Genomic DNA, 288358 nt, shown 5'->3' on the forward strand with positions numbered 1-288358 from the left:
AGGCTACTAAAACCCCTCTAGCTTGACAGAGCATGTGAAGGAAAAAAAGATGGAAAGACTGTAAAAACATGCTTCTTCATCAAAGGCTTGTTAACTGAGATATGCCTATAATGTATGAAGCTACAGTTAGGTAAAGCAATCTGATTGCAGGGCTGTTCTCTGCCATGTGGATTTGGAGAACATGTAACTGGTTGTTACTTGGAAATAATTCATTTCCCATGGTACGTGTATTTTTACTGACATTTTCAGCATGGGTACTACTTGACTCTGCTTTGGATACATGTGAATATTTAAATAAAATATTTGAAGCATGAAAGATATCTCACTGGTGCGCAAGATGGTGCTCTGTGCTTGCTTCAAAAAGGAAGTATAAGATTTTTTCCCTATAATGTTCATTGGTTGGTCTTATTAAGTTGAAGACTGACAGAAAAGTGACATACATAATAACAACATTAATACTCCTACCGCACATAATACAAGAGAAGCCTATGTTATTCTGTGAGAAAGAACAATGGCACAGTGCTTTCGCTAGAATGAACTGCTTAGCCTTGACTGGCATTTGATTATACAATTATATTGGCTGCTAGTTTGCTTTGCACAACAATATCGGAGCAACCATAGTTTCAGTTAGCCATGCCATAACAGTGGAATTATTTTAAGCAGTGTTTCATCTAACCTCAACAACCTTTGAAAACAGAAGAGCAACAATGTGTGATCATGTTTCTATTATTAGTCTTGGGCCCTAGCCTGATGTGTAATAAGACATCAAAATATACTGGAGATAAAGTATTGAGTTAAAAAGAATGAACTAGATTATAGATGACATAATACATGCTTTCACTTATTTTTAAGCAATGGTGCAGAAAGGAATTGGAAGTTTATTGTGTGCATGCATGCATATTCAGGCAGTGTCCAGAATTTATTTTGAGACTATTTTTAAATTGGATTGTATAATTTTACTGCTTTCATAGTGCTACTATTTAATGGTGTATTCAAATTCTTAACAGTTGCTTTTATTGTATTTTAACGTGTTTTTAAAATTTTGCAGAGCCCTGCAGTTAAACAATGGTATGACAATGAAGGTTGAAATGGTGTTCTTAAGAGCAATAGTAACAAACTGTTACCCTGTTTCCCTGAAAATAAGACATCCCCAGAAAATAAGACCTAGTAGAGGTTTTACTGAATTGCTAAATATAAGGCCTCCCCCGAAAGTAAGACCTAGAAAAGTTTTTGTTTGGAAGCATGCAGGATCGGTAAATGTACATACCATAGATTGTTGTACATGGAAATAAAGGTAGTAACAAGAAATAATAATAATAATAATAATAATAATAATAATAATATAACTTTATTCTTGTATCCCACCTCCATCTCCCAGAAGGGACTCAGGGCAGCTTACACAGGGACAAGCCCAACAGCAACATAAATTTACATACGAACAGAAATTTAAAACAGTAATTTAAAAACAGTATAGCAATAAAATATAATATAGAAATTCTTGAAAGGATTCACAGTTTGGTTATGCTGGTTTGTGATGACAACTACTGTACAGGAGATAATAAATTTTCATTTTTAAAAAATTCAACCATAAATGTGAATTCTTCTTTGTGGAAAAATACAACATCCCCTGAAAATAAGACCTAGTGCCTCTTTGGGAGCAGAAATTAATGTAAGACACTGTCTTATTTTCGGGGAAACAGGGTATATAGGTCGGTGTTTCTCAAGTATCTGATTTGTGGAACCATCATTTTTTGTCTAATATGAAAACCAGCACCATATTGGTGCCTATTAATGACAAGTGTTTTTTCTTTCCTGGAAACGCAGGGCGAACAGAAGATGCTTCATAGATTGGCACAGGTCCATGTACCAACAATTTAAGTAACACTGGCATAGGTGACTTACGAAGTCCCACAAGATCTTTGTTTTTGGTACACAGCAACACAAGTGAATCAAATAGTACATGTTTAATCAGAAATTCTCCTAAGGTCAGTTAGTCCTTAGGCCGAAGAAGGTCAGAATATGGTGCAGAAATTAATGGTGATGAAATGGTATACTAAACCAATCCCTGTCATTCAAAGAACTGTAGCCAGTACAACACTATTTTTAATGTGATGTGTGGTTTTGGAATTTCAGTGCTTTATGCAGCAACTGAACAACTAGCTTTGCTCGTTATAAAAATTCTATTATAATGTTATTCTTGGGAAATTGGCGGAAAATCAAAATGGTGTGGCCCATATCCACCCTCGAACACAGTTAGTAGCTCTGCTTTTCCTTTCCCCTCATTGGATAAGACCCCAAGGGTCCAGCAATAGAGAAGTTTGCCCATCAGAGGGCATCTTGTCCAAGGGACTCCAAAAAACTGAGGTTAGTCCTCCATTTCAAGGCTGACTAGGCTTTTAATGAAGATAAATGACTGCATGTCTCTCCTTAGAACAGTCAGATGTATACATTGGAAAGTTTTATTACAATTATTATTTTGTATGTCCTCTTGACATTTTGACTCTTTTGAAGCTTCCATTCAGCTGAGGTCATAAAACCATTCTATTAAGATAGAAAAGGTCACACAATGTACTTGCCAGCGTTCCATTACCCATCTAATCTCTTGCATTCTTCCATTGTTGCAGTGGCAATCTATCTCGTGGATCTGAATCGGAAAACAAAAACCCGTGACACACTTTCAAGGTTATACAAGCCAGAAAATACATAATGTAATTTGTATTCTTGTTATGATGCATCCTAGTAACAGAGGTTGACATAATAGCAGGGTGGGTGGGGGAGAAAAACATGTTCCCACTTTTCACATTATGATTTCTGGTCTTAGACTTCAGCTCTGAAAAATATACCCAGAAACTTGCTAACTGTTAACACTTCTGACTTTGAATTGATTTCCCCTCCTTTTAATTCAATAGCCTCTTCGATGACTGGAACAATACAATGCATTATGTCACCTTCTCTTTTATAGATGGAGTTGCAAACAGTTTTGTCCTCTGTTCTTTTGTCCATCCCAAGATGACATTTACTACATCTCTATTTCATTTGAATACCTGTCTCTTCGTTCAGCACATCCACATACAATTACTTTCTCTTTGAAACAAAGCCACTTAGAAACATGCTACTGCAGTGGCATCAACCCAGAGATACAGAGCCGAATTGAAATTCTGTTAGCATAGGAACTTCTACAGAGGTTGCTATAGTGCCGCTGTTTTCCGTGTGGTAGTCAAAAGTCTGTAAAAAAAATCTACCTGCAATTATCTTTGATCAGGAGGCTTTTTCCTTGACTAGTGTTAAGCATTTCTGCAAGTGTGGGAGTGATACTTTAAAACAGATCTTCTCTTAAGTGCTGGGAGAAGATCTTCAGTTAATTTACACAGGTGAAGTCCAGTTAAACATTGTGGACTATAAATGTGTGCTTTAGTGTTAGGAATTACAAATTGCCATTGCTATCAAAGGTGATGATGGCATTCCCTTTTAGCCTATATTTCCCCCAATAATTGAGGTAGCTTTTACAGTTTGGGAAGATCAAAACTATTTGGCATCACTGTCAAGCTAAGCATTAAGAAAAATGCTTATTTGCTAGAGTAAAATCCCTTTACCTGTCTACACTCATTGGTTGCCTGTCTGCAGGTTTCCTGCTTGCTTTTCCACACCCACTCACTTCCCACATCACTCTACCATGGAGCCATTTTCAGTCTGTGTCTTCCATGTTTCATTATGAGACGTAATTTTGTAAATAATGCTACTTTTCTGCATTTTATAAAGAATACAAAGCTGTTGGTTTCTCTTACCCAGAGCTTGTCTTCTGTGTTGTGTGGGATTAGAGATTGTCCTGCTTTTGCCAGTTTGATTGCTCTGCTTGAGAGATCTAATACTAGTTCTCATATTTTACAATAGTATTTTCTGTGATCAATTTATTTTTCCTTCATATTGGATATCTTCAGAGACATGGTATTCAGAAATGCAGCCTGGTTGCAAATTTGTCTGCATTTACTTTCCAATGCTGTATCACAAAACACAGCTTACTAAATATAATATGAGAGGTGAGAATAATCACGTGCTATGCCAAGTAGACATCTTTCACTACTTGGGGGAGCATGTGTGCCAAAGAATGTTAAACATATTGCTAAATCTGACTTTCTCTCTGTGCTTTTCTTTTTTTGTGAAGTAGCATCTGAGTTAGGCTGAGTTTAACAACATAACTACAACTCCTTGGGAAAAAGTGGTATATAAAAGAAGAAGAAGATGATGAGTAACAGTAGTACTAGTTGTTCTTGTTGTTGTCTTGAAATTCACTTGAAGGTGGAAATAGAATGCTGTGGGTGGTGTCAGGAGTTGCCAGAAAATAATCTAGGATGACTGGAAAGTTGTTTGTATAATTTCAAATAAATGAGAACTACAGCAATAAATATCAATACATCCCAATAACTTACCCCATGCAGAAAAGCCCAGTATAATGCAAGAAAGATGAATGCCAATGATACTATGCTTTTGGAGAAAAAATCAGTTGACTTCTGTCTATGTTCCCTTGTCTTGGGTGGCAAATTTCACCCACCTATCTTTGAATAAGGTCACTGAATGTGGCAGGAGTAGACATCCATAGCACTGAGTTATTCCTGGGGATATTCCCAGTTCTAATGGAGCTATCAGCCTATAGCAACAGGAATCATAATGTGTAAGAGATCTCGTAGACCATCCAGTCCAACCCCCTGCCAAGAAGCAGGAAAATCACATTCAAAACAGCCCCAACAGATGGCCATCCAGTTCATGCTTAAAAGCTTTCAAAGAAGGAGCCTCCACCATACTCCAGGGCAGAGAGTTCCACTGCCGAAAAGCTCTCACAGTTAGGAAGTTCTTCCTAATGTTCAGGTGGAATCTGTAGCTTGAAGCCATTTTAGTCGCCCTCCTCTGAACACATTCCAGCTTGTCAACATCTCCCTTCAACTGCGGTGCTCAGAATTGGACACAGTATTCCAGGTGTGGTCTGACCAAGGCAGAATAGAGGGGAAGCATTACTTCCCTGGATCTAGACACTATACTCCTATTTATGCAGGCCAAAATCCCAATGGCTTTTTTTGCCACCATATCACATTGTTGGCTCATGTTTAACTTGTCTGCGAGGACTCCAATATCTTTTTCACATGTACTGCTGTTGAGCCAGGCGCCCCCCATTCTGTATCTTTGCATTTCAATTTTTCTGCCTAAGTGGAGTATCTTGTATTTGTTCCTGTTGAACTTCATTAGTTTCGGCCCATCTGTCTAATCTGTTAAGATTGTTTTGGATTCTGCTCCTATCTTCTGGAGTATTAACTATCCTTCCCAATTTGGTGTCATCTACAAACTTGATGATTATGCCTTCTAACCCTTCGTCTAAGTCATTAATAAAGATGTTGAACAAAACCAGGATCAGGATGGACCCCTTTGGCACTCCACTCGTGACTTCTTTCCAGAATGAAGAAGATCCATTGGTGAGCACCCTTTGGGTTTGTTCACTTAACCAATTACAGATCCACCTAACCGTAGTTTTGCCTAGCCCACATCTGACTAGCTTGTTTGCCAGAAGGTCATGGGGGATCTTGTCGAAGGCCTTACTGAAATCCAGATATGCTACATCCATGGCATTCCCCGCATCTACCTAACTTGTAACTCTATGGAAAAAAGAGATCTGATTAGTCTGGCATGATTTGTTTTTGATAAATCCGTGTTGACTATTAGCAATGACCGCATTTGTTTCTAAGTGTTTTCAGACCACTTCCTTAATGATCTTTTCCAGAATCTTGTCTAGTATCGACGTGAGGCTGACCAGACGGTAATTGTTTGGGTCATCCGTTTTTCTCTTCTTGAAGATAGGGACCACATTCGCCCTACTCCAATCTGCTGGGACTGATGCAGCCATTCTGCTGTGAATCCAGTCATGCGACTCCCTGCAGGAGCTGAGCAGAGGACATATTATTTTGGTCATATAGACAAAGCCCTAGCCTGACACTCAAACCACTTTATTGTGCAAGCTCCTTATGAATCTGCTTATCAATTTTTTCAAAAACTAAATGGATTTTAATTATACCAATATGCAGGAATAATAAAAAAAATCTGAATGATTGCATCATGTGAGCAATATGTACAAGGTCTGCATTTCAGGCATTTATTATTTGTGACAGAAAAAAGTTTGTTTGCCTCAATAAAACTGCTTTTGCATTTGTGTAGAAGGTCTTTTTCTGGTCCATGTTGTTGTGATTTGAAACATTGCTGCCTAAGCATTTTCCACATAAAGGAAGATCTTCCCATTTTGATCTCTTCCCCACTGGCTTCTCCCTTGTGTACAGGAAATTGATTCTCTCATTCCGAGGATAATTGACAGTGATTATTCTTAATCTAACATCTGCCACAATCCAATTTTAGCTTCCTTTAATACTATGTCTGGCTTCCTTTGTCACAGTTGCTTTCCTGAGAGGTAATCCACATCCTTGTTCAAAAGACCACAGTCACTATACACAAAAGTCAATAACTTCATGTGCTGCTTTCAAGCCGAGCAATTGCCATTTGAATGGTGGGCTGGCAAGTGGGACTCTGATGTTGCTACCTTGCATTGCTATGGCATGGGAATGAACAAGGACACTAATCTGGCTGCCTGAAGCGAAGGGCAGGATATTATTCCTCCCCATTCCACATGGGGAGTGGCAGTAGCATAAATTGGGCTAGTGCAGTGAACTTATGGCTGTGAGATAAGAGGAACTATGCTGGGTGCTCAAAGTAAGGTGATAAGGAAATTTGCTTAATTTCTTCAAGAAATTAGAATCATAGAATCGTAAAGTTGGAAGAGACCTTATGGGCCATCCAGTCCAACCCTCTGGAAGAAGCAGGAAAATCTCATTCAAAGCACCCCCGACAGATGGCCATCCAGCCTCTGCTTAAAAGCCTCCAAAGAAGGAGCCTCCACCACACTCCGGGGGAGAGAGTTCCACTGCCGAACAGCTCTCACAGGAAGTTCTTCTTAATGTTGAGGTGGAATCTCCTTTCTTGTAGTTCGAAGCCATTGTTCCGCATCCTAGTCTGCAGGGCAGCAACAAACAAGCTTTCTCCCTCCTCCCTATGACTTCCCATCACATATTTGTACATGGCTATCATGTCTTCACTCAGCCTTCTCTTCTGCAGGCTAAACATGCCCAGCTCTTTAAGCCGCTCCTCATAGGGCTTGTTTTCCAGACTCTTGATCATTTTAGTAGTTGCCCTCCTCTGGACACATTCTAGCTTGTTAACAGCTCCCTTCAACTGTGGTGCCCAGAATTGGACACAGTATTCCAGGTGTGGTCTGACCAAGGTAGAATAGAGGGGTATCATGACTTTCCTGGATCTAGACACTATACTCTTATTGATGCAGGCCAAAATCCCATTGGCTTTTTTTTGCCACCGCATCACATTGTAGGCTCATGTTTAACTTGTTGTCCACGAGGACTCCAAAATCTTTTTCATACGTACTGCTGTCAAGCCAGGCATATAGGAAGTATAAAATCTAATTTAAAAGCCCTTGAAACTGGTTCCTACGTATGTTAACCTGCTCAGGCTGCCATTATGAGGTGTCTTTGTGTTGCCTATCTTCAGCTTTTGGCGAAGCAAGTTTAAAGTAATAGCTAAACATAGCCATCCTCACATAGCATGCAGAAGACAAGAGAAGAAAACAGCAGGGTGGATCTACCTGCTTATCCCTTCCCTGTCACTGATGCACTGTCAGTGCTTTATTTTTCAACATACCATCCAGACCTTTTATACAATTCTACAAGATTCATATTATCTTGCAGAACTTGAAAGTGCTGTCTGAAAATGTGACTAGGTGAAGGCAATACTTCATCTCAACAGTAGCTTTCTCTTGCAGTGTCTTTGTTGCACCCCAAGGGAGCATGAGCACTCGAAAACCAGACAAGAGCCAATATAACACACCATATCTTTATTAAAGCAATTGTATATCCAAAGGAAATTAGGTATAGAGTCTGAGTAAGGAATAGTTCTTTTTAGAAAGTCAATGGTAGTTCCAAATGGGTAAAGGAAAAGGTCCAATATCATAATCCACAATGAGAACTCGATAGCTCTCCAAAGAAATCAAAGTGTCCATGAGTTGAAACAGAGAAACAAGACTGGAAAAACTTCATAGAAATCAAGGCAGCAAGGTTATCAAAGCTGAGGCAAATTTGAATCAAGAACAAGGAAACAACTGGAGTAAAGTCGAGGTCTACTCGAGAGTCGCGGCACGGCACGGCCCGACTGGAACTGGAAAACTTGGCTTGGAAATAAACAGGAGCTGGAGACGGAAAAACCCTCTCTCCAAGAGAGCAACGTTGACACCGCAAGAAAATCTACTGAGTGAAACACTTTTAACAGATTCTGGACTGTTCAGAATTTAGGGAGTACAAACTCCCAAAACTTTCTCATGGGAACACTAACCATTATCCCATCTATTTGCCAGTCTCTGGCTCCAACAGACCCCTTGTTTTGCACTTCTCTCTCTGGTTACAAAATCTCTACGATTAAAAACCTCATTCCCAGGCGTCTCAGCAACATCTGGCTCTATCTGCGAGGGAGGAATAGAAGAATCTTCCCCCATTAGTAAGTCTCCAGAGCCAATATCTTCGGGCACCTGCAGCTGCAAAGGCCCCTCCGTGGAGGGTGAAATGTCAGTATAATCCTCAGCATTATCTGTGTCAAAGTGCAAGTCCTGAAACACTGCAGGCACTGGTGCCATGGCTGTCTGGGATCTAACAGTCTCCCATGAGTGAATTGATCTTCTTTGTGAGAGTTGTACATAGCTGTGATTGTTTTCCAGCACCTCATGGCCATTGGTTCAGATATTCATAAATGAATATCATAAATATAATTTTAAAATATTTGCTTTGGGCTGAGGAGGTGACTTATTTATTTATTTATGGCATTTCTACCCCGCCTTTCTCTACCCTTCTACCCTTCCTCTCTAGTTTGATCCAAGGAATGTCCTCAAACCATTTTCAGCTCAGCCTCTCGGTTCAGACAGTTCTCACAACCAGCTTAATCTCAACAGCTCAGAACCAAGTCAGCAACTGGTCAATGTATATGTTCATCTCTCAGTTCTGTGTTTAGAGAAATAAGCTCAATTATGCATGAAACCTTTTCAGATGAGAATCTTGTTCAGTTTTTAATTCCATGAATTTATAGCTTGCATAAAGACTATGTTTTTTTGTTCAATTTTGCACAAAAATGATTTGTCTCCCAATTTTTCAGTCAAGAGGTTGCATCATCTAAATGTGGAAAGTCTGCTTTACAAATACGTGTTTACCCTGCATCTTTACTGAGGAAGGTGCATTAAGTAAACCCTTGGGGCTGCCTTCCACCTGGAAATTGATGTCCTCACTGCAAAAGAACATGCAGTTTAAGAATAGGTCTCTACAGTCACCTATGGACCCACCACCAAGACCCTACACTTGGAAAGCAATCATACTCGGCCACAAGTCTATGATGATGAAAATCCCAGATTCCACTCAGAACTATTTGATTCCATTTATCATCTGTGTAGACATGGGGGCAAACTTCATGGATCAAGTACTAGTTAAATGTGGTATTCAAGAATTTGGTGATAGGATATGGTATCATTGAAAACCTGTCCCCAAGATCAGACAAATCTGTCTTGGTTTGTCTTATGAATACAGGTATGCCTGTTTCAAGCATTTCTATTTTTTGCTCTCTGTACTTCTGAAATTCCAACACTTTCATACATTAGCTGCCTAATAAGTAGATGCTAGAAAACATCTAGAATTTATGATCTGAATTCTATTGGTTAGGGCAACTGAAATGGACCCACTGAATCAAATGGTAAATAGTAACACATAGGTAAACCTTTTTGATTTTATGGATTTACTATAGTTGGGACTATCAATAATATTCAGACAAACATGTTGTTTTATGTCATTTGCTTTATGAGCAACCAGACTTGCTAGATGGAAAATTTCTTTTGGGATTAGTTTTCTTCAAAGCTCATGTACATTTAGAAAATTGGACAAATTTTAATCCCTGTGTAATTATAATCTGTAACACATAGAGAGATTCTTCTCAACCCATTATTTCAGATAAACACACCAGCCATAGTTTGTAGTTTGTGTCCAAGTATCTTAGCTCCTCCAAACAATTTTAGATAATGAAGTCTGAAATAGCCTCTTTTTCTCTCTCAATACATAGCCTCTACTTGGTGTATGTGTGGGTGTATATAGCGGAGGTGCCTTGGGCTTGCTAATGAAACTAAGGACATGATGAATAATATTTGACTGCTGCAATGTGATGTTTCGAAGAGTGGTATTCATTTGTCTCTGTAGTTATCTGAGAGCAAGCAGTCAGGGTGTGTTAGCAATCCAGTGCCTATCTTTTGGTTTATTTACTCCATACACCTTCATCATAATCTATTGCTCTATTTCAAAAGAAGATGTGGAATTGAAATTTTCAGTAGCTAGTGATCATCTTTATTTCACTTAGAATGAAATTTTAAATTAACATCACTGTGTTTCCAGAGTGGATCTTATTGGGTATGATCCACGTAAGAATGAGGTAACATTGCTAAAGTCATTTCCTGGCTAACTAGTAAAGCTTTCAAATGAAACTCTATTTACAACAGCAGTAGCTATCTGAAAAGGGAATTTTTCATTGCATTATATTTTTATAGGCAAGGAGGGGAAGGAAACAAATAATTATATCTTAGGACTGGCTCTTTCCTTTCCCTAGCAATAAACATATGCAAAACAAAGAAAACAGGGGGCAAAGAGCAGAACATAGAATGAAGTAAGCTTTGGTCTAATAAAGGACAAATGACATTAACCAGAGATACTTATTTGGTAGAAAGGTAAAAAGCAAATATACAAGTCGGTTGCATTAATTAAAATGGTCGGATTTCCTATCGTCAAAAGATGTATTGAAAATGGCCAGATATGTAATCAGGAAACAAAAGTCAAGATGGTGCTGTTTGACAATTATGAGGAGTATTGTTTACATTTGGTTTTGTAAGTATCTCCCATTGTTTCTGCCCAAAGCTCAACTGGGTGGGGGAGGCAGAGGCACTGAGATATTCATTGGCACATTGTGCAATTGTTCATCTACCCTCCTGCTTTTTTTAATGGCTGCTTCAAATTATGGGTTTAGTGTCATGGAAACGGCTTCTTTATTTGGAGAGCGACTGCAGCACTATCAGAAGCAAACAGAGCGTGGAAGGAAGGGAATGGGGTGGGGGAAAGTGTGCCGCCTGTCTGGTCTGTCTGTCCAACGTTACCTAACCTTCTTTCGGATACTTTCCTAAAAGGTCAGGACTTCTGCAAATACCTGTTGCATGACTTTGCACCTGTTGCTGTCACGTGTCATGCACACAAACCTCAGGGCCTAATATTTTACAGTTAAATTGCAGTAAGCCTACATTTTAATTATGGAGGTTTATCTATTGGCAAATATGCTCTGCAAAGGTTCATGAAGTATATGTTTATACACAAGTTTTGCTTTCCCATTTAATAGAGAAGAATTTCAATTAGCACATGAAATGTTTGTTTCAACTGTGTTGGCCATATGTTAGTAAAAAGTACTGCAACAACAACATGAAGCTCACAGGTGTAACATACAGTAGACTTGGACCTTCAAATTTGTGGATTTCACTTTAGTGGATCTAATTATTCATGGATTTGATTAATATGCTATCTCTAGGAATCTCTAGGTCCAATGTAATTCTATAGACAACATTTAACAGCTGTTGACCATAGGGTTGTGCTGGAGGACACAAACATTTCTTTTTAAGAATTTGTAGGTCCTCCAACGTTATTTTATTGTTAACATTACTTTATCACTGAATTTTAAAAAAGAATGCCGAGATTAAAACTACAATTTCTTGTTTATTCATTCTAGTGGTATTGTTTTTCTAGGTGCAGTACAAATATCTTGATAATTGTGAACTAGTTATTAATAGAGAACCACAATGAAAATCATTATGTGCTATAAATAATAGAATTAAAATTGAATAAAAACGCTCCCCAGCTCATTGTTCAGATTGATATTTCCCATCAATGTCTGTAGGCTGCTGCACTTGGGGTCTTGCCTAACACTATTACTGCCGAAGTAGAACTGAACGCCACTGAATATGAAAAAGGTGGTGATTATTTTAAATGTAAGTCTTTTGCCTTTGGCTGTAACAAGATATTCAAATAGCAAATTACACAATTTCATAAGGTTAATTTCATCTGTACCTTTTAAAATAGAAGTTCAATTACTTTTATGTGACATCTTCTTACACAATATTTTATTTCTTCCTAGTTTTGCAGGTAGCCCATTTAATGTGATAGGGCTGCTTTAATAGAACAAGTGACTTTTTCAGGTAAAGGCCTGGCAACTTTTAGCAACCTTTAGCAAGAACTGTTTACAGTAGTACCTGAGAGAAACTGAATTGATTTCTGAAGGGCCTTATTCTTGCTGCAGCAGTCTGTGCAAAGAAATGAGCCCTAAGAACATATGCTGGCATATTTACTGTATGTGTATATCTGATGAGGAACAATTTAAGCACAATTGTTTTCTACAAGAGGATGTGGCTACCTGCATACAAAAGGATTCCTACAGTGCAGGAGGAAGCTTGGAGCCATCTAAATACTCTAAAGGCACCAATTCTGCTGACTTTGGAAGCTAAGCAGGGTCAAATCTGGTTAGTATTTGAATGGGAGAGCATCAATGAATGCTGGATGCTGGAGACTATGTTTTAGAGCAGTGGTTCTCAACCTGTGGGCTGCAGCCCAGCAATGGGGTGCGAGAACGAAAATCCGGTCTGCAAACCTGCTTCCTCTTTAGTTAATTTAATTTTATTTATTTTATTTCCATGCTGACCATTGCATTGGATAGACTACATCAGCTCTACATTATTAAATATGGTTTTCTGTGGCTGAGCAGATGGCAACTGCTCTTCTGTGTGTGAGCAGATGGCGACTTATGTGGGTGACTAGCTCTGAAACTAGAGCTAATGTGGTCTATCCAATACAGATTCAGCCCCTCAGATAACCAAACCAAATCTAAAGTTGTTCAAAAACTAATTCGTAACCCTTTTGGTACTAATGTTGGAGAGTGGTCCCTGGTCAAGTGGTCTCTGGTCAAGTGGGGCCTGGTCAAAAAAAGGTTGGGAACCACTGTTTTAGAGGAAGAAACTGGCGAAAGCAGCTTTGAGTATTCAGTCTCTAAGAAAAGCCCATGAAATTAGTTAAAGTTGTCATAGATCAACGGTTGACCTGAAAGCACATACATACACACATAGAGTGGGACACTTGTGTTGCATCAGATAATAATAATAACATCAACAACAAAAACAACATCCCCCTCTCCTTATAGACCGATTTAGAGAACAACACCAAATTAAACAATTTGCACAGTTAAAAGAGCATACAAAACCAATACATATTAAAATCAATAAATGCAAACTTTGAAATTTACAATTTAAAAGTTAATCGTAAGTAATACTGATGCTGTTTGACTGCAGCTCCCATCGTTACCTCTTACTTTTCAGGATGACTCAGGCTGCTGAAAGTAGTAGATCAACAATATTTTGGAATGCTTGTTACTCAAACATCAAATAGATCTCAGTAGTGTTGGGGATCTGCTATCTTCTCAGTTAATCCAGTTTAGTCACACATCAAGAAAAGTTGAGTGATGCTCTGGATTTTGCCAGAGCTTTGGATTGAGTCTGGACATCTTTCCACAGAGGTCACCACTGCCATTCACTTTTTCCAGAGCTCATTAACACATGGAAAAGGGGATGGATCATGCTTTTATCACAGCCACTCCTAGGGGGCTGCAGAGCTCCATGTTGCATCTGACATCAGAAGCACCCAATAGGATCAGGAAGAAGGTGTGTGTGTGTGTGTGGGGGGGGGGGGGGGCTACTGTCTTCTTCATTTTCCCCTTTCATGTGTGTGTCTTTGCTGATGTCAGCAGAGGAAACCTGCAATGGCCATAAGTTCACACAGATTTCTACAGCCATCTGGGAGCAGAAATGGTGACACAGTAAGGAAAAGTCTTGTGGGGCCAACATGGTCTTGGTTCGGCTGGACCATCTGGACTCCAATGAGCCACCACCATGGGTTTGGGGCAGTTAATATGGCCACCTCCATTAGTGCTTTGAACAGGCTCCAGAATAATTGACCAATGTTGACAATAGCTTTTTGTTGTCCCAGGCTATTTTCTGGCAATTCCAAGAATGTTTTATTCTCATCATTAAGTGGATTTAAAAAGATTATGAGACATATCTGAACAGTATGTTCCCCTTTTTCTTTTCCTTCGTTTTTAGAGTTATAAGTGATATAGTTCTTCTATTTTTTAATTCAGAGGGAAAAGAAAATTTCCCTCTCAAACCATTGAAACAACTCAGCAAACCAAGCAACAGTTTTTTAAAAAACACTTTTTAGCTCTAGTGCAGATCCAAGAAATTACCACAAATAATTCCCTGAAAATGGAATTAGCAAATTTGTTGTTGTTTTGTGTGTTTAAAAACCCAACTCCAACTTATAACAACCTTTTTATTTGGCAAGTTTGTGTAGTGACACTTTGCCATTTCTCTAAAGAAGCATAGATTCTTATATTAAAGTCCTTTGGGCTTTTCCAAATTTTCCTGGCTGTTTTTGCCTCTGTAATAAACAGATATGGTGATAACTTGCCAAATTGTCAGAACCCTGGCTGCTGGGCACCAAAAACCATACACGGAGGCCAATCTCTATCTAATATCTTTATTAAGAAAATATATAAAAGCAATAAAAACAAGTGATGAATATAGTTCAGAAGCAGACCTTTCAAATGAGGTCAAATATAGTCCAAAAATGTATTGTCCAATAAATGATATTAGAGTTCAAAGTTTTAATCCACTTGACCGAAACACACACTTTTGCCAAGCAATAGTGTGGGGAAATGACAGAGTCTTAGAGTCCAATGAAGCTTGACAACAAGGCTGGAAATAAACTTGATTCTTGACTAGGTCCGTGACTGGGGACAAGGCAAAACATGAAGCGTGGAGCAGGGTCCGTGGTTAAACAGCAAGGCAAGGCAAGGGCTTGAAGCTTGATCCGGGAAGCAAGGAACTGGGGTTACGAAGTCCACACACGATCTCTCTCCTGAAGCTGATTAATTGACTCCGCAAGGAATCTCTCGCGCCAAACACCTATATTGGGTCTCGTTTTCCCGCCAACAAATCTCTTTCCCTAGAGAACAAGAAGCGAAACCCAACTCTGTCCAGATGCAAGACTCCTTAGAATTTCCCAAGGGAAGCAGGCCTAATCAGTCTGTTGTTTGGCTGAAATCCGTAAACTCCTCCGTTGGGCCTCCCTAAATCCCCTATCTCTAGAATAAGATTCTTTCCTGGGAAACGGAGGGGAGTCCTGCCCAAGGCCTGTTTTGCTGAATTCTTGAGGGCAAACGTCAACATCCGGCAGGTGAAGAGACTCCGGCTCTTGTTGCACCGGCGAAAACCCCATGTTTTCATCTTCATCTGCCACAATAGTACTAGGAACAGGACTACAGGGCCCATGAGGCATCACACAAATAGAAGAACATACACTTCATTAGGCCAACCTCGAAGATCCCTTAGGGTGAGTCTATGCTGGGATCAGTCTGGAGCAGAAATGGTTCAGACTGCCCACAGAGGTAGCCACAACCTGCTACATTGGTGGGCTGAAGTCTACGTGGTCCACTTGGGCCAAGACTGCATTGGCTCACTGGAACATTACCTTGCCCTCTGTATCACTGTCACCACTCCTACCGTGTTTCCCCGAAAATAAGACAGTGTCTTATATTAATTTTTGCTCCCAAAGATGCGCTAGGTCTTATTTTCAGGGGATGTCTTATTTTTCCATGAAGAAGAATTCACATTTATTGTTGAACAAAAAATGAACATTTATTATATACTGTACAGTAGTTGTCATCACAAACCAGGATAACCAAACAAACTGTGAATCTTATCAAGAATGTATTGCTACTACCATTATTTCCATGTACAACAATCTATGGTATGTATATTTACCAATCCTGCAAGCTCTGGTGTTCTGTTTGGCGGGCATGCTTCCAAACAAAACCTTTGCTAGGTCTTACTTTCGGGGGAGGCCTTATATTTAACAATTCAGCAAAACCCTCTGCTAGGTCTTATTTTCTGGGGATGTCTTATTTTTGGGGAAACAGGGTAGATGGCTGAAGAGCTCCATGTGATCTGTAATTTCCACACCTTCTTCCTGATCAGGTGGGCGTCTCTTTTGATGTCAGCACAGAACTCCTGTGCCAGTTCACAGGAAATTTGCTGATGATTGAGAGTTGTGACAATGGCAACATTAGTCTGGTCTATCTCTTTTTCCTTGCACTGAGAAACTGAGGGAGAAGGGGGTGGCATTGGTGCCTCATGTGGACAGTGGGCTGGACCAAATCAGACCTGATCCTGCCCTCCACACTTCCCCAAAGCCATGGGGGTGCTCTGGAATTTCAGGCAAGTTCTAGAACATGTCCTGACTTTTCTTACCACGGGGCTACCCTGCAATACATACTGGAAGTGAAGAAAAGTCTTGGGAAAAGTCAGCAGCCAACTCAGAATGAGTCTGGGTTATAACGTCTATGTGTGAGCCCTTAGTTAGGCTTTTGTTTATGCAAACATGCTGAATGTCTCCTGAAACAATTAGATTGTGAGATGTAGTGACTGACTGGATACATGAATTTTTGGTTTTCAAGACTATTTAATATTAGTGGTTGCACCTTTCCCCAGGTAGTTCTGTTGATAGCTTCCATGAGCTCAGCAGTTTTCTATCAGTTACAATCACATAGGGGACCAATGGGATTCCAGCCCACATGTGTTTTATAGTCCTCTTTGTGTCCATCATTGTGCATGACAGTCAACTATTAACAGTGAAGACAGGTAGCTTGTTGGTGTCTTACTTATGTGTAAGTTCAACTTCGGAAGTGGTTGAACTATTTTGTCTGATGGACCCTTCATATTTTGTTCAAGCTGGCAGAATTTCACATGCAGCACCATTGTGCATGGATACATGTTTTACATGGCGCACATCATAAAGCACATATGCTGATGGGCTTGCACATTTTGTTGCTTAGTGTCACAGTTCTCTAATGAGGCAGTATGGCACATGTACCATGTAAGAGTTACACTCTTGTGCAGAATTTTGGCAGGGTTTCTATTCATCAGTATTGCTTTTTCTCTCTTTCTCATCTTGAAATCCAAGGAAGGGTTAAGGAACATTTTCACATATTACACAGCATTTGAAATTCAATCACTGTGATGGAAGGCTTTCATTGTCCTCTTGTAAAAGCACAATAAATGTGATAGCTGTGAGTTTTTCAGCCTAGAAAAGAGGAAAATGTCTTTTATTACAACTTCCAGACCAAAAACCATGAAGGTATGAATTGAAGGCTAGAAGCAGTTGTATTCTACAATAACTCTGGCCAAGTGGGATGCCTGGGAAGATGCTTTAATTATACATATCTGTTTTTTGAATGGATGCCTCATAAAGGTTGCACCTTATGTCAGGGTGAACACAAGTACACATTGCATAATTCTCTCACTACCATTTTATTCTGAAAATTTCTTGATTAAAATTCAAATTAATGCTTTTAATGGTGCATCTACACTGTAGAATTAATGCAGTTTGACACCCCTTTAACTGTCATGTCTCAATGCTATGGAATCATGGGTGCTGTAATTTTACAAGGTAGTTCGCTTTTTCTGCTACAGAGTTCTAGTATCTTACCAGACTACAACTCCCAGGATTCCATATTTTGAGCCATGGCAGTTAAAGTGGTGTTATTTGTACAGTGCAGATGCACCCTAAGATTGCACTCCTATGTCTGCTTTCTTGGGAGGAAGCTCCACTGAATACAGAGGAACCTAAATCTGAGTAATTCTGTATATGACTGAACTGTACTATTTATTAATAGTATTGCACTCTGTTTCTCTAGATTCTATCTATCATTTATCTATCTATTTACCTCTCTATTTTCTGTTGAGTCAGAAAAATAGCATTAGATGGACACATTTCAATTCATTTCTAATTTATGGGCTAGGATTTTCTTGGGAAGACATATTCAGAGGAAGATTGCCATTGCCTTCTTCTAAGGCTGGAGAGTGTAACTTGCTGAAGGTCACTCAGGGGTTTCCATGGTTTTGCATCTTGGCTGAAATATAAAAGTGGGATAAAAAATAAATATATAATTCAAACCTTCATCTCCCATACCCCTAGTCCAATATTCAAAGCCACAATACCACATTGGCTGGATATACTTTATAGTCTAAAAAGGTTACTTATTTGGACTATGACTCCTAGAATCTCCCAGTCAGCCTGTTCAATGTTGCTTCTATGGTCCAAAAAAGGAATTTGTCGCAAAAATCCAATATAATCCTGGGATGGAATGACATCTTTTTGTCATGTTCTAGTTTCTTTAAGCTCCCATCAGAGATTTCATTTTTGAAAAGAAAACACTTCAATTCCAGGTTTCCCCTCTGGTCCACGATATACCCTGCTAAGTAGAAAAGATGAAGACTTTGGAATCAAAGAGAAATAATGCTTGAAGTGCGGAGATGGACTAATTGTAGGTACTCCTGTTATTTTATTTTATTTTAAATGAGTGCACAAATTTTGACATTCAAGAACCACCTTTGAATTTGTAGTCTTCTCCAAGAGGTTTGTGTTCATGAAAAATAAATCAATTTTGCAAATTTATAGTAATTTCTACTCTCCCATTTATTCTTGGATTTTGTTCCCTCTTTAATCAATCATGGTTGAAAAAAAATATAGAACAGAAAATTGATACATCTAGGTTTGGGAGCCCTGTGTGTACTTGAAATGCTGTGGCTGTATCCTGAAAAAAATTGCTGTCTTCTTGCCCCACTAGTCTTCCTAGTATAAAATGAAACAAGCCACAGATGGACAAATTGCTTCGCAGTGTGCTTTCTCCATATGAATGTTGTCCAGAAATGACCCCAAATTCTTCCTTATCTATTTTGTTTCTATACCTGTATGTAATAGATATTTTGTGTCTTCATAAGACTTTATTTTTTAATTTTTAAAATTAAAAAAAACCCTTTTTAAAATATATATATATTTTTTAATTTTTAAAATTGGAGCCTCCGGTGGCCTAGGGGATAAAAGCCTTGTGACTTGAAGGTTGGGTTGTTGACCTGAAAGCTGCCAGGTTCAAATCCCACCCGGGGACAGCGTGGATGAGCTCCCTCTATCAGCTCCAGCTCCATGCGGGGACATGAGAGAAGCCTCCCACAAGGATGGTAAAAACATCAAAACATCTGGGCGTCCCGTGGGCAACGTTTTTGCAGACGGCCAATTCTCTCACTCCAGAAGCAACTCCGGTTGCTCCTGAAACAAAAACAAAAACAAAAAAAAATTAAAATTAAACACACAAAAAGAGAAACAATATAATACATGAAACACACATTTGAAATAATAAAAACAAGCACACTGCATATTAAAGCTAGCAAAACCACTAATATATACTAAATAAACTTTAAAAGGTAATCTAAAGCCTACAAACTACAGCCAAAAAAATAATGGAAAAAAAAGAAAAGGAAAAAAGAAAAGGCATGATTCCCAACCACCATGCTGGTGGTAATACTGCATTTCTTCAGTTCTAAGACACATCCCCCCCCCCCAATGTAAAAATCTCTAAAAATGGAATGCATCTTAGAATCACAGGTGTATCTTATTGATCTAGTCACTATATTCTTTTTGACGCGCCCCAAAATCTCATTTGTTTTTTGATGCAGCAGCTAAAAAGCCAATGGGATTTTGGGCAGCATCAAAAGGAGTAAAGTGTCTGGAAACTAGGAGCAATGGGTTCAAATTACAGGAAAGGAGATTCCACCTGAATATTAGGAAGAACTTTCTGACCATATGAGCTATTCATAAGGGGAACTCGCTGCCTCTGAGTATGGTGGAAGCTCCTTCCTTGGAAACTTTTAAACAGAGGCTGTATGGCCATCTGTCAGGGATACTTTGTGCTTTTCCTGTATGGCAGGGGGTTGGACTAGATGGCCCATGTGGTCTCTTCCAACTCTGTGATTCGATGAGTCTAGGTATTTTTGTTGGTGGTGCAGGTACTGAAATTAGGGTGCTCTTTACAATCAATGTCATCTTGCAGTTGAAGAAATACAGTACCTGGTCCCTTGTCCAATTTCCTCTGATAAAACATGATTATATATATCTCTCATATCTAGCTAATTCCTACCTAGGTAATGGTTTTTATAAGATTTTTAAACCAAACTACAATTAGAGACTTTAACTCAGTTTAGGCTGCTTCTACACAGCCATTTAATTTGAGTAAGCAGGTGTATTCTTCAATAGTCCCCATTCAGCCATTCATTTCTCAATTGTTGTGTATTCTCTGCCACGAAATGCATGGCTTGGATATACAGCACACCGTGAAATATTTCAAGGTTGTAAGTCAAGTATATTTTGAGGACACCATCCAGTGTCCAGGACTATGGATTGGATCTGCATTAGATCGATATCTCTCTCTCTCTCTCTCTCTCTCTCTCTCCTCTCTCCTCTCTCTCTCTCTCTCTGTGGGGACTAATTCTAGCCTTACCCTGAAGTATGTGTATAACATGAGATAGGTTGCAGTCAGGAAATAATGATGTGAAAGACAGCCACTGCTTCTCATGAAGGACCTTGCCAAATTGTGAGATAAGGAAAGTGGGTATTAGTAGGGTAAGATCCTTTCTAGTTCCGTTGGTGAAACAACCCAGCACCAGTAGCTCTTTCTTTGCAGGCTGAGAATTGTGTCTCCTTTGCATTCATTTGGCATTGTGACTTGCGCAACGGAGGCTTTTACGTCCACCATCTTTGCTTTCCAGTCAGGCTTGCTTCAACTTCTGTGTTTTCAATTGTCTAAACATTAAGTGTTTCTTAATGGAATGGCTTTATTATGTCTGTTTTTCTGAGAAAATATAATGAAAAACAAAAGCCGAAGTATTTTTTTAAATTTTGACCATGCTTAGGGATTTTTTTCTGGGCTTCTTTGCTTTGGCTGATTATCAAACCACATAATTTTTATGCTTCTCCAGTCTCAAAACAATCTCTGTTCCAACCAGAATTCATGATGCTGGATGGGATATATATGCAAATATCTTTAAATGTAACTGATAGTTTAATTGCACGGTGAAATAAAACTCATGATTAATCAACTAACATTTTTTAAATCAGGTTGCAAGCAGTCCTGGTTATTTTTAGAATTTGGAAAACTTCATTAATTCAAATAATTCAAAAAAATTAATTAGCTAATCTAGAATTATATTTGACTGGAACATGTACTTTTGAAAAAATATTCATTAGATATAACATCATGTCTGAGATGGGTTTGTGGCTAAACTCTAAGCTATAAACCTTGCATTTTGGCTTTGACTTTGTAGTTTTCATATCTATGCTCATCTGGGTATGGAATCAGATATAAGCAAGCAATGTTGGTACTGATATGAGGGTTATCTTCAACTGAAAATATACAGTAAGACTATGAAACAGCTTCACATTCAGTCTTCACTGGCAAAGGAACCCATGTGTTTATCATAAAAGAAAACAGCTCTCATACGTGAATCTGAAATATTATTACACAATAACAACAACAAGGAGAGCACATCGATGAAACAGAGAGAAAGGTTCCAACTGAAAACTTAAGATTTAAAGAATTTAAAGGCAAAGAGCTTGGAGAAATCTGAAAACCCTTAGAATAAAATAGGGAAGCAAAAACCAATAATTTAGAATTGAAAACAAAAATCTAGGGGGTTTGTAAGGATGATGAGAAATAAATTGCAATCTTTCTGTTTGTGTGAACCTTTGTTGTTGTAATATTGTTTGTCATTCAATACAGTTTTTGATTTGTTTTGATGTATTTGTGTATAAATTTTTAAGAATATATATATAGACAGCCACAGTGCTGATATTTCTGGTCAGCTATAATCGAGTGGTTCTGTCCCACCAGAGTCACTTGAAATGCACTTTCTCATATTTTATCTGTGTCTAAGAAGGCGTTTTGTTATCTGGCACAGAGATTGACGATGGTACGTTAGGATGCAGCTTTGCTGTCATTACTCATACTTTTTATCACCTCCCGATTAGACTCTTGCAATATGTTCTGCATGGAACTATACCTTAAATCAACCCAGAAATAATATGGAAATGGCCAGCTGTCTATTAAAGAGTGTGACTCACTGAGGTGCCTATGAAATGCCAATGAAACCAATCTGATAGCAATGAAAGATTAGCAACGCTGTAAGATTTCTCATAAAAATCCAATTTCAGCAAAATATTTCTAATGTAAACAACGGCAGCAAGAAAAGGAAATTGGAAGAGAGAAAAATTAACTTTGGTCTGATGTTTAACATCCAGCTTATCTGTTATATCCTTGGTATATCAAATTTTCATTGATCTATAGAATCCTGGCCTCAAGGTCTAGAAGATAGCATGAATGAGGCTTGAGACTAACTTTTATTACTTCATCACTATGCAGAATCAATAGATATCAAACTGAAACACCAAAAATCTAGCTGGCACATTTTCTTCAAATCTTATAAATATGATTATGATTAGTAACTTTGGTACATGTAGCAAAAACTTTCTGCCAGGAGAAAAAACCATGGCCATTTATCATGCATGCTTTGTGTGCCTGCTTGTGCATTTCCTCACTAGATTATGACAAAAGCACATGTCAGGAACGAATGGGGGAAACCTACTGGATTCTGCTGTATCAGCCACCAGGACTTTCTTTCTTGCCCACTCTCTTTGCAGGCATCTGCTCTGGAATATATTCCAGTCCTCCAATGTAGCATTTTAGGTCTCAAGAAAGGATCTGGGATTGTCCTTAAGACTGAGCTGCTACAAAATCATTTTTTTCTGGATGAAAAACAAAAATATATGGGCATGTAAACAGATTGATTAATGCAGGATGTTTCATTTATTGAAAGAATTCAGGGTTAGACTTAGCACCAGACAGACATGCTTCCACAAATAGTGAAGAATCTGTGTAATTGTAGAGAATTGTCCTTGATTCCATATTAAGCATACTTTGTTTTGTGACTGGTCATTGAAAGGCATATAAAGTTTGATCCCTTTATCCATGGGACCAGTATCCATGGTTTATTTAATCCCTGACCAACAAAATATGCTCCCTCTAGGCATTTTCTAGGCCCTTCTGGATGACTGTATGGGATTCTTGAGACACTCCTTCATTTCAGTAGGGTTTGCTATTACATAGCTGAATCCCCCCATTTTTTTCTTGGTATCTTGGTTTTTATGCATGCTTCTGGGGATTATTTGGGGCACTGATTCAGAAAATTGCATTGGATAGACTGCACCAGCTCTAATTTTTTAGGTATGGTGATCATAGCTTTTTTTAATGGGTGAGCAGATGAGTGTTGTATATGGTATGTGTTCTGTATCTCACAAATTGGAGCTGATAGGGAAAAACTTGAGTCATTTTTGGAATCGGCAGGTCAAGTATGCCCAGAAATTGGTCTAACATCTGAAGCACCAAAATCTGTATTTATCAGTACTTTACTATATCCATGCAAAATCTGGGAATATAACCCTTGAAGATACTGGGGTTGTACTGTATAGGCATAATTTGCAAGTGTTTTTGCTGAGGCATGTGTCTGTGTTATATTGTGAGAAATTGTGAGGAAAACAGGTTAATACTTGGGAATGCATGTTCCCCTTAATATTTAATTTGCTATTTAGTGATTTGCTCTTAAACTTCCTAAATGTGGTGTTTTCTAATATCATAAATGAAGAATGACTTCCAGTTTCTTTCAGATGGAAAATTTAATTATGGGCAAAGTAAGAATTGTGATTGCCTTCAGCAAAAAGTTTAATTTTTTATTCATTAAATTGTATTATGTGTCTCTGTGTAATTTCTGACCTTTCAGAATGACATCCAGTCTTCCTGGGTGAATAAGTGCTCTTTTCACTGTACCTAGTCAAGTAAATTTATTACCATTTTTCAAAAAGAAACAATTTCCACAAATAAATGCAAGGGCTTCTTCATTCTGAAAGAATGAACAATACAATTGCTGTGCTCCCAAACCAATTAAGGCGCTCAGTTAAATCATACAAAATGCTTTCCCATAGCATAACAATTCCAGTATCGATCTAGAATCCATGAATAAATATCTGAAAAGACAAACTCTTTTCTGGAGCAGTGTATTGTCAATGGTATCAAGTCCGCTTTGACTTGTGGCAACCCTATGAATGAAAGCCCTCCCAAACACTCTATTATTGACAGCTTTGCTGAGGTCTTGTAAACATACAGTGGTTTCCTTGGCTGAGTTGATCTATAATGGCATCTTCCTTCTTTCCTACTGACTTGCATGTATCATGGTTATCTTATGATATGTTCACAGTATGAAAGCCTCAGTTCTGCCATTTTAGCTTCCAGTAGGAGTTCAATCATAGTTTCTCTCTGGGTCCATTTTTCTTTTGCTTTTTTTCCAGAAGACCTTGGGATCTGTAGAACACTCCTCCAGCCATCAAATGTGTTGATTTTCTTCCTCCCATCTTTCTTTGCTGCCATTAGAATGACTGAGGGTGCATACAGATAGAAGGCTCTTAATACTAATAATCCAAAGGCACTGGAGAGCTATTCCTCTTCTGCTCTGTACCTATCCTGGTAAGAAATAAAATTGAAGAAATGGAGGAATGATAAACCCCAGATGGATTACAAATGTGAGAAGAAAACACCTAGATCCCCCTATAAATTTTCATGATTTAGCCAGGATAGAGTCATCAAACAATGCTTTGCCCAAAAGTCCCCTATTTGTTTGAGGACCACATTTCTAACCACTGCATAATATCCAGCTCCTAGCTTAGGCTTCTTGATTTATATGCATCCAAAGTCCATAAATGGGAAATGAAAGACATCATGACTAAGCAAATACAAAACTTACAGTATGTTTCTTTAGGTGGAGAAACATCCCAAATTAGTCATTGTGCTGGTACGGCTGTACCAGAAGCTCCAACTTTATTTTCTTTCTGCTAATGTTTGCAGTCATAGGGCAGGCCACCTGGCCATCATCATTAAGTTTGGTTCCGCCCCTTGTTCAGGGCTCTGGGAGGGAAGGAGCCATTTTTAAGTCAGTCTCACTTAAGGAAGCTAAGCTATAGGACATAGACCAGCTTGTCCTGTAGAAAAGATTCATATCTCAAGAACATCTGGGGATATAGAACATCCAAGAAAACAGAAACAGAAATTCCAGGGGAAAAGTCCCAAAAGCTCTGGCTGAGAGCTCACAGCCTCTCAGCCTCACAGCTCCTGAGGGAAACAGCCCTAAAGTTTCCAAAGAAACCTCGGAGAGAGAACAGCATCACAGATCCACAGAACCCCAGCTGAAACATCTTCAAGCCTTGGTTGGTAGGTCTACTCGATGCCCAGATGCATTTGGAATCGGTAGTAGGTCCCACATCAGCTAGGCCCATATGATAGACAGCCTGGGAGAGGTTATAAGGGGTTTTTCTTCTTACAGAGAAAGTACAGTTATCCAAAGCCGATTGCCCGTCCCCTGGGGACAAGATTGAAAAGCCAACAGTTTATTAAGGAAACCTTGAAGTGTTATTTGACTCCTTGAGGATTTATTATTTGTTCAACAATAAAGACTTTGTTATTTCATTAAAGACTCAAAAGACCATCTCTTTCAGGAAAATCCTCAAGAACCTCTCTTTGAGGCGCCCTGGCTTCCCGCTGGGCATAAAGTATAAGTCCTATACAAAAGACAATAGTTACAGGCCCAGCGCGTGACAGAACTGTCATTAGTCTTATTCAGGAAATGTGTGCACCTGTCATTGTTTCTATGTGTCTGCATTTTACTTAGGGACTAAGAAATTAGCCAACAATATCACTCTTTTAACTTGATGTATGAATAAATGGTTCAAATAGCCAAGGGCTTAGTTCACATGTTATGTATGGAGTAACTCAGAAACATTACATTTTATTGATAGGGAAGTATATGCCTCTGTCTCAAAAATATATTAGTTTTCTTTATTTTTTTTTTATTAATTCAGTGTAGTGGTTTGCATGTTGAACTGGCATTGGACAAGTCACACTCACTCCTTAGCTACCTCATTACACAAGGTTTTTTTTGGCCCTTTATGATGCTGGGGCTCTGCTTTGGGGACAGACCCAGTCGAACCCTATCATGTGTCACAGGTCATGGTCCCACCCCATTGATGGCTGAAGTGGTGAAGAAGTATTGCAAGAAGCTTTCTTGGCAACGCTGGTAAGGGAATTGACTTTTGGGTAGCTCCAATGGAGGTACCACGCATGCCTTCTGTTTTGCTGATGATTGCTTGTGAAATGGAACAAAATGGCAGGGGGGGGGGGAATCAGTATGATGAGGTCCCAGGACAGGAACACCATACATCAGAGGCAACTTGAAGGTTCATAACTGCAATAGTAACAAACACTTTTAGAACTGAGTTTATTAATCCCAGCTCTCCTGTATGAAAGGATGACAAAGTGAAATATAAGAAACAAGACTACTCTCTCTGTAATGGAATGCTTTTCCTGCATGGCAGGGGGTTGGACTAGATGGCCCATGTTGTCTCTTCCAACTCTATTATTCTATGATTCTATAATACTTGTGTAGAAAATGGAATTTCATCGGGTAACACCTGCTGAAATTCCTATTTCTACACAATCATTAAAAGCAGATCTGTGCCTTATTTTACTTGGTGACTCTGCCTGTAAGCACTCAAACATCCTACCTCATCAGATGGGCTGATTTGCCTGTCATACACTGCTTTCCCTTAATTTTTCATATCACAACTTTTAGCATAGGAAAATCAGCTATTCTGTGTAAATAGCTATTTCCAAAAGGACTTAAATCAAACTAGTTTTTATTGTCCTCTTGGGAGAAATATGCTGTGCATTTTAAAAAGCTCATAGAAATGCTTCATATTTTATTCAGGGTTAGTACTTTTTATCTGAAGATTTGGAAGCACTTCTCAAACATTAATTATAATTCCTATTTACAATTCCCTGTGAATGAGGTCTTTTTTTATACTGAAGAAACAAACAAATTACCAAAACAAAGAAAAGAACAGAGACAAAAGCAATGTGATTGAATTAGCTCGTTGAGAAGTTGTTAGCAATGAAAGGTATCAAATGGATTTTTGCCAATTTTTGGTCACCTCAACCCACCTCTCTCCATAGGTCGCAACTTTTAGTCCTCATAGACTTGAAAAAAAATGGGAATGAACTTGGAAAACAGATATACCTCTTCCAAGTGGAGAATCCTCCTGCATTGAGCTGCCTTATCTGTGTCTCTGGCATTTGTGCTAATATATCTCAACAGAGTTTCTTCTTACTGCAGTGACATACTTCTCTCTTGTCTACTGGTATTTTCTAATACATCTCCATAGATATTCACCTTTCTGGGCCTTCTGCTATTCTTGTCTTAACTAGGAAGAGTTTCCAACCTACTCCTCATTTCATAATTGCAAGCAAGACCTTGTTCAAAATTAGGTTATGGGCCCTGCAGCATTTTTTTTGAAAAGGTTGCTGGCAGTGTTATTCTCTTGTTAAATGCCAGGATGACATAGTTTCCTGTTATACACGTAGTATGATTATTGCTTCCTTTGGAATTTATAGAAGTTTAGAGTTTTTAACTGAAGAATCAAGTTGTAATTTATTCGTTTTGGCAATAATTAACACAAAGCTAAATGGTATCCTGACAGAAAAACAATGAAGGATAATGTTACTCTTTTAGCTGCTTTGAGTCTCCTTGTGGAAAGAAAAAGGGTATTAATAAACACAATAATAAACATAATAATAACTTTATAGTATAACTGAAATTGCTTTAGTAACTTTTATCCTAAAGTGAGTGTGTGACTTCATTATTTCAAGTGTCTTTGTACCAGAAAATCAGTGCTTTTTAAAAAAGGGATTCAGCCATTCATTTATTTTTGAATGTTAACAATGAATTTAGAAATTACAGCTATAGCTACAAAATTGCAAAGCTAATATTTTGGGCATTGAAATTATAACTGTAATAATTTTTTTTGAAAAGTTACTTCTTGGTTGTAGTTAAATCCCCAACTCTTGACTTTTTTACTGGGAACAAAATCCATTCCTGTCTCTTTAGTCCAGAGGGGTTATCTCTCCCTGCACAAAAGGATAACCATTTTCACTTAATTCAGCCAGTAGTTAAAAAGGGGACTGGAGATTTCTATTTTTCTTTTCTTCCAAGAAAAATTGCTGGTTTTCTTTCTAACTCCAAATACAGGCATTGCTTCCATCATATCAGATGATGGGATTTGTTTGAAAGCACATGCACTCAGGGATGGTAAGTTATGTGGGAAACCCGTTATTTGATTATCTAACTTTTTTCTTTTAAGATTACTCATGGAGGCTTTGTGATTCAGCCTTCCTCCTCCTTTCAGTGGCTGGTGACTCTGGTGTCAGTGGGATGGTGAGTCTACTCTAAGCTTTAGAAGCTTCCTAAAACATTGAGCTGCTTTTGGTGAATGGGTTCAGCACGCTTTCATTCAGAGCTGGGTTTTGAGACTTCTAGTGTAAGGTGCAGCCAGACAGATTTTAAAAAACAAAAAAGTCCCAGATTTTGTTCCTGACTTTCCAATTTTATTTTGAATCTCCATGCCTTTTGTTTTTTCCCAAAATATTTTCTGCTACCTCCTGATCCGATTGGAGACTGTTCATGTTGGCTCCCCATGGCACTTTGTTTTAATTCAGTATTGAAAAAGGAAAGAATGGGAACAAAATCTTGGAGTCACCGATAATGAAAAACAAATCCTAGTAAAAAGAAAATAGTGTATTTCTAGCTATAGAAGTGAATAAATGTATACAATTAATTCCATTTCCTCCCTCTTTGATTTAACTAATGATGAGAACATTTGTAACCAAATTCAGAAGATTGCCAAATTTAGACTTAAATTAATTTTGCTGCTTTGGAACATGTTTTGCATCAAATGAATATTGATTCCAGCAAGAATTAATAAAATTAATCTGTAATATGTTTTCTGGAATCACAAAAAGCAACTAATTTAAAATAATAAATATAATTGGAGAGAACTGATCTGCTTGTAGATACTTTACAAAGAAAAAGGGGATAAACTCATCAGATGAATTATTCAGAATGCATTATTTGTTCAGCTTGGGTGAAATTTATTATACATGCAGATTTATTTTAGGGAAGATATAGGAAAACTACAGCAACTGTTCTTCCAGACAGTAAACAAAGTTCCTTTTTATTAGTCTTCCTTTTTTTGGGGGGGGGGGGTAAATTTTCAGTTACAATGTCTAAATATTTTGATATTCAAACAAAATTTAAGCACCTGATACTTATTTAAATCTGTTAGTTTTAGTGGGTATTATATTTGTTTTGGGTTATGGCTGCTATTTATTTTCTAAATACTGTAGTAAAAAAATACTATTCTAAATAGGCTTCTCCAAAGAGAAGCCAGAAAGTTGTAGGTCTTGCCTGAACCAGCACAACGTCTACCCTGGATGCAACAACATACCTTCATGTAATAACATTACAAATAGAATCTTAATGTCAAGTACCAGAGATATTTTAATAAGATAAATAGTTATAAGAAGGCACTGATGGAGCTGGAACATAAAAGCATAACTTTCAATAAAGTTGTTTTAAAACAAAAAAAAAGAAGAAGGCACTGAAGACAAGAAATGTATCCAAGACAATAGGAAGAAAGAGGTTAGGACAGTGGTTTTCAACTTTCCTAATGCTGTGAGCCCTTAATAGAGTTCCTCATGTTGCGGTGGCCCTCAGCCATAAAATTATTTTCATTGCTACTTCATAACTGTAATTTTGCTACTGTTATGAATCATAATGTAAATACCTGATAAGCCCAAATCTGAATATGGGTGAGGTTGGGAGGGGGTTTGATTGTATCATTTAGGAGTTTTAGTTGCTGGGATTTATAGTTCACCTACAATCAAAGCGCATTCTGAACTCCACCAACAATGGAATTGAATCAAACTTGGCACACAGAACTCCCATGACCAACAAAAAAATACTGGAAGGGATTGGTGGGAATTGACCTTGAGTTTTGGAGTTGTAGTTCACCTACATCCAGAGAGCACTGTGGACTCAAACAATGATGGATCTGGACCAAACTTGGCACAAATACTCAATATGCCCAAATGTGAGCACTGGTGGAGTTGGGAAAATAGACCTTGACATTTGGGAGTTGAAGTTGCTGGGAAGTTGAAGTTGACCTACAATCAAAGAGCTCCTTGAAGGATAGAATTGGGCCAAACTTCCCACACTTAATCCCATGACCAACAGAAAAAACTGGAGGGATTTGGGAGGAACTGACAGTGATTTAGGGGATATGTAGTCTACCTATCTCCGGAGAGCACTGTGAACCCAAACAACTGTGGATATGGACCAAATTTGACACAAATACCTAATACGCCAAAATTTGAATACTGGTGGGTTTTGGGGGAGGGGGAGGAGTTGATGGTCTTTGGCGACCCTTCTGATACCCCCCTCACGACCCCTCCCCAGGGGTCCCAACCCTCAGGTTGAGAAATGCTGGATTAGGAACATCCACTTACAGGGTCATAAGCTACATCACAAAACTCATAAAAATGACTTTGGCAAGCTCCAGTGACAATATGTGAGCAAAAGCATCAAGAACTGTAATGGAGTGACCTTATATAGTGCAACACAAATTACTAGTCTGGAAGGATAAAACTGAAATTAGGAAGAAAGTGTAATAGCATTAAAAGCCATGCCTTAGCTATATTTGGGTGGGCAGTAGGGCTAAGAAGAAACAGAGGAAAGGAAATGGGATGACTAAAGTCTAGGATGGATAAGAGTGTTGACAGAGAAGATAGGTAGGATGGGATGAGAGTGATAAGAGCTGGATCGTCTCAGAGAATAATGGCATTGTGGCAGTCTGGGGAAGAGAAACCACAGGAGACCAGCCACAGACATGAGGTAGAAAATTAACACATATTGAAGAGGAGGAAAGCCTGTCCTCTGGCATGCAACAAAGGTTTAAAGGAAATTCAGCAAAGTTAAGAAAACTCCAAGAAAAGCTTGGAGATGATGGCTAGTCTTGAAGCATAGGTTCATTCTCTTCAGGATGCCTGAGAATGGAGGAGGAACAGGTTACATTTTGCAACAGTGTGTGCATTACGACTTTTTGACAGGCGTGTCCTCTCATTTTGTAATCCTGGCTGCTTCTCTCTCATATCCAGAGTTTGTGCACTGGGATTGGTTCACCCATTGCTGCATCACTACTCTGAGGAGATTCTAATGACAGCAGCTCCTCTCGTCCTAAACTAGCCTCCTCCCCTCAGATGTGTAGGAAGATGCTGTCCTTCGCCAGCACTCAAGTAAAATTTTGCTCCAATAGTGGCTGTGTGCCATAATTTCTTTCAGGTAGAAAACCTGGCCCAGCCCTCATTTAACTAAATGCAATCCTTTTTTGTAATTTAGAGGAGGAAAGGAGGGAAAAGTACATTAAAAAGGTCATATAGATGAGGGCAATGATTCCAACTGGGCATTAATCAATAGGGCTACCACCCACTTTGAACCTATCCTTTCAACCAATACATGACTTACTCTTTTGTGGGCCTGACATGGAATCAAGCACACAAAAGGGGTCAGACATAGATGTGAAAGATCCTAGGCTCAAACCCCTACATTTGCAGGTACAGATGAGAGATAAAACCATCAGAAAAATACATTATGCAGCCATCGTTGTTGATCTAAAACTCCCAGCATTCCCCACCACTGTTGTGTTTGGTGGGACTGATAGGATTTGGGAGTTTAACATAATCTGGAAAGCTGTATGTGTCCTGATGTATAGCTGCTGCTGTATAGCTGAGCCCCCGGTGGGTTAAACCCTTGTCCTAAGACCTCAACCGAGGAGAAGGTGGAAGATAACATGGCACATGTTACAACGGCTGTGAAGGAGGATGAAAGATGCAACAGACTGAGAAGCCACTGTCCTTGTGTTAATCATGCCACTGGCTGGGACCTCACTCTGTGAAGACTGTGTGTTGATTGGCCATGCACCAACCTCCACACATTAAAAAAAAAAAATCACGCATAGGCATCTTCCAAGAAAAATAAAAACAAACCAACAAAATCCTCAATCCTCCAAATAAACCTTGCCAAAAATCAACAGGCAACCATCATAAGTGCATATGCACCAACACTATATGCTGATGAAGACATCAAGATTTTTTTTTTACTGTCAGCTGGACACCATCCTATCAGAGACACCTAAGGAGGACAAAATCATCCTCCTGGGGGATTTTAATGCAAGAGTCAGACAAGACTTCAACCTGTGGCCAGGGATATAGGAAAAGATGGGGTTGGAAACAGCAACTTGAATGGTATCCTGCTTCTCATCAAATGTGCAGAACACAATCTCGTCATCACCAACACAATTTTCTGCCAGAAAAACAAGCTCAAGACATCATGGAAGCACCCCCGGTCAAAGCATTGGCACCTCTTGGACTATGTAATTACACGTGCCAGAGACCGTCGCGATGTGCTTCTCACAAGAGCCACGACAGGTGCTGATGACTGCTGGACAGACCACAGGTTAATCTGATCCATGATGGCTATCAAGATCGCCCTCAAACGCAGACGCCAAGGAAGAAAAATAAGGTGCAAAATGAACACCCTAGGAGTGAACACCTTCAGGAGCCCTCCAAACGAGTCCTTCTCCAAACAACAGTCAAGGATCATCTACCCATAGAACACTCCAAAAATGATGAGGAACATTGGAACAAACTGAAGACCTCCATCATCACAGCCTATGAAGAAACCGTCGGATATCAAACTAAGAAACATCAAGACTGGTTTGATGAAAATGGCAAAGAAATCCAACAGTTAATTGATAAGAAAAGGAAAGCCTTCCCAACATGGCAGAGAGACACCAATTGTGCTGCTAAGAAAAAGATCTATGCCAGTGCAAAAGCTGAAGTCCAAAGAAGGACCAGAGAACTCAAGAACATCTGGTGGATTAAAAAGGCTAAAGACCAACACTTTTCAGATACCCATGATGCTCAGGGATTTTTCAAAGCCACAAAGATTATCTACAGACCAAAAAAACCCGTGGCATATACCCTCTACGCTCATCAGATGAAACCAAACTTCTGAAGGACAAAAGATCAATTGCACTACACTGGAAAGAGCACTACCAGATCCTCCTGAATCTGCTTCAATGTGGCCGAAGAGGACTTCTCACAAATCCCGCAACAACAAACCAGAGATGAGCTTGCAGCACTGCCTAGTTTGGAAGAAGTCAGCAATGCCATCAGCCAACAAAAAAATAATAAAGCCAGCGGACCTGATGGGATTCCTGCTGAAATCTTCAAAGAGGGTGAACCTGAGCTGATACAACAACACCAGCTCATTGAAAAAGCGTGGGTGACTGAGAAAATCCCAGCAGACTTCAAGGATGCCATCATCATTACCCTTTTCAAGAAAGGGATAGAACAGATTGTGGAAACTATTGCGGTATCTCCCCTCTAACCTCTGCTGGGAAAATCTTTGCAAGAATCCTTGCAAACTGCCTTCTTCCAGTCTCAGAAGACACCCTCCCAGAATCCCAGAATGGCTTCCGTCCCTCCAGAGGAACAGTGGACATGATCTTCACTGCACGACAGCTCCAAGAAAAATGCAGGGAACAAAATCAACCTCTGTACATGGCATTCTTTACCTTGCAAAGGCATTTGACACAGTGAATCGCAATGCTCTCTGGACCATCCTCCAAAAAATCAGGCGCCCTGACAAATTTGTGAACATCCTGCGGCTCCTCCGTGATGATATGATGGCAACAGTCTTGGACAGCAACGGCTCCCAAAGTGACCCATTTAAGGTGGAATCAGGTGTCAAGCAGGGATGTGTTATTGCCCCAACCTTATTTTCCATCTTCATCGCTATGATAACTTCATCTTGTTGATGGGAAGCTTCCCACTGGAGTGGAAATCATCTATTGGACAGATGGCAAGCTTTTCAACCTCAGCAGACTGAAAGCCAAAAACCAAGGTCACATCTGTTATAGAACTCCAATATGCTGATGACAACGTAGTCTGTGCGCATTCAGAAGAAGTCCTACAAGCCACTCTAAACACCTTTGAAGAAGCATACGAGAAGCTTGGCCTCTCACTGAACATTGAGAAAACCAAATTGCTCTTCCAACAGGCACCAGCTAATCCCTCTGCAAAGCCAGAAATATTTATTTATTATTTATTACAGCATTTGTATCCCGCCCTTCTCACTCAATAGGGGACTCAGAGTGGCTTACAATAAAAGCACACATATAAAAATAATACAGTACATTTCAAATCTATTAAAATTACGTTAGGCATTCATAAAAATACACATATAAATATACAATTGGTGCATTTTGAGCCTAAAAACTGGGTCTGTCATTGAGTTCTAAACCACATAGTAGTAGCTGATGCTGCTATTCGAAGGCCTGGTCCCACAACCAGGTCTTAACTCTTCTACGGAAAGATAAGAAGGAGGAATACAGCTTAATGATGTAACATTAGAAAATGTCGACCATTTCCGCTACCTTGGCAGCCACCTCTCCACAAAATTCAACATTGACACTGAAATACAACACCGGCTGAGCTCTGCAAGTGCAGCATTTTTCCGAATGAAGCAGAGAGTGTTTGATGATCGGGACATCTGTAGAGATACCAAGGTGCTTGTTTATAAAGCCATTGTCCTCCCAACCCTGCTCTACGCCTGTGAAACGTGGACTGTCTACAGATGTCACACTCAACTCCTGGAGCGTTTCCATCAGCTTTGCTTCTGAAAAATTCTGCAAATCTCTTGGGAAGACAGGCTGGAAGAAGCAAAGACCACCAGCACTGAAGAGATGCTCCTACGCCATCAACTCTGCTGGACTGGCCAAGTTGTCCGAATGCCCGATCACCATCTCCCAAAGCAGTTACTATACTCCCAACTCAAGAACGAGAAATGGAATGTTGGTGGACAGGAAAAGAGATTTAAAGATGGGCTTAAAGCCAACCTTAAAAATTGTGCATAGACACTGAGAACTGGGAAGCCCTGGCCCTTGAGCTCACCAACTGGAGGTCAGCTGTGACCAGCAGTGCAGCAGAATTTGAAGAGGCATGAATGGAAGGCTTAAGGGAGAAACGTGCCAAGAGGAAGACACATCAAGCCAACCCTGACCGGGACCGCCTTCCACCCAGAAACCGATGTCTTCACTGTGGGGAGAATATGCGGATCAAGAATAGGTCTCTTCAGCCATCTACGGACCCAACCCCAAGATCCCACAATTGGAGGGCCATCATCCTTGATCTATGAGGAATCGCCTAAATAAGTAAGTAAGTAAGTAAGGGTTAAACCCTTGTGCCAGCAGGACTGTTGAACTGAAGGTTGGGTTCCTGACCTGAAGGTTGCTGGTTTGAATCCGGGGAGAGCAGGGATGAGCTCCATCTGTCAGCTCCAGATCCCCATGCAGGGACATGAGAGAAGCCTCCCACAAGGATGGTAAACATCAAACACCCAGCCATCCCCTGGGCAACGTCCTTGCAGACAGCCAATTCTCTCACACCAGAAGCGACTTGCAGTTTCTAAAGTCACTCCTGAAACAAAAAAAATCAGTTTAGATTGGGGTGGGCAAAGTGAAGCCCTCCAGATGTTGGTGAACTGCATCTCCCAGCTTTCCTTGGAGGCGAAGTCTGATGGGAAGTGCAGAGCGGCAACTTTTGTAGTTGCCCTTCGCCCACACTTGCGTGAGATTCTACTAAGCTAAATGAACAACAGCATCATGTGTTCGCATATATCTTTGTGTAACATTTTTCTACTAGGTTCTTATCAAGTGAAAGAGAGCAAATATAAGATTGCATTTTTAACAGGGGCAAGAGAGAGAACATTTATTCACACACTATCTGTCAGGCAGGTCCAAGGGGAAAAAATAGACGGTGGTCATCATTCCCCCAGAAGAAGAGTTCTCAAATATTTGATGATTTGCAAGAGTAACAAAATGGGTGCGTATTGAACACCCAGTGAGCGACAATACATAACCATCACTTCCAGCTATACAGCTATAGTTTGGCAGTTATGCAACTGAGAATAAATTGATCAAAACAGACTCCAATACTCCACACTTACAGTACTCTGAGGAGGACCAACATCACAAAGGATGCAGATATTAGCTCGATTCCTTGGTGACCACCTTCCTTCAATCTAATGCAGTCCTGACGTTTCTGATCTCTTCCCCCTCCTTTTCTTGGTTCTGCTAATAAGATGACAGCAGTTGATATGTTAGCAACGGGCTGCTGCTCAGTTTATATTTATATCTTCTAAATCCCTCTTATAATGCCAGAGGATTTAGCTGTTCAGTAATATCTAGTGACACCAAGGGTCTCCGTTTCAGAGATATTGGTGTTCTCTTACAATGTTGTCTTTTTCAGAGCATTAGATTAACAACTGAGATCATGATAATATATATATCATGGAAACTGTGGTTATGTCAGAAACTGGGTGGATGCTGAAGTCTCCTGGTGATTTTTCAGATTTATGTGTATGTCATAGTGGCGTACATGACACATTATATAAAATGAAGTCATTGTATCTATGAGATATGAACAACATTGTGTCTGAACAGAAGACGTAAGCCAGGCAAGTGAAGACACTGCCAACCTTTCTTTTCAAACGTGCTTGAAAGAAATAGTTTTTTCTTCCAGGTGTCTACTGGATGTGGCACTGTCTGATCTGCACTCTTTTGGAAGGTACAATAAGAGTACTTGCATAAGCAAGCTCCTTCTTCCTGAGAACTTTGTGATAAACCAGAACATGGATAACACTTTATTTTTGACAGCGTAGAAGGCATATGTAGGTTTAGTAGCCGAGAAATGCATTAACCTCATGCAGATTTCGTCCTACATATCAGCAAGGACTGGAAGAGACCCTGCTGCCACAGCAGCTGTTTCTTGGGTCCATCCGCACAAATCCTAAAATTCTCCCTCAAACCATTTTGTGCCTGCAGAGATGGCTTTCATAAATCTACAAGAAAGAAAGAAGTATGCTCTGTTAACTTTTAAGAGCTACAAAAGCAGCCAGGTTTCCTCTACTATCTAATTTTACCAGGAAACAGGATCAGAATCACTCTTCTTTCAAGTATTTTCTGTTTTCCCCACTTCAGCTGCATCTTTGCTATCTGATTTAATAAGCCAGTTCCTACCTTTGTCCATGAATAGCCTCCTTGAAAATCTTGTGCGCACACCAAATAAATGCTGAGCAGTTCGGCTGGAAGGAAATGTGTGAGGGTATATTAAATATATCAGTTCTGAGACAAGTTCCAACACTCATGAAGCATTCATAGAATGATCCATCCAGAATTATTTTCCTGTAATGCTTGGTGCTACATCTCGTGTCCTTTTACACTATTCAGTTACAGTGCTAACTTCCCACTTTAGCTGAAATGGTTTCATCCTACAAAATCCTGGGATTTGTAGTTTAAGGAAGGAGTGTTCAGAATTCTCTGCCAGAGAGCTCTAGTGAAGGTTCTCAATCTGTGGGTCCGCAGGTGTTTTGGCCTACAACTCTCAGAAATCCCAGCCAGGTTACCAGCTATTAGGATTTCTGGGAGCTGAAGGCCAAAACATCTAGGGACTCACAGGTTGAGAACCATTGCTCTTGTGCCTCTCCAACACCATATACCTAGGATTCTATAGGATGTTGCCATGGCAATTAAAATGGAACCACAATGCTATAATTTTGTAGTGTGAAAGGAATCCTTGTATTAGGGCATTATTTCATGTATCCTCCTGCCCTTGGATCCTTATTCTCTATAACAGGGACACACGAGCCTCAGAGGGCCATTTCTCACTCCCTAGCTTCCCCTCTCCCAATCACACAGGATTTCTGTTTACAATAAATGTGTATATTGCTGTTCTTGGATGCTAAAGAAAGGAGGAAAATAATTGGGAAGAAGAAATCACAAGGGAGGGAGAAAGGGAAAGCAAGAGAAGGGATATAAATGAGGTGGGTGAGAAATGGGATTTTCAAATATTCGTGCAGCTCTTTTATGCTCTCCAAAGGTGTGGTTTATCCACGTCCTTATGCATTTTCCAATGGGTCCATTCATTAAATTGTAAACCAAACAATGACTATTTCTAAAGTTAATCCTTACAAAAGATCTAACCCAGGCATTACTGGTGCTAAGAAACCCTGTACGTGAATTGAAAAGATGTGTATCGAGACAATCTCCAATGAACATTGGTTTCGATGTGCATCATTTCCACTTCACTTTGTTCCCAATGTGAAATGGTCCCAAATGCAATGGTCCTATTATTCAATGGACACCATGTCATCACTGCTATAAACATTAACAGCAGCCCTCTACTGAACATAGATGTTATGAAACTACACAATTTTAATTCCCACACACATAAGTCGAATTACAAAGATGTACCATAACTTCCACACACAATTCCAGCCAATGACAGATAAATTAGAAAAAGCAAAATTCTTCTCCCTCTTGTTGTTTCCCTCCTCACTGAGTTGATGTGAGTGAAAACTACTTTTGCCCCTTGTACTCGGTTTGCAGCAATTGAAGTAAGCTGTAGCCAAAAGCAAAAAGAGGGAGGAGGAAAGTGAAACGGACATCTTAAAAGCAGCTGAATAATGAAAAAATAGATAATTTGTTAGGACCATCCCAAACTGAGACAATTGGAGGGTATATGAATATTTTCATTAGAACACAAACATGTAAAAGTGCTTAACTTTTCCCCAATTAAGATTTCCATGGCTTTGGAGTCCAAAAATGTTTTCTGGAGTTATAGACGGAACCAAAGATCCATACTAGAGTCAGGTATTTGTGTCAGTAGAAGACTTGAATGTTTAGCAAAACAAAAATAAACATTTTAAAAATCCTCAATTTGCTTTTCAAAGGCAATCAATTATATTGGCTCTATGTCTGTTCACACCCATTTACATGTGTTTTAACTGGTTGCCCAATTTGTATTGGGAACCCAAGAGAAGCCATTGGTATGTTTTACTTTTTGAAGCTTAACTGTGACACAATAGTGGCATCCTACTTCATAAAGGGCATTGGACTACATATGAATCTTGGATAAAGGTATGTAATGTATAAATATATCAGAAAACTTTTTTAAATGTGTGCTTTATTTTTTAAACTTGTATAAATAAATACAAAATGACAAAGAGATTTATGTTTACTAAACATTGCATTTGATTGTATGACATTACACAGTGTCTGTCACAACAGGTTGACTTAAAATTGTGTCCTTTCAGCTGTTGGTGCATAATTACATAACTCTGTAGGATACAATAAGTCCTGAAGCTGCATCCAGCCACCCTTTTTCAGTGAAACCCCTGAGTGCTTACAATTGCAAAAGAGTGTTAGGGGAGCCATTAAACCATAGTGACTGAATCCTGGGGATTTTGAAAGGGAGAAGAAAAAATCAGAAGAAACATACTCGTTGAAGACATAAAATAAACTGCAGCCTTTTGAAACTTATCCCCTCCCCCCAAGGGATACTACTATCTTTCCTCAGTGGCTGAAGAATCCCCAAAACTTCCTAGCAAAATAATAATAATAATAATATTAATAATAATAATAAATTTCATTGTATTACTTTGTCACCTGAGATTTTCCTCCTTCATGCTTACTGAAAGCTTGACAATATTAATATTCATGGAGTTAATTTGGATGCACAAGAACTTTCAAGGGAGATTAAAATTTCATCCCTGGGTCTACTCAACATGAATGACAGGACTAGTTTGACAATTCATGAAGGAAGGTGCACGGTGATGACTAGGTTCAGTTTTGACTATGTAGAGCAAGTCTAACATTGTACCTTCATGCTCCTAACATCTGGTTCTGCAGTCCAGGCTGAGCAGGCCCAGATCTTTATGTGCATTGCATACAAGTGCCAAGCAATCTTATGTTTTTCACAAAGCATGAGGAGGAGGGTTATGATCGGCCACTGTACAGGGTTTACACATCTCCAATGTTCTTACTAATGGAAGGTCAACTGCCAAGGTTCCAGAAATCTCTGGTTTTTACTCTTCAGCATAAACAGTATGCACCAAATCTAGCCAATTTAGATAGGTTTTTCTATTTATACTTTTCCAGTAAGTGCTTTTTGTTTGCACCTAGCTCACTTGCTGGATTCCACCTCTTGTTTTAGAAGAAAAGCCACAACATTTAGAAAACTTTCTGCAACATGACCAGTACTGTAAAAGGCTAGGATTAATCAGACTAAGCACTTGAGGACTGCTGTTGGTAAATGAAGCTCATTCTGATTAATTCAGCGAATATTTTTTGAGCAATGATGGCAGAAAGCGTCAGACAATCAACACTTGCTATGTGAATGTTGTCATGTTGCATGGGGAGGGGAATATGTATTTCTGAATGTTGCTGGACTGCAACTCCTATGATGCCTCACTACAGACTGTTTTTTGCCTGTTGTGGATGGCAGTCCAAGAAAAGTTGTTGATAACACATTTCCTGCTCCTGCTTTATATGGGTTAAATGCAAAGATGTCTTATTTCTTAACATTGTATTGGAGAACTATATCCCATTTTTCATGTTCTTTTCACGACATAGTTTTATCCTGTAGCTGTTCACATTGGGGGAACAGGGCTGTTGAAAGGATTCTAAATTAAATCATTTTGGACACACCAGCACAGCAATGTGATGCACAATGACCAAAGTATGAATTCATGGATCAAAGGGAACCAAGAAGCATTGTTAGATAATGGGCTGGCAACACCAAGATTTCTCCATGCTCTACACCACTAAAATATTCGTTAGTCAATAACTGACTCACAATAAATTTACAATTCTATTCACAATTGATGACACAGTAGGCTACTCATGAAATGTCATCTGAAAGGACTCCAAAGTTAGAGGTCAGGAGTAGAAGTGGTGGTTTCTTTGAAATGCACCTTGCAACAGTTTGCACAGCTTAAGAAGTGCTTGTCACAGAAATTTTAGAGAATTACTTTTGACTTCACCTTATAGAAAAGCTAGTAGAAGAGTAAAGACCATCCTTTAAAATCACTGGTCTGGCTTGTTGAAAAGAAAAGAAATAAAATTAAGCTCAGAGCCAATCTATGGTTCCAGGGATCAAAATCAGTTTATCTTGACATATGAAGGTGTAGGTGAACTAAATGGGCATCTAATCTAAGGGAGAGCCTGTTTCATGATCAACCCATCCTATTATTAGGATTTACAGGAGAGGCCTCTTTGGTTGTGTTACTTCAAGATACAGTTCTCTCTCATCTGATACAAAAGGAACCCCCCTTTTGTTACTCCCAAAACAGTTCCATCACATTTACTGGTACGATTGCCTGTTTTTAGCAAAAGTTTCAAAATGTATTTTTATAATTTGACTTTTAAGGATATCTTAAATATTTGTGTTGTTTTCTGTTTTTAATCATGTATATTATTTTATAGTTTATGTTTCTGTTGTATACATTGAGTATCACTTATCTGGAAATCTGAAATACTCTGAAATTGTCCTTGGGTGGCTGAGAAAGTGACACCTTTGCATTCACAATATACATAAACTTCATTTCATGCACTAAATTATTGAAAAACCCTGTGTATCAAATTACCTCCAGGTTAGTGCATATGGTATATGTGAAACATAAACGAATTTCCTGTTTAGACTTGGATGCCATCTCCAAAATACTTTCATTATGTATATATTCAAAAATCTAGGGTTAAAACCCAGAAATATGAAACATGTCTGGTTCCTAGCATTTTGGTTGAGAAACTCAACCTGTAGTGTTCCAAATATTTTCAAAGAAAGGTGATATATGAATTCAAATAAATACATTTATAAAAATAAAATATTTGGCATAGGCACTATCAGATTTACACCCATGCTAGTTGTCTTATAGACCGAGTGGGGTGGCATGCTCATGCTTCAACTATGCAGATTATTTTTCTTTTTTAGAACTGGGATAAGGCCTTGCAATCAAGCTTTTAGGATAGTTTAAAATAAGAATAGAAGAAAGCATAAGCATTCTTGCGGTGACTTAACACACTTAAAGCAAAGGAAAAGGTCTCTTCCAAAGTAGAGGGCATGGCATTCAACCAAACTTTAGCCTTAATGTCTAGGGGTGATGGTCACAAGGCAAGTTCCTACAATTTTTTTGGTGGACTATCACCCATAGAGGTGCAATGTTTGAGGCACCAGACTAATTTCCCCAGTGGAAATTTCCTGCATATGTTTGACTAGAATATTATATTTGGCAAAGTATTGAGCAAGCCAATGTTTAAAAATAGCCAGGCTCCATTTCCTTCTGAAGGACAAGGGAAAGCAATAAACTAGATTCATTGTCTGAATGAATGTTACATCGAGTTCTTCACTGTCACTGTTTACACTATAGCACTGTTCTTGAGGGTCTAATTCTTTCTCTTGAGGTGCTTCTGCTTGCCAATTTCCAAAAGCAAATGGAGGTTGCTCCTATATCTTACCCTCAAGATGTTCCTTCAAGTCAAACTGATGCCACAGAGGAATAATCATAAACTTGTGTGGCTCAGTATTCAGATCTGAACTCTGATATTAGATTATTGAATCTGTAAAATTTACTTAGGTATTGACGTACTGATTCAGTGGGACTAACAATTGGATTTAGCTTCAGATGGAAATACACTGCTAAGAAAAGAAAGAGAAAGTTATGTCTAAAGTCATCCTAAAAGGGGCATTCTTCTAGATAAATATCTTTAAATATGTAAATGGATGTAACACAGAAAATGGTGTAAGTTTGTTTTGCTGCTATACAGACTAGATCACAAATCAGTGGATTCAAATTACAAGAAAAAACATTTCACCTAAACATTAGGAAGAACTTTGTGACAGGAAGATCCGTTTGACAGTGGAATATCCTGCCTTGGAGTGTGGTGGTGGTCTCTCCTACTTTGGATGTCTAAACAGAGGGTTAACATTAATCTCCCTGGAGTGCTTTAGTTATTCATTTCTGCATGATAGATATTGGGCTAGATGGCTCTTGCTGTCCCTTTCAGCTCTATGATTTTAGGAAACGCAGGAATTAATTGGTACCAGATTTCAAGGCCAATTTAGGTAACTTGGAATAAAAAAAGCAATCTTGAAAATTTTAGGTTAAATGTGGCTTCAGAAGGTGACTGTATTCATATTCATCCAGAATGAACATGTAATAGTTGGTCAATGTTCTACCTCCTGTGCTTTGATAAATTAAGCAACACATGATTAAGCACTGACTCTTTACTCATCACAATTTTCACACTGGCCACTGTGCCTGGGCTTCTTTCAAAAAGAGGGGCTCTTAGTCAACATGCCTTGGGCAGTGATCCCAACTTTTTCTCCTTAATTTTGTAAATAGATATATAAATAGAATGAGAGGACAACACTCAAAAGAAGGAAGGAAGCCTGATATCTACATTTCACTTATTTGTCACGTGTTCTCCACACTTGCCTTATAGAGGGATGGGAATCTTGTGACTTTCTAGATGTTGGCACACAAGTTGTAGCAAACATCACCACCAGCTGTGCTGGCCCAAGCTGCTTGGATTTGCTGTCCAAGAGAATTTGGATGTTTCTTACTGTATTCTAAGAGTTTGCTGTCATTACCACCATTTGGCAAATGCTCACAAAGAGGAACAGGGTAAACGGCACATCTTGTCTAGTGGGCACCATACATTCTGCTTGCTGCCCACTATCCAAGCTAAGCAAGTCTGAAGGCTGTCAGGATGTTGTGAGGGTCGTCTCGGCTGTGGCCCCTCGGCTCTGGAACTCCCTCCCCAGGGAGATTAGGATGGCGCTCTCCCTACCATCCTTCAAGAAACAATTGAAAACCTGGATGTTTGGGCTGGCCTTTGGAGAGACAGCCATTGGATGACCAGCCTCATTATAATTCTATTCTGAATGTTATTAGGTTCCTTTCATCAGGGTATTTTAATCTAATGATTTTATCTTATATTGCTGCTATAGTTCCCCCCCCCCCCAACCTTTGAAGTTGACTGAATGGCATTGGTGGTTGTTTGATATTATTTTATATTGTTTGATATTATTACTGTTGTATAAACCTTTGTTTTAACTTCTGTTTTATCATCTTCTTGTGTTTTAAACTGTGTGTATTGTTAATGTATTTGCACTGTTACTTTTGTAACATTGTGAGCCGCCCCGAGTCCCCACAGGGAGATGGTGGCGGGGTATAGATAAAGTTTTATTTTATTATTATTATGTTCTTACTGACATATATTTAAAGCCTGCTCATGACCTGGTTTGATTGTGTGTTTTTTAAAATTCATTTGATATGTGGCTGTGGTGCAGAGAAATTATCAGCAGTTTTATACTATGGGAAGAATTTGAATTCATCACTCTTGACATCGGAGCTTAAGTGGATGCAATGAAAGCAGTTCATCCATACTTTAAAAAGAAGTTGAAACTTAACAAAGAATGTATTTAATTGCATTACATCTAGTGCATTACATGCTATTCTGAACTTATGAATGGCATGCATGAAAGTAACTTGCAAAAAAGATCTCAAAACTTAAGTCATTACAGCCACTCAACCATCTTTAGTGTCTCCTGCAGTTTCTGTAGTCTAGTCTCCTGATCTTTCCAACACTTCCCATGGAAACCTAACAGGACACAAGTCACACAAATTGTGTGATCTCGAATAAAGCTACTAGCACTTCCAGGTGGTTTCCTGGAGCATTTTGTAGAAGTTGTGCTGGTCTTATGTTCTTATCTTGGGACTGAAGGCTAAATCTACTCCCCAAACTGAAAGTGATGCCAATCCTCCAAATAGATTCTTTATTGTGTGCCTTCAAATCAAGAGTTGAAAATTCAGAGGGAATTTGCCACGGCCTTCCTCTAAGGCTGAGAATGAAATTTGCCCAGGGCCACCCCATGGGTTTCCATGGTGGAATGGGGATTCAAATTCTGGTCTCCATAGCTGTAATCCAACATCCCAAACACTGTATCATGCTGGCTCTTCTAAAAAATCAGATTCTCATTGTAGGTCTGAAGGATGGAAACATGAGATTTAAACTGAAACAATGGCTCTATGTGCAATTAAAAGGGGCCCCAGGTTAAAACAGACGAAGTGATATTGTGTGTGTGTGTGTGGGGGGGGCAACATTTTTAATATAATCAGAGACTATTGTGTCTTGCCACAATTGGCATAAATACTAATTATTGTTAATTGTGTTGGAAGTATGTACAGGAGAATGACATTAACATTCCAAAATGTATTGAATTACAAGTAAATAAATACTTCAAAACTCTGTCTCAGGTCTTTAGCTTGAATTCTTGGCAGTCCCTTCCCATATAACAGAAGCAATCTCATGGCAGAAAAAGCTCTCAAAAACTAAAAGTCACAAGGCTAGACTGAATATCCCTTATCTGAAATACATGGGGCCATAGGTGTTCAACATTTTTGGATTTTTCTTCCAGATTTTGTAATACAGTAGAGTCTCACTAATCCAAGCCTCGCTTATCCAAGCCTCTGGATAATCCAAGCCATTTTTGTAGTCAATGTTTTCAATATATCGTGATATTTTGGTGCTAAATTCGTAAATACAGTAATTACAACATAACATTACTGTGTATTGAACTACTTTTTCTGTCAAATTTGTTGTATAACATGAAGTTTTGGTGCTTAATTTGTAAAATCATAACCTAATTTGATGTTTAATAGGCTTTTCCTTCATCCCTCCTTGTTATCCAAGATATTCGCTTATCCAAGCTTCTGCCGGCCCGTTTAGCTTGGATAAGTGAGACTCTACTGTATTTGCATATACTTATATGACATACCTTGGATATGGGACGCTTATACAAATAGTCTGATGATATACATCTTATACACATAGCCTGAAAGCAATTTTATACCCAGCTGAACCAATATAAAGTGAAGGTGTCACTTTTAGAGCATCCATGTAGGCTATTCTGAGTTTTGGAGTATTTCATATTTTTTAATTCCAGGTAAGGGATACTCAACTCGTATTGCAAACATCAGTGGTAGTGTGCATGCCTGGTGAGGAACACGTGCTGAAAGGAAGTCCTGTACATGTGTGCTGCTATGGAGATAGCTATAGCCACCTGATTGGACTGTGGTCACAATGCTGGACTAAATAGGCATTTAGTCTGATCCAAGATAGCACTTCTTATGGTCTCAATTTTTATGCCTCCAATCCCCCCTAATAGATTTACTGTGCAATTTCAAGCAATTACAAACACCAAACTAAGTAGATTCAGTGAGTGGGTGACTTCGAGGATTTCAATCTTAACTTTAAAATGAGATTGAATGTAGCAGTGACTACTCTCTTTTGTAACCTGACTTTTAAAACATCTTTCAAATGTTGACTCTTCCAGATTTTGGGATAAAATAAAACATTATTAAAACTGGTTTTGTGTCACTTGAGGATGCAATAAGAATTTGGAACTTTTGGAACTTTCATTGCAACATTCTATTCTGGATGTCATGAAGCTTTTCTAGGTCTAGATTTATTTAGGAAGTTTGGCATTTTGAAAAAAAAAATCAAATTTCCTTTGCCAAAGAGCCTCCCCCCCCCCCAGATCTTTTGAGTTTAGTCCTCTTTTAATTTAGATTTCTTACAACAAAATTCTGGGCATGTTTTTTTTTTGCTGCTTCAGTTTTTCTTCTTGCATTTCCCACTAGATTCAAACTGCTTGTATACTGAGAATGAACTTCCACTGAAGTCTCCATAGGCAATGACATCTCTAGAAAGACTAGTGTGAATGAACTTGCTAAACAGAGTCAATTAGGTTCACTTTTTTTGTTCACAGGGGAAAAATGCAAAACTCTGCTCAGACCAATGAGTTATAGTAAATGTGAATGCTTAATGCAACAATGGCCTTTTAAGCTAAAAGCATTTAAGCAAAGTGGGTAGTATTTTGAAAATGCAAAGACAGATTACAGACTGTGTAAGATTTCAACTCAGTGGCCACATACCACCAAAAAGCCCCATTAATTCCACTGAGATTTAAGAGTGAATGTCCTTCCATTGAGTTCTTTGCTCTCTGCTTTGGAGCCAAATTTGAAATCCTGTCAGCATCTAGCTTAGGAACAGGCATGTTTGTATGTGAGTGTGTGCTAAGATTTTGTAAGCTTTGAAAAACAAACATCAATTTCTGTGGACTAAAGGTTTAAATGGAACATAATCTGGGCAATGCAGAACAGGAACTGTAAATGATGATGAGGATGATATGAATCATTTTAAATTTTCACCCACACTCATGACACATACATTATTTTCCAGGGCGAACTTGGAGGGAGAACTTCACTCCTCAACCTTTAATTTGTACTAGGTTCAGTTATTCTCCATGAAGAACAAAGATGCTATCAAATTCATTGAGATTTCAAGGAGGGAACTTGCATTACAGTTTCTGGTTAGAACTGCATATTAATCATAGCAGCTTGTCAAACCTCTGGGAGAGTGAGATTTCCATTTTGGGACAGAGAAATGCTTGGCAAGGACCCCAAATTTTCCTGCGTGAACACCTTTCATGCTGGCAAGAATGATAACATATTTTCGATTGAAACAAAACATCAGAACTTGTACATACGTACAGATACCCAAGAGATGAACAGTGACAAAACAAGCTCCACTATCAAAGCGGAAAAATGAACAAAAAAGACTGTAGCTAACCACCACATCAATTCAATGTAGCCATTGGTGCAATCTGTTCAGCCTTCAACTTTGTACAAACCACAGGCTCTTGGGAACACCTATCAGGAAAGCCAAATTTTTTTGTTAGTTTCTAGAATTATAGGAAATAATTTATAGCTCTTGTAAGCCCTTAACAAGTTTTTTTTGGAGAAAAATCCAAATGAAGCACTAATAATACATAAAAGTTCACTCCACCTTTTCCTCTAGTGGAAATATTCTTTTTCACTGGGAAGCTATTTGTGGAAGTCTAACAGTCGATACAGTTTCTCATCTGTGGCATTAAAAATCGGTCTGATTCACTGCAGTGCTAATTATATATGAGAACAATTATAAGTGAACCAGTGCAGAAGCTCTTACCTGTGTGGAATTAGCAGAAACCATTGGGACAGAATTAAGAGGTATCTTGACCATTTCTTACCCAAGAAAGATAAACGGAAAGCCTTTACAAGCCAAATGGAGGACTAAGTGAAAGAAAATTCTGGTTTGATGTTCATCCCTTCACATTTGCAGTTTTGACTTTTGCAGATTTGATTGTTTATGGACTTGATTAAAAATGTTATCTTTAAGGATTTTTAGGTTCTCTAGTGTGACTATATCAGGCATGGTCAAACTTCAGCTCCCCAGGTATGAAGGACTTCAACTCCCTTCTAACAGCTGGTAAGCTGGCTGGGATTTCTAAGAGTTGAAGTCCAAAACATCTGGAGGGCCAAAGTTTACCCATGCCTGGACTATGGTCAACGTCCTCCAGTCTTGCTGGAAAACCATGAGATTTCTAGAGAGAACATATTTCTAGGAATCAGTAGGTCCTCCAATGCATTCAGCTTCCCGCTGAATTTCATCATAGTGTTCTGCTCAAAAACCTAGAACTCCCTAGACAGATTCTCTTAAGTTAAAAAAAATAGAATTTCTTTATTCAGTTTTTCACCTTCACGGGGTCCTGTGTCCGTAACCCCAGCAACTGTGGAGGGCTGGCTACAGATCTGATAGATCAGCAGACCAGTACAATTATACTGTTATCTACTTCGAGGGAGGTAAATAATCATCATGTTCAGTCCCAGATGCTCTTAACAGTATATTGTAGTACCATTATAAACATTACAGGAATTGGTTGCTAACTGTCATTAAAGCTTATCATAATTTCTTATAGGTCACAGATATGAGTATGATAAGGAAATATAGTATTATGTTACTCTGCTTTGAAAGTTTCAGAGATGTCAACTTTTCTGGGATAGATCATTTCCAGAATATTAAATATCTGTCCATAAAATTGGTTTCCATCTGTCTTTGGCTTCTATACTAAAGAGATCTTTCATAAGAACAGGTATGGAATCCATTCTTATCCATTCTTTTTAGGACATCTACTTTTAACATTACCTTAGGGAAGATTGTAATATTTTAGAGTTCAAAAGCCACTTCTTCCAAAGTCGCTCAACTCATTTCCATGACTCATAGTCTATAGTAGATTACAGAAATAGAAATTACTATCTAAGGATTGTGGCCTACATAAAGCAGCACAGCACATTGATCCCCTTAGCATGAACTACTAGTAAATGACTCTTCTTTTGAAACGTGTCCTAACATTCACATTTCCTTGATGAAATTTAGGCATCTGAGGCTTGTTTCATGGATTCTGGTAGTGAAGTACGTCTTTCTCTAACATGCCACTAAATCCCTAGCATACTGAAGAGTGCTACAAAATATAGCATCATTAAAACAGATATCTTAAATTATGCAAACACATTCAGAGACTGGAGCTGTATCAGAGAACTAAGACCATGTGCATGTATATGTCATAAAACATATGATTAATTATCACGATTGTTTTTAAAAAAGAAATGCTACAAAATCATGTTATATTAAAAATATACTGGGAATTCATTACACTTTAAAATATCTATTCAGAAAAAGGCAACTGCAACACGACCCTATCTTGACAGTATTAGCTGTATTTATCCTTAGGTCAATTTGATATTCTTGGTCTTTCTTATTTTGTTTTGTGTTTTTTTTTACATAATTGCATATATATTTCCATTTGGAAAAAATAGGAGGGGGGAGGGAGAGAAAAAAAAAAGTTAAATGTGATGGCTAAGATCCATAATAGGTGACTCATGGACTTGAGTTATTGCTAGACTGAATGTTTTCCATAGCCTCTGTGTCCAAAATGTACACTTACTGCTCCTTCAGCCTTGACAGTTGACCTTTCAATGTGCTGGCATACTGCCGCAAGGGCAGCGGCATCTGCAGGGTAGACACAGCGGTATCCTATTTAATCACCCACCTCTATTATCTTATCTCAGGTAGCAACTCAAATTGACATTTGCATTGTATTGTATTGGGTGAATGTAAATTTCACTATACTTTTAATGTGAAGGCCAACCGATGTGCAGTTATCCCCTTCCCGCCTTCACAGGCTGTTTTGGATGCTCCTGGTTTTAATTTGAAAACAGACATCCAAACCCCTTTGTTATATAATCAATATGATTTTCTTCTCTTGGAAATACCTAGGGTTTTTAAAAAAGGAAAACAAACCAACTAGTCAGACTGTTGTGATTTGGTCAACCACTCGAGTACTATCCATATCCACCATTTCAACGCACTCTATTTCCTCCCGGTTCTCAGGAGTTTTCTTCTCTTTCCGTTTTTTCTTGGATGGTGGCACAAAAGTCAGTATCACAGGTAAAATGGCAAAGCAATGAAAGAAGGTGACTAATGCTATCAAAAACAAGCACCTGAACAGTGTACGGGTCAGATTTGAAGGCACAGCTGCGAGAGGAATTAGACCAACAATGTAGCAGAGGTAGCTCTGTAAAATAGCTACCCCGTGCACTTCCAGGGCATTCTTTACCCATTTAGTTCTTGTGAAATCTTTGCCCAGGACAAAGGTTGACAAGAGAGGTGCACAGTTGTCAACTGTATAATTAATCCCATAAATTAAGCACAATACAGAAATACAGTCCAAGTCGACTTTCCACAAGGTCATAAAACCTATAACTCCAAATTCAACTGAGGCAACAGTGAGTGTGAGCCATACATTGATGAGAGAGTCTGCCACCAGAAACGCAGAGAAGAAGAGCAGGAATAAAGCACTAATGCAGGAGTTTTGCAAGGGGGCTCCCATATAGGAGGCATAACGATCCATGTATACAAATGATGGGTTGAAAACAATGAATTTAACCTTGGACTTGAGAGAGAGCTTTCTTAAGGTTTCCAGGAGATGATAAAGCTCTTCTCGTTTAGTATCCATAGTCTTAGCAACCAGGAACATTCGAGAGGCCACAATGTCGACTTCATTGTTGTATTTCTTGGAAAAAATGATATCCTCTGAAAAATGGGCAAACTGGGGTGCTTTCAGGAAGGAGTTCCTTAGAATATCTGTGAAATTCTTTTTGGGTAATCCAGTTGATATGTTGAGTTTTCTAAGGTAATTTAAATAGCTCTCAAACCAAGATATCCGCACAAATCCCTTGGTGTACTCTAGCATGTCCTCTTGAACGGTTATGTTCCAGTATTCTATGGACTCATAGATATAAAACCCAATGACTGGGCTGTAATTGCTGAAGTATTTCTGCTGAGCTGCAGTGTACTCCATTGTTCGTGTTGCAGTTGCTACAATGTTCCTAAGGTCTGACTCTTCATTGACCTGCAGGTAGCCCATTAAGGCAAAGGAAATATAAATAAGGTAAAAGAGAACTACAAAAGGCTTGACATATGTGTTCGTTATCCAGTCGCAGTAATAACGCTTGAGGAAACACACCAAAAGGTGACTTTCATAACTGTTTGTCTCCTCTGACTCTGCAGTGTCCTCACTGAATTTGGCTGTCAGAAGAAACCTATACCAGGCAGGCTTCTCTTGCAAGACCTCTGGCTTTGGTACCTTTCTGCAGAAGATGCTATGCTGGTAGTTGTTTTCTATGTAGCCAGTAAACACGAGGCTGGAACCATAAAAGGAGAGCACATAGAGGTAGTTGAAGAAAATTGCAATACAGGAATTGCAGCAGAAGAGCCTGGCTGCTTCAATGTTAGTGAAGGGGCTGGCACCTATTCCAAAGGTGACCAGATACATGGCAGTGGTGAGAGAAAAGGAAAGCATGGAGTCTGCAAATACAGCTGCAGTTCTCTCTTTCACGTGTTGGTCTTCTCTAGTTTTCCTCCAGGAGGACAACATTTCAAAAGTTCCATATAATCCATGACCTGGAAGAGAGAAGAAAGCCACTATTTAATCTTAGAAAGAAAAGACGGAACTAACAAGAATGAATATGTCCAATGAACTGTACATTCATTTACATGGGCTAATTGGAGGAGCAATGGTCCTCCTGGGACTCTGCAGGAATCTGTGCAGGTGATATGCTGCACAAGAAGAAAGCCAAGTTTAGTGTCAAGAAGACTTATGCTAACACATCCGTTATCCAAAGGAGACATTTTACATGCCGTGTTTTCATTGAGAAGATTTAAGAGTTGTCTAAGTTAAGACAACTTTAACTATGTGCTATTGATTTCTAAGGAAAACACTGGATGTACTTACGTAGCCCTTCCTTTTAAAAAGTAACATTATGTAAGCAAAAAGACCTAAGGTAGTTAATCATTCTTTATGTGTAGTGTGGTCAGATTAAATTACAAAATCAGGACAATCTGTCCAAATGTCCTTCATTTTAACAAATATTCTCAGTGAAAATTGTAGGTACAGTTCCAGAATACAGCTATTTCTCCCTCTACATTTTTTTTCCATGTCAGGAGCAACTTGAGAAACTGCAAGTTGCTTGTGATGTGAGAGAATTGGCCGTCTGCAAGGATGTTGCACGGGGGACGCTCAGATGTTTTGATGTTTTTACTATCCTTGTGGGAGGCTTCTCTCATCTCCCCGCATGGAGCTGGAGCTGATAGAGGGAGCTCATCCGCGCTCTCCCTGGGTTAGATTCGAACCTGGCAACCTTCAGGTCAGCAACCCAACCTTCAAGTCACAAGGCTTTAACCTACTACGCCACTGGAGGCTCCTCCCTTTACAATGCTGAAGGGAAAGTGAATGGAGAATCTTGAGAATATGTATGGTTTTAAAAAGAAAAAAAGTTGTTAATACTGTATTTACATTTGTAATTTTTTTTTAACATCATAGGTTCAAACCTGAGGTTTTCCGATAAAACACAAATCATTAATGGTCCAAAATTCCAGTTGGCAACATCTGGTTGACTAGGAAAATGACAGAGAATATGTCTTCCTTTCTACCTTTTCTATGCTATAAATAATGTTATGCATCTTTTTGATGTCTTCCTTTACTTAATTTTTAAAATCTAAGCTAAGGCCTCCGAACATTACACCTTTTCCTCAAAGGAGAGAGTTGTTCTAAAACTGTAATGAATCTGGAAGACTTTATAATAGGTCAGAGTTTCTGACTACGTTATCAAAAATCCTGCATGGCACCTAAGCCTCTGGGCAGCACCTCTTAATCTGATAATGCCAGAGTTCTGTTTCATATCTACAGGCATTCCTGAACTAAAAGAAACCTGCAATCAGATCATGCAGATACTAAGGTAATTCCACTTTTTCATAGGTTCATTGAGGAGAGCACAGAGACAGCTAGATATGAAGCAGGTTCCATTATAATGACCTCATACTGTCAAAAGCATGGTCTCTGTTCCTGTCTACTCAGAATGCTATGGGGGTCATCATAATTTGTAACCTTGTCATATGAAAACACAAATAGATATTTAAATAACATTTGCATCCTATTTGCAGTGAGACGTTTGCTATTCATCTTCATTTTCCAAACTATTTTATAGTTGCTTCCACCGGGCAGGTCATGACTGTCAATTTGATAACTAGCACAGTGCCCCCATTAAAGCTAATTGGGAGCACTGAAACTCCCCAGACAGAAACATCTAGCAAAAAGTAAAACCGGTGACTGACATCCCATTGTTAATTATGTTTTAAATAGTTATGCTCTATTCTCAGTAGGGAAAACTATTAAGCTTCCTTTCACTGCTTTCATAAAGGCAGACTGACCTTTAAAAAAAAGGAAAAAGAAAGAAAAGAAAAACAGACTGCATGCCAAAATAGCAACCAAGAAGTTTGATCCTTTTATAGTTCCCTTACATACTGCAGACAACTCTGCCTGAAAATTCCATGTACCATCCAGAAGAGTCTGTCTTTTACTGAATAAATCATTCTAAAAGCAAAGTATAACTTTGTTGTGCCAGAAGTTTAAGATGCAGTTTGTTATAATTTTGTGCAAGTTATAAAAGTTATAAGGCCTGACTTATTAAATCATGTATAATACCTGTATTGATTTACACATGTGTGCTCCTCATATGTATGCTTGCCCACAATGCCCTGCCTCATGCACGGAAGAGAAGTTGTTTAAAGCTACGGACAATGCAATTGCTGTTGCCCGCTTTTGGTCCAAAACTATTTAGCTGTTTGTGATTCCTTTATTTTATCATTTTTAAAATTATTTATTATATAATGCTTTTGACCCTTTGGCAAACCTATCACATAGGGTTTTGCAAGGTTTGTTCTGAAGGAGATTGTCACTGCCTTTCTCTGAGGCTGAGAGAGTATGAATTGCATGACCAAGCAGTAGTCTCCAAGGCCGCATCTACACTGCCATATAATGCAGTTTAACTGCATTGAACTACACTATATGAGTCTACACTGCAATATAATGCAGTTCAATGCAATTAAATTGCATTGTGAAACTATATAAAATGGCAGTGTAGATGGGACCACAAAAACCCATCAGTGCAACCACTACACTAAGGAGGTCTTAATAGTTGCAATACAACAAAACATAAATATCCCCAAAATGGTGCAATTCTGGCATTTTTAATTTGAACCTATGCGTAATAGTTAAGTGTTTATTGTTCCCCACCATAAACATCAAAAATAAGAGGGGAATTCTTTGGGATAGGTTTTTGAATTACCAGTAAAGGCAGAAATATTTAGGAAATTCTTTAGGAAGAAATGTTTGTAACTTCTTATTGATGGTTGAATCAGGAAAGTCAGTCATGGGTTGGAAGCTTCAGTCTGATAACATTTGAATATATTTCTTCAGTCATATAAATGTTCAGACTAGATTATAGGAAAAAATGCTTTACCCATAGGACCAGTATCTGCAGTTTCACTTACCCAAATCTAGTAACATATTTTCCAGGTCCACGTGGTGATTTTATGGTATGCTTCCATTGGAAATTACCACAAAATTACCTTGCAAGACCTAGCAAATTCCTAGAAAAGTATCCTTTCTAGGAATTATTTAAGTTCTTCATAATAAGTTTGTTATTATCCATTGTTTTCTTTTTCCAGTGTAAGTTCAGGAACATCTCCTCTGTGGATATGAGAGTCGCACTGTATAAAACAGCTGGAGGATCAGAGCTTGAGGAACCTTGTTCTAAAGTATAAAATCAGCATTTTGTTGTTTCTAAACATATTCAGTCCTTATCAGTTTATTTTATATTATACAGTTCTAGCGCACCATGTTTTAACTTTAACTACCATAGCTCCATCCTATGAAATCATAGAGTTTTTAGTTTAGTGAGGCACTAGAGCTCTCTGACTCAGAATTATAACGTATCTCCATTGCCTGACAGCTTACTGTAGTGTGAAAGGGCCCCAAGTAGTAGTAGTAGTAGTAGTAGTAGTAGTAGTAGTTGTTGTTGTTATTATTATTATTATTATTATTATTATTGTTGTTGTTGTTGTTGTTATTATACTATGTTTATTTATATTCCAGTTTTCTCTCCAACAAGAAGATAATTTGAGGAGCTCAGTACAAATTTCATCCTGGCCTTAATAATGATGATGAGGCCTGAGGCAGGGTATAACATGATAATAAAGTACACTATTAAAATATATATAATACATAAACACAGGTGAAATGCAGATTAAAATTACACATTAAAATTGACTGCTGGAAGAGATGGGTCTTCAACTGCATCTACAATTCTGACAGCTGAATTAGCTGTCAGAGCTCTCCTAGCAGGTTATCCCAGTCTTGGGGCAGTTGATGAAAAGGTCCTATGGGTGATGGATGTCAGTTGGATTCTGGCTTTAGGGAAATTTCTTAAAGACACTATATCCCATCTGATCTTGGAAGCTAGTTAAAGTCAGCCTTGATTACTACTTGGTTGGGAGGTCACCACAAATATCAGATTCTGTAGATTATATCTCAGATGATGCAATTGGCAAAACCAAATTTGAGTATTTATTTATTTTATTTATTTACAACATTTATATCCTGCCCTTCTCACCCGAAGGGACTCAGGGCGCCGTACAAATTGGCAACAATTCAATGCCTGCACATAAAGTATCATTTACTTTAAAAAGTTATGAAATTTGTGGAGTTGCCATAAGTTAACAGATGACATGAAGACACACACACACACACACAATACAAAGTTGTAATATAGGCCCGTAGCATATCAATTCCACAATCCTTCATCCCACACAATCAATCTCATGGCACAAAACAGTTTGATTTATATCTAAAATTACTGTTATGTGTCCCACACTTTTGAAAAAGATCAGTCTTTGCTATTATCATTGAATAACATCAAACCTGAGAGGTTTACTAATTTGTTAACTATTTTGTTAACAGAAGAAAAAAGAAAATAAGTTTCTATTAATACCCTGATATAAGTAGTACTTTATCCTTGTTTTTCACTTTCTTAGTAATGGAGACTGCAGGCTTGTTTAGGATGCTCAGGACGTCTGGTCTAAAGTGTATCCTTCCTCTCCAATGTAGGTGTTCTTGTCTGGATGTCTCTCAGCTTCTTTAGTCTCTCTCTCTCTCCCCCCCCCCCTCAAGATTATCTGTCTGCTCCCTCTCCACCAAAGTCCAGTAATGTGTACAGACTATACCCCGTACAGTGGCTTTTTTGGTTACATAAGCAAAAAACACTCACAACCTGGAAGCTGAAGAAATGGTGCAAATAAATTCCTTCCCTGCCCGTGAAATCTGAAGGAGGGGCCCTTCTTTGCTCCACACAACCTTTACAGGTACTGTTGGTGGGATCATGAAACAGAATACCTTTGTCCTTGCTTTCCTTCCATCAGACTGACGTGTTCAGTTTGTAGAACTTACAGCTTTTTGAAAAAGGGCTACAAGAGGGTGCTGCTGAATTATTTAAACAGTATTGTTTTAAGTGTTTTTCTATATCTTTTAAAAGTGTATGTTTTTAATTGTTTTAATATGGTTAATAGTTTTAATTTTGTTTTAATGTTGACTCTTGTAGTCATTTAAATTTGTAAACTAATCCCAGTCTTGGAAATCATCACAATCAACATCATTAATATTGTTTTAGGTCAAGGTAAACTTGCATAATCACAGCCACAGCATTAGGATACCACACTATGTAGTCATTAACACTTGTGACGGCGCGAGTGGCGCCATCTATATGTCAAACTATAAGTTTCAAGATTTGAATTGCTGTATCATGCCTGATTTTGCCCTTACCCTGTAAATGTAGTTGGATTGGTTATTTATATCTGTCAATCAATGTTGTTTGTACCTGTTATATTGCTCACTTAGCTAAACTATTTGGCTCCACCTCTTCCTGGAGTAGGACTGTGTTTCCTCCTTTTCATTCCACCAGCAAGCTCTCTTATCGGATGGACGTGAGAGAGAGACTTGGCTCAAAAAGCCCTTCAAAAGTTACCTCTCAGCACCAATTCTGAGGTTCTTACCCTTGGGACTTACACTTCATGTTCAGGGCCAACCTGAACAACGTTGAGGAGTCTCAAGCGCCTTCACATCAGTCCTTTGGCAACAGAGGAAGACTCTTGTCTTCAGATATAGGTCATTGGACTGAGGCTGAGTTTGCTCCGGTATTCACAGCCAGAGAAAGAGGGATCTGGACAAGCTTCATGGACTTAAACAATCAAAGACTGTAATGTATATTTTCTTTTGCCCCCTTTGTGAAGAATAAACCCAGTTTTTGAGTTAACTACAGTGTTTTGGTCCTTGGGAGTTCCAGTTTTCCTAAAGGAGGGCAAGAAGCAATCCCCTGGGGAAAGATGTCACGTCCATGCCTCTTTCACTAAGAGTTTACAGCCCCAGGCGTGACGGCACAACACTCCATATCTTCAACAACATCCACAAATTCTACTTCTTTATTGTTTTCTATAAGTCATCTAACAATTGACAACTTCCAGGGATTGAATTATAAATTTTAAAATCCTATAGATCAAAATAAAAGCATTGTTCTATTGTCACTAAATATTATAATACAATAATTATCATGGTCTACAGTTGGTTCAGTAAGATAGTACTGTGAACACATTTGATAGCATATGAATGAAAAAAGGGGGAATGGTCCACTGTAGGAGTTATACCATAATATGTACCATACTGTGCACTATATAGTATCTAATGTTTTTGCAGAGTGACAGAAATACATTAAGAATGTCATAGAAATATTTTATGTTCTCGCTGGATGCTCTGGTCTAATGCAATTACTGATCACCATCTAGAGTAAAATCAATGATTTTTGTATTGGCTTGCTATTCAATGGTTGATTGAACAGGTCTGCTTTAACTGAGAACACCAAATACATTTATTCTTCTGTGTTAAATTTTTATTCTTAATGTTTTATCTTTCTGTCCTAACTAATTTATTCTCACTACTCCAAGGGGTACAAATTTCAGTCTAATTAAGTGGTGCTGGCAGTAACTATTTCAGTCAGGATGAGATTATCATTAGCTTTTACTACTGAGAAGTCAGTCTATTTTGATGATATGACATTTGCCACTCCAGTGAATATCAGGTCATTATACAAAAGCCCTGACTTGTAAACAATATCACTCCTCAAAATACTTCATTGGGCCATCACTAGTACACATCAGATTCTCTTTACTCTCCGTTAGGGTTGCTAACAGAGATAAATCATTTGGCCTTTCTGACTACCTTCCATTGCACAATCACAAGTGATTCACCAAAGTTTCCTTTTTCTTACTTAAAGTATCCAATTTCCACACATATGGGAAAAACCCATAGATGTCAAGCTGATGAGCATCTGGCCAGGCAAGTGTTGAGTGCCAAGTGCCTAGTAAAAGGTGCTCCGCTCAGCACTTGGCACTCAGCTGCAAGCCCTGGCAGTCACGGAGGCTTTGCGTCTGCAGGCCACACACACTCTCTCTTAAAGAGAATCTCTTTCCAAGTTACTGTGTGTTGAAAAGTACAGGGAGGCCTTGCTACCCTTTAAAAAAAGATAACGGAGCCTGAAGAACAGACAAGCGCTACAAAAACAGCAGTTATGAGCCACAGACTGCATTTTGCCTATCCGGATTCAGAGACAGGAGTTTACCTCACCAACCCTAACAATTCAAATGAATGCTGGAGAGAGCCTGAGGATCAATGAAATGGTGAGACCCTCTAGCCCTAAAATTGAGGGGAAGGGGAGTGTGGGAGGCCCGCCCATTGCCGCAAATGGGACGAAAATCAGGTGTGATCAAAGGGTTACTGCTCCCACTTTTCTTTCATTTCACTGCTTCTTCCCTTTGGGGAGCAGTCTGTCGTATCATGCCAAACTAATAAACAACATGAAACAAAAACACAGATGAAACAGATGAAACAAATTTCAGGCTCATCTCTATACCACATTAGATTGTCCCCTTTTAATAGCTTTTCTTGATCATTCCTCTTTCAGCTCCATGGAACATAATATTTCCCTCAACATTTTGGAGCAGTTCTGCAGTGCCTCAACTACAGAGAACCTTTTATCTAGAGAAGGAGAAAAATCTGATCTACTGATAAGAGATATGGTAGCACAAGATAGACAAAAAGATCACAGTGTTATAGATATTCCAAGAGCACTGGAAGAAGGAGGGGAGAGGGAGGGGAGCAAGGGGAAGAAGCTAGATTGAAAGGTCTTCAAAATCTAACACATCTGCCTCCCTTGTTATTGCTCACTTTCAATGCTTTTCCCTCTTGCATACTTGAATAAATAATTCATCTCTAACTGAACAGACATTAAACACTGAGCAGTTAAAGTAAGAAAAGCATACCCCATTGTTACCTCTAGGAATTGGGTAATATATTTCACACAGCCCGAGCCCACATTTTTCCTTTAGAAGCAGAGACAGTTTCTTATATTCAAAGACCAATGAAGAAGAGCTTCCTGATTAGGGACATGAACTTGCCCTTGGGGCAGGAGAAAAGGAGAACACATACAGGTACCCAAGGCATCTAATCTTTATATTATTCACAAGCCTACAGGGTGTTTCTATTGGTAGAGCTAGCTGCAGATTGTAGAAAAAGCTCAGCCACTGTGTTGGCATATGAACATGAATACAAAAGCACTGTTGTATGGAGCAAAAGGCACACACGCCAGACTTTCCTGAATAATACTTCAGAAAACACTCATGGAGCACTCTGACAGAGCAACTCTTGAGCAGTGGAGGGTTGTCTATTGGTGAAGGAGCTAGGAATCAACTTGAGAAGTACCATTCCCATTTAGGAATGGGAAACTGAAGAATTATGAATAATGGGGAATATCAAAGAGGTTCCTTGTTAGCCTGCTTCCTCCAAATGGTGGAAAAAAAACTATCATGTTGTAGTAGTGACTAAAAAAGATTTAATTATTAGTCAGACCAGTTCTTGCATTTAGAAAAGGGAGTTGTCTAAATGTCTTTTATTAGATCTGAGGCCCCTTCTATCTTTATATTCCAGGATCAGATCCTAGGTTATCTGCTTTGAACTGGATTATATGAGTCCCCTCTGGAAGATAGGGCGGGATCAAAATAAAGGTTTTTTTTTATTATTATTATTCAATGCCAGATAATCTGGGATATAGGGTAGTGTAGAAGGGGCCTGAGTTGCATTGTAGTTCCCTCTTCATTTCTTGCTGATGTCTAGTCTGTTCTTTAGTGAAGGAATACAGCTTGTCTCATGCAATTATTATTTTCTCAAGAGTTCCTCATAAAAATGAAATAAAGCACAGTCCACCCGCCATATCCACTGGGGTTAGAAGTGAAAAACCTATGTGGAAATGGAAAACCTGAATTAAAAAACCTTTTTTTAACCTGTTGGAATCCATAAGTCTTCCAACCCAGAAATTGACCACAGAATCACACTGAATAGTCTGGAGATTCCTAAAGAGGTAGTCTAAAAATCTCTAGATCTCCAACATGACTCTATGGTCAACGTCTGGTTTAAGTTCACTCATAAGTCATACCGGATGACCTAAATGTCCTATAAAGAAAGCTTGAAACAACTTCACAAATAATAAAATTGCAAAGGTCAAATGTGTAATTGTGGAATCTTCTCTCTCTCTCTCTCTCTCTCTCTCTATATATATATATATATATATATACTAGCTGTGCCCGGCCACGCGTTGCTGTGGCGAAGTATGGTGGTATGGGAAATAAAGTATTGAGGAATTGGTGGTAGTTAAGGTCAAGGGTAAAGGTTTTCCCCAGACATTAAGTCCAGTCGTGTCCAATGACTCTGGAGGTTGGTGCGCATCTCCATTTCTAAGCCGAAGAGCCAGCGTTGTCCATAGACTCCTCCAAGGTCATGTGGGATGACTACATGGAGCGGCGTTACCTTCCCGCCGGAGCAGTACCTATTGATGCACTCACATTTGCATGTTTTCGAACTTCTGGGTTGGCAGAAGCTGGGGCTAACAGTGGGGGCTCTCTCCGCTCCCCCAATTCAAACCTGTGGCCTTTCGGTCCAGAAGTTCAGCAGCTCAGCGCTTTAACACGCTGCACCATCAGGGGATATTATTTCCTAAAGGTTGTGAATATACAATATTTCTGATTGGTTTTTTTTGTTTGTTGGAGGCAAGTATGAATGCTGCAATTGGGAAAAATGATTAGGATGTAATAGCCTTGCAACTTTAAAGCCTGGCTGTTTCCTCCCTGAGTGAATTTTTTGTTGGGAGGTGTTAGCTGGCCCTGATTGTTTCCTGTCTGGAATTCCCTTGTTTTCAGAGTGGTGTTGTTTGCGATATTTTATGTGCTTCTACTGTCTGTGGCCCTGAGAAAACAGAGGATTTGCCAGACTTTGATGATGGGAATACTTTGTTGGGAGGTGTTAGCTGGCCCCGATTGTTTCCTGTGTGGAATTCCCCTGTTTATTTACTGTCCTGGTTTTAGAGATTATATTGTTCTGCATTATTCTATCCCAGTAATTATTTCATATTAAAGAAGAATCTCACTTATCCAACATTCGCTTATACAATGTTCTGGATTATCCAACGCAGTCTGCCTTTTCATAATCAATGTTTTTGTAGTCAGTGTTTTAAATTCTTTGTGATATTTTAGTGGTAAATTTGTAAATACAGTACAGTAGAGTCTCACTTATCCAACATAAACGGGCCGGCAGAACGTTGGATAAGCGAATATGTTGGATAATGAGGAATTAAGGATAACCCTATTAAACATCAAATTAAGTTATGATTTTACAAATTAAGCACCAAAATATCATGTTAGACAACAAATTTGTCAGAAAAAGTAGTTCAGTACACAGTAATGCTATATAGTAATTACTGTATTTATGAATTTAGCACCAAAATATCACGATATATTGAAAGCATTGACTACAAAAATGCGTTGGATAATCCAGAACGTTGGATAAGCGAGTGTTGGATAAGTGAGACTCTACTGTAAATACTACATAGCATTACTGCGCATGGAACTACCTTTTCTGTCAAATTTGTTGTATAATATGATGTTTTGGTGCTTAATTTGTATAACGATTACCTAATTTGATGTTTAATTGGCTTTTCCTGAATCCCTTCTTATTATCCAACATATTCACTTATCCTGCCGGCCTGTTTACGTTGGATACTGTATATTGATAATCTTAAATTATCTGCTTAGAACTGGATTATATGAGGCCCCTTCTTCACAGCTGTATAAAATGCACACTGAAGTGGATTATATGGCAGTGTGGAGTCAAGATAATCCAGTGCAAAGCAGATGATATAAGATTATAAATGGGTTATATAGCTGTGTTGAAGGGCCTTGAGTCTACACTGCCATATAATCCAGTGCAAATTAGATAATCTGTGGAAGAAGCCTCAGTGAGGCCTAAATCTGCCTGTCCCCGAACTGAAGCCTGGCTGTCCCTTGGTTGCTAGGCAACCAAGTGGGCAGAGATTAGCCCTCTAAACTGGCAGCAATTGGATAAAAAAAATTATTGCTCTCCCTCTAATTAGGACTTTATTTTTCTTTTCTTTTTGTTGTATCAACCTTGAGGCGTGGATGATGGGTTGTGTTGTCAAATTTTGAGGTTGGGGGGCCTGTAGTTTTGTTGTTTTGTGAATTGCCGTGATGCCATCACTCTTTTATATATATAGACTATACACACACACACACCCTATTAGCAATAGATTTCTTATTGCTAAATTCCCTTCCTTAGGGGCCATCCAGACAGGCCCCAAAATGCGAGGCCTGTTGGGCTTTTACCCGAGGCATCCAAATGATGCCTCACATAAAAGTGAATTAGAGAGGGCATCTAGACACCCAACCGGGAAAGCCCTATATTTTTGGGGTGGCATGGGGACTTAAATTCATGCTGAAGCGGGTTTCTTAAACCTGCTTCGCTGTGGGTTTAATCCCTGTCTGGAAGTGTCTTTAGACAGAATCAATCCACCCATAATGTGATCTTCCTCTTTACATAGTGCCTCCCACCTTCTCCAGTACAAAATACTATGGTACATGCATCCTCGTTCTGTGACAGTTTATAATGGCAATATAGTGCGGCATGGTGCATTTCTAACCAAAAAATGGACCAACTCTATTATCTATTTCCTGCTTTCTCCCCAAGATTTTGACCCAAACAGCTTAAAGTTTAAAAAGCAATACAATTAAAATATTCAAGGGGTGACAGAATTAAACTAATAACAATTATTGAAACAATGCAACACCTATTAAACATTAAAAAAAACCTTTCTAGGTGAGAAGCCTTCTTAAATTAACTCCATCCTCCTCCCCCCGTTAGCCTACTGCTCTAAGACCAACAAAAAGGGGACCATTATGGCCTCCCTGGGAAGAGAATTCCAGGGCCCTTCCACACAGCCATATAGCCCAGAATATCAAGGCAGAATAACTCATCTGCTTTGAACTGTGTTATCTGAGTTCACACTGCCATATATCCCAGTTCAAAGCAGATAATGTGGGATTTTATTCAGTTGTGTGGAAGGGGCCCTGGCATCTGTGCTTATTGTGGGGGGATTGAGAGAAGGACCTCTTCTAATGACGTCAGAATCCCAGCTGGCTCATACAGAGAGGTATAATCTGCCAAATAGGCTGGAACTGATCCATATAGGGTTTTCTAGGTCATAACTATTGGGGTTTAAGATTAGACACCAGCCTTTCCTGTCAGAAGAAATGCTCTTTTGATGGATGTTCTTAGAGATCTGCTGACAGAACTGTTCTGTTGGCTAAGACGGTAGTAGCGAGGGATGCAGAAGAAAGCGAGTTACAACTGATCTCAGCATTTGATAGTCAATCCTAAATTTACACAACAATGTTCTGGATGTCAATCTAAGTCTAAATATCAGTGGTCAAAATAAATCAATAAATTTACATTCTTACATTCTTAAATTTACACATGTTTAGGATGTTCTGGGGTCCAAACATCTCATATGTTCTCTGTTTTAGAATCATAGAATCATAAATTTTGAAGAGAACTTATGGGCCATCCAGTCCAACCCCCTGCCAAGAAGCAGGAAAATCACATTCAAAACACTCCCAAAAGATGGCCATCCAGCCTCTGCTTAAAAGCCTCCAAAGAAGGCGCCTCCACCACACTCTGGGGCAGAGAGTTCCACTGCTGAACAGCTCGCACAGTGAGGAAGTTCTTCCTAATGTTCAGGGCAGCAGAAAACAAGCTTGCTCCCTCCTCCCTATGATTTCCCCTCACATATTTATTCATGGCTAACATGTCTCCTTTCAGCCTTCTTTTCTGCAGGCTAAACACGCCCAGCTCTTTAAGCCGTTCCTCATAGGGCTAGTTCTCCAGACCCTTAATCATTTTAGTCGCCCTCCTCTGCACACATTCCAGCTTATCAACATCTCCCTTCAGTTGTGGTGCCCAGAATTGGACACAGTATTCCAGGTGTGGTCTGACCAAGGAAGAATAGAGGGGTAGCATGACTTCCCTGGATCTAGACACTATACTTCTATTTATGTAGGTCAAAATCCCATTGGCTTTTTTAGCCGCCGCATTTAGTCCTGTTATTTAAACATATGTGGTGATGCTGTGACCAAGCCTGTGCATTTGTACAACAAAATGGGTAAATATTTTAAATTATTTTACAGCCATACAGGTTTTATACAACTGTTCAGATAATGCAATTATTCAGACAATTAATGCCTTCAGTGTTATATTCTTAAAATCATACTAGTCAGCCATTATAAGATGAAGCTAAGAAAGATGTCATTATACCATGGCTTTTTAGGATATGTCCAATTTTTTTACTGTCCAAAGAGCTATTACCCTAATTATGTCAGAGATAGTTCAACTGTCTCATAGCTGGTTATTTTTAATTTGGTGGTATGTATTTCCCACTTTTTTTTTACACAAAATTGAATGCTTAAAATTTGAGGCATACTTCAGATAACAATATTAATGATTTTAACAAATGACTTTGAGGGTACAGTATTATGTTGTACTAAGGTCATCTGCACTTGTATATTTCAAACAGTTCTGAATTTTCAGATCATTGTTTAGCTTTAAATGAGATGTTAAAACTTTTCTATTCCACTCTGTCTTTTAATCAAATTCTTTCTTGGTTTTCGGGGATGGTCATCTCCTTTTTTTTTTTTAAAGGTGCTCATATAGTTTTACATTTTTAAAATTAGTATATTGCCTTGAGGCTCTTTTTTAGATTGAAAGTTGACTCATAAATAATTTTATAAATCGAGAAATACAATATTTGCCCTTTAAAATGAGTCAGATGATGTTCTTCTGAACTTACGTGCAATGCCAGTACAATAAATGAAATCAAAGTACATCTGTGTACCACAGATGGGAGAAGGTTTAAGAAAGACCTGCAGCCGCAGCTTATTTAGCCTAAAGTTAAATCCTAATAACAGTAGAGAACATTCCTTCTCATAGAAAAGTTGCCCCAACTGTAAAGGGTTTGTATTGAGCACAAGACTCTTCTTATGAGGCAGAAATGCAATAATCCAAAAGCAAGAGATGTTTGTTTGTTTCAGATCTCTTTTCTGGTGGCTGATCTTAGAGATTTGCCATCCAAGGTGGCATAACAGCCCTGCTGGCTAGGATTTGCTGATGAGTCAGCCTTTTCAATATAGGAAAGAAATATCTTTTTATTGGGGAAAAGACATATTTCTAAGTGACAAATTTCTCCCTTGCCAACTCTGTGTCATGTAATACAGTTCCATGCTTGCCTCGTTGGCAATTTTGCTGTCCGGTGGGGCTTTCTCCCAAGTGCATTTGTGCATAGTAGTAGTCCTCCGAAACTAATCTGCACATACTCATGGCCAGACTAAAATTTATTGGTTGTCTAAAATGTCAGGGCACCCATCTAATGTTCACTTGTAGGTTATTCTAGAAGGACAAACAGCTGAAAGGGAAATGAAATTTCACTAATGTCTGAATCTAATGACAATAACAGAACATTCTTGTCCCTGTCCTGCCTTATTTATGAAAACCCACTTATTTATGAAAACATATTTTGCATGATAAAAAACCAATGGAGTTTTGAAAGCCTGTTTGATGTATTATGTGCATTTTGGTTGGCCAAAAAAGGTATCACTCTTTGTAGATTCTGTATTTTTTTAAATACAGGGTGTTCGAAATAGAACTCCCTAGTTTTAACTTAAAACACATTCAAATTAGGGAGCTCTTTTTCAAACACCCTGTATTATACTTGGGGACTGATTAATTTTCAATTGGTCAGTAACTGCTAGAGCCATAGGCAGTGGAGAGCTCTGAATCTACGGGGAGGTGAATCTCTTCGATTTATGGGCTACACAGGAATTTGTTCCAAGGTACGAACCCTGTCAACAAAATGAGTTGTGTACCTTGGATAGCTATTTCGAAATTCAGAGCAAATGCCTGGGCACATTTACCATTACAATGGCACGAGAGCCACCACGTGATTTCGCTGAAAGCTCCATCTTTTCATACCTTTGCTTGGCTAAGGCTGGAACCTGATACACTATTAAGAGTAATCTCAATCAAACAGTACGCCTTACTTCTGAGTAGAAAGCTTTCATGGTCGTTTTCAAGTTTCTATTTTTAAAATCCCGAAGCTAGAAATGTGTGTCTGTTTAGTGAATGAATATTAATCCAAATCATTCATTTAATTTTATTTAATATTTCCAGTATTCTTTGATAATTCTTAAAAGAAAAACCTTTATCTAATTGTTCCAGGCTCCACACCTTTTTTCTGATTCTGCTGTAATGGAATATATTCTTGTTGTTTAACTTGCTTTTAGTGTTAGCATGTTGCAACACAAATTATTTTTTGTTTGTGTTAGTGCAACTGATATTTCCTTTGCTGGTTGTTTTTTCTTCTTCCTTTTTGGGGCAATACTGTCACACTTCATAATGAGATCTTTTTCCAGCTTCCTTAACACTCCTTGTTAACCATGCTGGAAACCCTTGGATTTGTTTGTATCTAATCTAAGCTTCTTATTATAGTGCTTTTAAGTAGCCTACAAAAGTGTCCTGGAGAGGGCTGACCCTCCTAACTCCTTCTTTCAACTTTCCCCTCTCTAATAACATTAATTTTTTTAAAAGAAGTTTCCTCCTTTTATAGTAAATGACACCATGTTGAACTTTTCTAGGCAACTTTCCACTTTCGTTTTTAGTTCTGTTAAAAAGCTTTTGGTAATTGACAACTGCATTTAACATTTTGCACTGATGGGGAATCAAACAAATAACCACCTTTGTTCTAGTTGGCTCAGTGATTGTTCCAAACTGCGGCTATTTATCTTATTTTATATACATCAGTATAAGAGTAGTTTTGTTTCTCTGTCTAAATATTGTGTAGCAGCAAGAATATACACTTTTAGGCTCCATTTGTAGGTAACTATGACTCTTAGTTGGAGTTATAACATTTCAAAGATGAAAATGGGGATATGTGTGACCAAGCAACATCAGAATGTGACTGACATGTCAAACATTATTAATAAGGAAGAACAGGCAAACTAGAAGTGGCTGCAGAAGTTTCTGCCTGCGTCTACTGGAAAGGATAAGAGCCTTCTCTCCTGACAAACTAAGTTAGTTGAGGCCCCTTCCACACAGCTGAATAAAATCCCACATTATCTGCTTGAACTGGAATATATACCAGTGTGGACTCAGATAACCCAGTCCAAAGCAGACATTGTGGGATTTTCTGCCTTGATCTGGGTTATATGGCTGTGTGGAAGGGCCATGAGTACAAGTTTTACAGCAATTCAAGTAAGTGGAAGACAAAGGGGGAAAGTGAAAAGGGACCGAGAGAGAGAGACTGGGCATTTTAAAATCAGCTGAAAAAGTGGTACGGTAGAAGATTAATCAGGTCTGTCCCTGCCAAATTGGGACAGTTTGAGAGTCTGTAATATGCACTTAGCAGAACTACGGTAAGCCCACTGCAAAGCACAAGCTTGCCAGCCTTGTTTCTTCTCTCCCTGAAAGCCATGTTTACTACTGGTTGACCTGTTGGGGGCTGCATGAGCTGAGCAATGGGACTAGAACCAAAAGAGCTAAGGTTCTTGTTACTTTCATTTGTTCAGTACAACAGCATCTATGTTTTACTTGTCCTCACTTTCAACTGGGAATCATGAGAGGAGCTCTGAATTAACTGACCCCTCTACAGACACTGAAAAGCCATCTCTTTTTCACCCTACTAGCTTTCAGCACATGTCTACACCAAACTAAGTAGGATGATAGGAATGGAGAAACAGCAGTCATGAATAAGAAATAGAAATCTGTGGCTTCAAATGGTAGCAGTGGGCTTCTGCAAGGAAATGGTAGCAAGGAAGTTACTCTTCTGGACTATTAATTTCAGAGTAAAATAAAGCATTTCCTCTATTTCCCATAGTACTTCTCATCCTGATGAAAGTGAGATGAACTTTACAGATTCCTTTTCCAGTATTTTTTCCACAACACTTTCCTTTTCTTCACAAGCATCCCCACCCATCACCTCCTCTGGCAATGGTCAGCCCATTAACATTTCTGTAAACATATGTACTTGAATTTTCTGCTCACCTTTTTTTGGCTAAATTACATAGCCAAAAGTGAGATGTGCATTAGATTCGATGGTGCACCAGAATCGTGCATGTAAACCCGCCTGTACCCCTCTATCAGGCCAAGGCTGGCAAATTCACCAGCTTCAGCCTGACCAAAGTACGCAGCTTTCCAACTGGCCTCGTTCATGAGGCCTTCAAAACTGGGGTTGATGGCCTTGTGAATGAGCCCTTAGTTGGGAAGCTGCCATGCGTCTGACATGCCAAGGCTGGGAGTTTGCCAGCCTTGGCCTGATGGAGAGGCAGAGATTTCTCTTGCCTGTCGGCTGTTACATTTGACAACAAATCCTTTTTTTTTGCAATATGCACCTTCAAAATTGAGGTGTGCATGATAGTCGATGGCACGTTATAGTCAAGTAAATATGAGTAGTTTTGTTTTGGTATTCTGGAGTGTCTGCCATTTAAGCCAGCACATCAACATTATTCACTGGTAGTTTGGGAGGGTAGAACTTCTCCCCACACATTTTAGGGTATGGTACAGTGTTCCCTCACTATTTCGCGATTCACTTTTCGCAGATTCGCTGTTTTGCGGGGTTTTTTAAATAAACTCTAAAAGACTATTATAAATCATAAAAATTACAATTTAAAGCCTAAGGAAGGGAGGAAGGGGAAGTCAAAGGGAAAGAAAAGGAGCCCAAGCGGCAATGAGAGGAGAAGGAGGTGATTTATCAACACACGATTGGTTGATAAAGACTTAAAATAGTGTATAACTACTAAAATAATGTATAAATATTAAAATAAGTAGAGAGTCCCTACTTTGCGGATTTTCACGTATTGTGGGTGGTTCTGGAACCTAACCCCAGCGATAAGTGAGGGAACACTGTATATCCTTTATGGACTGCAAGTCACGTGCAAGTGGCTGACAGAACCTCTGCTGTGAGATGCCATGCTTTCTGCATGCAGAAGACCACAGCATTAACAACTGTGTGCTAAAAGTAAGCAGCAGTGGGGAATTGTGTGAGAGCAGGATCTACTTGGGGGTAGTGGTGGCAATATTGACAGTATATGTGCAGTAACTTTGGTACTACTGGTGACAATTTGCTGGTTGCCACAGTTTGGGTAGCAGGTCACTGGAGGCAGTGGGTTGGACATGAATTTCATGGCAGCTCCACCAAATGAAAGATGACAACATCATCTATGTAAATCAAAATGATTTTGTAGGTTTTCTCTAGTTATTACCAATAGACTGAGACTTGTGAAGTCAAAAAGGGGGATTTCTTGGAGGCAGGGGAAGAGCAGCCTATGGGAAACCTTGAATCTACCTAATTAAAGCTGCTTTATTTTCTGGAGAACCACATAAGTCTTTATGTAATGTGTATGTGCATTTGCGTGTATACATATATCGAAATCACCACCCTTTCCATTTTTTTTTGGAACCAGGGAAAGGGGAAAGGAATCAAAACCTGTTAAGAAAAGAGGGAAATAAAGTGGGGGCAAAGCCTGACTCAGTGGTAGTTTGGGAGGATAGCACTTTATTCTGGTTGGCTTGAGCCCACCAGGACTTAGACTATGTGTTGCCTCAGTCATGAATTTCCTCCTTCTCAATTTTATCAGGGGAATATATATTCAACTTTTGCTTGTCCATCTGTTTTCTATGGCACACCATATATAGAACTGGGCAATTTGGTACTGGCTTTTAAAATGTTTTTATAAAATTAGTGAACATTAGCATTTGACCCATGATTTAGAGAGAGGGTTAAATACATGTAAAGGAAAGAAGCCAGGAGAAAAGACTGGATAAGTAGAGAAAGCTGGAAAGGAAAGTGATTTACAGTGCAGGAAATTCCCTCCTGTCAGCCCACACTTTTCTTTGCTCTTAAGAGTTCAAATGCAAGTGTGGCTCTCCTCCACTGAGCATCCATATGTTTACGGGATGCTTCATACCACAGCCTGCTATGGAGCCGCATTCAGGAAGACAGTGCTGTCTTTTCTGGCTGGTATTCTCTATCTTTCCCATTAGGAATCTTTTCCCCTCCAGTCTTAACTTCACTGGTGAAATGTTATGAAGGTATAGAGAATACTGCAGACTATAGAAAGAGATACATGCATGTTGCCACAGTAATGAATACATGGATGATAAGCTGGGATTGAATGCTGCAGCAGAGATGGATGAGTCCATGAATCTCGCTCATAAAATGCCTAAGGTGCAGAGACATACGTTGTTTCCTGACAAATGGGTTGGTAGCATGGAATGATTCTTCGGAATGGTGGGTTGCTAAGCAACTTGAATTGAGCTTGGGAAAGAAAAGGCATTTCGGAAGGTTTCCTATGTCCTTATCTTAGGTGTTTTTTCTTGGATTTGAACAAAGAGAAAGGCTACTCACATTGATACTTTGGCAGTAGTTGAGTGGGAACTGTTTGCATGACTACTTATTGAGAAGTACCATTATGGCAGCCTTTCCAGTTAGAATCTAAAGAAACCAGGGAAATTCCATTGCTATTACCATTTTTGTATAGCTGTGAAATTCAGTAGACGGTCCTGGGCAAATCACTATGCGACAGAAAAGCTTACCTGATATGAATGTGGCACTGATATGAATAAAGTACACTAATTTCATCTATACTTCCTGACTTCTTGGGGGAAATGGTGGATACATATAATACAATATGCCCCCCTTATTTACAGCTTAGATGATCCAAAAACAATTATCCAAAAACAAACTCCCTTTCAAAGTGTTATGAGCCTCTTTATATCCTATCTATATGATTCTGAACCAAGTATAGTCAAAGTTTAATTTGGTTATTATTCATGGTTTCTGGTATCCGTGGTGTGTATGTGCATGTCATGGGAACACATTCCCTGTGGATATGAGGGTTGGATTGTACATTAAACTGCAGTAACCCTAAGGGGAACCAATGTGGCTCATAATATGGACAATAACTGTAAGGGCCACCAATGTGGCTCACAATATCTAATCCATGCACAGAGTGCTGGGTTTAATTTCTTTTAAAATGAATTTTATCTCAAAAGTAAATTCAATTCATTTTCCAGTTTGATCTATAATATGAAAGCTTTTCTAGTGAACTATAACCTTCGCATATACCACAAATGCTCTTAGGTGAACACAATTGAGTTTAAGACACTGTAGGGGATGCAACCATGTACAAAAACAGCTCAAGAAAAAATGAAGTCATCAATCATTCAGTGTGACAGGACATTAAAATATATTTCAAATTCCCAGATGCATTCTTATGTTTCATTTTCAACCTCAACTAAAAAAAAAATGTTGGCAAAACAACAATTAACCAAACTCTAAAATTTCCATGGACCTAAGGAATTATATGGAATTGCAGCAGTGGGCTTCTTCTGGGAAACAGCAGAGCTGGGAGATGTTACTTTTGTAGATTGCAGCTCTTATAATGCAAGTTACAGGGAGTTATAACCTCTAAAATAATTTTTCTGAACTGTGAAAATGAGAGCTAAGTGCTTGAAATTTGGCAAATTCAGGGCAAGTTTACACTAGTCAATAAATTTGGGTTAGCCTAGAGAAGAATTGCTCTAGATTAGCCCCAGAGACATGCACACACATCATTTATTTATTTATTTATTTATTTACATCACATTTACCCCGCCTTTCTCTCATATTGAACTTGCTGCAATGGTGGTTTGGCATCCACATTGACCGACTAGACCAAGAGTGCATCTGTCCTGCTGGACCATCACCTCACCTACTGAATCATGGTTGCCATTCCCAGAGCTCCATATGAGCTTTTGGTCATGTTGAGGGCCCTGTTCTGACATCAGCAGAGGCATCTGTAACTGGGAAGGAGGGGCTAATCTCCTTCCTGGTTATCTGAGTGCCTCTGTTGATGTCACAAATGGGTGCCTACAATGGCCAGGAGCTCACATGATCCATCCCATTTTCCCTGCACACATGTGATTGTTGCAATGTCCCTTGTGGGCAGCAGATGGGTCCAAAACAGTTCTGATCTATACTACCCCAAAACTACAATATATTAAAGAGTTTCAATAAAACTTCAGACTACCACAAAGTTCTTGCACTTCCAGTGTGATCTGTGATATGCACTGGAAGTGCACGAACATTATGAAGATAGTCTGGAGCCAACTCAGGATTTTCATGCCCAAGTATAATCACCCTCATTTGTTACTTGGAATACAGAATTTCACTTGAGTTTGTGTTGATGAATAATATGTTTACATAGCATTAGGAAGTAGGCTTTAATGATCTGTGATAAGGTTAGAATCATTCAGTCCTCCACTGCAAGTCCAAATAGCCCTTTACCAGCATAGCCAATGTTAATAATCACAATCTAACAACATCTGGAGGACTACATGATTTCTACTTTTGCTCTTATGATAAGCAGAGTTTCCCTCAAGTTGCTCATTTAATTTCATTTTCAGTGTCTTCTGTTGTGTGTTGCATTTTGAGTTATTTTTAGATAATAACTATGTTCCTCAGCCTTGGGAAGTATGAAGATTAGAAATGTAAATACATTTTAGACAGCAAACAAACCTATTTCACATTTGATTCCCAGTAGTCTTGCTTGTGTTGAATTAGTTTACAGCAGAAATAAGATTTTAATTGATTGAGAGCTTATGCAAACTGTTCTCCAAAGGGAGAATCTCCCAAACATATTCACTGTTCTTGTTTTAGCAATTTCTCCTCAAGTCCTTTCTAATGTTTCATCTAGTATCCAAGGGACAGATATCGGGAGACTCTGTTGTTCAGCTGTTGTCAGTTGAATCACCCTGTTTGCAAAATTCTAAGATCTGGAACTGACATGACAGTTTCCTGAAATGCCAGTAAATCTGTAGGCAGAGAGTGGGATGCACAACCTAGCAAAATAATGGGGCCAAAGGAGCAGTTCCACAGTTAAGGGATTTTATTTCTCTTGTGTTTCATTTTTATAAAGTTTAAACATTCTGTTCAAAATTCAATGAAGAAAACTGATTTTGTTCATATGAAATTCTGTTTGGAAAATTTACGTGGCAAGTGATAGAACCTCAGAGAGATTTGATGAAGAATAACTGCATTAGACACTTAGTTTTGATTAATTTCGGCCCGTTTGTTACCTAATCTCCCTTCTATTGACTTGCATATTCCTGAAGTTTTGAAAATCCCTATTTTAATTATAACTGGCAAGCTTTTTTGCAGATTGAAGCAAAGGAAAGAGGGAGAAAAACATTGACAGGTTTTTCCAAACTGGTCTAAAGAAGTAAAAGCTCCTTTGTTTGTGTCAGATATTTCCAGCTGTTGCCACATTCATGTCTACTTATTCCTTGTCAGTAGGATATTTATTGCTATTTTGGGTGTGTGTGTGTGTGTGTGTGTGTTGAGAGAAGGTGGCAACTGTTTATTATTGGGAAGTAGGTTTAAAAAGCCCCGGAAGTGTGGTTTGTTCAGGTTGGATTGCATTTTGGTGTTTCTGAAATGTATTTATAAAATTCTTCTTAGAGCTGTACTGCATCAGTGAAATACTGAAACAACACTATTTAACTCCATGAAAACATGTCAGCCTTTCTCATGACACATATTGGCAGGAGAGGCCAAAAACATCTGCATGATCCACAACATGTGCCCCTTGAGACTTTTTTGAGGATGGGAATAAAATATCGCAGTTGTTTCCAAGAATGGCCAGGATAAAATAAAAGTCAGTTGGATTTCCTTCCTTCCTTCCTTTTTCAAAACCTTCAAGAACCACAGCTACAAATGTTGGAAACACTAGCAGAATTTTCCCCATCTGTTTTCTCACAGAGCCAGAGAAATAGAAAGAGGGAGGACGTCTGGAGTATGTATGTGTGAGAGAGACAGAGACAGAGAGAGAAGGGAAAGAACGCTTGTCTGTATGCGTGGCTGGAATAAAATAGCTATATAATTAGAAATATATTTGCTTTGCACAGTTTTTGCCCACCATGTCTCTTGCATAAATGAGAGAGGGGTGCTACTCCTTTACTGCTACACACATGTTTGCATGTGTGCATATGAAAAACAGGGCTTTTGATTTGTGTCTGGAAATGGAAGAGAAGGGCTACTACAGAGAAGACGGGAATGGAACTGAAAAACCTGGGGTGTGCTGTTGCAAATAAGTGCAATATGTGAGAATATATTTTTTGGCTTAGATTGCCTGATAAATATCTTAACCTTCAGTTTCCACCTCTTAAACAGCATGTGTTTTATTTCTAGATTTTGGGCTAAATAGCATGTGTCACCATTGAGTAAATGATCTCTTTGTGTGTGATGGAGTAGGATCCAAACCAGACCAGGACTCTGGTTTGGCACATAGGAGAGGTGTTTTAACTCTTTGCTTCCTGCTGAATCAAGATTAGCTCCCTCTCCCAAAGAAAGCTCCTGCAAACAATGGCAAACCACATGGTGGAATCGTATGTTTTTGAAACTTATAGTGCAGCCCTCAGCTTATCTATTCAAATGTAGGTTGTCCTGAATTTATGAGAGTTCAAGGAAAGTGTAAATAGGATTACAACCTCTGTTAAACTAAAAAAAGAGGACGGAATGGCATTTCACCATCTGCAGTACTAAAGCTTGAGATTGTCTGGTTTCTCAAGATTCTCAGCCCTTCAATTTTGTGGTGTAGTGACAAGTGTAGAAGAAACAGATACATGCTCTAACCCAGTGGTTCTCAACCTGAGGTCCCCAGATGTTTTTGGCCTTCAACTCTCAGAAATCCTAACAGCTGGCAAACTGGCTGGGATTTCTGGGAATTGTAGTCCAAAAACATCTGGGGACGCCAGATTGAGAACCACTGCTCTAACCAGTTATGTAAAATAGTCTATTTTATAAATGCACAATATCCTCTGGTGTAACGGTAATTTTAAAGGCAAAGTAGTTTATAATTTTCAAATAGTGAATTCATAGAAATGTATCACTTATGACTAATTACGTGATTCTGCCAATCACACAGTATGATCTCTTGGAAGAAAACTTTAATCTAAACAGTTTAGATCCTGGTTTACTCAAGGAATACTTTTTCCCAGACTAACTTGTGCAAGGTTTAAGATGTGTGCAAGTATGTATGTGAAATAGGAAATACCTCTCTTTTGAATATGGCAGAGGTGCTGTTGAGAAGAAGAGAAAGAGGCCTCATCTACAGAGCTATTTAATACAGTTGGATACTACAATGTTCAAAACTGCATTGTATGGCAGTGTAGATGAGACCAGAGTCTTCTGCACAATCACACCTTAGTTATGGAATTTACTGCCTTGGTTGGCTAGATGTGCACCCTATCTAATAACATACCTTCATGTGATAAAGAAATGAATGTGCTAGTGGCATTGGGGTTTGAGCACTGGACTACCAGTATAGAGACCAAGGAACCATCTCAGTCTCAGAGGAAGGCAAATACTAATTCCCTCTGAATAAATCTTGCCCAAAAAATTAGCTCCATAATAGGTTCACGTTAAGATCATAAGTCAGAAATGACCCGAAGGTATCCAATAGCAGTCCATTGCACAAGTAGTTTGAATCAATATGATGGTGGCCTTGAATGAGAGGATATAAACTTTTGGAATAAATAAATAAATGTTTTAAAAAGAAAATCAAATAAATGTCATGATTTCTATGGTGAAGAGCATTGCATTTCCTACTGCCAGTATCTTGTAGCTTTACAGCAAGGAAATTTAAAAACACTGACCGAAGATGCTGAAATATTAGGCAGAATAACTACAAGAATAAGAAAGAATGTTGTGGCAGTTTAAATTTCTCTATGAATAATTTTGTGCCACTCACTTTGGACCTTGCCAGGTTGAAACATAAGCATGTTTATCTCCTCAGGAGTGGTTTGTGACATTAACAAGAAAGCTGACAGGAGACGAGTACCGATTGGGAAGAGATCGGGGAAACTCAGGAAGCAGAGAATAGAAAGCTGGATGGGAAAAATAGAGGAGACATGTTATGTCGGCAAGTGAACTGCGGGAAAGAACTGGGTGGGAGGGAATGTAGAAATGGGCCTTAGCAGAAATTTCAGGGCATGAGAGAAGCTAAAGGAATGAGTATTGTATTAGCACTGATAAGCGGATAATTTGACAGAATCTAGGGTTAAATGAGAAGTAAATGTAAGAAAAAATGCAAAGCAAAGCTGTTTCAGCAAACAGGGTTTCAAAGAATAAACATTGTAGGAGATGAGAACAGCAATAGAACAAACAGGAGGAGAAATGGTTGGACCAATATGTATATGTGGTTATTTGATAAACTGTATTTAGAGGGAAAAAGATTTTTAAGAGAGGACATATGAAGTAAGATACATAAGGGAAAAATGATAGACAAAACATAATTCAATAAAGAAATCAAACAGGAAAAAATTAAAAACAGCATACCTAAAACAGAAAAACACATAAAACAATTAGGTATGTCTCATAGATTTGGAGGTGAAAACTTAGCCATCATGACTAAATCATATGGATCAAAACATAAATTTTGACCTGTCTCTAATTTGAATTTTATTGCTAAAATGCTTAATCTGGATTTATTCTAGTGACAGAGACTGTATCCAGACTGATTAAAAAGACTATAAAGTCGCAGATGTTGTTCCTGTTCTTTATGACATTATTTTAGAGGTCCATACATGTTTGGTTTATCTCAGAACATTTTTTCCAATCAGACGGTTTTTCCCCAGGTCGGTTTTTTTTAACACATTACAAGATTACAAAGGCAAACCAGCTCTGGACAAATCTTGCCAAGAAAATCCTGTGATTTTATGGTCATTATAGGTCAGAAATAATAATAATAATATAATAATAATTTTATTCTTATACCCCGCCCCATCTCCTTGAAGGGACTCAGGGTGGCTTACATGGGGCCAAGCCCGGTCATGACAATATAAAAACAAGCAGTAAAACAAATCAAACAACAATAAAACAAGTTATAAAAACACATACAATACATCATGATAAAATCATGGATAAAATCTGTAGGAAACTGGGCTAAAGTGCTAGTTATGTCGATATCATCATCAGGGGGAGTGGTTATCCAAAGTGTCATAGCCATCAAAAGTGCTAGGAGAAGCATGCAAACGGGACTATTAGTGGAAAGCGACTGGTCAATCTTACTAGATCAGTTATCAAAGGCAAGAAACAATTTGAAGTCAAACAACAATACATTTGAAAGAACAGAGACAAAATCTGAGACTTTTCAATCAGTCTGGATACTCTTAGGGTCCTTTCACACTGCCATAAAACTCAGAATATCAAGGCAGATAATCCACAATATCTGCTTTGAACTGAGTTATCTGAGTCCACACTGCCATATAACCCAGTTCAAAGCAGATAATGTGGGATTTTAGACAGCTGTGTGAAAGGGGCCCCAGAGAGTGGATGTCATTCTAAAAACTGAGATACAATAGGGTTCCCCACTCAATGTTTTAATTATCATGTACGAGGGTTATCCAGAAAGTAGATTATGTTTTGGAATTAAAAATAAACCAAGTATAGGAGAAAACATTTACCATATGCAGTTGAAAGCCATACCCAAATACGACTTCTCAACATAGCCGCCATTCAAATCTAGGCACTTATCGTAGCGATGAATGAGCTTGGCAACTCCTTCCCCACAAAACCCCATGCTCGTGATGGATCGCTCTTCTAAAGTTTTGCAAATGCTTGTGAACGATGTCGGCAAGGAAGGTTATGGCAATCGTTTTTTGGGACAGGAAAGGTGTGCTTCTTGTGGACTTCCTGGAACAAGGCACAATGATAAACTCAGAAAGGTATTGCCAAACTTTGCAAAACCTTAGAAAAGCTATCCAGGACGAGCGTGGGGGAAAGTTGAGTGCAGGGATTTTGCTGTTTCATGGGGATGCCCGGCCCCACACTGTGGGTCACACACGTGAAGTTCTGGAGTCTTTTGGGTGGGAGTTGTTTCCTCATCTGCCGTGCAGTCTGGGCTTTGCACCGAGCGACTACCATTTGTTTCCAACAATGGGGGGTGGTGGCTGGCAACGCAGTGTTTTGGCGACGATGCGCAGCTGCGGAAAGGGGTGACCAGCTGGTTGAGGATGCAAGTGGCAAAGTTTTGTGGGGAAGGAGTTGCCAAGCTCATTCATCGCTGTGATAAGTGCCTAGATTTGAATGGTGACTATGCTGAGAAGTGGTATTTGGGTGTGGCTTTCAACTGCATATGGTAAATGTTTTCTCCTATACTTTGTTCATTTTTAATTCCAAAACATAATCTACTTTCTGGATAGCCCTCGTAATACTAGGGTTGCCAGATTAAAATCTGGAGCTGATTCCAGTACTATTAATGGTTGTGTAGAAGAGTGAATGTCAGCAGGTATTGCTTGTGATGCAACCAGTAATTCTGCTGGAATTCTCTGTTCTACACAAACATTAAAGGTATGGGAGATAATCTCCAGTTTTTCTAGGTCCGGGCTGTGGTGCAGGCTGGTTAGCAGCCAGCTGCAACAAATCACTCTGACCAAGAGGTCATGAGTTCGAGGCCAGCCCAGAGCTTGGGTCTGTCTCTGTTCTATGTTATGGCATTGAATGTTTGCCTTATATGTATAATGTGATCCGCCCTGAGTCCCCTTCGGGGTGAGAAGGGCGGAATATAAATATTGCAAATAAATAAATAAATAATTCTGGCAGCCCCATATCTTCTCATAAATCCCAATGTTGTACAGTAGATTCTCACTTATCCAACACCCGCTTATCCAACATTCTGGATTATCCAACACATTTTTGTAGTCAATGTTTTCAATACATTGTGATATTTTGGTGCTAAATTCATAAATACAGTAATTACTACATAGCATTACTGCATACTGAGCTACTTTTTCTCTCAAATTTGTTGTACAACATGATGTTTTGGTGCTTAATTTGTAAAATCTTAACCTAATTTGATGTGTAATAGGCTTTTCCTTAATCCCTCCTTATTATCCAACATATTCGCTTATCCAACGTTCTGCCAGCCCATTTATGTTGGATAAGTGAGATTCTACTGTATTTATTTTCCTGGTTTGTTTTAAAACATGCATGCTTGATTCCCTGAACCTGCTTGTTGTGGAACAAACTGAAATTCTCAGATACACTGAAAGGGGAAACCGTTCAGGAAATGTCCCTAGGAACAGAGGACTATAGTGAACATAGCCCAATCAGGACCAGACCAGCACAATTTCTACTAAATAGCCATTTCTGGAGACCATGTAACTGTTGCAGTTGCTGCTAAAATTTTGCAGCAGCTGTGGCTCTGTATGGTGCAGAGCAATGTCTTGCACCATTGACTTGACTCCTCCTGCAGCCTAGAAAGCCTAGAAGGGAAGAGGGGAAATTGGATTTGTACCCATTGTGTGCACATGGTGTTTCTTAAACTTTGCAGTGCTCTTCTTAACACAGCTGCGGCAACACTGGCAAATACGGCTAATGGAGGGAGTCATAAAATGATTGCTGCAACATTATACTGCTGGATGATGAATGTGGACCTTACACTGTCAAATGCCAGTAAGCTTGTTTTCTGTTGTTCTAGAGATTAGGGACATCATCACACTAGAGAATGGATCCACTTTAAATCCGGTTTCTGCCTCCCTTATGGGACTTATAGTTTAGGGAGGAGCCTTTAAACTGCTAAGACAGACAGAATCTGGGCCTCGTTAAGTTTAGTGAGGCCCAGAATCCTTCTGGCTGAACAGTTTAAAGGCCCCTCCCTAAACTACAAGCCCGACAATTCTGAGGAGGCAGAAACCAGATTTAAGGTAGACACATGCTCTAGTGTGATGAGGCTGTTGGACATAGAGCAATGGTTCAAACTTCTGGAAAAGAGATTCCACCTAAACATTAGGGGAAAAAACACCATCCTAATGGTAAGAGATGTTCAGCACTAAAATATGCAGCTTCCTCGGGGTCCGGTGAAGTCTCATTCTCTAGGTTTTTTTAAAGCAGAGGCTGGATAGCCATCTGTCAGGAGTGCTCTGATTTTGTGTTACTGCATGGAAGAATGGGATTGGACTGGATGGATGGCTCTTATGGTCTCTTTCTATTCTGTGATTTTATATCATATAAAGCAGGGGTCCCCAAACTAAGGCCCGGGGGCCGGATGCGGCCCTCCAAGGTCATTTACCTGGCCCTTGGCCTCAGTTTTATAATATAATATTTTATATCAGTTTTAATAATATAATATTGTATATACATATAATATTGATAGTAATATTATAATGTAATACAATGTAATACTAATAATAATACCATATAATAATATTAATTATATATTATATATTACATGTAATATTAGTAATAATATTACAGTATAGTGGTATAATTCAATATAGTAATATATAATGCTAATATTGTTCTATGCTACTAATATAATATATTGTATATAGATATAAATTGTAAGCCGCTCTGAGTCCCCTTCGGGGTGAGAAGGACAGGATATAAATGTAGTAAATAAATAAATAAGTACAGTAGAGTCTCACTAATCCAAGCCTCGCTTATCCAAGCCTCTGGATAATCCAAGCCATTTTTGTAGTCAATGTTTTCAATATATCGTGATATTTTGGTGCTAAATTCGTGAATACAGTAATTACAACATAACATTACAGTGTATTGATCTACTTTTTCTGTCAAATTTGTTGTATAACATGAAGTTTTGGTGCTTAATTTGTAAAATCATAACCTAATTTGATGTTTAATAGGCTTTTCCTTAATCCCTCCTTATTATCCAAGATATTCGCTAATCCAAGCTTCTGCCGGCCTGTTTAGCTTGGATAAGTGAGACTCTACTGTAATAAATAAATAATTTTTTGACTTAGGCTCGCCCAAAATTTGAAATGACTTGAAGGCACACAACAACAATAATCCTAAATAACTTGACTATCTTGTTGGCCAGAAGCAGGTCCACACTTCCCATTGAAATCCTGATCGGTTTGAGTTGGTTAAAATTGTTTTTATTTTTAAATATTGTATTGTTCTTTCGTTGTTGTTGTTGTTTTTGCACTACAAATAAGACATATGCAGTGTGCATAGGAATTTGTTCGGGGGTTTTTTTCAAATGATAATTCGGCCCCTCAACAGTCTGAAGGATTGTGGACCGGCCCTCGGATTAAAAAGTTTGAGGACCCTTGATATAAAGCATATTTTTCCTTCTGCACGAATATATTAACACAATATGGTAAAAGGACATAGTATGAGAGCTCTATGCTGGCTTTTCAATTTTTGTTATCTTGTTTTTACATTTCTCGAAGTTGGAGTAGAAAAAGAGATTTCTGACAGAAGACTAGACATTTAGAAATTAAGACTACTGATCTCTACTCTACTTGTGGTAAGCAACAGCCTGCTTATATCACACTGAGAGAACGAGTTGGTCTTTTCCTTTGGCTTGAGATGGACCAGAAACATGCTTTGGACATGGCCAAATCTTGAACGTAGAACCAAAATTGGTCATATTTAGATTTAAGAGATATCTGAATTGAAGGAGACTAAATAAGAATCTAAACACTCATGGAAATTCTCAGCAGTTTGGACTAGGACAGACAAAGATAGTGTGATTCCAAAATTTGATAAGTTACTTGCCAATTTCTCCATCTATGTAAAACAGCAAGGTGAAGATCAGGGAAAGAAAGGCAATGACTGCCCTTGTTGGTTCCAAATAACCACAAAAGCATTTGTCACTTTCCAGCCCCAGTAGTGTATTCAGTGTGATTTGGCAGGGGGGGGGGGGTTGCATGTTAAAATGGTTTGGTAGAGTATGTAATGATGCTTGGAAAATGCTGAATGTTCAAGTTATTCTCTCATCAATCTTTCAGTGTGTACTCCACTGTCATCATCCACCCTCTCCTGTTGTACTTTTTGTGACTTTGGTGCCAAATGAAACAAGCTCAGCCTTATAATATCCCTCGCTATTTTTTCCTTTCCCTGAAATACAGGTTGAGTATCCCTTATCCAGAATGCTTAGGACAAGAAGTGTTTTGTATTTTGTATTTTTTCAAATTTTGGAATATCAGTATTTGCATATACATACATAATGGGATATCTTGGAAATGGACTCAAGTCTAAACACAAAATTCATTCATGTTTCATAACCATTTTATACACATAGCCTGAAGATAGTCTTATACAGTACAATATCATGCTATTAAAATGCAAAGGTGTCACTATTTCAATCACTCGTGTGGACAATTTTGGATTTTGAATATTTCAGATTGCAGAATTCTGCATAATGAATGCTCAACCCTGTACTTCAATGACCTCTGTCCCATTCATATAAATTTATATTTAGATTTATAAATTACCTACAAGCTCAATACTATAATAGTCTGCCAAACCAACAACTAGTGGGGGGTCAAATCATTAGTTCCCTTTATAAGGAAGTTTGATATGTTCCTTTGATGTTCCTTGCCCTGTTGCTGATGTTGTGTTTGTTGCCTTGCCCCACCTCTGAAGTCTATGTCCAAATCCAGCATGAACATCTGCTGTGTGGGAGTCTGTCTATGCAGCTGTATGGAAGACATCCACATGAACATGGATCTTGCTGGGTACTAGATCATTAGAGGAATCCCATACCAGAGATGTTCTCATCAGTTGCACATATTCCAGGAAGCATGGAAAATTAGTATGCACACTGCCAAGAATGAGACTAGTTGGTAATAGTCCTACTCCCTGTTCAGACACTCATTTATGGCCCATTCACATTACACAATTATGATGCTATATTTCACTTTTCCTGTTACAATAATACTCTATGGGCCCTGGATATTGCAGTTTAAGGAGGGGTATGAAAAATACTTTGTCAGATACCTGTTGTGCTTCATTATACTGCAGAACCCAGGATTCCATAGGATATTGCCATGGCAATTGAAGTGGGATCATAGCGTTATAATTGCGAAGTGTCAATAGGCTCTGGTGTGTGCATGGAGGGGTTGTTTAGTGTATGCATGTGCATATGGTGATGTAAACCATTCTAACTGCAAAATCACATGATACTAGAAAAGTAGTATTACAGTAGAGTCTCACTTATCCAAGTTAAACAGGCCGGCAGAACCTTGGATAAGCGAATATCTTAGAAAATAAGGAGGGATTAAAGAAAAGCCTATTAAACATCAAATTAGGTTATGATTTTACAAATTAAGCACCAAAACATCATGTTATACAACAAATTTGACAGAAAAAGTAGTTCATGTTGTAATTACTGTATTTATGAATTTAGCATCAAAATATCACGATATAAATGCATTGGATAATCCATAACCTTGGATAAGCGAGTCTTGGATAAGTGAGACTCTACTGTACTTCTATGTAGAATGTGAAGGGTGTGTTTAGTCAAAAGAAAACATTAAATGGGAAATTTTAAAATACATTCTTGGCAATTAGGAAATTAGTATGTTGGAATGTTGAGGCAAACCACCGATTAGGAAAAAATCACACAGGGCTCCTGGATAATAGGGCTGTTTGAATAAGAATGTGATGGGTTTGAACACTTTCTACTGCTTTGAAATAGACAATTTTCTTGTCCCTAGTGAACATCTACATTATTGATACCTAGTATCAAATATTTTATTTTGTAAAGAGATAAAGCCTTCTCCCAGGCAGAACTGATTCTAATTAAAGCTTCTTAAGAACTTGCTACACACTGTCCCTTCACTCTGCAGTCTAGTCTTTGTCAGTTTTTATTAAACCATGCAAGCCATTGGAAGGATTCAAATGAACTGGGTGGTTTTATTATGACAATTATTTTGAATTGAATTGCTTGCTTGAAATTCGTTCCTTGAGGGAACAAAAAAAAAAAAGACTGTATCTGCTGTGAACAATGGCATACTCAGAATTGCAAGATTTGCCAAGGTTAATTTTAACCCACGAGAAAGTAAGGATTACACTGTATTCATTGGAAACCAATTAACAATTTGAAAGATTGTCCCCAAGTATCTTGATCATTTTTCCCCTGACACCATTTAGAAAAATTACTTCATGTGGCATATTCTATGGGTAGATTTGTAAATTAAATTCCTACCGCCAATATTTTTATTCCTGTAACATAGATTGTGCATGTGGGAGGATATGTTTGATATAAATTGTTCCATTATGATCAAGGCATTATCACATTGTATACAGACAAATTCACAACAAACTAGTTTCCTGACAACAAATTCCTGGCAACAAATTAGTACATTGCCTTTATACGGTATGGTATTTATCTTGGCATTTTGGATGCCATTTTGAAATAGGATAAAACAATAGCCTCTGTAGTCCTGATTGCCTTACTTTCTACTAAATCTCCTTTGTCAAAAAAGAGCTGGTGTGACATATGGGTTCATATTTTGTACTACCTTTTAGTTAAAAATGTAAAAGACAAGCACACATATCATGTGCACATATTTGCAAAACTAATATTCAGTCTGAATTAATTTTTGGACCAAATCAAGAAACCCACCTGAGAAATGTAAAACACAGCTACAAGATGTGATGAAGCAATATGAGCTCACTTATGCTAAAACATAAGCAAGCATTATAAATTAAATTTCAGGCTGCTAAACCTTTATCAAATCACTGTACTGAATATTCTGTAATGCTGTTAGCAAGGAGGTATCAGTAGTGTGCAGTTGTGTTTCCCCACTAGCACTTATGAATAAAGCAAAATCAAACTAAGGGCTTTCTAAAATAATAATTGAGGGAATTTCAGAAGATTCTTTCATCCCAACCTCCACTCTTATGTAAAAAAATCCTCTACTTACAAAGATGCACTTGTAGAATTGGAGAAAAAGATCTCTTGTGGCACCTATAACACTTGCACATTTATTTTAGCATGCACTTTCAGGGATCACAATTGAATTTTTAAAGATGCAATCATCAACGACATTGCATCTGAGAAATAGATTGTAATCTATAAATCTTTATGCTAAAATTAATTAGTTAAAGGAGCCATAAGATTTCTTTTCTTTTTCTGAGGTGAAACAGATTAACAGGGAAACAACTTCGAAAATTAATAGACTCAGATCTTCAAAATACTTTGTGTCTTTTTAGATTCATTGATAAGAAACATCACTACCCTTCTCCCTGACCTCTTGGGAAGTTAATATATTTTGCACATGTTAATTCATAAATGTATATGGGTAGAATTAGCAATCCAATTTAGTTTAATTGTAGATCATGAAAATGAATTTATCTAGATGGTATCTGCAGATCAGTATAGAAAATTCACTCAGAGGATCTTCCTATTGTGAAATATTTACTCCAGAGAAACAGTTTTAAGAGACAGAGACATTGAAGCAGATACCTGCTACTTATATCTTCTATTCCGTTTTAGAGCCAGATACTTTTGCATCTGATTTAGGGGGAAAACACCTGAAAACCATGCCTTATTCTAGTAGCAAGGAGCAAATGAATAAAGAATAAATGATAATCTAAGTATTCTGTGTAATATGTGGACTGATATTCATTACATAGTGAGAGAGAATGTAGGAAGGCTGAGTGGCATTCTGAGAATTTGTTGGCTGCAAGCATAGCACAAGTCAGGTCCAGCAATTCTGAATATGAAAGAATAAACTAATTGTAGCCCATCCAAATGGCCTGGATTCTCATGTTGCCCTGTACTTTGCATTGCTTTTGGCAGCCTTGGTTTGAAAAAATAGCTTGAGACAGATAATTACTTCATACAGATAGGCTCAACAACAAAACAGAATAAGATATAGTTACCTAATACGATGAAGGGAATTCCCAGGAAGGTAGAATTGTATTTCCCACCAGTCAGATTAATGATTCCAGCTGCAGTGAGAGTGGCCAAACTCACAGTTAACAACCCAAGGAGACCAAGCCAGGGTTTGCTGCGGACACAGTCTTGCATGGAACAACAAAGCATGGCCAACGTTACCACAAGGACCAAGCTTGTGGTCAGGTAGCGTTCTGACACTATGCTTGTCTTCTGGAAATCTTCTTGAAGAGATGATGAAGTGAAAGGATACATCGTGACATTCCGGTTGGATTTCTGGAAAAGTTCAACAGTGTCACAGAAGTTGGATTCCCATTTTTCTGCCACCATATCATTCAGGGAGTTGATTGCCTGCAAGTAATATGTGAGTTGAATGGCTTCAGCAGACTTCACCCGGTCTTTGCTGTGGACGGTGACACCGCCAAGTTGGTGTCCATTGTACACTTCCCTGCCATCCTTTAAGTGCGTGATTGGGTATGTGATGGCAAAATTTGTTTGATTAGACATGCGAGCAGCCTTCAGTTCCTTCAGGATGTGCACAATATCATCCACTATGCAAGACTTGTCATTATTTAGGATGCAGATATGGGCAAATGTGTAATTGAAACCTGGTCTTTGTACTTGGATCCTGGTCACAGCAGAGTGCAACTACAAGGGAGAGAAAAAAGCACACACATTATTTATCATCTGGTAATCTTGTATTATAGCTAACAGAACTGTAGCAGTAGCTTTATCAACACAGTCTCGTTTTTCTTATCTAACTAAGCAAGAAGGTATTTCATAATGGCAGTAGTAATCACAAGTACCTGCTGAAAATGGCAAACATGCATTAAACTATTGTTATCAATTCCAACACCACTACCATACCTCAATTAGATTCTAGCAAAAAGAAACAATGTATGCCTCAGTTGCTTGCTCTGCATTTCTTTTCACCTCAAATCTTATATAAACAACTTTGTTTGGATTTACAACTTATCCATCTACTAAAAGCAAAAGAGAATGTAGTGGATCAAACAGCAATTTTGTAGTAACTGAGTAAAAATAATCTTAAAAAACAACAATAAAGAAATAATCTCTCCATGCCATTTTGAATAGTTGTATTACTACAGTGATTCTGAAATGGTAGAGAATATTGCCTTAGGAAAATTGACATAAAGTATTCATAAAGTGGGATGTTCTAAGCAATGTTTTGCAAAAGAAGTAATGATTAGTACCAGACCGAAACCTGTAAGTGGTTTTGCACAGAATCCCACTCTTAAGGATGATGCCAACACCACAGTGGAATCTGACTGATTTGTGCAGCAGAACTCTCATCACTTGTGATGGGCTCCTCACTTTTCAAAACTGGCTCTAGCTGGTATCCCAATCCTTGGATTTTGAGGAATTGAAGGGAAAATGAAGTGTGGAAGAGTGATCACATTCTGTATCCTTTGGAAAACCTCCACTTCCATCATCAGATGCACATCAGTGAATTCTGTTATTTGTTTAATGGTATTCTTTTCCATTATTCTTTTCCAGCAACGTGATTTTTTTTAAAATTACTGCTGTTGTTAGAAAACTGCAAGTAAGAAACACCTGTCAGTCAACTGCAACTCATCATGATCTCTACCAGCAGAATACAGGCAGTTACTGAGTTTCAAACATTTGATTTACAAATGACTAAATCAAGAATGGGGATGAGACAATGGAAAGTGAGACAAATCTACCCCTTGGAAGGGAAATTCACCCCTTGAAAGAGTTATCATGGGGAAAAGATGTCTCCACTGAAGCTTTCTCACCAATCCTTGTTTCCACAACGAGCCAAATTTTTCAATATCCAATTTCACAGGTACAGAAAGTGAGGTGAAATCTTCTGAACGGGGGCACAGACAGCAAAACAAGCAGCACAGGGATGGTAACACTTCCCTATGCTATTCAATGCTTTCTCTTTCCCTCCCTCCCCTCCTCCCTCCCTCCCCTCCTCCCTCCCTCCCTCCCTCCCTCCCCCCTTCTCTCTCTCTCTCTCTCTCTCTCTCTCTCTCTCTCTCTCTCTCTCTCTCTCTCTCTCTCTATATATATATATATATATATATATATATCTGGTTGAAGTTATACTTTTCAAGTGTACCCTGTTCCAATTTACAAACAAATTCAACTTAAAAACAAACCTAAAGAACCTATCTTGTTCATAACTTGGGATGGGAACTGCCTGTACATGATTATCTTCTGCCCATGTCTGTAAGAAATGCCTGAACACAATGTTTTCCCTCTCTCCTGCAGCAGAGAAGAGCTGATGAGGATGTGAAATGAATCTCTGGCAAAAGGTCTGTGGAAGCTAAGTGGACTTTTCAGATGTCACAAATTGCACTCTGCAGTGACATTGGTTTATGAGACTATCTTCTTGAACTGCTGTTTTGTACCTGCAATTGATATTCATTTTGTTGGAAACTACTTTGTTCTATGGAAAGGTGAGATGTAAACCTTTAAAATAAACTACAGGTGAAGGAAGGTTGGAGGTTTAAAGATGGCAGAGCTTTTAAGGTAACAGACTAAGGGTGGCAGGAAAGTCCAGGATGAGGGAGGCTTTGTGGCCCATGGGCATCTGAAAGGAATCATGGCATATCTTGCAGGGGTCAAGATGGCAACTGATTTCTATTTGTAAATGTACAGCAAACAAAAAAAATCTAGTTAAAGTGTAGAACAGAAGGGAAGAGTGTTCCTATTGATGCAAACCTTCAGGACTCTGAGGTATACAGGGGGCGGCTTGTTCTGAATTAGTATTTCAGAGACTGCTTCTGATTAGAGAAAGAAACATGAGAATGTTGTATTTGAGAAGATATGAATTATTTATGATTAAAAACCATATTCTCTAGATTTGAAATGATTAATTTTGTCTTCTATGATACTTAAGAATGTGTTGGTGTTATAATAACATTTAACTCAATAACCAAAGTTTACTAATAGTCCTTAATAGTGTTAGATTGGAAACAAAGCCAACTTATTTTTTGTCCAAAAATGTTGGAAACATTGTGAATGTGGAAGCATAATGTTTGGTATATACAACACTATTTTATACACTATATACAAGTATACAGTGTTCACAATATTTCCTCTGTTTCTATATAGAGCTTATAATAAAGAAAGGTTACTTATTTTTAAGTCCAGATAACAAAAATGTATGTGTTTGTAATTACTACAATATTGACACTTTCCACTTTCAAGTCTCTCTCTCACTCCCCCCCCCCCCCCCCCCCATATCTTCCCAACACCATTAAAATAAAGGTATCCCTAGATATTTTAAGTGTGACAGCAAGCTGCTACACTGGAACTACATCCTTTGTAATTATTGTTTGATTAAAAGAAAATAAAGCATTTATATGTTTACATTCCATAAATATACTCAACAATACAATTGTATGTGCTGAGCAATACACAATGCATTTTTCCTTCTCAGAGTGGAAGTACAAAATGAGAAGTCAGAATTTATTAATCTTTTCCCCATTTTCTGGTAAGAATTCTTTTTTTACTCTTCCCCTCCCCAGCCAGCCTTCAACTTCCTCAATTTTTAGAGGGAAAAATCTTACCACTTTAACCTGAGATTGAAAAGAATTTGGATAAACTGGTTTTGCCTTAGGTTACAAAACTAATCTACAAAAGTTGGAAATGATAAATATAACCTTACTTTTTCCCTTTTGTTGAAGTTGAAGAACATGCCCCCATTTAACTCAGCTAATAAGCTCGTAAACACCCTAGGGGAGTTGTTTGCATTATAAAACTTATTTATGTCCTTTTGAGGATGATGATTGCAAAGAGCCATCTGAACACAAAGAGCTGTGCCTTTTCTGATCAGCAGGAATTGCCACTATTGCATGCAAATGTTTTCCTCTGCATGCTTTTTTTTTTGTTTCAGATGCTACCAGTGCATATGCCATTTCATTGGAACTTAGCATCAGATCTTGGTCCAGAAGGTTCCCTAGTTGTATCTATACTGTTGAATTAATGCAGCTTAAGACCACTTTAACTTTAATGGCTCAATGCTATGGAATAATGGGAGCTATTGTTTTAACACAGTCTTTAGCCTTCTCTGCCAAAGAGTGTAGGTGCCTCAATAATCTACAAATCCTAGCAGTCCACAGTATTGGGCCATGGCGGTTAAAATGGTGTCAAGCTGCATTAATTCTACAGTGTAAATGAACCCCTGATCCTGGCGCCCAAAGGTGAGGGAGGGCACCTACCCCCTACCCCAACCACTGACAGACCACATAAAACTTACTAAAAAGGTCCCTGGCTGCCATGAAGCCTCCCCTTGTGTCTTCCTGGCATGAGAAAATGATGTGTAAGGAGAAGGGGGGGGGTGGTGGTGAGGAAGGACTTTCCTCCTCATCCACTCCCATCTCCTCAGGTATCATTTTGGCCAGGGATCTTTTAAAGTAAGTTTTAGGAGGTAAATCAGGGGCTCTGGGGTGGCTTCATGTCACCCCAATTTAACTTGGGATGGCATATAGCCACCTGCCCCCAGCATAAAAGCCCAGGTTTAGGTTGGAGGTGGGGACTAGAACCCATGCCAAAGTGAGGAGGAAAATGACTCCTCACCCCCCTTTCTACCGGAAGACTCTGATAGCAGTTTATTGGCAGCCAGGTGAGTATTTTTTTAATATTTAGCCCTTTTCGGGGGGGGGGGTGTTGTTTGGAGTCTGGGTGCCCTGCCAGAAGGGCATCTAGACACATACCCCACCCAGGAAAGCGCAGGTTTTGGGGGAGGTGTGCGGACTTTAACCCATGCCCAATCAAGTTTCTTAAACCTGATTGGGCATGGGTTAAAGGCCTGTGTAGAACTGGCCTTGGTCACACAAACTCCTTCAGAGTTCAGGATGGGCTGGTATAGGAAGTAAGCCAGTACAGGACAACTTTAAAAGAAAGAGACAAGACAAGATGGCTGTGGAGCTATTGCTCTGGCATACAGTATTAATATGAAATGAAACCATTAAAAGTAATCTGCTTTATGTTACTCTAGTCTTGTTCTATGCAGACTGACAAAACATAGATCCAATTTACACTGACCACATAGGCTGATCTATATTAGGCTCAGAGTGGCAGCAGGGGGATGATCCGTGCTAATGTGGGGCAAGGCCACCTTAACATGGCCTTGTCTTATTTTACCAAAAAGCTGGGGGGGGGGGGGGAATCTGGAACTCTGGCTCAGAATTCAGTTTTTTCCCTGACTTAGGGCCAATGGGGATAGTTGGGCTGGTTCCAACACTTTTATCATGGTAGACTTTGACTGTGACAAGGGACCTACTTGTTCTCTATCACTTGCCCTGGCATCAGTAAGGGCTGGGTGGCTGCCCAGCAGTGCCGAGCCACAGTGATATCTATTGCCTTTCATAGAATCAGAATCAGAAGTGTTAGGGTATTGCTATCACCATCTACGCCTTCCAAAATTATATGGTGATTATTAATAGCATGATGATTGTGATGTTGAGAAGCAGAGGAAAAACATTTCTGCAGCCACATTTGCAATTCCAACACTTTGTTTAAACAGCTGCCATTGAATTAAACTAGTTAATGAGAACAATTCCACTGACATGCTACTGACATGTATGCACTAAATTTTTTTTTTTAAATAAAGAAATGTGCTGGTATAATCACAGGGGGAATTGTGTATCACCACAGGTGTAGTGGTACACTGTGGAGCTAAAGATAGTCTTGACAGTCCCTATAGCTACATTCCTAAGGAGAGTTCAAAAATTCAAGCAGCTGTGTTGATTCACATCTAATAACTAATTCTAGCAGATTTTATCTACTACAGAAATAAGGATTTTTTGGGAAAGATTATGGTTCTTAATGGCATATTCAATCACTTTGACCACACCTTCAAGATAAGTGAGAAGACAAAGGAAAAAGGGATTTGCAACTGAGGTTGGAAGAGAATGAAGCAGGGCACACGACACGTTGACACAAGATAAGGTAAATGAAGGAAAGCAGATGATGCCATGACAAGGAGGGAAGGGAGGTGTGACAGCTTGGAGTGAGGAAAAAAGGAGTGGAAAGTAGCAATGGTGTAATGTGCAAGCAAAAAGGAAGAACAAGGAGGCAGTAGGGCCTCTGCGAGAAGATGGGGTGATGGTGACATGGGACAGGGAAAAGGCAGAACTACTTAATGCCTTCTTTGCCTCGGTCTTCTCACAAAAAGAAAGCCATCTTCAACCTCAGCAACATGGAATGCATGTAGGATTAGGGGAAATCCAATCCCAAATAAGGAAACAAGTTGTCCAGGAACACCTAGCCTCTCTAAACAAATTCATGTCTCCAGGGCCAGATCAGCTACATCCAAGAGTATTGAAGGAACTAGCTGAGGTTATTTCAGAACCAATTATCTGGCAATTATCTTCGAGAGTTCTTGGAGAACAGGAGAAGTCCCAGCAGATTGGAGTAGGGCGAATGTGGTCCCTATCTTCAAGAAGGGAAAAAAGAACGATCCAAACAATTACTGTTTGGTCAGCCTCACGTCGATACCAGGCAAGATTCTGGAAAAGATCATTAAGGAAGTGGTCTGTGAACACTTAGAAACAAATGTGGTCATTGCCAATAGCCAACACGGATTTACCAAAAACAAGTCATGCCAGACTAATCTGATCTCTTTTTTCGATAGAGTTATGAGTTGGGTCGATACAGGGAATGCTGTGGATGTAGCATACCTGGATTTCAGTAAGGCCTTCAACAAAGTCCCCCATGACCTTCTGGCAAACAAACTAATCAGATGTGGGCTAGACAAAACTAAGTTTAGGTGGATCTGCAATTGGCTAAGCGAACAAACCCAAAGGGTGCTCACCAATGCATCTTCTTCATCTTGGAAAGAAGTGACGAGTGGAGTGCTCCAGGGTTCAGTTCTGGGCCTGGTTCTGTTCAACATCATTATTAACGACTTAGATGAAGGGTTAGAAGGCACGATCATCAAGTTTGCAGATGACACCAAACTAGAAGGGATAGCTAACATTCCAAAAGACAGGAGCAGAATTCAATACGATCGTAACAGACTAGAGAGATGGGCCAAAACTAACAAAATGAAGTTCAACAGGGACAAATGCAAGATACTTCACTTCAGCAGAAAATATGGAATGCAAAGATACAGAATGGGGGACGCTTGGCTCGACAGCAGTACGTGTGAAAAAAATCTTGGGAGTCCTCATGGACAACAAGTTAAACATGAGCCAACAATGTGATGCGGCTGCTAAAGAAGCCAACGGGATTTTGGCCTGCATAAATAGGGGTATAGCATCGAGATCCAGGGAAGTAATGCTCCCCCTCTATTCTGCCTTGGTCAGACCACACCTGGAATATTGTGTCCAATTCTGGGCACCGCAATTGAAGGGAGATGTTGACAAGCTGGAAAATGTCCAGAGGAAGGTGATTAAAATGATCAAGGGTCTGAAGAACAAGCCCTATGAGGAGTGGCTTAAAGAACTGGGTATGTTTAGCCTGCAGAAGAGAAGGCTGAGAGGAGACATGATAGCCATGTACAAATACATGAAGGGAAGTCATAGGGAGGAGGGAGCAAGCTTGTTTGCTGCTGCCCTGCAGACTAGGATGCGGAACAATGGCTTCAAACTACAGGAAAGGAGATTTCACCTGAACATTAGGAAGAACTTCCTCACTGTGAAAGCTGTTCGGCAGTGGAACTCTCTCCCCTGGAGTGTGGTGGAGGCTCCTTCTTTGGAAGCTTTTAAGCAGAGGCTGGATGGCCATCTATTGGGGGTGCTTTGAATGCGATTTCCTTCTTCTTGGCAGGGGGTTGGACTGGATGGCCCATGAGGTCTCTTCCAACTCTACTATTCTATGATTCTAAGCAGCAGAGTGCATGAAGCAAGGGAAGGAGGCAGGGTGAAGGTGTTAAGACAAGGCATGGTATTGAAAGGGATGAAGAGAAAGTGAGAAGTTCAATGTGCAATATGATGGAAATTGCAAAATGCAGAAGAAGATGGCCAAGAGGAGACAAGAATGGATGATGGGGTGGGAGAGTCAAATGCCAGTCATTCTTGAGCTTCCTGTAATATTTTCATGGATCCGTTCCTTTTTGCAAAATCTGATGTGAATACAGTAGCACTGAAAGTGCTTGACAGAAGGCTGTTATTATATTTGTTATCACAGGCTATAGCAGGGCTTCTTAATTTTTTTCCTTTTGTGACCCTTTTCCACCTGCGAAATTTCTATGTAACCTCAAGTATACAAGAACAGAAAATTGGTATAAAAATAAAACATTTACTGATAATAAATCAGCATTTCCAAGGCTTGTTAAATTCTGGTTTTCCTTTTTGAGGAATACAGCTGAAGCATTTTCTGCAGAGTCCACTGTAAACACTGTACGTTGCTACTAACAGATGTGTAAATGAGTAGTGTTCAAAAACATTTTACTGATGCCAAATTTTTGTGACCCCAACATTGAGCTAAGGGGACCCCAGAATTTAAGAAGTGGTGGTCTAGAAGATGTTAGGGAATGAAATTTTGGATTCACATTCACATTCTATCAAGGAATCTAAGGATTGGATAATGTGGGATGCTCCAAGTAGTATTTCTTAGCATAGTGCTTTCTTTTAGATATTTTGCCAATTTGTTTGTGATTGCTACAAAAGCTACTATTACTATCATCATCACCACCACCACCACCACCACCACCACCACCACAACTATTTATCACTTCAACAACCCAGGAGGTAGAATTGCTGAGAGGCAGTGATGGCCAAACACACATTGACTGGCCAAGCAAAAATTTGAGGTTGAGTGGGTCTGTTCAGAGTCCAACATTTTAAACATTATACTAGGTGTTTTTCAGAAGATTAATGCACTAATTATTTATTGAATTTGCATAGTTGGAATGCAAATTAATAATATGCATATATTAATTGGCATAATAGACAAATGACTTCTTAGAAGGCCCTTCAACACAGGCCTTAAAACACAAAAGAACCTTGCAACCATTCCTTTCTTCTGATCTTTATGAAATTAAATAGAGCTTGAATTTACAGTAGGGTGAGGAGAGATATTAAGAAATTTGCTTGTGTGTACATTCAGATGTCTGGCGCATTTCAGAGAGTCAATTTTTTTAAAAAAAAGTAAACTCCTGACGGATGTCCCCTATCCATCTTGCAGATTTCTAAAATCCATTACAAACAAAGCTGTCAGGACAGCGGGAGAGCATTGACTGGGATTGACAGCTCTGTGTTTGTGGACTTGCTGTCAAGTACCACAAATTTTTAATCCACGTATTTGTCCCACATTTTGACCCTGTCTGGAATGAATGAATGAATGAGGAAGAATGAATTCCCCTCAGCTGCTTTTTTTTGTAAATAGAAGTGATTGTCAGTAGTTTTGTGGCATGAATTTATACATAATATATGCATAGACCCTGAGCTGCCTTTAATAATATTTAGACACAGTTAGAGATGAGGCATCTATCAATAGAAATTAGGCACAATTGCTAAATGTAATATGCAAGACCAAAGGCTGTATGATGCTGAATTCCAGATACTGAAGGCAGGAAACATGACTTTATAAGCTCCTAGCTGTGCACTGTTGCAACCAAACACTGAACTAGACAGATATTTTGTCCAGTCCTTCAAGAGGGCTGATTTTGGTCTCAGGGCCACAAAGCTTTCCTACAATCTGAAAGAGAGACAGAAATAATCAGTAGGGGGCGGCTCTGTTATTCAGCTTATCTGGGTCTTTTTCTTATTTTTCTCTCTTTGGCAACACACCTATGCTCCCTGGTGAATTAAGAATAGTGTAAGGAGGTAAACAGTGTCACAGCTGATAATCTTATTTTCACCAAAGTCAAACTTATTTTGTTTTCCTCCAGCAAGCTTCTGTGTAGCACTGTGTCACACATGTAAAAATCTCACCTAAGTATGGATAATAATAGTTCATGCACTGGGTGGAGAGGAAAGAGCAACTGTCCATGTCTATCTGCTTTGTTCTGAGCATCTGGTTTGGAACTGGATACAGATTTTCAGTTCACAAACTGGGAAAATGACGATGGACTTACAAAGTTACGTGTGTTTGTGAGAGCTGCCATTCTCTCACTCAGTGTGTTAGCTGTATTATACAGCCTATTACATTGGAGAATCCCTCCTCGCTAACAGTTGCCAATAACTGCTGACTCATTATAATTAGGAAAGCCCAGTGGATTTGAGACCTGGAGGGATATTTCTTCCCCACCTTGTGCAAGTTCTTCCCATTCTGAATAGCAGCAAACTGCATCTAATTTTCCCTTATTTTAGTTTCAACAGCTCATTTTTAAAAGGAAATAAATTCAATGTCTTCTTTGTCTGATATAAAACATGAAAGGTGTAATAAATTTAAATTACTACAGTACATGCTAATTCAGTTGGACACAGTATATTAAAGCAATTCCCCAGGAAACTTTTTCATTTAATGACAGTGAAAGATATTTAATTGAGGAAGTATTAGGGTATAGTTAATCGACAATGAATTGTTAAATGTGAATGCAGGATTCGAAAATGGTGCAATGGAAGGACTTACAGTGACTGAGATGTTTTATTATTTTAAATCATTGTTCTCAATAAAAGATTTTTTTTGAAAGTAAATGTTATAAAGAGAAGATTAAATGGGCTTTCATTCTAATCTATACGAAGAACTTGCTACTGAGAGGCAAAAAAAGGGGCTGCCACTGCTTAGTCATTGATCATAATTTAGGAGCTTGTTCAGTATAAATAACTTTGGACACAAGAACACTGCATCCTCACTAACACACTGCAGCAGCACGGATTTTACAATGCTATCTTTTGGAAGGATATCAGTCGCTCAATTAAATGGAAGTAGCCCCCTCCAAGATACGTTTCAAAATATTCATTGATGAAAACAAGGAAAAGTTCACCTTCGCAGATTATGTGCATATGCGTGTTGGCAAGGTAATAGATACAATTGTTATGCCAAATCTCCTCTATTTTTCTAATATCGTATTTACTCGATTCTAATGCTCACCTTTTTTTGACTAAATTACCTTTCCAAAATGAGGGTGTGCATGAGATTTACATAATATGGTAAATACTTTTTTTGGGGTTTCAGGGTTTTGAAAATGGAGGTGCGCATTAGATTCAATGGTGCATTAGACTTGAGTAAATATGGTAGTTAGGTTGCTCATGATGGGGAATTGGAAACCGAAGAAGCAAATCTGGATATCCAGCCAATGGCTCATTGCGCTCTGTTCTCTTTTGGTGACTAATATGAGATTTTTTTTAAAAAAAGGTTTTTAACATACTGGTCTTTTTCTCTAATGTTGAAAGAGAAGATGATTGCCAATAATGTTAAGATTTGTATTGCTCATATTTTGCTCTTCTCAGTGACTACGGAGGGGCAGTGTATTGGTTATGCTTTTGATCTCAGCCCAACTCCAGAGATCAGAAGCTGCATGTTAGGAAGGAAGGAAGGAAGGAAGGAAGGAAGGAAGGAAGGAAGGAAGGAAGGAAGGAAGGAAGGAAGGAGAACATCACTTTATTTTAGGCTGCCACCCTATTTGTTTTAGGTATTTATTTGCATTGTTAATCTGACAATAGTGTAAATCAGTGGTTCTCAACCAGGGGTCCGGCGACCCCTGTGGGGGGCAATGTCATCAGAGGGTGACTGCAAAGGATTAAATTATTAACTATTATTAGTGTTGATAGCATTATTTTAAATTCACATTGAATCATTATAATCAAGATATTATATCATAACAGGAGTGCGTGCATTAACATAATAATTTATATCCCCTTTTCTCTAAATTTCAAGAACCTTCATGAGAAAATTGAAATAATTATTTGATGCAATCTAGTGCCTTAAATCTTGAGTTAAGTCTTGGGGGTGTACAGCCACAAAAGATATTTAAAAGGGGTCTGTAGTTACCAAAAGGTTGAGAACCACTGGTGTAGATCATCTTTTTAGCAAATGTTTTAAAAGCTTGTTTAAAGATACCTGTTTTGTAATTTTAGATAAGTATAAATTCTCAGATAGATTATTATTTTAGTAAGTAGCTTAAGGCTTCAGTTAAGAAGTACAATTTAGCTACCTGCAGATAGGGCTCAACTACAGGTTACAGGTTACAGTTTGACTATTATGTGAAATAATCACATAGGGTTCCATTCGAGTGACACAATTTTTTGAACTAAATATTTGGCAGCAGTCAAAAGAAGCACCCTTTCAGGCAGTGGTTCCCAACTTTTTTTTAGCCAGGGACCACTTGACCAGAGACCACTCTCCAACATTAGGACCAAAAGGGTTACAAATCAGTTTTTGGTCAACTTTAGATTTTGTTTGGTTATTTGGGGTGCTGATTCAGAAAACTGCATTGGATAGGCCACATCAGCTCTAGTTTCTGATACAGAACACAGCCATCCAATAGTCACCATCTGCTCGCCCACAGAAAACCATGTTTAATAATCTAGAGCTGATGTGGTCTATCAAATGCAGTTTTCTGAATCATCAGAAAATAACCCCAGGAACAGGCCTAAAAACGATGACACCAAGGCGACCCCACTTCCAGGCCACATGGAATGGCTTCACTCAGGGGGAGGGAGGAAGAGAAGTAGCAGTCAGGAGGCTTGTTGTCGTGCCTTTTGTGAGTAGTCAGCCTCTCCCCTCCCGACATCCTCATGGCCTCAGCATTATAAGAGGGTTTTGCAATACCAGTCACTCTCATTGCAACTGTAACAGTGAGGCCATGTGCCATATTTTAGTTCTTGGGGACCACTGGTGGTTCATGTACTACAGGTTGGCAACCACTGTTTTAAGGAAAAGACCCACTCACACTTGTAAATTAAGTGGCAGAGTAGCATACATTTAGTGACCTCACAATTGTGTTAATGATTTGAACAATTAAACATTCAAAAAGCATGATTATAGTTTTGTTCACACAGATTTTGTCCTGGCAATTTGACATGGGTAGTTACAAAATAAAGGTAAGGAGAAGTTTTTTCTACTCTTATGTATTTTTTTCCTGTCATTACATCTAGACATTGATTAAAATGTGGTTATCTCTTGCAACAAAGACTATCTGACAATTTCTCCAAATGCCACATGTACTCAGTATCAACTTTCATTGACTCCTTTTAACCAATGGACACGTTGCCTTTAGTAATGAAGTACAGAATAATTTTAATAACACCATGCAGGATTATAATGCTGTTCACATTGAAGATGACTTCAAGGGTGGTCAGCAAATAATAGGTTAGGACCAGTTTCAGTATGTCAATAATAACAAAAGAAAACAAGGCCTTAAATCTCAGCACAAAATGTAATTCACACAATCTAGTTAAAGACCAACTGCAGCCACACACAGAAAAATATCTTTCATCCATTTTAGGGGGTGGTGGGGGTTGAAACTTTTTTTTTTTTTTTGCGAATCATGAAGAGTAGTTCCATAATGCAAAATAATTCAGAAATCAGGCTCCATGGATTAACTTCAGTGGACATTCAAGACAGATAAACTTCAGTGGACACTCATGGGGATTTGGTTAACCTGTTAAAATTCATGAGTAAACCAGGCTTTTTTTTAAACCTGAAAATTTTCAGGGGGGGGGGCTGGAACCTCTACCCCCCCCCCGGCTATAGCCCTGCTTCCATCAGAATCCAGTTTGCATCAGATAACATGCACCAAATATTTGATTTTTTTTCAAAGAATGTGATATTACCTGTGATTTATCTTTCATTTACAAGAGTGGTGACTCTAATAGGCCATAGTGATTGCAAGTGCACTCTAGGATAATTAACTGACACGGATTATTATAGCTTTGGAAGGGAAAGACCTACACAGTTTCTACAATCCTTGCCTTGTTGAGAACAGAAATATTTTAATCAGAGTTTGAAATATTATTCTCAAAATGTAACTGGGTATGTCACCCATTTTAATGGGATCTGGTTTAGAACTGTAACTGGCTCTAGAAAGTTAACCAAGTGCATTGTGTAATATTACCTTACTAAGGTTGCTGTTTTCTAAGTTTCCTAAGATAGACTCCCAAACCAATGTGGCTGAAACTGGTCTATTCCTGATCTCCAAAAAGTGAGCTTAGTTTGTACTTTAATACAAGAAATACAAGATGTATGCAGTTTCATTTTCCAGAATGTGAGCTCACTGTATAGATACAGTGTTCCACATGCACAGGCAGCCTCAAAATTACGAGCAAGATAAACTCTGCAGGTTTTTTCTTAAGCTGAATTTGTATGTAAGTCAGAACAGCCACATTTAAAAATGTTAACTCCAGCCGCCATCTGTCTGCCTGTCTGTCTATCTATCTATCTATCTATCTTTGGATCACATATGGAAGGGCTGTTACCCATGTGGTGTTTGTTTTGCTATCTGTGCCCCTGTTCTCACCTCACTTTCTGTCCTTGTGATAACTGGATTTTGAAAAATTCAGCTTGTTGTGGAAACAAGGATTGGTGACAAAGCTTCAGTGGAGACACCTTTCTAAGTTAGACGTTTGTAACTTGGAGACTATTTGTATAGTCCTAACACTACTATAGTTCTAGAGAACACTATGACTGTATACAGCACTTGTGCATCAACAGAAAATTGCCATTATTGGCACTATCAGGAGCCTAACAAAAGCACTCTTAGGCTTTTGGAAAAACCTCACTCATTCTTCATGGTTTTGGTGTGAGAATGGACATACTATAGAAGAAGAACTGTTGGTGACTTTCCCACTTATATGTAACGTTGCTGCTCCCATTCTCATTAAGAAAATAAATCCTTCTAAGTGCTTTATGGGACAGAGGACATGTTTTGTGGGCATTACTGCCCCAAATACTGAATCACAAGTAATGTGTTACATTGCAATAGATGACCTCCAAGTTCTACGTTAATATTCTTCTTTAAAAAACAAACAAATAAAAAACCTTTAAATACAGAATTCCCAGCTGATTTACAAAAATGAAGGTACTGGTATCCACTCAGACAATTGGCTGTATTGCAGGACTCCTGAATTAATCTCTTCAGTCTCAGTCAGTGTCACTACATCAAAGGTGTAGTGACACCATTTTGGCCATTTAAATGTTTAAAATTCAATATCTATAAAGCCCCATAAAGCATTTCAATAGTTATGGATTATGGGAATTTCAGGTTAAAACCAATGGAAGGTCCATCTAACCGAGGGAACGTCACGAGACAATGAGAAAAACTGGCCTTGGTCCCATATTTGGAGGATAGTAGGTTATTAAATAAATGAATAAATGTCACAAAACACCAGTGGTATTTGTCAGACTTATCTATCTGTGGCCCCTTCTACACTGCCACATAATCCAGATTATCAAAGCAGATAATCTAGAAAAACATATGAGTTACATTTTTGACATTTTGACATTTTGGCATTTTTAAACAAAACTGAATTGAAACTCATAACAAACTGAATCAACATCACTGGCAACTGGTGGTTAAGATGTCAGCTAGGTGCTTAATCTGTTTTGATATCACAATAACCAACCAACCAATACTAACCAACACATAATGCTTTTCCTGCCATTGTAGGTAAATGTTTTACCTATTTATCACCCGGTATTATATGACTTTTAGAATAATAAAGAGTTGGAAGAGACCTTATGGGCCATCCAGTCAAACCCCATGCCAAGAAGCAGGAAATCGCATTCAAAGCACCCCTGACAGATGGCCATCCAGCTTCTGCTTAAAAGCCTTCAAGAAGGAGCCTCCACCACAGTCCGAGGGAGAGAGTTCCATTGCTGAACAGCTCTCACGGTGAAGAACTTCTTCCTAATGTTCAGGTGAAATCTCCTTTCCTGTAGTTTGAAGCCATTATTTCACATCCTAGTCTCCAGGGTAGCAGTAAACAAGCTTCCTCCCGAGACTTCCGGTTTGAGCGAATGGCGGAGAGACAGGTTTGCTAGAGAGCTGCTAGCGGGCCAGCCTTTCTGAAGCGATCAGGTAGAGCACTAGCTCCCTCTCCCTCGCGTCGACATTGTGGGGAGACAGCGCAACCCAGGCTGCCACCCGACGGCCTATACAGGGGCCTCCTCATCAAGGGGGAGGGGGGCTCCTACAAAGGCCTGGGACAAAGGTGCCATAAGGGTAAGGCAGATCGCAGGAAGGTGAACCTGGACATTCTAGGCCCCATCTCCAGCCGCTCATTCTCTTTTAAATCACCGACCACCGAGGATAAAAAAATAGGAAGAGATGAAAGCTGAACCGAGGCAGCGGTAAGAACCTCTGTTTCCTTACTTTCAAAGCTATAAATGAATAAGCAACCCCCCATTTCACCAAATTACAGAAATTTCTAGAGCGAAGAGTCTGTAAAACTCCCAGTCTCTAGACTCCAATCTAATTAAAACGGGATAGATAAGACAGACGGTTCAGCAGAGGGCAAGGACAAAATAATAAGACCAAATTAAGGGGCAGAGAAATGCCAGAACTCAGGCTGAGGGGACAAAATGGTGCGTCAATAATACAAAGAACTTCTGACCTTGAAGACGCTGTCTCCTCTGTTAATATAGAAGGGGATAATCGCCAGGAGAAGGCATTTCCCAAGGCCACTCCCAAGGCTACTCTCAGGACTTGGAAAAAAAAGAGCCCAAGACCCGGAGAGAGTCAGGATGACCGGCGCATTTCCCGTGAGTGGAGAGGGTAAGATACTTAACAAAGACCTCCCCTCGCAGCGCCCTGTGCAAGCCGCGCAAGCCCCGCGAGATTACCAACTCCAAAGAGAGACTTCTCGGGAACAATAGAGAATAGGGAGGGGAACTCCAAGAGGCTTAGAGACATATTGCTATATTGCACTTTGTCCATTTTAACTGTGAAATTACCTTCCCCATTTCGGCCCATTTCGGCATATGTTGCACATTGCCTGGGTTCTATGAATTAGTCTCCAGTGTTAATATTGTATGTTTTATGTTGATCTTAACGATTGTTTTTACTGTAATTGATGTTTTTATTGGATAACTGTTTTATTGCTGTGTTTTGATATTTGATTGTTTTATCGGGCAAGGCCCCATGTAAGCCGCCCCGAGTCCCTTCGGGGAGATGGGGCGGGGTATAAAGTTATTATTATTATTATTATTATTATTATTATTATTATTATTATTATTATTATCACGTGGAGACATCCCAGCGATTGCGTAAGTGTTAAAGTGACCAAAACAAATTAAAATAAAATAAGCTAAACGAAACTAAAGTGGCCCCATTTGGAAAATAACCTTAACTACAACAATTATAAGTCAAAGAAGGACTGCAAGGAAAGACAACAGTAACTCCCAGGGACGCAGAAGATAGGGGACAATCCGAGAAAGCCTATATATATATATATATATATATATACACACACACACACACACACACACACACACCCATCAAGACATAACAAAAAGAAGCACACTCAAACATGCTTCCTAAAGGACAATAGGTGAACCCGGGCTTAAAAGCAAAGAGGGAAACCGATTCAAGAGCCAAAACAAGATTAATTCTTAGAATGTGTAGAATAGTCCAATTAACTTAATAACATTGAATCATCAAATGAACTTAATTAAGCATTAAATATTAATTATTAGTACCAAATATCAAATATCAAACTTTGTCCCTCTTTCCATCTTACACCCCCAACCCACTAATCAAATTGTTGGTCATCGGAACCTTTGAATGAAAAATCTATAAAATAATATCCTAGGGAAAACAAACAGAAAAACGGAGAGAGACCTCAATGAAGCAAAACCTCTGAGAAGAACCTCACTTACAGACCAAATAAGCCTCAGGGATATTATGAGAGAACTCCAAAAGATGCAAGAAATGCAAAGTATGTATAAAAAAATATCACAAGAACAACTACTTGATTTTAAGAAGGACATGCAGCAAGAATTGGGAACAATGAAAAGGGAAATACACAGTATCCAACAAGAGATTAAAGAACTAAGACAAGAAAAAATAGAACTGAGAACCGAAATGAAGACAAACCTGGAACAAACTGATTCAAACGTCGAAAGCATAAAAGCTAAAAATGACCAATTAGAACAAAGACAAGATAGAATAGAAACAAAGGAACTAGAATTCCAACTTAGATTTCGAAATATCATAGAAGAAAGAAATGAAGATATAAGACAAACAATTTCAAAAATCATTGCCCAGATATTAGACTGCACACAACAAGAGGCAGAAGACGGACTAGACAGAACATACAGAATTAACACAAGATATGCAACAAGATTCAACACACCCAGGGATACCATTGTAAGGTTCGTGAAGATGATCACAAGAGACGAAATACTGAGGAAAAAAAAGAGAAACCAACCATCTACAAAGAAAGAAAAATAGCAATTTTAAAAGAATTAGCCAACGCAGTTAAAAAAAAAAAGGAAAAATACACAAACTTAACAAAGGAACTAAGGAAACTTCAAATTAGATATAGGTGGGAACAAACAGAAGGACTAACAATATTCTATAAAGAACAAAGATGGTCAATAAACACAGAAGACAAAGCCAATGAGTTCCTTAGAAGATTAAACCAGATTGAGAGGGAATATTACTCTTCCGCAAAGGAAAAAAAGAGAGGGGTAGCAATATATATTACAGAAGGGATTTCCTCTAAACTTGCATTTAAAGACAAAGAAGGCAGAATGGTAGGGGTCACACTAGACATCCAGAACACTAAATTATTGATATGTAGCATATACACACCTAATAACTCAAAAACTAATTTCACAAGAGAACTTAGAGAACATCTAATGAAACAACAATTCTACAGCCTAATGATTTTAGGAGACTTTAATGCGATGGCAGATAGAATGTATGACAGAACACAAAATAAGAAAATAAAAATAGAGAGTAAATCAGGAAATTTACCAGACTCTAAAAAATATCCAAAACGAATTTGATCTGCAAGACACCTGGAGAGTCCACCATGAAGAGGAGAAAGATTATATCTTCTACTCAGCAAGGCAAAAATTTAGTACAATCAATAAAAATCTTAGCTAAAATAATTTCAGACCACTGCCCAATGGAGTTAACTGTGGGGCCGGGCTGTGGAGCAGCTGGCTAGTAACCAGCTGCTATAAATCACTACTGACCGAGAGGTCATGAGTTCGAAGCCCGGGTCGGGTTAAGCCTCCGATCATTAATAGCCCCGGCTTGCTGTTGACCTATGCAGCCCCGAAAGACAGTTGCACCTGTCAATTAGGGAAATTTAGGGACGCTTTATGCGGGAGGCTAATTTACAACACCATAAAACTGCCAATAAAACACGAGGAAAGGAATGCGGAAGTACAGCCACTACTGGACGGTGAAGCAACAGCTCCCCCTGTGGCCAGAATCGTGAAGCTGGAAAAATGTTAAAAATGCCTCTGAGTCTGTCTAATGTATGTTGTTTGTCTGCTGGCATTGAATGTTTGCCATATATGTGTTCATTGTAATCCGCCCTGAATCCCCTTCGGGGTGAGAAGGGCGGAATATAAATACTGTAAATAAATAAATAAATAAACACTAAACCATAAGAAGAAAGCTAAAAGATGGAGACTAATGATAGTCTAATGAAAAAGGAAGAAGACATAATAAAATTCAGAAATCTACTGAATGAATACTTCAAACTAAACTCGACCCCAGACATCTCAGTACAAAGGGAAGGCGGTAATGCGTGGATACTTCATGCAACAATGAGCCCGGAAGAATAAGCTGAGAAACGCAAAGGAGAAAGAGATAGAAGGAAAAATAAGAGAGGTCGAACAACAATGGAAGGGGAACCCGGAAAACAACAAACTGAAACTCTGCTTAGAAGCCGTACAAAAACAAAGAGATCTATGGGAACAAGAAGAGTGAGACAACTAAAATTCATAAAACAGTACCACTTTTGCAATGCAAACAAACCAGGCAAGTGGTTAACAAGGAGGCTGAGAAAGAAAAAAGAAAAGTCTTACATGAACTCCATAAAAACTAACAAGACAAGCTTTACAAAAGAAGAAGACATACTTAACCAATTTAGACTATTTTACAATAAACTGTACAGACAAGAAGAAACAGAAGAGGCCAAAATAGTAAAATTCCTATATCAACAAAAATTAGCCAAGACCACAGATGAACAGAAAAGGGACCTAAATAAAGAAATCACGGACCGAGAAATAAAAATTGCAATCCGTAAATTAGACTCCCAGAAAGTGCCTGGACCAGATGGGCTGACGGCCGCATTTTACAAGACTTTAGAAGAAACCCTAATACCTCATCTGAAAAAAACCATGAATCAAGTAATGACAGAGCATAAGCTCCTGCAATCCTGGCAGCAAGCAACAATCACAATGATCCATAAAGAAAATTTGATAGAAACAAACATGAAAAACTATAGACCCATCTCCCTCCTAAATGTCGATTATAAATTATTTACGAATATCCTGGCGGGCAGAATGAAAAATTTCCTAAAAACATGGATAAAAGAAGAGCAGTCAGGCTTCATACCACATAGAAGAATAAGTGACAACATCAGAACTATCCTAAATCTAATCAAATATTATGAAGTAACAAAACAGAAAGAACTGCTTTTCCTGTCACTTGACATAGAAAAGGCTTTCAACAATGTTAACTGGCTCTTCTTCAAAGCCTTACTAAGAAGACTAGACATTGGAGCAGAATTCCAGAACGCGATAGAAACAATATACAACATACAGGAAGCTAATATTTTAATAAATGAAATAGAGTTGAAGAAAATAACGATACAAAAAGGGACCAGACAAGGATGCCCCTTTTCACCCCTTCCCTTTATAACAGTTCTGGAAATACTACTTAACATCATCACGGAAGACAAAAATCTAAAGGGCTCAGTAACCCAAGGTTATAAATATAAATGCAGAGCCTTCACGGACAACATGATATGTATCATCGAGGACCTGATAAGCACTACGAAGAGCTGGATAAAAAGAATTATGGAAAAATGACAGGATTAAAACTAAATTTAGAGAAAACCCAAGCGATGACAAAAAACATCTCCAAAGATAGACAAAGAAGACTTACGGAATTGACAGGACTAAAAACAGCTACAAAGATAAAATACCTGGGAATCTATATATCAACAAACAACAATCACCTTCTAAAAAACAACCATGAGCATAGGTGGAAAGAAATCAAGAAAGATCTAAATAATTGGAACAGTCTAGGGCTATCGCTATTAGGGAGAATAGCGACAATCAAGACATACGTTCTTCCAAAGATGCTGTTTCTTTTTCAGAATTTACCAATTATGCGAACTCCAAAACCTTTTTCCGAATGGCAGAAAGACATCTCTAACTGTTCCGTCCCCCAGGACGATGGTTTGCCTTACCTATTGGTCATTTGTTTGTTTTCCCTCCTTTGCATTTTGTTTGAGCCTCTGGCTGCAAAAGCCTAGGAAAAGTGGCTTGGAATCTGCAATAGCTGGCTGCAGTTTTCTTTGCAATGATTGGTCAAAGAGTACAACATCTTAGGACCGCCCTTTTTACCAGGGTCTAGTCTCCATTTTAGAGTTTCATTCTGGCTATAGTCTTCCAACGTGCTGGAGCTGTGCAAGGCTAACTGGGACAAATCATCCTCAAAACCAGGCCAATCTAAGCCTATCCAAATTAGATAAGTATTGAATTATACTGATCTGGAATAGGAATTCTAGTTAGAGGAGCAGGGTTATTCCATCGCTTCTAGAACTAATCTTTGCTGTAAAGATAGGGAAGGAAAGAGTTTCTCCTTCTAATATAGACAGCATGATTAGGGTATAGTGGTTTTATAATCACCTTTGCCTTCTGGAACCAGGGATAATTCTGCAACTAAAACCTATGGAAATTTGTTTCATTTTCTGCAACTTTAAGATCTGTGCCAGGTTTACAACCTTGTATGAATAAACATCCTTTTTTGAAGTTATCCAGACTCAGTCGTTCAATATCTATAGGACAGCTTATAGGGATTTGCAGTTCGCCCGGATAAAGGACAGCACGTTTCAGTTTTATAGTTTTTTATTGTCCGGCGGACGGCATAGTTTTGAGGTAGATCAGCGGTTTTTCCGCTTGAGCTAGCTTGCACGGCTTATAGTTTTTTATAGTTTAGGAAGTTTAGTTTAGGCCGCGGCTTTTCCGCCTGAGCTCAGTCTGCATACCTAAAGACTCTACCAGCGTCTGAGGCAGTGGAGCCCGCTCTCAGACCTGAAGGAGTCAAATAGTGGGGCTCTATTTCCTTGCTATTTGGCTCGCGTGTGCGCACGTGGCCCAGTGGCTTTCTGGGTTTGCACAGGCTGTGCAGTTCCCAGCAACGTCCAGGGCTCCCTCGGCGGTAGACCTCGAGCCGCGGAGCACCAGCGACAGTTCTTTGGCTGGCTCTGAGGCGTGAAGCCCACCAGAACCAGGCTAGAACCTGGACAGGCCTGGCAACGCTGCTGCGAGTTCGGCCGGAGCACTCGGCCGGCTTCGACCTGCCTCATCGTCCTGCGGTGGTGACCTGCCTCATCGTCCTGCGGTGGTGACCTGCCTCATCGCCTGGCGGTGGTGACCTGCCTCATCGTCCTGCGGTGGTGACCTGCCTCATCGTCCTGCGGTGGTGACCTGCCTCATCGTCTTGCGGTGGTGACCTGCCTCATTGACCTGCGGTGGTGACCTCCCTTCACAGCGGGGAGGAGGCGTCTCTTCTCTCCTCCTTTCCAAAGCCAGCCTCGGTGCTCCTTCGGCGGCAGGCCTCGAGCCGCGGAGCACAAGGTGCTTGAAAATTTGGCAAAGTCGCCATTTTGGCAGTTTACGTCACTCGGGCAAGGGAGGTATCAAGTGGCAAGTTGCTGTCAGTTGGCATTTTGCAGCTTGCCTACCAAAGTTTGGCGCCAAAGGTCACAATCTTTGTAAAGTATAGTTACTTAGTGATATATATTGCTATGGTTAAGTGCTGTGCATTGTATTATATATTGCATTTGCTTTTATTGTAAATTTACTTGCAGGTATATTGCATTTGCCTTTGTTGTAAATTTACTTGCTACTAAGAATATATAATGTCTATGCAATTTCAAGATGATACAGATGGTATATCTCCTCCTGAGGCTGAAAGTAGGAATGAAAGGCCCCAAAGGATAAAGCACCCTCCAGCCAAAATGCTAGCCCATCTAATAGACGAAAAGGAGTTCCTCCATGTGAGGTTAGGTTCGGCATGGGAGCGCATCACAACATTGATGGGCAGAATAGAGAGCTTGGGTATTACAAGGGTGCCATCCATATTACAGACAGACCTCGAAGAGACCTTCGGTCTTTGGAGGGGTTTAGTGTCTAAGATAGTCCAGGTCCTCGAGCGCATTAACGCCAAGGATTCAGAGTTAGAAATAGTGAGTGTTTTAGCTGACACTAATGAGAAAGAAAATAGGGTGAGGGCAATCCTAGCTTCCTTATGCAGCCATGAGACCAATCTTTTAAAATCACCTGCTGTGGCACTTAGTCTTAAGTCCAACCGGTCTAGCCAGGTATCTAAACTAAGGGAGCGTGCATCGTCTAAACACAGCCACTCTAGCAAGTCTTCTGCTGCTGGGAGTGCCATCTCTTCCCTAGCTGCCTTGCACATTAAGGAGGCTGCACGTCTGGAGCTACAGAGCAAGGTTGCGGAGGCGGAAGCTGATGCAAAAGCAGCTGACCACACTTTCCACCTTAAAGAGGAGGAACAGCGACTCCAAATAGAACAGGCCCAAAGGCAATGTGAAATAGAAATGCTTAGAATAAGGATGGATGCTACTGCCAAAAAGGTAAAAGCTGAGACTTTGGCCAAGGTCCTAAGTGGGCAACTCACAGAAGAAAATGTAAGTCAGTTGCCAATGCAGGACCCTTCCTCCAAGGTGCTTGTGCACCTTAATAGTTTAAACAGCCAGCTTTCTGACGAGGAACATGAAGACTTCTCTCTTCGGTCAGAACAGGGCCCTAAAGTTGCCTTCGGGTTGCCTAAAGTTCAGAGCATCATAGCGGGGAGCTCGTCTTTGCTCAGGTTGCCTGTGCCTCCTACTAAGATTCCTGAACAGTCAGCCAAACCATCAAAGCCTACCACCAATTGGGCCCTACAAGCAAGTCCAAAGGGAACCATCGGTCCATCTACAGACGATGTCATCCCTCCAAAAGACCAAAGGTCGACGCAAGGAGTATGGTGGGATTTCTCCCCACAGCAGCCAACGCCACACTTGTTCCCGTCGACGCCAGAATCCCAACTCGTCTCGATCCTTAGAAGTCCCAAAAGAGACCTCAAAGACAAGGGAGTTGAAAAGTTTTCAGACAAGCCTGAAGAGTTCCTTCTCTGGAAGGTTACCTTCAAGAGGGCAATTAGAGACTTAAAGTTGTTGCCTGAAGAAGAGCTGACCCTGCTAGGCGCCTGGTTGGGTCCAGCATCATCTTCTCAAGTTAAGAAAATATATTCAGCCCACGTAGCTGATCCCAACAAAGCCTTGGAAAAGGCCTGGGACAGATTAGACCAACGGTATGGAGCTAGCACGGAGATTGAAGCATCTCTAATGGACAAGCTGCAAAGGTTCCCAACCTTAAAGCTCAAGGACTGCAAGCTCTTGTGGGACCTCAGTGATCTTCTTGCAGAGTTAGAGTCGGCCAAGGAGAATCCAGAGTTGCCTGGACTGCAGTGCCTCGATCAGCATCTGTCCCAGCGGCAGATTCTGGACAAACTTCCCTTTGCCCTGCAGGAAGACTGGGGGAAACAGGTTTTTAACTACAAGGAGGCCCATTCTCAGGCGTACCCACCGTTTTCCCATCTGGTCCAGTTCATCACCAGAGCGGCCAGGGAAAGGAATGATCCACAGACGGGCCTGCCCACCTTATATCAAGGGATCCATACAGGGAAGGCGCCTGAAGTGGACAAGAAACCACCTAGAGAGGCCAATAGACCTGTCAGCGTAAAGGCAGTCGAAACTCAACACAAGACTGATGAACCCAGGTCGGAGGTAAAAGAGTTGCTTTGCCCTATTCACCAAAAGCCTCACAGCTTGGCCAACTGCAGGGAGTTTAGTAGAAAGACATACAAAGAAAGGCAACAGCTAGTTCAAAAGCAGGGAATCTGCTTTAGATGCTGTGGAGCAACTCCACACTTTGCATCCAACTGCAAAGAAAACGTCAAGTGCGAGAAATGCAACAGCGTCAAGCATTGCACCGCAATGCACAACTCCAATGGTGTCTCCCACACCAAAGGGGACATTTCACCAAAGGAAAGGACAGCAAGCGAAGATACCGACAAGCCGGCTGCACCGCAGATGCAGGTGGAAGTTTCAGCAGTCGCCTGTACAGAGCTGTGTTCTGACTCGCACCAGTACAGAGTTTGTCATCCTATCTGCCTAGCGGATGTATATCCAGCCAAGAGCCCTTGGCTTAGAAAGAGACTCTATGTGGCCCTGGATTCACAGAGCGACGCCTCCCTGGCTACTCCAGAGTTCTTCCGCATGTTTGACCTTAAAACCAAGATGGTTGACTACACTATGACTACGTGTGCAGGAAAAAAGAAGTTGCAGGGTCGCATAGCATCCGGCTTTGTTGTTTCCTCTTGCGACCAGAAGAGGCAGTTCAAGTTGCCAGACCTGATTGAGTGTTCCTCTATTCCCCGGAACAAAAGGCAAATTGTAACTAGAGAAGTTGTGGAGGCTCATCCACATTTGCGACGATTAAAGAATGCCATACCTGCTTTCCGTCCAGATGTGGACATTGCCCTTCTGCTTGGTGCGGACTGTCCGAACTTGTTCTATGTGAACGACCAAGTTAAGGGACCTCCAGGGGCGCCCATTGCTCAGCTGCTACCACTAGGCTGGACAGTTACAGGCCCAGTGTGCATAAACAAGATGCACCCACCATCGTCGTTGGACTCCAATCAAGCACAGGTGCTTAAAGGTGGACGTCCTACACTTGTGCGCAGTTGCCTAAGTCATATCTCGGTCTACTGCCAAGCAATAACTCCAGAGTATTCCTCCATCTTCAAAGTCTCTGAGAGAGACGAAGCCACAGCGCTCTCGAAAGATGAGCAAAGGTTTTCGGACATTATGAATGCTCAAGTCTCACGAAGTGCAGAGGTGAAAGCCTGCAAATCAACCACAGAAATCAAGATGGGCCAAAGATCTTGTCTGGAACGACACCATTTTGAACGTTTTTCGGAATGGCACAGTCTTCTTAGAGCAGTTGCTAGGCTTATACATCGCTTAGTCTGCAAAGATAGTCAGCCTTTGCAAGTTCAGGACATGTTGAAGGCTAAGGGAGTAATATTCAGGTCAGTTCAGAGGCATGAGTTTAGTCTAGAAATAGCCAGGTTAGAACAAGGGCTTGACACCCCCAGCCGGAGTTTCTTGCGTGAGTTAAACCCATTTCTAGACAAGGAGGGCATTTTAAGAGTGGGAGGGAGGTTAGCTAAGGCTAAACTCAAAGTGTGTACAAAGAACCCCATCATTGTACCCCCCAATAGCCATATTGCTTTGTTGTTGGTTCGTCACTACCATGAGAAAATCCATCATCAGGGTAGAACTCTAATTGAGGCAGCCCTTAGAAATGAAGGTCTGTGGGTGGTAAATGCTAAAAGTTTGGTCAACAGTTGTATTTTCAAATGTGTCAAATGTCGGCGACTCAGACGAAACTGTCAAAGTCAGTTGATGGCAGAACTACCTCAGGATAGGACTTTGACAGACCCACCCTTTTCCCATGTGGGAATCGATGTGTTTGGTCCTTGGGAGGTTGTCACTAGGAAAACCAGGGGTGGTGTTGTAAATAACAAGAGGTGGGCAGTTTTGTTTACTTGTTTAGTAATACGAGCTGTCCATATAGAAGTCATAGAAGGGATGGACACTTCATCATTTTTAAATGCATTGAAAAGGTTCATAGCCCTCAGAGGGCCAATTAAGTCAATTCGATCGGACTGTGGCACCAATTTTGCATGTGCAGACCTTAGCCAACCACTTCTGGAAGAGGTGGAAGGCCGAATACTTAAGCCAGCTTCCAACCAGAAGACTCTGGCAAACCCCAGAGGACAATTTCAAGGTGGGAAACCTTGTGTTGCTAAAGGACAAAGACTTGCCCCGCTATGCCTGGCCTATGGGCATTACACTAAAGACCTTTCCTTGCCCTGACGGTAAGGTTAGAAAAGTTCAGGTAAAGACTCATAGTAAGGACAAAATGTCTGTCCTGGACAGACCAACCAGCAATCTCGTGTTGCTTGTCCAAAGTGTGTAAGTTTTATACTGTTTTATTGTTGTGTATACAAAGGTGTTTGTATGTTTTGATTGGTAAATTCCCACATCCTGGGAATTTAGCGGGGAGTGTTCCGTCCCCCAGGACGATGGTTTGCCTTACCTATTGGTCATTTGTTTGTTTTCCCTCCTTTGCATTTTGTTTGAGCCTCTGGCTGCAAAAGCCTAGGAAAAGTGGCTTGGAATCTGCAATAGCTGGCTGCAGTTTTCTTTGCAATGATTGGTCAAAGAGTACAACATCTTAGGACCGCCCTTTTTACCAGGGTCTAGTCTCCATTTTAGAGTTTCATTCTGGCTATAGTCTTCCAACGTGCTGGAGCTGTGCAAGGCTAACTGGGACAAATCATCCTCAAAACCAGGCCAATCTAAGCCTATCCAAATTAGATAAGTATTGAATTATACTGATCTGGAATAGGAATTCTAGTTAGAGGAGCAGGGTTATTCCATCGCTTCTAGAACTAATCTTTGCTGTAAAGATAGGGAAGGAAAGAGTTTCTCCTTCTAATATAGACAGCATGATTAGGGTATAGTGGTTTTATAATCACCTTTGCCTTCTGGAACCAGGGATAATTCTGCAACTAAAACCTATGGAAATTTGTTTCATTTTCTGCAACTTTAAGATCTGTGCCAGGTTTACAACCTTGTATGAATAAACATCCTTTTTTGAAGTTATCCAGACTCAGTCGTTCAATATCTATAGGACAGCTTATAGGGATTTGCAGTTCGCCCGGATAAAGGACAGCACGTTTCAGTTTTATAGTTTTTTATTGTCCGGCGGACGGCACACTAACTATGGCAAGGAAGAAAATAAAAATTAAAAAATGACAGAACTAGAGGTGGAATTAATCTCCCTGACCTACGCCTATATTACGAGTCTTGTGCTTTAACATGGATCAGAGACTGACTCTTCCTAAAAAACAAGAAAACTCTAAATTTAGAAGGTCTTAATCCCAAATCTGCCTGGCACTTATACTTATGGGACACCCTAGACAAAAATAAAAAGAAAATCTTGAGAAATCACACAATAAGAGACTCCTTAAATAAGATTTGGGAGAAATACAAGAAAAGGATGTTCTCAAAAACCCCCAATGTGGCTATTGCCACTGGAAGTAATTCAGAAGAGTCACCAAAGAAATACGAATTGGCCAATTTACAAAGATATTCTAACAGGACAAGAAAACAACTACACTCTCAAAACTCAAGAAGTTCTGGAATTTTTCAATCAACTAACATGGCTCCACTTTAGACAAATAAAGAAGCAATACAACAAAGATAAACAAGTAGGCTTTATGATGAAAGACTCAGAATGGGGAAAAAATATTGGAGTCTGAAAATAAGATGATCACAAAAATTTACAAAAAATTATTGGAATGGAACACTGAGACAGAGCATGTCAAGGATTGCATGATTCAATGGGCCAGAGATATCATAAGACCATTAGGTACAAAGAATGGGAAAAGATATGGAAGAAAAATATAAAATTCACCTATGCCATGGACCTAAAAGAAAACCAACATAAAATGCAATATAGATGGTACATCACCCTGAAGAAATTAGGACACTTCAACAAAGATATACGATCAAAATGTTGGAAATGCCAAGAGCAAGAGGGTAAATTTTACCACATGTGGTGGTCGTGTTCTAAATCAAAGAAATACTGGAATGAAATACACAAAGAATGCGAAAGGATAATGAAAAAGAAACTCCAAATGAGTCCAGAACTATATCTACTAGGACTAACAAACACGAAATTAGGTGAAAACAAGGAAAAGATCTTAAACTATCTGGTCATAGGAGCCAGAATCGTCTTTGCCAGGATATGGAGATCAAATCAGATACCAACCATAGACCAATGGCTATCGAAGATATGGGAAATAAAGAACATGGACAGAATGACGTTCTTGATGAAGAAACATCAAGAAAAACCAATAAAAGAAACTAATTGGTCAAACTTCGAGGAATATACAAGAATAAGAAGGGCACAAGCTAAAGATGCGACTCAAGGAACAGGAAACCCAGTAAACGCAAGCAAGCACGAAAATGATGTCCAAAGAAGAGAAGACTCTCCTTCCCAGAGCCAGTAAATATCTCTCACATCAAATTACAGGAACCACTATGAGACAATGCTCCTCCACCTACAAATCAAACCACTCCAGTTCCTTCTCCCTCTCCACCCCTTCTTTCCCCTCTGCATGCACTCCCCCCTACCCAACCACTTTCCAACCTATTCCCTTTCTCCCCCCACACACAGTGATTTCCCCCGATTTTAAATCTGTATTAAAAACTATCAATAAAAAATATCAAAAACAAAACAAAAACAAAACAAGCTTCCTCCCTCCTCCCTATGACTTCCCCTCACATATTTATACATGGCTATCATGTCTCCTCTCAGCCTTCTCTTCTGCATGCCCCCATTGAAAGATGCTCCATGCGCCTCACAAATTTTGTGTAATCCCTGCTTTGTGCTGCTTCAAATCTCCCTGAAAATAAAAGGCATGACTTGTTTCTGACCTTACACTTTTTCATAATGTATGACCCCACAGTGATATCAGTTCTTATGTAAGACATTTTTATGTTTAGAAAGGTCTTAGTTCTTTTAGAGGCTAAAGGAAACTGTACTAGTTCACCTGATGTAAGAGGTGATAAGAAAAAATAAAATCTGTAAAAGGTGTAACATAGCATAAGGTCCATGAAAATTATTCTTGGCTCTTCTCCCTCAAGATAACTAAAAGGGCTTGGCTATTTTTCTCTTTTTCCACACTGCCTGAACTTGGCTTTCCTAAAGTATTTGACAGACATACTGGTCAAGAAATCAAATTGATTTACTTGCCCCTTTTTTTCTCCTATTCCATTCTACTCTGGGAGAATGAGGTCCCTCTCCTTTAAAAAAAACCCTCATATACACATACATCTAATAAAGACAGTTTTGTTTTATCTTAGCTTTGAAAAATAAAAACATAAGAAAATCAAAATAAGTTAATTACAAAAGCCTTGAAAATTGCTTCAAAAAAGATAGGTAAGTGCCACAAGAAATTTCCAGACAATCAATACTGTGCATAGGTGATTTCTCAAGTCATGTGCCAAAATGCACTGAATCAGTTTCCCATGAGCACAATCCATGAAAGAAAATGGCACATCTAAACTCAGTATGTGTGTGCTTCCATAGCAATCTTACTACTCAAACTGTGTGTATCTCTATGCGCCCCAAGAGTAAAACTCTTGTTAACTAGCTGTTTTCTTCATTTTCAGTTGAGTCTGCGCTTCAACAAGGTACGTATATGAAAGAGCATGGCGGAAGCTCAAGACAAATAGGGAACATTTGGGTGTCTGCTGAGAAAACTGTTGCAGGAGGTGCTTTTCTTGTTCCCAGACCTATTAGCAAGATACACGAAAACATAAAAAGAAACAATCTCACAACATTCACAATGTCAGAGTACAATACACACAAAAGTATCATCTGGGAAACTGGTGTGTGTTTTTGAAAGGACACATACAACGCTGGATTGCATTAAAGTCTATTCTATCTTTTTTAGGTAAACAAATTGCATTCCAACTGGGGAAGGTCAGGAGCATTCCTTTGCACAGTTATATAATCTTTGAAAGCCAGTAAACCTTGTACAACATAATGCTATTTTCAAACCCATAGTTGAAAAATAACAGATTGAAAAGCTCCAGCAAGCCCCCTACTGAATAATGTTTCTTTTATAGTTTTTTAAGTTAAACCTTAAAAGTTCACAACTAAAATCTGATCCCAAAGCTTATTCAAGCAATAGAATTATGTAAGATTTGAATATCTTCCAATTGGAAGTTCTTTCTAAAGACCCCAAATCCCACTGCACCTGTTGGTTCAAGCAGTAACACAAATTTTAAAAATAAATGTATGAACGAGAGAGGAAGCAATTTGTGGCCAATGATTCTGAATATACTTAAATCTTAATAAAGATACTACCTCACATATCATGAGAGGGGTGGTATTAGGGGTGGCCATTGCTGGGAAAGGTCAAATCCCATGCTTCAACAGGAGTTCCATTGCTCATCATCAGAGCCATCTACTGTATCTCTATTCTTGTTAATCCTGCCCTTATCACTTCCTTATCCATCTTGTTCAGTGAGATTTTGGGGACTATAATTGCCAGAATCCCAAAGTCTTTATGGTCAGGACTTGCCCTACAGAAGGGCAGTAATTAGGCAACTGTAGAGAACATGAGGGGATCCTTCAAAGCCTCCCCAAAAATGTGGAGCCAACATGACAATGAAGATTGGAGCTTGTAACTAGATCCTCTGGCTAAATTCTGGTCTTCATTCCAATGTTAACATGTTGGGGAAAAGCTGTGAAATGAGGATGGCTAGCAATGACAGGTTTAGATAACACAATGCCAAGCTAATTTGGGCAGCAGTGAGGAATGAGAGATTTTCTGCCTTTTGTGCAACAGCTTTCCCATCCACAACCTGGCAGTTTACCTGCTTTCAAACATTTGAAAAATATGTTTATTTCTGCTTTTGTTTTCACAACATTGTACGTGGCATTTTGTGGGGAAATATGGTACATCATTGCTCCAAGTTGTGCTGTGTCACTAGACATGTGGCAATAAATAGCTCGCTATATAAAATTAGTGTGATGGATATATTTTGTTCCAGCACAGTGAGTAATCTGACAAAAATAGAAAAACATTGCCGATATGACAGCCTGACACTTGCGATACCAAAGCAGAACTATAAATTCTGCCCTCTGTTGTTTACAGATTGACTTTGAGGCCAAGGACAAAGAGCAACATGTGGTTAGGAAAACTAAAAAGGAAGCTGCATCTTGCTAGGGTTAAAAACTCTCATGACGGGAGACATTTTTCTTTACAAAGCCTGAACCCCCTGGAGCCATGTCATTATACCAGAGCATTACAGGAAAACCTCAGGTTCTCTCATTAAAGAGAAAAATTATCTCCTCAGAGCTTTGAGGGGGGGAAATGTTGCAAATGTCAGTGGCAGGCATCCCAGAAGGCAAAATTTAAAAAGCAGTTTGAAAAACAAATCTATTTCAGAGATTCTGCCTTAGTGATTTCAAATCACCTGAGTTCAAAAAGGTTGACTTCTTGGGGGGCTTCACTGAAGTGCACAGGAGGTATGAATGATGTGTTTCTTCAGCTTCTTTTTATAAGGCACTTCGAACAATAGAACTCAAACAGCTATCAAAAGATGAAGTTAGTGCTGTCTGACACCACTTTAACAGTCGTGGTTCAATGCAGCAAATCCTGGGGTTTGTAGTTTGGTGAGGCACAGCAGAGAATGCTAAAGCCCTAGTAAAAATACCACTCCCATTCTATGGCATCAATCCATGGCAATTAAAGTGGTGTCAAACTGCACCAATTCCACAATGTAGATGCACCCAAAGATGTTAAACATATTTTGGAGATATGGCTAAGAACTGTGGATAGCTCCTTTAAAGTTCAAACTAAAATCCAGGGCAGATTTGTTATTCCACTGACACTGGAGACATTGACTGCTACTGGATGAAATTCACCAATGATTTTAATACTGACTTAGAATGAACATTGTTCTTTATGTGCAACTGAGACCTGCAATAAAAGACCTGTTGCTATTCCACAAGAAGATTTTCTTTATTGCCTGTCCAGTTGGGGATGGGGCAATTTCACAAGTGGGGAAGTAAAATAAGTACACCCTAATGAAGTCTTCCCCTGAAGTAGTATATGGCTTTGTTTTAGCATCTCAGAATCTGAACATTTGTAGTTTTATCATGGTCAAAGTGGTTTGGAGAGAGGGAGAGGAAATAGATCTTTGATGAGTTTTAGAGCCAAACACAACACATCCTTTATTATAAGTTGCAAGGACTTTTTCATAGAACAAAGCCGTCCCTTGCTACTGCCAAACAAAGCCCATCAATATGTCCTGATCACATTACAGTGTCACAATGTACTTGTGTGATGATTTCCCAATCCACTTCTGTGTTGGGAGATCATTGGAATTGTCCTCCTCCCACATTCCATTGGCAGTAATTGATACAATTAAATTTATTTTTTGGGTTTTTTAAAACCTAAACCTCACAGCAATCACAATGTTGCTTCTATTTAAATTAAAAATAATTTTAAAACAGCAGTTATGTGAGGACAGAATTATCCTGCTAGCATGAAGTATTTATTTATTTATTTCCAATATTTCTACCCCGCCCTTCTCCCCGAGGGGACTCAGGGTGGCTTACACAACTGGCAGGATCACTACTAGGATATCATAATACAATAAAATAATACAACAATTAAAATAGTTAAATAACATAGTAAAATACAATATATAAAAGATTTAACACAGTGCAACGACAAATATATTTGCCAGTCATCCATCAGACCTTGTGCAAGAGCCTTAATCCAATCCATGTCAACGCTAACTGAGTTCATTCATTAAACACTTGTGCACATAGCCAGGTCTTCAACTTCTTTCTAAACCCCAGAAGGGATGGAGCCTGCTGGATGTCACTGGGGAGGGAGTTCCACAGCCGAGGAGCCACCATCGAGAAGGCCCTGTCTCTCGTCCCCACCAGCCACGCTTGTGAGGCAGGTGGGATCGAGAGCAGGGCCTCCCCGGATGCTCTTAAGGTTCTCGTGGACTGATAGGAGGAGATGCGCTCGAACAGGTAAGTTGGACCAGAACTGTTTAGGGCTTTGTAGGTCAAAACCAGCACTTTAAATTGGGCTTGGTAGCATATCAGCAGCCAGTGGAGCTGGCTTAACAGGGGGGTGGTATGCTCCCTGTAAGCCACCCCAGTTATTAGTCTGGCTGCCGCCCGTTGTACTAATTGGAGCTTCCGGGCTGTCTTCAAAGGCAGCCCCACGTAGAGCGCATTGCAGTAATCCAAACAAGATGTAACCAGAGCGTGGACCACCGTGGCCAAGTCAGACCTCCCAAGGAACGGGCGCAGCTGGTACACAAGTCTGAGTTGCGCGAAGGCTCCCCTGGCTACCGCCGAGACCTGGGGCTCCAGGCTCAGCGATGAGTCCAGGAGAACACCCAGTCTGCGAACCTGTGTCTTCAGGGGGAGTGCGACCCAGTCCAACACAGGCTGTAACCCTATTCCCTGTTCAGCCTTACAACTGACCAGGAGGACCTCTGTCTTGTCTGGATTCAATTTCAATTTGTTGGCCCTCATGCAGTCCCACACAGCGGCCAGACACTGGTTCAGGACCTGAACAGCCTCCTTAGTGACAAGTACGGCTACAGAACTGCAAAGTGTTATAGTAGCACGATGCATGTGACTGAGGGTCATTATATGAGGAAGCTGCCAATATCCCTGGTCACAGGAATATAACAGGACAACAACTTTATGCAATAAAATCCTTAGTTAAATATACTTTTTATAAAGCATATTTAACTAAGTAACTGATCTAGAATACTGGCCATAATATTTTACATTGTGCAAATTAGTTGTCCTTATGATGACTTTTAAGTACATGTGTGAATTATATGGTGAATTTGCAGAAACTATTGGGAGATAAACAGGACACCCAACAGGCTTAGTTTTTTGACCTTACTCTTGACCAGCAAGAGTAGAATAAATTGTGCAAAGATGTATGAGTGTATAAATTTCAGATGTAAATGGCTCTGAATTCAGGCTCAGTTTGTCAATGATAGAAAGACAGATAGATAGAATTTAAATATCATCTTTCCTACAAGCAATCTGATGCGTTGTACATAGTTCTTCCCATTCATTATGAAACATCCTATGGGACAGGTAGCCTGAAAAAACAATGACTACCTCAGATGAATTCCTAATTGAATAGGATTCGAACCTAACTACTTAACCACTCCAACCCTATACTGACTATCCTCAGTTCTGATGGTGCTAATCAGATAACTTCAGTCTGCTTCTGAGATGGCCAATGTTTTCTCATGTCATCAGCAGAACCCCGTTTTTTTATGTTTCATCATCTGCACAGTTTCCCAATTTGTTTCCAGGCCCAGGAATGCTTGGATTAACCCTCAGGTTAAATCAAAGGATTTGCATTTTAATCTCTAAATGCATTTTCAGCCAGGATATCTGAACTATGGTCTCCTACCATATGGCCCTGTTCTGTGCATGAGATCTTGCCCAGAATTCTTACTCTAGTTGCCTCCATGGAATGGCTACTATGAGTCTGTCTTTCGTTGATGGTATTTTGTTTCTCGAATGCCCTTCCCAGGTAGACTTGCCTGGTGTCATTTCCCCCCATTTTTTTAAAGCTCAAAAAGAAAGTTTTTGTGTGCCATGGATTTTTGAGACTTTGTGTATTTTATTTTGATACTGTTTCAATCTGTTTTACATATATGTTCTATCTTTTATAGTTTGCTATGATATTTATTAATTTTGGTTACATATGAAAGGAATTTTGCATCACTATCCTGAACATCTTTATACAATAACAAGACTCAAGTAGCCATTTGGGATGAATCAGAAATGAATTATTTCACAAATGGTGACCAGTACCCAGAAGTTGCTCTCACTATAAGAAACATATGTTTCTGAAGCTAAAATCAGAACAAAAATATTTGTTATGAAATGCAATTAAATTGTGTGTGTAACTTCAAGCCACCTGTAGACTTATGGCAACCAGATTATTTTCTTAGGTCCCATCTACACTGCCATATAATACAGTTTGAACCTGTAGTATACCTCACAACCTCTGAGGATGCCTGCCATAGATGTGGGCGAAACGTCAGAAGAGAATACTTCTGGAACATGGCCATACAGCTCGGAAAACATACAACAACCCTGTTATCCCGGCCATGAAAGCCTTCGATAACACACTCTATCACATTTCTCTAGGACGTCATCTGGCTGCCCCCCTTTAAAATGCAGAAACCCCCGCTTTAAAGGGGCTATCTGGATGGGCCCTCAATACTGCAACTATGTGATAAAAAATGTTTGTCTTTACATGTGTGAATAGAATTGGGTCCTGCATCTGGAAAGAATCAAATAAAACTTTTTTTTATCTGAAGGAGGTGGATCCAGCTACCATTAAACAGAGTAAGATAACCATTTCAGGCTGATGCTCTTTAGGTTCTACAATGACAGCCAATGATATTTTGAAATGCTGTATTTTTATGGTTAGGATGTGGGAGAAGCACTGCATGGATTTTCTGTCTAACATTCAAGGCTCAGTTGACTAACCAGGGATTCTCTCTTTCTCTTTCTCCCTCCATCCATCTATCCACATGTATATACTGGCCACTCAACTTATTCTTCTATTCCGTTTAGAAATTCTTAAAATACAAAACAGTACAAATATAAACATGAAATAGACTGTTAAAAAACCAAAGTGGTGAAAACCAAATAAATATATTAAAGCCAGCAACAACCAACAAAAAAAAATTAAGAATCAAAAGTACTAGCTAACTATTTTGGGCAAAGAACATGTAACAAAACTATGTTTCTAAAATAAAATAATCACTAAGAGCAGCATTCTTTTTTAGTGTAATAAACAACGAATTCTAGTAACTTTCAAAGCCTTTTTAAAGGGGCATTTTAATAGATATTTTGAATGGATTTTTCTTTCCAATTTATCTTATTATCTTAAGGGTTTTTTCTCACTCCCAGTGACTTTCAGAAAGTAACATACACCTCCAGGATACAATCAGGGCCGGCCGGAGATAAATTTATATATAAAGCGAGGGGGGAAATTGCGCCCCCCCCACCGGCGCCGCAGGAGGCACATGGCCACGCCTACCGCAGCGCCGGCGGGCCCCGCCTCCTGCTCCCTGGCCCCGCCTCCTGCTCACTGGCCCCGCCTCTCACGCAGCGTGGGAGGCGGGGGTCACGGCGAGCAGCGCGGGAGGCGGGGCCAGGGCTGGCCCCGCCTCCCGCGCAGCTCACCCCGACCCCGCCTCTCACCCAGCGTGAGAGGTGGGGCCAGTGAGCAGGAGGCGGGGCCAGTGAGCAGGAGGCGGGGCCAGGGAGCAGGAGGCGGGGCCAGGGAGCAGGAGGCGGGGCCAGGGCGCACGGGCCAGGAGGCAGGGCTCCGCCCAGACGGGGCCTTGCCTCCCGCCCCGCGCGCCCTGGGCTTTTCCAGGCGGGCAGACTGCAACGGAGGTCCCTGCAGGCCGCGATCGCGGCCTGCAGGAACCTTCGGTGCAGTCTGCCTGCCTGGAAAAGGCCAGACGGGCAAGGCTGAGCTGCGTGGGAGGCAGGGCCAACCCTGGCCCCGCCTCCCACGCAGCTCACCCCGACCCCGCCTCTCACGCAACGTGAGAGGCGGGGCCAGGGCGCACAGGCCGGGAGGCAGGGCTCCGCCCAGACGGGGCCTTGCCTCCCGCCCCGCGCGCCCTGGGCTTTTCCAGGCAGGCAGACTGCACCGAAGGTCCCTGCAGGCCGCGATCGCGGCCTGCAGGGACCTTCGGTGCAGTCTGCCTGCCTGGAAAAGGCCAGACGGGCAAGGCTGAGCTGCATGGGAGGCAGGGCCAACCCTGGCCCCGCCTCCCACACAGCTCACCCTGACCCCGCCTCTCACGCAACGTGAGAGGCGGGGCCAGGGCGCACAGGCCGGCCATCCAGGGCCATCCCAGCCGGCCATGAGAGCTCGCTCGTCACCGAACAGGCCTTCCTGTTCGCCGGCGAGCGAGCTCATGGTCCCCGCTGGGAGGGGGGAAGCCTGACGGCGCCCCCCGGGCCCTGCGCCCGAGGCGGCCGCATCACGTGGCCTCCGTGTTGGGCCGGCCCTGGATACAATCAAAATCATTCTGCATGACAGAATAACAACTTCCTAGTGGCAACTCCATCCTGTCCAGATTAAGTCTCATCTTGACTGATCCTCATGGATTCAATTACTATGCAAAGACATTAAGTCAGAGTGTCCACAACTCCACTTTCGAAGGAAAAGAGAGGACCTCATCACATGGAGGTCCAGAAGCCTGGGGACAGTGTGGGAAACCATGGGGCAGCGCTCAGCTTACTGTACCCTTACTGTTGTGGGTCATGGGCTGTCATCCTACAACTTTTCCGTGATGTCCCCAGCTTCTTCAATGAGGAGACGGGTAGTCACCCAACTCCTCAGGGCTATCTCTTAGTGTGCTGCTAGCACACTACTAGTACGAGCCCTGCCAGACGTAACCCAGCCAGCAGTGTGCTAAGATGGGGAAAACCACCTGTCTTGATGAGGTGGCTGACTTTCATTCATAGGGTGGGGGTATGTCAGTCTACAATTCTGGATAAATGGCTTCCTGTAGAACCTCACAGGAAAAATGTCCAAAAGGAAAAACAAGTACTGTATTTCCAATTTCTACCTTATGGAGTCATCCATCCAACTAGAACTGCAATAACTGTAGGTATATCTCAATTACTGAAATAGGTATGTTCCTGGGCTTTACTTCTTTCACAGAGATACTGGTATCAGAGACAGAAATAATATATAAAGAATAGGAATAAAAGACTACAACACAAAGAGGAGCAGTTCAACATGTTCCAGTGCACAATTAACATTTTGCACATGTGAAGTATATCAACCAAATCAGGTACGCCTTGTATAACTAAGCAAACATTTTAAACCTTCTGGTCTAAATACAATAATGGTACCAGATCCTGTTTGAACTTGAAAGATAAGCAGGATCAGTGTTGGTTAGTACTTGTATGGGATAATGACTATATATTTCAGAGGAAAGAGCTGGAAAAATACCTTTGTGTATTCATTTCCTAAGAAAACTTCAGGGAATTTATGAACTCACCACAGGTTGATAGGCAACTTGAAGGCGCGCGCGCGCGCATACACACACATTATTTGAATTTTTCATGCAAACTATTTTGTGGGATGAGTAGCTGCTCAGGCTACTCTTGCATATTGGGGAAGAGAAGAAGAAGGATGACAGGAATGGCTGATGAAGATTTGTGAATCAGCTGATATGGACAAATTGACTAGGCTGACCAAGGAGAAATATTTATCCAAATTCAAAAAAATACTGGGATTTGTTTATTTGTTATTATAATGAAGGTGGCATTTGTCAATTGTGATATGTATAAATTGGAAGAGTATTATTAGAAATATGATTAGTGTTAGTAGAAGTGTGATTATATAATATCATTTAAAGGTAGTAGACTGAAGTCCCATCTACACTGCACTATAATGAGGTGTAGGAGCCCCATTATGATGAGGCATCCAAATGATGTTTCAGTATAATGCAGTTTAACCTGGAGCAAACCTGGAAATCCGGGTTTATTCTAGGTTAAAAAATACCTCCAAAGATCTGTACCTTTCGGTAAGGTCCAGATGTTTGGAGGTGTGAGGGCTGTGGATCTGCTCCTGGGATCGTAGTGTTGTAGTGTTGAGGTAGCAGTAGACTAAATGTGTAGTTTAAAAATATATATATTCTGTTAGTTTGTTATATTACTCTCCAATAGCAAGAATTTTTTTAAAAAAGAATAGCTAGTCAGGTAGGCTTATCTGCTTTTTCTTTTGCTCTTTACACATGCTCAGTAAGTGATTCTGGAAGTAGCTGTATACCGTGAGCATTACAAGCATCCATAACTATAGTAGGATCCCCTAATGTAGGGCTTCTTAAACTTTTGTGACTCCTCCCTTTCTACCTACAAAATTTTTATGTGACCCCATATAAAATAGGTATAAAATCAAACATTTAGTGATAACAAATTGGCATTTGCAAGGCTTGCTAAACAGACTGGTTTTCCTTTTTATGAAGTACAGATGAAGCATCTTCTGCAGAGTCCATTGTAGGTACTTGTCAAGACCCAGGCTACAGAACACCAATAACCATGCGCAGAGGCCGGATTCTATCTAATATCTTTATTAAAGGAATATATAAAGTCAATAAAAACAAGTGAAGAATATAGTTCAGAAGTAGACCTTTCAGGAAAGGTCAAATATAGTCCAGGAAAATAATGTCCAATATGTGATATTAGAGTCCAAAGTTATAATCCAATAACCGAAACACACACTTTGCCAAGCAAAGTGTGGGGAAATGACAAGGTCCTTTAGTCCAATGGAGCTTGACAACAAGGCTGGGAAACAAACTAGATTCTTGGCAAACAAGACTTGATACGAGGCAACAAGAAGCAAGAAGCGAGAACAAGGTCCGTGGCGAGGTCCGAGGAACAAGGCAGGCTTGGAACAAGAACAAGGTCCTGGAAACAAGGAACTGGAGTTGCGTAGTCCACACACGATCTCACTCCTGAAGCTGACGAATTGACTCCGCAAGGATCCCCTTGCGGTAAAACAGCTATATAGGATCTTGTTTTCCCGCCAAGGAACACTTTCCCTGGGGAACAAGAAGTGAAACCCAAACTGTGTCCAGATGCATGACTCCTTAAGATTTCCCAAGGGAAAACAGGCTTAATCAGCTAATTGTCTGGCAGCGATTCTGGCGCTTCGGCGATTCGCCTCCCGAGCGCCTCTATCTCGATTATAATTATCCCTGCGAGAGAACGGGGGAGAATTCTGCCCAAGGCTTCTTTGGCTGACTTCTTGAGGGCAAACATCCTGCAGGTGCAGGGGCTCCGATTCTGGCTGAATCGGCGGGAAACCAAAGTTTTCCTCTTCGTCTGCCACAATAGTACTAGGAACGGGACTACATGGCCCATGAGACATCACAGTACTGCAAGTTCTTGCTAACTGTTTCATGTAAATGTCTAGGTGGCATTCAGAAATCTTTTACTGTTGACAATTTTTTCATGACTCAAACATTGAGCAATAAAACCCCATTTGGGGTCGGGACCATGTTTTAAGAAGCAGTTCTCTTGAGTAAAATCCCATTCTTGCATATATTTTTTATTGCTGACATGCAATAACTTTCTCAGCACTCCTTCATCATCCTGTCAATGTCAAAGCTGCAAATCAAACAAAGTAAGAAAGAAAACTTCCAGCTAAACTAAAGATAGGAAAAGTCAGTGCTAGGCTGGGTTCCCATAAAAATACTTTGCGAAAAGGAGTTTCTCTGTCAAAGGCTTTGTTAACTGATATGTGACTGTCGTTCCTTACAACAAAACTCGATCCATTACGAGTAAGATATAGTGGATGCCACAGATGGTTAAGATTAAAAGGGTCTAAAAGGTCCAAGAAAAAACAGAAGGGTTTCCTCTGTGCTCTCCTTCTCTCTCTTTCATTCCCTCCATAGCTATCTCCTGGTCAGTTACCAAGATCAGTTATAAAAAGTAAAATAAAGTTAAAAGCAAGGAATGTATTTTATTCAAGTGTCCATAGTTGGGTAGCAAACACCTGTTATGATTGGCATTGCTAAGCACAATGTCTTTCACCAGTGATAGTGACATATCAGAATTTGAGAGATTGCTGCAGGCTTCAAATAAGTGACTAGGGAAATGTCAAGCGAGAACGCCATTACTATGTAGCTTCAGAAGCAAACTCCAGCAGAGGCCGTGCCAGATCATCAAGACAGCATGCTTTCACTCAAAGGCCAGAGTAGATTAGACTGTATCTTGTTCAGGCCCTTCAAATGCTTGCTTACCAGCACTCTGAGTAACTAGTAAATCTGCTCTAAAGTAGTATAATTCATCAGTGGAATTTACATAAGTGTTGACTGAACAATTGAATCAATGGATCCATTCTAGTTGGGACTACTCATAAGATTCTGGGTTTTGCTTCATGTAGAAAACAGCTAGGAAGCTATCTTGAGCTTTGTTTCTCTTTATAAGGACATTTCTTGATCTCAATTTTAGGGAAACTGAATATGACAGCAAGCTGTAATGTAGTATCTTCCCACTGGTTGCAGTAAATATCTTTTTTCACTTTCACTTTATAGCAGAGAGAAGAAATTATTGGCTTTATAGCACACCTGAATTTTGCAAAAAGGCTAGGATTTAGCACTTCTAATATCCATCTAATTATCAAATATTTATTAAAGAAGTGTAGAAATTTAGGAAATGTTTACATGGTGAAAATGCCCTGTGATCATGTCTCCTTTACTATGCAGATTACCAGTTGTCTTAATCTCATTTATGGTATTTCGATGAAGCTCATGGCTCACGTATCAAGATGTGCAACAAAAATAATGCTAAGCATATGCTTTATCGTACAATTCTGAGATAGTAACAGACAAACATCTCATCCATTAATGGTTAATCTTATAATAACATACTGGATTTCATTAAAAGCCTTAACTTTTATGATCTAAACTTTCAGCAAATAGAAACAAGAATTTCTAACATTCTTGATCTCAGTAAATTACACACCTCATAGTATAGGTAAAGGGACACATAACCTTATAAAGTACAGAAAATAAATCAACCCCCAGCTCACTTAGAAGCTCCACCACCAAAATGGCTGACTTGTTTGGGTTGAGTCTTGATTTATTAATTTTCATTTAGTAGGTTTGTCTTTCAGAAAAAAATAAACAAATCTAATTCTGTTTCACTTAAAGAATCGATGGTTTACGACACCAATTTGGGTAGGAAAGCACAGCTTTTGGAACACATCCATGCATTTCCATTGCCTATTATAGGTTGGACTCAGGACAATTTATTGAACACCATATAAGCACAGAAATGACCAGTGTGTAGGGTTGTAATTTGGCAAGCAAAACTCATTTAAGATCATGGTTTTATCCATTATATCTTGCCAGATGATTGCAAACCACTTTTTTTTACTATTTAACTTCATGGCCATCCAAAATAAAACATCCTTAACGAGCATAATTTGGTGTGATGTCTCAATCAACAAAGCAAGTTATGCCCATTGCTCTGATGTCAAACTGCAACACTAAGAGATGGGAGAGCTGAAGAAACAGAAAGCAGTTGTAATTTGGTGCAATGTACAAGCAGAGACTTAAGAAGATGAATGAAGAGTAGTTATATTGCTGGCTTGCCCCAGAGAAAATTAGTCAGAGTCACACAAAACCAACATTGTGCTTTGACGTTTTCCAGGCGCATATACTGTGCCCTCTTTGCATTCCTGTTTGAAATGTGTAATAAAGTAAGATGGCAGAACGGAAGCTTAATGCGTTACATCTGCAGTCTACTAACACTGTCTGTCCATGTTCAAGTGATCCTCCCTTCACAATATCCACCAAGGCTATTGCTGGATCTATATTTATAATATTTTGCCCAAAGCTGCCAGCTCTTGATATAACAATACACAACAATAACAACGATGAAAACAGGTAGCATTTTGCGACGAGTGAAATACACACAGTGGATTTTGAGGATAATTCACTGGTGAAAGAGTTTATACCACCCCCACTGCTGACAAGCCCGTACATTTTATAGCCTTTTCTTAGGCAAGAAATATTCAGAAGTGGTTTTGCTAGGTCCCTCCTCTGAAATGTACCTTATAACATCTGGTATTTGTTGGCAGTGCCCCATCCAAGTAGTAACCAGGTTTGATCCTGCTTAGATTCCAAGATTGGTGGGGTGAGTTGGCTTTAGGCATTTTTCTGGAAATGGTTAGCACATGGGTCATTAAAATTAATTCCCTTAGAGCAAAGGTAGACAGAAATGGACCTGTGGGAGGATCACATCGTTCAGGATATCTTTCTAGGCCCTTCCACAATTCCTAGAATTTTTTTTAATTGACACTGTATTGCAGTCAGTTAATGAACTAGACCCCAGTGCCAGGGGGGAATGCAACTGATGACTGTGGTCAAAGGTACTATCAATATCCTCATAAATTTAGTTCTCCTTAGTTCAATATCAGTAGTCAATATCAGAGTCAATATCCTATTAATTAAAGTCAGCTGAAGTACATTTAAAGTTCATCTATATCTAGATAGAAATTTAATAACAATTAATCAAAGGTGAGTAGGGTATTTTAGGTGTTAATAAGAAGGGGAGGACATGTAAGAAATGTAATAATATGTAATAAGGAAATTATTTTAATGTAGCTAATTTTAAATCCAATTTACATGTGGGTAGCTAATTTGTTATGGTTGAGCCTTCGGGCTCCGGTAATGAAAGAAGGGGTCGTAAGACTCCTCGAGAGTCAGACACTCTCGAGGAGCGTGAAAGGAAACGGCTCCGGGATTTGTTTGCAGAGCCGACAGATGAGGACTCATTTGAGGGTTTTTCTCAGGGTTTGGAGGAAGAGATGGCCAGCTCGGAGGAGGATGATATGGTGTGGACTCGTGTGAGGGAGGATTTGGGTGTTGGGGAGGCAGGCAGTGGAGGCATGGGAGGTGATTGGCGGGTTGCAGGATCAGACCCATGGACTGGTTGGAGGGATGGAGCGGGATCCACAGCTGGGGATGCTGTGGGGCATAGTCGAAGGTGCTTAAGCTCTGATGAGGATGATGATGTTGGGGCGTCTGGAATTGGGATGGCAGCTGACAGCGATGATGAGCTTGAACTGTGATAAAATGGGGTTTGGGACCAATGTCTAATTGCGTTGGGCAAGGTAATCTGGACGGACGCTTGGGCTCTTGCTGGGGAATTTCCTGAAGACGGGTGTGTTTCATTATTGGATATGTAAGTTTACCAAGGACGGGGCATTGACGGCGGGAGGAATTGTGTGGGGTTTTTCTCTGTGCAACTTGTGTTTAATCTTGATAGCTTGGACCTCCGTCGTCTTTTTGACGGGCAATATCTACTTTCACTGGATTGACGCTGGACTGACTGACTACGATTCCGGATTAACCCTTCTGCTGGCTATCGGTGTGACCTTTGGATTCCTTGACGACTACGCTTGGCTTTTGATCTTCTGGACCGGATTGGGACCCTGCTGACTGCCGTTACCCTAAACCTGAATCTTGACTACAACCACGCTCTCGTTCGCTGCAGGAAGGAGTAAACAAGCCTGGTTTACTCCCCTGCTGTTCCTAAGTAGCAGAGAGGAATCTGCCGCCAGTCTTTTGTTTACATTCCAACTCCTGTTGATTCTCTTTTGTTTGCATTGTTTGCCAAGCTGAAGTAAGCTCTTTGATTTAATCCGGATTACACTCCTGTTTAACCCGGTTTTTCCCTTTGAACTGTTTAAGCTCAAACTGAGCTGCTTTTTGGTTATTTAGCACACTGAAGTCAAGTGTTTGCCCTGTTTTTTGTTCCTTACGGGCGTTTTTAGTTCTGTAACCTCAATAAACTGAGTTTTGATTTACTTGCTGGCGTTCTGTCTATGACATAATTTGTATGGATCTTTAAATAAAAAAATACCTTCAAACCAAAACCAAAAAGTATGGCGACTGGGCATCTGAAATAGCCTCAATCCATCCTTGCAAGTGGGGGAAACTTTTCTCTCTCTTTAAGACTACATTCCTTTAGGCCTTTTTGACACAAGTCAAAGGAAGGTGAGCAAATCCCTCTCTCAACTACAGATTTCTCCTCTGCTGTATTTCCCCAAAACTTAGTGGCCTATTAAAGAAGGGACAAATCACTCTTGGAATGGCCTGAATTAACATCTTGCAAAGTAATTTTGAGGTTAAGCAGAAGAATATATAATATCAGGCTGAAGACTACATGGCAGCCTTAGGGCCAAGATTTGGCTATGCCTGCCTTTCAGAGGTAGAAATCCAAGCAGTGCTGAATTAAATGTTGATGACTTGGTTTGTTAAGTGGCCAAGAAAAAGCCAGTTGAATGGCAACAGGTGACATGAATAGATTTTATACTTTAATCATTAAATTATATATTTTAATGATGTGTAGTATAATCTGTTTTGGCTGTGTTTCCTCCTGGCATAATGTCATGTAATATTGAGTTGGCTCTAATTGCAATCCCCATGTTGATGAGACAGATTTCCGTCAATGGGAGTTGAGTCTCCTTTGGGAGAGATAAAGCGGGGTATAAATAAATATAATAATTGAGGTTATTGTGACCAAGTTTGTTATGACCAGAATTAGTACTTGAAATGTGCTGTATATGTTACAATTAATGATGAGAGCACTTAACGTGGTCTTTTCTGGGATAATAAAAGAGCAATGACATCAACTTCACAAAACAATGTAACTGAAAATGTTGTTACTTTTTATATAACAAGTAATGTTTATTTATTACTTTAGAAACATTGGATTTAGGAGTCATATTTGGGGTGATTTGGGGCGAATCTTGTATTTGAAAGTGTTTTTTCAAGGATTAGATCAATAAGCAATTTAAAAATACCATGTTATAAATGTTTTGCTAGTGTGACGCTTGCAAATAACAGTTAAAGTACAGCAATGAATGTGTCATTATGCCAATCAATCAATCAACAAGAAAAACTGAATTTTAAAAAATTACTTTCCAAGCACTGGATGCAACACAATGTGATCATTTTTATACAGTATATATAACCATATCTACTTTTAAGTTTAAGATAATCCAATGGCTTTACCATAAAACTTTGGCCATGAGAGCAAAGTCAGCTTTCTGGTTCAATTATATCATACAAAAAAAAGCCTATACTGTCTTGAAGTGGAGTGAAACTAGAATTCAACCATGCTGAAATGTTTAGCAGTGTTGACTGTCTTGAAGGCTGAATATCTTTTCTAGATTAAGACAGAATACAGCATGATTATATTTGATTATATTCAGAATGTATTTTGAAGAATATATAATCTTTTAAAAAGTGAGTTTAAGTTCTAAATAAATGACTTATCAATTGAAATATTTTAGCTAAGGTTGGTCAAAAAGCAAATCAATGTACTATACAAAACTGCCAACCTGAGTTTTTTTTTCAAGGAGTCAAAAGGAAATTTGCAGAGGAAAGCTTTTAACTAGCAAAGCCAATGCAATCTTTAACATTTTATCCTTCGTAGCCTTTTGACACCAGTGCAAGTTATGGGGGTTGATGTTTACATTCTCCTCTGCATCTTGGCCTTCCAGCTCAGACTGTGAGAGAGATGGCTAGTGCCCCATATTCATATAAGACATTTTATGCAAGCATGGCTTTCCTGCCTTTTCGGTGCTTCAGGCTATTTCCAATGCTAAAATGACATGTTTCTCTTACTGCTATTCAGTGAAACCCATTTAGCTTGTAAACATGGTAGAAATTAAGCCCCATGCATTTTATTTTTGGTATTATCAGCCTACCCATATGAAATAATACTCCTATAGGCAAGACTTCAGTTGTGGCTCCTTTCCCCCATTACTTGCCTCTAGTCAAATAAGAAATAAAAAACATGTAATCCCACCAGACCATTATGAATTTATCAAGACAGCTACCACCTTTCTGAACAGAGTAAGACAGCTTATATGTCTAGCTGAGCTAGATGGATGACAAGAAAGAAAGGAATATGGTAGCTTTACAAAGCCTTTTCAGAATTATTTGAAGAATTAATGTGGCCAAAGAAATTCTATGCCTCATTGAAATCACCACAGAGAATTCTGCTGGTCTTATGATATTATACAGAACATCTCTTTAGTCGGTTGTACAGATACAGTTCCAACAGTCCTCCCTTCCAATTTTAAGTTTTATTAGGTTTCCTGTTACAATATATTAATGGAAAACCAATTGTATTTTACTCAAGAGTCACGTTAGAGTATTTTTCCATTGCAAAACGGCGGTACTGAAGTCTAGTGATATTCCTACTTTCTTGTTACAATATTATTAGCGTCTGCATTAAAAATCATCTCTTTTCATTATTAGATCACTCTCTGCCAAGAGAAAAGGTAACTTAGTAGCTCAGGGTAAGTAGCAGTTTCTTTCCCCATTATTTTGCTTGTTAAAAAAGGAAATTCAGTTGCAAAGCTGGAGCTATTGCAGTTGCCTAAATTTACTTCCATGTGGGAGTTTGCAGTTTAGCTATAGGCTTGTAATAAAATTTAAAATTAGATGAGATTGCCATGTAGATAAAGAAATTTAAAAGTGCAGTAGATTTTTTTCATTTTATATTGCAAAAGTTTAAGTAAACAGAAATCCCTTAAGGTGTTTTCTTTATGGAAATTCAGCAATGTCCAAACAGGATTCAGCTGGTGTGCATCTGCATATGTATGTACATTTAAGTCACCTGTCAATGTATGAATTTTTTTGGGTTTTCTTGGGTGGTTTGGCCAGTTCATTCCCCTAAAATATAGCCCATAGCACCTGGTATTTGTTGGCAGTCTCTCTTCCAAGTGCTAACCAGCGCTGACACTGTTTAACTTCCAAGATCAGACAGGTCTAGAACATCTTCAATCGAGAGCTGCTCATGCAAGAAGTCAATAGAGTATGTTAGATGCTACATGACGTACTTGACGGTAGAGAACAAGCAGCTGATGTAACACTAATATGAGATATCTACTAGTACTGGAGAACCTTCAGTTGCTATCTCCATGTTTGTTATTTTAACTTTTCTCCATCAGATATGATTCATTAACATTAATGAAGAAAGAAAGAAAGAAAGAAAGAAAGAAAGAAAGAAAGAAAGAAAGAAAGAAAGAAAAGCCCTGTCAGAAAACAGTGTTGAAACTGAACAATTCAGACTCCTAGTTCATAGCATTTGGTTTCTTCTTCTGCAAAAACCATAATAGATTTAAATCTAAATCGATGGAGAAGTAAACCTCTTCTTGTCACACTTATAACAATAAGGGAGAATTTCCACTTAGCAGATCTTTCACTGAGTAGATGGAACCACTCCATTCTTTAAGACGATGAGATGACAGATACCTTCCATTTATAGTTTGAATCATTGGTGTCATGGCAATTTTTGGGCAAAGGGAAAAAGTACAGGAGAAAAAGTGGGGGGAAAGAACAATTCCAGATAGAAAGGATGTTCAGATCTAGTAAAAATGATTTTTTCCCCCTGGCCATTAGCATCCCCTTAGGCACTGATGCCTGTGGGCTAGATAGTGAAACACTCCTTTTTTGCATCACAGGATATTGTAATATGACTATACTACAGCACATTAGAAGAGCCCACAGATGCATATTTGGAAGAAAGTTCCACCGTGTTGAATATGGCTTATTCCTTAGTAAGTGGTTTTACGATTACAGCTTTAGTACCTGCGTCTTCCTCCACCTGCTACTTGCATAATGCAACACGACACCACATGTCAAGAACTGCATTTTCTGCCTCTGCTTGAATAATGCAGACTTCCAGCCTCTTTCAAAGACTTTACCGCATATTTACTCTGAAATAATGCACTTCCCAAAGGAAAACAATTTAAACAGAGGTTCTTGTATGATTTGAAGACTTTCACTTAGCAACAGAGAACATTTTTATGTGTTGTCAAAGGGTTTCATGGCCAGGATCACAGGGTTGTTGTATGTCTTTCGGGCTGTGTGGCCATGTTCCAGAAGCATTCTCTCCTGACGTTTCGCCCACATCTATGGCAGGCATCCTCAGAGGTTGTGAGGTATGAAGTCGCCAAGCATTGTTATGCTTGGGGACTTCAGGCTAACTGCAAGAGTTCATGGTCTCAACATGACAATGGACTCTGGTTTATCAACATCTCATCAGATGCACAATAAAGGGACAATTGTTAAAATTTAAATTATAAAAATTAGACTCTATAGAATATTGATAGAATTATCAAACTTTCTGATAAACAAGTAATTCTTTATGGCACCAATACATACTGACTTACATTAATTGTTTTACTTGGAAAAACATTCAGAATAAGATGTCTCCTTACTATTGAATGAAGATTTCCAAACACAGCAATCCATTTTAGTCCTATGCCCGCTTCTAAATAAATGTATTTCAGAGAAGACATATTTTGGGTGTTTTCTTATTTGCCAAAAATATGTTAATGGGAAGAGAGCAACTCCATCTTGTTGATGTTCACACACATAAAGCATTGGATGGTGAGAGTCATAATTGCTAATTGTTTTCCAAATAAGTTTAAAAAAATAAATGGTTCATCGAATTCTCAGCTAGGAGTGTTTTTTTTATATAAAAAAATGGTAGAACCTGTATGAATATTTAAGGTGAGAGACAGCAAAGGTCAGAAAGCTGAAGATTACTTTGCGGTATGTTTGGAAGGCTTATCAAGGTCCCACCTTCCCAGCCCCCCAAGACATTGTCTGGTATGCTGTGAGTGTTCCAGGCTGTATGGCCATGTTCCAGAAGCATTCTCTCCTGATTTTTTGCCCACATCTATGGCAGGCATCTTCAGAGGTTGTGAGGTCTGTTGGAAACTAGGCAAGGGAAGGTTTATATATCTGTGGAAGGTCCAGGGTGGGAGAAAGAACTCCTTGTCTGTTGGAAGCAAGTAAGAATGTTGCAATTAATCACCTTGATTAGCATTCAAAAGCCTTGCAGCTTCAAGGCCTGGTTGATTCCTGCCTGTGGGAATCCTTTGTTGGGGGGTGTTACCTGGCCCTGCTTGTTTTGCCCTTAAATGTGGGGAAAATGTCAAGAGATAATGCTTCTGGAACATGGCCAGACAGACTGGAAAACTCACAGCAACCAAGTGATTCTGGCCATGAAAGCCTTCGACAACACATTGTCTGGTACTTTCCAAAGGAAGCAACATAAACATGCAGTGCAGTTGTCTAGTGCTATGAAGTGTGTGTGTTCTGGCTCCTAGCCACTCCTCTAAAACATTTCTCCAGGTTTCAGAAATTCATTTCTCCCCCTTTCACCAACTAGCTCCTTCTTTTCAACCCACCAATATATTTTCCCATGAATCTACTTCAAACCTTTACTCCAAATTATGGTATCACCTATTTTAAAACAGAAACAGGTTTTCCTAAAAAAAACAACACAAAAAAACCCAACCCAACAGCATGTTGGAATAGAGCAATACCTCTCATATTGTCCATAGAATACACGGCTTTATAAAATTCCTAGCATGATATGACACAGTAAACAACCCCAAAGTCACACCATTCAAACACTCATCCTTCCCTTGGATTTGGAGTGCTGCCTTTGATTTGAAATAGCACATTGGTGTGCACTTGTGTGTGTGGGTCAAAGAAGCGGGTAACTGGGCCAATGCTCAAAATGCAAAGAAATGTATCTCAAACCAAATACCTTAGCTATTTCAATTTAAATTAACAGAGAAGATCAATATTTGGTGCGATTTCTTTTTCTTCCCCTGTGTGGCTACTCTGGAAACCCATGATAAACCTGGGTTGCTGTGAGTTTTCTGGGCTGTATGGCCATGTTCCAGAAACATTCTCTGCTGACGTTTCACCCACATCTATGGCAGGCATCCTCTGAGGTTGTGAGATTTGTTGGAAACTAGTCAAGTGGGGTTTATATATCTGTGGAATGTTCAGGGTAGAAAGAACTCGTCTGCTTGAGGCAAGTGATCACCTTGATTAGCAATGAAAAGCCTAACAGCTTCTAAGCTTGGCTGCTTCCTGCCTGAGGGAATCCTTTGTTGGGAGGTGATTAGCTGGCCCTGATTGTTTCTTGTCTGGAATTCCCCTGTTTTTGAGTGTTACTATTGTGTTACTACTATTTTAGAGTTTTTAAAAATACTGATAGCCAGATTTCATTTAGTTTCCAACAAACCTCACAACCTCTGAGGATGCCTGCCCTAGAGGTGGGCGAAACGTCAGGTGAGAATGCTTCTGGAATATGGCCACACCGCCCGGAAAACTCACAGCAACCCACACAGCTGAATAAAATCCCACATTATCTGCTTTGAACTGGAATATATGGCAGTGTGGACTCAGATAACAGTTCAAAGCAGATATTGTCGCATTTTCTGCCTTGATATTTTGGGTTATATGGCTGCATGGAAGGGTTCCCAGTGATCCCAGCCATGAAAGCCTTCGACTATCCATGACAAATCGCATTAAGTTTGGAAGTTTAGGTTCCCGAGCCATTCAGCTAAACTAGTTGTCATGACTCAACTTGAGCGGGAGCGGAGAGCGAAGAGGACATGTGTGTGTGTGTAGACAGACAGCCGGTTTCCTTCATTCACAAATTCCCCCCTTTCCCAGGGTGAAATCTCCGTCCCCAAAGCAAAGGGAACGTCTGCTCTCCTCTGCAACCGGTAGTCATAGTCAGCCCAACTGTTGCAGGGATGTGACTTGGTAACTCAAAGAAACACCCACCAAGCGAGGCACACAGCAATGCCTCTCTGCTGCAGCTGTCAAGAGGAGGCCAGGGAGGGCCCCGATCCTCCCTCCCTCCGGCTTACCTTGAGGATCAGGTCGGCGTGGTGCTGGTCCAGCATGTTGGCCTTGACGAAGGAGGTGACGACGACCCTCCCGTAGCGCCCGGGCGTCTGCAGGTCGGAGTAGAGCCGGTGCTTGGAGCGGTTGACCGGGAAGAGGCTGTTGACCAGGTTGCGCTCGATCCTGGCCAGGCTGTGCTTGGGGGCCAGCAGGTGCTCCACGCTGCCCTCCACCCGGTAGCGGCTGAAGCTGGCGCCCAGCAAGATGGAGAGCAGGACGGGCGCCGAGGCGAAGAAGACCGGGTGGCTGGCCACGAAGTGCCCGAGTCTGGCGAACGACGATCTCAGCCCCCTGTGCAGGACCTGCCGCAACATTCTAGGGCAGGCGGAGGAGGAGGCGGCGGCGGAGGAGGAGGAGGAGGCGACGGAGGAGGAGGAAGAGGAGGGAAGGCTCCGGCGGGGCGCTCCGGGAGGAGAGCGGGCCACAGCATGGAGGGGCCGGAGGGCGGCAGAGGGAGAGCCAGCCGGCCGCCAAGCTTCCCCTCCCTCCTCCCGCTCCCTCCTCCTCCTCCTCCTCCTCCTCCTTTGTGGTGGGCGCTACAGCGCGGCGGCGCCTCCCCTCCGGCGGCTGAGGGGAGTTTCCCCGCGCCTCATTGTCTGACTTTAAACAGCAACAAAGACTCTCGAGGGAGAAGGCAGGGAGGAGGGGAGGCAGGCAGGCAGGGAAAGCAGGCGCGCGAAGAGGAGGGAGGAGCCAAGGGGCGCCCAAGCTCTCAATGGGGCTGGCACCGAGTGGGGTGTTTTTATTATGGTGGTTCCCCCCCTCGAAGCAGTCCAAGGGAGGGAGGTGGAAGTGTGAGGGGGAACCAAGCTGGCGACACCTCTTTGGGGTTTTATTTTAGGCGGGAGTCGTGTGTGGGGAACCAAGCTGGTCTTGAGGGTGACACCTGCTTGGGGTTTTCTTTTAGGTTGCCTGCTCTTGGAAGGAACCAAGCTCGTCTTGAGGGTGGGTTTTGTTATATGGTGCCTGCTCTTGGAAGCAGTGGTGTGTGGAAATTTGGGTTTGGTTTTTTTTCCCAACCCAGTCCAAGGGAAGGGGATGAAAAGTGTTGCGAATCAAGGTTGTCTTGAGAGTGACACCTACTTGGGTTTTTGTTATATGGTGGCTGCTCTTGGAAGGTGTCGTGTGGAAATTTTGGGAAGGGGGAGGAAATGTGTGGGGAACCAAGCTCGTCTTAAGGGTGGCACCTATTTGGTTTTTTTTTTTTAATATGGTGCCTGGTCTTGGAAGGAGCAGTGAGGAGAAATGTGGGTATTTTCTAAAGGCAGTCCAAGGGAAGGGAGTGGAAGGTGTGGAGAACCAAGCTCGTCTTAAGGGTGACACCTACTTGGGTTTTTGTTCTACCGTGCCTGCTCATGCAAGGAGTCGTGTGGAGAAATTTGGGTTTGTTTTTTCAAGCCAGTCCAAGGGAAGGGAGTGAAATGTGCAGGGAACCAAGCTGGTATTGTGAGTGGCACCTCTTGGAGGTTTTTTTTTAAAATATGATGCCTGCTCTTGGAAGGAGCAATGTGGAGAAATTTGGTGGGTTTTTTTTCGAGCCAGTCTAAGGGAAAGGAGTGGAATGTGTAGGGAACCAAGCTTATCTTGAGGGTGACACCTATTTGGGATTTTTTAAATGGAAGCAGTGGAAATTTGGGGATTTTTTAAACAAATACAGTCCAAAGGAGAAAGGTGGAGTGTGTCAGGAACCAAGCTGGTATTGTGAGTGTGTGTGTCTTTTTTAATGCTCGCTGCCCTTGGAAGGAGTAGTGTGGAAATGGGGGGCTTTTTTTTTCAAAAGCAGCCCAAGGGAAGAGGGTGTCGGTGTGTTGTGGGGAGGGGGCGAGGCACACTTGCTGACTAATGCGACTCGGAGGGGAGGAAAAGGAGGACGGAATGGAGGAGGGGGGCACGGCTTAAACCATCATTCACACATACATGGAGAGAGAGAGAGAAAGCTGACTAGGTGGCTGTGTCTGCTCCAGGATTAGGAGCCCGTGGTAAGAGGCGGAAGGCGGCGGACCCACCCAGGAGGAGATCCGGGTGGCGCACCTGCAGAGCGGGAGGAAGGGCGGCCTTCCCGCAAATCTTCTTCTGCGGGATCCAGACCCCGAGGGCTCGCCGTCCGTGTGAGCTGGGTCCAACCTCCCCACGAAAAGCGAACCCGCAACCGGTTACCTGCAAGCCGCAACTTAGGTGGAAGTCTGTCCCAATGCCCTGGGATTAATCAAGAGGACAAGGATCCTTCTTTCCTTCTTGCCTTCCTTCCTCGGCGGCACGTGGGGCGAGGGTGGTAGTAGGCTGTAGTTGGGATCCTCCTTCAAGTCAGGTCCATGCCGGCGTGTGTCGTCCGGGCGGCGGCGGAGGCGGTGCCCAGGGAGGGCCGAGCGGGCGAAGGGAGCGCCGGGCGGCGGAAGGACACCTGGCGCATGGCAAAGTTTGCAGCCTCCCTCCCAAGGCGGCCCGCCCCGCTCCCATCCGCGCCCAGACCCGGCAACCCGGGTGTCATGAAAAGCAAACGGCGGGCGCCGCGATCAAGGCATGGCGGGGCTTGTGATGCTGGCAGGCAGAAACCTCTCTGCGATTCCGCCTCCTTTTTGCCTCGATTCCCTCCCTCTCGCCTCTCCCTCTCCCTCGCGTTCGCTTGAACGGCTTCCTTGACTATCTGCCTCCTTCCTCTCTCTCCGTACGATGCTCTTGCTCTCCCGGCGTTGCGAGGAGAGAAACTGCCCAGGCTCCAGCCTGAATGGGCATGTGCGGATGCCTCCTCGCACATGCCCATTGAGGACGGGAAGCCGCGCGGAAGCGGGCGCCCTTAACCCTTTGCCCGCAGCGCGCCTCCAACTCTCGCTTTCTCTCTCTCTCTCCCTTTTCCAGACAGACACCTGTTTGGCCCCGAAGGGAGAAGGGCGAGAGGGGACAAGCTCCAGCCCTGGGAGCCAGGAACAAAGACACCAGCTTTGACAGCTGGGCGGAGGAGGCAGGAGGACCTTGAGGAGAAGAGGAAGGCGGGGAAGACACCCCCTGAGAGGACCAAGGGTGGCCCGGCCCTCCGCAAAGGAAAGGCAACGGGAGGTGGGAGACGGGCTGGAAAAGCACGTCTGGCCGCAGCTCCTCAAGCCTGTCCTCCTCTCCAGGGTCCTTTTCACTAAGAGACCGACGGGAGGGGTAGACAGGCTCTCTCTCTCTCTCATCAGAGTAAGAGACCCCTCACTGTCACACCTGCCTCCTCCTCTCCTTCCTCCTCTCTTCTTCCCCCCCTCTTCCTCTCCTCCATCCTTTTCTTCCTCCTCATCTTCTTCCCTTCTCCTTTTGTCCCTTCTTCTCTTTCCTTTTCTTCTTTCCCTCTCTCCCTCTTTTTTCCTTTTCCTTCTAGAACAGTGGTTCTCAACCTGTTGTCCCCAGATGTTTTGGCCTTCAACTCCCAGAAATCATAACAGCTGATAAACTGGCCGGGATTTCACCTGCGGACCCACAGGCTGAGAACCAGTGTTCTAGATTCATAGTATCCTAGAGTTGGAAGAGACCTCATGCGCCATCTAGTCCAACCCCCTGGCAAGAAGCAGGAAAATCACATTCAAAGCACCCCTGACAGATGGCCATCCAGCTTCTCCTCCCTAAACACCTCCAAAGAAGGAATCTCCACCCAGGGCTGTAGCCAAGGGGGTTTAGGGGTTCAACCCCCCCCTCCCGGTAATTTTTCAGGTTTTTAAAAAACCTGGTTTACTCATGAATTTTAACTGATTAACCAAATTTCCATGACTGTGCACTGAAGTTTTGTCTTGAGTGTCCAATGGACTCTATTTCTAAATTATTTTGTGTTATGGAACTACTCTTCATGATTCACTTTAAAAAAGTTTCACCCCCCCCCCCCCACAAAGTTTTTTTCTGGTTATGGCTCTGTCTCCATCACACTCCGGGGCAGAGTTTCCACTGCCGAACAGCTCTCACAGTGAGGAACTTCTTCCTAATGTTCAGGTGGAATCTTCTTTCCTGTAGTTTGAAGCCATTGTTCCACATCCTATTCTTCAGGGCAGCAGCAAACAAGCTTGCTCCCTCCTCCCTATGACTTCCCCTCACATATTTATACATGGCTCTCGTGTGTCCTCTCAGCCTTCTCTTCTGCAGGCTAAACATGTCCAGCTCTTTCAGCCGCTCCTCATAGAGCTTATTCTCCAGACCCTTGATCATTTTAGTCACCCTCCTCTGGACACATTCCAGTTTGTCAACGTCTCCCTTCAATTGTGGTGCCCAGAATTGGACACAGTATTCCAGGTGTGGTCTGACCAAGGCCGAATAGAGGGGTAGCTTGACACTATATTCCTATTTATGCAGGCCAAAATCCCATTGGCTTTTTAAGCTGCATTGCATTGCTGGATCATGTTTAACTTGTTGCCCACGAGAACTCCAAGATCTTTTTCACACGTACTACTGTGAAGCCAGGCGCTCTCCATTCTGTATCTGTGCATTTCATTTTTTCTGCCTAAGTGGAGTATCTTGCATTTGTCCCTGATGAACTTCATTTTGTTAGTTTTGGCCCATCTCTCTAATGTGTTAAGATCGTTTTGAATTCTACTCCTGTCTTCTGGAGTGTTAGCTATCCCTCCCAATATGTTGTCTGCAAAGTTGATGATCATGCCTTCTAACACTCCATCAAAGTCATTAATAAAGATGTTGAACAGAACCAGGCCCAGGACGAAACACTGATTAAAAGCATCCTCCTAGTCTTCTTTTTCCTCCTCTTTTTCCTTTCTTGTCTTCCCCTTCCTCCTTCTCCTCCTCCTCCTCTCTTCTTCTCCCCCTCCTCTCCCCCTCCTCTATTCTCCTCTTTATCTTTTCCTGCTTCCTCCTCCATATGTGCCTTCAAGACAGTTCAGACTTATGGCTACTTTTAAACAAATCTATCACAGGGTGGTCTTGGAAAGATTTATTGTAAGGTTTGCCTTTGCCTTCCTCCAAGGTTGAGAGAGCTTGACTTCCCCGAAATCACATAGTGGGTTCCCTACATCCTCCAAACTAGTCTGGTGGCTTCAAGTTTGTCAGAAAACAGTCTGCTTCTGGCTTTCTGCTTGGCTTCTGTACACTTGAAATGATAGAGGAAACAACTTTGTCCTTTTTTCTTCTTCTGGAACCCAACTGTTTTCAGGCTGGTGCAGTTAGATTCCATCTTTTACTCTGTCCTCTTTGGAAAGATGTACCTGATTTCAAAATTCTGTTTTAATAAAAAGGGAATGGGTGGGTGGTGAGAAGAAGAGAAGCCCAAAGTCTGCTCACAACAGATATGTCTTGTACAAAGCTAATAGTATACAATTTTTAGCCATCTTTAATCTCAAATAATAATGGAAATTTTCATTAATAAAATGAAAGAAGTACGTTGATATTTCTTTCTTTTTGTTAGTGAGATTTTCCACCATTATGTGATTTCAGAAGTGGTGAAGTCAAATGGCCTTATTTGATAGATATAAAAGATGCCAGACAACTTGTCCTGCCCTGAGGACTTGGCCAGCCCAGAATGTGCTTTCTTTACGTATTTACGAGTAGCTGCTGTGACTCACCCTGTTCAACCTAGATTTGGAAGGAACAAAGGATCCCAAGAAGACATTTTCCCCAAACTTTCCATCAGTCTGCCTGATGTCATTTTCAGTCCTCTACAGCAGGGGTCCCCAAATTTTTTAAGCAGAGGGCCGGTCCACAATCCTTCAGACTGTTGAGGGGCCGGATTATCATTTGAAAAAAAAATACAAACGAATTCCTATGCATACTGCACATGTCGTATTTGTAGTGCAACAACAACAACAACAACGAAAGAACAATACAATATTTAAAAATGAAAACAATTTTAACCAACATAAACCTATTAGGATTTCAATGGAAAATGTGGGCCTGCTACTGGCCAATGAGATAGTCAAGTTAATTAGGATTGTTGTTGTTGTTGTGTGCCTTCAAGTCATGTCAGACTTTGGCCGAGCCTAAGTCTAAAATTAATTATTTATTTACTACATTTATTTACTACATTTATATCCCACCCTTCTCACCCCGAAGGGGACTCAGAGCAGCTGTATGTACATACAATATATTATATTATTAGCATAACACAATATTAGCATTATACATTACTATATTGAACTATACCACTATACTATTGTATAATATGTAATATATAACATATAATTAATATTATTATATGGTATTACTATTAGTATTATATTGTATAACATAAGATTATTATCAATATTATATGTATATACAATATATTATATTATTAAAACTGATATAAAATATTATATTATAAAACTGAGGGCGGGGGCCAGGTAAATGACCTTGGAGGGCCGCATCCGGCCCCCGGGCCTTAGTTTGGGGACCCCTGCTCTACAATATACTGATATGCAGACGAGATAGATCCTTGAACTAATACAAAATATCAAATCAACTCCAGTTTTACATTAGGAAGAACATGGGAGAAACAAGGAGCAATGCAAAAGAAATAAACAACAAATCTTAATCAAAATAATTTATTTAGACAAACATATTGAAATATTCAGTTTCCACAAATGATTTTATGATGGCAGATCATTTTTTGTCTTGAAATGGAGGTTGTACGCCTCAAAGGCACCTCATCCCATTAGAAGCTATGAAGGGTCAGACCTGAGGCCCATTGATTCTGCAGAATGATAGGACTTCTATTCCAGTTAGACTACCATGGTTCCATATTATGGGATCTTGGGGTTTGTAATTTGGTATGGCAATGGAGAACTCTGGTTGTGAAATCTAAACACCCATCCCTAAACTACCTCTCCTAAGATGCCACAGGATTGAGAAATGGTCAGTCTACTTTGCTGGCACATAATCGGATTTGTTTCTAGCAAAATTGGGCGGTCAGTATTTTAAAGGAGCTATCTGAGGTGCTGAAACCAATCTTTGACATAAGGTTTGAACTAAAATTAAGGGAATTCACTGTCCTCACTGGCATGGAAACTGCTAACCTACATTGAAATTCTGAATGACACAGGTGCAAACTATCTTACCTTTCTTCACATCAGATCTTTATAGTAGGTTGTTATTGTAATTCTTATTGCCTCTGGCGAATGTAATATAGATTTTATCGAATTTATCTTTATAGAAGTATGCCAGATCCTATTCTGGCACATTTTGTCTTTTTGAAACCCATTTCAGCTAATACTTAGTCCATCTTTTTTGGGGAATAAGATGATCTTATGTGTATGAGGACTCAGAACACTCGCTACAGAATTCTTCATGTTTTGCACTTTCTTGGGATCAGTATGCCAAAAAAGATTTCATACTGTACCTTTCATATTTTAGGTACAGCATTAGGCAGGGTGCAATTTTTATCATTATGCAGCACTAGCTGCTTTGGGAACAGCATATGTGGTTGTTCTGAAATTTCTAAACAATATGGCTATTCTAAGGTATGACAGGAGATAGTATTTTATCTGCCAGTCTGGTTGTCTTATCATCTTGACCTTTATTTCAGGAATCTAAATCTCTTTGATCAGCGTAGCCTACAGTCCTAAGCATTCTTTAAGTTCACTGTATCCACAGGGAGTTATTTTCCTGGAATTTGCATGAATACCTGAAACTATAGGTAGCAATGAACTGTATTGAAGTGAAGAACTTCCAGTCCAAGAATATCACATTCATCCTCGAGAGCCTAGAAAATGCCTACGGAGGCCATATTTTCTCAGAAATGGACAAATGAAACTGTAGGTAGGTACCAGTCCTATGGAAATGAAGGTTACTGTTGGAAATAGCAGCCTCCCAAGCCTTTCACTATTTATTTGTTAATGTTTATATTTGATAATCTGTATTCTATGTCTATGTTGATTTGCCAGTTTGACTGTACCTCTTTGGTGTGGGAGGAGTTATAGACATGTGATTGTACTGATCATGTTCAGACTCAGGACTCCATTTTGTTTGGTTTACACCTCAGTAGAGGTGGATGCATGTTGCTTTTAGGACTTCAGTAGAGAAGTATGACTTATGGACTTCAGTGAATACAACTATACCTAAAGAGTATGGACTATTGATTAAGAATGATACCCTGTGTATTCAACACACAGAGAGAACTACATCCTATCTGTAACTGAACTTTAATAAGAACTAATACAAGATGTTTGTGAGTAAACAAGGTATGTTATTTTTCAAAGAAGCCTTTGTTTTGTTTTGTTTTATCTCTGAGTGCATATTTTAAACTAAGAAGTTTCAAGGGAGCAACTGCAATTTCAACTTCAAAGAAACAACCATATTCTGCTGGCCAAATATATTTTTGTAGTGGCATGTCTTTGTTCTTGGCAGTCCAAAGACATGGTTCTTCAGTTTGACAGCTGAGTTACCTGTGTGCCATTACATGAATGCTTATGGATATCACTTGTTCAAAGGGTTGACTACTAACAAGGTCATGCTTTTCTTGACTAGTGGTTTTCAAAAGGTGGTCTCCATATGTTCATGAAGATTCACATTTGCCAAAGGGATATGACATCATTTTTCCTTTTCAATAAAATTATGATTGCCATTTATTTCTAAAGGGATATGTGTCCAGAGACTGGGTGCAGTTATTTCCAATAGTTACACTATATAAACTGCAAAGTAAATCCCATTAAACATAATTATAGTATCCCGAACAATGGTGGGTTTTATTAGTATCGTGATCATTCAGTCACCTTAATCTTTTAACACAATCTTTATTTCTATTCCACTCTCTCCTCAGCAGGACATACAGTGGCTTACTACATTTAACATTATACTGCTAAAAATTAACAAAATACAAAAGTAAAAATGACATTTTTGAATGCCTGGTTAGGCAAATGGCAGCAATTGTGGCATGGGGTGGCTGGCCCCTTGAGGTGGCATTGGTACTTTCCCTTCTCCATGGAAGGACCCTTGATTTATCACAAAATTAATAATTTTGGCCACATAATCTGCCCTTGGCTTATGCATGAGGCCAACTTATACACGAGTGTATATGGTACATGCACACACATACCAACACAACAATTAGAAAGGTGCAGTGCAGTGTTGAGATGACATGGAGCTATAAAGTTATTCATCAAATGCCTGTGTAAACAGAAAAGTCTTTAGTTGTGTGTGATAAGAAAGCAAGGAAGGGGTCCGTCTAACTTATTTGGGAAGGGAGTTCCAGAGCCTGTGGGTAGCTGCTGAGAAGGCCCTCTCCTGTGTTCCCACAAGATGTACCTTTGAGAGTAATGGGACAAAGAGAAGGGCCTCTTCAGCAGTTCCAAAACATGGGTTGGCAAGTGTTTTTTAAAATAGACTTTGAGATTGTAGATAATTTCTTTATTTTATTGAAGAATTATAATACATTTTTCCATAGAAAATCTTCCAAAATAACTGAATATTCTAGAAAATTCATTCCACATGTCTCTTCATATTGCTTACGTAATAAAAGTGTAATGGGTCAATCTAGTGTGTCGCTTTATTGATATTATAATCCGTAGCTACATTGAGTAAGCAAGAAGAATAAGCTAAAAAGATAACTGAAGCTGAATTTGGAAAATATAATTAGATTTCTAGTTTCTGGAATATAATTATTAATATTCAAATTTCTGAATATAAATATATGATTATAAATTTGATAAATATAAAATAAGAATATGCACTAAGATATAGCAATTAACTTGAAAGTTAGAGATATAAAATGCACAGAAGTAAAGCAAAGATAACTTCAGTTTCATACACTGTTGAATAAAATAGGATGAATATCAGACGTTTTACTTTATAATATCTGTATTATGCTTCCAGCGTTGGTTAATTTGATTGTTAATTCATACATGAGAAATGTGGTTTTAGAATTCCCTGCTATTTAAGACACTCAAGTTGAATATCACAAAAGTCTAAATGACTTAAATTAATTCAGCATGTGTGACCAGCAATATTATTTCTGTTTCAATCTCTTTTTCTCCCTCACTCATTCTCTCTCTGAATTATTTTGCTACTGAGGTCTTTCATTTCCCTCCCAAGAAAATGAAAAAGATCCTTATGACAATATATCAGTTTCCCATGGTTTTTCATATTTGTTACCTCTTCCTTACAATTCTGTGTATTGAATTCTGAAAATCATTTGGTGTGCCAGTATCCGCCAGCTTCTTCCTTTTTATGTAGGCAGTCTGCTCTTGAGATTTTGTTTAATAAAAGAAGTGTACTCATTGGCCAAATGTAATTATTAATTATATATAATTTCTGCAAGGGCCACAGCAACTATTTCATCCTTTCAAGTGGTATATGATTATGTAGAAAATTCAACATGGGAAAAATCTGTATGTCTTTTTGTAGTGGGTGGTTGTTCTTTAAATACTCAAATGGCACCATCTTTCTGCTGTGGTAGATTGTGTGCTCATGTGAAACAAGTAGTTATGCATCAGCATAACATTGCTGCTGGAAGGATTTCCCATGTCAGACAGGCTTTTGCTGAGGAGCCAAATTAAATGTTCCAAACAGCTACTGGCATCAGTAGTAGTGGAGGGTGATACTGGTAGAGGTTGTCTCAGAGGCAAAAGCAATGACAAGACAGCTAACACTTGTTAGAACTGTGTAGAAGAATTGTCTTTTATCATAAAAAAAGTACAATGAGATAATTCAAAATGAAACTAGAGATAGTGCCAAAAGATAAAACTCTCAGTCAGATGGCACTCAGTGAACTACTGAGGTACAGCAGAAGACAATTACAAGTTGCTTTGTGGGTAATGACTCAGCTGAACTCAAGCCAAAAGTATGTTCAGCTGTTGATATGGCTAGAGTTAAAAGGAAAGTCTGAAACAGCACAGCACATATTATGGGAACATGGAATTGGGAAAGCACAAATCAGGAGAAGTTAGACACAAGAAATAGTACATATAAACATTGCAATACTTGGGGTAGAGTGAGAAAATTACACAGTGTTTTACTTAGGAAATGATAATCTAAGAAGAAATGGGGTAGCATTAATAGTAAGGAGAAATGTAGTAAAGGCAGTCAAAATATATAATATAAAGTCTGACTGAATAATATCATAGAATCATAGAGTTGGAAGAGACCGCAAGGGCCATCCAATCCAACCAACCATCTCCTGTTAATAAATGTAAGGGATTCCTCATCTTCAGAAGAGGAAGGTGAGTAGGAAAGTGTTCAGGAATTAGAGGGGGAGTTGGAATCTGAGGAGAAGATTTTGCAAGTATCCACGTTTCAGGAAAGGCGAAAAGAAACAGAGCAGAGATGCCGTTCAGCTAGCATAGCTGCCAGAAATACTAATCAGGACAGTAAGATTTTGTGGAATACTCATCAATATAATTGTACTTGACTTACTACTTAGGTCAGGGGTCCTCAAACTTTTAAAGCAGAGGGCCGGTCCACAATCCTTCAGACTGTTGAGGGGCCGAATTATCATTTGGGGGAAAAAAATTCCTATGCACACTGCACATATCTTATTAGTAGTGCAAAACAACAACAATAATAATGAAAGAACAATACTATATTTAAAAATGAAAATAATTTTAACCAACATAAACCTATCAGGATTTCAACAGGAAGTGTGGGCCTGCTTCTGGCCAATGAGATAGTCAGGTTAATTAGGATTGTTGTTGTTGTGTGTCTTCAAGTCATTTCAGACTTTGGGCGAGCTTAAGTCCAAAATTATTTATTTATTCATTTACTACATTTATTTACTACATTTATATCCCACCCTTTTCACCCCGAAGGGAACTCAGAGCAGCTGTATGTACATACAGTATATTATATTATTAGCATAGCACAATATTAGCATTATATATTACTATACTGAACTATATCACTATACTGTAATATTATATGTAATATATAACATATAATTAATATTATATGGTATTATTATTAGTATTATATTGTATAAAATAATATTATCAATATAATATGTATATACACTATATTATATTATTAAAACGGATATAAAAATATTATATTATAAATGAGGGCGGGGGCCAAGTAAATGACCTTGGAGGGCCGCATCTGCCCCCCGGGCCTTAGTTTGGGGATCCCTGACTTAGGTGATCCCTCATAGTTCGAGGACGATTGCCTTCCATTTTGGTTGTCTTGGGGGTGTGTCCGTAGGTGGCTGAAGACACCTATTCTTGATCTGCATGTTCTATCACAGTGAGGACATCGGTTTCCAGGTGGAAGACGGTCCCGGTCAGGGTTGGCTTGACGCGCTTTCCTCTTGGCACGTTTCTCCCTTAAGCCCTCCATTTGTGCCTCTTCAAACTCCGCAGCACTGCAGGTCATAGCTGACCTCCAATTAGAGTGCTCAAGGGCCAGGGCTTCCCAGTTCTCAGTGTCTATGCACAATTTTTAAGGTTGGCTTTAAGCCCATCTTTAACTCTCTTTTCCTGCCTACCAACATTACGTTTCCCGTTCTTGAGTTCGGAGTAGAGCAACTGCTTTGGAAGACTGTGATTAGGCATTCGGAGAACGAGGCCAGTCCAGTGGAGTTGATGGCGTAGGAGCATCGCTTCAATGCTGGTGGTCTTTACTTTCTCAAGCACGCTGACATTTGTCCATCTGTCTTCCCAAGAGATTTGCAGGATTTTTCTGAGGCAACGCTGATGGAAATGCTCTAGGAATTGAGTGTGACGTCTGTAGACCGTCCACGTTTCACAGGCGTAGAGCAGGGTTGGGAGGACAATGGCTTTATAAACAAGCACCTTGGTATCTCTACGGATGTCCCGATCATCAAACACTCTCTGCTTCATTCTGAAAAATGCTGCACTCGCAGAGCTCAGGCGGTGTTGTATTTCAGTGTCAATGTAGAATTTTGTGGAGAGGTGGCTGCCAAGGTAGCGGAAATGGTCAACGTTTTCTAATGTTACACCATTAAGTTGTATTCCTGGCTTTGCAGAGGGATTAGCTGGTGCCTGTTGGAAGAGCACTTGGTTTTCTCAATGTTCAATGAGAGGCCGAGCTTCTCGTATGCTTCTGCAAAGGTGTTTAGAGTGGCTTGTAGGTCTTCTGAGTGCGCACAGACTACGTTGTCATCGGCATATTGGAGTTCTATAACAGATGTTGTGGTGACCTTGGTTTTGGCTCTCAGTCTGCTGAGGTTAAATAGCTTGCCATTTGTCTGATAGATGATTTCCACACCGGTGGGAAGCTTCCCATCAACAAGGTGAAGTATCATAGCGATGAAGATGGAAAATTAGGTAGGGGCAATAACACATCCCTGTTTGACACCTGATTCCAACTTAAATGGGTCACTTTGTGAGCCGCTGCTGTCCAAGACTGTTACCAACATGTCATCATGGAGGAGCCACAGGATGTTCACAAATTTGTCAGGTCACCCGATTTTTTGGAGGATGGTCCAGAGAGCGCTGCGATTCACTGTGTCGAATGCCTTTGCAAGGTCAATGAATGCCATGTACAGAGGTTGATTTTGTTCCCTGCATTTTTCTTGCAGCTGTCATTCAGTGAAGATCATGTCCACTGTTCCTCTGGAGGGACGGAAGCCATTCTGGGATTCTTGGAGGGTGTCTTCTGAAACAGGGAGAAGGCGGTTTGCAAGGATTCTTGCGAGGATTTTCCCAGCTGAGCTTAGAAGAGAGATACCGCAGTACTTCCCGCAGTCTGTTCTGTCCCCTTTCTTGAAAAGGGTGATGATGGTGGCATCCTTGAAGTCTGCTGGGATTTTCTCGGTCACCCACACTTTTTCAATGAGCTGGTGGAGTTGTTGTATCAGTTCAGGACCACCCTCTTTGAAGATTTCAGCAGGGATCTCATCAGGTCTGCTGGCTTTGTTGTTTTTTTTGTTGGCTGATGGCATTGCTGACTTCTTCCAAACTAGGCAGTGCTGCAAGCTCATCCTTGGTTTGTTGTTGCAGGATTTGTGAGAGGGCCTCTTCAGCCACATTGGAGCTGCGATTCAGCAGGTTCTGGTAGTGCTCTTTCCAACGTAGTGCAATTGATGTTTTGTCCTTCAGAAGTTTGGTTCCATCTGATGAGCGTAGAGGCTGTATGCCATGGTTTCTTGGTCCGTAGATGATCTTTGTGGCTTTGAAATTTCCCTGAGCATCATGGGTATCTGCAAAGTGTTGGATTTCTTCAGCCTTCTTTGTCCATCAGATGTTTTTGAGTTCTCTGGTCCGTCTTTGGACCTCAGCCTTTGCACTGGCATAGATCTTTTTCTTAGCAGCACAGTTGGTGTCTCTCTGCCATGTTTGCAAGGCTTTCCTTTTGTTATCAATTAGCTTTTGGATCTCTTTGTCGTTATTGTCAAACCAGTCTTGATGTTTCTTAGTTTGGTTTCCAATGGTTTCTTCGCAGGCTGTGATGATGGAGGTCTTCTTTTTGTTCCAATGTTCCTCAACATTTTTGGGGTATTCTGTGGGTAGATGATCCTTGAGTGTTGTTTGGAGAAAGGCTCATTTGGAGGGCTCCTGAAGGGCTTGGGTGTTCATTTTACGCCTTGTTTTTCTTCCTTGGAGTCTGCGTTTGGGGATGATCTTGATAGCCATCGTGGATTGCATTAACCTGTGGTCTGTCCAGCAGTCATCAGCACCTGTCATGGCTCTTGTGAGAAGCACATCGCGGCGGTCTCTGGCATATATAATTACATAGTCCAAGAAGTGCCAATGCTTTGACCGGGGGTGTAATTCAACTTTGTGACAGAATACAAACTGCCTGTACTTAAATTAGAGTAAAGCTAAAGAAGAACACAAAATCAACTATCATGCCAAAATACAAACCAAAGAACATCCTGGTGGAATTTAAAGATAATGTAAACAAAAATAGTCAGTGTGATATAGTTTGTGTATTGGACAGGGACTCTGTAGATCAGGATTCAAATGTCTACTTGCTCATGGGAGCACACTGTGTACTATGTTGCTGAAGGCTTTCATTTCCGGAATCACTGGGTTGCTGTGAGTTTTCTAGGCTGTATGGCCATGTTCCAGAAGCCATACAGCCCAGAAAACCCGCAGCAACACACCGGGTAATCTTAGGCAAGTCCCACTCTCAGCTTCAGAGGAAGGCAAAAGTACCCTCCAAAGAAAATTTTCCAAAGAAAACGCCATGATAGGTTTGCCTTAGGATCACCATAAGTAGGAGATAACTTGAAGGCAAACAATTACAAAGACTCAAACAGCAGGAATTGGTGATTTAACAAGAAGTTATTTAATCCTCACTGAATTACACTTTTAAAAAATACTTATCAGTGCCTTGCACTGAACTTGGAAATCAACAATCAATGCATTTCATTGAACTCTAAAATCATCAAAATAAAATTTAGCATCAGCCCCCTAAACTGACAGAAATTTTCAAATGGGTTAACTTATGGGTTAACTTCTCTTGGATTTCTGTAATTGTTTATTTGCTGGTTGTCAATCTGTCAAATAAACAGGCAGGAAAAAGAGAGTCTGCCGATGTAGTTGGAACAATAGTACTGCCTATTCCACACTTTTTTGCTTGTGTTTTTTTTCATTTATTATACCAGAGGGAACACACTATCAGGCACAAGATTTTTGATACCAAATCGGGATTATTTTATATTTGGAATTTGCACTGTCACACAGTTACTAAGTACCATTCCCTTTATTATTTACCTTAGTTCTGTCCCTTATTTACCTTGAGCTCTTGTTGTGGCAATCAAATTTCAAACAGTTCCAGGAGAGGTTCCTTGCTTTTGCTTGCTATTTCAAAGAGAGTGAAAAACATTTTATTCCTGAAATAAAAACTAGACTTATTGTTCTTTTCTTGGAATATATCCTTAAAGATTTGATTATTTCTTTTATAAATTTACTATAAATGATTTTAAAACATTGACTCATAATATTTATTGTGTTGTTGAAATATACCTCACAACCTCTGAAGATGCCTGCCATAGATGTGGGCGAAACATCAGGAGAGAATACTTCTAGAACATGGCCATACAAACATACAACAACCATATAATATTTATTGTTGTTTATGACTATTTCATAGCATTTGGGGTTTGGAAACCACCTTATTTTTATAGAATATATGGTTAAATAATGAGAAATAAATATATTTTGTGACCACAGTCTTAAGTGTTTTCATGTTCTTCTCTTTCTGTTTTTCCACGCTGATCAGAACCAAATGCAAACTTACCCAATTCTTTAGTCCTCCCACTCCCTGCTCAATTTATATAATAGGAGGTAGCTTTAAGAAATATCAGATGTTTTCCTCTGATAAAGGTTTTTTTTCTTATACTATCCTCAAAATGTGTGTTATAAATATAATTGGTTTACTATCCTATTCCCTCTTAGGGTAACCTTACTGTAGATCTGTTTGGTATCCTGGGATCTCTTTAATCAAACTATCAATACCAAGAGCCTTTTCATAGGTGGACAGCTACAACACTGAACTGTTACAGAAATGTGGATAAGCTGTGTCACACACATATTGAAGCCCAGTTTAGGAAGAAAAGCAAATTAGAAGAGATGCACAAGCATTCTTTGTTTCAAGATGAATGCCTTGGCTGATTATGTTCTCATAGAAGGGGACTATAACTCATGGATGAGGAACATGGAACTCCCAGATGTTGTGTTGTTGTTTTTTTTAGTTCAACAACACCTGGAGGGTAAATGCTCTCACTTATGCTGTAATGAATGCATTTTTTTAACAAGCAGGGGGTTATAAATTTATGTTTGATAGTTCAACTCTTCAGTGCTGCTCACACTGGTTATGTAACCCACCAGATGCATGTACATGCTCCATTCATGTAAGCCTCCATTGCTTGTGTGTGAAAATTGAAAGAACAAATGAGGGTTATTGAAGGAATCATCCTGCTGTCAAGGAACCACAAAATCAAATCTGCCCATTAATAAATATTGACACAGCATTCACATCACAGCTGTCAAGCCCTAGACAGGGTTGCTGCTAATGCTAATTGCTGATGGGAAGGGGAGAAACCATTTCAACCAAATTATCTGAAGGGACAAAAGGGAGTGCACTCAATCTGTGAGTACACTCCCATTTCCCTCCTCTATCAGAACTAGCAGATCTCAACCAATCTGATTTGTGAGCATCTCAATTGCCTTCTTGATCTCTTTCCTCACCAGAAAGCAACAGCAGTGATAGCCTGCCATTCCCTGACAAGGCGTGATAGTAGTGGGATAACACATATGCAAGTGGGAAAACATGAAACTGAATGGGCACAATGCCATGTTTTACCTGATTGATGTAGGACCTTGGTCATTTTGTATTGATGTGATCACTGAAGAGTTCTTAACTTACTTTAGTGAATGTGATACAGGTCAAACATCTCTTATCTAGAATTCCAAAATCCAAAATACCCCCAAATCCCAAATTGTCCACATATGTTACTGAGGTAGAGACGCCTTTCCTTTCTGATGGCTCAATGTACACAAACTTTGTTTCTTGTACAGGATTATTAAAAACAATGTGTATAATGTATAGAAACAAAGAGTTGGAAGAGACCACAAGGCCCATCCAGTCCAACCCTTTGCCTTGCAGGAACACAAAATTGAAGCACTCCCGACAGATGGCCTTCCAGCCTTTGCTTAAAACCCTCCAGAGAAGGAGACCACATCCCAAAGCAGCATATTCCACTGCTGAATAGTTATTACTGTCAGGAATCTCTTTCCCTGCAGTTTGGATCCATTGCTCTGTGTTCTAGTCTCCAGAGCAACAGAAAACAAGCTTACCCCCTCCTCAATGTAACATCCTTTCAAATATTTAAACATGGCTATTATGTCCCGTCTCAGCCTTCTCTTCTCCAAGCTAAACATAGCCAGTCCCCTCAGCTGTTCCTCATAGGACTTGGTTTCCAAACCTTTGATCATTTTAGTCTTCTCTGACTCGTTCCAGATTGTTAATATCCTTTTGAATTGCAATGCCCAGAACTGGACACAGTATTACTCAGGGGAGGTCTGTCTAAAGCAGAATAGAGTGAGACTATTATGACTTCCCTTGATCCAGACATTATAATCCTATTGATGCCGCCTAGAATTGCAGTGACTTTTAAAAATAAAGCATAACATTATCTCCAGGCTATGTATATATAGTGCACATGAAAAATGAAATAAATTTTGTGTCTAGAGTTGGTTCCCATCTCTAAAATATCTCATTATGTAGATATAAACAAATACAGGTATTCAAAAATCCAAAACACTTCTGTTACCAAGCAGAAGCATTAAAACCAGCAGAATATATATATAGTTCTTCAAAATATGATCAAAAATACATCACATAAATGGTATTCTATTACACATTGAATTAAAAAAACCATAGCATGTAGCATTTTCTTAAGCTTGTTTACCTGGAAATAAGTCCTACTGTGTTCAGTGGAGTCTGCTTCTTGTTAAGTAAAGATATGAGTCTGGACAGTAGAGATTGTGAGTTTTGCAGTATCTGCAGAAAATATATTTATTAAATGATGATGTCAGGTGGTTACAAAATAAGGAAGACAAGAAAAAATAGAGCTCATACAGACAAAGTGGTAGAAGGTAGTTAACAAAAGGCCCTCAGAGACAGCAGCAGACCTGTTCCATAATTCTTCCTGTGGACATGGAATAGATCCATCTGTCAGTCATTTCGAAGGGTTCTTCCAACAGTAAGACACTGGGAACTACTGTTGTAAATAAATGAACCTATTATTTCCAAATATGCTAATGTAGCTTTGTCTCAGAAAATTAAGACACAACCTACTGAATGTCAGATCCAATGTCCAGTAAAGTCATTCACAAAATGCCTGCTGATGTGAATGGCATCCATTTGTTCCTTATACAAGAAAAATGTTAATTAGATAATTCCTTGCAACCAGCCAGTTGACAAAGGTCTAACAGCCAATCCATTTCTGAATTACAAGGCTCTACTCTTCAGCATTAGACACCCTTAGTGTATCAATTTTCATAATTAATTCATAGTTAGTCCTCATTATCCACTGTATCAATATGCTAATTTATTTCCATAAATTTCCTATTAACATGCATGAGCTTGGATGTGGATAAGCAAGATGTAGAAAGAGGCAGCCACAGAAGACAATAGTATGCTTTTCTTTTCTCCTTTCAGAAAAAATGCTGAAAATTTGTTTTCTTATGATGTATTTAGCATTTCTTACAATGTATATGACTTATGGACTAAATTAATGATCTGGGAACTGCAGTTCAGTATCATTTGTAGGACAATATTCTGCCCATTCTTGCTTTAGGTTAACAACCTCTGCTTTTAGGAATGAAAGCAACCAATGACCAACATAGAACACTATTATTTAGCAAGCACAAATGATACTCTGCTTCTTCATGCCTAGTTCTGGATTACATAAAAAGGGGAAGGGGGAATTTCCAGCTGTGCGTCTGGATGTACAACCAATTGTGCAGATACTATAGGCAGTGCAGTTGCCTATGCGCGAGACAAGAGCAAATGTGTAACCTCATGCACAACTGGAAAAAACTATGAAGTCCTGCCAGTGCATTGACTTTCTTCATTAATTCTCTACTGGATTTAGGATATGATTTTTTTCAAGGATGCTCAGGACAAAAAAGGCTTAAGAAACTGTCACATGCAAGGCTAGACAGGCAGTTTCTGGAGACCAGTGTTGTCTATTCTGACCATCAGTTTGTTTCTTTACTAGGCCTACTAGTAGCTAACTTTGCAATAACATCTTATGTGAGTCAGGGAGATGTCAGAGTTTGGGCCTTGAACCATAGTATGCATGTTTTTTTTAAAAATTATTATTACTGAGCCCTGGCATTTTTCCCACTATAGTCAAAGAGGATGTTTGCTGCATCCCTCTGATTATAGAAGTTTGCTTTGAGTCCTTCCATCAAGATACTATTACCCAGTCTGTAAACACAGACTGATTTTTTTTGCATTGAATTATTCATTGTAGCCATACAAAAGTATATCTGAACAACTTTTCTTCTGATGTTTGTAGCCTTTCTTTATCTTTATATAGGTTTTTTTGTGCAATGCATAGCAATCTGCTCATCATTTGTGGCAAGTAGTTACATTTTGTAAAAGCTTTGGAATATGGAACCGTTATACCATGGATGCAGCTTCCATGCTGGTCCTTCTCCTCCTCCTCCTCCTCCTCCTCATTTTGCCTTTTCCACAGCCCTGAGAGACTGAAATTAGTTTATAAAAGTTAGAACAGATAAAACTAAATGCACATAATATACAAAATATAAAATACAATGAAACTATCAATAAAATTAAAAGCAATGAAAAACATGTCCATTAAAAAGAATAAAACAACAGATATAGAGAAGATAACACCTTTTGAAGACTTCCCTACTTAGTTCTCAGAGGTCTGTTGAAACAAGAAATGTCTCTGCATGTCTACAGAAGGGATAGCAAGATGGGGGCGCCAAGAGAGATACAGAGCCTGGTAACAGACACAGAGAAGTCTCTGTCCTGGATCCTCAACAAATGTTCCTGTGATGGCGGAAGGACCGAAGGAAAGTCCTCATCTGAGGATGTTAAAACTAGAGCAGGATCATATCAAAAGATAGTGTCTTTCAGATAATCTGGACCCAATGCATGTGGGGTTTTATAGATCAGAACTGTTGGAAATGGAGTGGTGTGACAAGGGAGTTAACTATTCCAGTTAACAATTGTGAAAGGGAAGAAAACTTAGATTCTCTCAAGTTTAATGAACCAATATTACAAGGTAGCATGAGGTCCAAGGTGAAATCAATATGAGGATAAGATTGATTTCCATATTGGAATGGACTTAAGAAGGATCTGGGAGAAGTGATTGCCATTTCAGCTGATCTTTATATATTTCCTATGAGAAGATCCTCTTTGTGGTATGACTCCTGCCTGATCAAATTGACTGACAGTTGGCCCGCCATCTAAAATAGCCACTTTGAGTTTCCTTGTATAGAGGGAAGAAGCAGGGTATAAATAAACATAATAAATATACTTATATTACTACTACAATTAAAATAGTCTGTTGAAGGCTGGAACCCCAAGGAAAACGGAGAATGTATAGTGTGAAATAGGAGTCAGATGGTATGTAGGTAAACCAGCACAGTAATATGTTTCTTACCCAAGACTTTATTTTCTTCTTGGTTTAAATGTGCCTCCCTCTTCACTCTAAGATTATGCTCCCAACTATAGCATGGCTTTTAAAAGATATATCCCTATCTATCTATCTATCTATCTATCTATCTATCTATCTATCTATCTATTTAGTAAAGGTAAAGGTTTTCCCCTGACATTAAATCCAGTCGTGTCTGACCCTAGGGGTTGGTGCTCATCTCCATTTCTAAGCCGAAGAGCCAGTGGGGGCTTATATATATATATATATATATTCAATTTTATGTTAAAACCAGAATGGATTTCATTCTCTCCAACAACAGATCACTGATGATCAACAATGATTTACTTAAAACTATATATGGGTATATCTGCTTTACAAAGTTTTATCTGTTTCATACAACCTTGTTGCAATGGGTCTATCTGATAGAATCCTGGGATTATCCATTTGGTGGGGCAGGTTGATATCTATCAAGGCAGTCACCAAAGCCCTGTATTTTAGTACTTTGCCACACGACAAATCCCAAACTTCCATATGATGGGGTCATATAGGGGAAGTGGTAAGTGTAGATGTAAAGTAATACATATTATTTAAAGCAGGATCTTCTGCATCCTGGCCTGGGCTAGCACAGTGGGTAAAACTTCCAGCTATAGAAGATTCTGCCAGCCAGAAGGTTGACAGTTCAAGCCCAGGTCGGGGTGAGCTCCTGCCATCAGCCCAGCTTCTGCTCATCTAGCAATTCGAAAACAACAATGTAAGTAGATAAGTAGGTACCATGTTGGTGGGGAAGTAAAATATGTCCTGAAAAATATGCCAGCAAAAATCCGACCAGGAAAGGCATCCATGGACGACAGGCTCCTCGGTGTAGAAAAATGAAACAACAGCACCTCCCATGGCTGAGTCGAGCACAGGCGGATGCCAGAGATGAAAAGAGGGAAGCCTTACCTCTGTTTATGTACTGTTTGTCTTTGTCAATTGTATAACAACATTGAATGTTTGCCATATATGTACCGCTCTGAGTCCCCTTGGGGAGATAGAGTGGAATATAAATAAAGTATATTATTATTATTACATCATCAGTAACAATCTTGTGCTCCCAAACTTTAATGTGGAAAAAACCCCAAATGAATGGGAAGCCTGCATCAGTGACCAAGATCTGCCTGCATGCTTTTAAAGATAGTACCTTATGAAAAAGTACTCTATTTAATTCATGGACTGGTTATGTCACACCATACAAGTTTTATTTAAGATATTTTAGCATTAAAAGGATGACTTAAGCAGCAAATCCTTAGGGAAAAACAACTCTAAAATTCGTAACTCAAATATTACTATAACATTCCTAACTCAGCATAGTGAAAATCTGAAAATATTCAGAACAATAAGTGAGGTTTTACAACTAAATCAAGTTTCCCCATTAAAATCAGTCTCTTTCCTGGAGAACTGAAAGCCAGTGTTAAAAATGATGGTTAAAAAAAAATAGTTCAGCAAATGAGAAATTGATTCTGTATTCTGGGCTGTACTGATGGACAGCATTGCTTAGAGTGGACTTGAAGGTACAAATTGTATTTTCTTATCCCACACTTTCAATCAAAGTGAAGGTAGATAGTGGCATACTGCCCACTGGCCATACCTCCCAATTCCAATAACCCATCCCTGTAGACCCCCTCTATTTTTAGACTGTTAAACTCCATGTAGTTTTTAATCTTGTATTAAGTCTTTCCTCCTTTGTTGTGTATCATAGCTGACATCCTGACTGGACCAACAATGTTTACTATTTAATAATAGGCAGTCCCTGAGTTACAAATGACTCATAGTTAAGAATGGGGCAGAGACAATAGGAAGGGAGAGAAAGCTACCCCTCGGAAGGGAAATTTACTCTTGAAAGCATTATTATGGGGAAAAGGTATCCTCACTGAAGCTTTATCCCCAATCCTTGTTTCCACAACAAGCCAAATTTTTCAAAATCTAATTATCACAGGGACAGAAAGTGAGGTGAAATCTTCTGACCAGAGGTACAGACAGCAAAATAAACACCACAGGGGTGCTAGCCTTTCCATATGCTAGCCAAAGGTAGTGTAAAGGTAAAGGTAAAGGTTTTCCCCTGACATTAAGTCCAGTCGTGTCCAACTCTGGGAGTTGGTGCTTGTCTCCATTTCTAAGCCAAAGAGCCGGCGTTGTCCATAGATAATTCCAAGGTCATGTGGCTGGCATGACGTCATGGAGCGTCATTATCTTCCCACCAGACTGGTACCTATTGATCTACTCACATTTGCATATTTTCGAACTGCTAGGTTGGCAGAAGGTGGGGCTAACAGTGGGAGCTAACCCTGCTCCCCAGATTCAAACTGATGACCTTTTAGTCAGCAAGTTCAGCAGCTCAGTGCTACCGGGGGCTCCAAAAGCTTGTGTATGTATATGTGTGTGTGGAGTTACATTTTTAAAAGTCCCTGTTTCAACTTAAGAAAAAACCTATAGATCTTGTTTGTAACCTGGGGACTGAATTTCAGTTAAACACGTCAGTACATGAAGTATTATCATGCTGTTCACATATCAAATCTCAGGATTCTCTGATGTCAAATTCTGGAGACAGAATGCTGTAGGAATTACATCCAGCAAGTAGACTGTTAAGTGTTATGCTAAAGATGGCCGCTCCTTCTAATAGTGTTGAATCTTTTGTTTATTACATTTTAATGTGTTGAAATATGTTCCCTTTCATCCATATTTTTTAAAGAAAGGTATTAGGTTTTGGGTAGTAACATTAAAATTTTATTAAGTCAATTAATTATGTAATAGTAAGATTATTAATTAACTGAAAATCTTTAAATGGCAATTGGCCTAGATTTTTTTCCAGAGGGAAAAAAGGATTCTTGTTATTTATTCATCATATTGCTTAACAGCACACAATGTTTTACAAAACACATAATGACATCTCCTGTTCCTAGAGACCTTACAAACCTAATTAAGAACATGCAGAGATGGCAATGCAATGAGATGGGGAAACTGGAGAGAAGGAAGCTGACAATATGAAGCATGCAGGAGATGATGGAAACTAAATGGTAAATAATGCAGCAGAAGGGAATTTGAAAAAAGGGGCATTACAGAAAAGAGAAAATACCAACTGTCTAAAACATTAGATCTCGAAAGAAGTTACACCGGATGCTAAAATAAAATTCTGTTAGATTTATGAAATAGTACCATCTGGGAACTATGTGACAGGCATACAGCTATAGAGATGTGTTGGGTCTGATGTAAAAAGCATATGTGTAAAATGTCAATTCTTGGGACAAGCCAGATATCCCATGAGAATGTCTTGTTTACTTATTCTGAAAGTATGGTGCATTCCCACCCCAATAACTGTACCAACAGCAAAATCGTCAAAATGAAGTTACTGAGAAACAAACTCAAACAATTAGCATCTTTAGGAAACCTTATGTATTGCAGAAATACACCAAAACCTTTATTTAAAAAAACCAAAAAAAAGTGGAGATTGGAACCCTTTGGGCAGGTTAGAATAATAGAGTTGGAAGAGACCACATGGGCCATCGAGTCCAACCTCATGCCATGTAGGAAACATAAAATTAAAGTACCCCCAAAAGAGGGCCATCCAGCCTCTGCTTAAAGGCTTCCAGGGAAGTAGCTTCCACCACACACTTAGGCATCATAATCATGACGGAGAAAATCTCCAGTCACGCAGTGTTTTGAGTGGTGGACTAGGACTCTAGAAGACCAGATATGAATCTCCACTCAGCCATGGAAACCCACTGGGTGCTTTTGGGCAAATCACAGAACCTTGTCACACATGCTGCCGGAATCAGCCAGTCTCATAGAATCATAGAATCATAGAGTTGGAAGAGACCTCATGGGCCATTGAGTCCAACCCCCTGCCAAGAAGCAGGAAATTCCATTCAAAGCACCCCTGACAAATGGCCATCCAGCTTCTGTTTAAAAGCCTCCAAAGGAGGAGCCTCCACCACACTCCAGGGCAGAGAGTTCCAGTTCCAGTGTCTCGCTGTGGATTGTGGTGATCTCGGCAGTTGCAGGGGGCGTGGGGACCTGTCACCCTGCACCCCACACCGTCATGGCTTCCCCCCTGCCTCATCACATGGAGAAAGCTTCCTAAATCCAAAATCCTGCTGCCTCCACCAAAATGATGCCTGTGTGAAGAGGTCCTCAGTCTCTTAGGATTAGAGGAAGGCAATTACAACTCTCCTCAAATAACTCTTCCTGAGAAAAACCCATGATAGAGATACCATAAGCCAGAGTTGACTTGAAGTCACATAACAACTATGTATTTGGAAGTATTCTGGAAGATATTGCATATTCTTGCAATCTCAAGTTTTGTGAAAGTGGTGGAGTTGTTACTTGCAGCAGTATTTGGCATGTTAAAGGGCTCTATTTTTTAATCTTCAGATCTTATCACCAGTATTTTTAAGAGAGCAGGGGAAAGAGGTCAGTACACACACTGTATCAGATGCCCTTCCTTTCCCAAACAATATGCTTCTCCTCCAAACAATACACTCTGTCTGACTTTTTCTATTGCTGGCTATAGCACATTGTTCGGAGAGACAAAAGTCTGTGACTACCTTCCGTTTTGTAATCCTGGCATACATTCAAGGGGGAGCCTTGTACTCCAAGTTTGATCAACCTTTTGTGGAGATTGTGGCAGTTGCAGAACTGGAATCCAACTTTATTTCTCTAGAGGAAGAAATTTTGAACTTGGTAAAATGTCACAGTATTGACATTTAGTATTGCTAAAGACCGCTCTGAGTCCCCCTGGGGGAGAAGAGTGGTATATAAATAAATAAAATAAATAAATAAATAAATAAATAAATAGAAATCTCTATAATCATATTGATGAAGTCTTATGTGGGGAGGAGCAAAGTAGACACTTTTTGGATGCTTCTGCTGATCCAAAGAAAGAACTGTAAAACAGATTTTTGGCACAGATACGGTTTTACCAGACAAATGTTTTTTAAAGGGAACTGAGATGCTGAAAGCAGAGCAAAAAAGCTATAAAATTAATACCCGTGAATGATGAATGTGAAGTATTCACACCTTTTAGTCTCATTCAGCACACAATTAACACATAAAATTGGAACAAGGGTGTTCATATCTTGTGAAGTGGGTCATGCTTCAATAGGCAGGTTATCACTCAATTGTTCTGGCACTCATTTGTGATGTCAGGACATCCTTAGGATGAATGATTATGATAAATGTATGTAAAAGAGGATGCACACATAGGATTGGAATTGTGTCCAAAGCAATAAATATTTTTGTAATAGTTTTAAAAGTATAATTGTGCTGTATATATTTCTTTAAATCATTATTGTTTCATAAAGTGGATAGCCAACTTACCTTGGACCACCAACAAGTGTATCACACTCACAGCTGTCAATTTTCATATCTTTCCTCTGCAACAAAGCAGTCATGTCCACAATTAGAAGTGTAGCAGTTGAAGATTAAAACATGTAGGTATATACTTGAAGATAAGCCGAGTTTTTAAAATCTCTTTTTGGGGGCTGAAAAAGCCTCCCTCGGCTTATAATGGGGTCAAGGTCAAGCCACCAGCTGAGCCTGGAGGCTAAAGTATGTTTTCTTTTCCAAAACCTCTCGCCTCAACTTCTCCTCCCAGGCTGGAGTTATCTTATTTTTTAAGAAAGAGAGAGACAAGAAGGGAATGTTTTCAATAGTGAAAGGAGAGTGCGAGAGAAACCCTTGCAAGCCAGGAAGAAGAAAAAGATTGCATGGGTGGAAAGGGAAGAAAAAGAGAGATTCTTGCAAATTTGCAGCATTTATTGTTGTTGTTGTTATTATTATTATTATTATTATTATTATTATTATTATTATTATTACTACTACTACTACTACTACTACTATTATTGCAAGAACATTTGAATCCAAAGGGAGGGAAGGAGGGAAAAGAGAGCAACAGAAGGTGTGTATTTCTTTTTATTCCTAAGGAAACAAAAATGAGGTGGGTTTTTTTGGGAGGGGGGAGAAGTTTTAAAAAGCCTTTTCTGGCTATTTTTAGTGTTTGAAAAAGGGAGAAAGAAAAGAGGTGGGAAAGGGCAGGAGAAAAGAGTCCAAAGCTGTTTTTAGGGGGGCTTTGCTTGCATTTCTTCCTTGGGCAAATGCATGCCCCAAAGCTTATAAATGTTTATATAGATGTTCTCCCTACAAATACATTAATATATGAATTTTCCCCTCATATGTTTGCAAGTCTTTGCAAATCCTATATACATATAGATATCTAGAGATTTCCATGTATCTGTATATCTGTACCTATATGTATACATTATTTTTATATATGAATTTTACCCTCACATGTTTGCAAGTATCTGCAAGTCCTATATTTAATTATCTATAGATAGATAGATGTATAGATAGATATATATTAATATAGATATATAGAGGTTGCAAATACTATAGAGGGAAAATGCGCACGCACACACATATAGTGAGAGATGTCTAGATAGATATAAACATTGATAAGTAGGGCTTGCAAATATTGCAGGAGGAAAATGCACACAAAGGATTTACAAAGGTTTCAGGGGGAAATACAAATGTGAAATTAGTATATATAATTATAGATCTATATCTAGCTTTGCACTGTTTATATAGGCATTGAATGTTTGCCTGTTACTATGTTGGAAGCCGGCCTGAGTCCCCATGGGGAGATAGATAGAGTGGGATACAAAGGAAGCTGATGTTGTTGATGATGATGATGATTATAAAGTTATTGTTGATACCACGTTGTTTTTTTGACCCTACGTTTCCACTTATAGATTTAGTTTACTGTTTTTCTTTGAAATACGGTAAATATTCAAAACATTTAACCCATCAATGCTTCAATTAACGTAATTTTATTGGTATCTATTTTTATTTGAAATTTACCAGTAGCTGCTGCATTCCCCACCCCCGGCTTATACTCGAGTCAATACGTTTTCCCAGTTTTTGGTGGTAAAATTAGGTGCCTCGGCTTATGTTCGGGTCAGCTTATACTCGAGTATATACGGTAATCCAATATGGTTCTAGGAATGCAAATGTGACATTTCTCATTGCTGTGAAAATCACCATGATCTATTGCAGTTTCAATCACAGATGACCAACTAGAATATAGAGTGCTAAATACAATTGCTACCCATATATGCTTGTGTATAAATCGACCTCACATACAAGTCAAGGACAGGTTTTAGGGCCAAAATTATGGATTTTGTTGGTTTGCCAAGTTCCCATTGATTCAGTATATTTGGGACTAGGAATTGAGTTTGGGCCAATTAGTATTTATAAATGTCACACATTCAATGTTGCCTTTTATGGTATGGCCTGACAATTTAAATGTAATGAATAAGTCTTCAGGGCAACTTGTTGAATATTTTGTATGTGCTCTGTGGATTTTAGTCATCCATTCACATCCCAATTGATAACTTGAATTATAGTTTTGAACATTGAGTCTTTGCATTTCAGTTTTTTTAAAAAAGGAACACATTCTTATCAAGAGTATTTATAATATCACTTTCAGAGGCTCATTACTAAAAGAGGAAATTAAATTTCTGTAGGGAGATGAATTTTCTGGTTTGTGTCTATATGGTGGGATGTATGGAAAAGGCAGCCATCACAGGTACTTATATACTCCTTAATTCGCTTCACATTCTTCACCAGGGCTGGATGAATTTTCTGGCATTAAAAACTGGTGTTAGGGGTGATAATTCATATAAATCTCTTTACCTACAAGGCTTCTGAAATCAATTTAGAAGTTAGTGAATTTAGAAAGATAATAAAATTATCATTCAGAAACAGTAGCATCACATTTTCATCTCAAACCCTAATTACAGAATTTTGTGCCCAAGTTTTCAGAAGATACTGTTACAAAATGTTCACTAAAAATGTACCCACACATTTATGAAGTTCTTTTAGGATGGGAAACTGTTCATAACCTCCCACCTTTGTACTTTTATCATTCCACCTTCAGCTACTAACTCATTGCTTTCAGTGTCTGTAGACTCTGGCTCAGAATCAAATTAGATGTTAAGTGAATGAATATTTAAGAAGATAAAACTTTCCCCTTCCCCACTAACAACAGGTATGCCTAAATAACCAGACTTAAAAATTAAGTCTGCATTTACCTTCCCATGAACAATCAGAAAACAAAGTATGTTGGTGATGACAATCATGTGCTATGACAAATATGCAAAGGAGCACTTCTAAAAAACTGATAAGAGTATCATCTAGTCCAGAGGTTTCAAACTCATTTTCATTGAGGGCCAGATTAGCTTTATGGTTGCCTTCAAAGGGCCATTGAATCCATGAATACAGAGGGCCAACTATATTTGTTTGCACAGTGGTTTTTACCCAGTTTGAGTCCTCAGGTGGTATTGAATGACAACTCCCGTCACTTTTGATTATCTGCCATGCAGACTAGGGATAATGGGAAGTGCAACACAGCAGCACTTGTGACTCTGAGGTTAGGGAAAGGTTAAAGGACATTTTAAAGTTGGACATCATATTCACAAGCCTTGTATCTAAATTCAAACCAATTAAACAGAGAAAAATGTAGCCTTCAAAATCACAATTACCATCAGCTCTAATCATGATGTCTAATGTTGAGAAATACAGGAGTTGTAGTTCAGCATCCGGAGGGCCACATAAAATGGCATGATGGGCCAGATTCAGCCCATGAGCCTTGAGTTTGACACATGTGATCTAGTCTGACTCCTAGTTTCCCTATTGCAAAGTCTGGACATTTTTTCAGATAAAAATGATTCATTGTACATTGGTGTTTCATTCATAGAAAATGCATAAACGGTAGATGAAATACATAGACAAGAACTCCCAGATGCATAGAATAACATCAGTGGTGCCTAAACATAGAACATATTACAACAAACTCTAATATTAATGGACAGTGAAAGTCAAGATGATGTAAGTTTTATTAGTTGTCAAATATGCAACCACTGGGTCATTCAAAAGCCAGATTAATAAACTATAAAATGTTGTTCTCACTGGAAGAAACCCCAATAATTTGTGTGGAAAGATTTGTCGCACTCACATACCAGAGACCTGTTTGCATTAGACAGACATAGCACAATGACTCGGCTTTAATTCCAGTTATTACATCCTATGGAATCATGGGCAAGAATTATAAATGCTTTTCCCTATATTGCAAATCTTTGAATTCCATGGGCAGAAGCATGAAAGTTAATGTGGAATCATAGTGATACAATTGCATTATGTGAAAGGTCCAGGAATACATATTATCAATAAACCACACCATTACTATTCAAACTTGTTTAAATTATGAGGAAGAAATGTAGGTCGTCTTCAAGGAGAAAGTTAAACCAGCTTTTGAGCACTCCAGTTCCTCTAAGTCAGGGGTCCCCAAACAAAGGCTTGTGGCCCAGAAGTGGCCCTCCAAGGTCATTTACTCAACCCCTGCCCTGAACTTTAGACTTAGGGTTGCCCTAAGTCTGATATGACTTACAAGCACACAAGAACAACAATCCTAATTAATTTGACTATCAGCCAAAAGGAGACCCACATTTCCCATTGAAATACTGGTAAGTTTAGGTTAAAATTGTTCTTCATTTTAAATATTATATTGTTCTTTCCTTTTTGTCATTTTTTGCACTATAAATAAGAAATGTGCAGTGTGCATAGGAATTTGTTCATGTTTTTTTCAAACTATTGTCCAGCCCCCCAATACTCGGAGGGACCATGAACCAGCCCTCTGCTTAAAAAGTTTAAGGACCCCTGCTCTAAGTGGTTTATTCCTTCTTCAAGTACTTTATGGAATAGCTCATAATAAACTAAGAGCAATTCAGACAAATAATTTGTTGTCGAAGGCTTTCATGGCTGGGATCACAGGGTTGTTGTATGTCTTTTGGGCTGTGTGGCTATGTTCCAGAAGTATTCTCTCCTGACATTTTGCCCACATCTATGGCAGGCATCCTCAGAGGTTGTGAGGTATGGATAAACTAGGCAAGGAAAGGAAAAAATATATATCTGTGGAGAGTCCAGGGTGTGGCAAGAGTCCTTTGTCACTGGGAAGCCAGCATTAATGTTTCAGTTAATCACCCTAATTAGCATTGGAAAGGTTTTGTCTCTTGCCTGGGGGGCATCCTTTGTTCAGTCATTAGCTGTCCTTGGGGCTCCTCTGTCCTCAGAGTGTTGGTTCCCATCTACTGTTTTGATTTTAGAGTTTTTTTTAATACTGGTAGCCAGATTTTGTTCATTTTCATGGTTTCCTCCTTTCTGTTGAAGTTGTCCACATGCTTGTGGATTTCTATGATCTTCATAGAAAAGATCAGCAACCTCAAGCTAAGCATCAAGGACATCCTGATCAGCTTCAATGTGGTGTCCCTATTTACCAAGGTCCCGGTAGCTGACACCTTCACACTAATCAAACAAAACTTCCCAGAAGACATCACAGCCCTGTTTCACCATTGTCTCACCACTAGCTACTTTCAGTGGGACAATGGATTCTATGAACAGAAAGATGGAGTGGCCATGGGGAGCCCGCTCAGCCCAGTAGTAGCAAATTTCTATATGGAACACTTTGAAAAACAGGCCCTAGAAACAGCACCAAAAAGCCATCTGTTTGGTTCAGATAGGTAGATGATACCTTCACAATTTGGAGCCATGGAGAGGAAGAACTCAGCAAGTTCCTGGACCATCTTAACAGCATCCACCCAAACATCCAATTCACCATGGAAAAAGAAAAGGAAGGAAAACTGCCATTTCTAGATGTTCTGGTCATCCGCAAAACCAATCAACAATTGGGCCACACAGTTTACAGAAAACCTACACACACAGATAGATACCTTCATAAAAACTCCCAACTATCACCCAAGTCAAAAAAAGAAGCACAATCAAAGCCCTGACAGACCGTGCACAAAGAATCTGCAAACCTCACCTCCTCCAAGGTGAACTAAACCACCTAAACTGGGCTCTACAGGCCAATGGGTACTCCACAACACACATCAGAAGAGCTACAAGGCCAAGAACAAGCCATGAGAGTCAAGACAAAGATCCACCCAGAGGAAAGGTGTTCTTACCATACATCAAGGGAACCACTGACCGCATAGGCAAACTGATGAAGAAGCACAACCTACAAACTATCTACAGACCCACAAAGAAATCCAACAAATGCTACGGTCAGCGAAAGAAAAGAGAGATCCTCTCTCCTCTGCAGGAGTCTACCGGATACCATGCAGCTGTGGACAAGTATACATAGGGACCACCAAACGCAGCACCCAAAAAAGAGTCAAAGAACATGAAAGGCACTGCAGACTAATTCAACTAGAGAAATCAGCCATAGCAGAGCACTTGATGAACCAACCTGGACACAGTATATTATCTGAGAACACAGAAATGCTCCAACAACTATCATGTCAGACTACACAGAGAAGCCATTGAAATCCACAAGCATGTGGACAACTTCAACAGAAAGGAGGAAACCATGAAAATGAACAAAATCTGGCTACCAATATTAAAAAGCTCTAAAATCAAAACAGTAGATGGGAACCAACACTCTGAGGACAGAGGAGCCCCAAGGACGGCTAATGACTGAACAAAGGATGCCCCCCAGGCAAGAGACAAAACCTTTCCAATGCTAATTAGGGTGATTAACTGAAACATTAATGTTGGCTTCCCAAAGGACTCTTGCCACACCCTGGACTCTCCACAGATATATATACAGTAGAGTCTCACTTATCCAACATAAACGGGCCGGCAGAACGTTGGATAAGCGAATATGTTGGATAATAAGGAGGGATTAAGGAAAAGCCTATTAAACATCAAATTAGGTTATGATTTTACAATTTAAGCATCAAAACATCATTTACACAACAAATTTGGCAGAAAAAGTAGTTCAATACGCAGTAATGCTATGTAGTAATTACTGTATTTACAAATTAAGCACCAAAATGTCACTATGTATTGAAAACATTGACTATAAAATGCGTTGGATAATCCAGAACGTTGGATAATCTACTGTATTTTCCTTTCCTTGCCTAGTTTATCCATACCTCACAACCTCCGAGGATGCCTGCCATAGATGTGGGCGAAACGTCAGGAGAGAATACTTCTGGGACATGGCCACACAGCCCAAAAGACATACAACAAGCCTCAGACAAATAATTGACTTACTGTAAAAATCTTTGTGTAGTATCAATGTGATTATGGCATTTCTAGTTGGTAAAAGAAGCATAGATCCATTCTGATGATACCAGCTAAAGGTCTATGTCAAGCTCTGCCTCATAGTGGAAAACATGTGCCCTCCATCTTTCACTATTATCTATGCTGGGTAAGGCTAATGAGAGGTGCAGTTCAATATTAGGAGCGCCACGTATCCCCAGACCCTGGTTCTACATGTTGTCAAGCCATGATAACCCTCCTGGAAGATGTACAGTTCACCAAGGGATCTGTAATAAATATATTATTTTTCTCTTTCTAAAAAACTTTTCCCAACATTTGTGAGTTCGAGGCATTGGGAGACCGGGAACGGACCAGTGTCAGCTCCCTCCCCCAAGACTATCATTTCTAACCCTTCAATAAACAGTATGTTTCTTTTAACTGTATCTTTTAACTGTGTATTGTACCTATCTCTTATATATAAAATGTATAAAATACTTTATAAAATGTATCAAGATGTAGCCCAGAGACTGTTAACTTTCTATGGCCCTGCTGAATTACTCCCTTGGGAACAGGAAGGCTGGGAGAGCCCTTCTGGCTATTTCCCAAACCAGGTAATCACTGGGTAGATTGTTCAGATATATGATTATGCAGCGAGAGGTGACTTCCCATGCCAGCTCAGATAAGCCCAAAACCATTTGTATATCTATATGACCCACCCAAAGATGAGAGATTGCTGCCTACAGAAACAGAAATTCAGAGTATGTTCATTTGTTAAACCTCTTTATTTATAGCCAAGCCCTTGATTGCCCAATATTATCACCTTTTGTTTCTGGAGCTTCACACCTTTGTTTTCTGAAACTCCTATCTTTGTTCAACATGGAACTGGACAATTGAGCTAATCAGAGGCTCATTAATATTTCACTGACATTATCTCTTTGGAACATGCCTCCTCCCAGGGGGACATCGCATCAGCTGATTGGTCACTCGCCTGGCCAATCCCCAGTCATAATTTTCCTGCCAAAGGAACTCCCTGCTTGGAAGCGGCAATGTCAGTGGAACTTCCAGCCAGTCAGGGCATGGATCCAGACTGGTTCCCTTTTCAGCCAATCAGGAAGGGGAGCAGGAGGTTTTAATAGCTGTCAAACTGTACAAGGTATCTTGCTTTCTCTGTCTGTTTATGCTTGCACCTTTGACGCATCTTGCTTGTCCTTGCATTCCTTTTGGCTGAATTGAATTAAATCTCTGTGTATTGTCTTCAACCTGGTAAACTATATTTCACTACATACATACTGCATTTCATTATCAACTTCCATTTTCATGTCACTGACTTTGCATTCTTATCGTTCAACTCAATTGTCTCCTATCAATTGATTTTGAAAGGGGGAAAAAATCACAGCAGTTCTTATTTGCTGGTTTTAGGTTCCAAGACATGGATACTGAAATCCTGGGTCCCATTATATACCATGGTGTAAAATGGTGTTCCTTATATAAAATGGCAAAATCAAGATTTAGAATGTTTAAAAAAATATTTTCAAACTGAGAATGGTTGAATCCATGGATGCAGAATTTATGAATACAGAGGGCTAGTTGTAATATTAATTTTAAAAGATCTTCACTTCTGGAGGAGATCTGTCAAACACAAATACTTATGTTTTTGTCTGTTTCATGTATTTAAGTACATATACAAAATATAATTCATTAAAAATTAGCCTAACAACAATTGCTTGATTCTTTACTGCCCCCCCCCCCATTTTAATGATTCATTCCGATTACTAGAAAATAGTGCATTATGACTTATCTTTAATAGACTATAGGTTTGTGTGCCTTTCATCAACTGCCTTTGTTAGCTAGAAATGCAGTTTCATTAACTTGTTTTCCTGACAGCAGTCATGCTAAAATTGGATGGGAGATCCTCTGATTGCATCATTAACACGAACAGATTGAGTAAGCAGACCAAAAGAAAAACAAACATTACAATGCAACTTTAGTGCGTCAAAGAGAAGTGATTACATCTACTAAAACACCAGTGAAGAAAACACACTTGGGATGCTGGGTGGACTTTTTTCTTTTTAAAGTAGCTCTCCTCCATCTGTCACCATGTCATTATAGAGAAAAGCTGCAGTTATCCTGATAAAAGTATCTGATGTGAGCCAATTTCCTTATGAAAGTATAAGCAATATCAATGGAAGATTTTAAATCTCTTATAATGTCCCTTCTTCCAGTCCTGGCAACCAGGAGCCATCTTTTGAGGGTAGTAGCTTCCTAAGAGGATAGTCCCAAAGTATAGACCTTTACAAAAAGGTTCAATCCCTGGTGTCTTCAGACAGATCTGGGAATGGGGTGGGGGATTCCTTCCATGAAGAAATGTAGGCACCTTCCAGACACGCCCTATATCCCAGGCTTTCTGTTTATCCCAGATTATCTGGCAGTGGGGACTCATATAATCCAGTTTAAAGCAGAAAACCTGGGATCACATTCTGGGATATAGGACCTGTCTGGAAGCGCCCTAACACGGAACAAACTGGAGTGATTCCACAAAATTCAGTATAAAAGGAAATGACTCAAATTCATTCAAATGTTGGCTTTATTGCAATGAGCCTAAGATGGTGTGCATTGTTGCCCCCTTCCCAACTTTATTTTCATAGGAATCTCAAGCGCCATGTCAGGTTGAGAGAGGGGAGCTTCTGGTCTTGGATCTGCATTTCCTACATTCTAGAATCATAGAATAGTAGAGTTGGAAGAGACCTCATGGGCCATCCAGTCCAACCCCCTTCCAAGAAGCAGGAAAAGCACCCTGACAGATGGCCATCCAGCCTCTGCTTAAAAGCCTCCAAAGAAGGAGCCTCCACCACAGTCTGGGGGAGAGAGTTCTACTGCCGAACAGCTCTCACAGTGAGGAAGTTCTTCCTGATGTTCAGGTGGAATCTCCTTTCCTGTAATTTGAAGCCATTGTTCCACGTCTTAGTCTCCAGGGCAGCAGAAAACAAGCTTGCTCCCTCCTCCCTATGACTCCCCTTCACATTTTTGTACATGGCTATCATGTCTCCTCTCAGCCTTCTCTTCTGCAGGCTAAACATGCCCAGTTCTTTAAGCAGCTCTGTCAGGACACAGACCCCTTTGAAAAAGCCGCACACAAGAAGTAAGAACAACAAACGTTTATTAAATAATATTCTGAACCTAAGAACACTTAACTTCAGTGTTCCTGGTAAAAGTAAATGTCTTTAGCTTCAAGAAAGGCAAAAATGCGGGAACAGAAAATAATCAAGCTTATCTTGCTTGATAATCCGGTTTAACTCCAGCCAAGAGTCTACTGAAACTATGGTCATGCCCAACTATGGTATGGAAAGCCAAGAAAGGGCCAAACGCACACCCGTAGCGAGAGCAGGTGACACCGTTGTCCAAAAGCCAAGCTGAATCCAAGAACCAAAGGAAAACCAACCGGGAGTAGCGATGCCGTTGTCAAAAGCCAAGCTGAATTCAGGAACCAAAGGAAAGCCAACCGGGAGTAGCAATGCTGTTGCCAAAAGCCAAGCCGAATTCAGGAACCGGGAGAAGTGATGTCATCATCAGGAGCCAAACCGAATTCAGGAACTGGGAGAAGCGATGCCGTCATCAGGAGCCAAACCGAATTCAGGAACCGACGGGAAGCCAGGAAACACCAAACCAGGAACGAGCGATGCCGTTGTCAAGAGCCAAACCGAATTCAGGAACACGAAGCTGTACAGCCAGGACCCAAGCCCAACAGAAGAACAGGCAGCAACAATCCAATGTCCAAAATGACACCTTGCCTTCTGCAAAGAGTCTTTACTTCCAACTCCACTTTTAACTTACACATCGCTATCCGACAATGATGACGCCTCCGCCCTGTCATCATTATCCACAGCTGATCTTGATCCCATACGTGAACCTCGCCCATCAACCCTCCAGCCCCTCCATCTTTGTTCAAGGCTTAGATCTCCCCATGTCCCTGGTGTATCAGTAGCTTGCCAATCCCCTGATGCACCCCCCAGAAACTGGCTCTGTATTCACATTTACTTGAGTCCAATCTGCAGCACTTTCCATCTCACTCCCGGACCCATCATTCCCAGAAAAACCCTCAAAAGTTTCATCTTCCGTGGGAGCAGTAAGTAAATCCCAGATTTTCTTCCTTTCCCTTTCCTCATCTGACTCTTGCTCCCAAGTTGTCCTTTTAGTTCCTCTACTCTCTGTTAACCCATCTTCTTCCAGCATTGACTCCTTATCGCTAGAGAACCCTTCAAACATTTCTTCCTCAGAAGGAGCCATAAGTATTTCACAGAGCCACTTTGTTTGCTGTTCCTCATCAAACACCTGCTCACCATTAGCTCTTTTCCTCCTGCTAGCAGTTCTACTACTAGTAATATTATTTCCCCCTGGCCCAACTACAACACACTTCTCATAGGGCTTGTTCTCCAGACCCTTAATCATTTTAGTTGCCCTCCTCTGGACACTTTCCATCTTGTCAACATTTCCCTTCAATTGCGGTGCCCAGAATTGGACACAGTATTCCAGGTGTGGTCTGACCAAGGCAGAATAGAAGGGTAGCATGACTTCCCTGGATCTTGATGCTATACCCCTATTTATGCAGGCCAGAATCCCATTGGCTTTCTTAGCAGCCGCATCACATTGCTGGCTCATGTTTAACTTGTTGTCCAAGATCATTTTCACACATACTGCTGTCGAGCCAGGCATTCCCCATTCTGTATATTTGCATTCCATTTTTTCTGCCAAAGTGAAGTATCTTGCATTTGTCCCTGTTGAACTACATTTTGTTAGTTTTGGCCCATCTCTCTAGTCTGTCAAGATCATTTTGAATTCTGCTCCTGTCTTCTGGAGTGTTGGCTATCCCTCCCAGTTTGGTGTCATCTGCAAACTTGATGATCATGCCTTCTAACCCTTCGTCTAAGTCATTAATAAAGATGTTGAACAGAACCGGGCCCAGAACGGAACCCTGCGGCACTCCACTCGTGACTTCTTTCCAAGATGAAAATGACGCATTGGTGAGCACCAGAAGGTCGTGGGGGACTTTGTGGAAGGCCTTACTGAAATCCAGGTATGCTACATCCACAGCGTTCCCTGTATCGACCCAACTCGTAACTCTATTGAAAAAAGAGATCAGATTAGTCTGGCATGACTTGTTTTTGGTAAATCCATGTTGGCTATTAGCAATGACCGCATTTGTTTCTAAGTGTTCACAGACCACTTCCTTAATGATATTTTCCAGAATCGTGCCTCGTATCGACGTAAGGCTGACCGGACGATAATTGTTTGGGTCATTCTTTTTTCCCTTCTTGAAGATAGGGACCACATTTGCCCTCCTCCAATCTGCTGGGACTTCTGTTCTCGAAGAACTGTCCAACTCTCAACCAATATACCATAATGACTCTTTCTAAGTTGCTATGCAGGAGGCAATGGCTGGCCATACAACCATCCTATCTGGCAGCATTTCACTAACTTGATTTTAGACAGCTTCATAAAATAGCATTTGAGGAATCCTGCTCTGGCCCCTAAGACCTATTGGCAAGAAATTTTATAGTGAAGCAGAGCCAAACATAGCAGATAGCTTAATGCAAAACAGCCAAGTGAAACATGTAAATACATTCAGAAAGCTGTAGGATCCAAGTTTTATCATAATATTAATATTGATTTACTCCTGAAACTGCAATCCTTGATTCATTTATGCACCCCTGGCTGTATTTGTTGTGTGTGTTTTAAACATTTTGCATTGGTGGGAGTAACTACTTGGCTATATGCACTCCTGCTTTGACTAATAAACACATAATAATTGATATCTATTTATGTCATTTTTCTATGGAGCAATCTTCCATTCTACATGTGAGCCTCAGAGAGAAGAGGCAGGCACAGCTCCATCATGCCCAGGTCCAAAAGATGGATGAAAGACCCTCTCTCCATTCCTACTGCCACTAACCTAGCTTCATAGGAAGTGAAGAAAAGGCAGCTACAGCTCCATCATGCCTAGGTCCAGAAGAACATGAAAAGCCCTTTTTCCATCCCTACTGTCATATCCTTGCACTCAGGAAGACAAGAAGTGACAAACATAGATCCATAATGCCTAGATCCAGAAGAACCCTACTGTCACTGCTCTTGCATCAGAAGAAGAGAAGAACTGGCTGAATTTAATCCTCTTCTCCACTGCCATTCCCATTTCTTTGTGTGTCCTTGAAGTGATTTTAGCTGGGATCATGGATAAGAAGGTCCATGCCCGGTTAGCTTCTGCTAAACCAGATCAGCCAGGACAGAGAACAAGCACTCCAGGTTGAAGGCACAGTGCAGAGGTTTATTACAGTTTGGCCAAAAGGGATGCAAGTACCAGCCAACGCTCAAAATGTACAAGCAGAACATCATAGAAAAATACAAGACGTTTGATACACCTTTGACAGATATTCAGATTTCCTGTGCCTCCTCCTGATTGGCTGAAAAACGGACTAGCTAGGATCCACATAGAGATTGGCTGGAGATTTCTCTGACATCACAGACAGGAGGAGAGGATTTTGATGGTGGAAAGAAGAGCAGCTCATTATTGATAGGTTTAAAGGTCCAGTCTGTTTCAAAACAATGGACTGGAAGGCGCAAAACTTAAGAAGATGACGATGTGGGTATGCAGGTCATCCCTTGATTGATTTTAGTGTTCAGGTCAATAAAGACAAAGGTGCAAGACCCGGAAAACAAAAGGTGGTAATCCTGGGTGTCCAAAAGCTTGGCTGTCCTTTAAGAAGGCTAATGTATTCATATTTGTGTAGCTTCTTCTTCCATGAGGGCTACGAGCCTCCAGTCATATTTAAACAGAATAATAGCTATGGCAATAAAGTGACTATGTGTCACACATCTAGATACAAAGGAACTGATTTCATCAAAACTGGGAGAAAGCTGGAGGGACCTCCTAATTGTTTAGCTGTCTCCATTCCATAAATAAGGGGCCCTGGGAGAAACGGGTGCCTTCATAATATATTTGATACAGTTTTATACATTTATGAATTGATATAGGACACAATCAATATAAGCTACACAAGAAATATCATTTTATACATTTACTAGCTGTGCCCAGCCACACGTTGCTGTGGCGAAGTATGGTGGTATGGGAAATAAAGTATTATCAGGTTGTCCCCTGACATTAAGTCCAATCGTGTCTGACTCTGGGAGTTGGTGGTCATGTCCATTTCTAAGCCGAAGAGCTGGCGTTGTCCGTAGATTCCTCCAAGGTCATGTGGCATGACTGCATGGAGCGCCATTACCTTCCCACCAGAGCAGTACCTATTCATCTACTCTCATTTGCATGTTTTTGAACTTTAGGGTTGGCAGAAGCTGGGACTAACAGTGGGGGCTCTCTTCGCTCCTCCAATTCAAACCTGCGACCTTTCAGCCCAGAAGTTGACTTTGGTAATACACACTGCTTCACTCCCTTCTCAGCTTCCTTTCTGGAAGAATCCTTTCTTGGAAGATGTTAGCTGGCCCAGATTGTTTCCTTTGTGGATTTCCCGATTTCCCTGCTTTCAGAGTGTTGCTCTTTATTTATTGTCCTGCTTTTAGAGATTATATTGTTCTGTATTATTCTACCACAATAATTATTTCATATTACAATAGAATCTCACTTATCCAACATTCGCTTATCCAATGTTCTGGATTATCCAAAGCAGTCTGCCTTTTAGTAGTCAATGTTTTTGTAGTCAGCGTTTTAAATTCATTGTGATATTTTGGTGGTAAATTTGTAAATACAGTAATTACTACATAGTATTTCTGCACATGGAACTACATTTTCTGTCAAATTTGTTGTATAACATGATGTTTTGGTGCTTAATTTGTAGGATTACCTAATTTGATGTTTAATCGGCTTTTCCTGAATCCCTTCTTATTATCCAACATATTCACTTATCCAACATTCTGGCGGCCTGTTTATGTTGGATAAGTGAGATTGTAGTGTATATTTATAATCTTATATTATCTTCTTAGAACTGGATTATATGAGGCCCCTTCTACACAGCTGTATAAAATGCACACTGAAATGAATTATATGGCAGTGTGGACTCAAGATAATCCAGTTCAAAGCAGATAATATAAGATTATAAATGGGTTGTATAGCTGTGTGGAAGGGCCTTGAGTCTACACTGCCATATAATCCAGTTCAAATCAGATAATCTGTATTTTATAGGCAGTGTGGAAGAGGCCTAAGTGAGGCTTCTTGGCAGGGGGTTGGATTGGATGGCCCATGAGGTCTCTTCCAACTCTACTATTCTATGATTCTATGATTCTAGGCCTAACTCTGCCTGTCCCCTGGGCTGAGTGGGTTGCTAGGAGACCAAGAGGGCAGAGCTTAGCCTTCTAACTGGCAGGAATTGGATAAAAACAATTATTTCTCTCCCTCTAATTAGGACTTTATTTTTGTTTTCTTTTTGTTGTATGAACGTAGAGGCATGGATGAGGGGTTGTGCTGCCAAGTTTAGTGTTTCTGGGATGTGTAGTTTTGTTGTTTTGTCCTAGGCAGAAATTTCATTACCATTTTATATATATACTAGCTGTGCCCGGCCATGCGTTGCTGTGGCTTAGTCTGGTGGTGTTGGTCAGTCTACATTAGGTTGTATTTATGCTGTGACCTCCACCCTTCTTTATACTCACAGTAGTAGTAGTATTTGAAGTCTGTTACCTTCTTCAATTTTTGTGTTGATTGATAATTGCTTGAGATCCCTGTTATCTTTGGTTTGTTGTTAATCGTGACGTCTGATTCTGCTGAGTGCGGTTTACATCTTATTGTGGTACAATAGTGTTTTTTTTGTTTTGCCTGTGTAGGTGTTTATTATTATTGTTGTTGTAGAGGTCATGAAGGCTGGATAAGTTAGATGCTACTGTATTGTTTTTTGGAGGCCCAGTGTAGCACTGACTGGCCTCTCAGCCTCAGTGCCTGGCTGCTTCTTGCCTGTGATGGTGTTGATTCTTATTGTTGTTGTTGTCATTGTTATTATTGTAATTGTTTTTTTGGAGGCCAAGTGTGAATGTAGGGATTGGGGAGGTGGATGAGCACTGAATGGCCTTGTAGACTCAGTGCATGGCTGATTCTTGCCTGTGTAGGTGTTTATTATTAGTGGGTGAGTGGATGGATAGATGAGTGGATGGATAGATAGAGTGGGTTCTCTCCTTGTTTCCTTTATTCCTATGCTGTTCCCTTTCTCTGCTCCGATCCTGAGCTCGCTGATAAGAACACACTGGTCAGAAAGGAGGGTAAATATAACCGGATCAATGGCCTTTCTCTCCCTTTTGCTCTTGGCTTTCCGGGCAGAGAGGGAGGGCTCTTGTACTTGGCGTTCCTTCGCTTCCCTTCCCTCCCTCCTTCCTTCTTTCTATTTGTCCCAGCCTTTCCTGCCTGCGGAGCCATGGAACTGGGTCACTGGGTTGGATGGCGGGGAAAGGGAGAAGGAAGAGGCCTTTAATTGAAATGCATGGACTCCATGCCATGGCGTGCTGGAATTTGTAGTTTGCATCCAGTCCAACCCCTTTCTTTCTTTTTGTCATGGAGGAAGAACCCACCCAAACCTTTCAGACAGATGGCCATCCGGTTTAGTTGTGTTGTTATAGTCACAATTATTATTATTTATTTATTTACAGTATTTATATTCCGCCCTTCTCACCCCGAACGGGACTCAGGGCGGATCACATTATAACACACATAGGGCAAACATTCAATGCCCATAAACACATCAAACAGAGACTGAGAGACACAATGCGTTGTTGTGAGTTTTTTGGGTCCAGATTGTGGTTTTGTGGTGTGGTTGTGTTGTTACAACCGGGAGGGAAGACTTTTGTGTTGTGTTGCCAAGTTTCGTATTTCTGGGGCGTTTAGTTGTGTTGTTATATTCATGATGCGTTGTTGTGAGTTTTGTGGATCCAGATTGTGGTCTTGTGGTTTGGTTGCATTGTTACAACCGGGAGGCAAGGCTTTTGCATTGTGTTGTCAAGTTTTGTATTTCTGGGGCATTTAGTTGTGTGCCAAGTTTTGTATTTCTGGGGGGTTTAGTTGTGTTGTTATAGTCACGATGCATTGTTGTGAGTTTTATGGGTCCGGATTGTGGTTTTGTGGTGTGGTTGTGTTGTTACAACCAGGAGGCAAGGCTTTTGCATTGTGTTGTCAAGTTTTGTATTTATGGGGCGTTTAGTTGTGGTGTTATAGTCACAATGCATTGTTGTGAGTTTTGTGGGTCCGGATTTTGTTTTGTGGTGTGATTGTGTTGTTACAACCAGGAGTCAAGGCTTTTGCGTTGTTTTGCCAAGTTTCGTATTTCTGGGGCGTTTAGTTGTGTTGTTATAGTCATGATGCATTGTTGTGAATTTTGTGGGTCTGGATTGTGGTTTTGTGGTGTGATTGTGTTGTTACAACCAGGAGGCAAGGCTTTTGCATTGTTTTGTCAAATTTTGTATTTCTGGGGCGTTTAGTTGTGTGCCAAGTTTCGTATTTCTGGGGAGTTTAGTTGTGTTGTTATAGTCATGATGCACTGTTGTGAGTTTTATGGGTCCAGATTGTGGTTTTGTGGTATGGTTGTGTTGTTCCAACCGGGAGGGAAGGCTTTTGAGTTGTGTCGCCAAGTTTCGTATTTCTGGGGCGTTTAGTTGTGTTGTTATAGTCACGATGCGTTGTTGTGAGTTTTGTGGGTCCAGTGTGGTTTTGTGGTGTGATTGTGTTGTTACAACTGGGAGGCAAGGCTTTTGCGTTGTGTTGCCAAGTTTTGTATTTCTAGGGCGTTTAGTTGTCTTGTTATAGTCATGATGTGTTATTGTGAGTTTTGTGAGTCCGGATTGTGGTTTTGTGGTGTGATTGTGTTGTTGTAACCGGGAGGCAAGGCTTTTGCATTGTGTTGCCAAGTTTCGTATTTCTGGGATGTTTAGTTTTGTTGTTATAGTCACTGCGCCCGCAACTTTATCCTTTTATATATATAGACTAGCTTTGCCCGGCCACGCGTTGCTGTGGCTTTTCGTAATCTTTTGTTCGCCAGGTGGAATAGCACTGAATAGCCTTGCAGGCTGAAAGCCTGGCCGTTTTCTTTATATGGGAATCCTTGTTTGGTGAGCTGGAATACAATGAGTAGTCTTGTTGCAGCAAGTATGAATGCTGTTATTAGTCACCTTGATTAGATTTTAATGCCTTGTAATCTGAAAGGAGGTCTGCTTCCTGAGTGGGGTAATCATTTTTTGGGAGGTGTTAGCTGGCCCTAATTGTTTCCTGCCTTGTAGGTTCAAACCCTGGCTGATTCCTGCCTGGTGGAATCCTTTGTTGGGAGGTATTAGTTGGCCCTGATTGTTTCCTGCCTTGTAGCTTCAAGCCCTGGGTGATTCCTGCCTGGTGGAATCCTTTGTTGGGAGGTATTAGCTGACCGTGATTGTTTCCTGCCTTGTAGGTTTGAAGCCTGGGTGATTCCTGGCTGGGCTAATGCTGTGTTGGGAAGTGTGAGCGAGGCGGTGTGTGTCCTTTTTGCCCCCTCCCATCAAAAGGGCCAGGAGGCCCACAGTTTGGGTGGGCAGTTTGGTCTCCATCCGACTCCCCCTCTCCCCAGGGTGGTGAGGGGCGGCGCAGGAAGAGGGGTGCGAACTGCTGCCCTTTTCAGCACGGTGTTTTCTGAGGCCTCAGGCGGCCACCTGGCCCTTTTTCACTCCCCCCCCCCCGGGTCACTTGGGAGGCCACTTGGGTTTGTGGAGTAGTGTGGCAATTGCGGGAATAGCGACTCACCAGTGTGCCTGTGGGCTCTTAATCTCCGGGTGGTGTGGGGCGTGCTCCTTCTCGGGGTTTGGAGGACGGGTGATGGCGGCGGTGCGGGAAGAAGTGACCGAGGAGCCCCGCGGCCGCCCCCCCCTCGCATCCAGAGGGCCGGGAGGCCCAGAGTTTGACTATCCAGTTTGGTCTCCAGTCGGCTTCCCCCTCCCCCAGGGTGGTGAGGGGTGAGCCAGGAGAGGCAACTGGGAGGCTTGAGCCCATGTTGGGCTGGCACAGCGCCCTGCAGGCCTGTTGCCGCCGGCAGTGCGAGGGCTACCCCGGCATCGAGGTCCAGGACCTCACCACTGGCTCGACTTGCTGTGAGTAGACCCGCCCCTTTAGGCCTAAATGGAATTCCCAGGCTCGCCTAGGCAGAGCGGCCAGCCGTGGGGGCTGCCTTTTTCCTACTCCTGGCACGTGGTGACTCGGGGCTGTTCGGCAAGATGGCAGCAGCAGCGTCGGGGGCAGGTGCGGCCGTTGAGAGGTGGGGTGGGGGTTGTTCTGTCCGCGCGCAGGTTCGCTTTTGGCGCAGGCGCAGATGGTTTGTTGCCTTTTTTTGGGTTTTTTAACCCCTTTTTAGGTTCCTGTTGTGTTTTTTTGTTGTATGAACCTGGAGGCAAGGCTTTTCCGTCGTGTTGTCAAGTTTGGTGGTTCTGGGGCGTATAGTTGTGTTGTTATAGTCACGGTGCCCACAACTTTATCCTTTTATATATATAGATATAGATAGATAGATAGATAGATTAAGAGTTTTGGTATAATATAGTTTGGGGTATATATTTATTTATGACATTTCTACCCCGCCTTTCTCTACCCCAGAGAGGACTCAAGGCGGTTTTACACATAGGCAACTATTCTATTCCTTAAAAACAATTGCTGCTGAGTCCTTTCATTATTGCGAAATGTCAAAAGAGTGGAAATATTTTTAAAATAAAGGAAAATTCATATTTCTTGCTTGAAGTCTCATTCATGTCCATAAATAATTTGGGATGGAGGTGCCATGGCTCAACAACATACAGACTTATTTAGATTGCAAACCTGAGGGCAGGGCACTATCAAAGTAACAATTTGTAGGCTGCTGTGAAAAGCCTTTGTAGCCATGGAGTGAGAGATAAAACTGTAATGCAATCAATCTTTGCATAGGTCCATGGGTGCAGTGCCCTGCTTTCCTACTATGTGACAATTCTCAAATCCTAGGAGGAGCTGCTGCTGTTGTCACTTAACAATTGAATCCAATTGATCTAGCTGGACTAAATTTTCCTGTGAGCGGGGTGTGTCAATGACAGCCTGCTCTCAATTGAGTGTAACCACATTTTTCTTCCCCTGCAAGCACAGTACAGCCAGATTTTCATGGTCTGAATTGGCTCCTCTTCTCTCCACTGTTCTTTTCATGAGTAAGTAGAAGATGCTCCAGATGCTTGATCACAGCTAGGGATGGGTTCTTTTTTTGGATGGAGTACAAAGGCAATTAAATTTGTGTAAGCTGTTACTGTGTGCCTTCAAGTCATTTCTGACCTAAGGCAAGGTTAATTTAGAAGAGGTTTGCCACTGCTTTTCTCTGAGGCTGAGATAATGTGACTTGCCCAAAGACATCCATAAGTCACTAATGGCTTAGATTTTCTAAATATGATATTTCCTAAATACTAATATTAATAATATTAATAAGTGAATTATTAAATTAAATGACACAACTATAATGTAAATCATTTATAAAAAGTACATTGATTGACCTTTTTCTTTCTCCTGCCTCAATATGCTGAAACATAACACCTGATCCAAAAAGACAAGACAATTTAGAACTTTCATACGGTATTTGAAAGGTCAGAAAGGAGTAGATGAGATAACATAACAGGTTTGCCTGAAAGGCAACCTATTTTGACTATAGTTAATTAAATAGAGCTAAATGAGAGAATGGAACTGAAGGAAAAAGCTTACTAGAAAGTGATAACTGTAAATATTTTGTCAAGGGCATGCATTTGTATCGAACAGCTGTTCCTGTATTTAGACAGACTAATTGGTCTAAAATAGAGGCATCATCTTTTCAAGAAAAGTATGATTTGTATAGACTATAGCTGATACACAATGAGGAAACTTCCACAGTGGTGGCAAACCAAATTCCACAGGAAAAGTGAACCAAATCAACTGAATGGAAAAAAGCTGAGTCTACTAGTTTTTCATCTCCCCTTTGCCATTTAGACCAAATCAAAAGAAATGCTTAAGTTTCCTCAAACTTCAGTCCCACTCACATAAAAATGTTTTTTGATCCTGGGATGAATTTCAGAAACACCACCTCAGCTTCCAATTATCCTCAAGGTAATTCTTATCTTATACTTTCTACTGCATATTTTGCTAGTCTGGATTACCACAGAGGATATTAAAACACTGGACACATAAGAAGATAAAGGTGTTTTATACTGAGGGTCTCCAGGAATTTTGCCAATTATATTATAAGCCTCTGTTTGATTACCAAGAAAACTAATAGCAGCCTTAAGTGGAAGAAATGGGTGGGATAAGGATAATGGCACAAGGAAGGATCCCCCCCCCTAGGATTCCCAGTTAATACTGAAATTTTGGCTCAGAATTAAAGATAGAGCCCCCCCCCCAATACAGTTCTGATCTTGTTTTTCTGACCTAGCTGGAACTACTACTTATTTTTAAAAGATTACGCAATCACTTGCACAATGATTACACAATCATTGTCACTTTTGCTTCTCCACTCCCTAGAGGATGTTATAAACAAAATAAATGAAATTGAGGTGGGGTGGAGAATGTCAAGACAGAAGTGTATCCAAAGTCTCCTGGAAGAGCAATGCATTTCTGCATCATCTCACAACTACCCATCCATGTGGCAAGGGCTGCTCCCTATGCTGAGTGACCAACAGTTCACACTTATTTATTTATTTACAGTATTTATATTCCACCCTTCTCACCCCGAAGGGGACTCAGGGCGGTTCACATTACACATATTAGGCAAACATTCAATGCCTTAACATAGAACAAAGACAAGACAAACACAGGCTCCGAGCTGGCCTCGAACTCATGACCTCTTGGTCAGAGTGATTTGTTACAGCTGGCAGCTGGCTTGCTCACCAGCCTGCACCACAGCCCGGGCCACACTTGTAAATGACTAGTCATTTCTGGTCAGTAGGAATTAAATGGCCTCCATGGTACCAGTAAAAGAAGCTGTTAAAAATGAGAAATTATCTATTTCTACTTTCCGCTTCTCTTCCACTACCTAACTGTGCTTTAGCTAGATAATACAGATATGTTTGGGCATTTGAGCTGGCAAGGAACAAATTTTTGCAAGAATGGATGTCTTGTTCTTTCTCACCACATGAAACCTCAGCCGTTTCCACTTCACTACAAATTTCTCTTTAAATGTGAATGCATGTGGAGGAATAAAAACTAGATTTTCTGCATGGGGAGTAGCTGTCCATGAATGGCTCACAATACATCGTGACAAAAGGCAGCATGGATACCCTGTGTGCATACATGTTATGAAGCCTGAGCAGTGTCTGTGTTGTGTGATTTCAAGCAGGCACCATGAGGTTTGGTGAAAGAGTGCTATGCCTTTTTCTATTCTAGCTGCACAAAATAAACAATATAATTTCAGTCAAAACGGCTATTCTTCAAAAAAGAAAGAAAAAAAAAGAACAGTTAACCTCAGGCTGCAACTGGCAATCGATCGTTTTGTTGAAAAACAAATAATGTGCTGTAAGCAAATTGACAAAATTTGCTGCTGTTTGCTTGCTTCTCAGCATGTTGTCATTTCTGGGCCCATAAAAGCATCTATAACAGAATTGGAATGTGGAGGTTTTTTTTTTTTACACAGTATTCTTTAGCTGAATCTGTAGTTGATTTAGCCACACTGAAGCCAATGTGATGTAGTTGTGAGAAGGCTCAGGCAACTGTAGGCATTACTCTGCATCCAGCTGTGGATGATGTCATTAGTCTGCCTCCAACTATAGGAAAACAGCTAGATGCTTGTATGTTGTTCCCTCTCCTGTCCATCAACAAGTAAATGGCTGGGTCCATGGCATGGGGAGAATGCACTGAGAAAATAGATGGCTTGCAGGGGGTAATTTGATTGTTTTGCAGTTGGTAAGTGACTTCATATTTCTGCAATGACCCAAAGAGTGCATTGCAGTGGCACCTAACTTATGCCATCATATTTCACCAACAGAATGCTAGGCATTTTTTCAGCACTATGGACAGTTTTACCCATTGGAGGAAGAACACAACTGAAACTCATTTTGGATGCACTGCAAATTTAAGAATTCAGAGTGAAAATGTAATCTCACCTTGACTTTGTGGAAAGCATTGGATGAAACAGAGTTATTTGTTAATTTGTACCAAATTTAACTGTTGCATTTTGTTTTTGTCTACATTAATGACAATACTGTTTTAATACTTTATTTCTTTGAATCTAAGGCACAGTTGTTACTGTTGAAGAGCCTTCAAAATGTGTTGTGCCTTATATTTGATAGTGCCTTATATTCTCCATTTTTTTAAAAAAAACCCCCTATCTTACCTCTAAGTGGAAAAGCAGCAGCAGGAGGAAGGGCCCCAGCCCCAACCGGCTGTCAGCCTCCACCATTTTGTCCTTAGCCTTAGTCAGATGGATGTTTCCCATCTGGCTGAGATAAGTGTCACTTTCTGCCTCCAGTGCTTCTCCAATGGGTCTGTAGACGTAGAAATATAGATTCATAAAGATGACTTTTGGATTTCTTCACACTTCCTCCACACCCCACAAGAAAGATTGCACTAAAGATTGAAACAAAAGATTGAAAGATTGAAACAAAAAACAAAACCAAACAAAACCCATGCATACAGAGGAAATTCTGAAAAATATCAGAAGAAATTGTTGTTTTCTAAATTTAAAGCTTCAAAAACAGGAGTGCCTAGATTAAATAAAATATTGTATTACATATTGTTAAGTACTCTGGAGCATATATTAACATATTAGGTGTGGTATATTGCTAAACAAACAAACAAAAAATGCCATGTTTAGGATTTATAAGTTTCTCTTTTTGCTGGAGGGGAAGCCATTGTACTCTTCATCTACTTTAGACTGACAGTTTTGATATTTGGAGGCTTAGAATGCCATATGTAAACGTTATTTGGTATTTCATAAATACCAGATGCTCAGCAAACAATTGTTTTGTGGAAGTAATTTAAAGATGTATATTTAATTGCTATGAGAAGTTGCTTTAAAAAGTGCATTGAAAATACTGTTAGGGAGTTTTTCACCTGAATAATCTTTGTTGTTCCTGAGTCTTAAAACCAGTTTTTAACATTTAAAAATATGCTGCAAAGAATTAACAGAAGGGGTTATATCAGGGTAAGGTGATAAAACTTGTTGTGACCACATTTCATTGTGGAAAAGTGATATTTTTGTCCTGATTTCTGCAGTACCTTATCTATGCCTCTTTAGCTTGCTTAGAATATTAACATAAAGTAGTGGAAACCACCAAGTAGTTCACAACAGGAATATAATTATAATCAGTGGGTTTCCAAAAGAAGGTGGAGAACAACAAATTCAACACTTTATTGTAAAAGTGCTGAGTGTTTGTTAATCCTATGTCTTAACTAATTCTTACAATGAAAGAAATTGTAGGATCATAGAATCATAGCATTGAAAAACACTACATGAGTCATTCAGTCAATCCTCCTGCCATGCAGGAATACACAATCAAATCACTCTTAATAGCTGGTCATCCAGCCTCTGTTCAAAAATCTCCAGAGAAGGAGATGCCATGATACTCTAAATATGCCACTGTCAAACAGGAACTGACTACAGTTCTAGATCAGCTACTTAATTATATAATTACCTTAGTTATGTAGCGAGGTAGAATCTCCTGACCTGATACAACTAATTTGGACTTACCAGGCAGCAGCTTAGATTTAGACTACCTGAAAGTCTGTATCTCCCAGAGATACCTGTGGAGTCTTACAAATTTCAGTGGAAGACTTCCTTTCTATCCAAACAAGGAAACAAAGCAGAACCTTTTTGATTGTTACTGGAAGACTATAGGACATCTACTCGACAGAGCAAAACTAAGGACCTCTTCACACGTACCTTATTTTAGGCAGCTTTATGGCATTTTTACACTTTGGCCACGGAGCTTGATGGCTCCTGACACTCCAGCCAACTACTTCTAGGGTGGTTCTGTGGTTGGATTGCTTCTGCTGTCGAAAAAACAGCGACAGCAGACAACATCACACCCCCGTCTTTCCATAAGGAAAGATGGGTCAAGCCACCGAAAAAGGGCTTCCCCCATGTGATGAGGAAGGGGGAATCAGTGATGGAACAGAGCATGGAGAGGCGGGTCCCCAAGCCTCCTGTGTGACCACCGGTGGGACGAAGCAATCCAGGACTCCTTCAGCGTGTACATCTGCACTGTGAAATTAATGCAGCTTGATACAACAGTAGAATACTGGGATCTGTAAGGTACCTGAACTCTTTGGCAGAGAAGGCTAAATATATTGTATAACTATAACTCCCATGATTCCATAGCATTGGTTCATGGCAGTTAAAGTGGTGTCGATTGCATTAATTCTATGGAATATGTACATCCTTGGTGGCTCTCTGCTTTGCTCTCCTTTCTTATTCAGTCTTTAACTAGAGCTGATCTATTATAGTAAACCCCTTTGATTGTATAGGTCTACTTTAGACAAAAGTAAGAGCAGGATCATTCTAGACCAGACATCCTCAAACGGCAGCTTTCCAGCTGTTTGGGCCTCCAACTCCCGGAATTCCTTACCATTGAACAAACTGGCTAGGGCTTCTGGGGGTTGGTGGCCAAAGCAGCTAGAGGATGCCTGTTCTAGACCATTGAGTGGAGAGCTGTGTAGAGTCTAGAAGAAGCAATAGCTTGAACATCTCCGTCAGAGATATGTGACCTCCCTTTTCTCTTAATAAGAGAAGAAAAAAGTGCTCTCATGCTTCTAATTTTGGCTGCAGCTTCTAAGATGCCCAAAAATATCTTGAGAGAGTCTCCTTGGACCTCTTGTTTGCATATTCTTGTAAACCTGGAATAATTCTGTTTACTTACAAGCATCATGGGAATACTAGCAGTTTAATTAACAGATTATTTTAAAGTGCTTGGCGTTATCCCATAATGCAAAAGAGATTATGATTCTCAATCTACTCTTTACATAACATCCATCACACATGTATTGGTTAGTAAAGAAACAATACATAACAGATGCCTTCTTTCTCCTTTTAAATTTGTTAGGATGATAATAAAGAAATATATCTATATGATGGTAGATATATTTCTATATATAAATTTCTAAAAATTTCTATTTCAAGGCAGATCTATACAAGTAAATTTTAAAAAGAAATGGTAGACATTTCAAATTTCCATATCTCCCCCAAATTAGGGAAAGAATTAATGACACCACCACCACCACAACCACCACCACCAACAACAACAGATTCAGGCTTGCATCCATGGTTATATAGGATTCAAGTGCTGGGAAGGGGGTCAGCTCTGAACATTGTTGTTGTCTGATTTATTGCAACCCTATGAATAAGTCCTCCAATTGCTCTACTTGTCAAATGCCCTGCTCAGGTTCTTGAAAATTAATGGCTTTATGGCTCTGACGCAATCTTCCTGTTGCCTTCTAATTTACGAAGCATTATCATATTTTCTAATGAGCCAGAACACCTTATGTCATGTTCAAAATACAGTAGCCTCACTTTACTCACTTTTGCTTCAAGAGTGAGTTCAGGCTAGATTTCCTCTTTTTAGCAGTTCATAGTATCCATAGAACTCTTCTCCAGCACCACATTTCAGATGAGTATATTTCCTTACTATCGGTGTTCTTCGCTATCCAGCTTTCACACCTACACGTAGAAGCTGGAAATACTGGGCGATTATGACTTTGTTATTTAATGATAGACCATATCTCCCCATAGGTGTAACCATAGAAACAAGTCCCAGAGATACAGGTATTGTACTGGAGCATAATATGTATGGAAACTATGACTTTTGTTATCCCCTTTTCTGACTACTTTTTGTTTCAGCTTTACTAAATCTATCAACAGAAAATGATTTGGTATTATATATATATTCCCAAAACATCTCCAGCTGAAAAACATCACTCCGAACTCCAGAGAGCAACAACCAAATATAGAAAGATCTTCATGTACCTATTTTTATGTCAACTGAAAGGGATAGTGATTAGAAAGAACAACAGTTATTCTAAAATAAAGGGTTTTTAGCACACATTTACTATCTTTAACATGGATGCTTCAAGAGCGCTGACATTTAAAAATTTTTATATTTGCGTGCAAATGCTAAATTCATAAAATTGTATGTCTTTTATTTCTCTGTTTTTATAGGATATGAACGGAATTGCCAAAATAACCAGGCTAGATTCTAGGAATGTTAAATTTCATTACAGGTTTAGCATCCATTATCTGGAATACTGAAATCTAGTGTCCACATGGTTTGCTGAGATAGTAGCATCTTTGCTTTCTGATGGTCCAATCTATACAAACATTATTTCATGCACAAAAGTATTTAAAATACAGTATAAAATTAAATTTCCATCACTGGCATAGCCATATGAATGAATAAGATTGTTTGATGGCCTCACGAGAACTGAGACCAGAAGTAACATCTGGCATTTCACACTGAGATGGGTTGAGAGCCTTGTGATGGCCAGTATGCTCTCCCTTAGCTCTTTTCTTGGCTGAGTATTGACCCATCTTCCTGCCTTTACAGCAGTATGGGTTTTTACTGGTTAATTCTGGATCAGGTAGTAATTTTCTCCCCTGTTGAGATTTTTTTTTTTTTTTGCCTAGTCCATACTGTGAGCAGGGAAATTGGACAATGGACTAACGATCTTGTCACACGGTTGCTGGAATCACTGGACATCATTTCACATCATTGAGGAGCATGGAGAATCTGGTACCCCATGCCCCACGTTGCAATGCTCGAGTAAAGGGCGAACCCATGGGGGGAAGCATGGATCATGTGGCTTCCCCCCCCCCCCAGGGAATCCAATGGCAACACGGGATGCTTTCCATGTTGCCCTGGTGGTGGCATGCACTAGTTCCACCCTACTTCACTCACAGAGCCCCTATGGTGTTGTTTGATGGGAGCCAGGAGGCTCTGTGGGTGACCTGGGCTAAACCGGCGCATGTCGCCGATTTTAGCCCTTTGTGACCAGATGGTAATGGTGGTGTCAGAAATAGGAGTTCATTAGCAGAAAGTGAGTAGAGTAGCAAGTTATATTTGGTGAAGAGCTATGTCACCCCTTTTGGGTGAAAGGAGGATATCTGGAGCCACCTTGAGCTTCTGGCTCTTTAGGTCACAGGACTGGGGACACAGGGGAAATGGACTGCTTTGAGATATGCCTGAGGATTAAACTTACAACCTATGTCATAGTACTTATGGAGAGGGTAACCTTGGGCAAGACTTCCAGATGTGGGCCAACTGAGGAAGCAACCCACATTGGGTTTCGGTGCTCAGGTATTTTTGCCTAAGGAAAGTTGTGGAGGGGATTGAGTAGGAGACCTCCTACCCCAGTTATGCCAAATTAAGTTCATTTCCCCAAGAATGAGTATTCTTTTTGAAGATATAATAAATACGTTAATAAAGTAGCCAAATTTTACCCTAATTTCTGTGTCTGGCCTCTTGTGGTAGACATCAATTAGTTTAAGACTATGTGTACAAGATTTATCAAAATGATTTCTATTCTTAATGCATACATGATTGTGCTCTGGGGCACACAAAATGGCACTTCTTTGCCTATATATACACAGAGCTTGAAAAAAGCAACAATTTTGTTTGGATTAAAACTTCAGAATCCCCAACACAGCATGACTACTGCTCACTGGGGAGTTGGAGACTTGTAGTTCAAAAAGGTAACTTTTCTAAAATCAGCACGTTTAAACCAGATTTACCTAATTCTAGCAAGGGAAATAGCTAGCCCTGAATTGGCAAGGAAGTAGCTACCTCTATACTTCAGCAAGCATCCCAAATCCCAATATGCTTCTTCACCCCCCGCCCCATTATATAGTATACAGAATTATTATTTGGATGCTGGGGAGAAGCAATGAGACGACACCTTATCACAGCTTCAGTCCTCATCCATTCCTTCTATGCCACATGGATGTTTACAATATAAACATATATTGTAAACATATATTGTTTACATATTGGAGCCCCTGATGGCGTAGTGGACTAAAACCTCGTGACTTGAAGGTTTGGTTGCTGACCTGAAAGCTGTCAGGTTCAAATCCCACCCGGGATGAGCTCCCTCTATCAGCTCCAGCTCCATGCGGGGACACGAGAGAAGCCTCCCACAAGGATGATAAAAACATCAAAACATCCGGGCGTCCCCTGGGCAACGTCCTTGCAGACAGCCAATTCTCTCACTCCAGAAGCGACTCAAGTTGCTCCTGACACTAGATACACACACACACACACACACACACACACACACTATTGTTGGATTGACTTTCTGAACCAAAACTCAAGTCTCACAAATGATTGGGTGAAGGAAGTCTCATTTTTCTCAATCAGTGCTTACTTGCTGAGTCCTGGCTCTTATTGATCTGGTATAGGAACTCTGAAATTATATGTATAATTTATTTGCAATAGGCAAAGGCTTAGGCCATTAAATCTATACAGTACACAGGGAAAATGCTGCCGGTCTGAAAACTGCAGTAAGTATCAGGGAGCATCTTGGCAATAGCACAGACAGACAGCAACTTCATTTTACTTTTGTAGATAACACTTCATGTAGGGCAGAGTAGTGGTGCATGGAGACAGCAGGTGAGGTTCAGTTCATAAATATTTGCATCTGGAGGACAAGCTTGTTTGGTTTGTGTGTATGATGAGAGCAATTGAGACAGAGATTGAGAAAATGAGAGAGAGAACATTTTTGAGCCAGAAGCTCAAGCATTTCCAGCAATATTTTTTGCAGCTATTAATTGGTTCGTACAGCTCTGCAGTGCAGTTAAAGCACTCAGCCCCTTCCTTTTCAAAATATTTATTGTACTAGTAGTATTCTGCATGGGCGGGACAGAGTGTGTAACATTTTCTTTGGCAACTAAGTCAGCTACCGCCCACACAAAGATAGAACACTTTGGACCAAGATGAACCTGCTGCATAAGATAACACTATAGAATTCACCGCAAAAAAAAAAAATCACCTGGAATTATGTTTCTGCACACAAAAATGAAAGATATCCACAAAAGCTATGTGTTTCAGTATAGGCACAAGTGTATGCAGGACAGAAATCATTAAAACAAAGACCAGGCACAATTATAATTATTGTGCCTGGTCTTTGTTTTGAAATTCTGTTATAAATGCTGCTTATAGATTTTGTGGCAAGTGGTGATGGCCAGATTTTAAACACAACACAATGGCACATCTGACACACACTATCTCTATTTCAATGTCCAATCCCATACTCTGTTAAGAAAACAAAACAAGCATTCATGTTGATTTGCATTTACACTTATTAATCCTTTTCCATCCAATTGTTGGTTGAAGATTATGGGAACTGAAGTCCAAAACTTCCAGAGACCCAAACGTTGTTGGTCTTTGTTTATACTTGTACTATATGATCAGACATACATATTATAGACACAGAAAACAGAATGGTAAGAGGACTTTCTTGGGGTCCTTGAGGTATTTTAACCCATTTTGATTAGTTAATTACTTTTTTTTTTTTTTTACAGAAAAACCGATTAGCCAGATTACTTTCAAGTCATATGGACTATAGCTGAGCCAAAGTTTCTTAGAAGATAATTTCCTGGAGAATGTTTTTTAAAAGTGTTCAACATTTTCTTGCACTGTTGATGAAATACAGTTGTCTGCTGGAGATAATTTGGTGAAATTGCTATTTGTCACAATGGATTATGAAAGGTGGACTAAAATAGAGTCTCACTCCCCACTGGATTAGTGCTTCTTGAGAAAGTTACTGAGAATTTCCTTTTTTGCTCTTATTCAGCCTATTGGAGAATACTCAGGAAAATCCTCCCAGCAGTTTCAGGGCCCATGAATAGTACAAAAAGGCTGGGAGGCTATTTTTATTTAGCTGTATGTGGAGCTCTTTATGGAAGATCTATAAGAATTTTGCTTCAGCCAAAACAGAGAACACTCAAATGTGAGCCATTCATAAACCTCCTTCTTTTGCTTTTTGGTAGTCAGAGAAACTGGTTCTAAACGGCTGCCACACAGTTTCAGCTAGGATTACAATTAACATGTAAAGTGAGGAAGAGACTTGTAAAACTTCTTGTTTAAGAAAACCTATGAAATTAATGGAGTCACCATAAATCGACAGGTAACTTGAAAGCACATATTCAGAAACAAATCTACTGAAGCACGGAGTCTGGAAAAGTTACATTTGGGACTACAACTCTCAGAGTCCCCAGCCAACATGGAGATTGGCCATGATAGCTAGTGGATTCTGAGAGTTGTAATCTCCAAGCATAACTTCTCCAAGCTTGTTGATGCTTGGAATGAAAAAATTTGTAATATGGCAAACTCAGGAGTGGCCCTAGGTTTTTTCAGTATGTACGCAAACCTAGGGCCACGCAGCCCCCCCTGAAATTATGCCCCCCCCCAACTTGCTGGCGGCAGCGGTGGTGGTGGCGGCAACCATTGGGTCACTCGCCACGGAACAAGGAAGTACTTGCTATTCTCGCGAGATCTCTCAGAAATCTCACGAGAATAGCAAGTACTTACTTGTTTTGTGGCGAGCGACCCAATGGTTGCCGCCACCGCTGCCGCTGCCACTTCGAGAACACCCAGCAAGGGCTGCACCCCAAGCGGCGGCTTCATGGGCCTCCATTAAGAACTGGCCCTGGGCAAACTTAACATGAGCTCAACATGTCACAAAGCACAGTCAAGTTCCCTGATCCTGAACTCTCTCTCTCTCTCTCTCTCTCTCTCTCTCTATATATATATATATATATATATACCCTGTTTCCCCTAAAATAAGACATCCCCAGAAAATAAGACCTAGTAGAAGTTTTGCTGAATTGCTAAATATAAGGCCTCCCCTGAAAGTAAGACCTAGCAAAGTTTTTGTTTAGAAGCATGCCCGCCGAACAGAACACCAGAGCATGCAGGATCGGTAAATGTACGTACCATAAAGTGTTGTACATGGAAATATTGGTAGTAACAAGAAATTCTTGATAGGATTCACAGTTTGTCTGGTTATGCTGGTTTATGATGACAACTACTGTACAGTATATAATAAATGTTCATTTTTTTGTTCAACAATAAATGTGAATTCTTCTTCATGGAAAAATAAGACATCCCCTGAAAATAAGACCTAGAGCATCTTTGGGAGCAAAAAATTAATATAAGACACTGTCTTATTTTCGGGGGAAACACGATCTATATATATCCTTGATAGGTAAAATGACCCATCTACCTTATTTATTTGAATCTCATGCTCACCATTTTTGTTGATTAAATTACCTTCACAAAATTAGGGTGTGCATTAGATTCACGTAATATGGCAATCTTAGTGCTCAGCCAAAGCAAAAAGGGAAGCTACTTCAGGAGCATCTGGAGCTCCTATTTGAGGGACGCCATTTCTAAATTAATTATCCTGGCTCAATGCTATGCCATCCTGGGAACTGTAGTTTGGTGAGGCATTAGCATTCTTTGTAGCCCCCATGATCCCAAACAATAGCCCAAGACTCTGTAGCATTGAGCAAGGGCAGTTAAAGTAGATTAATTCTACATCATGGATGCACCACAAGGTTTTCTTTTTCATTGCTGAAAGCTTTGATGTTCTAACACTTTTGTTTTTAAAGAAGGAATTATAAGCAGGCAGCCACTGTAATGCACACTTTTTTTGGCCAAATTATAAAAAGAGCACTTTAGCCACTGAACATTACATTCGGTGCAAATACTTTTTTTGTTTCAGGGTTTTGAAAATTGAGGTGTTCATTAGATTTGAAGATGCATTAGACTCGAGTAAATATGGCCTCAAAGTATCTGCAATAGAAAAAAGTAGCCTGTTTTCAAGTTCTGTCTCTCTATGCTATAATATTTGGGGGCACATTTGCCTTGATGCCACAACATTGAGCACTTCCCCACTGGTGTCAGACAGTGACATAGAGCAAAGACAGGACACTGCAGGGCCATGATGACTGGCAGCTGGGCGAACACAATTTCATTGACAAGTAAAAAACTTCCAGCTTTATGCACAAGTCAGAGATCAGGGAGAGAAGCTTTTGCTGGATTCCCTGCCTATTGAGCACTTTCTAGCTGTGCAAACGTTTATCAATTGCTTAGAAATTATTATACCTTAGTGCCATCATCACCTCCTCCTTAATAATCAGCCGATCCTTGTGCTAGCAGAATTAAGCTCTTCTCAAGGCAAGAGATCAGCTCCAATCTCTTCCCACTTCATAGCCCCAGCAGTGTGGGAGCAGGAAGGAAGACGAGACATCAATGAAAAGGAAAGCATCCTGTGCCTCATATTTTACTCCACTTCTGGCAGCAAATATGCAGATAAGAGTAAAATTCAAGAGACTTCCATAGAATAGGAGAAGGGATTATAGAAGTAAAGTGTTTTAACTAGAAACTTGCTGGGACTACAAAAGGGAGAAGCCAGCAATAGGAAGCCAGGTTTGGGAGAAAAAAGGCAGCTAAAGGAGAGATGTAAATTGTTGCTGCTTGTCTTTGAAAGACTTGTTGCTGCAACAAGCTGGTATCTATTATCTTGCCTGTCATAGCAGTTTGTTTTTGCTCCTCTTAGCAGATCTGCTGAAACCCCCACTTGAACAAGCAACAAAGATAATCTTCTTCTACCTTGATCTTAGAAACAGGATGTTAAGGGAAATATTGTTGGACTTCACTTCTAGCAGCCCTGGCCACACAGCCAATGGTAAAAAAGGTTGCAGCCAAAAAATCTGAAAAGCTGCAAGTTTTTCATACTTGCTGAACCGGAACAATCTGATTATCTTTGAAGGGGTCTCATTGCTAGGAAATATAATCTCCCTCCCCAGTGTATGGATACTATAAGATATAAATTATGTGTTTTAGAGATAAAAGTCAAATGTACAAAAACAGAATAATACAAGGGTAGACAACCTACTGTTCTCCATATGGTCTGGATTGTGGTTTAGCCTGTTGGAAGCTCCAATGAGACTCTAGAACAGTGGTTCTCAACCTGTTTTGGCCTCCAGGTGTTTTGGCCTACAACTCCCAGAAATCCCAGGATTTCTCGGAGTTGAAGGCTAAAGCACCTGGGGATCCACAGTTTGAGAACCACTGCTCTAAATTATCCCCACCGCAACCCTCACATGTTATATGTAAAAATGTATGGAGTATAATTTATAGCCAAGTTACAGTTGGTGACTTCCATGTCACTGGGGCAAAAAATCTACTCTGGGATTTAATCTACATTTTAAAACCACTATCTGAGGCATGGATTCACTGTCCAGCTGACATGGAAACCGCTAATGGCCTCTAATTTGGCTCTGAGTTTCCCTAACAAAGATTCTTTTACCCCCTTCATTTTCTACTTTCTCAAGCTTGGTTTTGGAATTGTCAAAGCAGCTAATAGTGCCATGTCCAACATGCCCAATTGCTTATTAATCACTTACATTGTTTTATGTCATCTCTGCCTTTTTGTACATCTCTACCACGTGGAAGCATTGCTTCATGTCAGCCCATTCGACTGAAAAATACTAATAAATGAGTAACCCCCCCCCCCCCACACACACACACAACCGTTTGAAAAGGGTTTGACCTTTTCTTGTTTGAAGTCAGCAGGAGCCAGCCGTTGTTTAAATACCCCAAAGAGTTTTGGATGAAACAGAATCTGCAGTTCCCCACCTCCCATGAGATACAACTTCAACTCCTTCTTTTATAGTACTTTGAGTGGAACACAGTCAAATTATTTTAACACTATTAGATAGGTGTTAAATGAAGTACTGTTAGAAGATTATCACTTTCTCACTTTGGCTCAGAAGAGCTGTTGAAAAGTCCCTCTTCTCAAGGGTGTTGGGAGAACACAAGTAGCATTCCAGGTTGCTGCTTGCATTTTGAGTTGTTATCACCAAAGACAGGAGAGGCGAGGAGAGAAGAGAGGGCTCACCTTTTACAACAGGAGCAGAGTTGGGGATTCCTGTTGCCAGCTTCTAGGCAACTGCCCAAAATAACAATAGCTATTTTCAAAGGCACAAGAAGAGAAGCTGAAGACAAATTGTGTACTTGGGAGATTTTGGAATTGTAGGCTCTATTGATTTCCTGTATTTGTTAGGAATGAACTGGTAAGATTAATATTTTAGCTAATCATGAATAACATGTACGTCGCCTGCATGGAGAAGTAATATATAATTCATTCAAATGGTCTCCTAATGAGACCTATAATGAAGACGGTAGTATATTATTTTAAAAAGTTCACACTAGCTGTATATCTTTGAAAAGTTTTGTGCTATATGTAATCCACCACTTTATGAGTTACATGTTACCCACCACTTTACTAATTGCTGACTACTAATGTGTTATTTTAAAATTCATTATAATTCTGGATATGACTATTTCACCACATGGGGCACTGGACCTCATATTAGTTACTATAAGATTATTTTTAGATTGGTATTGCTCTGCTCTTTGAGCTTGTAGACCTTATCTGAGAAACTGCCTGGTTTTCATTGACTTGTTCACTGGAGTCCTTGCTCCTTGACTTTATTATATACCTGTCTGTACTTGTGAGTTGTTTCTTCTTGTACCACATCCGAGTTGCTTGGTTAGCCACCTTGGCTAGACAGACTATACCATAGGGTTGCACTTTATCAAAAACAGGGCAGAATCATTGGACGATCAGAAGGAAGCTGGATTTGGACATGGACTAGCACATTATTTGGTCTATATTTATTTTTGAACAACAAACAAATATTGAATATTTATGTAGTACAATATTTATTTGATATCCCTTTTTGTTAAAAAAAGTCCTAAGGTAGCATTAATATCTCATGAAGATTATTCTGGCATCTTGTCATTCTCCATTCTAAGCAACAAAGAGAACTAGAGTATTAAAGAAGCATTTCTTCTTTTCCAAACCTCTGCATAAACTGACAACAAAGTGTCTTTTTAAAAAATTGATTACTGTCTGAATGTTAGTGCTGTGGGAAGTCATTATTAGATGAGATTAGAAGCACTGCTGGCCTCAATCTTCTGAAGACATAATTCTTAGACTCAGCACTTTTGTCATGCCCAGCATGGATAAATTTGACAGTTCTTTTCACCCTCTTTGCCCACACTATACAAAGGCAATGAAACAGTTTTCAATTGGGTTTTTAACAAAAAAAATGCGATGAAAATAAAGACAAAAAAATTGTTGTACACATTTGGCAAGTGTCTTTGTACGTGACGAGCATAGACAATATTTTGAAACTTATTTTTTCTCATCCAACTATAGGTTTATGTGTGTGAAGCAGAGAGATGCATTACAGGGAAGCAGTGCCAAAATGAGTCTGTTCTTCCCAATAACAATTCTGCCCTCTCCTGAAATTTCTTTCATCTCCCCAATTTCTAGCATTGCTCTAACTTCAGTTGAGCACTTACAAACAGATTTTAGGCATCTAAAGAAAAAGGACTGGAAAAGTTACTAAGGATAAGAGTTCTAGGTGCATCTCATTCTCTGCAATGTTTTTTTTCCCATATCAGGAATGACTTGTCTGCAAGGACGTTGCCCAGGGTGTTTGATGTTTTACTATCCTTGTGGGAGGCTTCTCTCATGTCCCCGCATGGGAAGCTAGAGCTGACAGAGGGAGCTCACCTGCTCTCCCTGGATTTGCATAGCTAACCTGTCAGTCAGCAGTCCTGCCAGCACAAAAGTTTAACCGATTTCACCACTGGGGGCTCCTCTGCAATGGTGGAAATGTGGGTTAGAAGAAAAATGTCATGGCAAGGATGAGAATTTTTTGGGTGGTGGAGATAATGTCTTTATTTTGCCTCCTCCTGTAACTCCATCCTTGGCATGGAGATTATGCTGATACACATATAGATGGGCAGCTTGATGCTCTTAAAGCAGATTGATTCATGTTGGTTCAGATTCACTATTACGTGTCATGCTTTAGTTAATAGCTACATGTATCATGCAATCAGTTTGTATAGTTCTCCATTTTCAGATTTGGTTTCTTTATTGCATTAGTGTAGAGCAGGGATATTCTTTACTGCCATTCTTGGCATTCTTCATTGTGGGTATGCTAGGTCTTTGCTTACCATAGGTAAGCAAAGAAACCTCCAAAGACCATCTAGATGGTTTCATAAGACCATAGATAAGCAAGGAGACCTCCAAAGACCACCTAGATGGTCTCATAAGATTGGAGTTGCAGTCCAACGACGTCTGGAGAATTATATATTCCAAACCTACTGGAAGAATTCATAGCCTTTCCAAACTCTCATAAGCCATGTGACAAATGTACTAGTCCTTGTATAGTTCATTGCTTGTCTCAACATTAAACTGGGTAGTAGTATCATTTTCTAAATCAACAGTTAGAGCAGAGGAACTCTGCACAAAAACCCCAAATTGGAATATGTAGAACACCCCCATGAATGTAGGGCTGTTATATGATCAGTTCATGCCTTCTGGGCCTTTTGAGGGTGAGCTTGGAGCCATAGGTGCTTCTGAGTCAGGAAAGAAATGAAGTACACTTGCAATTTTAGTTTTTTCTTCTGATCCATAGTCTTCAAGTTCTAATGCACATGATTTTGGTAGTTGTGGTAGAAGAGATCTTCTCAGCTTTGGCTAAAACGTATATGGTTCAGTAGATCCCAAAACTGCTCTGGAAAAAGTGAGTCTGGCTTTACAATTCTAGTGTTGCTCCTTCTCTACTAATCTTCTGTGCCAGCAGAGTGCTGGAAGTGGTGACAGGTGCCATCATTCTTGTACTAAGGACTTTGGACCTACAGGGGGCAATGGTGGCAAAGGCACATAGTTACATACACCTGGATTCCCGCCTCTTTGTCATATATGATTAGTTTTTTCCTGACATAAACTGATGCACTCAGGGATAACTTCATATCTTTCATCCTTGCACATATAAGAATTGAACCTCATGCGGTCTAACTGTACTATTTGTATAAATGGAATCCTGAGGTTGGTGAATTTTCCTTCATTATCATTTTAAAAGCTGGGTTAGAAATTCAAATATTACTTAGTCATTTGATAGAGAAAGAAGAGTTCTGTAATTAGCCAGTGGCACCATCAGATGATATCACGACTCCTTTGCTGACAAAAATCCCAGAACGTTGCTGCCTCTTTCTTCCCTACGTTGCCGTTAAACTTCTTAGAGTCAAAAATCTTTGCAAATTTACATCACTAACAGATCTACCAATACTCACTTTGACTAATAGAATTATGTTACAGAACAATTAGTTTCTTGGCAACATTATATTTATTGCTTTTCTAATGGTTGGAACTTTCTGAAAAGAATTCAGTGTAATAATGTCACCCCCTCATCATTTTTGAGTAACTGGAATATCATCTTATTACGCACGATTATTCATTGCCTTAATTTATAGGGTGTCATCACTGATAGTTCTTGGCTCTGATTAAAGGCTCAACATTATCTTTCATGCTTCAGAAATCATGATATAAAATCGCCATAAAGTAATATTCAAATCATTCACTCTGTTTAGTGCATTTTACATTCAATTCTGTTTTTAAACAAAATTATTTCTGTTTAGCATTAGTGTCCATACCTAAAATAGTTTATTGGAAGTATACAAATATAAAAAAGTGATTTAAATGATTGCATAAATGATTTGTAATACTGAAATGAAAATAAAAATAGTTCATAGCTCTGGATCTGCTCAGTTCACTCCTCCCCAACCTGCAATTATGTCATCATATTGCTGGCATAGATAATCCATTTTTTTTACAAAGATTCTTCCTCAAATAGTGAGGTATCTTGGTGTGACTTAGGACCTCGTCCCATGAAGGTGGGGCGGGGGCATGGGAGAGTAACCATTTTCTTACCATGGCATTTCATTCAGTTCAGTTTATAAGGAAAACAGATCATATATTCATTCACCATCACACACAATGTACTTTTGTCTATTGCTACAGTAATCCTCCACATTCTGAGCTATCACATTGGCAAGTATTGCCCCCACCCATTCCGCATTCTTTTTTTGAAGGGAAACTTTGCAGTTAGGGAAGTCTGAAATCTAGGTCTAAAAAAAGGAGGGGAAAGTATAGCTAGAGCAAAGTAGTGATATATTGAAGTTGCACAATTCCTGAAAAATAAGTACTTTAAAAAAGTACTGGAAAAGTTTCATGCAAAAGGATTACTGGAGAGAAAAGGACCACCGAGGCTCATTGTGAGACCGCCCACAGGGATGCACATACTTTGACATCACTACAATGATCTAAAATGGGGGAATCTGACAGTTCCCATCCCATGTGTAAATTAGCACGTTTCACTGTTTCTGCGCAAATCTGGAGTTTTGAAGATGATTGCTTCCCGACTCCTAAAACCTCACACTCTACACACTGGATACAGGGAGTGGACAACCTCCCTGTTGCAGCAGCTCCACTGGCTGCCAGTTTTGTTTCCAGGCACAGTTCAAAGTGCTGGTAATGACCTTTAAAGCCCTAGACGGATCAGGTCCAGGCTATTTGGCTGACCGCATCCCCTTGTTTGAACCTGCTCAGGCCTTTAGGAGAGGCCCTTCTTTTGGTCCCACCTCCATCTCAAGCACAGTTTGTGGGGTCGAGAGAGAGGGCCTTCTTGGTGGCTGCCCCTCGATTCTGGAACTCCTTTCTCAGGGAAGTCAGGCTGGTCCCCTCCCTGCTGTCCTTCCGGTGGCTGGCAAAAACCTTTTTATTCAGGCAGGCTTTTAAAGATTAAGGTGTTTAAGATCGTGTCAGGGGCTACTGTGGTTTTTTAAAAATGTTTTTATGGATTTAATCTGAATTGTTTTTAATACTAATGGTGTTTAATACTGTTTATATATTTGTATATTTTAAATTTGTATTGTAATGCTTTTAATGTTAGCTGCTTTGAGTCTCCTTATGGAGTGAAAAAGTGTAATATAAATAAACATAATAATAATAATAATACACATTTTTAAGATGTAGTCCCATGGGAAATAGCCAGAAGTTGTTTTGAGTCATATAATAGGTTCCGTGGGAACAGTAATCTTTAAACTGTTTTTAAAGTGTATAGAAATGAGGGGGGGAGGCGGGTTTCCTGCATCTGAAAAGGTCTTTAATTTGCAAATGTAGTTGCTGAGGCCTATATCTCTGTGAATCTCATTGTAGTCAAGAAAATAGGCTAAATGTAGTGAATATATATTTAATTCTCCTCAATGTACTGTGATTTGACTCTCAGCCACAGTATTTGAGAAGATTTTGAAAAACCACTTGTTTTAATTTACCTTGATTTTGTGTGCTGTATAGACCACACTTCTATTTTATTGGTATTTTACTACATATAACATATTGTTATATGTTCTTGTTGTCTTGGAATGTCCACAACTTAATGATATTACAAACTTGAACAAAAAAATAGCTGAAATTGCTATCCTACCAGTAGCTTGTCATGTGGGGCAAAGAGAGTTCATAGTGGTAACTGAGTCTAAGGGATGCCATTGTGCAGTTCATGAAAGGCACATTCTTTATGACTGCAAACCTATACACCCTTATCGAACTCAATAGAAGTGATTTCTGAGGTGATATAAATATTTATATAGTCCACTGGAGTTGTACCATGATAGGGATGGAAATAATTTGATTGTTCAGATGTCATTGAACTGCAACTACAGATGCTATGAACAGTTGTTAGCCCATCCAGCCAGCACAGCCAGTGGTGATTAATCTGAGGAGTTATCATCATCATCATCATCATCATCATCATCATCATCATCATCAGTATTATTAATATTATTATTTAGTTGCAGCACAGCAACATATGAACCTGCAAATTCAGTTATTTTCCTATAAAAGACTAAAGAAAGAAACTCCTGTTTTTTAAATGAAGCATGTTTGCTCATTATCTAAGCTAGCATAAGATTGTATGCTTTAAAACTGCTTGTTTTACAAAATGTTAGGGTGACACTGCAGCAGATGGTGGTCTCCTAACTTAGCAAAATGAGAAAAATTGAATATTTGTACCCACCTGTAGAAAACAAAGCAGTTTCTGAAGCCAACCTTTTCCACAGTCGTCTTCTTTGCCTAGAAAAATGGCATTTGATGGGTTGAGATGGATAAGCCTCCTTCTGAAAGCTCTGGATCATTATTTCTCTCTGTTCTTGGTTCATCTCATTGCTTTGGCAATCAATTCTGTTCCAGGACACTGATATTCCTGGATTTCACAGATAGTCCTTGGCACTCTATTTTCTTCCTTTGCATGGAGATGTATCTTTCTGGTATAGTCTTGAGCTGGGTCTCCCATTCATGAATCTGACAGGCAGGTCTCTTGGTGGGGAGATGCCTAAGCTCAGTCCATCTTGTGAGCTGAGCGAATTGGGTGACTTGTAAAGAGAGCCATAGAGAATAGGAAACCCATGATTTTTGCATTTTCTGACCGAGAAACAACAGCATCACACAACACTTTTTCCTGGTTAGGATGCAGCACTTGAGAAAGAGAATTAAAAAAAATCGACATAGTTTGCCTGAGAACTTTAGACTGCAGACAGGAGTCTGAGAGGTCTCTGGGTGCCAATTGCAGTCAGGTTTATAGATGCTTTCCTGCAGAATGCCTAAGCAAGTTGTTTCTGTTCTCAGCGGGATGACGTTTCTAGCTCTAAAGCCCCACTATGTAAAAAATGATGGGAAATATCTTGTTTGAACTGACCAGGGCCTAAGAATTCTGATAAAAGTAGTAAGCCTTGTTCCTCACTTGCACCCAAACCATGTCACCTAGCCTTGCACTCTGTGAAGATTAATGCTTGGCTGAGGTACCATAACCTTAGCCATGCTCCAGCAAAATTGTGAGAAAATGACATCAGGAAGGGGGGAGAAAAAGGGAAATACCTCCCCCCACTTTCTGATGCACTATTTTCTGATGCACTGTTGGCAGGCACTTCCAGTAAGTTTTGAAGGGGAAATGGGAGACCGGGGGGGGGGGGTGTCCATGAGCCCGAAGAACCGGGATGACTGTCGGGATTGACCCACAGGACTACGGAGGTACTGTTAGTCAATCCCCACAGGGCCCACACCTGGATAGATTCGGATCTTTTCTAAAGGTTTGAATCTTTCCAGATGTTTAATTAATGTGGAGTAAACTCTGCATGAATTTATTTTTATCTTGGGTGTCATTTGCACGCCCCAGGTAAAAAGTGAGACAGGTCCTGCATTTTGGGCCTATCTCCAAGACAAAAGGATGCACATATCCTTTTTCATCCTCCCTCTTGCGCTCACCTCCCACCTAAGTGAATGAGTGCATTTATATATGTTAAATGTAGTTAAATGTAGTTAAAAGCCTATAGATATTCATGTTTTTTCCAATTTTACAAGGATCCTGTGCTCCTAATTCCCATGAAGGTTGAGAGCTGACCATACATATTAAAAAGAATGTATTAGGAACCGTAGTTGAAATTTCATTTCCCATGGATGTGGTTTCATATTAGGAGAATGATCTAAGTCACTGGACCTTGCTGGGACAAGAGGAATCAGCAGACAGTGACATTCTCTTTGCTAAGTAGTAACTGTCTTTTCTACTGAAAATCAGAGACAATTTTTTAAAAAGGGAGACAGAATGAAAATCACAGCTGTGAACATGGAATATTAAATGGAAATATTTCATAGATGAAAGTGATGTGTTTCATGTATTTGAAAATCTGCTTGTATTACAGGATGGCAGTCTTATACCTTGTTGTTAGCACAGTAGTGTAGATTATATTTTATACTGGTCATTTGTTTGCTCATTTAATTTCCTAGTGCATGAGCACATCTTACAGAATGATTTAAATCCAATAAAAATATGTATATTAAAGTACAATTAAAAGCAATTAAATAACTTATCATGCCGTTTAACACTGTTTAATGCATAACCAAAAAGGGGGAATAGAGTAAAACTTCCACCATTAAAAAACCTTCATAACAAACCATTAGTAACCAAAACCATATTTAAATTAACATGCTTTCCCTTGTCAGCTGAAGGCTGCCAGGTTCAAATCCCACCTGGGGAGAGCGCGGATGAGCTCCCTATATCAGCTCCAGCTCCACGCGGGGACATGAGAGAAGCCTCCCACAAGGATGGTAAAACATCAAAACATCTGGGCGTCCCCTGGGCAACGTCCTTGCAGACGGCCAATTCTCTCACTCCAGAAGCAACTCTGGTTACTCCTGACACGAAAAAGAAAAAAAAAAAGCTGAAGATGAGCAGAAAGAGTGTAAGCTTCCTTGGCAGCCACTGAGAATGTGATCTGTGATATTATCTACATATGTGTGGGTAGTGAAACTGAAAAGAAGCTTTGGTAGATAAAGTGGTGCCAAACCACATTACAGTAGAGTCTCACTTATCCAACATTCACTTATCCAATGTTCTGGATTATCCAATGCATTTTTGTAGTCAATGTTTTCAATACATCATGATATTTTGGTGCTAAATTCGTAAATACAGTAATTACTACATAGCATTACTGCGTATTGAACTACTTTTTCTGTCAAATTTGTTGTCTAACATGATGCTTTGGTGCTTCATTTGTAAAATCATAATCTAATTTGATGTTTAATAGGTGTTTCCTTAATCTCTCCTTATTATCCAACATATTCGCTTATCCAACATTCTGCCTGCCCATTTATGTTGGATAAGTGAGACTCTACTGTATATCTACAATGTAGTATGCATCCATAGTCTTTTATATTGCTTTAATGTTTTTAATGTTTAGTGCTTTAACTTTATATATTGTTTTATAGCTTTTAAAATAATGTTTAAAGTTTTATCAGAGTTTTGAATAGTTTTTAATCTGTATTGTTTTCAAGTATGTTATCTTCCTTGGGTTCCATTGATGGGAGAAAGATGGAATATACAAGGTGAAGAAAATGGTGATGATGATGGTATGTCACCAGCATACTGGAAGGACCAAACAACCTCTTTCAGTGGTTTCAGGTATGCTAGGGTTGAGGGCAAAGTGTGATCCATGTCTCCATGTTGCTTTTGGTACCCCATGTGTGTCCTTTAAAGTCTTCAAAAGTCCTCAGGCCTCATACTTTTTTAAATATACGACTAGAACCCCCAAAAGTGGACCAAAATAATCAAAATTCAAAAGCAAAAGTGCACACAGTACAATAGGCAATGAATACAGGACAAGCAGAAGCCAAATGACATTGACTGGACCTGTGTCAACTCGAGTATCCAGGACAGAATAGATCCAACTGATTTTTGCCTTGAACATGTCTTGCAAATTCTTCACAGTGGACTTATAAGTGCTCTGCATTCTATTCTAGCAGACCAGAGTGCCATGGCTCCTTGGCCACTTGAGACAGCTTCGTTGTATGACTGTGCTGACACACCAGCAAAAGAAAAGGATGGTTTCTTGCTAAAGTATAGTGTATTTGGTGTGTAGTTTGTGACTCACCATACCTAAAAATAACATTATGTGGCACTCTCAAAGTTACAAAAAGGTTTATAAAAAGCGTAGATACTTTTGCCCCCATGAGTCTGAAGTCATGACTTTGTTCAACCTGATTTAAACCTTCCTAGAATAGCTTTGCAGCTGTAGAGTAAATCAAAGGATAGAGGAACAATCTTCTACCCTGAATATTGGAATAAGATGGAACCGTCATGCTACAGAGAAGATGAAGCCCATGTCCTCATCCATACTAAAGTGTATAACTTCTTGTTTTGAATTCTATGCAGTTCTTAAAATAAGTTCATTTGTCCTCTTTTTTGAGTAGAAGTCCCTTGGACACTTAGCTAGACGTTGCTAACTGGTATGTTGATAAACAATGCACTTGAAACTAAAATAATATTTATATTGAATTTATTTGATCCTCCCAAGGAATGCTATTAAATGTCTCTAGAGAAGACAGATCTTTAGTAGTACAATATTCAGAATTTCATGTGGGGAAACTCTAGGCAGTCATATTTTTTACAATATATAGTGCAGGTTAGCTTTTCTTCCACACTTCAGGAGCAAATGTCGAACAAAGGAGACATGAGTAGACTTCCTTTTATTCAGAGGGAGTTCACTGACTGAAGTTCAATTTATGTGGAGTTTTCTATTGTCACTATCTTATTTCATATGGTTTTCTATTGTCACTGTCTTATTTCATTTGGTTACAGAAGGTTTAAAGGCCTTGTGCAATCTTCTTTTCATTGTGCATTTTCATATCTATCAGTCTACAAAAATCAGTTCAATTAATCTATATACACACTTTTTAAAAGTGGTATAGGTTTTACTTATATGACATGCATATTTTAGCACAATGCTTTATCTTTCTGTTGAGAAATAAGCCTTACTGAGTCCAATGGGGCTTACTCCTTGGCAAAAGATCAGGACTGCAGCACTGTGTTAAAGGTGGACAGCTGCTGGAAATGAGGGCACATTGTGAGGCACCACTCAAATTCAGCAGGGACCACATAGTCTGCCTCCACCATTTAAAATACTTTAAAAAAAAAATTAAACTGGGTCCCATTCCCCTTGTGATGAACACTTTTGGGGGATTTGCAGGAATGCTAGTCAGCTAGGAAAAACACAGTACAGTATAAGTCCCATATCTACAGTGTCAGTGGTTTCATTTACCTGCAGCTGAAAAAATGTGCTCCCTCTATCCATTTTCTAGGCCCTCCAGGTGATTTTATGGTATGCTGCCTCCAGAAATTGACCATAGAATTGTACTGGAAGACTTAGACTCCCATTTTCCCTCTAGGATTTTATTTATCTTTTTTAACACCCCCCCCTCCCCCCCCCCCCCATTGTAGGAAGTGATTTTAAATTAACCCTTTCCCCAAGCCTCTTCATTGGCGATCTGGGGAAATTGTCATTTTGGTTCCTCCCACACATAGCGTCATCATTTTATTTATAAACAGGCAACAAAAGTGGGCAACGGGGATTAACATCACACAGAGAAATTGGCCATTTAGGCCGTCTCTATGTGGTGAATTTAAAAATAAGTCGATTGCCAATCAGCTTAGGAATTGTTGGAAAAACCAACACTTTAGAAATGATAAAATACCTCACCTCCACAGTTGAAGTTTGCATTGTGTGAAGGGCACCATGGGTTGCTGTTTCTTAAATGTGTAGAAATGCTGATTTTATTATGTTTGATGAAGTCCTTAGTAATGTCTAGAGAAATGTATTCTAGGATTTTCCTAGGTTTTTTTGTGTGACTCTATGATATGCTTCCACCAGAAATTGTTCATTCAGTAATGTACAGTATTAGCTGAGATTTTATATATCCATGCAAAGTCCTGGAACCTATTCTCCACATGGATAATGTACACATTTTTCATATAACTACTTCTAATGTGGTACTCTAATTTAAAGAGGTTTGCTGCAGTAAAATGAAGTGAAAAGTGGCATCATTTTGTTGTCATTGCACTATCAAAGACCCATGGGTGTCCCAAAAATGTCCAAGGTAATGGGGAGGACATTTGTTTACCCCTTTTCACATTAGCACTTAAAAGTCAGATTTCCCTAAACATGATTGTGTCAGTTATCAACCAACATGTGTCCTCCTGTCCTTTGCTTCTTCACCTGAGCTTCAAGCTATTCCTGACATATAATAAGACTTTTTCTTTAATGTTGTTTATTTCCTTTCCATATGTCTCTTTCAAATAAGATTTAAGTAATCTCATGCTACCATTTTAGTCAAGTTATATCTGACAGATATAGGATTCGCCCTGCTGCTTCTTATTAAGCAGAGGTCCCACTCTGTCAACATAATTTAGGTGCAAGGAATATATTACATGGGAGAAGTAGATTAAATCTCTTGCTTCATATCTTCCCCTATCTAGAACACCAACTCCCTTTTTCTGTCACCTTGAAGTATATAGTTTTAAAATGTGGCACTTGACTGACGCCTCTTCTTGAAAATTCACTTTAACACAGTAAGGCAGTCTGGGGGTAATTTTGCGGTGTAGAACTAATAATACAGTTTGGCAGCACTTTAACCGCCATGACCCAGTGCTATGGAATCACAGGTGTTGCAGTTTGGTGAGATACCAGCATTTCTTGGCAGACTTTGTAACACTACAACTCCCATGAATCCATAGCTTTGAGGCATGGAAGTTAAAGTGGTGCCAAACTCCATCAATTCTATAGTGGATACATTCTAAGGGTCTACCATGTTAGGTTACCCAAGCTGGATTGTTCAAAATGGAGATAGTAGACTAAGATGCATCCATTCCTCACTGAATAACAACTGTATCAAAACTTCCTGCTGAGTTGTATGTCAGTTTCTCATGAATCCTATAATCAATCTCATGCAGTTACGTGATGTGATGTGCAATATACCAAGTCATGGAGTGTGTCATTGTGACCGTAGTGAATTACTTGAGGTGGGGGCTTGCAATGAATTACATAGGAAATTCTGTTCAAATAAATAATTACAGGGTTTGTCGTATTGCACAATTATAGATGTTTGATGCCATTTCAGTTACCATGGCTCCAACCAATGGGATCTTCAGATTTGTAGTTTGGGGAGAGACTGAGTATTCTGTGCCAAAGAACTCCACTGCTGTAATTGTAAGAATACATTTAAATGTTCTAAAAGAGAAGTCTATGTACTTTATTAAACTAAAAATCCAAAAAATCCATAGGTTGGAGTTGTATCAAACTGCTATTGTTATTTAATGCAGATACGTCTTCATGTTCATTTCAAAAATTAATTTTCCGACTCTGGAGTCAGCACAGGATAGGCTTGAGATGAACTTTCTCCTCCATATTTTTCAAAACCAAAGCTCAGTTATGATGGTTGAAGCTGTCCAAAGCCTGACACACACACAAACATGTTTATACAATGAAGTTTCAATAGGGCAACTTTTTAACATACTACCCTGAATATACCTGATTTCATCTCATTTCAGAAAGTAAGCATAGTTGGTTCTGGTTAGTTCTTGAATGGACCACCAGGGAATACCAGGGATACTCAAGCCAGGCATAGGAAAGAATGCTGCCCAATCCTGGAGAGGCTCTCCATTCAGTCAGAGCAGACAGTTCTGAGCTGGATGGACTAGTGATCCCACACAATATAAGGCAACATCCAAGAGCCCTTCTTACGTAAGCATATCATTTGCATTTTATGTTTGCTGTGAAAAATAATTGCTAACAAGCAGCCATAACGTTTGTCAAGAATTTGTGGTGTTGAATGGAGCTGGTCCCAGTAGGAGAGCAGTTTGTAGCCTAGCAAAAGCCCTTTGCCAATGTATTTGGACATTATTGTTAAAGCTGGAATACCCTAAAGGCACCAGTTCCTATCTAGTCTTGGAATGGAATCAGGGCCAATCCTGGTTAATACTTGGATGGGAGACTGCCAACAAATACCTAATGCTAAACATGATATTTTAGATGAAGGAACTGGCAGTTGGGACGGGGAGATGGCCATTCATGTTCCTTTGGGAGCTGTGCCTGACTCTTCTTGTCTCCCTCCTAGACCAGGGCAGTGGCATTTGGGATGGAGGGAATGCCTTTCATCTTCTCCTGGACCTAGGCATGATGGAGCTGTGTCTGCATCTTCTACCAACCAAAAAGTTATTGTATATTTATTCTGTAAACTCTGGCTCCACTACATCACTCACCAACAACAATAGGACTAAATGGTAGGGAGGCAATATGAGCATAGGCTAGCAAGTGGACCCCTACTTATTTATTTATTTATTTATTTACAGTATTTATATTCCGCCCTTCTCACCCCGAAGGGGACTCAGGGCGGATCACATTATAATACACATAGGGCAAACATTCAATGCCCATAAACACATCAAACAGAGACTGAAAGACACACGCAGAGGCAAGTTAACCTTCTTCTGAGGGGATGTTCGATTCTGCCCACAGGGGGGAGCAGCTGCTTCATCATCCACACTGACGGCACTTCCTCATTCCAGGTCGTAAATTAGTTAATCTTGCCTCCCCACTTTATAAGTGGTACCTTATCTCCTACTTGATAGATGCAACTATCTTTCGGGTTGCTAGGTCAGCAACGAGCAGGGGCTATTTTTTATTTTTTAATTGACGGGTGCTCACCCCGCCACGGCTGGCCTCGAACTCATGACCTCATGGTCAGAGTGATTTAAGGCAGCTGCTCAACAGCTGCGCCACAGCCCGGCCCCCCTACTTGCGTGGCTTGTCTAATGGCTGAGAAGGGTAATTGTATCACTGGGAACATTTCATCCGAAATTTGTTTCTGTGGAAGAAGCCTGAGATGCTGAAGAAGGGTTTGTGCCTTATAGCTTCATGATAACAATAAATTATTGCAAATGACAGGAACAGAACGTTGTAGACAACTCTGCGATAATGACAGAGGGCTGGCCTTCTTGCCAGGAAAGATGATAACAGGGAAACATACCTTGAATCAAAGACATTTTTCAGGGCATAGGACATTCAATCACTCTAAAAGGATCAGGAAGTGGCAAGAAAGACAGATGACTTCATCACACACAATAAAATCAGAGTTTTTACACATTTAAGAAATGGCAACGCACTGTACCCTTCACACGATGCAAACTTCAACTGTGAAAGTGAGGTATTTGGCTGTTTCTAAAATGTTGGTTTTTCCAATGATTCCTGAGTCGATTGGCAAGTGACTAATTTTTTAATTCCTCGCAAAGAGACGGGCCAAATGGCCAATTTCTCAGTGTGATGTTAATCACTGTTGCTTGCTTTTATTGTTCACTTGTTAATAAAACAATGATGCTGTTTGTAGGAGGAGCAGAAATGACAATTTCCCCATATCGCAAATGCAGAAGCTTGGGAAAAGGGTTCATTTAAAACCACTTCCTACGATCTGGGGTGACTTTTTTTAAAGATAAGTAATCAAAATCCTGGAGGGACAATAGGAGGAAATCTCAGTGCAAATGACCCCAGGGAAAGTGCCACTTTAAGGAAGGTGTTTCTGTTTTAGACAAGGGTCTTGGGTGCAAATGACCCCAGTGCCACCTTAAGAAAGGTGCTTTTGTTTCAGTTTAAGGGGTTTGAAGACAGGATTGCCTTAAAGAATGCGTTTAAAAAAGTGTTCTTGCATCTGGTCTATACTGGAATTGACCTCAGCCTATCAGTTATTGGAAACCATCCTACCTCTTAATGTGGGTCCAGTTGTTTTAAGTGTTTTATTTTATGTAAATCTATATGATGTGATAATGTCTGCTAGGGTTGTTAGTTAGATTTTTTGTTATATTCTTACTTGGTATCAAGTTTACTGTTTTATATCGTTTGCTGTATCTCATTTTGATGTAACTTGTTGATATGTTTTTTGTCGGCATTAAATGCTTACCATATGTGTTGGAAACCACCCCGAGTCCCCTCGAGGAGATAGGGCAGTCTATAAATAAATTGCTATTGTTATTATTGTTATTATTATTATTATTTATCATCTTTGAAATGGGAGACGTCATTGCCAGCCCACGTGATGGAAATTAAAGGGATGGTTAAGCTAGAAGCTGGGAGAGGTGATCTTAGTGTGATGGGATTGAGTAAATTCTTCATCTTCTTTAGACAGAACCCTATGAAACTCCACCCTTTCCTCTGCTTTACCTTGTTTCCTCCAGCTCAATGTGATGAAGTCTCAGGTGAGAAAGGAGGCAGAGAGAAACCAGTTTGAGGCCCATTTTAGAAAATATTTTTGACACAAGTGGAAGGATACCTCTAATGGTGAGAAAAACCTCTAATATAAATTGAAACAACCCCATATTTTGCCTTTGTGCCCTCCAACAGGCTACAGTGGCACAACAGAGCAAACTGGACTGGTTGCTATTTTCAACCCAAAGGGAAAAAAAGGTCTGGGTGGATGTTAATGGCCCCTTATTTTACTATTGGTTTGGGGTAACATGGCAGGGTTTGGAATGGAAAATGACCCAACTATTGAGCTGAATTGTGTTTTGTAATATTTGGTGAGCATTAGGGGACTTTCAGAAAGGTCCCATGTCTTCAAAGATTACTGGGGCCTATAGATCTCACTTTCCTCATCCCTGATTGAAAGTTTCTTAAGCTTTACTTGTCACATGAGAGCTGGAATTGAAGGCGAAACACGCCTAAGTTAGACTGAAAATTGCAATGCACTACTTTTCTACCTGTCTAGGGATTTTAAGCTCCACCCCTAAAAACTAAGTAAAAATGGAAAAGTCCACACCAAAGGGAGAACTAAACAAGGAAATGAAGCAGAGGAGGGGAAAAGCTAGGCCAAGACATCACAGTACGCATGTTTTAGTAAGTGTGATGAGGTTCTTAGTTGTCAGTGGAGACAAGGATTACTGATAAAGCTTCAGTGGAGACACCATTTCTTCATGATAACTCTTTTAGGAGTGATTTTCCCTTCCTAGGGTAGATTTGTCTCACTTTCTGTTGTCTCATCACTGTTCTTAACTATGTTTGTAAGTCAGATGTTTGTAACTCAGAGACCACCTGTATAAAGTGCATTCACCTTTGCTGTCTGTTATCCTTCTCCCCTCCCATCCAGTAGCTCATAGGACCATAGGCCTCCCTAATGGAGTCTGACCTGAAACATGCCTGCTTTCTGTTTAACATGGCTAATTTAAACCAAAGATCAATAGAACTCCTTGCTTTAATGCCTGCTGCATTTTGGTCACTTAGTTTCAATGCAAATGAGAACAGAGGTATCAGGGACAGAAAAGGTGATTCAAACTGGCATTTAAAGATGGGATTTTCATTTGAATTGCACATTACTTGCAATTCTCTTGGAAATCTTTCAGAGTAAATGACTTATTTTTGCACAGCTATTCAAGGCATCCCCCCCTCCCCAGCTTTAAATGTCAGTTAATTTGTCATGTTTATGGCAGATGGGGGAAATGATGTTGAACACAGCTGTCACCCTCTGTGTCTGGCCTTGGCGGTCTTTCTGCAAAGAATGAATCTTCCGGCTTGTTTACCCTCCAGCCTTTAGTTAGCTGAAAACTGCCTTTTACTCTGCTGCAATTAAATGGGCATCTGAGACTGTGAATTCCTTAGTCCATTAGTCTGAGCTTAGCCTAATTACATTGGGTAAAAGCTTGCTTCTGTTCTTTTAATTATCTAAATTCAGTTTGTTCAAAGGGGGATCTGGCTGGGTTAGTTCCAAATTTGCCATTTTGAAAAATTCAGATGAAGAAAAAATATTTTTCTCTCCTAAACTTAATTTCATGGAATTTCTTCCTTTCCAAACTATTTTTAAAGAAACAATATAAAAGTTTATCTTGCTAAATGGGCAGAGGAGCAATCCAAGTGAATTTCAATACTTTTCACTGAAGTCTGCAAAGAATAACTTACCCGTGAACTGTGCCATGGTTTGTTTCTTGGTACTGAAAGTGATAACTGTACTTTTATTTTGTGCCAATACTTGCACTAATGTAGTTTATTTGTATTCAGCTGGCAGCACATGAGAATATAGTGATGGGAATGACTCTTTGACCCGAAAACTTGTTGAAACTGTTTATTTGCTCCTTCTGTTTCCCCATTTCCCTTTATTTTACAGTGTATTGTTTAAAAAATAAATTTGTTTGGAATTTCACTAGCTGGGCTCAGGAATATTTCTGCTGGTGTGGAAACTTTGAAGCTGACCCAGAGCACCTGAATATTAAGCTATAGAATAACAACAAAGCTATTTTTGTTATGCTAGGAATGATGTCACCTGCTAGCAGTCATCCTGTGTGCAGCATCCATATGTGTGTAGTTCTCTTATGCCTGCTCATGTCTATTTTGGGGCATGGCAGAGGCTGGAATTCCCATCTTCCCTCTGCAGTTCCCAAAGCCTTCCTTCAGACCTATAGTAAATCTGCACCACCACCCCCCCCCCTTCCAGGCAGTGTGCAAGAAAGGAGGAACATGTGGCTATGGTCCTGTAACCAAATGTGAAATCATTACAGTAATGTTGAGCCTTCTGGAGGGTCCTAGTAGATCTCAGCAATTATGCAATCATTTCATGTCTGGCTATGGGCTCACAGCTGGACACTTTTCTGATTCTGTCTTTTCCCCAAAGGTCACAGAATGGTCATGTCAGGGTGCCAGCTAAATACGTCTGGATGTGTAGTATATAACCCAGCCTAGTTTAGGTCTACATGCAAAACTATTATGTTACAAGGAGTTATACAGGATTGTGTCTAATTGCATGTACACTAGAGTTGTAACAATGATATTCAGAGTTTGTCCTCTATTAGAAAGGGCACTCGAGATTTTCTGGGATGTTTCTAAATGAAATTTCATGAAGGATAAACTTTTGACAATTTTGTTTTTTGTGTACCAAATGACTCAAGTAACAATTTAAATTCCTTCTGAATGCACATTCATGTGCTTTGTTGATCCTCCTGTAGTGGCAGCCTACACACACACACACACACACATATATACATATATATACACACACACACACACACACACACATATAGATGTGTGTGTGTGTGTGTGTGTGTGTGTATTGTATGCAAAAAAATTGATTCCTGCAATTTGACATGGTGGAAAAAAGCAGGGATTCCTGTAGTTTCTTATTTTGCCCTTCTAATTTGTATGGAACAGAAACTGGCCAATATTCGCTGAAGTTACTGCTAGATCTATGGTGCATAAGACAAAGCAATATTCCAGCATGCCGGTATACAATGCGTGATTGCTCCCATAGCAAATAGCAGTAACTAAATTAACCATATATTATCATTTCTACTTTGTTTATAGCAGAGGTGGAAAGAATGTGGGTCATGGGCTGCAACATGCTCCATTTTCTTCTTGCATCTTTCAAACCTGCAGTCAATTTGTTTTCTTCTTGTCATCTTTCTCCTCCATTAAAATATGTGTTTGACTATGCACAAATATTTGTAAGTAAGTAAACCTAGTTTATACATTTTACAAGGAAAACCGCCCTTATTTCTTTTTCATCTAAAGATTGTGTCTAGGTGGGTGTGAGCTGGTTGTTATTCCGCTTCTGCCTTAATATGCTTGAGAAACTCAGGCCTCTTCCACAGTATAAAATTCACACTGAACTGGATTATATGGCTTTCAGTGCTTTCTTTCTCCTGTTTCTCAACAGGAAAAAATCATTTGGTATTCTTCCTGCTGCCCAAAGAGAAACAAAATAAAACATCTCCCCACTTCCACTTTACCTTTTCCCTTTTACCAACACACATTTTAATGCCTCCAATGTTATGACTTCACCCCATGTGGTAATTTCTCCATCTTCTCTTTGTTTTAACATGTTGGCAAATGGAGTCCCATGGAGGCCATCCCATGATATATGGCAACTTCTAGTGGTTGTCCATGGGAATCCATGTTGCCAACATATTAAAATGAAGAGAGGACTCCATTGTCAGGAGTCAGGTGCTATCCGACTCCTGACTCAGTAAAATGAGGAGGAGATGGGGAAAGAATGGAAAAGGATGTAGGATAGCTATCCATTCCAGAAGATGGGGAAAGACAGCAGTGAACAAATTAAGACAATTCCCTGTGCTTTTCACCGCTTTCCAATTGTCAATGTGATGAGGTCCTTCGACTTGTTTCTGGGTATATTTGATCTGATGTTTCCAGAAATGGCACCAGTTTCCTCTATCAGTTCTAGTTCTTGAGATAAAGAACTTGTGCCCTATACCAGTCTTCATCCTTTCATGCATAGAATATAATGATAACCATATCTAAGGGCCCAGCCACACAGTAGCTACAATCCAGGTGAGAACGGGTTAAAAAAAAGAGGGGGGGGGAGTCAGATAATGTTTGCGCTAAATGACCACTCAATTGCAGCAATAGAGGGAAACCCCATTTCAAAAAGGTCCTCTTTATCCTGATCTAGGCAAAAAAAAATGTGGATTTTCCCATAACTGTGAACCCTGCAATCATGTCAAATTCAAGATTTCTCTCTTTGCTTCCTGTGGAGACTGCTTACTGCCCGTGATGGTTTTTAAAAGCTGAATCAGCTGATCAGCTGTTCGGGCTCCCATGGAGATACAGTTGATATCCAGCTGGCTGAAAGGGAGGAGAAGTGGAGGTTCATTAGAGGACTCTGAAAGTATTTATTTTAAACTTTATAATATTAAATAGATTGTGAATAAGCAATTGGGGGAAGAGGGAAATCCAGCAGATTTTTTTTAACACCCCCCCCCCCCCCCCGTTTTGAGCTGATGTTTATATGCGCACATGGAAATCTTTATGTTTTTACATTGAGATATTTGCATGTGTGTAAATGAGAATCAGCACATAATTGAGTGATTTTTTAAAAAAACTTCTGGCAGATGTCCCCTGTCTGCCCTCTATTTTATTCCAAGACACAGAAGGACTATGCGGACAGTGGGGGGAGAAAGCCCAGAACTGGCAGGTTTGTGTGTGAACCAGCTCTGAGGTCTTGCCCCCCCCTTTTTAAAATACGTATTTTGTCGCTGTCTGGAAGCATCCTAAGAAACAAAAGCTGATGCAGTCTATCCAATGCAATTTTCTGAATCAGCACCCCAAATAACTCCAGGAACATGCTTAAAAAAGAAGACACCAAATAATTGTTTTTGCTGGGCTGTGTTATTGGTGTTGCTGTGGTCGGTCATAGTTCTTGAGGGTAGAAAATTGTCTTTTGACTAATGAAACTTGTCTATCAGTGGTTTATTGTAACAAAGCAAAGTTGCCCATGGTGTATGACTTGGTTTATCAGGAAAGAAAGAAGCCTGAATGTCAGATTAAGACATCCCAGTAAAACAAAACAAAATGAAACAAAAAGTAGTCATTATCCCCATACACACAGGCAATGTTTTGGTTAGTCTTTTCCACCTGCAGGAGAAATGATTCGTCTGCAAACATAAGATTCCTCTTGGAACATATAAGACAGGCTCCCTGGAACCGTCAAGTCAAGTCAAGTCAAGTCAAGTCAAGTCAAGTTCACTTTATTATGGTTGCTAATCATAATAATTCGAGAGAAGAAGAACATAGTCCCATACAAGCATATCTGAGTTATGGGTTAAGAGATTTAAAACTTTAAATAGGAATATCATTGTTAGGACATTAAGATAATTAATTTAAGAATCTAATCTAAGCTAAAAGCCCTGGAACCCTGGTTTCTTGTGATATATGAATCAGGCTACTGATTATAGGGTTCTCTTCTGCACCTTAGTGCACATCCAGCTTTACTCAAATATCTAGATATTCTGATTATATTTTTACCATATTTATCTCCAATGAAACAGTATCTAAACTGGCATGGAATTAACTTTAAACTTTTTAGTTGCATGCCTCAATACCAACTCTTTCTTGACCTAAGATTTTAGCCTTTTGACATTACTGCACAAGACATCTTCATTAGTAAACTCATGTATTATTCATAAATGTTGAAATCAGTTTTGCCAAAACAGGTTTTATTGCTATAAGATTTTAAAAGTATCCTTTTCTCTTTTCCATGTTATGATCCTCAGGTTTTCAAAAGTTGTGCTAGATATTTTTCCACTGGCATGAAAATCTTAGTGCATACCACATATTAAACTCTGCAATTCTTGTATATGCAAATAGCAGTTTTTCCCATGGTGTGAAATCATATATGTGCATATATATATAGGTGCATTTAAAAATAGTTATCCATATCATAATAAGGACATATTAAATTGTTTATTCTGATTGTGATTCTCCACTCTCCCATGTGAGACCTTGTCCGCTCCAACTGCTGCTAGGCAAGTGCAAATTTATTGCTGTAATCATTCAAAGTCAAGTTGGAAAAGACTTATGATGAGCTATGAATGTGAGATTTCAAAGAGCTTTGGTCATCAATAGTCGTGCTCAGGTCCCGGATGCCCAGAGCCACGACTTTATTTATTGAATCAAGCTATCTGTAATGCGCTCTTCCTCTTTTCCTATTGCTTTCAACTCTACCAATCGTATAATCTTTGCTAGTGAGTCATGCCATTTAATTATCTGCTGGTCTCCTTTAAGGATAGAAGCATCTCATGTAAACAGGCACCAATCAGTTGATAACATCTTCTATTTTGTGTTCTTTCTTAATAGTTGTTCATGAATAAGCTGATGGACTGAATAGGTTATGCTGTCTCACACTTTTTTTCTGATGCCCTTGAATGGTCTACTATTAATAGCTGCAGAAAAAGTTACTTTAGGGGATTACAGCTCCCATAATCTCTTAGGGTCCTTCCAGAATGACCCAAAATGCAGGGCCTGTCTCGCTTTTTATCTGAGGTGTCCAAAATACACCACAGCTAAAAGTGAATTAATGCAGAGTAAACCAGGATTTCAGGGTTTACTCAGCATTAATTGAACATTTCTAAGGACCTGGACCTTAAGCTAAGGTTTGAATATTTGGATGTGAAGGCCCTGTGTGGACTGACTTCTGGGACTGCTTATGCAGTCTTGGGGGTCAATTCCCACAGTCATCCTGCTTCTCCAGGCTCCAAAAAGCCTGGAGGAGTGGGATAGTGCCCAGCCCTTCCCCTCCAGCCCCCCATCTCAGCCCCAAAACTGATCGGATAAGCCTACTGGCAGTGCAGGCCTCTCTCTAAAGTCCTCCTGGTGCAAGAAAATGACATGTCAAAAGCTGTGTGTGTGTAGAGAGAGAGGCCTCTTCAGTATGTTTTGGGGCCTCTGCTGGCAAGCCTCTCCAATATGTTTTGGGGCTGGAGGGGGGCTGGATGACATCTCAGGTCAACCTTTGTTCGATCTGGATGCCATCTAGCCAACCCTGTTAGGTCAGCCGAAGGCTTGTAGGAAAAGCCAGGTCTTTAATTGTGTGCGGAGGGTTTGGAGGGAAGGGGATAGCCTGATCTCCCTTGGGAGGGCACTCCAGAGTGGGGGGACCACCACCGAGAAGGCTCTCTCTCTCGTTCCCACCAACCGCACTTGAGACGGAGGTAGGACCAAGAGGAGAGCTTTCCCGGTAGATCTTAAAGCCCATCTTAAAGTTCATAGAAAGCGATGCGGTCTCGAAGATAGGTTGGACCCAAAGTGTATACGGCTTTATAGGTACAGTAATAACCTGCACTTTGAATTGGGTTTGGAAACCCATCGGCAGCCAGTGGAGCACTCAGAAGACCCAAAAGCAACTTTCCCAAAATATATCCATCTTACTTTCCTTGTTCTTGTTGCTGTGTGCCTTCAATCCATTTCTGACTTATGGCAACCTCAAGCCAAACTTATCATGGATTTTTTGGGGCAGAATTTGTTTAGTGGGGTGTTTGCCTTTACCTTTCTTTGAGGCTGAGACGGTGTCATTTGCCCTAAGGTCAGTGGGTTTCTATGGCCAATCTGGGGGCGGTTCCAGACAGCACTTTAAAAAACCCGATTTGACTTGCATTGAAGTCTGCACACGGACTTCAGGAGTCCAAGAAGCCCGAGACAGATGTGTGGATGGGCACCAAAAGTGTGACATGATTCCTGATCTCCATCCACACAGCACCCGCAGGTGGAAAGACCCAGGTTTTCTGAAAACAAGGTCTTCCTGCTTTGTGCTGAAGGGATTCATTTTTACCTGAGGCATCATTTGGATGTCCCAGGGAAAAATGGGAGAGAGTGATCATTTTAGGTGCTGTCTGGATGCACTCTGGGATAAACAGATAACCTGGGATCAGATCCTGGGATAAAGGGCCTGTCTAGAAGGCCCCCCAGAGATATGGATAATTTTGTATAGAATTCTGCAAATTTCTCATCTACATTTCAGGCAGTTTACTTTGGTAACTTAAATCCAATTTGTCAAAAAAATGCAATTAATGCTTTAGGATCTGCTTAGTTTCTAGACAATTATCTCATTCTGATACCCATGGAATTCTGGGGGAAGGAAATGAGCAGAGTTTCAGCCTCTTTGTCTGGCCACAAAATTATCGGTCATTCTGAATAATCTGGGAGACATGCCGTGACTTCTGTTACACTTGGAAAATCAGAAATATTCCTAAACAGAAAGTCTGCTTACTTCTATGAAATGGCATAGTTGTATTTAGTGTATCCAGATGTTGATCTTTGATTCCTATTTGAGGTGTTTTCTTGAAGGCATTTACAGTTGTGAGCATAATGTCATTGGGATCTTGATCATTCTCAATGATGGAACAGTACATTTAGGAAGGAAATCTGGACAATTAACTTGACAAATTTTCCATGCCAGCTTCCTTAAAAAACATATATGAAGTATTACCTGTCCAGTCATGAGTAATTTCCGCAGATGACAAATCAGCCCAAGACAGGCGGCTTGTGTTTAACACTTCGGTTTATGATTTTGAAGACTTTGACATGACTGATTATACTAAGGCCTGAAGCAATTTACTGAATTAATGAATTAATTACTAATACATGAGAGTGATTAATTGAGATCTTTCTTTGGATCTTATTCAGTGTAATGAAGCTTGAGCAATAGCAGGTGCAGGTTTACAGGCCGGATTCTGCAGCTCTTACTCTCCTGAGCACCTAGTAAAGGCAATTAGTTTCCATGCGGTAATCCTTGCTGAATCAGGTCTCATATGATTAAACTCAGGTAAAAGCCTGCGGCATAATCCTAAACTTGCTGGAATCAGTTAGGTATTTGTCATTAGGTTAATGAAGGCAGGCTTCTACCCTCAGGCAGGCTAATAAATATTGTTAAGGATTGTTTTGCTCCCTTAAGAAACTGACCTTTTCAGGGTCAGTTCACACATTACCATTTCTGATATGGAATTATTAATCTCTGCACTAAATCACAGAACTTGGGAAAGTTACAGTTTGGACTACAACTCTCAAAATTCAGCAATCATCCTGGCTGTGAAATCCTGGAACTTCTTGTCCAAAAGGTAATTTTTCATACCCTGCCCCAATGTCATCCAACTGGATTTGCACCATTATTTTAATTATTTAAAACCACCAGAGCTTAGCATTTGGAATAACAATGACTATTTCACATTGGTTTTTTATCTGGGGAAAATTTGAGGCTACTCTTTGATATTTTAATAGAGTTTTTAACCATTTTAACTTGTTTACACATGTCAAAACCTGTATTCTCAAAATAGATTAATAAACACTGAAATAATTTAATAATATTATCTGAATACTTTTAAATAGCAATTTAAGTTTCTTTAATGATTTAAGTAAGGTGAATAGTTCTAAGACCAGGATCCTATTGGTTAGTCTAACTATGCCAATGTAAGAAGTACTGGTGCTCTAACTAATGACACACAAATAGAACTAAACTGGTATTGTGACAATAGAGTTCCTGAGAGATGGCAGGGTAGTTTTCTCTTCTGAAAATGATTATTTTTGCAATGGTCTCCCACACAAATTGCCTTACACTAAGATGGCATTATCCTGGCATAAATCATCAATAACATTCTGACCTGATGTTCTCAAGATTGGCTTGATGCAGTAAGTATCATAAAAATTGGTAGATGTAAATGCCTCCTTACTTAGCACTGCAACAAGAAAAGGAGCATTTTATCTTTATATTTGGGCAGAATGTATCAAAAGGTTTACATAAAAGCTCCATATATAATGAATTTAGATTGCACACCCCTGCCTATTCCTTTCATTTGCTGAACACAAGAGTCCATTTATATAGTGTGCTTTTGGATCTGTCATCCTTCAGAAGAGATCTTATCACAGAATGACCAGCAGTGAAATTAATGCATTGCGTGATTCCAATCTTTGCAGACATTTACAGGAACATCATTTTGTAAATTGCAAGTCTATTGCTCTATGTTACAATATCATCCCTGCAACTTCAGTCCACTTGGTTGCTTATCAGTTTATTTTCCTTTAGAGCAAGCTGCCTTCAACACCATGCCAAGCCTTGACTAAATTGGGTCTCCTTTTAAAGAAAATGTAATTAAATAAGAAGCTGTCCTCTACAATCTAGGTGATTGAAAAGGAAGTCTACATGCTTGCTGAATATACTGGATAAGATTAGTACAGTACGCATTGGCTTTCATTAAAATGTTGATTGAACTTCACAAAGCACTGGTTTATTAACACAATTGCATGTAGCTCATGATGGTTTTGGCACAATGACTATGAAGTTGAATTGCTATTAGAAACAATTGGCCTATTGTAATCCAAACAGCTCAAAAATAAAATTTGAGTTTTAAAAAGTTCAATAGAAAAGAAAAACCCATCCCAACCAACCCAAAAAGTGCTCACTAGAACTACACCTTCGTCCCAGCAGTGCTCAGCTTCCCCTCATGCATTGCAATGGCTACATGGGAGCCCTCCTGTGTTGCCCTGGTGGCATTATGTGCCGACTCCACCTTCCCTCACCCACAGAGCTGCACCAGCATTATGTGATGGGAGCTGGCTAGCTTGGTGGGTGACCTGGGCTAAATTGATGCATGCTGCCGAATTAGTCCCATGTGAAAAATTGATAAGATTATTTTTTTGCACAGTACCCTTGAGTCTATGCAAACTATCTCTCCCTTTAATCCGGCATCAATAGGTTGTATTGCAAATGGCCCATGTGCCATTTGGGCACTCTCTTGGACCCAAATATAATGCAGCTTTGTCTGACTCCCTTGACCACTACCACTCAACTTTTTTCAACCCCTCCAAGGCAAATCTCTGGTGTGTGTGCATATATGTATTTTTATCATTTGAATGTAATTACTTATTTGTCCAAGAAAAGCATTAGTTAGAAACAGAAAGTGACCACATGACTACTACTACAACATTTTCAAAAACAGTGCTTTTTCTGACATGAAGGTTTGGGTTACATTTAAATGGAAAATCATCCTCCTCCCCCACAGCTGAGAAGCTGGGGATGTAACTGGGGGCTTTTGTGCAGTTGCATACAGCTTGGAGACCATTCTTTGTCCATTCCTGCCTTAGTGGAAATTTATGCACGTTGGAACACTCCGCTTTTCAGTGATGAGGATTTTCTGTTATGCATTGCAGCCCTCTGTCAGCTGTTAATCACAATGATGGAATGTGGTATTTATTCCAAAACATCTTGGAATGGGGTGATCCCAGAGTCTCAGACATATGGACAGTTGGATCAGGCTAGATTCAGCCTGACCCACTGTCCACATGACCAATGAATGCATTGCTTTAGCACTATACAGCTCTCTCCCAGAGTCTTGCTGGTGATGTTGCATTTCTCTGGGTGTCACAGACATGTGATCAGAAACAAAACATTGTTAGCAAGCCTCTGGGAAAGAACTGCTTGTTGGAGCTGGTGCAGCACCAGGGTGGCTCTGATGTGCCCTTGGATTGTATAGTTGTGTGGATGGCCACCAGGGCCGTAGCCAGAAAAAAATTTCGGGAGGGGTTTTGAAATTTGGGGGGGGGGGGTTAACCCCTAGCACACACCCCTCCCCGCTACAAACCTGTCAATATCTGCTTGAGATAGTGCCTGGAGGGACTCTTAATGTTTTGTGTCTCATAGACTTAGCATGGGGATTTGGTTAACCAGTTAAAATTCATGAGTAAACCAGGTTTTTTTTATAACCTGAAAAATTTTGGGGGTGTTTGAACCCCTAAACCCCCCCCCCCCCTCGCTACAGGCCTGATGGCCACACAACTCCATCAAAGCAACTATGGAATCTTTAAAACTGGATACATGTAGATACAGACTGTGTCATGCACTATTTTAGAAGGTCCATGGCATTCTGGAGAAGATTATGGCTTTTGTGGAGCATGAGCTTTGCTAAAAAATAATGATATCTAGGCTTCTGAGGGTGGTAATACTCTTTGCTAAAGCAGAGTTGCTGGACACAATTCAATATCAATGAGCAGCCAAATCCATTTTTATTTCAAAAGCAGGTAACAGAGAAGACAGAAAAGCATTTCTGTGACTCCTTCTCATTTATGGATCTTCACCCTTGTGGATTGCCATCAGAATCTGAGCTAAATATGTGTCTAAACTAAGTTCTCTGAAACATCTTTTCCTGTTCCTGGAAAGATTTACCACCAATGCTTGACCCCGAAAAACTTCCATGAATTGAATCAAACCTTTAACTCAAATTGGAATTTAGATACAAGAACAGACATGTTGGCGTGGAAAATAGTCTTTATACAAATCTTTATACGTAGGAGAGTCATAGTTGGATCTTCTTTGAAAATTCTAAGCAAAATTGCACTTTTAATTGTATACTACAATCAACAAGTGACAAAAAAATCACCCTTCTCTTCATGTGGATTTCTGAAGGCTGTCTTGATCGTGCCTATTAAAGTAAGAACACTTTGATGTGAGAGCAATGCAAAGTTTGAATTCTAAAGTATAAAAATCACTTCTACTTCAATAACCACCCTGTGGTGTAGACAAGTCTGTTACTTTATCCTGAGATGTTGAGAAGCTGTCAAGTAGTTTTTCATATTCAAAACAGCAATGCTAAGACATTCAGACTGATAACTGGAATTTGGACCCCATGATGTGCAGAGATTTCTGGAAATCCTATACAGCAGGAGATTTCTCACTTCCGTTAAATGTGTATGTCTGAAACCAAGAGCTGTTCTTCCAAATCTAATTTAGACTTTTTCTTGATTCTTATTAATTTTGGTTGTTCTCCCTTCAGCTGTCAGACAATTCACAGAACAAATAAAAATAAAATAACATCAACAGATATTTTGGTAACATTGGTAATTTAATTTTGATGCTAATTTAAATTGAGACCATCTGTTTGCTCTTTGTATACTACTGTGATCTACTACTGAAAACATTTTTATACTGCAGTCAAAACTGTAGCACCAGTATTGAAATGAAAACTGTATACAACATCCCATGACAATTTTCCACCCTATTTATGGTGGGAGGAATGGACTGAGGGTAACCATTTTTTTTTCCAGAGGAAGGAAACATTTTCTAGCAGTGCATTGGGCCTACCATTAACATTGGCAATTAACACAGCTACTTTATTTTTTAAAGATTTTTTTTTGTGGGAGTACAATGTAAGAGATAGCAAAAGCAGGAACAATTTCGTTGATACCCTGGTCACTATCTGAACATTTTGGAGTACCTTAGATCTTACATCATTTTGGCGCATGATGTGGCAAAAATGCCGGTCACTGCCACTCACTGACAAATAGTGGTGAATAAGTGGAGAAAATTTTGTTTCAGTTTTGAGAGGATGAGATAAACCTCCTGTCTCTTCATGCCGTGTCTTTGGATTTACTTCTGTTTTGAGGAACACTTGGTATGTAGCTACATCTTTATGTATCAAGCAAAGGTCTCTGATTTAGGCCCTATACATTGACAGAACATTCTAATACATCTTTCTAAGAGAGTTCCAGATGTGAATGAACTAGAAGTTGTTGTAGAATTCCAGAATAATCCATTTTGCGAGCAGTAACTCAGTGGAACACTAAGCTATATATTATCAGTGGCGGATTCCATGTATATGAGGCTAAAACCAAGGATGGATGTATCATTACATGTATATGGAATGATAAATTCATCCTCGGCTTTAGCCTCAATTTTCAATAAGCTATCCAAGGTGCTGAACAATAATCCCTAATACCTTAGATAGCCCCTTTAAAATTGGAAATAAAACTGTTAAGAATAATTCATTCACAGTCCTACTGACATGGAAAGATGCCAACAGTCACTGCGTATAACACCCGTATATGAATCTCAGACACATTAGATCTTAGCAGTGGAGATTCCCTTATATGGGAGTGCTTTGACTGTGCATTCCTACATGGCTGGAGCTGGAAGGGATGGCCCTTGCAGTATCTTCCAACTCTAGGATGCTATGATTCAATGATTCTATGTGCTCAGTAGATTGCTGGAAGCTGTAACTCTGTAACCAATAGAATGCCCCAAATAACATATAGAATAACAGAATCAAAGAATTTGAAGAGACTACATGGGTCATCTAGTCCAACCCCCTGCCATGCAGGAAAAACACAATCAAAGTATCATGAAGGCGATTGCTTCAGTGATAGAGGCCACTCTTTGCAACATTCCCCTCTGTGTGATTTGAGAGACAGAAAACTGTTTTACATTCCTGGTTTTAAAAAAGGTACCTGTTTGCTCGGGCATTTCTTGTGTAATTATATTTACTGTGTTTTTGTATGAAATGTAATAATTGAGTTATGTATTATTTTAGTATGCTTTAAACTGATTTTATGTACAAACATAGGTAAAGGTAAAGGTTTCCCCTGACGTTAAGTCCAGTTGTGTCCAACTCTGGGGGTAGGTGCTCATCTCCATTTCTAAACCAAAGAGCCGGCATTGTCCGTAGACACCTCCAAGGTCATGTGGCCGGCATGACTGCATGGAACGCCATTACAAACATACCTACAAATATATAACAACACCTTTGACAAAGAAGCCCCATTTTACAAAGTCTTCTTATTATACCTGCTGTCCTCTCTTTTTGTCTAGCTGAAAGGTTTTTTAAGCACCATATTTATTGGGAAGATATTGAAGGGGGACTGGGAGTACACAGTCTTTCACTGCATTTATAAACAATGCAATAAATCTTGAGCTGTGGAAAGATGGGTTTCAGTGCTACCTGATCATACAGTATTTGTGTATGCATGCAATGTAAACAGCAGCTGCCTCTAGAATCCCTTACTGGTATTTGTCATCAAGAAAACAGATGGAAAAAGGTAAAATAAAAACCTCCTTATCAACTCTCTCCAGCATGTTAAAAGAAGTATAGATATAAAAGTTTGAACAGCACAGCAGAAATCATAAGAAAAGAAAGTGTTAGTGAAAGACAGCCTGGATGCATTTTGAAAGAGCCTTCAACTGATCTCTAGAAGTTTCAAATATTGGTGCTCACTTATGACACAAAGGGCTAAAATTGGCGGAATACGCTGGTTTAGTCCAGGTCACCCACGGACCCCGACAGCTCCCATCAAATGATGCCGATGGGGCTCCGTGGGTGAAGTAGGGCAGAGCCTGAACATGCCGCCATCACGGCAACATGGGAGTCTTCCTGTGTTGCCATTTGAATCAATGGGGGGAAGCCACACACTCCACGTACACTCTACGTTTTCCCCCATGGGATCAAGGACACCTGAAATGGAGCAATGTGGGGCTTGGGGTGCAGGGTTACAAGATCCTTACACATGGCCTGCCTGGTCTGGTTATGGTATTTTAATATACACATGCTGGAGAGAAAACATGATCCGAAGATAAAATTTACTTTGTGCAAAAATATATAAGCAAACCTGCAAAAGATAATATATAGTTGGCAACTAAGCCCCCCAAAAGCAGTAAAAGCATCTTAGAATGTTTTAAAGCAATGTTGGGAATGACAAGATAAGGATAATTTCTTTTTCAAATAACTTGCAATAAAGTGAAAAATTACTGGTCTAAGATTTATTTGTCGGTTCCAAAAATTAAAACTAGACATTGCAATGTTTCTAGAAATATTTCTGCTGAGCATTATTGTTAAAGATTTGGATTGTAAATGACAACACCACCAAGACTATACTTTGCTGAAATTTGAAAACAGACAGAAGTGCTGATGATGGAAGAATGGATAGCTCCACTTGCTGAGTTGACCCAAATAGACAAATCAATGTGGCTTCTAAAGATACCAGTTTGCCAGATGAAGACTTTCTGAAGGCTGTTACTTCTGTAACATTGTGAGCCACTCCGAGTCCCCACGGGGAGATGGTGGTGTGGTATAAATAAAGTTTTATTATTATTATTATTAAGGCTGGGAAAATACATAGATATTGCAAGAAAGACAAACTCTAATGATGTAATTAAAATGTGGTTATGGCTTTTTACCAACTTTATTGAGATTATGTATTAGATATGTGCTGGCAGAATAATAATTTTTTTCTTTTCTTGTTTTTTTCCCTTCCCTCTCCTATATTTTTGAATGTGGTAATATAGATTGCTGGTGGTAAATATAGAAAATAAATGAATCTACTGAAAAAAAGTACGCATGCAGTTAGTTTTGATGAAAAGGTTAGCTGAAACATACAGAACTGATCCTGTTTATTTAATTATTTATTTTTTGTTTGTGTATTACATTATTATTATTATTATTATTATTATTATTATTATTATTATTATTATTGTGTTTATTTATACCCCACCTTTTCTCTGCATAAGGAAACTCAAAGCAGCTTACATTAAAAGTGTTTCTGTACAATTTAAAATCTTCAAATATATAAACATTAAAACAGATTTAAATATTATTGGTATTTAAAAATTCAGTTAAAATCAATAAATACATATTCAAACTAAAAACCACAGCAACCCCTGACAACCTTGAAAACCATCTTCTTTAAAAGCCTGTCTGAATAAAAAGATTTTAGCCGGCTGCCAGAAGGATAGCAGGGAAGGGGCCATCCTGGCTTCCCTGGGCAGGGAGTTTTAGTAGTATAGGAACATATACTAGTCTTTCTATGTTATTTTGCCCTGGTACAACATTTGTGTTAAAGATGTAATGCCCAGAAACACATCTGCTTTATTAACTGAGGTATATCTCTACACCACTTAGAGATGCTATTATATCAACTGATATGGATAAGTATTTCAATAAATGAATGACTGAATAAATGGATAAGCAGGATGCTGTCAGAAAGCTGAGAGGAACTAGAAGGTAATAACAGTCTGTTCAAGCTGCCTGAATATTCCATCTGGGATTCCCCCCTGCTCCAATGTTCTTTCCATATAACGGAAATGCTCTTTCATTTCCACAGGAAAATGCTTTTTCCATGCAGTGTGAAATGGCTGCTGTGCGGCAATTATACCCACAGTTTACATCGCTGAAAGTTATGAGCTTCAAATGGCAAGCTGAGCTCCAAAATGTTAAATATTTCTGCTATTTAGTGGAAATCTCACTGGTTTATGATATTTTTCCCCCTCTTTCCATTAAACAGCAGATGAAATTAAAGTACCACACAGTCTTTTTGCTATAACTGTTGAAAATGTCCTTGTTGGAATATAGTTCGCTAATTTTCCCAAGGTTTGAGAGTTGTTGCACATCAGCAGCAGCTCTCATAGACACAGCAAGCAGTTGGCAATAGACACAATCAGTAACATTTCTGTGGCTTATTTTATGTTGGGGCAGTGGGAGACTAATATTGTGATCTTAAACACTTGAACCTAGGTTCTGTGGGATATACTGTGGTGTAATTGTATAATTTTCTTAGGGCTGAGAAGAATGTCATAATACGCATTGCTATCAGAGCATTAGTAAGACGTAAGCATTTCCTTTTCCTGGTCTTCTCACTAACCAAAGGTTTCTTCTTCTTTGTCTTAGGTCCATCTTTTCACTTGCTGTCCCATACTCTTGGAGTTGTCACCCTGAATATTTGTGGACTGCTCCTTCCTTCATCATTTAAAAATCTAAATTGTAAACTATTTTTTTTTGTTTTATCAAGCTTTTGAAATTTTAATTTGATGTTGTTTTGTAGTCTCATATATTTTGATAACATCTATTGGTCAATTTGCTTTTTAGTATATTGTGGGGTTTTGGGCATTTTATCTGGGTGGTTTGTTTTATTATTCCTCCTTCCCTCTCTATGTGTCTGTGTACAATGATGTATTTTAGGTTGTTTCTCCCATGGCAAGACTCAATGTTTATAAATTGTTGTTTGCAGGACCCACTTGATGATGCTATATAAATTAATGACCATAGTGATGATGCAGTCAGTCCTCCATTTTTACAGATTCTGTATCCACAGATTCAATCACCCACAATTTGAAAATCTTTTTAAAAATCCAAAAAACATTTTTTTGATTTTGCCATTTGATATAATGGACACCAATTTACTATGCCCTATCTATCTATCTATCTATCTATCTATCTGTACTGTCCGCTTGTAGGACTGAATTAACAACAAACCCCCTGGAACAAATAACACCAAATTTGGCAATAAAACTCCTCAGTACCCAATGACTGATGACCACAAAGAAAAAAACACAGAAAAAAGGACTTAAAAATCCTAAAAATACAGAAAACAACACAGTGCTTGTGCAAGATATAACCCTTTAGCCCTGCCACCTCCAGCGCGCAGAGAAAAACACCATCTAAAAGGGCCTGAGGCTGTTAGGAATGGTGGGAGTTTGAGTTCAAAATACCTGGAGGGGGGATCTAAGTTGGACCAGGCCTAGTTTACACCATCACAGAGAGGTCTCACCTTCTTGCTGTGCTTCCTGAGTCAGAGTCAGGTGGCGGTGTCAGGACTCTCCAAGAACTTTCTCACCAGGCTGTGGTCCTTGCACCGTGACACCAGCGCTGCCAGAAGGCCTAAGGAGGATGAGGAGGAGGCTGAGAAGAGGTCTGAGGCAGGAGGGCCCTCAGCGGGGCCTACTCCTCCTCTGCCTCCTCCTGCCTCTGAGCCTGGGCCCGTAGTGGTGGTGGTCTGGGTTGCGTTCGCGGCTGCCATGGTCCTTTTGGGCCTCCCACATGGCCTCCTGCACCACCACCACAGCCAGGGGAAATGAAGTAACAAAGTAAAGAGAAAGTGCTGGTCAAGCTGGCCAATCAGCTATTCAGTGCTGTTCGACCTGTCCAACAAAGGATTTCCCTAGGTAGAAAGCGTCCAGGCCAAACCTGGCACACATACATGATATGCCAAAATTTGATTAGAAGAGGGGAAATTTGATTATTGCGGGAGGAGGTTTGGAGGGAATTGACCTTCCTTTCTGGGAGTTGTAGTTCACCCACAACCACAGAAACTGGACTTCCACCCATCATGGACCTGCTCCAAACTTGGCACATAGAACCCACATGACTAACTACCTACTGGAGGGGTTTGAGGGGACTGGCTTGCCGTAGTGAGAGTTCCACTTTATCCTATAGCCAGAGAGCAGACTGAATGATGCATCTAGAACCTTGCCCATAATAAGAGACTTTAAGTACTGATTGAGTTTTTTTGGGTTAACCAGGCATGATGTGAATTGTAGTTCACACACAACCTTATGCATTTTGTACATATATAAAAGCATATATCATATAGGAAATACCACCACTTCCTCATTACTTTATTTTCCATACCACCAGACTATGCCACAGCAACATGTGGCCGGGCACAGATAGTTATATGTAATTGTTGCACCCCTAGGCTACGTAGACACCACAAAACCACACTAGAGCCACAGAATATAAGCAAGCAATTTATTGAAGCTTATATACAAGCAATAGCAAAACAAAGTTCAGAGTCAATAAATGTGATGAACCATGGGCCTTGTAGTCCTGCTCAGGACATTGTAATCCCTGATGAAGATGAAAACTTGGGTTTTTTACCTTCCCAGTCTGAACTGGATTCCTCTCAGCCAGATCCTTCCCAGGCAGATCTGGAAACCTTGCACCTGCAAGAAAGTTGTGCCCCAGAAGTATGTCAAACAACCCCAGAGCCTACTTCTCCCGTGTTCTTGCGCCGGGAGTTTTGTAAACAACAGAGAAGTTTGGATTCAGCTTCGCGCAGGAGTGCGAGGATAGCAGCTAAGAATGTTGCCAATTAACATTGGTTCTCGTGAGAATCTTTAAGGAGTTTAACATCTGGTCTCAGAGTTTAGCTTTCGTTTCTGATTCCCAGAGAACCGCTTTGGTGAGAAAGTTGGACTCTATATAGGTGTTTTGCCCGCGTAGCAACTTCGCGGAGTCAATTCGTCAGCCTACGGAGCGAGTTGTGTCTGGACAGCGCGCTCCGATTCAAGCCTCGCTTCAGCTCAAGCCTTGCCTTGCTATCCAGCCTTCGCCTTGCTTCCCAGCCTTTGTTTACCTACGGACTTTGCCTTGTTTCCCAGGACTAATCCTTGCCTTGTTTCACGGATTTTACCAAGTTATTCCACGGACCTTGTTCTTGTTCTTAGTTACCTTGTTCCACGTTCAAGCCTTGTTTCAAGTATCAAGTTATTTCCTAGCCACGCTCAAGTTTTATGGACTAAGGACCTTGTCATCTCCCCTCACTTTGCTTGGCAAAGTGAGTGTTTCGGTTATTGGATTACAACTTTGGACCTTAATATTTCTTATTGGACATTGCTTTTTTGGACTAATTCTGACCTTTCCTGAAGGGTCTAATTCTGGACTATTTTCTATACTTGTTTTTATTAACTTTATATATTCCTTCAATAAAGATATTAGTTAGATTCTGGCCTCTGTGTATGGTTATTGGTGCCTCTGCCGCCTGGGTCGTGACAGTTTGACTCCGCCACCCATAAGCACCAACTAACCGAGGCCAGGATGTCTACCGGAGCCGCGCCGGCTGGACAGCCGCTCAGCTACACCATCAGCAAGGACGAAGTGGACCGCATCCGTGACAGACTCAACGCGCAGGATGGAGAAATAAAAGGGTTGAGGGAGCGCGGAGTTCGCCTCCCGGCCATGGCGTTGCCTACCAAGTTTTCTGGAGAAGCTGCTAAGGTTCATGTTTTCCGCCGCCAATGTCAAGCTTATCTAGAGGCCCGTGATGCCGAGTTTCCCCAAGAAGACATCAAGGTGGCGTGGGTCTACAGTCTTCTAGACGGACCAGCGGCTAGCTGGGCGACGGCCCTGTTTGATCAAGCCTCCCCCCACCTAAGTTCAGCACAACGCTTCTTGGATCACCTTAAGGAGACCTGGGGAATCGAGGACAATTTGGAGGCAGCCGGTCACAAACTTCGGCGCCTCCTTCAAGGAGACAGACCCATGTCTCAGTACATAGCCGAGTTCCGCGTGCTGGCCCACAACACCGGCTGGAACGATGTAGCCCTCAGAGGACAATTTCGGGAGGGTCTCAACATTGAAATGCTGGAAGAAATCTCCAAGGTGGATCCTCCCCAGACCCTCGAGGCACTCATTGATCAATGTTTACGGGCTGAAGTCATGATTGCCAACAGGAAACAATGGGTTCGAGGCCAGGGCGGTAGAGCCGGGGCAAAACCCCCCGCTCCCGCCAGTGTTCAGCCACGTCCGGTGTGGAGACCCCCGCCGCCAACCCCATACCCCAGAGGAGGCGAGGAGGTGCCGATGCAGTTGGGCAATGTGCGTCCCAGACTAGATGCCGCCGAGAAGGCCCGTCGTCAACGCTTGAACCTCTGCTGGTACTGCGGGAACGGGGGCCACTTCGCCAGAGAGTGCCCAGCCAAAGGGAAGCCTGCCGCCCGTCTTGCGGCGGCGTCCTCCACGGAGTCGAAGGCGTCTGAGCCGACTGGCACACAGCCGGCGGGGGAAGCCAACGACCGGGTGTAGAGAGGCTCGCCAACCCGGTCAAAAAATCCATCCAAGAGCCGCCAACCGGGGTCCTGTTCCTTCTCGTGGTCACATTATGGTCAGCAAAAAGGGGACCCGTCATGATCCACGCCATGATAGACTCTGGAGCTACCAACAATTTCATCGATAGAGAGTATGCCGACTCTCTGGGATTACAATATCATGATTTCAAGAATGCCCGTGTGGTGCAAGCCATAGACGGCCGTCCCCTCAAGACGGGCCCCGTAAGCCAGTGGTCGGAACCCACCAGGATGTGGATAAGGGAACATATGGAAGAGATTTCCTTCTTTGTTACCGAGGTTCCCCATTTCCCTGTGATTTTGGGAATTCCATGGCTGACACTCCACGACCCTAACATCTCCTGGTCCAACAGAGAACTGCAGTTTGCTTCACCGTACTGCCAAAACCATTGCCTCGTAGCCAAGGTATGCCATGCCACAGACTCCGAGCCCATCATCACCTTGCCAAAGAAGTACTCCGAGTATTGGGATGTATTCAATGAGAAAGAAGCCGAAAAATTACCCCCACATAGACCTTATGACTGTGCCATTGACTTGGTGGAGGGGGCCCCGATCCCGCGAGGGCATCTCTACTCCCTGACTGAACCAGAGCAAGAAGCTCTCAGGGAATTCTTAGAGACAAACCTTCGCAAGGGGTTCATCAGACCCTCTCAATCCCCAGCCGCCTCCCCAGTGATGTTTGTGAAGAAGAAGTCAGGGGAATTACGCTTGGTGGTGGACTACAGAGCATTGAACAATATCACCAAGCGGAACAGCTATCCCCTGCCCTTAATCTCGGATCTACTGGACCGACTTCGAGGAGCCAAGGTCTACACCAAGCTGGATCTTCGGGGGGCTTATAATCTAGTTCGCATCAGAGAAGGGGACGAGTGGAAGACCGCCTTCCAGACTAAATTCGGATTATTCGAGTCCCGAGTTATGAATTTCGGTTTATGCGGAGCTCCCGCAACGTTCCAGCATTTTGTCAACGATATTTTTCAGGACTATCTAGACAGATTCTTGATAATCTACCTGGACGATTTTTTGGTGTTTTCCAGATCACAATCAGAACATGAGAACCACGTCAAAATGGTGTTGCAACGACTGCGGGATCATGGACTTTATGCCAAGCTAGAAAAATGCGCTTTTGATCTACAAGAGGTAGATTTCCTTGGCTACCGCATCTCGCCTCTAGGGCTTTCCATGGATCCAGCCAAAGTTTCAGCAGTATTGGAATGGCGGGCGCCAACTAACAAGAAAGAGGTGCAGCGTTTCTTGGGGTTCGCGAACTACTACCGCAAGTTCATTCCAGATTTTGCCCGCTGGTCCGACCCCATCACTAGCTGCATCCGTGGAAAGCAGCCTTTCCGCTGGACTGATCAAGCAGAGAAAGGGTTCCAGCAACTGAAGAAACTATTCACCTCCCAGCCAATTCTACAGCACCCAAATCCTGGAACCCCTTTTGTGGTGCAAGCGGACGCCTCTGATGTGGCAATTGGGGCTGTACTCTTACAACCGGTGGGAGATCACCTCCACCCCTGTGCCTTTTATTCTCGTCAACTAACCACACCAGAGAGGAATTACACCATTTGGGAAAAAGAACTACTGGCCATAAAGGCAGCCTTTGAAACTTGGAGACATTGGCTAGAAGGGGCCAAATTCCCCATTGAAGTCCACACTGATCATCGTAATCTAGAACATCTAAGAACTGCCCGCAAACTAAATCAGAGGCAGCAACGTTGGGCTTTATTCTTTGAACGTTTCAACTTCCAGATCCATTATGTGACCCCAGCTCAAACCAAGCAAGCAGACGCCCTGTCACGTAAACCGGAATACGCTGCAGGACGCAAGGAGACCTTTGAATCCCAACTGCTACAACCTGAGAACTTTGCCACGCTCACAGTGGGGAACACCAAATCCAGTCCCATTGGTTCAACTTCCCCTACTCCAGGACCCATCTGTGCTCAAGAAATCAGGGCTAGTCAGCAAGCAGATGCCTGGGCGCAGGACCAACTTCGCCAAGGTCTGCATTTTCCCTTTTCGCTTAAAGATGGGCTGCTCTGCTATAGAAATCATGTTTATATCCCACCCGGACCGGGCAGGGAAAAAGCGCTTCGTCTGTGTCATGACTGCAAACCAGCAGGACACTTCGGACTATTTAAAACCATGCATTTGATCCTAAGAGAATTTTGGTGGCCCAAGATCCGCAAGGATGTGGAAAAATATGTCAACACCTGCCCAGTATGCCAGCGCTCCAAGATACGAAGGGAGAAGCCCTCAGGGCTTTTGCACCCCCTTCCTACCCCATCTCGCCCATGGGAAATAATTTCCGCGGATTTCATCACTGACCTACCACCTTCCTGTGGATTCACCACGATCTTAGTGGTGGTGGACCTATTCACCAAGTTAGCCCATTTCATTCCCTGCGAAGGCCTCCCCACGGCCAAAGAAACTGCGGATCTATTTCTTCAGCATGTTTTCAGACTACATGGATTGCCCAAGAGTTTAGTCACAGACCGTGGATCTCAATTCACCTCTCGTTTTTGGAAGGCACTACAAAAACTACTGGGCATAGACTCTCGCTTATCTTCAGCTCATCATCCCCAAACAGATGGGCAAACGGAGCGCACCAATGCCACTTTGGAGCAGTATCTTCGCTGTTATGTAAACTACCAACAGGACAATTGGGCTTCTCTGTTACCACTGTCTGAGTTTGCCTACAATAATGGAGTTCAAGCTTCTACAAAAGAAACGCCGTTCTTTGCAAACTACGGTTTCCATCCACGTTTCTTTCCCCCTGTCATTGAAACTTCAGAAGTTCCCGCAGCAGAGGATTGGCTGCAGGAACTCACAGCGGTGCAACAACTTTTGCTCCAGCAACTGGACCAAGCCAAGGAGGACTATAAACGCCACGCTGACAAACACCGCCAGCCGGGCCCCGAAATCAAGGTAGGAGATCGGGTTTTTCTGTCCACTCGCTTTCTGCCCTCCCACCGCCCATGCCGGAAGTTAGATGCCCGCTTCATTGGCCCCTATCCAGTGGTGGCGCAATTAAACCCCGTGACTTTCAAACTCCAACTTCCGCGTTCAATGCGCATTCACCCAGTGTTTCACCGTTCCCTGCTCCTTCCGGCGGATGGTGTGCGTCCTGATACAGACCAACCGGCCCCCCCTCCTGTTTTGATGAATGGGGAGGAGGAGTTCGAGGTTGAGGACATTTTGGATTCTCGCTTTCATCGCCGCCGCCTACAATATCTCATTGACTGGGTGGGTTTTGGGCCTGAGGAACGCTCTTGGGAAGACGCCTCCACAGTCCATGCTCCTGATCTAACCCGTCGCTTCCATCTGACCTATCCCACCAAACCGCGACCTCGCGCCTCGGGGAGAGGACCCCAGTTTGGGAGGGGCCCTGAGGAGGGGGATAGTGTGATGAACCATGGGCCTTGTAGTCCTGCTCAGGACATTGTAATCCCTGATGAAGATGAAAACTTGGGTTTTTTACCTTCCCAGTCTGAACTGGATTCCTCTCAGCCAGATCCTTCCCAGGCAGATCTGGAAACCTTGCACCTGCAAGAAAGTTGTGCCCCAGAAGTATGTCAAACAACCCCAGAGCCTACTTCTCCCGTGTTCTTGCGCCGGGAGTTTTGTAAACAACAGAGAAGTTTGGATTCAGCTTCGCGCAGGAGTGCGAGGATAGCAGCTAAGAATGTTGCCAATTAACATTGGTTCTCGTGAGAATCTTTAAGGAGTTTAACATCTGGTCTCAGAGTTTAGCTTTCGTTTCTGATTCCCAGAGAACCGCTTTGGTGAGAAAGTTGGACTCTATATAGGTGTTTTGCCCGCGTAGCAACTTCGCGGAGTCAATTCGTCAGCCTACGGAGCGAGTTGTGTCTGGACAGCGCGCTCCGATTCAAGCCTCGCTTCAGCTCAAGCCTTGCCTTGCTATCCAGCCTTCGCCTTGCTTCCCAGCCTTTGTTTACCTACGGACTTTGCCTTGTTTCCCAGGACTAATCCTTGCCTTGTTTCACGGATTTTACCAAGTTATTCCACGGACCTTGTTCTTGTTCTTAGTTACCTTGTTCCACGTTCAAGCCTTGTTTCAAGTATCAAGTTATTTCCTAGCCACGCTCAAGTTTTATGGACTAAGGACCTTGTCATCTCCCCTCACTTTGCTTGGCAAAGTGAGTGTTTCGGTTATTGGATTACAACTTTGGACCTTAATATTTCTTATTGGACATTGCTTTTTTGGACTAATTCTGACCTTTCCTGAAGGGTCTAATTCTGGACTATTTTCTATACTTGTTTTTATTAACTTTATATATTCCTTCAATAAAGATATTAGTTAGATTCTGGCCTCTGTGTATGGTTATTGGTGCCTCTGCCGCCTGGGTCGTGACAATAAAATAGGTTTAAATCCACAAGAGCAAGGTACTTGAAAATCTTGAAGCAAGGGTCTATAAAAGTCACTCAAAGAGCATAGTCCAAAACTGGATATCAAAGTAAGTCCCAAGAAAGGTATCAAGAATAGTCCAAACAAGATTAATTCCAAGGTAAGAGACAAACGATAACCACAGGAAAACAAGACTAGAGTGCAGGATTAACTCCAAGATAGTCCAAGGTATGAAGTCAATGGTGAAACACAAGGCGAGGGTCTTGACTAGAATAAAAACCAAATAGCAAAGTCACTGGAATATCCAACTGGATTCACAAGCCACAAGAGGCTGGAACTTGAAGCAAGATACACGGCTGCAGGAATACACAGGAACATGGAGCAAAGATATTTCTTTCTTGAATAAGCAATGATACCACCTCTGGCTGTGGCAGGGAAAGCGAACCTTTTTAAGGGAAATCCAAGGTCTTTCTCCCATGAGAAAATTGCTCATTAGATTGCTTCAAAAGCAAACGCCTGCTTCTTCGCAAAGATTCTTGTTCCCTCCTCTGGTGAGTTATTGCTGCCTTCCTGTCAAACTCATTATCCCCCTCCAGTGTGTCAGCTCCCACATCCAAACTAGAATGTCCATCTGGCACCTGGAGATCTGACCTTGACTGCTGCGAGGAATGTGATTCAAAATGCCTGCTTGCAACCATTCTGCCTCTGGTCCCAGAATCCACTGGGACAAATTCTGGCTGCATCTCAGGCTCTGGCTGCATCTAAGGAAAAACCTCTGGCAAGGCAGGTGCAGGGACAATCACAGACCGAATTGGGCCAATCTCAGGCTGGGCTACAACAATAATGGGGCTTCAGTGTGCATGATGGGTCCTGGATCCAAATCCTAGTGGAGCTTGCCTAAATCCTTATTATTGTGATAGGAAATGTGTCATTATTAATAATGATTTTTCTACTTTGAGCCCTGCTTATTGAATTAAAGAACATTGAAATCGTAACTGTAAAAGGTATTGTCTGCAGAGACAGAAAAAAACCCAGAAAGCAGCAGGGTGGAAGTTTGCATCTGGGCATTTAGCCAGCCAACCCAAAATAATGTGCAACAGCCGATAGGAGTTGAACATGCATATTAAGAACCAGCAGGGCTCAAATACAGGTAGAATTGACTGCTTCAAAGAGCAGCTCCCACAGAAGGGGAAGGAAACTCCAGACAAGAAGCCAAAATAGATAAGGCTTGCCTCTAAACTGGAGCTAAAATGAGGCCCAGTAAGCTCATTGGATGAGGAAATGGCAACAACCTGTTTGCAAGCTCAGTATAAGCACTGAAAAGACAGATCCTTGAGGCCAGTTATTTCAAGACTGAGTTGAAGATAAAAGCTTTGTAGCTGTGTGTAATCTCTAAATAAATGAGAATATTTTATAATAAAATGCCAGCCTAAGAGTTAAAAGCTATTTGAATAGATAGAATTTACCTCATATATTAATAACTTTTCTGATTTAATGTGATATATGTAAATATTTAAATGCTACCAAATAATGGAATGTATTGTACTGAGAGATAGCATGGAGTGGTGGCTTGAGTGTTTTACTAGGACTTCAGTGACCAGTATTTGAATCCTTGCTCAGACATTAAAACCCATGTGATCTTGGACAAGTCACATGCTCTCGCAGCCTCAGAGAGGGCAATGTGAAACCTCTAAAAATATATTAAGAAACCTCTATATCTTTGCCTTAAGGTTGCCATAAATCAGAAATGCCTTGAAAACACACAACAACATTGTAATGCCTGTCTGTGGTATACATGTTCTTCAGCAGATGACAAATATATGTACCATGTGCCTTATAAGTTTGAGATACACTCCTTATGAGAGATAATGTACACAATATGCCTTGACTATATACTGTCAAAGAAAGCAATATGCCAAGACTACATACATTTGTATGACATGTGATATCAACAGATTCTGAAACATTTAAGAAAAAAGCTCTTATGCCTAGAAGCATAAGGTCATTGTTTCATCTCATGAAAGCTATAAGAGATTATATAGGTGCAGGCTTATGTTTCTGTCCTACATATTTCCTGAAAGTATTATTTATTATTTATTACCCTATTTATACCGCGCCTTTCCCTAGCCCGAAGGGGATTCAAGGTGGCTTACATATGACAATTATTCAATGCCTTAAAACACATAAAACATAAGTGTAAAATATATAAAGTATAAAGTATATTATTTAATACTTTATTATATATAAAGTATATAATTTAAGAAAAGGGGCATGCTGATGTTGGCAGCTATGCAACAATACTCTTGTTTATGTTAGAAACTTAGATGACCCAAACTGTAGAGGTGAAAGAACAATAGCTTGATATAGGATTGGGGAGAACTTAACATTTTTTCCTATATCTCAATGTAGGTGTAGGGAAGATTCTTCCCAGAAACCTGAAGAGCAAACTGCCAGTCAACCATATTGAAGTAGACGGGACAAACTACTGTATAAGGAAGCTTTCTGTATTCCTCCTTCAAGCCTAAACATGAAAGCTGAAATTAATTTTTAAAGTGTTGCACAGTTGGGAAATAATGGAAAATATTGTTGCCGCTTAGACTCTTATCATACCACAAAAGAGTTCTGCAGCACTGCATATGAATGGTTTTCCATTTATTTCTATTCATTTCACAATACAGGCACACAACAAGTAGTCACACCACATGTGGAAAACAGGAAACCTTCACAAAACAATGAACCAAACCATCAATACACTTTGCCCCTCTGCTCAGACTGATAGAGGCTCTTCAGGGCCTCAGGCAAGATGATTTTCTAGCCCCGACTGGAGATTCCTGGTATTGTCTTGTAGTGTTCTATCCAAATATTAGCAAGATTGACCCAGCTTAGCTTCAGAGGTCAGATGTGTTAAGGGCAGTATTGTGATATTACATTACTCTTCAGATCTGTTTCCATGTGGCAACCAAATATATGCGTGCTTGTACCAGGGATATAATTCCATTCATATTTTCCTACCTTTGCTATGTAATAGAATCCTTCTTACTTGTACAGACCTTTCCAAGATGGATACTAAAAATCATTTAGTGAAGCTGAAACAAAAATATTGTAACCATTTGATATCTGGAACAATGTCAACTTCACCGCTTATACTTTACATGCAAAACTCCTTCCCCAACCCCACACAAATATATGTAAATACATGAGGGTTTTCTTTTCTCTGTCTTCCTGGCATTTCTTCATTGTTTTGACTCTGCCAGATGTCAACTATGACTGCTCCAAAGAAGTCAGCTGTCCTTTATTATTGGTGCATGCTAGCTTTCAAATGGTTTCAACATCACACAAGTAGGGAAACACCTTTTTGCTCACAGACTCGCAAACTTCATCAGGCACACTTTAAACTAGGTCCTCAGGGGGAGGGGGACAACAGCCTTGCAAACAGTACTTTACCCACAACCTCAGGGAATCGCCAAAAGGCTAAATGGAGGGTTGCACAAACACAACAAGGACCAAGTACTGAAAGCACAATAATCCCAAATAAACAGCTCAGGGGAAGGTACCAGGGGCCTACATGTCTTTACACTAATGCACAGAGCATGGGAAATAAACAAGACTAGCTCCAACTTTTAGCACACCACACTTATGATGTCATAGGCATCAATGAAACCTGGTGGCATGACTCCCATCATGGGAATGTATCCATTGAGGGCTATAATCTCTTTCACAGAAACAGAACAAAAGAGAGAGGAGGGGGAGTAGCCATATATGTAAAAAACAATTATGTCGCAGAAGAGATGCAAGACTGCATTCCGGGAAGGCATCTGGATAAGAATCAAGAGAACTGGGACTCAAAAAGATCTCATCATGGGTGTCTACAACAGACCTCTGAGTCAGGATGAAGAATTCGATGAAGCCTTCTGTCAGCAGTTGTCTAAACAGACACAAAGAAGAGATATAGTAGTCATGGGTGATTTCAACTACCCTGACATCTACTGGAAAACAAACTTGGTCAAGAGTACAAAGTCCAACAAATTCCTTGCTTGCCTTGCAGACAATTTTATAGTCCAACAAGGGGATCAGCTACTCCCGATCTCATCCTAACAAATGCGGAGGACCTGATCAATGCAGTCAAAGTGGTCGAATCCTTAGGAGCAAATGACCAAATGCTCCTGCAGTTTGTGATACAAAGGAAAGCCAAAACTAAGACCAGTCAAACCCGCATTCTGGACTTTAGGAGAGCTGACTTCCAAAAAATCAAGGAATACTGAGCGGCATTCCATGGATGCCAATACTAAGGGAATTAAGGATGGATGGGAGTTTTTCAAAAGTGAAATACTCAAGGCACAAATGCAAACAGTGCCAGCAAAGAAAAAAAAAAGACAAGTGCAAAGAAGCCAAAATGGATGTCCAAAGAACTTCTAACTGGGCTAAGCCTCAAAAGAGATATGTACAAGAAGTGGAGAAATCACCAAAGAAGAATTCAAATGAATAGCCAACTGTAGGGAAAAAGTTTGCAAGGCTAAAGCGCAAAATGAGTTCAGGCTTTCCAGAGACATTAAAAACAATAAGAAGGGCTTTTTTGCTTACTTTGGTAGGAAAAGGAAGAACCAGGAGGCAATAGGGCCTCTGCAAGGAGAAGATGGGGTAATGCTGACAGGGGATAGGGAAAAGGCAGAACTACATAATGCCTTCTTTGCTTCAGTCTTCTCACAAAAAGAAAGCCACCCTCAACCTCAGCAACATGGAGTGGATGACGGATTAGGGGAAATCCAACCCCAAATAGGGAAACAAGTTGTGCAGAAACACCTGGCCACTCTGAATGAATTCAAGTCCCCAAGGCCAGATCATCTACATACAAGAGTATTGAAGGAACTAGCAGAAGTTATTTTGGAACCACTGGCAATTATCTTTGAGAGTTCTTGGAGAACGGGAGAAGTCCCAGCAAATTGGAGGAGGGCGAATGTGGTCCCTATCTTCAAGAAGGGAAAAAAGGATGACCCAAACAATTACCATCCAGTCAGCTTCACGCTGATATGAGGAAAGATTCTGGAAAAGATAATTAAGGACGTGGTTTGCAAACACTTAGAAACAAATGCGGTAATTGCTAATAGTCAACATGGATTTATCAAAAACAAATCATGCCAGACTAATCTGATTTCTTTTTTCGATAGAGTTATGAGCTGGGTAGATGCACTGTGGATGTAGCATATCTGGATTTCAGTAAGGCCTTTGACAAGGTCCCCCATGACTTTCTGGCAAACAAGCTAGTCAAATGTGGGCTAGGCAAAACTACGGTTAGGTGGATCTGTAATTGGTTAAGCAAACAAACCCAGAGGGTGATTCTTCCCAAGACTTCCTCTTCATTCTGGAAAGATGTCACGAGTGGAGTGCTGCAGGGTTCCGCCCTGGGCCCAGTTCTGTTCAACATCTTTGTTAATGACTTAGATTAAGGGTTAGAAGGCATGATCATCAAGTTTGCAGATGACAACAAATTGGGAGGGATAGCCAACACTCTAGAAGACAGAAGCAGAATTCAAAACGATCCTAACAGATTAGAGAGATGGGCCGAAACTAACAAAATGAAGTTCAACAGAGACAAATGCAAGATATTATGCTTAGGCAGAAAAAATGAAATGCAAAGATACAGAATAGGAGACGCCTGGCTCAACAGCAGTACGTGTGAAAAGGATCTTGGAGTCCTTGTGGACAACAAGTTAAACATGAGAAACAATGTGATGCAGCGACAAAAAAAGCCAATGGGGGTTTGGCCTGTATAAATAAGAGTATAGTGTCTAGATCTAGGGATTTCATGCTACCCCTCTATTCCACCTTGGTCAGACCACACGTGGAATACTGTGTTCAATTCTGGGCACTGCAATTGAAGGGAGATGTTGACAAGCGACTAAAATGATCAAAGGTCTGGAGAACAAGCCCTATGAGGAGCGGCTTAAAGAGCTGGGCATGTTTAGCCTGCAGAAGAGAAGGCTGAGAGGAGACATGATAGCCATGTATAAATATGTGAAGGGAAGTCATAGGGATGAGGGAGCAAGCTTGTTTTCTGCTGCCCTGGAGACTAGGACGTGGAACAATGGCTTCAAACTATAGGAAAGAGATTCCACCTGAACATTAGGAAGAACTTCCTCAATGTGAGAGCTGTTCAGCAGTGGAACTCTCTCCCCCGGACTGTGGTGGAGGCTCCTTCTTTGGAGGCTTTTAAGCAGAGGCTGGATGGCCATCTGCTAAGTTCTTAGTGATATCTTTCATCTATCTCTACTAGCCAAACCCAGCTACACCTATTTGCAATAAGTTGGAAATGATATTACACATGCCTTTCAGGCAAAAGGACCTCTTCACATGGGGCATTTTTGCTCCGTTTTGCTGCTTTTATGTGCAGCTTGGACGGGGCCTGTCTTGAGCCATCACATGATGAACAGCAGGCCCCACGGCAGGGGTGGAAGCACTACAGGAAGGAAAGTGTTGTCTGGGTATCTCTGATGGAGCTACCTGCACTTTCCTTCCCTTTTTGCCATGTGATGGCTGAAAGGCTGGCGGGGCAATGCGCGTTGCCTCCCTTTCTGCCATCTGATGGAGGGAGGGAAAGGGTGGCAGCCATGTGATGAGGAGAATAGGGAGGGGGTGCACCATGCTACAAATCTGCCCCGCACGATTACTCTTTAGCGGCCCGACAGGGCCATGTGAGGAGGTCCAAGCGATGGTCAAAGAGGGAGCACACAAATCACAAGCAAAATAATTTGAATCTAGACTTCTAAGAATTAAGAACTCAAAGACTTCTGCCTGCATACATGGCTCATTTTCAAAATTTTAAAATCTCAAAGTCCTTTAATCTGATGAAGAAAATTGTGAGCCATGGGATATTCTTATCAACAAGGAATATTCCATCATAGTGGGACCATATTCTGAACGTATGTGAAACAATAATCTTGTTGAAGCAGCTAGTCAGTCTAGTCAGTTTCAGGATAAGAGAATTGCAGGAATTCTACTTGGTTATCGTCTTAGAATTCTACAGTGGAGCAAATAGAGGAAACCAGTAAGTCTTAGCTCTTCTGCTCAATGTATTGAAAATACAATGTGTGTATCATAGTGATATGGGATTGAAGTGAAGCTCTGCATTTACTTCACCATTACTTAACCTAATGAATTCTATGGGGGATTATTTCTGAGTAGACCTTATAGGAGTATATTATTAGTAGGCTCTCAGCAGCAACTTTGAGAAGCTTTCTGAGTATATAATGTGTTGAGTTTTGTTCAGCTTGGACATCCAAAAGTCATAGTCCTGCCATTCTGAATTGATGGTAGGATAATCCCTTGGTCTTCTCAAATGTCTTTTTTTCCTCTTGACCTTCTCATTTGTGTAGTATTCCTGTCAACCTTTTGACTTCACAAATGAGTCTGAGAAGGGCAATCGATAAAAAACAGTATAAAACATCAAAGTTGACCCTCCCCTAATAAAACATTAAACATTATTAAACATATCACATAAAATAACATTGTAGGCTAGGAGGAAATATAGATATAACACAAATAAATAAATATCACCAAATTTATATTACTACACAGTCACATCCACTGTTACTTGACAAATGTTAATAATTTTGCAGTGGACTTGCAATTCTCCACTCATTTTTTCAGAGATAAAGAAGTGAGAAAGTCAATTAATTAGTGCCAGATATATTCCCATTAAACATTAAAAGCGGAGTTTTCTGGTTAGTACTCCAATAAAATTAACGAGGAGTGACCAGTGTTTTTCACCAAGCAAATTGGTAATTATAGCCGAGTCTGATAGGTCTGCTGAAATGGACTATTAAAATTTATTCTGCTACAAAGTAGATCCTCAGCGGACAACAACATATTTCTGTTTATGATCTATCTGTACAGGTAATTTCAAATATTCTCCTTAGTATAGAATCTATTCAATTAAGCAATGGGGCATCCTGAATAATGTACAACTCAGTTCATAAGCAAAATCAGTCAGAAAAATTATTTTGAAGCACTCATGTTAGTGAGAACTTCAGAAAGACAGGAATAAATCTGTGTTTTGTTCAGATATACAATGAAGTTAGAAGATACGGTCAGTTTACAGACCAGTGCACTTTGTAATATGTTTTAGGAATGGCTTAGACATTTGTTTTATTTATTAATAGGAAATTCCTAAATATGAAATGTACTTGAGGCTTTGTTTTTTTTTTATAAAAAAAACAGAAAATGCACCTTCCAGATTTGTCCACTCAAAGCAGAGGGTGCTATTATTTGCTGCTTTGAATTTCCAAGGGAGCATCTTCTACCCTGTAGACACCACTATAAGTGGCTCAATGCTATGAATTATGGGAACTGTATTTTTACAAGGTCTTTAGCCTTCGCTGTCAAAGAGTGTTAGTGCCTCAGCAAACTACAGTTCACTGCATTGAGCCATGACAGTCAAAGTAGTGTCAAACTGCATTTATTTTAAAATGTTGATGCACCCCCCCACTGCCTCACTGCAGATTATCTAAATCCAGACATTTTTAAGGGAGGCACGTAAAACAGAAACATCCCACAAACATCTTTTTGCATCCTTAGGAGAATATAACAAGCCACAGTCAACCCTTTGCATTTAACCTGTGGATATGATTATTTGTAGATTTGAGTAACATGTTGTCTCTATCAATCTCTAGGTCTCTCCAGGAACCTTTCTACGAATCTCTCAGGCTATGGTCGACTTTCAGCAGAATTTTCACTGGAGGACTTAGAGACTCCTAGAGAGGTGTTCTCTCAGGTTATAAAAAATGGAGCTTTTCTATTTGTGGTTTTCCAAGTTTTATTTGAGTTCTGCCCTTCTAATGTGGATGGCCTAGGTAAAGGTAAAGATTTTCCTCTGACATTAAGTCTAGTCATGTCCAACTCTGGGAATTGGTGCTTATCTCCATTTCTAAGCCGAAGAGATGGTGTTGTCCATAGACACCTCCAAGATCATGTGGCCAGCACGACTGCATGGAGCATCGTTAACTTCCTGCTGGAGTGGTACTTATTGATCTACTCACATTTGCATGCTTTCGAACTGATAGGTTGGCAGAAGCTGGGGCTAACAGTGGGAGCTCACCCCTTTCTCCAGATTTGAACTGATGACCTTTCGGTCAGCAGTTTCAGTAGCTCAGTGGTTAACCCACTTCACCACTGGGGGCTTCTTTTGGATGGACTACTGTGACAATAAATGAAAACATATCAAACAACTAACAATTTTCTGCTATTATTATTATTATTATTATTATTATTATTAAACTTCATTTCTATCCCGCTCTTCTCACCCCACAGGGGGCTCAGAGCGGCTTACAACATACATTTAGGCTAAAAATTCAATGCCTCATTATACAAAGCAAATAAAACATAACATAAAATCAATAGAAACAATTAACATATAAATACAATTTAAAACCATTAACATTAAGATATTAAAACATAAAACAGCATCTAGATACACCCTACTAGCCCCATCCCCCCCTCCCGTCATGATCTTAAGGTCTTCTTTGGCTCCCTTGGATGGTGCCCCCCAAATCTGTAGATTCTAACAATTGTTTCACTCAGGTATAATGATAGTGCTAGCTCTGAGAGCAGGTATGAAGGGCCTGGGGCCCTTTTTCAGGAAAGGGCAATGTATTTTCTAAAGGGCTAGATTATGATGAGATTTCAGAAGGCTATCTGTATGCTGGGAGAAAATGGCCTTGGATTTCTGCACAGTTCTATTCATATCAGAAAGAGTATGTGTTGGCTTTGTTAAAAAGAAATAAACAACTGAGTTTTTACTAGCATATGTAGATTACATCTAAATCCAAAAATAAATATCAAGTTAGACTTTTAATTAAGCCTGCAATCACAAACCTATTTGGATGTAAATGAAATCAGTGTTATTAGGATATTACTGTAAAATATAGTTCTGCCTCTCTTGGGGAAAGTTCAGATGTGCTTAAATCCTTTCTTTATACCCCCAAAGCTATCTCTAAAATGCAGAAATGTGTCTGGAGCCATGGAATCTGGAAGTAGGCATGAGGCAGAGAGCAGAGAGACTAGACTTTCCCATAAGAGTGACTGTATTGAAAGGCCTTTCCCTCATCGTCTTCAGAAGGAGACACTGCAAATGAGGTCTGGGGGCCTGGATATTCTCTAAGCGTTTTTAACCAAGTTATTTTACTGGACAAGGCTAAAAACAAGATGCCACCTTCATCTCAATGAATTAATCCAACTGTACTGAAAGATGAATCCTATTCTACATCACTTAATGGTGGAGGCATGTACAAGAGGTTGCATTGAACATATGACTGTTTCTCACAACACTAACAACCAGTGTTAGTTTTTCCCATCATCTAACACCAGCTGCCTGGAATGACTGCCTAACTTTAGGGCCGCTCCTAAGTGTTAAGATAACTTTTACTCTAATACTCTATTAGACCTTACTAGTTCTTATCTTTGTGGAAGTATACATGTGATAAAACAATGTTATCAGTATTGAGTATGTTACCTTTTAGATTTATTTGTTTTGTCCATTTCAGAAATTAATGTAAAAATGCACTCCAAAAGTAGACAACAGTTAACACATCCTGATCAGAGATGGCTGGTTGCTTTCATGCAATTGATTCAGTGAGTGGCCTCCAAATTTTAGTTTGAAGGATTCACCCAAGGTGCCAAACATTATTTATTAAATAGCTCTACTACCTTGGATAGCACTTTTAATTCAGAGTGTATGGAACACCCTATTGAGGTGGGAGCCATCCAGTTGTTCTGACCATCTTCAGCAGTGGTCCCTGAATGGAAGAAATAAAGATCAGGTGTCTGTGTGCACCGTCCCTGTGCAGATGTCTGAGGAAAGAAAGCTTCTTTTCTCATCCTGCCTGCTTCCAAATGTGCTCTTTGAACATAGCTAAGTACATTAGCCAGAGAGTCATTTGAGGAACTGAGGTCATATGGTACGGTGGAGCCTTGAGACATCAGCTTGGTGCCAGACTTCCATTTTTTGCTACTGGCAGAAAAGCAAAAGCACCAGGGTTAAGTGAGCATTCATTCCTGGAGCGGAAGAGTCCCCATGGCTTTTGTTATAATTCCCCTGAACTCCAAAAATACTGATAGTCATGGACATTCTGAAACAAAGAGTGGGTTCATTTTTATTCCAATTGGAATCTTTGTACGGCATAGCAGAGCCTGATGAGAATTATTAAGCAGAGCTGCCTTACTGTAAATAAAATGGTTATGGACTTTGCCTTTTCATGCAGGCAGAATTATATCACCCTCTCCATTGCTGCCTCACAGAATTTGTCTGTGACTCACTAGCAGGGACTAAGAGAGTGAAGAACACCAGAGTCTGCGGAAAAAAGGCTGAAGGCATTTCACAGGAACACAAGGGGCTGCATTATACGAAGTGAAGCATTGATCATCTAGGTCACTATTGTCAACTCTAACTGGCAGTGGTTCTTCTGGGTTTCAGAGAAGAGTCTTTCCCAGTCCTACCTGGAGATGAAAGAGGTTGAATCTGGCACCTGATGTATGGAAAATGTGAGCTCCATCACTATAGACCAGGAAGCCATGGAGCAGAATGACAAATGATTATTCCAGTTCAAAATTTATTTCCCTGTTAGGGATGGGAAATGCATGGGAAATAATCAAAAACATGTTATTTGAGTGTCAGGCAAAAGGGCTAAAGAGAATACTTGCACTTTGCACTGTATTCTATGCAAAATTAGCACAAGGTCTTTATATTAAATTAGCATTTTCTGTGGAGGAAACATCCATTTTTGGCACAAAAATTGCCATTTGAAAGAACTTTCAAAATAGCATGCGACAGGGATTTTGAAGCATCTCACTTTGTGCCATCTTTGTGCCAATCTTAAAACACAAATAAACATGTAAACATTCCTCTTTCTTAAATTAATTGTATTCTAAGGAAGATATGATGATCGGATAACATTCTGCACCACACCTAAGGGGAGGAGGCCAGACTATGGCACACATAGCTCTACCCTAACAGAAGGGAGCATGTGCTGGCATAGAAAAAAACAACCAAGGGACGTTCATTGCTGACCCTTTTCAGAATCTGCTGCCTGAGGTAGTTTCCTAATGGCACTCCTGCTTCTGCTAAAGTAGGATGATTTGTGGAAGAAGGAAAAGCCAAGCTATTAAAGTTAGATTATCTCAAAGCAAGGGGAGATGCACCGTAGTGGAAGGAGTGTATCCACATGGGGTATAGGGCTCTGATGACACAGTCCTCATTCACAAACACAACCAGGGGCTCTTTGAAATGGAACTACATGGAGCCTGCTCCTCTTGGCAAGTCATTTTTGTGAGGTCTCCTTGCATGTGTAATGAACCACTGGGAGCAGTTGGAGCTGCCATCTGGATATTTTCCCAATCCTCTCCCTCTCTCCCTTTTAGATTGATAAAAGCAATTTGCCCTCATCCCTGGTGCGAAAATACCTAGGGAACAGTAGGTATAATATTCATAAATAACCAAACTAAGATGGTTTTCGGCTTTGCTCGCATCTTCCCACATGCCCTCAGGCATGCCAATTAACTTCCCTCTGTTGGTGTTCTTTCATTCTCTAATGTTTACCTATTAATACATTCTCGCAGGATTGTTATGGGTCCACAATTCATTAATATATATATATAATGCACAGATAGATATGAAAGAGGAAAATAGTTGGAACTTTGTTGAACAACTTCAACAGCATATATGCATATATTTATGTGTGTGGAAAGCTAGACAAAGACAAGCATGAAGTTATATCATCTCTTTTACTCAAGAGAGACTTAAAGTGGCAATTCTTTTTCACAGAATTTTCTCTTAGGGTCAATAGAAAGTGATCCTAAGAATTTCCTCTTAGAGACAAAAGAAAGAGGGCAGAGCAATCCTAATGATATGTTATATTAGCTGCAGGGCCGGCCCCACTCATGCGGCAGCTGACGCCGCCGCCTCGGGCGCAGGCCCGGGGGGGCGCCGTCAGGCTGGGCGGGAGGCGGGGCACCGCCCTGACGGTGCCCCGCCTCCCGCCCAGTGCGCCCTGGCCCGTCTGGCCTGCTAGAAAAGGCCAGACGGGCGAGCGGGAGTAGCGTGGGAGGCGGGGCCAGCTCTGACGCCGCTCCCCCCCCCCCCGCCCAGCGTGCCTTGGCCCTGCCTCCCACGCAGCGTGGGAGGCGGGGCCAAGGCACGCTGGGCGGGGGGGGGGAGCGGCGTCAGAGCTGGCCCCGCCTCCCACGCTACTCCCGCTCGCCCGTCTGGCCTTTTGTAGCAGGCCAGACTCAGCGGAGGTTTCTCCAGGCCGCGATTGCGGCCTGGAGGAACCTCCGCTGAGTCTGGCCTGCTACACAAGGCCAGACGGGCGAGCGGGGGTAACGTGGGAGGCGGGGCCAGCTCTGACGCCGCCCCCCCGCCCAGCGTGCCCTGGCCCCGCCTCCCACGTTGCGTGGGAGGCAGGGCCAAGGCACGCTGGGCGGGGGGGGGGAGCGGCGTCAGAGCTGGCCCCGCCTCCCACGTTACCCCCGCTCGCCCGTCTGGCCTTGTGTAGCAGGCCAGACTTAGCGGAGGTTCCTCCAGGCCGCAGGCGATTGCGGCCTGGAGGAACCTCCGCTGAGTCTGGCCTGCTACAAAAGGCCAGACGGGCGAGCGGGGGTAGCGTGGGAGGCGGGGCCAACTCTGGCCCCGCCCCCCCGCCCAGCGTGCCCTGGCCCCGCCTCCCACGCTGCGTGGGAGGCGGGGCCAGGGCACGGGGGGCGGGGCCAACTCTGGCCCCGCCCCCTCACTATTCGCCCTGGCCCCGCCTCCCACGCAGCGTGGGAGGCGGGGCCAGGGCACGCTGGGCGGGGCCAGGGCGCCGGTGGCGGGGGCGCTTTTCAGCACCCCCGCTTTACATCAAAAAATATCTCCGGCCGGCCCTGATTAGCTGTAAGGGATTATGGTTAGATACAAGGACTCTGTCCTGGGGACTGATCACAGCATCTGTATACAAAGCAATCGGTTGGCAAAACTGCTTCACTGCCGATGATCTGCCAGCAGAAGATTTTGAGAAAGATGGTGATGAAGAGGAATATGCAAAAGAGGAGCTGAATTACAATAGGGACACAGCCACAATGACAGCCCATTTATTTTCAAATACTCCTAGGATGTATTTGGACTCAGGACAATTTCAGTTGGCCTAGTATTGGTTCATTTAGCCCTTATCTTGAGTTAGAATTCTACTCTTAATTTGTGTGCCATCAGCTCCCTCCACCCTGGTCCCTTTCCTTGGACAGGTTTAGGGCTGGTTTAAACTCTGCTATTCCACACAGTATGCCATCTTCCCAGATGAATTTAGGTATACAATGATCATTCATAGTTCAGAATGGATGGCATCAATACCAATCTGCTTCCCATTCCTCTTGTTCATTCTAATTTTAAAGATAATCTCAAGGGCTGGTACCATAAAATATTCTAAATAAAGCACAGATATCTAAATCTACAAAATAAAATGCTACAAGAATGGTATCAATAGAAATAAACAATTCAAAAACAATTTTCAGTACATTCTCTCATGTTAAAGTGATTCTAGAGTGTTGATGTTCTCATACAAACTTAAATATATATGTCCTTATACAAGTATAAATGTATATATTCATTAAACAGTATGTATGTATTGGTAAGTATTTTCCTTACAGTCCCAACTGGCTTCTACCTTATTATGTAACACATGAAACATAACCTACATAAATCTCAAACAAAAACCAGTCCAAATATCTGACACAAAAACAATATATATATTTTTTAGTTTTTTCACTTGCAACTTGAAAAAACTAATAGAGTCCTGCATGTGCAACAGCATAATACAAGTAGCATGGAAAGGCCTTGAATTGGAGCAGGACCAAGCAAGCGTAATTAAGATTAAGAGACAGCAATATATTCATAACAACATATCGCAGTCTACTATGAGAAGATTCTGAGACCATGGGTTTAAGAAGACAATAACCACATATCAAAAGACCATTAAAGATTACATGTAAATTTACACAACCTGAAGAAGGACCCCCCGAAACACAAACATTGTACCCGGGATTCTTGCAATTAAACACTTTAGTAATGAAACACCAGTGCCCTCTAATTTTGTAATAAGTTTTGAAACATTTTTTTCATCCATTGCACAGCCTAGTATCTACTTAAAAGTGACCTACTCACATATGTGTGTAGGCTTCCCTGACATCTGGGATATTGATCAGGATGGTTTCTTCCTAATCACAAATAAGACAATGCAGCCTCATTTGTGGTTGTTGGGGAGAAAGTCAGGGCAATTGTATAGTCTCAGTGTTGAGTCAGCCCTGATGTCCATAACTGTAGACACTTCCAAGCTATGGCCTGAAATAGCCTAAATGGTTTTAAAATGGGATTAGACAAATTCATAAGGGAAAATAAAACTAGCTACCGTTCTCAGTCTGTCATTCATCATATGTTATGGCAGTGCTAGAACATTTTAGGGAAATTCATTCTAATCCAAATTCCACGATGGGTTGCATCATTATACTTCCATTTTCATTTTAAACCAATTTATATGGAAGAAAGCTACAGTGAGTCTAATGCATTTCCAGGTGAGGTGGCAAACTCATCACAACTTCTTGGGAGTAAGTCACTTTCAAGTAAACATGATTTACTTCAGAATAACCATATGCTGCATAGGACTCCATATGTCTTTGAATTACTGCTTTAGTTGCTATAAAATCTCTGCAGCAGGTTGAAGAATTACTATATAATGGAAGTAAAACTACTCTCTAATAGGCTGGTAAAGATGTGTACTGAATCTCAAGATGGAAATATGTATCTCAAGGATGTGTGTGGAAACTGATTTGCTGGCATCATAGAAACACAAATAGCATATATTGATATGAACATTTTTCCTATTATAATATTCTGGCTTTGATGCATAAGGGAATGTGAGTATGTATGTGTGACAAAAATGCAAGAAACAGTATCTTTTTTTCTCCTTTTCCTTCTAACATCAGATTCTAAGGCATTCGTTTGAAGAAAATTAATATAAGAAGACATTTTGTCACCTCAGGCCACAACATTGTGGTCTCTTTCCTTCTTTGTGTGTCTGTATTAGAAAGGAAGACTACTTGGAAATAATTTGCTGTCTTTCCAAGGGATGAGCAAGTGGATTGGCACAGAGAAGGGCTTGATTAATATTGAGCCAAGGTATCTGTCTTGATGAGTCTGTGGCACGTCTCTGATTACTCACCTCTTCCTCTCTGCCAAGTCCTTGCAAGGCATGGACGGAATGTCCAGTGCCAAACAATCTCTTGAAATATTAATCACCAAGCCCAGATCATAAATTCTGCACCTGAAAAGATACACTGACGACTAAGAAAAGGTGGCTCAAACTTTGCTGGCATGTAGAATGGTGGTAGGGTGGTAATTATGTTTTGGTGTTGTGGGCCTTAAAGTCATTACTGACTTATGGCAATCAAAAGGCAAACCTATCCCAGAGTTTTCTTGGCAACATTTGTTCAGAGGAGATTTGCTATTGTTTTCCTCTGAAGATGTGAGAGTGTGGCTTGTCCAAGGTCACCCAGTGGGTTTCCAAAGCTGAAAAAGAAATTGAGTTATGGTTTCCTGGAGTCCTGGAGATGCAATCACAAAGATAGACTGGACTTGAGCCGTTTGCACTAATTGGAGTTTCCGAGCCATCTTCAAAGGCAGTCCCATGTAGAGTGCATTACAGTAATCCAATCTGGAGGTAACTAAGTCGTGGACCACCGTGGCCAAGTCAGACTTCTTGAGGTATGGTCGCAGCTGGCACACAAGCTGTGTAAAGGCCCTCCCAGCCACTTCTGACACCTGAGCTTCAAGTGTAAGCGCCATATCCAGGAGGACCACTAAGTTGCAGACCTGTGACTTCAGGGGGAGTGTAACCCCATCCAGCACAGGTTGCCACTCAGTACTGCAATCGGCTATGCGACTGACCAGGAGGATGTCTGTCTTAAGCCTCAGCTTGTTCACTCTCATCCAGTCTACCACAGCAGACAGGCACTGGTTCAGGACATGAGGGGCTTCCTTAGAATCTGGTGGAAAGAGTAGTAATGCTGGGTGTCATCTGTGTAGAGATGGCACCCAACCCCAAAACTCCAGATGACCTCACCCAGCGGTTTCATGTAGATGTTAAAAAGCATGGGAGAGAGACTACACTGAAACAATTAGCCAAAATGTATAAAACAGTTTCTGATAAGTGCTGGAAATGTAAAGAACAAGTTGGCTCCTTCTATCACATGTGGTGGACTTGCAAAGAAGCAACAAAGTTTTAGATGAAGATTCATGAAGAATCACAAAAGATTTTAAAAAGAACATTTATAAGAAAACCAGAGTATTATCTATTAGGATTTACAGATTTAGACTTACAATTGACACAGACTCAAGGATCCCCTTGACATCATCTGGCCGAACAATCTGAAACAAATCCATTAAAATCGGACAAGCAGATGCCTCTGGAACTGCTCTAAGTCTGGCGTCTAAGTCAGAACATTTCTGCAGACTTGGTCTGCAAAGTGATAGGCAAACTCACCGCATCTGGCTGCTGGGTGGTCGGTGGTCTCCCCCCCCCCCCCCACCTCATGTGGGTGAAGAAGCTCACCAACCACCCGAAACAGCTTTGCTGGTCTATTAGTTGCAGACACAATGCGAGCAGTCGAGAAAGCTTTTCTAGCTGTCCCCAAAGCTGCGGAATAGGCATTAAGTGAGGCTCTAGTCCGTGTTCGGTCGGGCACGCTCTGAGTCCTCCGCCAGCAACGCTCTAGTCTCCGTCTTGCCCACTTCATCTCTGCCAGCTCCTTGGTGTACCAAGGAGTTGTGTTGACTCTACTTGAAAGAAGGGGACGCTCAGGGGCAATCGTGTTTATGGTCCTGGTCACCTCGGTGTTATAGAGGTCAACCAAGGCCTCAACAGGATCGTCTGCTTGCATACCAGATGAAACTCTAAGAGACATCAGGAATCCATCAGGATCCATAAGTCAACTGGGACGGACCATCTTAATTGGTCCTCTACCTCTGCAGAGGTTTATGGTCGCTGTTAGTCTAAAACTGATCAGGTGATGATTGGTCCATGACAATGGAATAATTTTTCATTCAGTCTTCCAGAGTTCTCAAAGTTCCACCTCAAAGCTCATAGTATAATTGACTTTTGGTTTAGCTGTAGTGCACACACATGAAAATGTAGGAAAGGACTGTTTTGCTTAAGGGAGTAACTAGATGATGTCAGCATAATATCAGCTATATATTCTCAGTAGAAAAGCTGAAAAGAAACCAGGAGTACACTAAACAAAGAAATGCAGTAACCCAGTAGTTGTTTCTGCTAGCAATATGGCTAGCAGCTGCCAATCCAGAATTGGCATGTGTCTGAAACATCAATAGCAGCTATGCATGGAGAGAGTTTGTCCAAAGACAGTCATAAATAGTAAATCCCCCTACTCACCACAAATGCAACATTCAGGTTGCCATATATAATCATTCCATAGTCTGTTCCTCTGGTTATGGTGGAGAGCTGTAACTGTGTAACTTAGGACCTCATCACACTGAGGTTAATAAGCCTTGCAGCAGTGGGGGGATTCGCCATCCAGTGTGGTGAATCCGACAGGCAACGGGAGAAAACTGTTGCCCCATGCCCCGCATCGTCCGCTGCACCCCTTACTTTATCCCACAGGGGAAGCATCACTGTCTGGCTTCACCCTGCTCTTCTGAATGAGAACACGGGAAGTCTCCCATGTTCTCTGGGAAGCATTTTAGCAAGGAAGCTTCCTCTACAGAACCCTGCCGGAAGTAGTCTAATCTTGTGTGATGCCATCTGGTGGGCTCCATCGAGAGAGCGTCCTGGAAGCATCCTTAGTTTTAAGGAACCCTGCAAACAAGGTTCAGGCTCTATTTGAAGCATTCCTGGTCTCATCTCTGCTATTCTGCAAAAGTAGTAGTTTTTTAAAAGTAGAAAGCACCAATAGATGCCAAGTAATGGCAGCAAGGTGTTGGAAGAAAGAGCTATGTGAACCATATGTTTGAACAGAAGGCACCTCCAGAGCTAGTACCCAGTATTAAGATGTGATTACAGATGCTGTTCCATCTTGAGTCTCAAAGAAGAATGCAACTGACACTCCAGACATCTCTTGTACACTGTACCTTGTTGTTGTTTTCTTCTGGCAACAAAATGGTTTAAAGCTGCATGAAAACTAAGTAAAAATACTGCATATAGCCAAAACTTTCACTGGCAGGGAAGCCAGGACATGCAGTAGGAAATCCACACAATTTCCTTGGGATGAAGCAGGCTTATTTAGGATAAGGACTGAAGTTTTCCTCATGAAGCAATGTTCATCTGAGGAGAAGGATAACTTTGTGGGAAGAGGAAAGTGAAGGAATTAAGGCAAACAGCCAGGAAGCCACTACTACTCTATCACTACAGCCCAAGTTTCTTGTTATCCACTGAAAAGACAATTGGGATAAGAAATCAATTTAAAAGGTTTGAGTACTGGAAGGAGCCACAGAAAGTTTGCAATCTGTCAGTGATATTGACAACCTCATCACACTCACCTAAAAAGCATCCTAGGACACTTTCACTCTGTGATTCAGATGGAGCTGTATGCCAGCCATCACATAACCTTGTGTGACTTCTGGCAGAGGCCCTGCCCCTAACCAGGGTGAAAGTATCACCTGAGTCCAGGAGCGGCCCTAGGTTTTTTCAGTATGTACACAAACCTAGGGCCGCCCCCCCCCCGAAATTATGTCCCCCCAAACTTACCGGTGGTGGTGGCGGTGGCGGTGGCGGTGGCGACAGCCATTGGGTCGCTCGCCATGGAACAAGGAAGTACTTGCTATTCTTGTGAGATTTCACGAGATTTCTGCGAGATCTTGCAAGATTTCGTGAGAAGTGGTTCTCAGCCTTTGGATCCCCAGGTGTTTTGGCTTACAACTCCCAGAAATTCCAGCCAATTTACCCCCTGTTAAGATTTCTGGGAGTTGAAGGCCAAAACATCTGAGGACCTACAAGTTGAGAACCACTGACTTAGAGACTAACATAATGCAATTAGTACTAAGGTAAAAAGGGGATTACCACTCTTTTCTACCTCAATAAAAAAATGGCAGGAAGTCTCCATTTTTTATTCTACAAAAAGTAACATTTCAAAGGGGCTGGAGACTTGACATTGAAAGAAAAGGGAGACATGGGCCCCACAGGTTTTTTTTAAAAAAACCCTACCAACTGTCAAAACAATAATGAGTTCATTTTTCATGAAGTCTTTTGTTCAGTTTTTAGGGACAAAAGCCTACAATTATTCTGAGTGCATGGCTTCCAGCAGGGTTGGTTTAAGGTGTGAGGAGATCCTTTGTAACCTCCCTCTGTTAGTTGGGCCTGATGTGCTTTCCTGGAGGGCTGCACTGCTCCAGATAAGGCTGAGTGCCTGTTGCAGCTGCCATTTGTAATTTCCATTGGATGATTATTCAATTTGGCATTGTGATATATTGCATGGGCTTATCAATGAAATTTATTACATTGGATGATAAGTGGCTATAGTCAGTTATCTGGCCCTGTTTGGAATATTGGGCACAGGGAATGAGTCAGACAGGGTGATGGATTCAGACTTTGGCCCCGAAATGCTGGATTGTGATGCCAGTCAAGGTTTCCATACCTGTTAGGTATTTATAGTTGCTGACTAAAAATGGAAATGGCTTTTGACAGTGAACAAGGTACACAATTCGTTTATCCATCTCTTTGCAGTTTGAGAAAATTGTATTACTTTTATTTACTTCAGTGAAACCCGCACATTTTATCAGAGAAAACAGCAGAAATTCACTTTACATGAGGAATCCTGTGTAACCATGCAGCTTAGCCAACTAATGTGTCTTTTTCCACAATCCTTTTTGTACTGGATATACTGCAGCACCATCAAGCTGCTGTTTAAAATCTATGCTGATTATTGAAGCATTCATGCAGGGTTTGCTACACTCTGCAGAGACTTTCTCTTAGTCAGCACAGGGAACAGATTTTTTTTTTTGCTTTAAACCTATTACTTTGTATTCTTGTTCTTGTACCTGTGGCAGAAGCATTCAAAGAAATATGACAGTGGTGGGATGTCACAATTTATCAAGGATGAGTTTTTCTCAAGTATTTCTATTGCCCACTCTAATCTTGAGAGGTAAGATTTGCATTGCCAGATATGTATGCACTTGAGATGTACATTGATACAATGACTACTAGTAATAAAAGCTATTTCCTTTGCTCAGAGGTCAGGAAAACGCAGTCTGCAAGCTGCATGTGTTCCCAGAACCCACTTTTGTGTCTTTCCCCAACCAACTGCCTTTCTACAACCTCTAAATCCTCAATATACTTCTAAATTTTTCCATATCCCAACCAAAATGGCAACTGGAAATGACATTAAATAACTTTTGGTTGCCATTTTGGTCAGCATATAGGCAGGGCCGGCCCTAGGCAATTTTTAAGAGTAAGCAAGCAGTCTTTTTGGCGCCCCCCCCCCCAAACCAATCACTGAATCATGGGGGATGAGTGCTTTTTTGCCCCCCCCCCTTCCTGGCTTTGGAGGGGCGATGGGAACCCCCACCACCCCTCTGAAGCCGGGAAGGGGGGGAAAGTGCCAAAAAACACCCATCCCAGCGCGGAATCACAGCACAGGGATAAGTGCTCTTAGGCACTTTCCCCCCCTTTCCGGCTTCGGAGGGGCAGTGAGAGGCTCCCACCACCCCTCCGAAGCCAGGAAGGGGGGGAGGGAGCCAAAGAGCACCTATCCTAGTGCGGAATCATGGTGCAGGGATGAGTGCTTTTTGGCTCCCCCCCCTCCTTCCTGGCTTCGGAGGGGCGGTGGGAGCCTACCACCGCCCCTCCAAAGCCAGGAAGGGGGGGAAAGTGCCAAAGAGCACCCATCCCAGCACAGAATCACAGTGCAGGGATGAGTGCTTTTTGGCATAGTTCGCCTATAGCTTGAACTGCCCCTGTATATAGGTGAAACTAAGATATCTTGCTGGGTCATTGGGTAAGTGTGGCCTCAGGTATCAGTCAGGGGCATCTGTTGCCTGTTCCCACTCAGTTGCCCATCCCTGTTTCAAAGCAAGTGAAACCCCATGCTAGTCCCCATACAAATCCTAGAATGAAAGAATATGAGGGACAACTCTCTCCCAAAGTAAAAGCTGTAATAAGTTTCCCACTACAGTCTATTACCTGTAACTCCCTCTCCCTTTTCTGACAGCATTTATCTCACCTATGCTTGAAAAGCTGTTCAGGAAGTGGACAAAACAAAACAAAGGGGAAAAAAGCAAGCTAGCAAACAAACAAACAGATCAACCTGACAGACTTGAAAATGTGTGGGACTGCATTACAGAACACTAATACATTTGTGATGCTGAATTTTCTGAAAATACAGCCAGGCTCAAATCATTCTAGTGTCCTGTTTCCCCTCCTTTTTGTTTCTAAACATTAAAGAAGAGCATCAGCATCACTTCCCACTTAGCCCATGCTCTGGCTCAGAAACAACCAATGCCTCTGTTCCAGCTTGTCACATATAGGCTTGCTGCAGATACAGTCTGTAGCTAAGTGTTGCACTCTGTTAAAACATTTAATAGGCTATTCAGCTTTTTGGGTGTTACTGATATGCCATAACTTCTCTTTATGCCAGGATCTGGAGATTAGAATGAGTTCTAGGTTTTAGTGGTAAGTGTACATACTTTTCAGCAGTGGAAACTGTTGGTTTTAATGTCAGTGTGATGTGACTGCTCTGGATTTTTGCTTGAACTTTAAAAGAGCATTCAGAGGGAGTGATATATATTTGGGCATAGGTTTCAGCCACTTTAATAGATCCCTTGAAGTTCAGGCTAATACCTAAAGAGGATCCAGTACCAGAGCTGGCCCTAGGTATTTTTCAAGTGTAGGCGAACAGAATTTTGGCACCCCCAAACCAATCACTGAAAAATAAAAGCATTGGATAAGCGAAAATGTTGGATAATAAGGAGGGATTAAGGAAAAGCCTATTAAACATCAAATTACATTAGGATTTTACAAATAAAGCAACAAAAGATCATGTTTTACAACAAATCAGCAGAAAAAGCAGTCTCGACTGCACCCCCGTATGTTTTGCGCCCGAAGCAACCGCTTAATTCGCCTCATTGTTGGACCGGCTCTGTCCAGTACAATGGTATTCCAGGTGCAGCTGGAAAACTATAGAGAGCCACTGGCAGTGACTGTAGACCAGGACTAGGAAACATGAAGTCATCCAGATATTGCTGTTGTCTAGCATAGCCACTGGTGATGAATAACGAGATGAAAGTTGCAATGCAAGATTCCCACAGAATAACATAAATATCTGCATGCCAAAAGATTAACAATTTTGCACAAATCACGTCAGCACCTGGGTGACATTGTGCCGGGTGCAATCAAAATGTATAATCACAATATGCAATACACAACCATAATGCACAACTGCACTGCACAACAGAAATGTACAACACTGCTTCAACCACCATTAGTAGAATATATCTGTTGTGCCAAGGAGCGTAATTTGCCTCCATGCATAGTGTGATTTACATATGTGCATGTCACTAATAGGATACCATCCATAGTCTAATAACATTTGTAGGTTATCAATTTCGCAGTACTAATGTAGATACAATTTTCCTAGGATGGATCATTGCTTTATTTTTTTTTGCTAAGCTTTAAGGAAGTTCCTATTGCTTCCTCTCATCTTGGAAAATGAAAATGTTCACACCATCTACTTGATAGCCAATGCCCTTGAGCATGAGAGTGCTTTCTTCCTTACAAGATTGCTTAAGATTGCAACTTTCATATAACTTATTAATATTTCGTTTATGTAACACCATTTTCATCCAGGTGTCATTTGTATGTAAAAATAGGCAGACATTTCCCCAGTAGGTAAAAAAGGATGAAGAAGGGGATCAAAAGAAGAGCCAGTCTAGACTTATTTATATTTGTAATTCTGATACTGTTATCTCTTGTTTAACCTAAGTTACAATGAACATTAAAAATCCTTCTTGCTATTATGCACTGCTATATTTAATTCAGTGCACGGGGATACCTAGCAACATGCTTCATTCTACTTATTTTCAAGAGTTATTTTCTCCACTGAAAATGAATGGAGCAAGTTACACTGGCAAGAAATCCTTCAAAAATAGTGAGCCAAGCATGGGGTTCTCTGTTACCTCTAGAAATTTTTTTTAAAAAAACTAAATCAAATAAATTATAAAATATAAAGCATTAAAAATTAAGAAAACTTTTCAACTCCATTAAGTTAAACTCTGAAGAATATTATTATTAACCAAATTGAAATACCCCCATCAACAAACCCATACAAGATGAATTGTCTTTATTTACTTAAACAACTAATGGAAAAGGTAGACATCTATGATCTACTGGGGAAGGCCTTATTTAGTTATTTATTTATTTACAGTATTTATATTCCGCCCTTCTCTCCAAAGCGGACTCAGGGCGGATCACAATGTAAAATGCCATACGACATACAGACAGAGACAGAGATACAGAGGCAATTTAACATTTTTACAGCTTCCTGTTTCATGATTCTGGCCACAGGGGGAGCTGCTGCTTCATCATCCACTGTGACACCGAGTCCTTGAGGGATTACTTCTTCATTCCTCTCCGCACATTGCTGGACGATTTTTATGGTGTCTCTGTGCCACCACCCACTCAAGCATATTTAATGGGAACATGGGAGAGGGCCTTTTTGGTGGCTGTTCCCAGACTGTGAAACTCCCTCCCAAGAGAGACCAGGATGGGGATGGGATGGGGGACTGTGAGTTTTTAAAGCTATTTTAAGTGTATTTATTATATTTTAATCTGTTTTACCTTAATCAGCCCTGTACTATTTAAATGTTTTTAAACTTGTGTATTATGCTTTTAAACTTTGACCGAAGTGTGGGATTGTTAGCTGCACAGTAAAAATGAAGTTAATAATAATAATAATAATAATAATAATAATAATAATAATAATAATAATAATAATTTTTGAAAAGGGGTATAATGGCCAAGTTAATGAAAATGTATTCTATAAGCATCTACATTTAAGAAGAAGAAAGGCACCGTTGAAACATCTTTGATTTATAAACAATCATTTAAGGTTTTTAAAGCCACTCCATGTGGATCTTTTAATCATTCCATTTTTGTGTGTTCAAGCATTAGAAATCAATTATAGCTTCTGAATTCCCTGGCAATGAGTTTAATAAACCCTAGGTCATGAAGAAACCTTCTGAAAATCTAGGTGATGCAGTGAACTACAAATTACAGTTCAGCTGCAGGGCATAAAAGTTCTTTTTGGCTATCACTCCAGAGTATAGAATATCTAGGGCTGCAAATATGTTCCCATCAAAATCCATAACTGCAAATTTTAGAAGGTTTGCTGATTTCAAAGGATACCATATTATCATTATCATTATTATTATTATTATTACTGTTATTATTAAATTTTTATTGTTTATTTCTCCCCATAGGGAGATACTATACAATAGAATTGAAAAACAAGACAAATACATACATGTGAATTTTTTTTAAAAAAAACAATTAAGTATTTGTGTCATGAGTGTAAAAGTCAAAATACAATAAAAAGATTAAAATACAATTAAAATTACATTTAAAAACCAGACAGCCTCCCAAATCCCATTCAAAGCATTTCTTGCCCTAGTCTGCCCTTCTACAGTTTTTCCATGTCTGGTTTACAAGAAAAGGGAAGAATGACTCCCATGATCTACAATGGGACATTTTAGTGCCCCAGGCACACTTTTGTCTTGCAGAATGAACACAAAAAATAGACATACAATGTAGGTCATTGGACAACTCTGCCATCTAAACAGTTGTAGAAAATGTCCATATATATCAACTATTTGCCATATCTAAATAAATGTACTGCTTTTTCCTGTTGTGGTTCTGCTTTGGTCCCACTCAAAGTAACATACAGAGACAAAGAAGAATCCCATGCCTTTTGGAGCAAATTATGATGGACCAATGCAGAAGTAAAATGCTCTGATTGTCCCCTTTCAATGGAAATCTAATTTCCCTTGAATGGTAGGATTGAAATTAATTGGAATTAGAAAATATCCCATAATACAATAAGTGTTCATTTTGTGATATCTTATTTGATTTAATTGTAGTTTACGTTTATTTCATTATTTGTTAACAGGCTCTGGAAGTTTGGCTGCACAATGCTTTAATCTGCACAGCCAACTTCTTATTTCAACTAGAAGCATGTTGTACATTTAGACCAATCACTTTGTGCGAGGAAACACCACAGTGCATAAATTCACGTTTGCACATCATACTGCAACTAAAACCAAAAGCTAAAGCAATTAAAACCAAAATTCTGCCCTGTGCCTGTCTGGACTTCAAGCCATTTTAGATAATTTTCACTAGATAATTGCAGGTTGACTAACATGTAAGTATCTAAACACATGAGCATGCCAATGTCTTTAACATGCTGATAAGTGGAAATAGAGGGAAAATCTTGTATTTTGGGGACAAAGTGGTAAAAATTGTGTTAGAAAGTGTAGTTTTCAGAAAGACAGATCCATCCTGTCTGTCTTTAGTTGACAATACTAATGTATTGGTGTATATCTGGGGGGTGAGGAGACAGTGGTCCAATCTGTAATGGTAAGACCATTACAGATGATGAGAATGTAAGGGAAAGAGTCAATTGGGCCCAGCATCCACTTGTCCAGTTCCTGTACATACCAATCCATTTCTATTGAAAGGCATGTTGTCTCTATTAATAGAGATAATGTGTGTGTCTTCAGGTTGTCTGTTGACCTCTGGTGACCCATCTGTAATTTGTCTACCTATTTTCCCACTGCTGTTCACCTTGCAAAGCATCATTGCATTATCTAGTGAGCTATTTCTTCTCATAATATGGCCAAAATTACAAAATTCCCTGTTTAGTCATCTTGGATTCTAGGGAGAGTGTTGGGTTGATTTGCTCTAGGGCCCATTTATTTGTCTTTTGAGCAGTTCATGGCATCTGAAGAACTCTTTTCCATTACATTTCAAATGATTTTTTTTTTGCTATCAGCTTTCTTCACAACCCAGTTTTTATAAGCACACATCAAAACGGGAAATAGGCCAGTCCTAACTTTAGTATTCAAATATACATCTTTACATTTCAAGATCTTGACTAGTTTCCTTCATCACTACCCTTCCAAGTTTTATAGCAACCTAATGCATTTCATAGGGTTTTCCTTAGAGAAGGAACATTCAAATACATAATCTTGGTATTCCACAAACCTGTCTACATCATATATTTCATGTATTAATGGTGCATTCTTTGAAAAGGTATTTTCCTTTATCTAACAACTTCTCATTATCGACTCTTAATTTACCAATGGGTTTCATCAGATAACCCTAAGCTCTAGCATGGCGAGGGAGGTTGAAAAATATCTCTATCTACATTATTCCCATGATATGGGACTTGTATACTGTTTCATGTTTATCATTGCTGACTGCTAAAACATACAACCTCTAACTGATAGGCATACTATTCTGGCATACTTTATAGGATCAGGAACTTGATCTGAAAGGGATTCTGTGATACTAGACTGAGAATCTTGCAAAACCAGTCAATCACTCCATTGTAGTGGAACAGCCATTTACGTCCCTTGAAACCAGCATCTGACAATTTGTTAGAACCATAACAACATAAAATAAAAAGAACTAGGATTTTCTCAAGGAAACAGAAAATTTCTAGAAAATAAGGGAAGAGTAAAGCAGGATGGGATTTTTTAGTCATTATGGAAACTTGCCTCAATATTGAGCATCAAGCACAAGTAATTCTCAAATGGCTTTTCTAAACGTAACAGTGACTCTGCCCCATGCAAATTATTTCCCATGTCCTGAACTCAAGAAGAATATTAATATTTAGTTCTGAAAATCCGAATTGTCTCTTTTTATAACTGCATATAATCTTTGTATGTAGCTAAATAATTGTTTATAAAGTTATCTCTCAGGAATTCCAGAAACAGTTTTAGAATACCTGCTACTGTTTCAATTATCTCATTTCAGTGAGTAGTGCTGTTTTCTCTCAGTGGGTTATGAAACATTAATGATATTTCCCAGTAGGGGCCTTGTTGAATGATGCAAAGGAAAAGAAATTTAACCAACAGAAGACACCAAAATAAGAGAAAATTTACAAGTTATTGTAAGTTCTATAATAATAATGGGTAAATTAACAACTGATTTAGAGTAACAAGCCAATTTGTTTTTTAGTATCTTTATCAAATATTTCCTTTAAGTAGTTACAGCTAACCTTTAGATATTTACTTTAATTTTAAAAAAAATATCTTTCTAAAGGTACCCCCTCATCAGACACTTTCCATGGCATTAATATAATTGTTAGGTTCAGTTTGAGCATACTCATTCTATGAATGAAGCATAGATATGATAGAAAGAAAGAAAGAAAGAAAGAAAGAAAGAAAGAAAGAAAGAAAGAAAGAAAGAAAGAATCTTATCGGATGCAGTCTTCTCTGTGTCGTCTTCTCCTCATTTCTGCACGTTGCCAAAACAGAATCCCACAAAACTTATCTTATGACACATGGCAACTTCCAACGGGGCTCCATGGGGCTCTGTTTTGGCAACATGCAGAAACATAGCCAAGAATGACTTTGGACTCATTGAAGAAAGTGAAGAGAAAGCAAGAAAGGATGGGGAAAGGATAGGAATCCACGTGGAACGGAAGGCCATCCCAGAAGACATGGAAAGACAGTAGGGAACGAAAGAGGATGGTTCCCTCAGCTTCCCCCCTGCTCATCTGATGAGGTCTATAGATAGATAGATAGATAGATAGATAGATAGATAGATAGATAGATAGATAGATAGATAGATAGTGTAGAGATAGATAGATATGCTGCATTTCTATTCATTCAGTGAGTAGCTGGGACTAACATGGGTTTTGACTATCTGCCAATGTACCACCTACTTTCTTCTTCTTACTATTTCGAAAGGACACTAAGAGCAAAAATGAACAGTACTTAAAAATAGATTAAGCAGCCACTTAAAACTTTGGGGTCAGCTACTGGATTTCTTTATCGTAATATCAGAAGATCAGACCAGAAGACTGTGAGAAAAAAAACCCCTTAGCTACATTGAAGTAATCTTTTAGTATCTTTAGTGTGGCTAAAGATGATATTTCATTATTTTCAACATCTTTGGAGTGGTCAAGGATGATATTTCATTATTTTCAACATGTGAAATGCTACCAGCATGGCTAACCAATGAAAGGAGAACATATGTTCCACATTTCACGATATATGTGGCCATCATGGCGAGAAGTATTAAGGAGGAAGAACAGAAAAATGAGGAGAATCTGCTACAGTTTGCATCTATTTTATGCTCTGTTTTATGCCATATATAAGCCGCCCCAAGTCCTTTTGGGGAGATGGAAGCAGGGCACAAGAATAAAGTTGTTGTTGTTGTTGTTGTTGTTGTTGTTATTTTATTATGACACAGTAAACAAGATAGATATGCTGGATTTCGTATCACAAAATCACAAGTCGAACACTTCCCAAGTGTCTAGGACTGTGTGATGTATTTTCGGATGATGCGTGCAGATCCCAGTAGGGTGGCCTTTTGCAGTTGGCAGATCGTAATTTTGTCAATGTTTATTGTTTCCAAATGCCGGCTGAGATCTTTTGGCACGGCACCCAGTGTACCCATCACCACTGGGACCACCTGCACTGGTTTCTGCCAGAGTCTTTGAAGTTCAGTCTTGAGATCCTGATAGCGGCTGAGTTTTTCCTGTTGTTTTTCATCAATGTGGCTGTCACCTGGGATGGCAACATCAATGATCCATACCTTTTTCCTTTCCACAACTGTGATGTCTGGTGTGTTGTGTTCCAGAACTTTGTCAGTCTGGATTCGGAAGTCCCACAGTATCTTTGCATGCTCATTCTCCAATACTTTTGCAGGTTTGTGATCTCACCAGTTCTTTACTGCAGGGAGGTGGTACTTGAGGCATAAGTTCCAATGAATCATTTGGGCCACATAGTTGTGCCTCAGTTTGTACTCAGCCTGTGCGATTTTCTTACAGCAGCTGAGGATATGATCAATGGTTTTGTCAGCTTCCTTGCACAATCTGCATTTTGGGTCATCAGCTGATTTTTCAATCTTGGCCTTAATTGCATTTGTTCTGATGGCTTGCTCCTGGGCTGCAAGGATCAGGCCTTCTGTCTCCTTCTTCAGTGTCCCATTCATGAGCCATAACCAGGTCTTCTCCTTATCAGCTTTTCCTTCAATTTTGTCAAGAAACTTTCCATGCAGTGTTTTGTTGTGCCAGCTGTCAGCTCTAGTTTGTAGTGCGGTTTTCTTGTACTGATTCTTTGTCTGCTGTGTTTTGAGGAGTTTCTGATTTTTGACTTCAATCAAACAGGTTCTTCACTTTGCTTTACATATTCTTCCAGGGCATGTTCTTCTTCTTTGACTGTTTGTTTTACTTGTAAGAGTCCTCTGCCACCTGATCTTCTAGGCAGATATAGCCGGTCAACATCACTGTGAGGGTGCAGTGAATGATGAATGGTCATGAGTTTTCTTGTTTTTCTGTCCAAATTGTCCAGTTCCACCTGTGTCCAGTTTATGATGCCAGCAGTATATCTTATGACAGGTATGACCCAGGTGTTTATGGCCTTGATGGTGTTGCCTATATTGAGCTTGCTTTAAAGAATTTTTCTGACCCTTTGTGTGTATTCTTTACTGATCACAGTCTTCACATGTTCATGCTTGATGTTGTTCAGCTGTAATATGCCCAGATATTTATTGGCCTCTGGTTGGTGACACTTTATTGTTTGGCCATTAGGCATATTTCTGCCCTCACTTTCAATGATTTTAACCTTCTTCAATGCCACTGTCGAACATTTGTCCAAACCAAACTCCATGCTGATATCAGTGCTAAAAATTCGGACAGTGTTAGTCAGAGACTGGATTTCAGTTTCCGTTTTTCCATACAGCTTCAGGTCATCCATGTACATCAGATGCAAATTTTGTGAGAATTCTTAGATGTTTGATAGCCGAGATTTGTTTTTTGTAAGATTGTTGACAGAGGGATCATGGCAATAATGAAAAGCAGAGGGGACAATGAATCTCCCTGGAAAATTCCTCTTCCGATGTTGACAAGTCCATAGCTTTCATTTCCAACAAACAGTTCAGTTTTCCAGTGCTCCATCATGTTTTCAATAAAGGTGCCAATGTTTTTACTAATCCCGATGGCATCCAGGCACTTGATGATCCAGCTGTGTGGGAGTGAGTCAAAGGCCTTTTTGTAGTCAATCTACATCACGTGAAGATTAGCTTTTCGGTTTTTACAGTTCTCCAGAATCATTTTGTCAATTAATAACTGGTCTTTTGTGCCCCTGCTTTTCTGTTCGTTGCCTTTCTGTTCATTTGGCAAGATGTTTTTTTCTTCAAGATAGTCTTGAATTTTGTCAGCTATGATGCCAGTCAGTAGTTTAAACATAGTGGGCAGACACGTTATTGGCCTGTAGTTTCCTGGTGCTGCTCCTTTTGCTGGATCCTTTTGTATCAGGTATGTACAGTAGAGTCTCACTTATCCAACACTCACTTATCCAACGTTCTGGATTATCCAACGCATTTTTGTAGTCAATGTTTTCAATATATCGTGATATTTTGGTGCCAAATTCGTAAATACAGTAATTACTACGTAGCATTACTGCATATTGAACTACTTTTTCTATCAGATTTGTTGTATAACATGTTGTTTTGGTGCTTAATTTGTAAAATCATAACCTAATTTGATGTTTAATAGGCTACTCTTTAATCTCTCCTTATTATCCAACATATTTGCTTATCCAACGTTCTGCCGGCCCGTTTATGTTGGATAAGTGAGACTCTGCTGTACTTCCAGTTGTTATCAATTCACTGATACTTCCTTTCTGCAGCATCTCATTGAATTGTTGGGCCATTTTTCCATGTAAACTAATCAGATGTTTGAGCCAAAATCCATGAAGTTGATCACTACCAGGCAATGTCCAGTTCTTGACTTTTTGCACTCGTTTGCTGATCATTTCAGTTGTTATTTCCATCTGTTCCATTTTGTTCTGTGAGAATTTTCCTTCAAACTCCCTTATCCACCCAGCGTTTTTGTTGTAGTTCTTATTATTTTCCCAAAGCTCTTTCCAGAACATCGCTGTTGCAGTTTTCTCTGGCTTTATGGCTACTGTGTCTGTTGTTTGGTTCAAACTCTGGTAGAACCGTCTTTGGTCTTATTGAAACAGTTGATTTTGTCTGTACTGGATGATTCTGGCTTCATATCTTTCCATTTTTCTGGTTGTTGCTGTAATTTGTTCTTTCACAATTTCCAAAGCTTCTTCAATTTTCCTGGTGTTCAGCCAGTACTTTCTGATCAGATATTGCTTGATTTTGTCATTCTTCAGTTTCTTCTCTTTCATATTTTTCAGGTTACTTGCATTTGATCTGAGTTTCTTGATTTTGAACTCTAGCCTGACCTTCCACTTTGATTTTCCAGTCGATTTTCTTTGGGGCTGCCTTGGTTGTAGGAGCCCAAGCTCTTCTGTTACTATCACTGCTGCACTGTAGGCATACTGTGATGCTATTTGGACAGTGCAGAGTACAGTATTCACATTTTTCATGAGAGGCGCCAGGTGTTTCTTGAGCACTGTTTTTGGCGTTGGGAACCGCTTTCTTATTGCATTTGCTGCAGCATGAGCCATGATCTTATCCTTGAGCTCTTGTTGTCTTGATGTCAAGGTTCGTGGTGGTTCAACAGGTGTTTCAAGTACTGGTTCTTCAAATTCTTGCAAAAGCTCCACACTTTCTTCTGGTTCAATCTGTTCCACCATTCCAAGTGTTGCTGGAGTCTCTGCTGCTGTCTGTGCTGTGGTCTGATGGTAATTTGCTTTGCAGATTTTCTGGATTACTTCGAGTTCAACTTCACTGAACACTTTGTTTCTGATTATGAATCTTCGTTGGTCAGCCAGTGGGGGTTCTGTTATCTGTGAGTCAGGGTACTCTTGTTTCCATAGCTGATGCATCCTTTTTTGGTAGCCGCGCTTTTGAGGTTCAGAGTTGTAATAGCATTTCATAACTGTGCAGTTTTCTAGCATTGTATATTTCTGCCACTCCTGTGACTGTTCATTTGTATTTTGATTCCGTAGCCCACTTGTCGATGGATGTCCAGAATCAGCAGCATCCACCGCGGTCCTTTTTATCCTGGGCAACGACCAAGCCAGTATAGACTTTGTTTTGGTTTGATTCTCCATAATGCTAATGGGTTAGGTGCTCTTAGTTCTGCTCCTCAGCTGAGGCCTCTCTGGCTTGGTTGGACGTGCTGGTAGTTACACTACCGCAAGCACAGCCCTCAGTCATCATTGGAGCAATTAAGCCCCCCCACCATGTCAAGGTGGCACCTGCAGGGGGATATATAATAATAATAATAATAATAATAATAATAATAATAATAATAATAATATCATTTTCTTCAGCTTCTAAGAAGGGCACAACTCCACCCACTTCTTTCCCTGCCTGCTGAATGCAAACTGCTTTTGCATAATGAACCTATTTTTCAGCAAGATAAATGGAAGATAATGGAAGAATGTGGGAGGAAGAGAAATAAATTGGGACTTTTAAAAGCAGTGGACAAAGTGGAATGGCAGAGGATAAATCAGGATATTCCCTGCCTAACTGGAGCACATCTATACTAACCACTTAAGTTGGTGTGAGGTGCAATCAGCTCCACTGCAACTAAATGCCACACAGGGCTGATCTGTATTAACCCGGTGCAAAGCTGATTCATGCAACTTCCCTTGGGTTAAAATAACTTAGAGGAAAACCCCAATCCTGTGCAGGGACTGTGCAAACAGCTGGGCTGGTTCCTAAGTGGAACTGACTGCAACTGCCATCCTGCGCTCCTTAGGTGTGTGATCGAGGTGACCACCCCCCCCCCCCAGGACTTTGTAAAAGATAGTTCAAAAATCAAGACTTTATGTTCTATATTCCATATATTTATAGTAGAAGGTGATTGAGACTTTTTACTGGAGTTTACTGTGACTCTCTGCACAAAAGGTGTTTGACCTTTTAGCCTGAGGCAAGAGATAACAACTTCATGAATTGTAAAATCATGCTGCTAAAACTCCACTTTTATGAATTTCCATGCTGGGTTCTCCAGATGTTATGAACTTCGTTCTTATCAAATATTTTCAATTGTTTATATCATTCATGATTCCCCTTTATGCAATGTAACTCACTTTTATGGATTCTCCCTTATTTCCATGAAATCTATCTATCTGCCTATATGTATTTGTACTCTTTGGGATCCCCGGAAAATATGTATTTTTCCCAGCATGGTTTATATTCCAACTTTATTTTATTTTTCATTTTATTTCATATAATTGTCAAGTCATGAAATCAAATAGGAAATATTTTGAACTCAACCTGAACCCCAGAACTTATCCCATTTCCTATGACCCAGGCTTCCCTTCCCAAAAACAAAAGGATAATCTGCCACCGCTAAACCCAATCAAATTCAAATTGCATGGACAATATAGGGCTTGAGTCGCCGAATTCGGAGTGTTGACCTAAAGGTGATTCGCCCCAAGGCAAACATTGTCATATCTCACCCAAAGGAAAATCCAGGACACCTCAGGAAGGCGCCCTGCAGAGCCTGTCAATATGGCTCATCACCACCCATCTTTGCTTCCACCTCTGACACCCCAAGGCATATCTAAAATCTGTATACGTGACAGAAACCCGGACACCCTTGATTGCTGCCATTAATAAATTAAGCACCCTTTTAGAAATCGGTCTAGCAGGACTTAATCCGACAGTTCCTGCCCTGTCACCTCATTGTTTCAATAACTCCCGCCTTCTCTTTCCTGATTGGCCCGAGTAGAGACAAAAGGCAGCTTCCTATTGGGCCAACGGAGCAAGGCGGGAAACGAAAGCCCGCCTCGCTCAACCTTCTAGCCTATCAACGATCAGATGGGCGGGGGAGCAGGGTGGGAAATTCAAAGGGCTGTCAGACTGAAATTTTGTATAAATATGGCTTTATTTTGATTGTATGGTACCCTAGTAGACCGAATGATCGCTACTAGAGTCCTCTTCAGCTGAATTGCTCAATAAAGATTCCTTGGCGGATTTTCCTTCAACTTTGGCGGACCTTCTTCATTTCGGCTTCAGGTTGTATTGCGGCTCATAATTCTCCTTTTGGCTTCGCCAAGGTCTGTTCTCTCAGGACCGGATCGGGTCTCTCCTTAAGGGCCCGATCCTCTAAAATGCGGTCGACAACAGGTGCAGGTGGCCCAGAGGCACAAGATAGTTGTCTCTCCCCTTGCCTCCCCTCATGTCATGACTGGTCCTAGCTGCCACATGACTACTTAACTTGCAGCCAGAGGTTCATCAGTCTTATGCTGATGGGATTTCCCCTCCCTTTCCCAGTCTCCTTAGCAAGGACCAAGGTCTGGCAGTAGGGTGACAGACCTCTGACTGCAACGTAAGTGGTTGTGCTGAGGATGTTGTCAGCCATGACATGGGGAAGGGTGGTTCCTATTTAAGGTCCCTGTCCAACTATGCTGTCTCAAAGATGGCTTAGGGAGTCCATATTGAGCTGCCATGTGGCCCTGATCTGGCATCTGGGATACTGAATCAGACCCGTGTAGAAGGATCCCAGGACAGCTGAACAGTACATCAGCATAGTTAACCAATTGCAATGATTTGGCTCAGATCTCTACAGCCAGAGAGACTATATTGATAGCTGTCGATTGTTCAAGATCTTCACTATCCTTTACCTCCTTCCAGCTATTCTGTATCCAGAAACATCAAGTTTGTGCAAATCAAGTTGTCTCAGCTCTAGTTTGCACACTCAATTCACTTTGGTGCACTGCAGATCAATGTGCTCTCCCTGCTTCTTTTGTATTTATGTTGGAGCAGTGCCTATGCAGTGCTTCCTATTTGCATATAACAGTCAGCAGGGAATGTAGTGGACACAGTTGCTAAACCCCAGGAATGAATATTAGAAACAGATTAAGCTAGGTAATTCTCAGTTTCCTTCTCCTCCAAGATTTTCCGAACTGGCCATATTCTTTTTGCATTTTCTGTCCTATATGTCTATAATCTTCCATCAATAATCTAGAAAACATGAATGATGGCAAAAAATTGGGAAGTGCCATTCCACTACCTCTCTGTGGAGGGCTTGGCAAAATGATGATGATGATGATGATGATGATGATGATGATGATGATGATGATAATGATGATAATAATAATAATAACCTGAAGCTGTATGGGGAAACTGAAACTGAAATCCAGTCTCTGACTAACACTGTCCGAATTTTTAGCACTGATATCAGCATGGAGTTTGGTTTGGACAAATGTTCGACAGTGGCATTGAAAAAGGGAAAAATCATTGAAAGTGAGGGCAGAAATATGCCCAATGCCCAAACAATAAAGTGTCACCAACCAGAGGCCTATAAATATCTGGGCATATTACAGCTGGACAACATCAAGCATGAACATGTGAAAACTGTGGTCAGCAAAGAATACACACAAAGGGTCAGAAAAATTCTCAAAAGCAAGCTCAATGGAGGCAACACCATCAAGGCCATAAACACCTGGGCCATACCTGTCATAAGATATTCTGCGGGCATCATAAACTGGACACAGGTGGAACTGGACAATTTGGACAGAAAAATACGAAAACTCATGACCATTCATCATTCACTGCACCCTCGCAGTCATGTTGACCGGCTATATTTGCCTAGAAGATCAGGTGGCAGAGGACTCTTACAAGTAAAAGAAACAGTCAAAGAAGATGAACATGCATGGAAAGTTCCTTGACAAAATTGAAGGAAAAGCTGATAAGGAGAAGACCTGGCTGTGGCTCACGAATGGGACCCTGAAGAAAGAGACAGAAGGCCTGATCTTTGCAGCCCAGGAGCAAGCCATCAGAACAAATGCAATTTTTTTTTTCGTGTCAGGAGCAACCGGGGTTGCTTCTGGAGTGAGAGAATTGGCCGTCTGCAAGGACGTTGCCCAGGGGACGCCCGGATGTTTTGATGTTTTTACCATCCTTGTGGGAGGCTTCTCTCATGTCCCCGCATGGAGCTGGAGCTGATAGAGGGAGCTCATCCACACTCTCCCCAGGTGGGATTCGAACCTGGTAGCTTTCAGGTCAGCAACCCAACCTTCAAGTCACTTAGTCCACTACGCCATCTGGGGGCTCCAACAAATGCAATTAAGGCCACAATCAAAAAAATCAGCTGATGATCCAAAATGCAGACTGTGCAAGGAAACCGACAAAACCACTGACCATATCCTTAACTGCTGTAAGAAAATCGCACAGGCTGACTACAAACTGAGGCACAACTATGTGGCCCAAATGATTCATTGGAACTTATGCCTCAAGTACCATCTCCCTGCAGTAAAGAACTGGTGGGATCACAAACCTGCAAAGATAATGGAAAATGAACACACAAAGATACGGTGGGACTTCCGAATCCAGACTGACAAAGTTCTGGAACACAACACACCAGACATCATAGTTGTGGGAAAAAAAAGGTTTGGATTATTGATGTCGCCATCCCAGGTGACAGTCGAATTGATAAGAAACAACAGGAAAAACTCAGCCGCTATCAAGACCTCAAGATCGAACTTCAAAGACTCTGGCAGAAACCAGTACAGGTTGTCCCTGTGGTGATCGGCACACTGAGTGCCGTGCCAAAAGATCTCAACCGGCATTTGGAAACAATAGACATTGACAAAATTATGATCTGCCAACTGCAAAAGGCCACCCTACTGGGATTTGCACGCATCATCCGAAAATACATCACACAGTCCTAAACGCTTGGGAAGTGTTCAACTTGTGATATGAAATCCATCATATCTATCTTGTTTGCTGTGTCAGACTATGTCATTGTGTCAATAATAACTTTATTATTGTATCCCGCCTATCTCCCATAGGGACTCAGGGCGGCTCACATGGGGACCAAGCCCAAAATACACAACAAAATACAACAACAAGGTACATTTAAAACATATAAACATATTAAATCAAAGGCATATAAATACAATAAAAAGCATATAAAATTCAATAAAAACATACTCATAATAATCAATAGCCTTCTAGGCGCAGTGAGCATAAAAACCAGGCCACATCACAACATGGGACAATTATGAATATTCTAGCCTATTATTTTTCTTCTGTGATTTTTTAATGAGGATAACACAAAATTTCTTCATCTGTAGCAATGGGAAAGAGACCATTCAGGGAAAACAGATGTAGTCTTCTAGATTATATCCTAGCATATGTTTCAACAGCATTGGTATGCAATATTTCCATCACTGCTCAAAAGAGTGAACATTTTTTTGTAACTTTCATCATGCTGTCAATGTTGGATAGGCTCCCCATGTCAAACAGCTATGTGACAGACAGGAATTACACTGTTTTCTACCTCAGGAGTGAACAATGTTTGTTCCTCAATACATATGAGGCCTCCCAAGGCCATTTTTGCAGCTTGAGCCCCCTGCCCTGACTGCCCTTTTTCTGCTACCCCAAACAACTTTTGCAGAAGTTTGTAGGAGCTGATCCTAATATTTTGTAAAGCTGTTCCTGAGCATTAGGCCTGTTATTAAAATATCTTATTTTTGCTTGATTCCTTTTGCATGTTGGGACAAATGGGATGGAAAGAATTTCCTCTTTATTTACAGAGATCAGATTGCATTTTGTATTTCACATGGAGGTCCAGTGACCTTGCAATAGATAATTTACAACACACAAAACCTAAAATTAATCAGTAATGGTAGGAACAAAGCATGTCTTTGTCAGAAATCATTTATCACAGGATGGTTTCAACAAAAAGATAATATTTATTACATTGCTGTCATGAACCTCATCATTAAAATATAACATTTCTGTCTGGGTGGTACGTCTGGAAGTCTCAAACTGAAAAATGTGATGAAGATATGCTGATGAAGGAATTATGGATACAGTTATAGATGTGGGTATATAGAAATAGATAGCACCTTTTAAAGGAGAGACATGGTTATATAAATAGATAAATATAAAATTAACTTCAGCTCATCAAAATTTCATGGTCTATAAACCAAGGACTATCAACTTTGTGCCACCCAGATGACTTGCCAAAGTGTGATCATGGCATTTAGCAATAAACCACAATGGGAAAAAATAGGATGGAATGTTTGGGTGTGTGTGGAATGAAAAAAAAAATCAAAGCTTCATCAAATGGGGGAAGAATTGGCAGCATGCTCCATTTCACCGCCCAAAGTTTCCCATTATACAATGCATTACTACTTCCGGTGGGGATCTGTGCTTAAATGGGTGGTGAAGTGGAGCATGCTGCCACAGTGGTAACATGGGAGGCTTCCTGTATTGCCTTGGATCAATGGGGGAAGTTGGATGGTCGATGCTTCCCTCCATGGGATCACCCTGCTGGTAAGCCGGGTGATGTGAGGCATGGGGTGATGGGTTTCCCGTGCCCTCTGATGATGGTTGCTGGATGCGTGGCGATTCTAGCAGCCAGTGTGAAGAGGTCCTTAGTGTGGAGATGAAGAAAAGTTATTGTATGTAACATGCAAACTGGAATTAACATTTTAGGTAATTAGAAAAGGTAATTAGATATTTCTTCCATGAATTGTTTAATACAGTCTCCTGTGTGATGAGGAATGAAGCATATGGTTTAACTAGAAATGGGCAGAGGTGCATCTTGTGTGATGGGTGAGTAAATTCTCTGTCTTCTTTCAAGACAGAACACCTCAGAATGTGATGGAAAGAAGACGCTGCCTCCTTCTTTCCACCCTAGTGTGATGAGGTCCACAGTACGGGAGTTAGACTAACTCCCATACTGTGAGGGGGACTCTGCTTCCATTCTTCCTGATCCTCCTTCAAACTTTGCATACATGCTACTACTGTGTTTTCTTCTGAGAATCCTATTGTCATACTGGTCCCAGAAAGATTTACCAAAAGATGTGAAAAAACAGCACACTATAGGTGGATATGAGATTTTTTTTAAAAAAAAAAAAAGGAGGAGAGGAATTCAAGATGCCTCATATAAAAAAAGCGATTTCTCTCCATCAAACTCCGAATTACTTCTCCTTTTGGAAGAGGGGGCTTCTACCTGCCTAAAAGCACATAGGAACAGAAACAACTCTGTGTATTTCCCCCCAGCAAGGTTAAAGATGGGGGAAGAAGATTTTATACATAGGGATACTGAGACAGGGCAAACCACACAGTTCTATATGTCTTGGCAGGAGCTATGTTGAAAAGATTTAAGATGGACTTTCCAAGTATCTGACTACATATCTCTTACTGAAAGTCTAAGTTAAAGATTTCTCAACTATTTCCCAAAAATGTTATTTCATTTATCAGTGTACTTGTTAAACCAAATGATCTAGCTATTGCTGTTGATAAATGTGATCTCCAACCGTCTCCAAAGATCAACTCAGGCTGTAAAAATCTTTGATGACATACTAGCTTGCTTAAGCACAGATGAATGAGATATTTTGTATGAGGTGCTTTGCTATGAATTTTTCATTTTCAACCGTCTATCTCCAAGCTGAGTTCTAGCTGTCAAATCAACCACTGGCATTCTATCTAAGTCACTTAGTAGCCTACAGGGGAGTCCCCCCCCCCCCCCCCCGGCGCAAATGCTCTGAAGGATAAATTGCAAATCCTTGGCTTCATATGGCATTTACAACATTTGTGTATGTAAATCAGACATAATCCATGATCAGTCTGAAAACAGCAAAGAAACTTGTCTCCGTGGTTAGAAATGAAAAGGGTATTGACTACCATAGCAAATTAACAACTTGAAAATGGATGTATGTCCTCTGAGCGCTGAAAGCTGTGAACTGGAACAGTCGAATATTCCATTCCACTCTCAGGAGATTTAAAAGCAATTGCAATACAAGAATAGCTGCTTATTAGGATATTAGGAGAGCTTCTTAAAATGATGTTAATGGTCTATACTCCAGGGCTAAAACAATTACCAAGCTGTGATCTAACTAATAGCTTTTTATTAATTAAGATCCTTGAGCAATATTTGCATGAATATGTCCTTTCCTATCTTGCCAAACAAAGTTATGGTGGGCAATAGTTTTGATGACAATGAAAAATAAGTGCAATTTGAATATCAGCACAAAGTGAGCATGAACTCGAAATGGGGAGATGCAATCTTAAAATAAGACAAAATTCTAATACATTAGATGAGATTTTTACATAACAAAAATCAAATTTCAGGTGGTTCATCAATATCTTTCCAAGCTATGCTTTCGTAAACCAAGGAGCATATGCATGTCAAGGAGGCGGCTGAATGGTAAATCTGGGTAATTATTTCATATTTTGGATATAGCCACATACAACCATGTGCCACCTAACATACTGCCTTTAAAGTCAATTTGCCACAAAATTAGCAGATAAATTGGAAATGAAATTATTTACTGCACATCAAGGGGCTATGTGATGGTATCCATAGGTTATGTAAATGATTAAAATTTCATGTCATGTTCCTATAGGAAGACTGAAATTTTCAGTGTCTTAAATTGCAGGAGATCAAGTTTTTGCAAACTTGAGCCCCAACATGTGCATTTTTTGAAACACACAAAGCAGATGTTATATATTAAATACTGAAGTTTTGCCTGGCTATATGTTTACAGAGGTTCTATATGCACATAATACATGAAAAACAACTCTATATAGGGCATCAACACTCAGTTCAAGTAAATGTGGATATAAATTTCTACATTCCAACATATCATAATCACATTATGCTCCCACATTCTTCAAACCAGTAAATAGATATTTGCTATTGTGTAGGAATCTCTCATTGTCATACTGTTACGTTCTTATCTTCACCAAAAAGTATATTGATATTCTACAGATATGTAAAATGGAAATAATCTATTACTTTTTATACCTAGTTTTTGGCAACTTTTTGTTGAATTTATGGGAAATTGAGTATGACTTATGTATTAAGCAATGCATCTGTCCAACCTTCCATCTCTCAATCGATCTAAAATTGTTGGACTGTTGGATTTTAAAATAAGTATATCTGTGTAAATTAACTTTTCTATACTTGGCAACATTATAAAATCTTGAAATGATATTCAATTTATATGCACTTACAAGATGTCAGTATGCCGTGATTAATGTTTCTGGAGCGATGCAGTAAACAGATTCACACAAGTTGGATGGCTGTTAACTTAAAAAGAGATTAAAACCTACTCCTTGTTGTCATGTTGCATTTTGATCTACAACTTTCTATCCAGGAGCATTGGCTTTCTGTAATTTGAAGCATTTGCTGAGCCAATTAATATTAGAAAACTCTTTCTGGCAAAGTTTCCAGTCTAGATACTGCGGCAACATTTGCTTCATTCAGTTATTTTAAATTATATATTAGTATAATTAAAAGCATTTCCAGACCTATTACTTGCAATAATTAATGAAACATGAACTCCCTGGATGTGGAGTAGTGCTCTAATGTATTTATACAAGGGCTGGTCTAAACATAAAACAGCTGACCCATCCATTCAGATCAATAACATTTTCATTGGCTTGGATAAGTGAAAAGAGAAGTTGGATAATGATATTGTGTTACTCGGTTATTTTTTTTTTAAAAAATATGACTCCCTTTTTCCCCCCTAAAGAGGTGAAAAAATGTAAAGGAATTAAGTTGGACCATTTGCTACACTAAGTAAAGGGATCAATTCAGTGGGAGTGCTCCCTTTATACAGAAGTTTGATTTAAATGGCAATTTAAGTGAGAGATAGTTTGCAGTGGTAACATTCACATTCATATGAGCTTCAGGGGGAAAATTGGTTTTGGCAGGGTGAGCACCTTATTTCACTTTCGGAATACAATCCAATGCTAAAGTGGAGTGAAATACTATTAACTTGACACTCAAAATACACCCATCATAAGTTTGATGTGTGTAGAATGGATAATCTAGGACACCCTATTCTGGTCACTATATGATTTGTTTGTAAAATGATGGTCTTTTGAAAAGCAATCTGTTTTGCTACTCTTTCAGGTTTTAAATCATCATGTCCTATCTATAGAATTGTCTCTCGACTTCTTAGATTTGTTTAACATGATGTACTTTCTTAGGAAAATGCTTTACCATAATGTCTGTTTAATTGTGTAGCATTTAGATCACTGTTATGCCCTTTTGACATTGGGACTGGATTTCCTGTAATCCTGATTGAGAACTATGCTATATCTGGACTCTGTTAGTCTGTCAGCCAATTTACCACCATAGGCTACATAATGCAACCCACACAACTGTGTTGAATTTCAGTTGGCTTTTGTAAATTACTGTGAACATTTATTTAGATTTTATGTCACCTTATAATTCTTGTTTGATTCTGCCTGACTATATTGGTTTAATTTATCAATGTTATGTTCAATTCACTGATATTAGGTTTAATTTGATGTTAGGTTTTTAACACTGTGGGATCTTGTTGGGATTTTATGCCAATATCTATATGTTTTATGAAGGCATTGAATGTATACCGTTGTTTGTTGGAATCTGCCCTGAGTCCCTTCGAGAAAATAGGGCGGAATAGAAATAAAGTTGTATTATTATTATTATTATTATTATTATTATTATTATTATTATTATTATTATTATTATTAAGCAGATATTTTGATGCAGTTCCTCCAAATCACCCCATGCCCAGAACACAAGTGAATTTTTTTTAAAGACAAAACAAATCTCAAAACAATATCCCTGAAAACCTCTGGGGCAGATTTTGGGTTTGATTGCTATTTCAAGTAGTAGGCGACCCCCAAATGGTCCCATCAATCAAAACCTGAACTAAAAGTGACCAGAAATGGCACTGCATGGCCTGTAAAGATTTGGAAAATCATTCAAATGTGGGAAAAACCTCCAGGACTGCCTAGCTCCTACTCTAACTTCATTGCGCCTAAATAGATCCTGTACATATGGCTCTGTGTCTATGGAAGACTTGCACAGAAAAAACTTGGTAGGGTCTCTTTGAATTACTGCTATTTGTTAATGATGCTTAAGCACCCTTTAATTCATTTCAGCAGTCTAGCTTAGAATTATGATTGTAAAGGATGTTGAGATTCTCTAAAGAGCCTTGGCTCTTTGTAATTAGACAACTGATTTAATTTAGTGCTGGGTATCTTGGCAAAATTTTCATTTTGAAATGTGGCTTAAAGTATATGAATATGTCCAATGGACACTTGCCCGCAAGTTTTATAACAAGTTTTATGTCTTAAGCAATCCTAATTACATGGCTGAATAGTGGGAGCATTGTTATAGTGGAATGTAAAGGGGATATATCTGGTAGACATACAGTATAGGATGGGTCCAAAGTCACAAAAGTGTCTCATGTTTTAATAACTTTTTGAGAAAAATTGAAAAGATTTTACACGCAATGTAATGTAATGCAAAGTGTTTTTTATTTCCTATATATATGTGGTATTGTAAATTAAAAACCCAAAATTAATTAAAAATTGAAACTCCTTTGTGACTTTTGGCCCACCCTGTAGATATAGTGCTACAGCAGAAGAAGGAACTGAAATCATTCAAGAGGTGATGCTGGAGGAGAATTCTGTGGATGCCATAAATCACTTCTCCTTAAACTGTGGGTGCCGACCTCAAATGGGGTCCTCTCAGCTCAAGAAAGGGCTGTGGTAGTGCAATGGGTTAAACTCTTGTGCCGGCTGAACTGTTGACCTGAAGGTTGAAGGTTCAAATCCGTGAGACAGGGTGACCTCCCATCTGTCAGCCCTAGCTTCCCATGCGGGGACTTGAGAGACGCAGCAGGATGGTAACACATCCGGGCATCCCCTGGGCAATGTCTTTGTAGATGGCCAATTCTCTCATACCAGAAGTGACTTGTCTCAATTCACTTCTGACATTTAAAAAAGCTCAATATTAGGGTCCTGAAAAATTTGGCAATAGTAAAAGTTTTCTTAACATCACTTCAGCTGTGCTTTATAAATCAACCTGTTTAGCAATCCTTTACCAAATGCTGATTTGTTATCAGTAAATGTTTGGCCTTTATATCTGTTTAATATATCTGTACATAAAATGTAAAAAATTCTTGGGCCAAAAAGTATTCTGAGTGGAAAAGTTTAAGAAGTCCTACCACAGATCGCCTTAAAACCTCAAACCCCAAATGTTCCCATGAGAACTTTCACTGGAAGCAAAACTTACTGGAAATAAAAATGACTAACCTTTGAATTTAGGGCATGAGAAAATTTGACAGATTGGAAAAGATAATAACGCTGGGAAAAGTGATAACAAGTAGGAAGAGAGGAAAACAGCATTACTGGTGGATTGAATCAATAAAGGAAGCTACAGCCCTGAGTCTGCAAGGCTATGAATAATAGGATCTCTTGGAGATGTCTCATTCATAGCATCATCCAGCGCCAACTGGGCAACACATAAGAACAAAAATAACACCCCCGCTTCACAAGTTATCTTGGTATCTGTAAGGAGCTGAGGTGGCAGAGGATGGAATCCCCTTGAATCCCACCGCTGCCACCAATTTATGTGAAGAGCCTTGATGTGGCAGAGGATGGAATCCCCTTCGAATGTAAGGACTTGATGTGGCAGAGGATGGAATCCCCTTTGAATCCCACCACTGCCCCCAATTAATGTAGAGATGCTGAGGTGACAGGGAATGGAATCCCTTTAGAATCCCTCAGCTTTGCCACCAATATTGTACAGAGGTGAGGTGTCTGACAGGAATGTGAGGCCGGGATGGAACCCTTTTGATCCCACACACGCACACACACAGATACCACCACTTAATAAAGATGTTTTATAAGAGATGATGTTAATTAATTATTTGTTTGATTATCTTCTTCTTCGCTGCCACCAATGGTGAGACGTCAGGCAGATGGCATTGGTTCCTTTAAGCTTTTTCTATTTGTTCCACTTCAGATGTTGATGTTGCTTAATTTAATATGAGAGTATGACAGAGGCTTATTTAGAATAAAATCAAAACAAGTTTATTGCAGGTACAGAGCTTGATGGTTTCAGATAACTTGGTAAAGGCACTTCGCTTAATGGTTACAACGGTTATGAGGTGGTTAAACTTTCAAAATACTTCTTTCTCTGGATTACACTAAACCCTGATCCTACTGGATCCCCTGGGATTAATGTTCTCTAATCCACAGACTCTACAACTGACCCTAGACAAATCACCTAACTTGCCTAGTCTGGTCCAACCTAAATCTGACTCAAATCTCTCTATTTAAGCCAGTCTGATTCTCCACACAAGAATCAGATCCTTCTCTATGACTAGAGAATCACCAACTCCTAAAATAAATCCTTTTATTTTAGGCCTGACTCAAATTCTTCTGAGTCACCCTGATTCTCTACCTGAGAATCAGTTCCTTCACTGTGGATGGAAATCACAGACTGCTGGGTTTTGAAACATTCCCCTTTTCCTTTCCAAGCGGCGGTTGGCTCCGCCCCTGTTGCTATGGTAACCTGTTCTAGCATTCTAAGATGGCTACCTTCCCCCATACATATGGTCAACTGAAATACTCACCATTTTAAACTTAGCCAAACCTGACTGTTTAAACAAAATTAAATACACATATCATCTATAAACAAAATATAATTATACACTTCTTCACAGTATCTAATGAGTATAACTCATGTGGCTGTTCAAAGTCTTATATTAATCTCTCATCATCATCATCACCACTACCATCACACATGAACATAAATACTACCGTTGAACCACTTTTAAGATGAGGAATAAGGCTCCAGTGCTGTGGGAATACTACCCTTTACTCTGATTTTTGATACTAGCAATTCATGGTCTGTGTCACAATTTGGTTTTAATAATAATAATAATAATAATAATAATAATAATAATAATAATAATGTGGAAAAGAACAAGGTTTGGATCATTGATGTTGCCATCCCAGGTGACAGTCGCATAGATGAAAAACAACAGGAAAAACTCAGCCGCTATCAGGACCTCAAGATTGAACTTCAAAGACTCTGGCAGAAACCAGTGCAGGTGGTCCCGGTGGTGATGGGCACACTGGGTGCCGTGCCAAAAGATCTCAGCCGGCATTTGGAAACAATAGACATTGACAAAATCACCATCTGCCAACTGCAAAAGGCCACCCTACTGGGATCTGCACACATCATCAGAAAATACATCACACAGTCCTAGACACTTGGGAAGTGTTCGACTTGTGGTTTTGCGAAACGAAATCCAGCATATCTATCTTGTTTGCTGTGCCATACAACGTCGTGTGTTGATAATAATAATAATAATAATACAATAATTATAAGGGACTCAAGGCAGTTTACACACAGAAAAAAGGGCAAGCATTCAATGCCCAAAATAAT

At 40.2% G+C, this 288358-nt stretch overlaps 1 protein-coding gene and 1 long non-coding RNA gene across 8 annotated transcripts; both read right to left on the reverse strand.

The window, feature by feature from the left end:
* Positions 1–14725: 14725 nt before the first annotated feature.
* On the reverse strand, positions 14726–141749 carry ptchd1 (patched domain containing 1). 7 transcript variants are annotated; one of them, XR_010004966.1, is made up of 5 exons: positions 138574–141747; positions 86498–87158; positions 19178–19370; positions 17989–18174; positions 14726–17345 (listed from the first exon to the last, which is right to left on the reverse strand). XR_010004966.1 is itself a non-coding variant. In XM_062977217.1 (4 exons), the coding sequence occupies exons 1-4, from the start codon at positions 138922–138924 to the stop codon at positions 36225–36227; spliced, it is 1134 nt and encodes a 377-aa protein (XP_062833287.1). In that variant the 5' UTR covers positions 138925–141747; the 3' UTR covers positions 32701–36224. The 7 variants fall into 7 exon arrangements, 5 of the variants coding, with proteins under 5 accessions (XP_062833286.1, XP_062833288.1, XP_062833287.1 ...); XR_010004965.1 differs by having other exon boundaries at positions 17989–19370; XM_062977217.1 differs by lacking the exons at positions 14726–17345; positions 17989–18174; positions 19178–19370 and adding exons at positions 32701–36281; positions 37227–37291.
* A 1752-nt stretch (positions 141750–143501) lies between these two features.
* On the reverse strand, positions 143502–188010 carry LOC134298003 (uncharacterized). Its single transcript, XR_010004967.1, has 6 exons — positions 183469–188010; positions 164943–164998; positions 158591–158670; positions 156864–156955; positions 154187–154251; positions 143502–143801 (listed from the first exon to the last, which is right to left on the reverse strand). It is a non-coding gene; the product is annotated as an uncharacterized LOC134298003 (long non-coding RNA).
* Between the last annotated feature and the right edge of the window lie 100348 nt (positions 188011–288358).

Source organism: Anolis carolinensis, chromosome 3 (assembly GCF_035594765.1).
Source record: "Anolis carolinensis isolate JA03-04 chromosome 3, rAnoCar3.1.pri, whole genome shotgun sequence".
NCBI lineage: Eukaryota > Metazoa > Chordata > Lepidosauria > Squamata > Dactyloidae > Anolis > Anolis carolinensis.

Coding starts and splice junctions, on each gene's coding strand:
- ptchd1 (XM_003218839.4), bottom strand. CDS start 138,924: ATGTTGCGGCAGGTCCTGCACAGGGGGCTGAGATCGTCGTTCGCCAGA. Junction 87,159..138,573: donor ACGCCGACCTGATCCTCAAG/GTAAGCCGGAGG, acceptor TCTCCCTTGTAG/TTGCACTCTGCTGTGACCAG. Junction 51,894..86,497: donor AATTCCCTTCATCGTATTAG/GTAACTATATCT, acceptor TCTCTCTTCCAG/GTCATGGATTATATGGAACT.